The sequence below is a fragment of the Dasypus novemcinctus genome, chromosome 18, assembly GCF_030445035.2.
Source record: "Dasypus novemcinctus isolate mDasNov1 chromosome 18, mDasNov1.1.hap2, whole genome shotgun sequence".
NCBI classification, from domain to species: Eukaryota; Metazoa; Chordata; class Mammalia; order Cingulata; family Dasypodidae; genus Dasypus; species Dasypus novemcinctus.
Window position 1 is genome coordinate 20,773,363 of NC_080690.1, and position 231,922 is coordinate 21,005,284.

The window sequence follows — 231,922 nt, forward strand, 5'->3', positions numbered from 1 at the left end:
CTCGAGTCTGGTATCAAAAGGGAAAACATTCTTTGGGTACCAAAGTCTTATAATGCTGAACTCATCCAACAGATTGTAAACATAACACTGGAGTCACATACTGGAGAAAATAATTTGAAATTGGTTCTTATGATTAGGGCAGATTTGTTACAAGGTGAGAAGAATATTGAGATTGATGATTATGCCTGAAACTTAAAACACTGAACCTAAAACTTAAATAAACTTGAAACTTAGTTTAAATTGTTTCTTCTCCCCCAAATCTTGTAAATTCACAAAATAGAAGTGAAAAAAATATAACGTATCTGTTTTAACAGGAGAAAGATGACAGGAAAGTAGTTCCTCCAACCGAGGAGGGACAGTTTCTTACATGCAATACTTATGTGCTGGTTCCAGTAATATGCAATCATTAGCACCTGATTGTCAAAGAATATGTTTACCAGTAATGACCAAGACACTCAAAAGCATGACCTAAGTTTTGTGCAGAATTCCAGAACACTTGAAAACAAAGGGGAAGGAGCCCTGTCTATTTTTCACAAGCCCACTCCAATCACAGATGGCTCAGGTACTTTCTGGGCATGACTAAGGTTGTCGCCTAGAAAGCTGACCCTCATGATAAATGGATATAAAGAGACTGTTACTGTATGAAAATTATGGAAATTTTATTTCAATCTCTCTTATTTTTCTTAGGTGCTCTTATTACTGTTTAAACGCCAGAGAGCTCTAGAATAAGTGGAATTTTGCTAAGTTTTAAATATTTTCATTTTGATCTATCATTAATGAAGACATACTTTCTACCATGTGTAAGGACTGTCAGCAAATGAAATGTTTAAAGGATATCAATGTAAAAATGAATGGGTTAGCACAATTTAGAAATAGGGGGTAGAGGGAATGTACATTTAGCTTTGCTGTTTATAAGTTTAAAAGAAGCATTTCTTAGATATTCCCTTGATCCACTTGGGCAATAGAGCTTAATTTTTCTTGTTGTGATTCATCTTACTGATATTCTGTGCTGTTCTCATTCCCAAACTAAAGTGTCTCTTTCTCTCTAAATACATATATTTTAAAGGAGGTACCAGGGATTGAACCTGGGACCTCATACATAGGAAGCAAGGCACTCAACCACTGAGCTATACTTGCTCCTCCCTGCCCCTTTTTAAAGTCTATTTTGCATTAAAAAAGCATGCATTATAAAAAGAAAGACCTATTTAAATATGTTTGGAGTTCTTTTGTGTTGGCATGGATCAAAGTCCAAGCATCTCTTTAAAAATTTTCCAGTTTGTCAGATCCAGATAAACAGAACTGCAGATTACTTTGGTAAAAATATGTAGTGGTTAATCATTTACCCAATGTTTGATAAATAGATGGCAAGGTGTGATTGAAAAATAATGGATTATATGCTACGTGAGGGTGCCTAGTACAGGACTGAGCATTAATAAATGCTTATTAAATGAAAGAATACATGAATTCATATCATTAATTAGCCTTGCAGTTTCAACATTTCTCTGAGTACCCAAAGAACATTTTGTCTATTCATAAGAGACTTCTATCACTTTGGAAGATTAGTGATAGAATAATCAGGTTTCAATGCATGTGTATCAATGGCATGGAGGTAAGATTATAGTAAAACTAGGAAAGGTACACAGAAGGCTCAAAAATTAAAACTCTACAAGGATACCTAATTTTATGATATAGTGAAGTATCATTTCTCTATTATAGCTTTTTAGTTTTAACCAGTCTATTTGGGGGCAATTCAAGGATTACAGTTCTTATGGTAGACTTTTTTTATAATCAAATGTTCATTGGAGAGCAAGCACTCATCTGCAAAAGGCATATTTATACATTACATCAAATGCAGATTCACTTTTAAAACTAGAATATGCTTTGGTTCAGTCATCCAAAATAGGAAGGTAAGAATAAGTGGCAAGAAATTAAGTTCGTTTATAAACTTTGAAACAAAAGGTTTGTTAAAATAGTCTTCCAAGTTAATATATAAAACAACCATTCTTCCAGGTAGAGCTTAGCTAGTGTCAAGGGACAAGAAAATAGATGTGCCCTAAGTGCCTGTTTATTATACCTTATCTTAATTTGAAATTCTGTCCTTTAATAAGACAAACTTATATCACTGATCTACCAGACTTTTTATTTCATTTCTTATGAAAGGGTTTCAAATCTGTCACTTAAATAGTCTATTATTACTAGTGTAAATAAATTGTACTTAATATAATTACAGCATAGGCATTCCTATGTTGCTAAAAAATACATAATCCTGTTATACAGCATAATTTTTTAATTTTTTATTATTTTTTTAAGGAGGTACTAGGAATTGAACCCGGGACCTCATAATGGGAAGCAGGAGCTCAACCATAGTGCTATACCTGCTCCCCAGCATAATTATTTTAGAACTGTCTATCAGCACATTTATCTAGTGTCTATACACCCAGCACAGTGGGAAAAAAAAAAAGTAGGGCCACAAAGAGAGCAGAAGAGGAGGAAAAGAAAAAAAACCATAAAACACAAAAAACCCACAATAACAATTCAAATATTTAACTGAAAAAAATTTCCAAACTCAACGTAGAATATAATACCACCTGTCACATATCATATCTGATAGAGATATATAAAAAGAATTAATATGACTATAGTCAAATTCAACTTAAAGTTAAAGCAGAATCCCAATATAAATGTCTCTTTTTATTATATAGATATTCAGATTTTACCCGAGTAATTTGCTTTAGGACCAAAGAGATCTGCATTTTATTTCTTCATTAGGGATTAAAAAAAAGAAGACCTTTGGCTTTCTAACCAGCCATTTCAATTGTGGCATCAATCAATGATGGCAGTGACATAGAAATGTATGCTGGATATTTGGATAGTTTAAATATTATGTACAATCAATAGCTTATAACCAGTAAAAATAATAAGAATATAATTCAGCATAAGTGTCTAAGATAAGATACAAAAAAGCAGAGAAAGTGCTTAAGTCTATAGGTCTCCCCTGAAAGCTTCAAAAATGTTTAATTTAAGCAGGGAGGGCTTTTTAACAGAATTTGCATAGCAGCTTACAAGGTAATTTGCAATAAAAATATGGAAAGCATCTTCTATGTTTCTGAACACATACAAATATCACCACATGCATATATAAATTAAATAAGAATACCTGGAGGTTCTCACAAAATTTTAAAAAAATCCTTCGCAACCTTTTTCCAAAAGTGTCATACTTCTTGTCAAGCAAAACCATTTATTATTAAACCTGTCTTTCTGGGAGAAACATAATCTTGTCCATATTCCACACAGCTTAATTTTTTTTTAAAGAATAAATTTTGGTTTAACAGCTAAGTGCATTTAATCAGCTGAAAATGGCTGTTACCATCTTGCTTGGGAGGATAAGAAAACATATAGTAACAACTTTATCCATTTGTTAGTTTTTTCCATTTATACAAATACAAGAATTAAGTAATTTAATATCTCCCCTGCCTTGCAGTAAATTTCAGTAACAAAGTTTGTGAGAATACAGATGATTAAAAAACAGACTTTTTCAGACTTCACTTGATCTAAAAAGTGCTAAAATATGGCTTTAATATATGTAAATGACATTTAAAGTAATATTTTGATTGCCTGTACATGTCCCAACATTTAACCTGAAACCCCGTCTACTAAGTAGGTGAGTTTACAGTTACAACTATCTAATAAATACTGTATAAACATACATTAAAGTATTTCTTCATATAAAATATTAGATGCTAATTTCCAGGTAAGGTTCACTTGGTAACTTTTCAGGAAAGGGCTTGCCTTTTTCAGAAAAGACAAACTGAGCTTTTCCTTTATTTTTCCTTTCCCTATTTTTTTCTTTTAACATTCCAATTGGCTGCTTACAGATGTCGGTGTGGAATATGGAGAAGATATCTAAGCTGCAGATCTCAATAGGCACAGGAAGTGGTCCATCTGAGTGAGGGGACACTCTGCAGTTTCCTTTCTATTACACACAGGTAAAGCCCAGAACATTCTTAATAATTTTCCTAATTCAAAATGAAAAAGAAATGAAAGTTACCTGGTACTATAAAAGAGATAGAATATCAAAAAGCCTATTTATCATTGGAAAATAATTTGCCAGTTTATGGCATCTAAATACAAAATATAATATTTAGCAAGGTTGTCCCATTCATAAAAAGTACTTAATTTGTGATTTGAAAATCCCACAAACACTTAATTGAAGAACAACCAGGTCACCCATGATTGGAAAGTTGTTAAAGTATGTAAAATAAGCAGCTTAATGGCTCTTGCTTTTGGGACTGCTAGTAGACAAAGCAAACCTCCCATATACTTTCGTTTCACATCAAGATTCAAAAGATATTATTAAAAACCCTATGGAATTTGGTGCTCTACAAGACAGTTTAAACTTGCACAAAAAGGAGCAGAAATGCACACATGCTTTGTCTCTCCTGTCCACATTTTAGAAATACCTAATTTTTAAAAATAGATCTTTTCCATATAGCTATGGAGCAGAGTGGTTCCAGAAGTTCCCCTGCAAGTTTTCTCAGTGGCTTAGCTTTTCCCAATAACACAGGAAACCTCAACCGAATGGCTTTGCCACTGAACTATGTGTGTATCATTAAACTTCTCATGACACTTTCACTGCAAACAGCATCTACGCTCCCTTATCTCAAAGTATTATGTATGTGATGAAATTCTGCTTTCTGAAATCATGGCTGGACCTTCAAGACATTTTTTTCTTCTTTGATTTGCAAATTTTTCTCAGATGGAAACAAAATTAAGTTGATAAATTTTCAAAATATAAAAAGCTCTTGAAAACCATATACTAGTCTAGATTTTAATTTCTGCAGTTTTGAGAAGATCAGGTAATTTACTTTTGGACCCTTAAAAATTATGTGGAGCTGGGAGAAGAAGAGATATCTCTCCCCAATTTTAGCATATAATCTTACTGCCCATGGGCAAGGAGGACTGATTGTGTTTGCAATGTCTAACTGGAACTAACAAGAACAAACTTCATAAGTCCACAGTTTCACATGTCCTCCCTATCAAGTAGTCTGCACTCAAACCAAAGAGTTTACATTTTGCATACATACTGTGCTTTTTTTTCTTTTTTCTTTTCCTATTTGGGGTGCCATCCTCCTCCACATGCCCTTATGGCACTCCTGTTATATCTAGTAAATGAAAACTATTCCTAGATCTTTCTTCAGTGAGCATAGAGAACTCCCAAGTCAATACTATCTTTTCTTTCAGATTCAGGGACTATGCTAATCTTGGAATATTATATAGATAGTACACTATTTCAAATGTCAGATATATACCTCCTTCATAATTAGGAAAACCAAGCTGAGTATGATTCTCCAATACCACAAAACCAACAATCTTACTGCTGTAAGTCCATATGATGACTATCTGGCAATGCTTATTAAAACCCAGGTAGCTGTTCCATGGTCTTGTCATGCTGCCCACTGTAGGCTGTATTACTGCATCAACAAGGAGCCTTGACTTAGCAGCTGCAGGTCCACGTCACTCTCCTGCCACAAAGGGAAAGGGCCAGAGCCAGGATCCTGCCCTGTTGTGCTGAAAAGCTGGCTTCACTACAAAATCTACTCTTTAAACAAGCTGGCTCTTCGGGAGTTAACTGTCTCAAAGGGATTTGCCAGCTAGAAAAGATGCAGTTAAGGAAACCCATCTCAGACACTGATTTCTCAAAACTAGGACACATGATCTCCCTGGAATGGCAGTGATATCCAGTTGTTCAAATTGTGACTAATAAAGCTCCACTAACCCTAACCAAAGGCACAATTGGTTAGCAATAAAAAATGGCTTAGGCTAAAATGAGGAGTTTCTTTTTAAACAAATCTTACAACATCCCCTGGCTCCTACCTAAAGTAAAATCAGAAAAATTGAAAACAAGTAAAACTTTTCTTTCAAAGCAGCAGTTCCCAACTTGCTATTCAATGTGATCACCACTAGAAAGGGAGTGGAAGGTGAGACAAATCAAATCATGCTAGTTATAAGGGGCCAAGCTTGTGATAAGGTGGGAAGTGATGGATGGGTAAGATGTAGCAAGAGCCAGGACAGATGGAAGAATCTTTGGTGATGCATAATGAAGGACTTCACAGGGTAGAAGGAACAAGTAAGAACAGTAAACTTCCACAAAATGTATTAACCTATCTGGAATAACCAAGAAGCAACTAGCTACAGCAAACTAGCACCTGGAAATGAACAAGCTTAAACAAAAGATCAAGGTTAAGCCTGAAGTAGATCTTACAAGAAGAAAAGCAAGAAAACAACTCTTGAATATTTGATTATGTTCAAAAAGAAAAACAATGAGCCACCCTTCTCAAGGGGAGAAATAAACCTAATTACTTACAAATGACATTATGATACTAGAAAATAAATCAACAGCTTCATTTTGGAACTTATTAGAGGTCCTAGCATTTCTGGCCAAGGTAGGCTCTTCTTTAAACATGGTTATGGTTCAGCAGTGATTTTCAAGTCCTTGTCAAGGCACTGTGCTGGAGAGAGCAAAGAGCATTCTTTTTGTGCTTTTTTTGGTTTTGTTTTGTTTTGTTTTTGGAGGTGGAAATACTTCTTGTGACATTCATTCAAGGCTCTTTTCTGACTTTTTGCTGCTCATACAAGCAGTCCCATGCGAGTGACTTTGGCCGACAAGAACGTGTGCAATACAAACACAATCGGCTTTGGACAAGAGTGTAGGTCCATGGTCTGTGGAGAAAAGATATCAGTTATCATTACCACATACAGACACTTTAATAAACCAACCTACTTTGATGCAATGTTCTACTTTTTACAAAGAACTTGGATAAAGAATGCGCCAAAGCTATAGAAACTCTTGGGAACTTAAAGTCACAAACAAAAGTATAATCGGAAGTAAAGTTATTCCATGTCATAATTAGAAACTAATGTGAGGTTTCACATCCACAACTAATGGGTGGTATACTGTGTTCCACCAGCCTCCCAGGAAGAAGTAAAAATAGAGGACTTCAAATAAAGAGGAATATCCTATATGGAGACTATCAGTTGTTATGTGTGAAGTGTTACCAACTATGGGTGAGATTTCTAAAGCCCTTTATAGGTTTGTGGTAGAAACAAATGCTCTTGTGGTAGATTATGCCCTCCTAAGCATGCTGTCAGGACATAGCCACCAGAAGAACAAGGAGACCTGGAGTCAGGCTTCAGGAGTCAACAAGTTTAGTAAATCTTTGGCACTGACAGCAGAGGCCAGTAATATGCCATAGTTCTGTCAACTGGGGTATTTGAAAAATGCAACTTTATTAGAAGCACAAGTTATAGAACATTAATTTCATCATTAAAATTTACATATATTAAATATAAAGCAAGGATTAAAAATAGATGAATAGCTAGGTATAATTTAACACATTGCTTCCTAAATAGCAATTGCTACTAATAACTGGTTCATTTAGTAGAAATTGGTTTTTTACAGAAACACATTTAACACTTACTAATGCTTAAGGCTTTGACAAACCCTGTTCCATGGCCTGTCCACAGCCTCCTCTTTTTTTAAGGAGGTACTGGGGATTGAAGCCAGAACCTTGTTTATTGGAAGCAGGCACTCAGCCACTGAGCTATTCCCTGTGTCCACAGCCTCCTAAAGGTTCATTTTTAAAATTAAGATTTCTAACTACAGGTGTCTCATTTGGAGGTTGAATTATATTATCTCTAAGGCCTTTTTCAGTTCTAATATTACAGGATTCTATGTTTCCAAATTTACATCTATTGTAGTAGTGTCAGTGGACATAAGATTTCATGAATGTTAAGACTTGAACACTGATGAGAAAGAAAAGGCATTATTTTACTCCTTTATCCTACTTCATTTCTGAAGTATAGTTGATTCATCTATTTCATTCCTGTAAGGAGAATCCTGGCTTTCCATTGATATTTCCTTTCAAGGGCAAGGAGGTCAGAAAAGATGATGGCTGAGTGGATATATCTCAGTATCTTCTTGTCAGATCAGCTGAGTTTCTACAGCAAACAAGTCCTTACATTACTCTTAACTTTTATCCTAACAAACTTTTAATAACAGCAACGGGTGGAATTTATTTAATAAAGTTTCCTAGCTTTTGTATTTTATATCTTATTTTTGATAAAGACTTGTTTCTCAAAGGGGTGATCTAATTTTTTTTTCCTAACATTCAAACAAAACCATGTTGGGGTTTTTTTGTTTGTTTTTTAAAGGGAGTGGAATAGTTTCCTAACATGAGGAAAGAAAACAATCCAGTCCAAACCCAATACCACTTTGAAAACAGAAAAAACAATATTTTATTCCAAATGGAATGTCAATCCATAAGTTTCTATACATGAGGTAAGAAGAGGTGAGAAAGAAGAAGAATACCTATTAGAATAAACATATTTTTCTGAAACACTCTTACCAGTTCTCCCTCAGGACCACCAAAATCCAGATACAGATTTCTGATGCCATCATCAGCAGACATTTTCAGCCCTTCAAAGGGGTAGCGGTACAATATACTGCTGGAGCCTCCATTTTCCCTGGAGATAGTGAACCCATTTTCATAGTGGACAGTGAGTCTTACTTCTTGGCCATTTAATGTGCAGCCTGTTGAAAATAAGGAAAAACATTATTGGAAAGTTCTTCCTTTCTCTATTCTCCTGACTTCAGAAGAGGAAAAAGATTCTTTTTTTTTGAGAATGTATGATGCCTAGCCTATTTAAAAACTTCATAAAGTGGGAAGCAGATTTGGCTCAACTGATAGAGCGTCTGCCTACCACATGGGAGGTCCAGGGTTCAATCACAGGGCCTCCTGACCCATGTGGTGAGCTGGCCCACACACAGTACTGATACGTGCAAGGAGTGCCCTGCCACACAAGGTGTGCGCCCTGCATGGAGACCTGCCCTGCACAAAAAAAAGCATAGCTTGCCCAGGAGTGGCGCCATACATGGAGAGCTGATGCAGCATGATGGCGCAACAAAAAGAGACATAGATTCCTGTTACCGCTGACAAGAATAGAAATGGACACAGAAGAACACATAGCGAATGGACACAGAGAGCAGACAACTGAGGGGAGGGGAAGGGGAGAGAAACAAATAAAAATAAACTTCATAAAGTGTTTTGTTTTTTTTTTTTTTAAAGATTTTATTTATTTATTTAATTTCCCCCCCTTCCCTGGTTGTCTGTTCTTGGTGTCTATTTGCTGCGTCTTGTTTCTTTGCCCGCTTCTGTTGTCGTCAGCGGCACGGGAAGTGTGGGCGGCGTCATTCCTGGGCAGGCTGCTCTTTTCTTTTCACGCTGGGCGGCTTTCCTCACGGGCGCACTCCTTGCGTGTGGGGCTCCCCCACGTGGGGGACACCCTTGCGTGGCACGGCACTCCTTGCGCGCATCAGCGCTGCGCATGGCCAGCTCCACACGGGTCAAGGAGGCCCGGGGTTTGAACCGCGGACCTCCCATATGGTAGACGGACGCCCTAACCACTGGGCAAAAGTCCGTTTCCCTAATTGTTGTTTTAATTCACATAAACCTTTTGTTTTGATAAAGCATATTCATGGCTTAGATTTTTTTCTACCTATAGTCCATAGCTTATATTTAATGTGTTTTTTTTAAACAAATCAATCTTATTGATATATATTAACAAAGCATAAATCCACCCAAAGTGTACTATCAAGGTATTTGGTATAATCACATACTTACACATTTATCACTTCAATCATTATTAGAGTATTTTCATTATTCTAATAATAGTAATTGTGATGGTTAGACTATTGTGTCAACTTGGCCAGGTAATTGTGCCCAATTGTTTGGTTAAGCAAGCACTGGGCTAACTGTAATACAAGGGCATTTATGGACTTTAGTCACCATTGACTTTACTGCAGTGTTTTAAATCAGAGATAGCTGATTACAACTACATCGATCAGGGAGATTGCCATCAGCAATGAGTGATGCCTTGAAAGGGGAAGTGATTCCAGCATTGAGAGAGAATTTTTCAGCTCGTTTTTGGATGGCCAACATCTCCCAGAACTTGTCAAAAACCTTCACTGGACTTTCATTGGAGCCCTGGTTGCAGCCTGCCTGTGGAACCTGGACTTGTGCATCCCCACTTGTGCATGAGAGACTCTTATAAAATTGCATACTATTGACAGATATCTCTTGTTGATTCTGTTTCCCTAGAGAACCCTGACTAATATAGTAATAAACAAAAAAACAGACAAATGAAAACTTATCACCCCTCAATCTCTCTATGCTTCTCCTGCCGTAATTATTTTGTGTTTACATTTTGCAAAAAGTCTTATATATGCAATATTACTCATACTTGTATTTCACATGAGGTTCCACTATGTTATACAGTCTCACGTTGTTTTTCAGCTTTCCTTCTAGTAATATACATGCCCTTAGACTTTCCCTTTCAACCACAGCCATACCCATATATTAATAATAGGACTGCTATTACAAACACAATGATGTGCTCTCACCATTTCTATTCACTTAACATGGCTTAGCTTTTAAATCATATTTACATATGAGGGAAACTTCTAGGCCCCAATAGGGAACAGTGAAGTTGCTCCAGCTGAAAGGAATGCATGCACCACATATGTTTTAAACCTAAAGAGCAAGACTTAAAGGCAGGGAATACCAGACACATCATCCTCTAGACTAGATCACAGGAGCTAGAGAAAAGCATAAGACTTGGGGAAGTTCATACAATCACCACTAGATGCCCCTAACTTCAAACTATAGAACAAACTGGGAGGTGTGTTACTTTTAGATGAACCAGAGGTAGGTTTCTGATAATTTTAAGTGAAATTTCCTCCTATTGTTAACAATTGGGTCAAGGATGGAAGGGTTTTCCATTGATAAATACAGAACAATATTAGAACAGCAAAGAGGAGGTTTTTTGAATATCAGAAATTTCCAAATCAAAGCAGTAGAGCCACCCAAAGCCTTGTCCAAAAACTTCCTCTTGGCATTTGTACCAAACAAGTTTCCCTGTACTTCTGGCATCATCTCCTGGGCTATGAGATCCAGTCAGTTTTCTAGGGTATTAGGAACCTTTATTTTATGATCTCCATTATTGTTCTCAACACCACCAGCTATATCCCCAGGCAGGTAGGTTTCCTGATCAATTTGGACATCAACATCTTTTTTGGTGGTAACTTTGTACATAGGGATTACTTTCTGCACCACAGACTTTACCATAGGGAAACCCTCTTTCCTGCAACTGGTACAAACCCTGGAAGACCAATTGCTTTAGCTTGCTAAAGGCTGCCAATGCAGTATAACAGAAATGAGTTGGTTTCTACAATGGGATTTAAAAGCTTAGCATTCCAAGGCCGGGGAAAACGTCCAAGTCAAGGCATCACATAAAAAAAGGTCTCTCACCAAGTTGCAGCTGTTGGTGATCCTGGACTCCTGCCACGTGGCAAGGCACAATGGCAGCTCCAACAGTCTCTGCCTTCTCCTCCAGGCTCACTTTCTCCCTGAGCTGTGAGCGATCAGGTACATGGGAGGGCATATCTCTGCCTTCTCCTCCAGGCTGTGCTGCTTTCAGCTTCTTGCTCTCATGGCATTCTCTTTGCTTAGTGGATTCCTCTCTGCCTCTGTGGCCTTTCTGTGTCTGTGGCTCTCTATTCCTCCATTTATAAAGGACTCCAGTAAGAGGATTAAGACCCACCCTAGGTCATGCCCTACTTAAGTAATCTAACAAAAGGAAGTTCCCTTTAACTGAATCTAATCAAAAGATCCCATCTACAATAGGTTATACCCACAGGAATGGATTAGCTTTAAGAATATGATCTTCTGGGGACCACCCAGCATCAAACTGTCACACCAGTCCAACCAGCAGCACTTGGTACCTTGGTGTATCCTTTACTACCTTGCTGAGTCTCTGTTTCACTTTGTTTAGTAGGTCTGTGATAACGTCATGTCTGGTTCTGAGGACTTTAAGCTTTGCTTGATTCATCAAATCGGATACCTAAATTTTCTTTTGCTGCTTCATATGCTTTTCTTTCTCCTCAAAATATTTCATAACCATCAGTCTTTGGGTATGCACAAGATGACTTTTCTCAATGTTGAACTCTTCTTCTGCATTTGGATCTGTTTCTCCTGCTTCTTCTTCAGTGAAAGCCATCATATGCTTAATTTGCTTTTTTTTTTTTTTAAAGATTTATTTATTTAATTTCCCTCCCTCCCCTGGTTGTCTGTTCTCTGTGTCTATTTGCTGCATCTTGTTTCTTTGCCCGCTTCTGTTGTCGTCAGCGGCACAGGAAGTGTGGGCGGCGCCATTCCTGGGCAGGCTGCTCTTTCTTTTCACGCTGGGCGGCTTTCCTCACAGGCGCACTCCTTGTGCGTGGGGCTCCCCCACGCGGGGGACACCCTTGGGTGGCATGGCACTCCTTGTGCGCATCAGCACTGCGCATGGCCAGCTCCACACGGGTCAAGGAGGCCCGGGGTTTGAACCGCGGACCTCCCATATGGTAGACGGACGCCCTAACCACTGGGCCAAAGTCCGTTTCCCTTAATCTGCTTTTGAAAGTCAGCATTGCTAAGGGCTATGGTGAAAGTGATGCTAGGCTGGTGGGCAACAGGCTTATTTGAAAGAGTAGGTTTTGTTTTGATCATTCATGTCAACCTCTTGATTGAGACAAGGAAGAAAAGACTATAACTCTCCTTGACATCTGATTCTGCTTAATTCAGTCAAACCCTGGGCTGGCAGTAGGCTGTGTGTGATACTGGACAAGTCAAGAGGTATAGTCCCTGCTCTCAAGGACTTCATAAATGCACAGGCATAAACATGAAATCCGTAACTTTTTAAGATAGAGAATATGAATATGGTTAAACACCAAACTGAATAAGGCCATAGTAAAGGAAGGGCTTCTTGGAGGAGATAGGCTCTTAGATAGGCCCTAAAGAATAGGTAAAATTGGTTAGACAGGGAGGAACAGGAAGTGGGCAAGAAGAAAGAGCAAAGGTAGAGATACACATGGCATATTTAAGGGGCAGTAACATGGTTTGGCTGGTACTTGGGAAGATAATAAGGATGCTTATCAAAGGTAATGGCTATAGTCAGCAAAAGTGAAAAGGCAGTTCCTGTTCAGACAAGTAAGGGTGAAAAAGGGAACATGGGTACAGTAGAATGAAGTACGTGTTACTGTCAGAGAGATGGATAAAATGCTACGGGAACATAGCGGAAAAGGGAAAATTAAGTAGGGAATTTGAAAAGGCTTAATAGAAGTGCTATTTCAATTGGATGTTAAGTAATAAAAATTATAACAACAATGGGCACTTTGTTAAGTGTATACTATACATCAGAATAAGTTAATATATTCATGACATTTGAACTCATCTGAAAATTAAAATAATGAACTTTTAGGTTTTAAAAAAAATTTATTGCTAAGTAGCAAAAAACACCCTCATCTCTCCTCTAAGATTCATCTGATCATGGAGAACTATTTCAATTCCTACCCACAAACCTGGGCAGGAATCAAGGACAAGGGGGAGATCCCAGCTGGGATAAGAGATGGCAGAGGAGCTAGGTCTTTGTGTGGACAAGTCACATAAACCATGACTCCAGGTTACTGTATGTGCTCATCCATGTCCAATCCTTCTAAACTAAATTCTCTGATAAGAATTTCTCTGTATCATGAATAATCTGCACTTGGAAATTCTCTGGCTTCATCTTTAAGGTTTCAATTATTATATTCACTTTTAATGAATTGTGATATAATTCACCCATTTTAAAGTGTACAATTCAATGGATATTGAGTATATTCAGAGATGCATATATTCATTTATTTTAATCCATAGATTTGACTGTTTAATAATATAAATTATTCTGTTTTTCAAAACAGATTCAAAAGAATCCAGAGCAATGAGTGATTCTCAATCCTGGCTGGATATTTAAAACAATCTGTGGAAACCTGAATGTGCCAGCCAACTTAAATTAGAATCAATGGAGATAGAGCCTGGGCACTGACACTATTAAAGAATGGGTCCCAGGTTTTTCTAATGCGCTGTTGTGATTGAGAATCACTGGTCTAGAGCATTGATACTTGTTTTTGGTACCATTCCCTACAATTTATGCTAACCTTATCTAATTGAGTATATGAGGAACTGGAATTGGGACAAGAAGGGAAAGGTCATTTGGGCCCCAGGGAAAAAATCCATTATTTTCAGCCCTTGGTTTGATAGGAAATCCTCCAACTAAAATTCTAATCTCTCCCCCAGCTTCTTGGTAATATATTGTAAAATTCTTTATAGAGATGGATTTAGTGTATGGGGCTAATTGATGGCTCCTTAGGCAAAACCCCAAAATTATTGTTTTTTCCTGATTATACAAGTATGATACAACTTTAAAATTTAAACAATATAAAAGTGCAGTTGGGAGTGGATGTGCCTCAAGTGGTTGAGTGCCTGCTTCCCACACGGAGGTCACAGGTTCCAACACTGGTGTCTCCTAAAAACAAACAAAAAGCAATCAAATGAAAAATCCAACCTAGGGGAACCGATGTGGCTCAGTGGTGGGGCACTGGCTTCCCACATATGAGGTCCTAGGTCGAATCTCTGGCCCTGTATCTAAAGAAAGAAAAAGTGCACTAAAATTGTGCATCAGGGATGTAGTAAAAGTCAGGGATGGCTACTCCATAAATTACTCAGGAATAAAAAGCAAAACCTACCTTCAACTTTTATGATGGGGAAGTATATCTCCACCCATTCTTTCCTCTCTTCCATCTGTCTATTTCCCTGGCTAAGGCAATTCTTCAACCTGTGCTTTGAATTGCATTCACCACCACCTTCTCAAAAACTGTGCAAGATTGATTATTCCTTCTTTCGCTTTCATTTTCAACACATCCCTCTTAACCAGAGCCTTCCTTTTAACTTAAAATGGTGACATCTCTCCCATTATTAAGGAAATATCAGTTCTTTGCCTTCGTCCAACTTCCATTCCCCTCTTTCCTCCTCTTCACAGTAAAACCTCTTCAAAGAGTTGTGCACACACAGTTCCTCTGTATCACCTCCCATTCACTCCTTAGTGCTCACTAACAGGGCACCCATCATGTCCATGTTGCTAACCCAACCCAATTCTTTAGCCTTCCTCTTACTTGATACTCATTGTTAGCTGTCTACCCAGCTTCTATTTCTCCATTCCTCCTTTACAGCTGAACCCCAATTTTATTTCTGGTTTATACTCCCTCTGGGTGTGTTTCAGGGAAAGGTGACCTCAATGTCCAGAGTAAATAACCTCTAGACCAGTGAATGGCTTTCCACTGGTGATTGTTATTACACCAGGGTAGGCATATTAACTAACCTGGCTCAATCAGAACTATGGCTGGGAAGAAAAGATTCCCTCTCTTTTAGTCTTCTTTTCTCTCTTATGTTAGATAATACATTTTCTTTAATGTTTAATCTAGTTTGAATGGACATTTTCTGTTAATGTCAGCCTAAACCATCCGAACTGATACATGACCCAACTGACCATTCCTTTCCTTTACATATTCTTCCTTTTACTTCCACCTCACTTACAACCCCTACCCACTCTGGCCTTCCTTCTGCTACTCTGCCTACTATTTCTTTTTTTTTTTTAAAAGATCTATTTTTTAGATATTTCTCCCCCCCCCCCCCAGTTGTCTGCTCTGTGTCCATTTGCTGTGTGTTCTTCTGTGACTGCTTCTATCCTTATCAGTGGCACTGGGAATCTGTGTTTCTTTTTGTTGCGTCATCTTGCTGCGTCAGCTCTCTGTATGTGCAGCACCACTCTTGGGCAGGCTGCACTTTCTTTCGTGCTGGGTGGCTCTCCTTACTAGGCGCACTCCTTGCGTGTGGGGCTCCCCTACACAGGGGACACCTCTGCGAGGCATGGCACTCCTTGCGCACATCAGCACTGCGCGTGGGCCAGCTCCACACGGATCAAGGAGGCCCGGGGTTTGAACCGCAGACCTCCCATGTGGTAGGCAGATGCCCTATCCACTGGACCAAGTCCGTTTCCCTCTGCCTACTATTTCAATCTCCTCTATCTAACCAATAAATGTTTTAGTTTCTCCAGATTTGATTCTATTCTCTCAGCATTCTATTTGCTTTCCTTCAAAGATCCCATCCATATGTATGGCTTCAACTGCAACATGGATGTCTATCTCACAAATGCTGATCTCCTTTAAATTCCTTCCTATATATTCAGCTATAAATGAGATATCTCCACTTGAAAATGTCAAAGGCACCTCACTGAATTCAATTTTTTTTTTTTTTTTTAGTAGCAAGAGAATTTAATGTAAAGTGAAAGTACATACTCAAGGCTCAAAACTGGAGTGCAGGCGTGCTGGTAAGGATTGCATGAGTTGTGCCTGCTGGGACTGGAGGTACTGTTTTATTATGGCTGGCTCCCCTCCTTATTTCCCCTCCATGTAAATTAGGACTTCTAAGTTCCAACATTCTCATTGCAAAAGAGGGATTGAAAACTACAGGAACAGTCTGGGGGAGGGGTTGGTGAAACCTGTGGTGGTCAGGTGATGGGTCGGCCTTTTGTCATCTAGTATCTTCTGGAATTAAGCCTAGGGCCCTAGGCCTTGGGTGGGTGATTTTCTACTGCAGTTAGGTATTATCTGATGGTAATTTTCTGTTGGTCCTCCTCCTTTGCCAAGTTATCTCTCTTCTCCTACCTTCCTCTACCTCATAGAAAATTCCATCCCTTATTCTTAAGGAGTGATGAACGAGGATGATCTGTCTTCTATAACTACTTCATGCTGCCTTTCGGATGTTGTTCTAGCTACTGTGAGAGTGGAATTCTCTGGCTACTAAATCTAAAGATCCCGAGAGGACTGGCTGAGAGGTTTTTGGCTGGGATTGGAGAAAATCCCTGCACGACCATCATCTTAAAGTGGAGCTGTTGAAGTATGGAAGATACAAATTTAATTAGTAGGTTGAATAAGCAGGGCCCAAAGATTAAGAGTAGAAACTAGAACTAATGGTCTAAGGAGGGAAAGGAACCAAGTGAGGGAGGGGAGAACAGATTTTACAGTTTCCAAGATGAACGAGGAATCAAGTCCTAGTTTATTGGTAATTTGGCTGGATTTCTGTATCACCAGTGGCAACAATAGAAAACAAGGTTTCAGCAGTTCCCTTTTTAGAGGAAGTATTGAAAGAGGGAGATGTACCTAGAAAGAAACAGGGTACGACAGGGGCTAAACTTTTTAACTATTAGGGGTGCATGAAAGGATGCGTGTGGAAGCTGTCCCTTCCACCCACACGGATGTGTTTGTTAAGATGTTACCAATAGGGATGTTATCAGTGAGGTTAGTGTTGGTATAGCATATCCAACATGAACTCAATTTTTCTTCTCCTTCCTCCTGTGTCCCCTGTCTTTGTAAATGGCATCATCATCCATTTAGTTATGTGAGTGATAGATAAATCAGAACTCTCCCTTGTCACCCCTTCTTTACTTCTCCCCACTTTGAATACATCTCCAAGTCCTGTCCCTTATAGTTTTTAAATATCTATGGAATCTGTTTCCTTCTCTTCTTCTTCACTACTATCATTCTTTGCCTGTAATAGCCTATTCTTAACTCTTGTGAATTCATTCTCCACACTGATTCAGAATTACATTTAAGAAATACAAATCTGATCATATGACTGTCTCTTCTCCTTCCCATTGCTGTTGGGTTAACATGGTGAATGAGGCATGTGTAGTTGGTCCCTACCTAACTCTTCAAGCTCATCTCCCAATATGTGCCTTCTCACTTACTCTGCACACCAGCTACCCTAGCCTTCTTTAAATTCTTTCCTATTTCATTCAGGACCTTTACATTGCTATTTCATAGCCTGGAATGCTCCAATTCTTCTTTCAGCACATCTATGCTCCTTTGTGGCACTGATTACAACCATTATTTTCATATAGTAATATGCTGCTTTGATTAATATCTGTCCCTCGCTCTGACCTATTAGCACCATGAGGGCAGAGGTCATATATTTTTTTAAAGATTTATTTTATTTATTGCTTCCTAGCCCCTTGTTGTTTGCAGTTGCTGTATCTGTTTGTCTTCCTTGTTTCTTTAGGAGTCAACGGGAACTGAACCTGGGACCTCCAATGTGGGAAGGAGGCACCTAATCACTTGAGCCACCTCCAGTCCCTGCTTTGTTGGGTCTCTCATTAGGTTTTTCTTCTTGTGTCTCTTGTTTCATCATCTTGTATCAGCTTGCTGTGCCTGCCCGTCACGCCAGCTGTCTTCTTTAGGAGGCACCAGGAACCGAACCACAGACCTCCCATGTGGTAGGTGGGAACTCAGTTGCTTGAACCACATCTGCTACCCCATATTACTTTTTTTAAAAAGATTCATTTATTTATTTCTCTCCATCCTCCTCATTGTCTGTTCTCTGGGTCCACTCACTGTGTATTCTTCTGCGTCTGCTTGTCTTCTCTTTAGGAGGCAATGGGAACCGATCCTGGGACCTTCCGGAGTGGGAGAGAGGTGCTCAATATCTTGTGCCACCTCAGCTCCCTGGTCTGCTGTATCTCTTATTGTCTCTCCTCTGTGTCTCTTTTTGTTGCATTATCTTGCACCAGCTCTCCTTGGGCCAGCTTTTGCTGTGCGGGCCAGCTCTTCTCTCAGGCCAGCTCACTGTGTAGGCCAGCTCTCCACTTTGGCCAGCTTGCCTTTACCAGGAGGCCCTGGGAACCAAACCCTGCACTTCCCATATCGTAGATAAGAGCCCAATCACTTAAGCCACATCCGCTTCCCTCCATGTTACTTTTAACTTTCCAGTATCTAACATGGAAGCTAGCAGATAGTAGGCAGTTGATAAATGTGTATGAAAAAGGGGGTGTATATGGAAGCTCTGTATTTTCTGCATGAGTTTTCTGTAAACCTACAACTTCTAAAATTTTAAGAAAGTCAACTGTGAAAAATAATTGAAAGTCATCTGTGAGAAAATAATTGAATAAAAAAAAATATGCTATGGATACATAGAATGGGAGGACTTAAAATTAGTCCAGAGATTAGGAAAGATTCCCTGAATCATTTACATGCTTTAAATTGAAATCAGAAAGAAGGAATGGCTGGTGTGGTGTTTTAGAGCTGTCTTTGTACCCCAGAAAAACTTTTATGTTCTTAATCTTAATCCATTCCTTTGGTTATGAACCCATGCCAAGGAGGAACTTTTGATGAGGTTACTTCAGTTAAGGTGTGGTCTACCTCAATTAGGATGGTCTTAATCCTATTACTGGAGGCCTTTAAAAGTAGAATGAAATTGAGAGAGAGAGAGAAAGCCACTCAGGTTGCAGTGTGAAAAAGGCAAGAATGGGAGTAGAGGGGCCAGCTAAGTGGCTTTTGAAATAGTTGACATGAGAAGACAGTGACTTGGACTGGGGTGGTTACAGTGAGATGGAAAGAAGTGGACCAGGTGATCCTGAGTATTTTCTCAGCTAAACACCCTTGGTGCTCAGATCACAGAGAGAACAGGTAAGAACAGGCAAACCCCTCAGCAAAGACTCTGCAGTTAAATCCCTGTAGAAACATTTGTTTAATAAGTTTAAAAAGCACCAAATATATGATGCTCTCTTCAATCCACATCCACTGTTCCTGACCTTCCAGAAAAAAATAAATAAAACCAAAATAAATTAAAAGAAAACCCAAACCCCCAGACAAATAAGATTCCTTAAGAGAAATAAATTGATTCTTGTCTATTCTAAGTATAAATCTCTTTGGTGGAAAGGAAGAGGGAACAATGTGTATTAAGTTGCCTCCTACATATCTTATTCACATTATATTATCACAACAGCCTAATATTTACAGCCAGGATTTCAGGTTCAGGGAAATAAAGAGACCCGAAGTCACCGAACTAATATTGTAGAATTCAGATTTGTGTCTCCTGACCACAAAGCTCATGCTCCTACACTTCCAGGTTTTCTCTTATAGGATGTGCTCAATACATAAGTACTCAATTAAGTACTCATAATGATCCTGAGTCTCCTAAGTGGAGGGGGCATTGGCTTTTTCAGACTATGGGGGTATTGTTGAGTGTAATGGTGTACATTAAAGAAAACTTTCTAAGAAGCACCCTAATATTAAAAAAAAATTAATAAAGCTAGGAAAAAAAAGACTCATTAACTAATGCTAAATCAGTAATTGTTACACCAAGGTAAACAATGGTAAATATAACCTATGTTATCTATTTTGTCTCCTTTTAAATGGGAGACTGAGATTGTGGTTACCAGTATATCATGGAAGAGCACTCAGGGACAAAGAAATTCTATGCTGCAGACCCTGTCCCTGCTGCTCAGGGGCCAGTTATGTGGTAGGAAAGTTTTGAAAGGCTCTGGGGAGCTTCACTGTTTATAGCAAGACCCTTGGCACATCCCTCCAGCAGCCACAGCATGGTGTGTATCATCCGGGGCTCCTACAGGTCACAGGCTTTCAGAACAACCAAGAAGGGAATAGGCCTCGCAGGTTCAATGGCCCAGAACTGTTCTAGAGAAAGGCTGGAGCAATATTCCCAGTAACTCACATAGGACAAGCCAGCTAAGCATGCCTGGGGTTACAGAGAAGAACATTTATACTGGGTTCCTCTCTTATAGCTACTTGGTTAAAGTAGGAAGTAGGTCTTGTTAATTTTTATTTTTCCCATTACAAAGCACGTGTTTGGTAAATAAAAGCAAATATCTGTTGATTTAATGAGGTAAGAGAGACCGATGCATGCTCTTTTATGTTCTTCGGAGTGTACTATGGCTATAAGAATGCGTCATCTAGAGAGGGAACAACGGGCTTAAGGTGCTGGGTTTTGGAGTCAGAAAGTCACACTCACTCAGTTCCCTCTTCTTGAAAATGGAGGTGATAACACCTTTCCTAGAGGATTGTTTGTGAGAGTTGGATGATATATGTATGCCATTCATGCCTTTTGATATATATATACCTATTATTCTTTGTTTTTGTCCTTCCTGTCTCAAAAGTAGATGCAATGCCTACCTTATTTTAGTATTACCAGTAAAAGCACAGAGTGTACATTCAATAAATATTTGCCAAGGAAATGAGAGGGATGCAAAAGAATTTCTAAGAACAGCACAGCCAGAGCAAACTCTTTCCTCATATATGCTAACAATATAAGTATTTCAAAATGTCCATTTATCTTTTCTGTTCCCAGATTTTCAATGTATTTATTATTTATATCTACTAATTCTTAGTCTTCACATCACCAAAGCTAAAGAAAGTAAAGTATCTTCATAAAGTACTTGTATGGTTTTAAAATTTTAAGAGCTTAGGTTACTGGAATGATAAAAACAAGCTTTTAAAAGGATACTTATTAAAGCTGAAGCAACTACACACATATACATACTTTCATATTTTCAAATCCTATGACAACTGGAAAAAGGCTTATGTGCCTGAGGAAGTTAAATGCATTTTCTAACTCATTAATCTTTTTTTTTTTTAAAGATTTATTTATTTATTTCTCTCCCCTCCCCCCCCACCCCGGCTGTCTGTTCTCCGTGTCTATTTGCTGCATCTTCTTTGTCCGCTTTTATTGTTGTCAGAAGCACGGGAATCTGTGTTTCTTTTTGTTGCGTCATCTTGTTGTGTCAGTTGTGTGTGTGTGCGGCACCATTCCTGGGCAGGCTAAACTTTCTTTCGCGCTGGGCTGCTCTCCTTATGGGGTGCACTCCTTGTGCGTGGGGCTCCTCTATGCGGGGGACACCCCTGCGTGGCAGGGCACTCCTTGCGCGCATCAGCACTGCGCATGGGCCAGCGCCACACGGGTCAAAGAGGCCCGGGGTTTGAACTGCAGACCTCCCATGTGGTAGACGGACGCCCTAACCACTGGGCCAACTCCGCTGCCCTAACTCATTAATCTTGAAGTTCATATTTGCTAGGAGGAAAAGTCCTTGTGTATCAGAAGGCTCAGTGATCAATTCTACTACACCTATACCTAATAAAGGTTTAAAACGAAATGAGCATTATGAAGATCATGTATTGCATTCACTAACCCAACACTTGTAGGCTTTTACAGAAATTTTTCTAAATGGGTAAACTTACTAAAACATGTAAGAGACAAGAAACAGAGCTTAATTTATTTCTTTTTATCAGTTTCCTGACTTTCTTAGGCCACAAATATCTAAATAGATGGAACAACATGTTACAACTATAGTTTTAAATAAACCTTTCTAAATCTCTCAACAATTTAACAAAAGGTGGTAACATGCATCTGAACAGCATTCTGGCTTATATATTTCTGTGTGAATAGGTACACAAATACCCACATACACACATTTTAAAGGAATTATGCTCTTGTCAAAGTGATAAACATAACGTGGTGTATACATATAAGGGACTATTATAGTGGTAAAAAGGAATTAAGTTCTGATACATACTACAATATGAATGAACTTTGAAAACATATTAATCCAAAAAGAAAATAAGATTCCACTTATATGAAATATCTAGAATAAGTAAATTCATAGAGACAGAAAGGAGATTAGAGTCACCAGGGGCTTGGGGGAGAGAGAATGGGAAGTTATTTAGTAATGGATGGTGGAGATAGTTGCACAATGTTGTAAATATAGTTAATGCCACTAAATGGTACACTTAAAAATGGTTAAAATTTTATGTTATATATAAATTTTTTGGTATTTTTTTCTATTTTTATATATATATATGTTTTTATACAATAAAAATGGGACAAGAATAATAAACAGTAAAGTTACCAAATTTTACATAAGGTGATAAAAATGTGCTTAGAGCCAGGTAAAAGGCTTAGGAAAACTTTGCTAGTGAAAACAGTGAAACAGCTTTCTTTCTATTATCACCACTTTAAACTCCCATATTTCAACACATTTAAAAGTGTGGCAAATGTGGTAATAGTTACACTTTATAATAAAGTATAACAGTTTCATTTAATTACTAAGAGAAAAGAAATGTCATCCTCTATACCTAGAGAGACTTCCTTGATCAGCTCAGCAGCAGCATGGCAACCCTGAACAAGTATCCTGGTCCAGGTTGACAGATCCCGATGTGTCTCCACCCTGAACAGATGCATCTCAATGCCCTGTCGAGAGCCTGTCCTGGTAGCAAACGTAAGGTCAGATCCAAGTGAAGGTGATCGACATCCGGAACCAGAATGAACCAACCTAGGACCACAGAGCAGAGATCAAAAGGAATTAAGGCTCTGTGAAAGGAAAATGTCAGGAATTTATGCTGATTTATAAAGCGGAAAATTATAAAAGTCATTAACAGTTTTTGGACAAGTACAATTTCAAAGCAAGATCAGTCTTTGAAGTAAAGGTTATTTTGTTTTCCCATAAACTGACCCCTGGTGTCAGTGAGATAAAATACTGGACTGGATGAACCATGACCTCAGTCTGCCTTGGGTTCTTTTATGTTCTCCTGGCTATGTATATAGCAAAAAAGATACAGTTTTGATTAGGAAGTGATAAACAAATTATCAGTGAATATCTGTTCTGTGGGGCAGAGAAGGTTATAGCTAGTAAAGATCTATAGCAAACACAAACTTGGATTTTATCTTTAAAATTCATGCTGACTTTGCATTTTACTCTAGAATTCCTTGACCTAGGAAGAAATGTTATATGAAAAAAGGAAATGAAACACATACAGACTTGGAAGGAAGAAGCAAAACTGGCTTCATTCACAGATGACATGATTGTCTATACAGAAAATTCCAAAGATGTGACCAGAAAACTGGAACTACTAAGCAATTAGAGCAAGGTCACAGGATATAAGGTTAATATACAAAAGTCAATTGCTTTTCTATATACTAGTAATAAGCAATTGGAATTTGAAATTAAAACAAAATAATGTTTATATTAGCATCCCAAAATGAAACCCATAAGTATAAATCTAATAATATATCTACAGGATTTATATGAGGAAAACAACAAAACTCTGACAAAAAAAAATTTGATCTAAATAAAGGAAGAGATATCTCATGTTCATGGATAGGAAAACTCAATATTGTTAAGATATCAAGTCACCCTCACCTTGATCTATAGATTCAACATAGACCCAATAAAAATCCCACCAAAATATTCTGGGTATATTAACAAACTGATACTAAAGTTTATATGGAAAGGCAAAAGACTTAGAATAGCCAATACAATACTAAAGAAGAACAATGTTGGAGAACTGACATTAGCCAACTTTAAGACTTACTATAAAGCTCCGATAACAAAGACAGTGTGATATTGGTGAAAGAATAGACAAGTTGATCAATGGAGCAGAATAGGGAGCCCACAAATACAGTTAAATGATCTTTGACAAAGGAGCAAAGGCAATTCAGTGGAGAAAGGATAGTGTTTTTAACAAATGGTGCTGGAACAAGTGAATATCCATGTGCAGGAACATTAATCTAGACACAGAACTTACACCTTTCATAAAAATCAACTCAAAATGGATCTTAGACCTAAACTTAAAATACAAAACTATAAACCTTTTAGAAGATTGGTTATATAGGAGAAAAACTAAGTCACCTTGGGTTTGGCAATGAGAGCTTTTACATAAAACACTAAAAGCATGATCCAATAAAGTAAAAATTGAAAAGGTGGACTTCATTAAAATTAAACAATTCTGCCCTGCAAAATACACTATTAAGAGATTGAAGAGAAAAGTCACAGAATGTGAGAAAATAATTGCAAAAGACATATCTAAAAATTAAAAATTAAAGCCTAGTATTTAAAAAATGATTCCATTCAAAGAATTTTGGAAAAGCTAGGTTAAGCAAAGTTACACAAGTTTCTTTATTGGAATACTTAAGCACAAATATGCTAATGTGTACTGCAAATTTCCAAAAGGATGAAATGTGCAGCATTTATTAGTCACTGAGCCTCATAATTCTGCCTCCTACGGAGACTAATATAGGGCCATACCTTGAACCAAAAGCTCTCCAAGGGCTTTTCAACTATGGTAGTCCCTGATTCCCCTAGGGAGGACCCTTGTTCTTCCCTAGATCCAGTTTAACTGAAAGGGATTGGGATGTAATACCAAAAGTCCTGGACTTGAAACCTGAATCTGCCACAACTAATATACTTCACAGGTTGTAAGGATTAAATGAAAAAATGTAAAAGGAAATAACTTTTTAAACTTTCCTTATTATTACAGTACTAGCATCAAGAATACTGATATAGGGAGGCAGACTTGGCCCAATGGATGGGGTGTCTGCCTACCACATGGGAGGTCCGTGGTTCAAACCTGGGGCCTCCTTGACCTGTGTGGGGCTGGCCCATGCGTGGTGCTGATATGCACAGGGAGGGCCGTGCCATGCAGGGATGTCCCCCGAGTCTGGGAGCCCCATGCGTGGGGGGTGTGCCCCATAAGGAAAGCCGCCCAGTGCAAAAGAAAGTGCAGCCTGCCCAGGAGTGGTGCCGCGCACACAGAGAGCTGACACAACAAGATGACGCAGCAAAGAGAAACACAGATTCCCGGTGCCGCTGATAGGGATGGGAGCGGTCACAGAGGAGCGTGCAGCAGGTGGACACAGAGAGCAGACAACGGGGGGGGGGGGGGAGAAATAAAAAATAAATCTTTAAATAATAATAATAATACTGATATATGCAAAATATCGAGCTGGTAGTCAAGTACAGGTTAACTAACCTACTGAGTCTCACTTTCTGATAACAGGTATTTGTGTGGGTAGGCTGAATAATGGCCCCTAAAGATGCTGACACTCTAATCTCCCCAAACCTGTGAATATATTACATTCATGGCAACAAGTACTGTTTGAGTGATTAAGTTAAGGATCTTGAGACAGGAAGATTATCCTGGATTATTTGGGTGGGCCCAATGTCACAAGAGTCCATATTAAAGGGAAGCAAAATGGTCAAAGTAAGAGAAGAGATGTGATGATGGAAGCACAGGCTGGAACAACGCACTTTGAAGATGTAGGGATGGGTCATGAGCCAAGGAATGCAGGTGGCTTCTAGAAGCTGAAAAAGGCAAGGAAAGAGATTCTTCCCTAGAGCCTCCTACAGGAATGCAACTCTTGATTTTAGCCCCTAAGACCCATTATGGACTTCGTTTTTTCCCCATTTGTTTGCTTTTTATTAGTATTTCTGTTTTTTAGGAGGCACTGGGGACAGAACCTGGGAACTTTCATGTGGAAAGAAAGCAGGTCCTCAACTGCTCTTCCCTCCCCCTATCTTGGCTTTTTTTTTTTTAAAGTTTATTTTTTGCTTTTTTCACGTGGGGCGGTTCTCCTTCGGGGTGTACTCCTTGTATGTGGGGCAACCCTACATGGGGACACCCCTGCGTGGCACGGCACTCCTTGTGCACCACAGCACTGCGTGTGAGCCAGCTTACCACACGGGTCAGGAGGCCCTGGGGATGGAACCCTGGACCCTCCATATGGTAGATGGATGCTCCATCAGTTGAGCCATGTCTGCTTCCCCATTATGGACTTCTGATCTCCAGAATTGTTAAGATGATAAATTTGTATTGTTTTAAAAGCCACTAAGTTTGTGGTAATTTGTTATAATATCAGTATGAAACTAATGTACTACTTCACAGGTTGTAAGGATTAAATGAAAAAATATAAAGGAAATAACTTTTTAAACTTTTCTTATTATTGCAGTACTGGCATTAATAATACTGATATATGCAAAGTATTGAGCTGGTAGTCAAATAATCACATTTATGAGTCACTTAATTTCCTCCTTAAGACAATTCTTACCATACTTTCTAGGCTGGTTAAAAATTTGTTAAATCATTTGAAGGAACTGGAAGAGAGGAAAGAAGCCATTGGGGAAAACAAGGGAAAGCATAGCCTAGGCAGAGGGGACACCAAGTGCAAGGCACTGAGGCAGAGGTGGGTTTTGGAGTTTTTGAGGAGAGCAAGGAAGCTGGTTGGCTACAAGAGAAAAAATGTAAAATATTCAAAACTGGTATCAGGAGGGGGTTCAGTTATTGGAAACAAGATATCATTACCATGATAATGGTGGTAGGCAATGGAGATAGAGTGGAGGACAATATCATTGGAAGAGAGGAGGTCAAAGAACTGAAAATGCAGGGTATTAGAAGAATCATCTACCTGGATAAGAAAATCACCATAAACTATGCATGGGGGGGAGGAGGAGCGAGAGAGAGAGGTAGACACAGACAAAAAGAGAATGAACACGAATCAATTGCCAAAATTTTTAGCTCCAAAAAGGAGAAAGAGAGCATTCAGGTGGTATAATTTGAAGGTATGAACTTCAAAGAAGCTGGGAGATTTTAGGGAGGAGGGAGGAAAATGGACTAAAAGGGCAACAAGGAGCAAGGACACCTACCCTACTTCTAAGCCTGGTGCTAAGTGGGGCATGGGAAGGAAAACAGCCCATTCTTGAAAGGTCAGAAGGGAAGCAGTATCTTTACGGACAGCGCCAGGTTAAGAGAAAGAAGACTGAGGGAAACTTAAGAGAACAGGGTGGATATATAAAATTCTACTAATGACTGACATTGAGTTTCAGAGGGCAAAATAGGTGGGCAAATGAAATGTTAAGAAGGAAAAATGTTCCTGCTTCATGTTTTCTCTTCCTACTTTGCTAAGAACAATTTGAGAATACTAAAACAAAGGGACATCAACAGAGAGAAGATGTGAGGTCAAAATTTTGAGTCTTTCTTATAGCTTTGCTCAGGGATCAGTTTTGTTCCTGTCCCTTTCTCCTATAGTTTCCCTAAATGCAAATGACACTAGCCAAATCTATAGGCTCTCCCCTATCTGACCCAGTCTTAACCTCCTGTGACAGTTTGGATTTTGTGAATTCCAGAAAAAGGTTATGTTCTTAAACTAGTCTGTTCCTGCGGGTGTGGGGCCCTTTGATTACATTAAACTCAGTTAAGGGTTCTTTGATTAGATTACTTGATAAGATTGCTTTTGATAATTTGATTAAAGCATGAGTCAGCTTGGTCTCCACCCTCTTGCTGGGTCTGATATAAATGGAGACAGACAGACAGACACACACATGGAGAAAGAGAGAGAGAAAGGGCTGCCATTTTGACCCTGCTATGTGAGACTTGAGGATCGCTAGCAGCCAGAGGTTAAGCATGAAGCTCCCAAGAGGCTAGGCCCATGGAGCAGCTCAAGGCTGAGGAGACAAGCCCTGCCATATACCTGATTGCCATGTGGCAGGACACCCATGATTAAATGTAGCTAACTTTGGTGAGAAAGCATCTCTGATGGTGCTTTACCCTAAATAAAATCCCCCTTTAAAAAGCTAACCATTTTTGGTACTTTGCATCAGCAGCCCTGTGACAAAGTAAAACACATCCCCAACTCTCCAAAATCTTTTACTTTGCCCTCTGAAACACACTGGATTCACTGTTAAAATAAAATGAAACATGAAAACACTTTGAGCAACTCCTGAGACAAGCAACTCATCCATGGAAAACCTTAATTCTAAAGAGTGGGACCTATGTTTGAAAAAAATAACTCATAACAATATGTTATGTTATGACTGTTAGTAAATATTTTTATATTTTTAAGTAAGAAATCTTGCTAGAGGAATGAGGAAGTCTGAACCCTCGCAGACATTGCCTGCCATCCTGCTTCAACATGTGGCAACAGAGTTTGGTAAGGAAGTAACCTTTAGTTGGGACTCTTTAGGATCTTGTAACTGTAAAATTTGCCCTAAATAAATACCCTTTATAAAAGCCAACAGATTTCTGGTACTGTGCATCAGCACCCCCTTTGGCTGACAAATACATATATCTTCTTTGGCCATCATTTCCTGTTTTTTACCCATTTTTAAATTGGGTTGTCTTTTTGTTAGTGAGTTGAATGATTTTTTAAAAATGTAAATTATAGTTATTATATACTTATCAGATATGTGGTTCCAAATATTTTCTCCCATTGTATAGGCTATCTTTTAACTTTCATGATGAAGTCCCACTTATCTTATTTTTTCTTTGATTAAGCTTATGCTTGGGCTGTAAAGTCTAAGAAAGCATGACCTAACAAAGTCCTGAAAATGCTTCCCTGTGTTTTCTTCTAGGAGTTTTATAGTTCTGGTTCTTTTAGTGAGGTCTTTGATCAGTGGTGATTCTATACACTACTAATGAATAATCTAAAGAAGAAACCAAGGAAAATATTCCATTTATAATAGCAACCAAAAGAATGAAGTATCTAGGAATATATCTAGCCAAGAAGTAAAGGACTTGTATACAGAAAACTATGAAACATTGCTAAAAGAGATCAAAGAAAACCTAAATTAATGGAAGGACATTTCATGTTTATTAGCTCTAGTAGCGTGGTTGTGGATTTTTCAGACTTTTTTGTAAATATGGCCATGCTGTCTGCAAATAGAAAGTTTTCCTTTCCAATTTGGGTGACTTTTATTTCTTTTTCCTCCCTAATTGCTCAGGCTAGAAGTTTCAGTACAATGTTGAATGACGCAGTGATAGTTGGCATCTAAGATGTTGCAGATCTTAGAGGGAAAGCTTTTAGTCTTTTACCATTAAGTATGATATTAGCTGTGGCTATTTAATATATGCCTTTTATTATATTGAGGAAGTTTCCTTTTATTCCTAGTTTTCTGAGTGCTTTTATTAAGAAGGGGTGAGGGATGTTATCACATGCCTTTTCTGCATCAATTGAGATGATCACGTCTTTTTTTATCTTTTGTTCTATTAATGTGATGTATTACAATAATTGATTTTTTAATGCCGAACCACTCTTGCATTTCTGGGATAAATCCTACTTGATCGTGGTGTATAATTCTATCAACGTGCTGTTGAATTTGGTTTGCTAGTATTTTGTTGAGGCTTTCAGCATCTTTGTTCATAAAAGATATTGGTTGGTAATGTTGTTTTCTTGTGCTATCTTTGTCTGGCTTTGGTATGAGGGTGATGTTGGCCTCAAAGAATGAATTAGGGAGTGTTCCCTCCTCTTCAATTTTGTGGAAGAAGTAATTCTTCTTGGAATTAAAAAAAAAATTTCCTTTGAGGCCATTTGGTTCTGGGCTTTCCTTGGTTGGAGGTTTGTTTTCCTTCTTCTTTTTAAAAAGCAATTTTATTGCTATGCATTAATAAAGCACACCATCCATATACAATCTACCCAAAGTGTAAAATCAATAGTATCTGGTAATCACATAGTTGTGAATTCATCGCTTGAATCATTATTAGAGCAATTTATTATTCCAATAATAATAGTAAACAATAAACAAACCAAAAAGTTCTACCCCTTTATAATCTCCTATATCTTATATTTTGTTTAAGGGGATCATCCTTATTCCAAGATCATAAACATATCCACCTATTTTTTTTCTGGCTGTATTCCAATGAAACTTCATTTACAAAATTAGTCAGCAGATGGGATTTGGCCTGCAAACCATAGTTTGCAGACCCCTGACCTAGAGGAGCTCTTCCCAAAATAACTCCACCTGACTATTCTACTTTAAGTATGCACTATATTCATTTACACACATACACACATATAAACCTTTAAGTATTATGAATATGATCACTCTCTTGGGAGTTATTTGATGACTGAGTCACTCCTTTATAAGTTATTGGTTTCTTGAGATCTTCTATTTTATTTCTCCTTGAGTCAGTGTAGGTAGTTTGTGTATTTCTAGAAGGTTGTTTCATCTAGGCTCTTGAATTTGTTGGTGTACAGTTATTCGCAGTATCCTTTTTTTTTTTTTTAAGATTTTTATTTATTTCTCCCCTCCCCCCCATTGTTTTTGGGCTCACTGTCTGCTGTCTGTGTTCATTTGCTGTGTGTTCTTCTGTGTCTGCTTGTCTTCATTTTAGGCAGCACTGGGAGCCGATCCTGGGATCTTGCAGAGTGGGAGAGAGGCACTCAATCTCTTGTGCCGCCTCAGCTTCCTGGTTTGCTGCATCTGTTATTGTCTCTCCTCTGTGTCTCTTTTTGTTGCATCATCTTGCTGCACCAGCTCTCCATGTGGACCAGCATTCCATGTGGGCCAGCTCGCTGAGCAGGCCAGCTTGCCTTCACCAGGAGGCCCCGGGAATTGAACCCCAGACCTCCCATGTGGTAGAAGGGAGCCCAATTGCTTGAGCCACATCTGTTTCCCACAGTATCCTCTTAATGTCCTTTTTATTTCTCTGGGGTCAGTAGTAATATACTCCATTTCATTTCTCCTTTATTTATGTCCTTTCTCTTTTTTACTTTGTCAGTCTAACAAAAGGTTTGTCAATTTTATTGACCCTCAAAAAAACTAAAAAAAAAAATTGATTTGGTTGATTCTCTTTATTGATTTTTTATTCTCTATTTCTTTATTGGTACTCCTGACAGTGTTCCAGGGTCTCTTTTCACTTTATCTAATTCTTTTTTCTTTCTGGTCTTCAGCCTAACTCATTTCAATTCTCTTGTCTTTAGTTACTGATTCTTCTGCCAGCTCCAATTGGCTGTTGAAATCCTCACGGAATTTTTCATTTCAGTTATTGTGGTCTTGAACTCCAGTTCTGTTTGGTTCCTTTCTAAAATTCCTATCTCATTATTGAGAGTCTCATATCGTTCACTGTTTTCCTGATATACTTTAGTTCCTTCTTTTATTTTTCTTCATCTTCTTGAGCATACTGAAGCTTTGTTTTGTTTTTTATTAAATATTGTTGTGTCCACGGTCTAGTGTTCTTTTCTTCTTTGTTGATATTTTTTGGATTTTTATCCATTTCCTTTGGATGGGCCATCATTTCCTGTTTCTTTGTTTATCTTGCAATCTTTTGTTGCACATAGTACATTTTAATATTTTGAAATGTTATCTCTGGGATTTAGTCCCTGAGCAGTTTATTTCTTGAGTTTGCATCCAACTAGTGATATAACAGAGATTTTCTTGAGTGCCAAGAGCTAACAAAACCAAACAAACCAATGCAAAAAACACCTCTCATAGTCTTTGTAAATTGGCTTTGCCTTGGTTAGTGCTCTCCTTCAGAATTCAGTCCTATTAAGAAGTTCACCCAAGGAGATTACAAAGTACAGGGTCCTTCCTGACTTTTCTTGGTCTATGTCATTTCCTGGGCTTGCACTTGCTAGTGGCCTAGGAGTTTCCCTGTTTATAGGATTTATAGGATTTTTTTTTTTTAGGTATCAGGGGCCAGGGACTGAACCCGGAACCTCAAACGTAGGAAGCCAGCACCATATCAGTTTCTCTGAGTTAGTTTTTTTTTGTTTTTTTGCTTGTTGTTTGTTTTTCAGGAGGCACCAGGAACCAGACCCAGACCTCCCATTTGGGAGCTGTGTGCTCAACCTCTTAAGTCACATCTGAGCCACGTCCACTCCCTGTTATAGGAATTTGAATGTTCCCTTCACTCCCTAGGAAACAGACCCACTCCCTCTCCAGGGTGCTCCACACCAGGACTTAAAGCAGGTAAGTCTTTGCCCCAGGTATCCCAAGTCAATTCTTATACTGCTTTTCCTCTCTCAAACTGCTTTTTGCCTGGATGGCAAAATTCTGGGAGGGTGGCTGAGCCAGAGAGGAGTTTCCCAGGTCAGTCTTTCCCAGCCAGAACAGGGCCAAGGAGCCACAACAGGAGATAGGCTAGCTCCCCACTGCCCTGGGGAAGGGGTGAGAAAGGAGCCAGCAAGGGTAGAGAGCTTCTCCTATGGCTCCTTGAAGCTGCATTTTTTTGATTATCAGTACTTCCTCAGTGTTTTAGTTTGCTAAAGCTGCTAGGAGCAAAATACCAGAAATGTGTTGGCTTATACAACAGGGATACATTAGAGTAAAAACTTACAATTCTAAGGCTGTGAAAATGTTCAAATCAAGGCATCAGCAAAGAAGCTTTCTCACCAAAGCTGGCTGCTAGCAATCTTGGGGTCCTGCCACATGGCAAGGCAAAAGGGAGACTGTTCTTTGCCAAGGTCCCTGCCTTCCTTTCCAGGCTTATTTTCTCCCTGAGTTAAGATGTGGGCAGTCAGGCACATGGTTTGTCTCTCCCTTCTCCTTACTTCAAGCTACTATGCTGATTCCAGCCTCCGACCTTTCTCTCAGCCTCTTGGGGTTTCTTTTTCTTTCTCCAGTTGTAGGCAACCCTAGAGTCCTTTCATACATGGCCGGGTTAAAATGACAGCAGCTTTCTTTCTCTGTGTCTCTGTATGTTTCTCCAGTTTATATAAGACTAACCAGAGGGCTGAAATCCAACCTGGGTCATGCCTCACTGATGTAATCCATCAGAGGCTCCAAAGTGATCTAATCAAAGGGGATCTAATGAAAAGATTCCTTAACTCAATCTAACTAAAAAGTCCCACATAAAATAGGCTTACATGCATAGGAATAGGTTAGCTTAAGAACATAATTTTCTGGGGAAGTGGATGTGGCTCAACTGATAGAGAAACCTAGGGCCTCCTGGCCCATGTGGTGAGCTGTCCCACACGCAGTGCTACTGTGCGCAAGGAGTGCCATGCCACACAGGGGTGTCCTCTGCTTAGGGGAGCTCCATGTGCACGGAGCGTGCCCTACAAGGAGAGCCACCCCATGCGAAAAAAGCACTGGCACAGCAAGATGACGCAACAAAAAGAGACACAGATTCCTGGTGCTGCCGAGAATGCAAGTGGACACAGAAGAAAACAGCGAATGGACACAAGAGAGCAGACAGTGGAGAGGGGGAGGGGAAGAGAAATAAAATAAATCTTAAAAAAAAAAAAAGATCATAATTTTCCGGGGTCAACAAAAGACTCAAACAGGATACCCAGTAAATACAGCCCTTTAACTGTTTACCATAGTTTTGAGGAAAGGTACTGTTTTTAAGTCTCTTCTGCTGCTTTTGCCTGAGGTGGGTTGGAACAACAGCTGCCCTCAAAGCTGGGACCCCAGTGATCTGAAGTAGCTAATCAAAAGCAGTGATCAGCAATCAGATGTCATACCCATGGATTTGGGGGAACTAGGTCTTTATATCCCACCCTGGTACCAGCAAGCTGCACCAGGGAATGGGGTTGAGTATCTTACTGTTGCCTGCCTCAGGGCTGGGGAATGAGTAATGGTAGCCATGGCAGGAAGAGTGAGATACACAATTTTTTTTTTTTTAAGATTTATTTTTTATTTATTTCTTTCCCCTTCCCGCCCCCCCGCCCCCCCGGGTGTCTGTTCTCTGTGTCCATTCGCTGTGTGTTTTTCTGTGTCCGCTTTTATTCTTGTCAGTGGCACCGGGAATTTGTATCTTTTTTTGATGTGTCATCTTGCTGCGTCAGCTCTCCATGTGTGTGGCACCACTCCTGGGCAGGCTGCACTTTCTTTTGCACTGGACAGCTCTTATTAGGAGGTGCACTCCTTGCACGTGGGGCTCCCCTACATGGGGGACACCCCTGAGTGGCTCGGCACTCCTTGTGCACATCAGCACTGTGCATGGGCCAGCTCTGTGCATGGGTTTGAACCCTGGACCTCCCATGTGGTAGGACTTCACTCTATTTGTAGAGGCAAATCTGCTTCCTGATTCACAAGTATTTACCACAATTTACCAGTTTATTCTTCCCTGAATGCTGCACAGTATTTTATTAGATTTCAGAGTTTCAAAATAATTCATTCAGACTGTTCATATCCTGCCTGTTTAATAGTTGTTCTGGTGGAGGGACTGATTCCTTTGTCTTCCTACTCTACCATCTTCCCACCTCTGCTCCCATTCTTGATGTCCAATCAGTTGCAAATTCTAGTACTTTCTAAAAATATGAAGTTATCTTTACTTTAAAAAAAGTAAGTCTGACAGAGTGGGTGTAGCTCAGTGGTTGAGTGTCTGCTTCACATGAATGAGGTCCTGGGTTCAATCCCCAGTACCTCCTAAAAAAAAAAAAATATATATATATATATATATATACTTTATATATATATATATATATAAAGTAAGCCCCAATTCATTCGTTTGAGGGGTAGGTAGTGATGTCCCTTGAAATATTTTTAGATGTAACAAAACCAGAGCTTGAACTAATCATTTTAGGGAGAAGACTCAAATCAAAATGTGGGATAACAATGAAACGAAGTATAGAAGAGAAAAAACATTGAAAAAACATAAGGAAGAAAGAATCTTAGATTTTCTCTCATACTCATTACATATTCTGCCCCATGAGATATTTACAATAACAGAATTTCAAGGACAAAGATAAGAAATGTAAACTTTATGAACTAAAAACTATTTTTAGACAAAGCGAAAGACAGCAGAGTACTAAGAAAGTGGTAAATGTTCTTTTCTAAATCTCTTCAATAAGTAACAATGAAAAACTTCCCACAGAGAAAATCCTAGATCCAGAAGGTTTCACTGGTGAAATGTACCAAATATTTAAAGAAGAATTCGGGAAACAGACTTGGCCCAGTGGTTAGGGCATCCGTCTACCACATGGGAGGTCCGTGGTTCAAACCCTTGGCCTCCTTGACCCGTGTGGAGCTGGCCCATGCGCAGGCTGATGCGCGCAAGGAGTGCCCTGCCACGCAGGGGAGTCCCCCGTGTAGGGGAGCCCCACGCGCCCCGTAAGGAGAGCCGCCCAGCGCGAAAGAAAGTGCAGCCTGCCCAGGAATGGCGCCGCCCACACTTCCCGTGCTGCTGACGACAACAGAAGCGGACAAAGACACAAGACGCAGCAAATAGACACAGAGAACAGACAACCAGGGGAGGGAGGGGAATTAAATAAATAAATTAAAAAAAAAAAAAAGAATTCATTCCAATTCTTCACAAAGTCTTCAAAATATAGAAGAGGAGGAAATCCTTACTGATACATCGTTACAATATGGATGAACCTTGAAAAAATTATGTTAAGTGCAAGAAGCCAGGCACAAAAGGTAATATATATAATTCCATTTACATTAAATGTTCAAAGTAGGCAAATCCATAGAGATAGAAAATAGATTAGTGGTTGCTTAGTGCTGGGGAAGGAATGGAATGGTGAGTTATTACTAATGGGTACAGGGTTTCTTTTGGGGGTATGAAAGTGTCCTAAAATTGACTAGTGGAAAACTCTGTATTATAAAATATAGAATTTTACACTTTAAATGGGTGAATTGTAAAGTAGATGAATATCTCAATAAAGGTTTTTAAAAAATACACAAAAAGAAAAGTAATTTTTCTTATGGAAACTACTCAACATTTTATTTCATAGCAACCATTAATATATAGTTAAATATTTTCCCTTCTTCCAAAAATATTTTATTTATTTTTATTAAGTTCTAGGTAACACAGAGCATTTATAATAAATGTGATCTATAAGAAAAATTGCTCAGCAATGTTTTTCACACAGGATATTTTATAACATAGTGAGCAATATACACCAAAAATGAAATAAAGAAAATGGCTGGTTCTTAGCTTCATTAAAGGCTTTATGCATATACTATTTTTTCTACAAATTTGATGGTTCTTTCCTAATTGTAACCTGAATAAGAAGATGTCTAAGAACAATGGTATGTTTTTTCACAGCACAATTCCTTTAGCTGCCAGGGAGTCACCATTGGTTCAGACATTAACATGTGTCTCTCTCAGGGGAGCAGATGTGGTTCAAGGAACTGGGCACACACCTCCCACAAGGGTTTTGGTTCCTGGTGCCTCCTAAAGAAGACAAGCAGACACAATGAGCAGACACAACAAGCAGACAGATGAGGGAGCCATAGGGGTGGGGGGGGAGGAGTGTGTATCCTTCAAAGAAAAAGCCACTTTCCCCCCCTAATCTGTCAACTGATTCAGCCACATTAAGTACTGTCATTCTAAATGCTGGCTCTATACTGGTTCATAGCTTAGTCTGGTACCTATTGATGTCTGTCTGGTTCATACCCTCATAAGTTCAGATTTAAATGGTCTAGGGTGGGGCCTAGGCATCTTTGTTTTACTAAAAGCTCTCCAGATGATTCAAGTATGTAGCCAGAATTGAGAACAATTGCATGAGTAGTTATTCAATTTTTGGTATCAGAACCCTTTTATACTCTTAAAATTATTGAAGACGACATAAAGCTTTTGTTTATATGGCTTATGTTTATTAATATTTACTATATTAGAAATTAAAATGGAAAAATATTTAAGTATTTATTAATTCATTTTAAATTAAAAATAATAAATTCATACAGGTTAACCTATATAATTTATTTTTATTAACATAATCATATTTTCCAAAACAAAAAAAATAATGAGAGGCATTGCTTTACATTTTTTGCAAGTCTCTTTTATGTCTAGCTTAATTAAAGAGAATTAATTTGGATTCTCACATCTGCTTCTGTGTTTGTTCTGGTATGTAGATGAAGTATATAACAAAAACCTGGCCTCAACCAGGTAGGTACTTGGAGAAGGAAGGAATATTTTATAGCTTTTTCAGTTAATTGTGGCTATCCTTTGATACTGAACCAAAAACCAGCAACTGATGGTTTCTTAAAGGTTAGTTATCTGCAACATACAAAGTTTTCATGTCCTTTTTCATTAAAAATTCATTTGTCTCGCTTGCATTTTGAATGGAATTTTTTTTTATCCTACTCATGATTTTATAACATCACATATTGGTCATTTGGAAAATATTTGTTCATTGAGTTATGCAGATTTTCCAAATATTAAAAACATTTCATTATACAATATCAAAAAATCCCATTTGTTAATATTCTACTGATTTCATCAGAAAAGTCTAAGTATTGGGAAGTTGTCAAGAATATGGTGGCAGATACAAGTTTTCCAAAATTCTAATTTTTGCTTGAAAGCTAGAATTTTATCTTTGGCAACAAACACTGCCAGTGTTTTCCTTGAACGGACTCATTTCGTTCATTTTAGAGAAAATGTCTGACAAATACCCAAGTCTGACTAACCATAGTTTTTGTCATTAAGTCATTCTTTGGAACAAAAAAATGGTGTTCCATGAAAGAAGCAGCTAGTTCAGCTGCTGCAAAATCGCACATGTGCTTTTCCTTGACTTTGGTATGAGCAGAAGTGCTTGATGAGTACTTCCCATTCCATCGCAAAATATATTAAAGCGATGTATGTATATTCAAGGGTTGAGAGTAAATAAAAACTAATAATTTTTACTGCTTCAACAAAGACATTTGAAGTCCTATTGCAAGTATATGGCAGTGAAGAATACAATGGATAGGACAGTTTGGTATCAGTCCTGTTTTATGCTAAGATGCCAGCAATTATACCCACATTGCTTTGCACCCTCAATGCAAATGTCAAAATAGTGAAAAGGCAAAGAACATGTTAGTATCACTACGAAAATAGTCTGGACTCACAGACAATCTGAAAAGGGGATCACCAGAGGACCATGAAGTATACTTTGAGAATCACTGTACCGAGATGATTCCCATAAAGCCAACATGCCAATTAAACGTTAGCTATCTCAGTAAGAAGTAAGTTTCAAAATTACTCCGTATATGATCCAGGTAAGACATACTGCTGGGAAAAGTGATGGGGTGTATTCTACCATATTTGGTTTGTTAATCCCAAATCAAACATGAAAAATGTAAAGTCCAGAAAAAAATTTTCCTACAGATTTGATTATGAAATATTTGGGAGAGAGAATTTAATTCAAACCAGCTGCCAGACTCTTGCTGAGCAGCAAATGGCTAGGACATACTGCCAAAAGTCCCGCCTTTAGTGGGGAAGCCAGATGAGTTCATGGAAAGCTTTTTAGCAGCATTTGCCTCTTAAGTCCCATAAGCACCCTACCATTCAACTTTCCACATTGTAAAATACCCCCATTTTATTTGAAAATTTTTTCTCCCCCAAAGAAAGCTCATAAGAAAAGGCTACAAAATCAACATCCTACAAAATCCACAAGTCTGTCTTTCTGCCCATGTCATATATATAGCTTTAATCTCAAGAAAGGTATAAAATAAAAATCCTCTTCATTAATCACTTTCATGTTTTACTTAATTCTTCACTAGCATGATATAGCTAATAGGAAAACACACATATACACACACAGCTTTGGTTTCCAAGAGTCTATAAATAGACAATCCAATATAAATGGTAACAATGTGAATTTATATCATGCTAAGAATGATCTCAGATTGTGTCCTACAATTAATTCTCAATTCATCAGGTACTCTCTTATTGAAATTGAATGTTCAGTCCTTTCTTATTGCATATATACATATATCATATATATACATATACACACATATGGGAAGCTTCTCTTTCCACATTAAAATGATACAAACATACCCCTCTCCAGCCTTGCCTTCCTCTGTGGGATACCTACTGGTTCCTCTGGTGTCTCAGTGGCCACACTTTCCTCCATCTGGCTTGCAGAGGATGACTAAGCCCCCTTCATTCTAGCAAACAGTGACTTAAACAGTTCCACCTGGCTAAAAAATCCCATGGTAGGACTAACTCCCTCACCTGCCTATCACCTTTGCTCCTTATCCACCAGCATTTCTAGAACAAGGAGTCAAGAATGGTGCTATTACGTTAATTAAATTTAAGAGTCAAAATACTCAGTGAGTTACAGGCACTACCCATTTAACTAATTTGCATGCCTAGGTTGATTCAAATAATACATTTGAATTCCTCACATTTAATACGGGACTTTCACTACTTATAAAAACTACCAGGTGGACTTATTTCCTCTTTTAACAAAGGCCAAGTGAAAACAGCTATTATATAATTTTTAATAGAATTCCTTGGCATGGTTTTCACTTAACAATAATTATAATTAAAGCAACTAACATCCAATTGAATATTTACAATATATGAGGCACTGTTCTAGGTATTTTCTAAGTATTACTTCATTTAATACTAAAAACCTGTGGCATTGAAAGGTTTAGTAACATATTCCCAATTATTTGCTATAAGAATAGAGATTCAAACTCAGTTTATTATCAGTCTTAGCCTCTTCTATTAAATCTTGTTGGATTTTGTTTTTATTATAAAGCTTTAATGAGATTTACACACCATATAATTCATCCCATTGAAGTATAGAATTCAATAGTTTTTAGTATGTTTACAGAGTGGAGCAACTATCATCACAGTCAATTTTAGAATATTTTCATCATCTCAAGAAGAAACCTCATACCCTTTAGTTATGGCCCTACTATTCCTCTAACCTCACCTTTCCTTATTCCCAGTCCTAAGCAACCACTAATCTACTTTCTATCTTTATAGGTTAACCTGTTCTGGATGTTTCATATGAATGGAATCATATAATTTGTGGCCTTTGGTGACTGAATTCTCTCACTGTGCATGTTACAGCATGTATTGGTACCTCATTCCTTTCTATGGCTGATAAAGTTCCATTGTAAGGATATATCACATTTTGATTAGCCACTTTTAAGTGATGGACATTTGTGTTATTTCTACCCTTTGCCCCTTAATAATTGCCTATTTTTAATTGGGTCATTTATGTTTTTATTATTGACTTGTAAGAGTTCTTCATATATTCTATATATATATGCCCCTTATCACATGATTTGCAAATATTTTCTCCCATTCTGTGATTTGTCTTTTTACTTTATTGATGATGTCCTTTGAAGCACAAAATTTTAAATTTTGACAAAACCCTATTTATTTTTCTCTCTTCTTGCTTGTGTTTTTGGTGTCATATCAAAGAATGCTTTATGTAACCCAGGCTTACCAAGATTTATTCCTATAGTTTCTTTTTGGTCCCCCCACCCCCACCCCAGGATGGTGTCCTCATCTGTTTGCTCACTGTTTTTTGTTTCTTGTCTGCTCATTGTCTGTTTGTTTTTTCTTTGGGAGGCACTGGAAACTGAACCTGGGACCTCCCATGTGGGAGGCTGGTGCTCAACTGCTTGAGCAACATCCGCCCTTCCTATAGTTTAAGAGTTTTATAGTTTTACACTTAAATATTGCTTTGACAAGCTTCTATATTTTCTCCTTGGCTGAAAATTAATACTACCCTGATTGTATATACATTAACTACCCCATTTTCATGTGCAGCACAAAAGTACATTGGTGGGAGACTTCCAGGAAGATGGCAGATTAGAAAGACATGGAACTCTCTTCTCTCCCAGAAAAATAGCTAGAGGAAAGGCAAAAACAGCCTGGAAAAAATTGTTCTAGGGTTTAGGACACCAGGGGAAGGGTGAACAACAGCCAGAAGAGAGAGGAGAACAGGAAAAAAATATTGATGGAAAGACCATGAGTAGAAACTGCAGCTGCAGCCACTGGCAACCTTCCTCACCCAGACATTTTTAATTCTCTGGCCTCTGGCCAGTGGCTACAAACACAGGGGACCACAGGGATCCACCTCTCCAGGAAATGGGAGAGAGAGGGATGTAGATGATTCAGCTTTTGGCCAAAAAATTGGACTGCTGTATCCTACGAGCCTTTCAGGCCAGGTGAGTCCAAGTCTTTGCCCTGGAAGACAGCATGGCACTAAAGAGGTACAACACTCTCAATCACCTGCTCTACTGACCAGGCCTGGTTGCTAAGGACACAAAGAGGAAAGGAATTATTTCCTACCTAGAAAAAGGGAGGGGGCTGCCAACAAAGGTTGGAGAATAGCCTCTAAGAAAGTTTGATTTGTGAGACTCTGAATAGAGACAGGATCCTCTGTAAAATTGATGCGGTAGGTGTTGCAGTAAAACCATACCGGGGTTTGAACAGAGAGGACTGCTGAAGAGCAGGAAGTAAGTGCATGTGAGGAACTTAAAAGCAAATAAGTAAGACAGGCTTTTTTCAGCATTTACAGCTTCCTTCCCCAAGGCCCATGAAAGCAAGTCTGCAGCCCATTACTGGGTTGATGGCCTGGAACTGAGCAATTAACAGGGACAATCCTAAAGACCTAGAACAGGGTGAACCAAGAACCAAAGAACAGCAGTAACACACAGCTTCTAAACCCCTATGCAAGAGAATGAAATTGCGCATCAGAGAAAACTCACCATCATAAACAGATGCCTAGACACCAGCAAAAAATTATAAGCCATACTATGAAAATAGAAGAAATGGCTCAAGCAAAGGAGTATATTGAAAACCCAGATGAGACATAAGATTTCAGATAACTAATCAACAAGGTTCATACCAATTTCCTAAATCAAATCAATGAGTTGAAGGACAGTATGGCTAAAGAGATAAAGAACATCAAGAAGACACTAGGCAAGCACAAAGAAGAATTTAAAATCCTGAAGAGAAAAATAAGAGAGCTTGGGAAGCAAATGTGGCTCAAGTGATCAGGCTCCCATTTACCAGATGAGGGGGTTGTCCTGGGTTTGGTTCCCAGGGCCTCCTGGTGAAGGCGAGCTGGCCTGCATGAACAGCTGGCCCGCATAGCAAGCTGATACAACAAAAAAGAGACACAGAGGAAAAGACAATGAGAGACACAGCAAACCAGGGACCTGAGGTGGCTGAAGTGATTGAGTGCCTCTCTCCTACACTGGAAGGTCCCAGGATCAGTTCCTGGTGCCTCGTAAAGAGAAGATGAGAAGACAAGCAGACACAGAAGAGCATGCATTGAACGAGCACAGAGAGCAGACAGCAAGTGTGAGCAGAAAGAGGGTGGGAATAAATAAATAAATCTGTGAAAAAATAACAGACCTCATGGGAATGAAAGACACAATAGATGTGATCAAAAACACATTAGAGGGAAGCAGACTTGGCCCAATGGATAGGGCGTCCCGCCTACCACATGGGAGGTACGCAGTTCAAACCCCGGGCCTCCCTGACCCGTGTGGAGCTGGCCCGTGCGCAGTACTGATGCGTGCAAGGAGTGCCCTGCCATGCAGGGGTGTTCCCTGCGTAGGGGAGCCCCAGGCGCAAGGAGTGCGCCCCTTAAGGAGAGCCGCCCAGTGTGAAAGAAAGTGCAGCCTGCCCAAGAATGGTGCCGCACACACAGAGAGCTGACACAACAAGATGACGCAACAAAAAGAAACACAGATTCCCGGTGCCGCTGATAAGGATAGAAGTGGTCACAGGAAGAACACATGGCGAATAGACAGAGAGAGCAGACAACTGGGGGTGGGGGGAAGGGGAGAGAAGTAAATAAAAATAAATAAATTTAAAAAAAGCACACATTAGAAGCACACAATAGCAGACTTCAAATGATAGAGTATAAGTGAAACAGAAGACAAAACAGCTGAAATTGAAGAGAGAAAAGGAGAGATAAAAGAATGGAAAAAATTGAGCATAGGCTCAGGAAGCTGAATGATAACATGAAGCACAACAACACACGTTATGGGAGTTCCAGAAGGAGAAGAGAAGGGAAAAGGGGCAGAAAGAGTAATTGAGGAAATAATGGCTAAAAATTTTCCAACTCTCATGAAATAAATGAATTTACATGTCCAAGAAGTGCAGCATACCCCAATTAGAATAAATCTGAATAGACCTACTCCATACTCTAAGACACATATTACTGAGAATATCAAACATCAAAGATAAAGAAAAAATTCTGAGATCAGCAAACCCAAACATAAAAGGAATGCCCTATAAGACTTCGTGTGGATTTCTCATCAGAAACCATGGCGGTGGGAGGTGGACTTGGCCCAGTGGTTAGGGTGTCTGTCTACCACATGGGAGGTCCGTGGTTCAAACCCTGGGCCTCCTTGACCCGTGTGCAGCTGGTCCATGTGCAGCACTGATGCGCGCAAGGAGTGCCGTGCCATGCAGGGGTGTCCCTGTGCAGGGGAGCCCCATGTGCAAGGAGCGCGTCCCATAAGGAGAGCCGCCTAGTGCGAAAGAAAGTGCAGCCTGTCCAGGAATGGTGCCGTACACACGGAGAGCTGATACAACAAGATGATGCAACAAAAAGAGATACAGATTCCCGTGCCGCTGACAACAGAAGCGGACAAAGAAGAACATGCAGCAGATAGACACAGAGAACAGACAACTGGAGCGGGCGGGCAGGCGGCGGGGGGAAGGGGAGAGAAATAAAATAAACAAATCTTAAAAAAGAAAAGAAAAGAAACCATGGCAATGAGAAGATAGGTAAGATATAATTAGGACACTAAAAGAGAAAAATTGCCAGCTGAGAATTTTTTTTAAAAAAGATTTATTTATTTATTTATTTCCACCCCCTCCCCCGGTTGTCTGTTCTCTGTGTCTGTTTGCTGCGTCTAGTTTCTTTGTCCGCTTCTGTTGTCGTCAGTGGCACAGGAAGTGTGGGCGGCGCCATTCCTGGACAGGCTGCACTTTCTTTCGCGCTGGGCGGCTCTCCCTATGGGGCGCACTCCTTGCGCGTGGGGCTTCCCTACGTGGGGGACACCCCTGTGTGGCAGGGCACTCCTTGCATGCATCAGCACTGCACATGGGCCAGCTCCACACGGGTCAAGGAGGCCCGGGGTTTGAACCGTGGACCTCCCATGTGGTAGACGGACGCCCTAACCACTGGGCCAAGTCCGTTTCCCAGCTGAGAATTTTTTATCCTGCAATATTGTGCTTCAAATATGAAGGTGAGTTTAAAATATTCACAAATAAACAGAAACTGAGAGAGTTTGTAAAAAAGTATCTGCCTTTGCAGGAATTATTAAAGGGAGCCTTACAGGCTGAAAGAAAAAGACAGGAGAGAGAAGTCTGGAGGAGAGTGTAGAAGGCCAGAATAGCAGAAAGGATAACCAAAATAGTAAAACAGAGAGACAAAAATAAGATACGACATATGAAAACCAAAAAATAAAATGGTAGAAGTAAATAATCCATTTATAATATCGATGTGCCTGGATTAAACTCACCAATCAAACGATATAGGTTGATAGAATGGATAAAAAAACATCAGCCATCATATGCTGCCTACAAGAGTCTTACCTTAGACCCAGGGATACAAAGTGGCTAAAAATGACAGGCTGAAAAACATACGCCACACAAAAAGTAACCGAAAAAGAGCAGGGGTAGCTATAGTAATATCTGACAATCAGACATTAAATACAAAAGAGTTCTAAGAGATACAGAATGCCATTATATATTAATAAAAGGGACAATCCATCAGGAAGAAGTAACAACCATAAATAACCAGGGTACCCTAAAATACTTGAAGCAAACTCTGGCAAAACTGAAGAAAGAAATATTCATCTCTACAATAGTAGTTGGAGACTTAAAACAGCACTCATATCATCAGATTGAACAACTAGACAGAAGATCAACAAGGAAACAGAACTTGAACAATATGATAAATGAGTTAGACCTAACAGACATATTCAGAATGCTGCATTCCAAATCATTAGGTTATATATCCTCTCAAGTGCTCATGGGTCTTTCTCTAGAATAGCAGGTCTCAATAAATATAAAAAGACTGAAATTATACAAAGTGCCATTTCAGATCATAATGGAATCAAACTCGAAATCAATAATAGACAGGAAAGGGGAAAATTTGCAATTGTTTGAAGGCTAAATAGCACACTCCTAAACAATAAGTGGGTCAAAGAAGAAATTTTAAGTAAAATTAGTAAATACATTGAATGAATGAAAATGAAAACACAACTTATAAAAACTTATGGGAATAGAGAGGATGTGGCTCAAGCAGTTGAGTGACTGCTTCCCATATGGGAAGTCCCGGGTTCGGTCCTAGTGCCTCCTAAAAACAAAAACAAACAACAAGCAAACAAATAAAAAACCAACTCAGGGGCACTGATGTGACTCAGTGGTTGAGCACCGGCTTCCAACATATGAGGTTCTGGATTCAAACCACTACCCCAGTACTTCAAAAAAAAAAAACAAAGAAAAACAAAACAAAACAAAAAACAAAAACAAACTTATGGGATACAGTGAAGGCAGTGCTGAAAGGGAACCTTATAGCCGTAAATGTCCATTTTTAGACAGAAGAAGAGTTAAAATAAAGATCTAACTGAACAACTGTAGAAACTAGAAAAAGAACAGCAAACCATTCCCAAAGCAAGCAGGAAAGAAATAATAAAGATTAAACAGAAATAAATGAAATTGAGAACAAAGAAATAATAAAGAAAATCAACAAAATTGAAAGCTGGTTCTTTGAGAAGATCAATGAAATTAACAAACCTTAGCTGGACTAAAACAACAACAAGAACAACAAGAACAAATAGAGAAGATACAAATAAAGAAATCAGAAATGAAAGGGGGAAATTACAACTGACCCCACAGAAAAAAAAAGATCATATGACGATATTATGAGAAACTGTATGCTAACAAACTGATAACTTAGATGAAATGGACAAATTCCTAGAAAGTCACAAACAACCTAAATTCACTCAGCTAGAAATATAAGAACTTAATAAACCAATCACATTTTAAAGAGATTAAACCAGTCATCAAAAATCTCCCAACAAAGAAAAGTCCATGACCAGATGGCTTCACAGGTGGATTCTACCAAGCATTTAGAGAAGAATTAACACTAATCATGAGGAGTAGAAATAGCTCAGTGATTGCACACCTGCTTCACACATACAACATACTGGGCTCAATCCCCGGTACCTCCTAAAACAACAACAACAAAACAATAATCCTGTTTAAACTCGTCCAAAAAACTGAAGAGGGGGGAAATTACCCAAAGCATTTTATGATGCCAATATCACCCAAAAACAAAGACAGATAAAAATACGAAAGGAAAGAAAATTACAAAACAATCTCTCTAATGAACACAGATAAAAAATTCTCAAAAAAATACTTGCAAATAGAATCCAAGAGCATATCAAAAGAATTATACACCATGCCCAAGTGGGCTTTATTCCTGGTGTTCAAGGGTGGTTCTGCATAAGAAAATCAATTAACAGAATACATCACATTAACAAATGAAGGAAAAAAATTCACATGATCATCTTGATCAACGCAGAAAGGACATTTGACAAAATCCAGCATTCTTTTTTGATAAAAACATTTGAAAAAATAGGAATAGAAGGAAAATTCCTCAATATGATAAAAGATATATATGAAAAACCCATAGCCAACATTGCACTCAATGGGGAAAGGCCAAAAGTTTTCCTTCTAATGTGGTGAACAAGACAAGTATGCCCACTGTCACCACTGTTATTCAACATTGTACTAGAAGTTCTAGCTAGAGCAACTAGACAAGAAAAAAAAAAAGTAAAAGCAACCAAATAGGAAAAAAGGAAGTAAAACTCATTATTCACAGATGACATGATCCTGTATTTAGAAAATTCTCAAATGTCTATCATAAAGCTACTTCAGCTAATAAATGAGTTCAGCAGAGTGTCAGGATAAAAGATTAACATTCAAAAATCAATAATGTTTCTTTATACTAGATATTGAATAGCGTGAGAAGGAAATCAGGGGAAAAAATCCATTTACAATACCAACAAAAAGACTCAAATACCTAGAAATCAATTTAACAATAGAAGTATAGGACCTATATTCATTAAACTACAAAACAATGCTAAAAAGAAGACGTAGACAAATGGAAAGACATTCTGTGTTCATGAATTGAAAGACTAAATATCATGAAGATGTCAATCCTACCCAAACTGATTTATAGATTCCATGTAATACAAATCAAAATTCCAACAGCCAACTTTACAGAAATAGAAAAGGCAATTACCAAACTTTTTCGGAAGGGAAAGCGCACCAAAATGACCTAAGGCATTCTAAAAAAGAAGAGCAATGTGGGCAAATTTCACTGCTTGACCTTGAAACATATTACAAAGCCACAGTGGTAAAAACAGCATGGTATTGGCATAAAGATACATATTGATCAATGGAATAGAATTAAGAGTCCAGAAATATACCCTTACCTCTATGGCCAACTGGTTTTTGACAAACCTACTATATTAGTCAGGCAAAGGGGTGCTGATGCAAAATACCAGAAATTGGTTGGTTTTTATAAAGGGTATTTATTTGGGGTAGGAGCTTACAGTTACCAGGCCATAAAGCATAACGTACTTCTGTCACCAAAGTCTGTTTTAATGTGTTGGAGCAAGACGGATGCCGCTGACATCTGCGAGGGTTCAGGCTTCCTGGGTTTCTCCCTTCCTGGGGCTTGCTTCTGTTTCCTCTGTGAGCTAACTTCCTGGGGCTCAAGCTTAAGGTTTCAGCATTAAACTCCAACATCAAAACTCCAACATTAGATGGGAAGCGGATTTGGCTCAATGGATAGAGTGTCCGCCTACCACATGGGAGGTCCAGGGTTCAAACCCAGGGCCTCCCGACCCATGTGGTGAGCTGGCTCACGTGCAGTGCTGATGCGTGCAAGTGCTGTGCCATGCAGGGGTGACCCTCCTGCATAGGGGAGCCCCCCGCACAAGGAGTGCGCCCTGTGAGGAGAGCTGCCCAGCGTGAAAAAAGTGTAGCCTGCCCAGGAGTGGCGCTGCACACACGGAGAGGTGACACAACAAGATGATGCAACAAAAAGAGGTGCAGTTTCCCATTGCTGCTAACAAGAATACAAATGGACACAGAAGAACACACAGCAACTGGACACAGAGAGCAGACAACTGGGGGGGAGGGGAGAGAAATAAATAAAAATAAATCTTTAAAACAAAACAAAACAAAAAAACTCCAACATTAAAACTCCTGACTCTGTCCTTTGCTATGTCTTTTATCTGTTAGTCCCCACCCATCAAGGGGCGGGGACTCAATGCCTTAATCACAACTCAATCATGTCCATGTACAGACCAGATTACAAACATAATCCAATATCTATTTCTGGAATTCATAACCATATCAAACTGCTACACCTACCAAGTCTATATTACTGGGACAAAACAGTCTCTTCAACAAGTGGTACTGACAGAACTGAATATCTATAATCAAAAGAATGAAAGAAGATCCCTATCTCACTCCCTATATAAGAATCAACTCAAAATAGATCAAAAACCTAAATATAAAAGGGAAACATCTTCAAGAAATTGTGGAGGTGGTGGTTTCTTGGATCTTATACCCAAAGCACAAGCAACAAAAGGAAAAATAGAAAAGTGGGACCTCTTCAAAATTAAACACTTTTGTACCTCAAAGGACTTTGTCAAAAGGGTGAAAAGGCAGCTGACTCAATGGGAGAAAATATTTGGAAATCACATATCTGATAAGGGTTTAATATCCATGATATATAAAGAGTTGCTACAACTCAACAATAAAGAAGAAATGCTCCAATTAAAAAACTGGGCAAAAGACCCAAATAGACATTTGTCCAAAGAGAAATACAAATGACAAAAAAATGTTCAACATCACTAGCAATTACACAAATGCAAATCAAAGCTACAATGAGATCTCAAACTATCAGAATGGCCACAATTAAAAAGTCAAAAAACTTCAAGTGTTGGTGAGGATGTGGAGAGATAGGAACACTTATTCACTGTTGGTGGGAATGTAGAATGTGCAGCCACTGTGAAGGAAAGTTTGATAGTTCCTAAGGAAGCTGAATAATGGCTTACCATGTGATGCGGCAATTCCACTACTGGGTATATACCAGAAGAACTGAGAGCAGTGATACTAATAGACATCTGTATACCTATGTTCATAGTGGTGTTATTCATGATTGCCAAAAGATGGAAACAACCCAGGTGTCCATAAACCAATGAATGGATAAACGAATTGTGGTGTTTACCCACAATGGAATATTATGCAGCTGTAAGAAGAATTGAAGTTGTAAAGCATATGATAACATGGATGAACCTGGAGGACATTATGTTGAATGAAGCAAGCCAGACACAAAAGGACAAATACAGTTTGTGCTATTATTATGAACTAAATATATTATGTAACTTCATGGAATTAATAAGTAGAATATAGGTCACCAGAAAATAGAATGAGGTTAGAGAATGGAAAACTGAGGGTTAACCTATGCAGAAATGGTAAAAAGGTTGTATGTTAATCTTTGGAAATGACTAGAAAAGTAAAAGCACATCATAGTGTTTGTATCTAGCAGGGCTATTATACGGGTATAGCAGTTTGATATGGTTATGAATTCCAAAAATAGATATTGGATTGTTTGTAATCTGGTCTGCACCTGGGCATGATTGAGTGATGATTGGAGCTTTGACTGGGCCACATCATTAGGGCCTTGAGTCCCCACCCACCAAGGGGCAGGGACTCACAGATAAAAGGCATGGCAAAGAACAGAGCTGAGGGTTCTTAATGTTGGAGTTTTGATGTTAGAGTGTGATGCTGAAGACTTAAGCTGGAGCCCCGGGAAGTAAACTCACAGAAAAGAGAAGCCAGCCCCAGGAAGAAAGGAACCTTGAACCCAGAGAGAAGCAAGACCCTGGAAGGGAGGAATCCAGGAAGCCTGAACCTTCATAGCTGTTGGCAGCCATCTTGCTCCAACATGTGAAAATAGGCTTTGGTGAGGGAAGTAACTTATGCTTTACGGCCTGGTATCTGTAGGCTCCTACCCCAAATAAATACCCTTTATAAAAACCAACCAATTTCTGGTATTTTGCATCAGTACCCCTTTGGATGACTAATACAATGGGTATGACAGTGGTTGAAAGAGAGTCTAAGGTCATGTATATTATAGTAAAAAAGCTAAAAAATATAATATGGGACTGAGATTTCACTGTAAAATCTCATGTGAATATGAATATGGGTAATATTGGATATGAAAGACTGTTTTTCTTTAAAACTCAACAAATGTATGTTAATGTTACAAGATGTTAATATCAGGCAAAAAGAAAACCCATTATGCTGAGTGAAAGAAACCAGACACAAAGTACTATAAAATTGTATGATTCCATATATATAAAATATAAATCTAAATATGGAATTAGATTAGTGATTATATAGGGCTGGGGAAGGATAGAAGGATTGAGAGGTGACTGCTAAGGCATGCTTTTCTTTTTGGTATAATGAAATTGTTCTAAAATTTTTTGTGATCAAGGTACAACACTGTGATGATAGTAAAAGCTATTGACTGTATACTTTGGATAGATTATATGGAATGTGAATATATCTCAATTTTTAAAAATGACATACAGTTTTGCATCAGATTTTGAAACTGTTGCCAAAAGTAAAACATTCAGTGTATTAAAGAAGTTGACATTTAAAAATAAACATTACATTACTGCTTTAAAAGGTATTTGATGGGATCTAAATACCATAGAGTGTAAACTTCTTCCACATAATTTAAATTTAAAGAGATCGCTACAGTTATATTTCAGAGCTCTAAATCTTTAGAGATTATCAATTTAATTGTCCTAATTATAACTACTGAGACATGTCCACATGGTTTTGTAGGATTCCTGTCACCCTCCCAATGTAAACATAACAGAAATTATAATTTAAGCAATAGAATTTAACTCAAATAAGATTTACTGAGGCCCTACTATATGCAAAGCATTTTGGGAAATACTAAGATTATTAAGTCATAGTTCCTGACTTCAAGGAGGTTATATTTTAGTGGGAATAAAAGAAAAACACAGAACAGAGAAACTGGTGGTTAAAGTCAGGCTTTTTGTAGAATCCTTAGATCCTGAAAAATATAATGAGGGCATATCTCCCTTCTTCCGAGGCTCAAAATATCCCTTTCTCTCTATTCTGTGCTCTAGGTGCTCCAGCTCTAAATTACAGAGAGGGCTCTTGCAAAGTTATATGAAAATTACATTTTTCTAAACAGAATTATACAGGTAAGGGAACCTTATAAATTAAAGGAAATCCTATATAAAGTGAAAGCCTCCATGCCTGAATCTTTGTCTGCTCAAAGGAGGACCCCTGCCACCACCCCTCCTCCCCCCAACACACACACACGCACTGCATCCTTGCTGTTCCTGATGGGAAATTCCAGATGGCTCCAACATTTAGGTCTTCTGACTACCACATATTTTTCTGTTGGGATATTTTTTAATATGTACTTGTTAAGTCATATCAACACCTGATTATTTTTCAGTCCAAATAAAACTGAATGTGAACATGCATACCAGTTTCATTGTACCACCCCTAAGATATCTTGACCCCTATATCTATATTTCTTTATTCTTTCCCCTTTTAACTCTCTACATCTGGAATGCTAGAAACATCCTGTTGTTTATTTGATGGAATCAAATACAGTAGAAAGAGAAACTGAAGAATATTTTGGCTGAGTTGTGTGGTTTATCCACTGTACAACATTATGGTTTAAATGCTTTTATCACTCAGTCAAAAGACTGCCACAATTTCAGTGGTTTTCTAGTCATAGTCAATAAAGTAAAGAAACACTATTTACTTATATTGATAAGCAAGTCTTGAAGGAACAGTTAGGAAGCTGTTTCAACCACTCTAAAAATCACACAAAAATACTGGTGACAGAAACAATTTTCAGAGTTAGTAGCTGCAAAAATGATCAATACGGTTGTGAAAGAAAAGTTTTTGTGTCTAAATTAACTTACATTAGTTGCTTAAATGCTATTTTAGATTTAAAAAATATAGAATTCACTTTCAAATTAGAATATTTAGACTAGGATAGATATCTTTTTGTTTTTAGTCTTACCTTGTGGCAACAAGAGGGTAGCTATGGCATGGCGATGCCCAGGCATCCCTTGTCCAGGGCATACAATCATATAGAAGCAAATCCTTCTCAGTAACTGCCATGAGGACAGGTCTCCATTGTTGTCGTCCACCATCTAGTTTTGCCTGTTACAATGGTGAAATCAATTAAGCAGAGCTAACTGTAAAGATACGTAATTGTAAAAGTCCCTTCAACAATAACCTAAAGAGTGGTTTTCAATTCCCCCTGCACCCCTCCCTCCCAGTCTGTTTTAAAGATACACGAAGCATCCCATCAAGTTTGTTCCCACTGATAGGGATTCTTCATTGGCAGGAATGAGATGGTTTGTGTAGTTTGAGAAAGTTTTCCCCAAGTGAGTTACAGACATTATCTACTGGTAGGAAACACTTCAGCATCACTTTTTCATTTCCTTAATGACTTCTGAAGGTAATTTGGACATTGTCAGAGTACCTTAAGAATACATCTAAAATCTGAAAAGATGGAGTTCAGTGCCATGTCAGTTGGCCCTACTTTGGAGTTTGTGTTTCTGTGTGATGGAGCTGGATTCAGATGTGATCTTTGTTCACAAGCCTCTCCTATTACTTTTACCGGACCTGTGGTTGGCGCTGGGGTTTAGTGTATAGCCAGGGGACTTGAATCTCTGGACTGTCCATGTGATAGCCAGGCCCTGACCACAACAGACTAGCAACTCCTACACTCTGGTTTACTGGACTTACCCCACTCAGCTAACATGGAGGTGAAGAAGGTCAACCACCACACCAGAGAACCAAGAGTGTCTACAACTGAAAGCAGGAGAATTGCATCCAGCATCCACGTGGAATCTAAGCCCCCTCTTGATATAGATGTGGAGTGGACACAACCATTCCAGGGTCCACAGGATGGAGGAATAGAGTATGGATCAGAGAGGACTTACTGATATCCTACTCATGAACGATTGTGATTAGTAATCGAAGAAAATGTAGCACTGATTTGGAGAAAGCGGCCATGTTTGCTGCAGAGGGTAGGGAGTGGGAAGAAGAGACGTGATGTGGGGGCATTTTCAGGACTTGGAACTGTCCTGGGTGGTACTGCAGGGACAGTTACTGGACATTGTATGTCCTCCCATGGCCCACTGGGTGGACTGGGGGAGAGTGTAAACTATACTGTGGACCATTGACCATGTGATGCAGCAGTGCTCAGAGATGTACTCAGCAAGCACAATGAATGTCCCATGATGATGGAGGAGGTTGTTGTTATAGGAGGAGTGGGGTGAGGGGAGTGGGGGGTATATGGGGACCTCATATTTTTTGAATGTAACATTAAAAAAATAAATAAAGACAAAATAAATAAACAAATAAAAAATCTGAAAAGTAGCCTGAGTGGTTCAGTTATGTAATAAAACATTTACCATGGGGACTCTTTTCTCCTAGTCAGTCATAAGCTAATTCTAGCAGTGGGGAGTGACTTCTAGCCAGCAGGGACTTGTGTTCTACCGTGTGCTAAAAGCAACAAAAACATGATCTGACACTGAGAATTCAAGTACAATACTGTAGAAATAATTACAGGTTTCTTTTCAGTGAACCCAAGTTTTCTAAGCCTCTATATTAGTCATTGGATGACTCTGTAATACCTGCAGGGAGAACATCAGTTCTACTTAGTCTCTCTTACATTCTTACAGTTCTTAAAAATTTCTCTCCCCTTCCCCACCCTCCCCCACCCCAGTTGTCTGCTCCCTGTGTCCATTCGCTGTGTGTTCTTCTGCGTCCACTTATATTCCTGTTAGCAGCATTGGGAATCTGTGTCTCTTTTTGTTGTGTCATCTTGCTGCATCAGCTCCCCATGTGTGCGGCCCCACTCCTGGGCAGGCTCCACTTTTTTCGTGCTGGGCGGCTTTCCTTACGGGGTGCACTCCTTGTGTGTGGAGCTCCCCTATGCAGGGGACACCCCTGCGTGGCAGGGCACTCCTTGCATGCATCAGCACTGTGCGTAGGCCAGCTCATCACATGGGTCAGGAGGCCCTGGGTTTGAACCCTGGACCTCCCATGTGGTACGCGGACACTATCTGTTGAGCCAAATCCACTTCCCTCTTACTGTTTTTAATCATAGATATCCTGAAGGGATTTCTAGTTTATGTTCCTTAATAAATTTTTGTCACTGAGATTGTTATGGACAATATTTTAATAAGGAAATTAAGGTAAAAGCTCTCTTTCCAAAGGGTTAAAATCATAATCTGATTTTAAAAAATTAATTTTGCTTTTTAAGTTTCAGAGAGAGATTTTGAAGTCCAGATCAGAGTAAATGCATTTGGAAAACCTAAATTAAATTTATTTCTTCCCAAAGAAGATATTTTGGGCTCTGAAGGAAAAATGCTAAGGTCAACAGAAGCAATGTCCAATTTCATGACACAGAACTTTTTGTTTAGCAAGTTTTTTAAAAAGTGTTTATTCTTTAGCTGTTCTGAGTCCTTAGCTTTTAGAAAGCATCTTTTCCCTCTTCTACTTACCTTTGGGGAAAAATGAAACCTCAATTTGCCCTAACTTGTAATGATATATATATTTTTTACTAAAATAAAAATGCTACCTGCTATATACAGTGTGTTTATTTTGGATTGTGATTATCAGCACAGGTAGCCCTAGGGCTTTACTTTTGAGGGTTTGTTATTATTTTTTTTAATCTTACGTTTGGTGTATTTTTCTTCCAACCCACCCTTTTACTATTTTTATTTTATATCATTTATATATTAACATACATAAACAATAAGTGTATAGTAAAAGTTGTGAACTTACAAAGCCAGCACACATAACATCATACAGGGGTCCCATATATCAACCTACTACCAACACCTTGCATTATTTTAAGACATTTGTTACAAATGATGAAAGAATATCATCAAAATCTAACTACTAACTATAGTCCTTCTCTTACATTTGGTGCATTTTGCACCAATCCACCCTATTATTATTTTGAAAATGTATTTTTACGACAGGTTGTAAACTTACAAAACAATCATGCATATTACAATACTCCTCTGATGAACACACCACACCATGGTGGAATTTTGTTACAGATTATGAGATAATATCATATGATTATTACCAGGTCCACAGCGTACTTTTGGCACACATTTTCCATACTTCCTGATTATCAACACAGTACATCTTTGGGATAGATGCAAGAATATTACATTACTGTTAACCACAGTCCACTGGTCACTCCAGTTGTATTTTTCCCACGCTTCTCCACATTCCCACCACCCTGCAGTAGTGATGTACATTTGCTCTAGCTTACAATGGATACTCTTACATCTGTACCATCGATCACAATTCTTATCCACCTCTGGGTCCACAGTACTTTTCAGTCCCTACATTATCCTCTAGCATTTTATCAACTGGCATTTACATCCCTAGACTAACATTTTCAGCCACATGCCCCCCATAAACCAGCTGTTACCCACTATAATGTGTTACCATTAACTCTGTACACTTCCGTACCTTTACAGTAAAGCTAATTAAAACTTCTACATACATTAAACATCAGTAGTCCATCTCAGCCCTCCACTTATCTCCTTTAAGAATCCACCACCTACCACCAGGGCTTGAAGATATTTTCCTATATTTTCTTCTAGAAGCTTTTTGATTCTTGCTTTTATATTTAGGTGGGTTTTTTTATTATATTTTTTGAAGATACATAGATCATAAAAAATGTTACATTAAAAAATATAAGAGGTTCCCATATACCCCACCCCTCACTCCTCCCACATCAACAACCTCTTACATCATTGTGGTACATTTATTGCATTTGGTGAATACATTTTGGAGCACTGCTGTACCGCACAAATAATAGTTTTCATAGTAGTTTACACTCTACCCCAATATATTCAGTGGGTTATGGCAGGATATATAATGTCCAGCATCTGTCCCTTCAATATAATTTAGGACAACTCCAAGGCCCAAAAATGCCCCCACATCACTTCTCTTCTTCCCTCTCCCTGCCCTCAACAACTACCGTGGCCACTTTGTCCACGTCAATGCTACAATTTTTTCCATTACTAGTCACAATGGTTCTATAGAAGAATACCAGTAAGTCCACTCTAATCCGTATTTTATTCCTCCATCCTGTGGACCCTGGGATGGTGATGACCACTTCACCTCTATATGGAAAGGGGGCTTAGATCCCACATAGTTGTTGGATGTGATTCTCCTGCTTGCAGTTGTAGGAACTCTCAGTTCCCTAGTGTGATGGTTGACCATCTTCACCTCCCTGTTAGCTGACCTGGGTAAGTACAATGATCCGGAGAGTAGGAGTTGCAACTCTGCTGAGACTCAGGGTCAAGCTGGCACATGGCCAGTCCAGAGATTCAATTCTCCAGAGTATACACCAACCCTAGCACCAACCACAGGTTCAATAAAAGTGACAGAAGAGGCATGTGTAGAAAGGTCACATTTACTAACATTACTATTTCATTTTCCCACTAATTGAATTTGGCAATATATTAGGCTTCATTTTTGAATAAGTTTTGGACCACAGAGGGGTTCAACTATGGCAGGGGAGAAACACTGGTGTGGGGTGTTATTGATGGAGGACACATGGTTGGGAGGGAGTTCTCCAGGGCATGTATATAGGGTATATAAAAATGTTCAGATATTCATTTGGTATTTTCATAGTAGTTACAGTTACAAATGACAACTGAAGGAGTGCTGAGTTCCTAGCCAGGGGAGCTCTGTCTCATTCCCCAATAGAACAGCAACAATCCCCAAAGTGCAAGGGCAAAGATCAGTGAAGAAGGATGGTCCACTGATGAGCCCTTGATACTGATGACTATGTTTATGAGCCTGTGTGCCTGAAATTTCAACTAGGCCTAGAGCTGCAGGATGCCTAACAGTTACCTCATGAGAGCCTCCATGTTGCTCACATGTGGCCACTCTCTAAGCCAAACTCAGCATGTAAATGCATTATCTTTCCCCCAGCATGGGACATGACTCCCAGGGATGAGCCTCCCTGGTGCCAAGGGATTACTACAAATCACTAACTGGTGATGCAACTAGAAAAAGAACTTGAATAAAAGGGGGAAATGGTAAAGACAAATGAGTTTATATGGCTAAGAGTCTTCAAAAAAGAGTCACGGGTCATCAGAGGGACCATGCTTATGCATGCCTCAGCAGGATCCTAGAGACAGCCAAAGCAGATACAATCCCCAGGTACGGCTGCTCCTGAGGGCTATGGAGACATACAGGTTCTGTGGTCATGGCAGATGGCTCTGGAGTTTAGTGCCTTGTCAGTGAGCCCTACTTTGGAATTTGTGCTCCTGAGTGGGATGGAGTATATTCAAGTTTTTGATTCATTTTGAGTTAATTTTTATGTAAGGTGTGACTGGGGTCCTTTCCTTCTTTTGGCTATGGTTATCCAGTTCTCTCAGTACCATTTGTTGAATGAACTGTTCTGCCCAACCTGGGTGGGTTTGACAGGCAAGTCAAAAATCACTTGACTATACATGTGAGGGTCTGTTTCTGAACCACCAATTCAGTTCCATTGTTCTCTATGTCTGTCTTTATGCAAGTACCATGCTGTTTTTACCACTGTAGCTAGGTAGCATGATTTAAAAGCCCAGAAATGAGAGTCCTCCAACTTTACACTTCATTTTCAAGATGTTTCTGGCTATTCAGGCCTCCTTACCCTTCCAAACAAATTTGATAATTGTGTTTTCCATTTTTAAAAAAATTCTGGTGGAATTTTTATCAGGATTGCATTGAATCTGTATATCAATTTGGATAGAACTGACATCTTAATGTTATTTAGTCTTCCAATCCATAAGCATGGAATGTTCTTCAAATTATTTTGGTCTTTTTAAGTTTCTTTTAACAATGAGTTGTAGTTTTCTCAATATAAGTGCTTTACACCATTAGTTTATTCCTAAATATCTGATCATTTTAGTCACTATTTTAAATGGAATTTTTTCCCTATCTCCTCAGATTGGGCATTACTAATGTCTTTTAAAGGCCATTTCATCTAATTTAAGTATAGTTACTCCAGCTCTTTTTTTGCTTGTTTGTTTTATTTTTTCTTACTGCATGTATGGAATATCTTTTTCCAGTCTTTCACTTTCAATTTATTGGTATCCTTGGGTCTAGGGCGAGTCTCTTGGAGACAGCATACAGGCGGCTCATATTTTCTTATCCATTCTGCCAGTCTATGTCTTTGGCTGGAGTGTTTAATCCATTAACATTCAATGTTATTATGGTAAAGGCAGTTCTTATTTCACCTATTTTGACCTTGGTTTTTAGCTGTCATATTTTATTTTCACCACTCTTTTGAGACTTTTAGTTACTTTTACTGATAAAATTTTCATTTCTAGACTCTCTTTCAAGCCTCTCTCTCCTCTCTTCTTTTCAGACTATAGCACACCCTTTAGTATTTTCTGAAAAGCTGGTCTCTTGGTTACAAACTCTCTAAGTTTCTGCTTATCTGTGAATATTCAAAACTCACCTTCATTTTTGAAAGACAATCTTGCTGGATAGAAGATTCTTGGCTGGAAGTTTTTCCCTTGCAGTATCCTAAACATATTATACCATTGTCTCCTTGCCTCCACGGTTTCTGATGAGAAATTGGCACTTAATCCTATTGGGGATCCCTTATATGTTACACATCGCTTTTCTCTTGCTGCCCTCAGAATTCTTTTTCTTTGGTATTTGACATTCTGTTTAGCATGTGTCTCAGAGCTGGTCTATTCAGATTTATTCAGATGGGAGTACATTGTGCTTCTTCGACATGGATATCTATGTCCTTTAGGGTTGGGAAATTTTCTACCATTATTTCTTCACATATTCCTTCTGCCCCTTTTCCTTTCTCTTCTCCTTCTGGGACACCCATGACACGTATGTTTGCATGTTTCTTGCTGTCATTTAGTTCCCTGAGATCTTGTTCAGTTTTTTCTGTTCTTTTGTATTTCCGCTTTTGGAGGCCATTTCTTCAAGCTCACCAAATCCTTCTGCCTCCTCAAATCTGCTATTATATGATTCCAGTGTATTTTAAATTTCATCTATTTCACCTTTCACTCTCATAAGACCTGCTATTTTTCAAGTATGCTTTGAAATTCTTCTTTCTGCTCATCCAGTGTCCTCTTAATATGCATAATCTCTTTAGTCATCTAATTTAATTTATGAAGATTTGTTTGGAAGTCTATGATTAATAGTCTCAACTCCTTTATGTCATCTGGAGGCTTATCTTATTCCTTTAACTGGGCCATATCTTCCTATTTCTTGGTGTGGGTTGTAATTTTTTGTTGGAATCTCAAGATCTGGCTTACTAGATATATTTTTTCTGGGTGCAATTTCTCTCTTTAATGTAGAGCTTTCTTGCCTTTCTCCCTTGCTGCTTGTGTAATAGGAACCAAGGATGTAGCTGGTGCTGTAAACTGTGGAGGTTTAAGCTGCCTGCATTGCCCAAGAGACCAGTGAAGCGTCTCCCAACTTTCTCCTCTGCTAGGGATAGGGACGGAGCCACAGCTGTGTTTAAGAATCCAAGTTGTGCAGGCCTAGACTCTAGTTGCCCAGAGAGTGATGAAGCTTCATACCCCTTTCTCCCCTGCCTGAAGCAGAGATGGAGCTGCAGGTGTGGGTGGCAATCTACACTTTGTGGGTCGAAAATGGCTGCTGTTGCCCCAACAGACTTCCAACTATTCAGTCTGTGCCAGCTGAATGTACCTCCAGTTACCCAGAGAGGCTGGTACAGGGCCTGCCAGCCTCCTCTGTGCTAGAGGTGCTGCTAAAACCTGGGCTGGGGCTGCAGTCCAATCTGGGTGAAAGAGGCAGGTCCCTATTATCACTGTCATTTTCAGTGAGCTTGGCTTTCCATCATGATGGGGACGGAGTCAAAATGGCAGTTACCAGCCTCTTTCTGACTTGGACAGGTTCAATCTTTAGCTGTTCTTACAGTTATACTTTAGTCAGCCAAATTTACTAATCAGTAGCTGATGGTGGTGGCCAACTGTCTCTCCCTCCCGTTCTGGGGAAATGGAGCTTCCAATTCCAGGCCATTGACGAGCTCCTGAGGCAGTCTGCACCACAAGAGTAGGATGATTTATATATGTACATACATTCATACTATAGAAACCAGCTCATGTGCACCTCATAGCCCATACTTAAAGGGAAAATAGTTATATGAGCATCAGAAGAAAATGTTATGAAGTAGAATGATATATGAAATTTCAGAATTAATGCATTCAGAGTAGTATATTGAGTACAGAATTTTGTTTTGTTAAGACATACTCAAAGCAAAAACTTTCATTAAGATATCATCTCAATTTTCTCTTATGAAAATAACCTCTAATTGGAAATTTATATTTCAGAGTTTTGTGTATTCAGAGCTTTATCAGCAACTGTCAAATATGTGTTAAGACATCTAAATCACTTGAGAGTTTTGGTTTTATTTCTCTTTCCAAACTTGTAAAGAAAATGAAGAGTTGGGGGGAAAAATTCAGTTATCTATTCAGTTATTCAGTATCTGTATCTATACTGTATAGATGTTATTCAATAAACTGCTACATATTAAAAAAAAAAAAAAAGAGTAGCATGATCACTAGCCTCTGTGGCGTGGCCTGTATTTTCCTGGAGTGGCTGGCACTGATCCCCCTAGTTTCCTCCCTGCCAGAGATGGGACTGGGGCTTAGGCTAGAGCTGCAATGCGATCTGGATGGAAAGAAGCTGGTCCGTACCAGCACGGTGATTTTCAGTCCTCCCCCACTTTTTAGTTTTTGACTGCAGAAAAAAGGGATACTAATTTCAGAGTTTTCGTTTTTTTTACTTTTTTTTTAAAAGATTTACATTATTTATTTATTCTTTCTCCCCACTCCCTTGTTGTTTTTCACTTGCTGTGTCTGCTCATCTTCCTTGTTTCCTTAGGAGGCACTAGGAGACAAACCTGGGACCTCTGATGTGGGAGGGAGGTGACTAATCACATGATCCACCTTCACACCCTGCTTTGTTGTGTCTCTCATGTTTTTCCTCTCTGGGTCTCTTGTGTCAGTTTGCTATCTTTTTTTTTTAGGAAGCACCAGGAACCTCTGCTCCCTTCTTTGTTGCATGTCTCATTATGTTTTTTCTTCAAGTGTCTCTTGTCGTGTAAGCTTACTGTGACTGCCCGTCACGCCAGCTTGTTCTCTTCTTTAGGAGGCACTGGGATCCAAATCAGTGACCTCTCATGTGATAGGTGGGAAGCCAGTCCCCTGAGCCACATCTGCTTCCTATTTTCTTGAGTTTTAACAACCCCTTATATACATGGGTCAAACAACTGCCTTATCCAAATTTTATTTTCTGATAAACAGAGTCAGAACTAAAGATGAGAAAAGTCTTTAAGCCTATACATTTCTCTTTTGACAGGTGATATTCTTCTGTTCTTTATTTTATTATCATGAGAGAAAATGGATAGCAAAAACTAAATAAACCATTCCAATAATTCTGACTTAGTGTGTATGTTCCTAGTTTGAGTGTTTGTACAATTTGAGAATTATCAGAGATAAAGTAGGAACTGTTGAAATAAAGCTTTTCTTTGGCTGTTTTGGCTTTTCTAATCAATATCTAAATGCTTCTTTAAACTGATTTTATATGCAATACATATCCCCCCTTTGGTAGGCTCAGAGAATATTCTTTGATAAGAATATAGCTAATTAAAGGGTAAACTATCAGTCACATAAAAATTAGTAGCAAAAAAGAGAGAGAAATTTCTAAGCATAGAACAAATTATCCATCAGTTACCAAATATCTGTAAAACAGGTATTCCCTGTTTTAAGAAAACCTGAATAGTGACCATGTGATATAATAAAAACATAATTTAAGGAAATATCATTTCAAGTTAAATAAATGACCCTTCCTTAATTTGCCCAGAATTACTATCCTTTTTAGGGAGGTTGTCCTTTTTAAGTGCAACTGAAATAATTCCATTTATTTATTTATTTACTATTTATTTTAAGGAGGCACCAGGGATTGAACCCAGGACCTTGAACTTGGGAAGCAGGTACTCAACCACTGAGCTACACCTGTTTCCTGAAACAATTTCATTTATATGTGGGCTTTTTAGGAAATATTTCTTTTTCAGTAGGAAGGCTTATGTATATCAAACAGATCACAAGATCTAAAACTTTTTAATCATTTTCATATTTATGGAATTAATCTTAGAGGAGGGGTTCTTAACCAGGGGTCTGTGAGCTTGAACTGAAATTCAGAAAAACATTATTCTTCTGGGGACATCTTGGTGTGGGTGTGATATATATTTCTTAAACAATACACAGTATAGTGTGGACTTAGTAAGGGGTCTGTCATTTTCACCTGACCAGCAAAAAGGTCCGTTGAATAAAAAAGGTTAAGAATCCCTGTCTTAGAGTTAGGCTTTGGCATTTACTTAGTTTAACCTTTATCAGTCACACCTTATATGTGTGCAATAACCTCATATGTGTGTGATACATCTCATAACACCTCTGAGAAATGGTATCCAGTCATGTTTAAATGCTTTTTATCAAAATGATATTTGATTTGGGTAATCCAAACAAGTACTTCAAAAAGCAAAAATCAAGAGAATAATTTAGAAACACTACCTTGAATTAGTTCAGTGGAATTATTTTTAAAGTGGTTAAAACATTCCCACTTATTTTTTTCCAACTCTGAGCTTATATTCTTGGACAATGTTTGAGAATTAGTGACTTGTTTTTAAATTTATTTTTTGTACACTTACAGGAAAACCATGCAATACAGTACAGAATTTCCATATAGGCTCCCTTCACATACAATTTTCCCTTACTAACATTTTGCTTAGTGTGGTACCTTTGTTATAACTGATAACCAATATTATAAAATTATACGATGAACTGAAGTTCACAGTTTACATTAGGGCTCACTCTTTGTGTTGTAGGGCTTAAAAATGTTTTTAAGGTGTTAACATTTGCCACATTGAGTTTCCTGTTTTAACCACTTCCAAGTATACAGTTCTGTGGTGGTAGTTACATTTACGATGTGAGCTACCATCAATATGTTTGCTTGCTTTTTTATGTATGAATGTAGATAAAAATTACTGAGCACCTACTACATACAGTGCACTAGGCTAAGTTCTCTGAGGGCCATAAAGATTTGGAAAAAATGTGCTCCTGTCTTCTAAAGAGCTCATGATTGAGTGGAGGAGACATATCCTAAAATAAGTCCATAAAAGGCAGAATGTGATAAATCAGTGGCTTTATTTTTCTCTTTTCTATCTGCCGGTATGTCTCATAAACCAAATTAAATTCACTTAAAAAGTATGACAACTCTTTACACATTGCTTGTAGGAGTCTAAATTAGTACAGTCCCATTGTAGGCAGTTTAGAATATTTATCAAATTACAAACGCATATGCCCTTTGTGGTAGTTTTAAAATAAGTAAACAAATACTTTGCTACTCTTCCCATCAAGAGGTAGAGTCTGAATACTTCCACTTGGGTATAGGCTGGACTTAGTGACTCACTTCTAATGAAAAGAGTAAAACAAGTGATGGTGTGTAACTTCCCAGAGTAGGTCATAAAAGACACTGGGGTATCCCTCTACTTCTCTTTTCCAGATCATTCACTAGGGGAGAGACCAGATTCTATGTCATGAGGATGTGCCAGTAGCTCTGTGGAAAAGCCCAGATGGTGAGAATCCATGCAAATGAATCGTCTTGGAATTAAATCTGCCAATTCTAGTCAAGCCCTCAGATGACTGCCATCCTTGCCTGAGCCTAAGCTGCTTAACAGTCTCATGATCCTTAGAAACTGTGTGAAATAAATACTGTTTTAAGTCACTAAGTCTTGGGAAAATTTGTTACGCAGTGGTAGATAACTAATACATCTTTGACCCAGCATTACTGGGAGGTTGTCTATTGTTATAGAAATAACTCAAACTTAACTCTCACAGTTCAAACTCAGGAACTGATGTAAATTTTTGGATAAGTTCCTTATAACCAAAGTTTTACTACTCACTACCAGAAACATAAGAACCAAATATATTCAAATAATGTAGGTTCCCTTGTTTCCTGATCTATCTGAACTTAGGAAACAAAGAGTTTGGACGGCATATATGTGAAAGACAAACTACATGTTTATTATAGCATGGTTTGTAAGGACAAAAGATTATAACAACAAAATTGGGAGGTCTAATTAACTACAGCCACACAGTGAAATACTATACAATTGTGAAAAAGAATGGGGTAGCTCTCTATATTCAAGATATATTGTTAATGAAAAACAAAGGACAAGATATAGAGTAGTAAGCATATGTTATCTTCTACAAAAGTGGAAAAAATATATAAATACATTGATTTTATTTGCATAAAGAAACTTTCAAAGGATTCATTAGAAAGGAATAAAAGTAATTTTCTCTCTGGGAATGAAACTGGGAGGATGGGGGACAAAAATGGGAGTGAGACTTATCATCCATTAACTTTTTAAAAAAAACTTTTTATTTTGATATACCTCAGCCCAATACCCAGATCCACCAATATTAACCACATCATTCTATCTATCTATCTATCTAGTGGTCTATTTCTCTATTTATACCCATTAACTTCTTTCTGCCCCTAGGACACCAGGTATTGAACCCAGGACCTCGTACATGAGAAGTGGGCACACAACCACTTCCCTCCCTGACTCCCCCATTAACATTTTATCCTTTAGCTTTTCAATCATGTGAAAGTGTAACTTTAAAAAATTTCTAATACTGAAGGCACAGAAAGTTACTACTCAATCTAGTTTTTCAACTAGCATATAACAATACAGAAATAATGGCAAAATAAAAATTTAAAATTTTCAGTCATAAGTACTTGTACTCATTAATTTCTTCTCTGTTTAGTTATCTAATTATGCTTCATGGAAATGATCACAGTATTAATTATTTTTAATTTATTATAATTATTATTTGATAAGTTAATAAGATTTTAGTGCTGGAGAAAGAATAGATTAGTGGTTTCTAAAATCCTATATCACAATCACGTGGTGAGCTACCATACATGACTACCAGACCCACGACAGATATATCACATCAGAACTTTTTGGGGTGGAGTATGGGGAGCCAGACCTTGGAAACTATATTTAAAACAAAAACAAAACAAAACAAAGATGAAACCTCCCTGCATTGAGCCTGACACATTTTGAAACCAATAATCTAGGTCCAAACACTCATCTCTGAACTGCCTAGTCCCGTCTTTTATTCTTATCTCCCTCTGACCTAGCTGACAGTGAAGAACCCAAAAGAAAAAGGATGTACCACACAGAACTTTTGGTTTTTCTTATGTCATACTTGGGATTTAAAATGAGTTGGATTTTTTAGTTCTTCCTTTCCCTTCTCTAAACATCCACTTACATTTACATCTTTTCTCTTCATTTTTCAAAGTTCATAAAATATTTTGTATACTTTACACTTCTCCCAGAGCAGGGAAGTAAACTACAGCCTGATGTCCCTGGAAACACTGCCAGTAGTCTAAAACAAGGATTGGCAAACTATGACCTGTGGGGCAAATCTGGACCATCACTGTTTTTGTAAATAAAGTTTAACTGGAACACAGGATATGACCATTCATTTTCATATTATCTATGGCCATTTTCTTGCTACAAGAGCAAAATAGTTGTGACATATCTGGCCTTTGATAGAAAAAGTTTACTGACCTCTTGACTAACACTGTGAAAATTATTGTACTTTTCATTAAGGAGAGAGTTATGTTATGATGGTGATTATCAAGACAGTCAATTCTTCAAGTGGGGTTGTTAACTGGCAACTAAAAGCTAAAAGGCCAAGAGAAAGCAAGGGGAAACAAAAGCTCTACAAAGGATCTGTAAGCCAGATAACCAGACCATACCTGCATAATAAATATTACAGATTTACAAAATGGAATAATATCCTGGCTCTAAATGGAGACCAGATGAGACCCTGCTCTGACTCTCAGCCTACCTGTTCTGCCAGCCAGGCAATGTGCTTGACCTCCTTACTGCCTCCTGCTGTGCTGGTTGCACCCAGCATGGCATTGAGTTCAGCCAACACCTGTGGGAGGAGAGCCATTATGTTGGTGTGGATAGCTACGAACCAGGAGTGTGCTGTGGCTGTATCCTTGCAGCGCAGGATCAAGGTGTTCCTGCTATCAGGAGAATGTAGCTCTATCAATCTGCGTGGAAAAAGGAAAAGAAAAGTGAGCTAGATCAGAAGTCAGCAAAAGTGTAAGGTTTAACATACATAACTGCAAATCTATTTTAATTTTACATGTCTTGAATAGAGATACTTTCCTTTAACTCCCTTAAGTTATTTCTAGAGAAACTCACATATGGACAGATAATCATCAGAAAGACTAACTATGATCTGTTGCTTGAATGTGTTAATGTAATGATCTAAGATGGGCTCATAAGTACTCCGACTGTAGTAGCAAAGCAGGACTGCAATGGAGGCCTCCAGTCTTCTAAGGCACATTTACCAAGCTGGTCTCATGTCATGAGACAGTTTATAAGCACACCTATGCTTATGTGATTGGTATCTACCTACCTACCTACTCTCCTGCTCTCCCTCTGGAGTTACCCATCTAGCTACCTTCAGGCCTAGCCACCAGTTTATCCATCTTTATTATTATTTTTTTAATCCATATTTTATATGCCTTCAGAGTTGTTAAGGTAATAGCCAACTAACTCAAAAGTTCTAGAAAATAGCCAAAACATAAAATAAGATCTGTGAAAAGCCAAAATACTTGACAAAGTCCATACTTGAAAGCTCATATTACTCAGAGGAGAATATTTAGATAGTAAGTCATAAGCTATTTGTTTTTGTTTACAATACAGTTCAGGTGAGTTTAGATGATTTCCGATCCTATAGCTAAATATAATGAAAGGCAGGCAGCATGGCACCAGAATGTAGAGGGTCTTGAATGTCAGGTTAAGTCTGGATATTAATTGGTAAGTAACATGGAGTCATTGAGGATTTCTGAACAGAGGAACAACATGATCAGAACAATTAAATTTTTAAAAATAATTTTATGGTGGGATGTGAGATGGATTACAACAGAAAGAGAATTGGCCTGGTGATTCTGATTGTACCCCAGAGGGATAAGACTACACAGAGCTCATCGGGAGGACACAGACTCCTAGGCATGGGTTCACCATCCTAAAAGGGACAGGTAAAAAGATGAAAAAAAAAAAAAGATCTATGACAAACAGCTTACATTCATATGGATATTTATTTAATCCTCTATTTTATTTTATAATATTTATTCTTTTTAGTGTTATTTTCACTATTTATTTGTTACTGCCCATAGTCCTTAAATAAATACTTGTTGACTAAAAAATTGATTATATTCTCTAGGAAAAGATGAGCTATACATTTGTTAAAGGGAGATTTAAAATAGTATATTATATTACAAAATAAAACACTAAAAGGAGAATTAGCTGTTAGAATTCTTTTGATGAGTTAGCAGTGTTATTCAGGGAAGCTGTTCAAATAGTCATTAAAAGTAGCTAAACTTATTGTGGCAGTTTGAGATTATTTATGAGCCCCAAGAAAGAGAAAGATTATGTTTGTAAACTGGTCTGTTCCTTGGAGTGTGATGCCCTTTGAACGCTTTAGATTCAGCTGACATGGCTTGATTAAATTACCTGATAAGATTAGGGCTTTGATCCGACCATGTCAGTAGGGTATGACTCAGGGTTGAGTCCTCGCCCCCTTGGTGGGCTGATATAAACAGACACTCAGAGAAGATACATAAGAAGAGAGAAAACTCCACAGACACAGAAGAGAACTTTGATCCTGCATCCCCAGGAAAAGAGATACACCATTCACCTGATAGTTTGCAGCTGAGCAGCTAAGAAAGCCCTGAAAGAAACAAGCCCCATGCCAGCCTATAGCTGAGAAGGAAGGAAAGACCCCATCTTGCTTCAACATGTGGTAACTTTGGAGAGAAAGCAGCCTTGAGTTGGACTCGTTAGGGCCTTGTAACTGGAAACTTTTACCCCAAATAAATATTCTTTATAAAAGCCAACAGATTGCTGGTACTTTGCATCAGTATCCCTTGGGCTATGAATACTTTTGTCCAAGATCTTTTGTAGGCATACGTTTTCATTTCTCTTGGGTAATTCTGAAGGACTAGAATTGCTGAATGAAAGGATAGGTATATGTTTTATTTTAAAAGAAACTGCCAGACTTTTTCCAAAGAGGTTGTGACATTACACTGTTAACTACAGCATAGGAGAGAGTTCCCAGTGCTCCACATGCTCACCAGTATTGGTGGCTTCAGTCTTTTTAATATTTAGCCTTTCTGGTGGGCATGTAGTAGAAACTATTCGTGGGTCATCCTTCATATTTATATAAAAGCTTTGCTTTCTAAACCAAAAGTTTTTAAAAAAATAACTTTATTTCAAATTCAAAAATAAAATAACATAAAAATGTAGTTCGAAAAGTTATGGAGGTGGCGGACTTGGCCCAGTGGTTAGGGTGACCGTCTACCACATGGGAGGTCCACGGTTCAAGCCCCGGGCCTCCTTGACCCGTGTGGAGCTGGCCCACGTACAGTGCTGATGCACGCAAGGAGTGCCCTGCCACGCAGGGGTGTCCCCATGTAGGGGAGCCCCACGGCAGGGAGTGCGCCCCAGAGGGAGAGCCGCCCAGCATGAAAGAAAGTGCAGCCTGCCAAGGAATGGTGCCACACACACAGACAGCTGACAACAAGATGATGCAACAAAAAGAAACACAGATTCCCGTGCTGCTCACAACAACAGAAGCGGACAAAGAAGACGCAGCAAATAGACACAGAGAACAGACAACCGGGGTGGTGGGGGGGAAGGGGAGAGAGAGAGAAAAAAAAACTCTCTTAAAAAAAAAAAAAGTTATGGAAACATTACTCCTAAAAAATTATTTCCAGGCACTTTCAAACATCTAATTCCAACTACAACTCATTTGTTCCTCTAGTGTTCAGAAATATCCAAAAACTTTTTGACATGAGAAATATCCTTTTTTTCTGTTTTACTACTTTGAATTGGTTCTGCTCTTTAGAGCTGAAAATAAGTGCTGACCATCAGAATGAGTAAGGGGAGGAGAAAGTTTACTCCCTTCTCCACCTTGAGTTTTCATGACCTCATAAATGCTTCTGATAGTTATGTTTCATTCTGGAAAGTGAAAGTAAATAAATAATGAAGTCCAAGGAGAGAATATAAGCCTACTCCTTAACAAACAGCACTGTAAACAGTGTGAGTTTAGCAAGAATAAGCTGTTCTTAAACACTGCTTTTTGGAAATGTAAATCTGTTAACTTTGGGCTTGTTGAGGATATCTTGGTTCACTTCACACTTAATATTTTCCACATCATAGGTAAATTTTTGGCTTTATGACATATAGAACTATACGATTATTACTTGATTATGTAAGTTATGTCAAAGACTTTACTAAACAGAATAAATAAAGTAGTGCTTCTGTATACCTAAACATTCATTTATCTGATCAAAATGTAATTATGCATAAAAAAAATAAGAAATAACGTTGAAACAAACAAACAAAAAGAAGTAATTACATTTCTCCGGAAAACCCTGGTGGTTTGACTAGAGGCCAAAATACTTCACATTGTGGTTCTCTCCTCCTTTTTCCTTTGGGCCCAAACAATTACCATTAGACAGCCTCCATATTTTTATTAGCAGAGTTTTCACTTGAATTTTTCATTTAAAACAGTAGTAGACTTTAGGAACTATTTTGTCCCTTTTATCAATTTTATTGGCTGCTTCTTCAAAGGTAGAATCTTCTGGATCCTAGAATCATCAATCCTATTTTGGAATTTCTTTTCATGGAAAATCAGTGATCCAGCCCTAGGAACTAACTTACTGTTTGTTTTCATCTTTTCCCTGTCTAGTGGTCCCAATATTTACTCCTGTTTAATCAGGCTTTATTTCATTTTATCACGTATTTAACATTCTTTGGTTTATTAGTAACTAGGACACCAAACATTGGGAATTTCAGAATTTAGACTATGTTAAAGGAGACATTTCTAAAAGACTAATCCCAGGAACTGTATAAGGTATAAAGGTTTCTTCAGAAGGTGAACTTTTGTGCCTAGAAAAGAAGGATGAACTGATTCCTATCTTTAGTGCTATGTAGGTCAGTGGGAGGAGTAAAGAACATTTTTCTTCATGGTTTTATGACTGCACGATTAGCATGTGTTTAAAGGATGTTCAGTGGTTACCCTGCCAAAGCAACCAGATGGAAATAGTCCCTTTAGAAAATGATGACCCTGATGTAAGATCTGAATTAAGGTCATCACTGCCTCTCCCGCCCAGTTTAGTGGGATGAGGGTGTATCTGATCTTTTTCTGGAATAAGGTTGATGCAGCCATTGGGTGTTGGGAATACTGGAAGCTATTTTTAGCCAGCCTCTTTATTTTAGCCATGTATTTCATTCCTACTTCCAGAATTAACTGGTGCCACCAATTCTTGAGCCATTTAGGTATTCCAGAACATGATGTTGGATAGGATTTGGCTTCCCCACTGTTGCTTGGGATTCAGTTTTCTTAGGTTTGTTAAGGCATTCACCACTTCTCAGTCTGCTTTCCAGGTTTCAAAGTTTTTTTGCAGTTATTCCTCTCCTGTTCTCCCTGAACTTGTAAATTTATGCTTTTCACTAATCCCATCAACTACTGTTTTTAGTGGGATTTCAGGAAGGAATAAAAGTAGATGTGTCCTAATTTCCAAACTTATTACAAAGCCAAGGTAATCAAAACAGTGTGGTAATAACATTAAGATCACTAGAATAGAATTGAGAGGTCTTAAATAAACCTATACATCTCTGCCAACTGATTTTTGACAAGGTTGCCAAGTACATTAACTGTGGAAAGAATGGTCTTTTCAACATAATGCTAGAAAAACTGAATATCCACATGTAAAAGAATGAAGTTGGGCCTCTACCTCACACCATATACAAAAATTAACTCTAGGGAAGTGGCTGTGGCTCAATCAGTTGGGCTCCTGTCTACCGTATGGGAGGCCCTGAGTTCACGTCTCAGGGCCTCCTTGTGAAGGCAGGCTCGCTTGCACGCTGTGGAGAGTTGCTGGCCTGCAAGTGCCATGGAGTGCTGCCCAGCCCACAAGTGCCACGGAGTGCTGCCTGGCCCGCAAGTATCACGGAGAGCCGACTCAGCAAGGTGACGCAACGAAAAGGGAGACAAGTAAAAAAAAAAAACCACAGAAGAGCGTGCAGTGAATGGATAGAGAGAGCAAAACAACAAGCAAGCCGCAAGGGGGGAATAAGTAAAAATAAAGTGCAGACACACAGAAGAACGCATAGCAAATGGACACAGAGAGCAGAGAGCAAGCAAGTTGCAAGGGAGGGGGAGATAAAAAAAAATGAGCCCCTATTATAAAAAAAAAAGTATTCATAGTAACTTTATTAATATTAGCCCTAAACTAGAAATAGCCCAAGTGTCCATCAATAGGAGAGAACATTAACAAATTGTGATATATTCATGCAATGCAATATTCTCAGCAATAAAAGGGAACAACTGATACATAACAGTATGGATGAATTTCAAATACATTATACTAGGAAGCAGATGTGGCTCAAACGACTGGGCTCCTGCCTACCACATAGGAGGTCCGTGGTTTGGTTCCCAGTGCCGCTTAAAGAAGACAGCAAGCTGGCATGACAGGCAGTTGTGGCAGGCTGACACAACAAGATGCAACAGGAGACACAAGAAGAAAAACATAATGAGAGACACAATAAGGCAGGGAGCAGAGGTTCCCAGTGCCTCCTAAAGAGGACAGGCAGGCACAGAGAGTTGATGCAACAAGAGACACAGGAGGAAACAGAAGTGGCTTAAGCGATTAGGTGCTTCCCTCCCACATAGGAGGTCCTGGGTTTGGTTGCTGGAGCATCCTAAAGAAACAAAGAAGATGAACAGATACAGAAGTGCAAATAATGAGGGTGTGGGGAGAGATAAATTAATAAAATAAAATTTAATTTATTAAAACAAAAACAAAAAACATTACACTGAGTAAAAGAATTCTACTTTTGAATTGATATGATTTTGCTATTTTTCGCCAAGGTTTTAAATGTTGCAGCTGTGTTACCTGTCAAAACATTTCCTTTGATAGAGCCAAGATAAATGTACAGATCAAAGAGAGTGATTTAATATGATTATATATTGTAGCAGGTTGATACTGTTTATGAATCCAAAAATAGATACTGGATTATGTTTGTAAACTCGTTGGTTCCTCTGGGCATATTAGATTATATTGGATTCAAAGGTTTCACTTTTACTTGATTAAGATTGGGCCACGTCAGTAGGATGTTGAGTCCCCACTCCCTTGGTGGGCACGGACTCACAGAAAAACTGCACTGCAGAGAAGGGAGGTTGGAGTTTTTCAAGATGGAGCCCCGGGAAGTATATACACAGGAGAAGAACACAGAGGAATAGAGACAGCTCCACAGGCAGAGGCCCCAGGAAGAAAGAGAGCCTGATAATCTATAGCTGACCTTGTGGAGAGAACAGCACACCTGAGCCCAGAAAGAAACACACCCTGGGAGAGAGACTAGACTTATCCTATTCTAAGGCTGATATTGGAAGAAGCTGGGATCACTGAGCCTTAAGAGGAAGAAGGCAGGCTGAACCTTGCAGGCGTTGACAGCCACCTTGCTCCAACACATGGCAACAGATTTTGGCGAGGGAAGTAACTTATACTTTACAGCCTGGTAACTGTAAGCTTCTACCCCAAATAAATTCCCTTCATAAAAGCCAACAGATTTCTGGTATTTTGCATCAGTACCCCTTTGGCTGACTAATACATATATGTATTATCTTATTTATTTTTGAAATAGTTCTAATGAGTATAGTTGAGCAAGCATTATGATGTCCCTTTTACAGACAGAAAACAGGAGAACAGAGAAATTGAGGGACTTATTTAAGGTCACAAGGACACTATTAGCAACCATAATAACAACATATTGAGAACTTACTATGCAATTTTTATAATAATTCTCTTATTTAATTCTCATATAACCTTCATTTTATTTAGGAGGAAACTGAGGCTTATGGAAAACCAATAGCTTGGCCAGTTACAAAACTCATCTTCCTCATCTCTATTTTATAAATCTATTAACTGAGGTTCTATCAGACAAATGGTTCTGAATCTTTTTTTTCAGCCAAGACACAAAGGATAGATGTTTACATTCCCAAGGGTATAAATGAAGTTATGCATAGTGCCTGCTAATTATTGCTTTTCATTTTCTCTAGAAAGCATGCTGGGAAGCAAGCAAAAGAGATATCGTCATTGGAATAACCCTGAATCTCCTCTTTTTTTTTTTTTTCCTCTTATCTGGTTGTATCATTGTCTTTTTGGTGCATCACTTTGCCACACAAGGGCCTGCGCCTCACCACATCAGGCAGGTATGGGATACCTTTTTTCTTTCATTTTCCTTTTATTTATTTCTCTCCCCCCACCCCGTTTGTCTACTCTCTATGTCCATTCACTGCATGTTCTTTTGTGTCCGCCTGTATTCTTGTCAGCGGCACCAGGAATCTGTGTCTCTTCTTATTGTATCATCTTGCTGTGTCAGCTCTCTGTGTGTGCGGTGCCACTCCTGGGTGGGTTGTGCTTTTTTTTTCCATGCGGGGCAGCTCTCCTTGCAGGGCACACTTGTTGCACATGGAGCTCCCCTATGCAGGGGACACCCCTATGTGGGGGACACCCCTGCGTGGCACGGCACTCCTTGCACGCATCAGCACTGTGCATGGACCAGCTCACCACATGGGTCAGAAGGCCCTGGGTTTGAACCCTGGACCTCCCCTATGGTAGGCAGATGCTCTGTCAGTTGAGCCAAATCTGCTTCCCCTTTTTTTCTTTTTTTACCAGGAAGCCTCAGGGATTGAACCCGGGTCCTCCATATGGTAAATGGGAGCTCAACTGCTTGAGCCACAGTCGCCTCCCTGAATTTTTTCTAATTTATACTTTACAAAAACAAATTATTTTCATTTTTTGGTATTTCAACTAAAAATTAGAAACAAATTATTTTGTTTGCAGCATTAAGACTGAAAATCTCAGCATTAGCCAGGATCTTTTAAGACTATTTCTTAAAATATAGTCCACCATGATGAAGTTGACTTATTATCTTACTGAAGAGTAAGGTGTGATACAACTTTTGCAGTCCACGCACCCTATCCATTTGGTTCTTTACACTTATTTCAAATCTGACCATCCACCAAATATCTTTAGTATTTAAAATATACCTGAGAGGATACTGCCCCCAAGTTTTAATCAAGACCAAGATTACAGGGCTCTAAAAGATGTGGTGGATGATAAAGTAGCCCAACTTTAAGCAATATAGGCAAGTCATGTTACCTTCCCTCTTTTTCCTCCCTCTACTTTACCGCCCCTCCCCCCCAGGGTTTAGAATAGTTTGCCTTTTTCTCTAATAGCCAACTATATCACCAGCATTACTTAGTGCTGTTCAGAAATGACTTTAGAATGAAGGGACTTAGCTTGAGTGCTTTCCTTAGCCTGACAGCCAATTGACAAATTTAGCTATTTGTTATTGTTCTTCTTTATTATATTGTTTCTCCATCCTATTTTCTTACTGTCATTTCCTTCTTTATGGCCCGAACTACTTAATTTTTTTAAAAAACCCATTGTTTAACAGACCAAAGGATCTATATAAATGTATCCCCTTGAAGTTAAAATTTAAAAATCTGAATTTCAGAAGCAGAGGTGATTATTTGCTTTAACCAAATTAAATTCTTACTTTCTGAAAAAAACACAATTAAAAAAATATCAAGCTGTGTTGCACTTAGATATGGTTCAACATGCACACAACCTTTCAGAAAAAACCCAACATATACCGTGAAGTAATTTCTACAATGACTTAAACTTTTAAAAGAAAGCAAACATGATACAAATATATGAGAATAGAATTTTATAAATTTGTATGTATATATAGTTGTCAGTTAAAACTTGTTTGAAACTACTATTTCTTAAGAACCTACTATGTACCTATTCTGTGCAAGGGGCTTCATATAGTATTCCCTGCCCTCCTGCTCCCACCCCGTTATCTGCTTTCTATGTCATTCACTGTATGCTCTTCTGTGTCTGCTTGTATTCTTATTAGGCAATTCGGGGAAATGATCCTGGAACCTTCTGAAGTAGGAGAGAGGTGATCATACTCTTGCGCCACCTCAGCTCTTGGATCTGCTGTGTCTCTTATTGTCTCTCCTCTATGTCTCTTTTTGTTGCATGATCTTGCTGTACCAGCTTTCCACATGGGCCAGCACTCCTGTGCAGGGCAGCACTCCTGCACGGGGCAGTACTCTGCGCAGGCCAGCACTCTGCGGGGGTGAGCTCACCACGTGGGCCAGCTTGCCTTCACCAGGAGGTCCTGGGCATTGAACCCTGGACCTCCTATATGGTAGATGGGAGCCCAATTGCTTGAGCCACATCCGCTTCCCATATGGTATTTACTATCTTATTTAATCTACACATTAAGATAAGTATGATTATCCTTTATTTTTCTTTAAACAAATGAGAACATGATTGTTTATGGAGGTGAAGGGGACTTGCTCAGAGCCTTACTTTAAGCAGGTAACAGAGTTGGGATTCAAATCAAAGACTAATTGCAAAACTCCGTTCTTTCCAGTACACTACACAATTTACTATAGAGCAGGAGCTGAAATGTCCCTATGGCCTTAAATGCTCAACAATGTTGTTCAGTTTTTTGCTGTCTTCTGTGCACCCCTCCATCCTGATTAGGCATCTGACTGTGCACCCCTCCATCCTGATTAGGCATCTGACTGTGCATTCGATCAAAGGATACCAGAGAGAGTATCCTTATGCCTTTGCCTTTATCCTATGCCTTTGAATTGTTACTATGTCTTTGGACATGTTTTTAACTTTTTTTATACCTAATGTCTAATATAATGCTAAGTATACAAGTACCACTTCACAAAGTTTTTTATTTTATTTTTTTACTTCACAAAGTTAATGAAGACAAGTCACAGAACACAAATGTTTATAGAACAAGGAAGGACATTAGAAATTATCCAATCTAATGCTCTCGTTTTGCAAATGAAGAAACTAAAGTCAAGAGAAGCTAACTTGGCAGGGTCACATTGCTAGTTAATACAGCCAGATCTAAAATGCAGATCTTTAACTCTTTTTTTCCCCAATTTTATTGATACATAATAATAAAGCATAAATCCATCCAAAGAGTACAAGCAATGGTATTTGGTATGATCTTTTACTCTTTAAACTAACCACAATATAAAGAATTTCCACCTAAGGCAACATTAAAAAATTTTTCTTTAACAATTTTTTCTCATTTATAAAGTAACATATGTTCATAGTGTGAAAAACAAACAAACAATGGTACAGAAAGTTACTCTTCCCTTCCACCCCTGATCCCATTTTCACTTCCACAGGTAACCACTGTTAATAGTTGTGTGCATGTCCAAAATTTTCTATCTATATATATGTACATGTATATATATTATGTGAAATAATTTTACATATACATAAATGATTCTCTCACTTTAGACTATTTTCTTATGTATAATTTAGGCAAGAGAGTAATATAATATGGCAACATGTCCTTACATTCAAAGCTCTAAGTATGATGTTCCCCTTAGGTACAGCTCACCTGTTTTCCAGGTCCGGCATGCTTAGGTTTCTAGCAGCAAAGCACATTTTTAGAGGGATGACTTTCCTGTCCTTGGTGCTATTCTGGTGTTTTGGAGAACCAGAATCCTCACTGCCACTAAAGCTTGGTGATTGGGGTGCTGCACCTTCCCATGGCAGATCTGATACTAATGATGGCTTCTTGATATATGGTGTCACTTCTCGGATGAACTTGACTATAACAAGAATAGAGATGAAGAAGGTTAGTATTTTTGCTTCCTATGAAAAATGATAACTGAAATACACATACACACACACACTCACACACTATATCCAGCATGAAGTAAAACAAAGCAAAACAAAACTAATGGAAAGAACCAGCATATAGAAATACAGAATGTCAGGAATGGAGGGGCCTTTAAGATCATGCAGTCCAAATGAAATACTACTACTCTATTCTAAAACTTTCAGTTCTGCGCCTTTGCATATATTGTTCCTTCTACTTAGAACTCCTTCTGCCTTTCTCTTTTCTCTGTCTGGTCACTTCTCCTCAAGAGTCACCTTGTCAACAGCCTTTCCTGTCCATTCTCTCTGGGGTGTTTCTTAGGACCTCTTAGCACCCTAGATTATAATTATTTGTTTATATTTCTGTTCCCCTACTGGCTGGTATTCTCAAAACCTAGAATAGGACCTGCTCAATAAATGTTTGAAGAAATGAAAAATTAAACACTTGAATTATCTTTCTGATTGACCAGCCATGAATAAATCCTCTGGAGAAAGATTCAGTACCTTCTAAGATAGAACCGTCAAGCTTTAGATGATTCTTGACAGTTAGAAATTTCTTGAAACTTCTACCCATTGGTTCGATGTCTACTGAAGCTTTTCAGAACAAATTCAATCTCTGTTCCACAAGAAAACCTTTCAAATATCTAAAGAAGAGATTATATCTTTCTCTCCTCCAGACTAAGCTAAGCATATCTAGTTCAAGTCAATTCTATTCAATCAACATTATTAGCTATCCACCAACTGTCAGGCTTCAGGCTAGCTGCTGAAGATGTAAGGGTAAATGAGGCATGTGCCCTGCCTTCAAGGAATGTCCAGTCTAGAAAGGAAGACTGCAGATTACAGTTCTGAGAAAGAAGTACAAAAATAAAAGTATATTCAAAATAAGGTATGATCTGGAAGAGCAGAACAGACTCAAATGATCCCCTTGCTTTTTCAAAATACTCTATTTTCATTAATGAAGCCCACAATTAAAATGTAGCTTTCATTATATAAGAAAGGTTTTTCTTTTTAAGTTTAATTTTAGTACTCATACAAAATAATTTTCCTTTTACTTTAGCCATGACTGGCAACCACTGTCAATCAAGGCACAACAAACACTCTTGTGTCAGAAACTAGATAAATTTAGATTTTTAAGAATCTTAAATAGCATTAAAAATGTAAATAAATAGTTGAATATGCATGAATTGGTCATCATTACCTTTGCTAACATTAATATATATTACATCAGTATTCTGCCTCCCTCTCAAATTCCAATCCTGTACATCATTAGAGAAGCATCACAGGAAGTGAAACACTAAGGTAATATGATCATTATCATAAAATACCTGATATTAATATTCTACAGCATTAGAGGCTTTACTAGTCTATGATACTTTTACTAATAAATGAATTACTAAATCTAAAAAAAAACAGTGTATTTCTAAAATCATAGCTAACATACCTATTATTGAATAGTTAATAAAAGCACATAAAACAAATTCAAAAGGGGTAAAAAATTTTATAATAAAAATCCAGATTTCTAGCTACCCAGTTTCCATTCCTGGAGGAAACTATTTATTTTATGTCCTTCCAAAATATGCTAAAAATGCTAAGCATATAAAAAGCAGACTTAAACACATATTTCAGTAGTTTATGCTTACTGTTCTACACCTTGCTCTTTTTATTTAATAATATCAATAATAGTATTTTATAAACCTAGCATTCTACAGCATAATATGTTAATAAAGAGGTCTTTGGAATCAGACCTGGTTAAATCCTGTGCTCCTTCAGGGCTATGTGACCTCCTGTGACTGTTTTGAAGTTCTTATCTATAAAATGGGAACAATACTAAACAAGCAAAAAAATGAATAAAGACAAAATAATAAATTCACCATTCATTTAAAAAAAAAACAACTAAACAAGCAAAAATTCAAGGCATATACTAAACATTCAAAAAGTAATAGGTGGTTTTCTTTTTCCTTCCCTAAATCAGAAAGTTAGGGAAGAATTAAGCAATTTTTAACAGTGATCAGTAGAAGTGATGAAGTTATTTTCCTAAAAGTTATTAAACAAGCTCTGCTGAAATTAAGCACAATAGTGAAAATACAGTAAATTCTAAGGCGAGTGTTAAGATATAATTTGAGTGTTTTTGTTTATGTGTTTTCTGTGCTTAGTTATAATGTGTACTTCTGGGTGAAGAGAGTAAAATCCAGCTGCCTGAGAGGTCACCTAGGAGAGTTTTTCATCTTAGAAAAACAAGCAGGGGTACAGCCAGTATATCCCTTGAGCAGCTGACTCAAGTATTTCAATACATGCCTTAGCTCTGTGCTTTCAAGAGAGGATTAGATCATTAGAACTTTGGCAGGAATTCCTACACTTTCCAGTCCCTGCCAATTGCAGAAACATGCTTTTTGAACATTTAAGGCAGCATTATTACCTACTGGACTACCAGATGGTGATATACATTCTAAACTCCTGAATATTACAAGGCTTAGAAAAGGACCCATAATGACCTTCTCAGAAGTTCATTCCATCCCCCGGTTCCATCACTGAACTGATACAGTACACATATTAAAACAAAACAGACAGACATATACAACTACTTGGAAGGCTTTATTAAACAAGCAATGAGGGAAGCGGACTTGGCCCAGTGGTTAGAGCGACCGTCTACCACATGGGAGGTCTGTGGTTCAAACCCCGGGCCTCCTTGACCTGTGTGGAGCTGGCCCATGCGCAGTGCTGATGCGTGCAAGGAGTGCTGCCACACAGGGGTGTCCCCGCACAGGGGAGCCCTACGCGCAAGGAGTGCACCCCGTGGAGAGCTGCCCAGCCTGAAAGAAAGTGCAGCCTGCCCAGGAATGGTGCTGCACACACTGGAGAGCTGACACAACAAGATGACGCAACAAAAAGAAACACAGATTCCTGTGCCACTGACAACAACAGAAGCAGACAAAGAAGACGCAGCAAATAGACACAGAGAACAGACAACTGGGGCGGGGAGGCGGGGAAGGGGAGAGAAATAAATGAATAAATCTTAAAAAAAAAAAAAGAGCAATGAGGACAGCAGATGTGGCTCAAGCACAGTTGAGTGCCTGCCTCTCACATAGGAGATCCCAAGTATGGTTCCCTGTGTCTCCTAAAGAAGACCAACAATGAGCAGACATTGAGCAAAAACAATGAGCAGACAAGAAAAACAAAACAAAAACAACAATGAGCAGACAATGAGCAAAAAAACAATGAGCAAAAAAACAATGAGCAGACGAGAAAAACAACAACAAAACAAAAACAGCAACGAGCAGACAATGAGCAAAAAAACCCCAAAACAAGCAGGGAGCGGATGTGGTTAAACCAGCTGAGTGCCTGTCTCCCACATGGGAGATCCCAGATTTGGTTCCCAGTGCCTCCTAAAGTAAAAATAACAAGCAGACAATGAGCAAAAACAAAAAACAGAAAATGAGCAGACAACGAGCACTCAAACAACAGAGCCATGGTGGGGGGTGGGGTGGGAAACGACAGGGACAGACAGATGGGTGCGAGCAATGAGTTCTCCTGAGTCAATGACAGTACTGCCCAAACCCCATCTAATTAGACCAGGATCTACACAATGACTAAAGAATTGTGAACAGAAATCTGGTTCCCATTCACGTTAGACTTGGGAAAGATGGAAAGTTAACAACAGCCTTTTGTTTTAGACTTTGCCACAGGGCCTTAACCTGGACACCTGGCTGGCTCTGGATAAGCAGAACCTTTATACCCCCAGGGCATTCAGGCCAATTCAGAACCATGATATATTTCAGATTTATTTCATTTTCCTCACAGTTAAAGATCATTCTCAAAATAGTTAAACACTGACGTTTGTTTAGGTGTTTAGAAGCTGAGGTTAATTTTCTTTCTTCCATGCACTATTTCTGAAAAAACTTCATTGTAGACTCTTCTCTTTTAGAATGACAAAACCATGGACATGTATAGTACACACACTGGAATAGATGTCTGGAAGGATGGTCATCAAACCATCAGTAGTGTTTGTATGGAGGTGGTAGGTTGCCATTGATTTTTCTTTTGTTCTGTATATTTGAATTTTTGTAAGTTTGTTTCATTTACAAAAAACATTTTTAAAAAATGAAGAAAACTTATTCTGAAACCTTGGTCAAGATTTAAACATGAAACCACCTTAAATTGAAATTTTGAGCCAATTAGAGTGCACTGGATGGGACCCAGAACCGACTGCTCTTACTGAACTACATGCTCTATGTGTTTTAGCTTTTAACAAAGTATGCTGCTATCCTGGTTTGGGGCATTAGGACAGCAAAATTTTGAAGGGAATGTTTTTTTCTGAGGCTTTTACTTTTTTTATATATTTCAAACATTTTATTTTAAAATAGCTTCACACAGGGCAGTCACAAACAAACCCCATAGAGAACTCCAATACCCTCCCATCCCTCCAGATCCACCAATTTTAACATTTTGTCATATTTGCCTTTTCGTGCTACCTATCCATCAACTGATATGTCCATCTATTTTTTAAAAAATTTTCTCCTGAATTGGCTCCCTTGTCTGCTTGCTTGTTCTTTTTGCTTATTCTTTGTTCAGTGTTTGTTTTCTTTAGGAGGCACTGGGAACCAACCCCGGGACCTCCTGTGTGGGAGGCAGGTGCTCAACTGCTTGAACCACATCTGCTCCCCCATATCTATTTAACAATCCATTTTCTGAACACTTCAGTGTAGGCTGTATACATCAGGGTCCTTGAATACTTAATACTGCCATATATTTCCTAAGAACAAGGATTTCACTTATATATATTCACCTTAAGTACAGTTATCAAAGTTTAAGAAATTGATAGAAAGCTTACTGTCTGTAGTTCAATTTTTTCAAATGTTCCAATAATTCCCTTTGGAGTCCTCTTTCCTCCCTTATTAGATCTTTCCAGGGTCATATATTGCTTTGTCATTGTCTCTTTAGTAATTTTAAAAGTTGTGAATATATATACAACAGAAACTTTCCATTTCATCCACTCCCAAACATATCTTTCAGTGGGTTTAGTCACATTCACTATGTTACATTACCCTCACCATATTCCACTAGTTTCCATCTTCCCAAACAGAACCCTACACCAATTTTACATGAACATCCCATTCAACTTGCCTCCTGCCACTGTCCCTGGCAACCTGTACTCTAATTTTTGTTTCTGTGAGCTAGCACATTCTCTGATGTTTTCTTTGTAGTTACCATGGGGCTTGAATTTAATATTCTAAATCTGTAACAATCTTGTTTACTTTGATACCATCTTTTTTTTTTATTTACTTAATTCCCCTCCCCTCCCCCGGTTGTCTGTTTTCTGTGTCTTTTTTTTTGCTGCGTGTTGTTGCTTTGTCTGCTTCTGTTGTCGTCAGCGGCACGGGAAGTGTGGGCGGCGCCATTCCTGGGCAGGCTGCTCCCTCCTTCGCGCTGGGTGGCTCTCCTTATGGGTGCACTCCTTGCGCGTGGGGCTCCCCTACGCGGGTGACACCCCTGCGTGGCAGGGCACTCCTTGCGCACATCAGCACTGCGCATGGGCCAGCTCCACACGGGTCAAGGAGGCCCGGGGCTTGAACCGCGGGCCTCCCATGTGGTAGACGGACGCCCTAACCACTGGGCCAAAGTCCGTTTCCCTTGATACCATCTTAACTTCAATAGTATACACAGGGAAGTGGATGTGGCTCAAGCGATTGGGCTCTCATCTACCATATGGGATGACCTGTGCTGCAGAGAGCTGGCACAGCAAGATGACACAACAAAGGGAGATACAGAGGAGAGACAGTGAGAGACACAGCAGATCAAGGAGCTGAGGTTGCTTAAGCGACTGAGTGCCTCTCACTCACGTCGGAGGTTCCTGGATCAGTTCCTGGTGCCTCCTAAAGAGAAGATGAGAAAAGAAGACAAGCAGACACAGAAGAATGCTCAGTGATTGGACACGGAAAGCAGATAGCGAGTGCAGGCAGCAAGGGCAGGGAGCAGGAATAAATAAAATAAATAAATCTTAAAAAAATATATAGTATACATAATGTTCCTCTACCCCTTTGTCACTCCACCATGATGTAGTTCGTGTTACAATTAATATGTTTATACATTTTGAGTCCAACACTACTGATTTATTGTTATGTTTTATTCATTTGCCTTTTAGATACTGTAGGCAGTAGAAAATGGGGGCATAAACTAAAAATACAATAGTATTAGCATTTATAAGTACCCGTCATAACCTTTCCTGGAGATCTTTTATTTCTTTATGCAGCTTTGATCTATTGTCCTTTCCTCTCAACCTGCAGAAATCTCTTCAGCATTTCTTGTAGGTCCAGTCTAGTGGTGACAAATTCTCTCAGCTTTTGTTTATCTGGGAATGTCTTAATCTCTCCCTCATTTTTTAAAGACAATTTTGCTGGATATAGAATTCTTGGTTAGCGTTTTTTCCCTAGCACTTTAAATATGTCATCCCAATGTTTTCTTGCTTCCATGGTTTCTGATGAGAAATAGGCACTTAATCTTATTGAGGGTCCCTTGTTTATAACATGTTGCTTCTCTCTTGATGACTTCAGAATTCTCTTTCTTTGGCATTAGACAGTTTGATTATAATATGCCACAGTATGGATCTAATTGGGTTTAACCTATTTGGAGTTCCTTGAGCATATTGGATGTACAAATTTATGTCTTTTTATTAAATTTGGGAAGTTTTCTGCCATTATGTTTTTTTAATATTCTTTCTGCCTCTTTCTCTCTTTCTTATCCTTCTGGGACTTCCACAATATGTATATTGGTACACTTGATGGTATCCCACAGGTTCCTCAGGCTCTGTTCACTTTTCTTCATTCTTTTCTCTTTCTGCTCCACAGACTGGATGATTTCACTTGTCATCAAGTTCTGATTTTTTCCTCTGCCAGCTACAATCTACTATTGAACCCCTCTGGGACTTTTAAATTTCTGTTACTGAGGTCTTCAGCTCTGTCTGGTTCTTTTTCATAATTTCCATCTCTATATTGATATTCTCTTTTTGTTCCTCTATTGTTTTCCTACTTTCCTTTAGTTCTTTCTCCATGCTTACCTTTAGCTCTTTGAGCATATTTAGGGACTTTTTTTTTTAAAGTCCTTGTCTGGAATGTCTGGGGTCTTGTACACTTCATTGATGGCTTCTATGCTTTAATTTTCTCCTTTGCCTAGGCCATCACTTCTGTTTCTTTGTATGATCTGTACTCTTTTGTTGAAACTGGGCATTTTGATATTTTAATATGTTAAGGCTAGAATTTAGATTCTGAAGTGTCTGTTCCTTAAGCTAGTGTTATGACAGAGCTTTCCTTGAATGCCAGGAACTAACACCAAAAAAAAAAAAGGTAATAAAGAAAATACATTTCCCACTTTTTGCAGACTGACTTGTGCAGTGTCCTCCTTCAGGGCTTATCCATACAATAAGTTCAGAGAATAGCTCCAGGTCAAAGTGTAGGTGCCTCCCTGATCCTTTCGGCTCACATGGATTGTCTTGTACATGTGAGTGTAATGTAGCTCTAGGAATTCCTCATTTAGTGGTTCCAAATGTCCCCTTTCCTAGGAAAGTTTCCTTACAGTCCAGGGCACTATCCTCTATATCCTATAGTCAGCAATCCCTTGCCCCAGGCAGCCAGTTGACTCCTCTCCCACAGACATTTTTTAGGAGAGCTCTGTGAACTGCCTTCTACATACAGAGTAAATTCTGGGATAATGAATCACTCAGGTCACCACCAGATAGACTGTGCCAGACGTACAAGCTCCCAGTCTGTGAAGCAGGGTTACTTTGCTCCCTCTGGACCAGGACCAAGGATCCGCACTGGAATCACAGGCTGGTTGTGGCCCTGGCTGGTTAGGAGTGGGCAAGGGGCCATCCAAGTTACCACAAAACCTTTCCACCCTTAAGTGGCTTTTTTCTTGATTCAGCACTTGCTGTTACTGCAGTCTTTTAACTGTTTGCTGGAGCTTTGAAAGAGATGTTTCTGCTAGTTCAAAGCTTCTGTGGGAGGATGAAGCCCTGAAGTGTCTCACTCTGCCATCCTGATTGGAGCAGGGGCTCCTTGGCTTTTTTTTTTTTGCGGTAAAAAAATTATTGACATATAGTACACTTAAATAAACAATAAGTATATAGTAAAGTTGTGATCCTTGGCATTTTAAAGTTTATTCAAAAAATACTTTATAATGCAGACATAACCTATGGCTATAAACACATATTTAGGTAAATTGGGCACCTTCCCTTAAACATCCTGAAACATCAACCTCTCATATAATCATTGTTTTCCTCTTTACCTCTAAACTCTTACCTTTAAGTGCAACTCTTATTAGTCAGAAAATGAGGGGCAAATGTTCCCATGATTTCCCCTGCTTTTGGAAGCTAACTTATTTCTGGGTTATCCTTAGGGTAGAAGATCTGTGTTGGCATTTTACTTACAAATGAGTTAGGTTGTTAATCCCTGTTAAGGCATTTTCCCAAGTGGTTTTTCATCAACCTCATCCCAAGCTCCTCCCCTCAAATCAGGAACCTGATGGATGGACACCAAAAATAACAGTAAAAAATCCAGTAAAAAGCCTTTTACTTTCTCAAATTGCAGGTGTCTTTTATTTTTGATACCAGGACCAGAGACTGAACACAGGGACCTCCTAAGTGGGAAGCTGGCGCTCAACCACTGAGCCACATTGGCTGCCCTGAGTTGGCTTTCTCGTTTGATTGCTTGTTGTTTGCATTTTTTGTTTGTTTTGTTTTGCTTTGCTTTTAGGAGGTACCGGGAACTGAACCTGGGACCTCCCATGTGGGAAGCAGGAACTCAACTGCTTGAGTCACATTTGCTTCCCTGCAGGTGTCTTTTAACTCAAGTCCCCTGCCACTTAGGGTTCAGTGAACTTCACATTCTAGGATTTAATGATATGAATCTTGAATGTGTTCAGAGTGCCTCTGGTTTCACTATTTATCTTCATTTTAAAGTAGCATAGTACGTTCATTGTTTTTATTGTACTCTCGCTATACACCAGGAACTATCTTAGGCACTTAGATTAATACATCAGTGAAAAGAACAGGCAAAAAACAATAAAGCAATTAATAAGTAAATGATATTCTAGAGAAATGAAACATATGTTCATGTGAAGCCTGTACAAGAATGTTTTCAGGAGCTTATTCATAACTGTCAAAACTTAGAAATAGCCCAAATGTCCTTCAATGGAAAATATATAAACAAACGGTGGTACAGTCATATAATAGAATACTATTCAGCAATATAAAAGATTGACTATCAGACGCATTATGTGCAGTTAAAGAAGCCAGACTCCAAAGGCTTACAGCATAAGTCCATTTATATGGCATTTCTGAAAAGACAAAATTATATGATGGAGAATAGATCAGTGGTTGCCAGGGGTTAGTGGTGGGAGAGGGTGTGATTATAAAGGGATAGCACAACAAAGTTTTTTGGAGTGATGGGACTGTGCTGCATACTGATTATGGTGATGGTTATAAGAATTTATATATGTATTAAAATTCATAGAACTGTATAACCTATGGGAAAAGTCAATTTTACTGTATGATAATTTAAAAATAAAAAAATAAGCAAATAATACTGTAGGGGGAATAAGTAAATAAATAGTCTTTTCAAAAAATTATATTGTAAATTAGAAGATAAGTATCATAGAAAAAAAGAAAAACAGAAAGGGAAGGGGGATCAGGAGTGCTGTGAGTGGAGCAGTTTGTAATTTTAAATAAAGTAGTTAGGGTAAGCCCCGGAGACTGCTAATATTCATCTGTTGGCCTTATCCTTCTACCTTTGGTAATTAAACTGGAAAATACTGAAAAGAAAATGAAGGTAAATATAAAAATTTCTAATTCTGGGAGTAGATGTGGCTCAAGCAGTGGAGTGCCCACCTACCACACGGGAGGTCCTAGGTTCAGTTCCCAGTGCTTTCTAAAGAAAAAACAGACAAGAAGACAAGCAGAAACAATAAGCACAAACAACAAGCAAACAGATGAGGGAGATATCTCGTGGTGGGGAGGTAACATAAAAAAATTCCTAATTCCACCATGATGAGAAACATTTTGGTGCATTTCCTTCCAGATGTTTTAGTCCTGGGACATACGTTTTCCCATGTTATACAAACTCCTTATAAGCATCATTTAAACCCGAAAGCTATACAGCATTTCATTGTGTGCTTACCATTTTATTTAGGCATTCCCTAATTGTTGGGCATTTAGTTTAAATAATGCTATAATGAATATCTTTTTTAAGGAGAGAAACTTCTGGAACAAATGAATGTTTAAGGTTCATGATAAAAATTACAAAGTTGCTTTCAAAAGGATTATATCAATTTAAATTCCCATCATCAGTGTATGAGCATGTTGTCATTATACATGCCAGCACAAAGTAATGTAATTTAAAAAACAAATTTTCTTATTTTCATAGGTCAAAAATGAAATATATGCTTACCCAGTCTTGATCTCCTGACTCAACAAATGCAGGATGTTATATTTTCTTCCCCTTAAAAGCAGGAAATCTATGGGAGGACTAATTTGTGATATTACAACAGTGGGGAGTTATGAGATGGTCAAGAAAACCTCTTATCTAATACAAATTTGAGTTATATTGGATTTGCTGTATCAGCATTTCCAGAATCAAACAGTTATCCATATTGCCTTATCATTTAACTTTGTTCAGTTAGCTCCTTTCATTTTGCTAAAAACTGGGCGGGGTGAGGAGGTGGGAGAACCCAACAAGGAAACCAAGCATGTCCTTAAAGGCAGAACACGTGCTTATTAGATGGGATTTCAGTGTTTTCTGATTTAAAAAATAACCATGGTTTATGTTGGGTCTGGGATTTCCAATTCAGTTCATTACTCATCTTTCCTTCTCCATTTCAATCCAAACCATGTCCAAGTGAATAAAAGTAAGAGAAATATCCTTTTTGAGCATCTCAAATTACTATTGGGATAACAAGTAGAACTCAAATTTTCTTTTAAACCTCTGTGCTAAAGTGGAATAAGTCCAAATAAACCAGAAATTAGGCACCTCTGGAATTTGTCCCTGGCAATTAAATTTTAGGATTTAAAAAAATTATAGCCTTTTATAATAAATTTATACAATCTGGTAAGAAGAGATATTTTTAAGGTCTCAATCAAATTCTAATATGGATATCTATTACTTTTATACAAAAATATTAGCTTTCATGCTTTTATATATGCAAACAGAACAAGCTAGATTGAAATAATTTGGGATTTTAGATTGTTTACTGTATAATTTCTCCTTGGTAGTGTTTTTTTTTCTTAAAGATTCATTTTATTTATTTTTCTCCCCTTCTGTCCCATTGTCTGCTCTTTGTGTCCATTCGCTGAGTGTTCTTCTGTATCCACTTGCATTCTTGTCATGTGGGACCAGGAAACTGTATTGCTTTTTTTCTGTTGCATCACCTTGCTGTGTCAGCTCTCCCGTGTGTGCGGTGCCACTCCTGGGTAGGTTGCGCTTTTCTAGCCGAGCAGCTCTCCTTGCGCATGGGACACCCTACACCGGGGACATCCCTGTGTTACATGTGCGTGGGCCAGCTTACCACACCAGTTAGGGCTCCCTGGGTATAGAACTCTGGACCCTCCATATGGTAGGTGGTTATTCTATCAGTTGAACCACAATGCTTCCCTCCTTGGTAGTTCTTTAACTATTAATTTTTTATGGCAAAATAGTTCTGGATTGTATTTAATTAAATATTTCTTAAACGAATTTTAAGTGTTTTTCTTTGGATTTTTTTCCTCAGACTACAATAGAATATGCAAACTTTTCTGTATTTTATGAAAAACATTTCAAAGATCTTAAATATACACTTTAAAATATTTCTGTAAGGAAGACAGCTAATCATAAAACTCCCAGTGGAAAATGCCAAAAACTAAGAAACACTGCATCTGAACAATTACTTAAATATAAATATTTTTCATTTTCTTTTGGTGTTGAGATTTATATTTATTTCTAAGCCTTATCTAAATTTATAAATCAATTCCACTTAGTATTTCTCAACTCACCTAGGAAGTATTGCTTTATGTTAAACAATGTTCCATACCCTTCTGCTTACCTCAAAAAATACAAACAGATGAGAAGCTATTGACAACAATAGGAAAGTCCTGACCACGTACGTACAGGATTTGAAAATATAGGATAAAACTTTAATTTCATTCTTGGGAAAGCAGAGGCAATAAGAAAGGAAGTCTGTATAACAAACAGGTTGGTTAGGAAAAATTTATATTGCCTTACTCTCTTGCTGAAATATAAAAGTAGAGCCTAGTTTTTTAAAAAATGAGCCTTACCAGATATTAAAATACATAACAAAATGACTTACACATTATAAAACTAAGGGTAGCAGAGTTATTGCTAAGTGATTAAAGCAAGTTCTCATTTTTATTTTTAAAAAAGCATATAGGTTAGTATGTTCATAAAGTGTTCAAGAAAAGATGCCAATTTACTAACAGTGGTTACATTTGAGGGTGCAGTTATAGTGGTTATAGTGGTTATGTGAGTGCAATTTTTTGAAATTAAACACTTCTATACTGTTTTAACTTTTCAAAATAGTAAGGGTATATTCTATAATAATAATTTTTAAATATATGCCATCAAGTAAAAAGAAAAAATCAGTAGAACAATGATTTCAGAAATAGATTCAATAGTAAAAACAAAACAACAATGGGGAAAAAGTCACTATACAATAAATACTGAAGGAACAATGAGGTATCAGTATGGAATTCCCTAAGATCTATATTTTACACCAAACAATGCATTTGCATTAATGAATATTTGATGCCCTTTGCAATTTTTTTGTAAAATTAATAAAATATAAATGAAGAGCAACCAACTTTGAAGTCAAATAAAACCTCGGTTCGTTTTGATATTACCGTTTACCTGTTGGGAGTTTTGAAGCACATAACCTATCTCTCTGAACTTTAGTTTCCTCATATATAAAACATAAAATAGCATCCCCAGGAAGTGGATGTGGTTCAAGCAACTGAGCTCCCACCTACAACATGGGAGGTCCTGGGTTCTGTTCCTGGTGCCCCTTAACAAAGACAAGCAAGACAGAAAGGTGACACGACAGGCTGGCATGGCAAGCTGATGCAACAAGATGATGCAAGAGACACAAGGAGTAAAACATAATGAAAGTTACAACAAAACAGGGAGCAGAGGTGGCTCAAGTGATTAGGAGCCTCCTTCCCACATGGGAGTTCCTGGGTTCAGTTCCTGGTGCCTCCAAAAAGAAACAAGGAAGAACAAACAGCAAGGGCAAACAATGAGGGGATGGGAAGAAATAAATACAATAAATCTTTGTAAGAAAAGTAGTAAAGATTATGTTTGTAAACTGGTCTGTTCCTCTGGTGTGATAACCCTTTGATTGTACTAGATTCAACTGAAAAGTCTGATTAACTTATGTTACAATTAGGGCTTTGCTCCAACCATGTCATTAGAGGGTGACTCAGCATCAAGTCCCACTCCCCTTCAGCTGATAAAACAGACTCTCACACAGAATCAGATACATAGGAAGAGAGTGCTCCATTGGCAAAGCCCCTGGAAGAGAGATGAGCTCGACAGTCTACAGCCGACCTTGTAGAGAGATGGGAGCAGCTGATCCCAGAAAGAAACAAGCCCCAGGAAGAAAGGCGAGCCTTATGTCTGCCTAGAGCTGAGATAAGAAGAAGCTAGGTCCAAGGAGCCTTAAGAGGAAAGAGGAAGGCTGAACTCTCCCAGACATTGCCTGCCATCTTGTGTCAACACATGGCAACAGACTTTCGTGAGGAAGTAACTTTGAGTTGAACTCTTTAGGGCCTGGTAACTTTAAGCTTCCACCCCAAATAAATACCTTTATAAAAGCCAATAGTGTTCTGGAACTTTGCATCAGCACCCCTTTGGCTGACTAATACAGTATACTTTACAGATTAACAGATTATGTTTCTGTTTCAAATTAACATTCAGATTTAAATTCCAGTTCTGTCAAATATAAACCTTGTGATTTTGGATAAGTAATTTCACTTCTCAATTACAATCTTCTAATCCATAAAGCTCTATTACTATTCCTAATACCAATTTTACTGAGTAATTGAACATATTAAATAAGGGAATAACTGAGAAAATAAAAGTAAACTATTTAACAGTGGCTAGAATATAGTAGGAATTGAACATAAATGATCCATTGAATAGGACTGATTTTGTGACACTGAAGAATATCTGGAGGGTAGTTATGATATCACCAGAAAAACTGTAAGCTAATTGTTTTTTTGTCTTCCGTTTCACAAAATGACCAATTTTGACAGCACATAGCCTTCTTCATTTACAGTCTCTTAAAACTGCATTTATCAGTATTACGGCATTCTCACATGTCAGTTTTCCATTTTACTCATCTTTTCCAATGGTACACTTGAAGAGATTAAAACACAAGACACCATCAAAGTCAGCAATAATTAAACACATCGTTTCTACAGTATACTGATATCTTAACAATGTTTATCTGTCCATGGTTCTTTCACTTTGTTCTGAGGCACCCTTTTGCAGTGTGTTAGTTAGTGCAGTGCTATTTAAGGCCCTGAATACATTCTCTCCTACATTCATGAGGCAGAATTCATGTATTTTTCTTGTACACACACAATCTTTCTAAGACTCTACCTTGACATTATGCTTGCTTCTTGCCTCTTAACAGCAAGCTGTACCCTACTCCACACGCTATCACTATAACAATATGCATATATTATTGTAAAAAAATTTTATACATTGGTCAAAATTCGGTAGCACATTGGTAAAGGGTTCATAGCAGGCATCATTAACACTGAAGGAGTAGATATGCACATTATTATTATTAAAGTGTCTGTCACAAATACAGATACATTTTTATAGTCCAAATTTTCCTGTCCTGGTGAAATTGTAAGAAGTATTTATGGCATGGTCAATAAAACCAAGTTTAAAAATCTTGATACTTGCTCTAAGGATAGAGTTCTTGCTCAACACTATTTATTATGTGCTTTATGACTATGTGGGACATGGTGACTTTCTTCATATACTGAAGGTTACAATGTAAACTCTATATGTGTGATCTTCTTTGTTGAGGTTCTCATCATCCAAATTTGCTTTTAAAACAAATTTGCCATTAGAAAAAAATTTTCTTTAATAATCTATTATTAGGAAGCAGATGTGGCTCAAGTGATAGAGCTCCCACCTACCATAAGGGAGGACCTAGGTTCAATCCCTGGGGCCTCCTGGTAAAAAAGAAGAGAAAGCGTGCCCATGTGGCAAGCCAGTGCCCCCGTGAGTGCCTGTGTGGTGAGCCAGTGTGCACACGAGTGCCCGCTCAAGTGCCCTTGTGTTGAGCCAGTCCCCTGCATGAGTCACGCAGCAAGATGATGACACATCAGAAGAGAGACAAGGGGAGAGTCAAGGTGAAGCACAGCAGAAATCAAGAAGTGAGGTGGCACAACTGACAGGGAACCTCTCTCCACATCAGAGGTCTCCAGGATTGAATCCCAGTGAATCCTAGAGAAGAGAAAATGAGAAAAGAAGACAACACAGACAGCAAAAACAGCAGGGCAGGGGGAGGGGAGGAGAAGGGGGAAAATAAATAAGTCTTTAAAAAAAAAAACTTATTATCAACTTAAGCATATGGTTTATGGATGAGCAGTTTGCTCAGGTATAGTTTTATGCGTTGACATAAAAATGTTATCTTATTGTAAGAAGTCAGTAATAGATCAAAACATTCTTCTATAAGTGAAGAAGTTCCTCACTTCACAAATTCAGTGTTTAGGCTTTTATCTATTCCTAGCATAAATCACATGACACAAACTTTCTAATCTTAAAAATTATGTAGCACTTTTTTGAACAACAAAGAAGTCTCTCCTATGTGCATAGGATCATGAGATATGTAAAATGTTTGATATGCAGATCTTGTCCTCAATTTGTTTAATTGAGGAGGAAAAGAAAGCATGTACCCAAATACATCAATTAATAAAGTAGAAATAAAAATCAGGCAAAAGATGATACAACTATAAGAAGCGGTGTAAATTAAATGTTAAAAATTATAATTAACTGAGCCAACAGCAGAAAATGAAATAACTAAAAAATTCTTAGGAAAAAATACTTAATAATGCAATCTCCCCCCTCATTCCCCACCCACCCCCCAATTCTAATAGTTTAAGTGCAAGGGAAATCCTTATCCGTATTTTTGTTGCCAAGTGGATGTGTTGTAGACTACCTGGATAAACCGGATGGTTTGTTTTAGATCAGCACCCCATGTGATAAACTATAGACGGAAACACAGTATTAACTTAACACAATAGCTGTGTTCAAGGGGTCAGCAACCACTCCATCCTGAACATCTAGTCAGATGGGGAACAAGAATGCCATCCAAGATTCCATATCTTTAAACGCTTTGTAATGTTTTTTAACTGTAAAAAACAAAACAAAACAAAACTGACATTAGTAACTGTCAGGCTTTTGTTATCATTAGGAATTTTCTGACCAAATTGGTAAAATTAACTGAATTCAGGAAAAGTAGACAAATATTGTTTTTAAACACATTTTATGTAATAAGAACAAAATGCAGAAAATCTGCAAGAGAAAATAGTTATCTTTAATATCAATATATTATAAGTTAACATTTGTGTCTTTCTAGTCTTTTTGTCTATATATTTTAAAGCTATAATCATACTGTATGTATAATTTTGTGTCTTGCTTTATAAAAATCTTAAAAAACCTGATGGCCTCTAAAATCCTTCTTTATTGTTATTGGTGAAAACTATATGTATTATGAAAAATATAAACAGGGGAGCAGATGTAGCTCAAGTGTTTGAGAGACAGCATCCCATGTACAAGGTCCTGGATTCGATCCCCCGGGCCTCTTAAAAACAAACAAACAAAGAAACAAAAAAAAAACAACTGTCAGGAAGTGGATGTGGCTTAAGCAATGGGGCTTCCATCCACAATATGGAAGGACCTGGGTTCAATCCTCAGGGCCTCCTGGTAAAGGTGTGCCGGTGCAGGGAGCGATGCAGCAGATGATGATGCAAGAAAAGAGAGATGCAGGGAGAGTCAAGGCGAGACGCAACAGAAACCAGGAACTGAGGTGGCACAAGTGACAGGGAACCTCTCTTCCATATTGGAGGTCCCAGGATTGAATCCTGGTGAAGTCTAGAGGAGAAAACAAGAAAAAAAGACAAAAAGAAATAGATACAGAAGATCACATAGCAAATGAACACAGAAAGCAAAACAGCAGGGTGGGGGGGAACGCTGAGGGAAAAAAAATTTTTTTAAACCCACCAACTGTCATTGGGGAGCAGATGTAGCTCAGTGGTTGAGTGCCTGCTTCCCTTTTATGAGGTCCTGAGTTCATTTCCCAGTACCTCCTAATATGTGTATATATATATATACACAGTACATAGTTTATAGCCCATATTTTTCATATTCTGTGTCAAAATTCAGAGAGAATAGAAAATATTGCAAAGAAACTGCTGCATAAAAGAATTAATTTAAAATGACAGCAGAAGGGAAGTGGACTTGGCCCAATGGATAGGGCATCTGCCTACCACATGGGAGGTCTGCGGTTCAAACCCTGGGCCTCTTTGACCCGTGTGGAGCTGGCCCACGCACAGTGCTGATGCATGCAAGGAGTGCTGTGCCATGCAGAGGTGTCCCCGGCGTAGGGGAGCCCCATACACAAGGAGTGCACCCCATAAGGAGAGCTGCCCAGCACGAAAGAAAGTACAGCCTGTGCAGGAATGGTGCCGCACACAGGGAGAGCTAACACACAGCAAGATGACGCAACAAAAAAGAAACACAGATTCCCGGTGCCACTGATAAGGATAGAAGTGGCCACAGAAGAACATATAGCGAATGGACACAGAGAGCAGACAACAGGGGGGTTGGGGGGGGGGGGGGGAGGAGAGAAATAAATAAAAAATAAATTAAAAAAATAATAATAAAATGACAGCAGGGAAGTTGATGTGACTCAAGCAACTGAGATCCCATATACCCCATGGAAGGTCCCTGGTTCAATTCCCAGTGCCTCCTAAAGAAGACAGCAAGCTGGTGTGACAGGCAGGTTCAGTGAGGTGAAGCGAGATGATGCAACAAGACACACAAGAAGAAAAAACATAATGAGAGACACAGCAAAAGCAGGGAGCAGAGGTTCCCAGTGCCTCCTAAGAAGATGAGCAAGACAACGAGCTGAAGCAATGGGCAGGAGTGGCAAGCTGACACACTACAATGACACAAGAGGCACAAGAAGAAAATCATGAGAGACACCAAAAAAGCAGAGAATGGAGGTGGCTCAAGTGATTAGGTGTCTCCCTCCCACGTTGGAGGTCCCAGGTTCTGTTCCCAGTGCCTCCTAAAAGAAACAAGGAAAACGAACAAATATAGCAAGTGCAAACAAAGAGGGGGTAGGGAGAAATACATAAAATAAATCTAAAATAAAATAAAATGACAGCATAAATAAATGTGATTTAAGGACAGTTTTCTGGAATACTTAGAAAAGATATTTCGGAATTCTTTTAAAAGTGTTTCTGTATTGGAATATTATCTAAGCATTTAGATTTAAAGGTTGAGGATGCTGTGTCAATGACAGGTTCTGTGCCGTCTGTGACCCTATGCTCACAGTCTTCTAGGTAAGGCAGGTATGTGGTATTAAAGACTTCAATGCAAGCCCTGGATATACCACATATTAGCAGTGATATCTGTCCTACTTGGAAATAATAAATTTCCTATATAGAAGCTTCAAAATTTGGTGCAATTTCCAGATTCTCTGACCCTTAGCATCTTATCAATGAAAAAGGGAAAATAATATCTGTTCTATCAACCTCATGGGAATGAGATAAAAATTTTGTTTTTTATTAGAGAAAGTTTAGGTTTACAGAAAAAAATCAGAGTTTCCATATATCATCCAATTATTAACCTTGCATTAGAGTGGTACATTCATTTCAATTGATGAAAGAAATTTTTATAATTGTACCATTATCTATAGTCCATAGTTTACATTAGCATTCACTGTTTGTATTATACAGTCCTGAGTTTGTTGTACTTTTAAAAATTATTCTAGTAACATATGTACAACTTAAAATTTCCTCTTTTAACCACATTCAAATATATATTTTAGTAGTTAATGAAGTTCTCATTGTTGTCCTACCATCACCACTATATTTTTAAGATTTACTTATTTCTCCCGCCGCCCCCTCCGCCCCAGTTGTCTGTTCTGTGTCCACTCGCTGCATCCTCCCTGTCCGCTTCTGTTGTTGTCAGCGGCACGGGAATCTGTGCTTCCCTTTTTGTTGTTGTTGTTGTATCATCTTGTTGTGTCAGCTCTCTGTGTGTGTGGCACCATTCCTGGGCAGGCTGCACTTTCTTTCACACTGGGTGGCTCTCCTTACGGGGCGCACTCCTTGCGCATGGGGCTCCCCTATGCGGGGGACACCCTGTGTGGCACGGCACTCCTTGCGCACATCAGCACTGCTCATGAGCCAGCTCCACACGGGTCAAGGAGGCCCAGGGTATGAACCCAGGACCTCCCATGTGGTCGACGGACGCCCTAACCACTGGGCCAAGTCCACCGCCATCACCACTATTCTTTACCAAAATATTTCCATCAATCCAAATAGAAATTCTGTACAATTTAAGCATCAGCCCAACCCCAGCCCCCAGTAATCTATATTCTAGTTTCTGATTTAATGAATTTGCTTATTCTAATTATTTTATATCAGTGAGGTCACACAATATTTTTTCTTTTGTATCTAGATTATTTCATTCAACATGATGTCTTCAAGGTTCATCCATGTTGTCGCATATTATGGCTGAATAATATTCCATTGTTTATCCATTCATCAGTTGATGGACATTTGGATTGCTTCTACCTTTTGGCAATTGTGAATAATGCTGCTATGCACAACAGTGTGCAAGTATCTGTTTGAGTACCTGCTTTCAATTCTTTTGGGTATATACCTAGAAGTGGGACTGACAGGTCAAATGTTAATTCTGTAATTAACTTCTAAGGAACCACCAAACTGTCTTCCACAGTACCTGTATGATTTTACATTCCCACCAACAATGAATGAGTGTTCCTCTTTTTCTACATCTTCTCCAACACCTGTAATTTAATTTTTTTTATAGTAGCCATTCTAGTGGGTATGAAATGGTATCTCATGGTAGTTTTGATTTGCAATTCCCAATGGCTAATGATGTTGATCTTTTCATGTGTTTTTGGCCATTCGTATATGTTCTTTGGAGGAATACTTATTCTTCTGCATATTTTTTAATCGGGTTGTTTTCCTTTTTGTTATTGAGCTGTAGGGTTTCTTTATATCTAGATATTAACCATTACAGGATATGTGGTTTCCAAATATTCTCTCCCGTTGTGTAGGCTTTTTAATTTCATGACAGTCTTTTGATGCACAAAAGTTAATTTTGATGAGGTTCCACTTACCTCTTTTTTCTTTTGTTTTTTGTGCTTTGGGTATAAAGTCTAAGAAACCATGTCTAACATAAGGTCCTGAAGATGTTTGCCTATGTTTTCTTCTAGAAGTTTTACAGTTCTGGTTCTTCTATTTAGGCCTTTGATCAATTTTGAGGGGGCTTTTGTACATGGTGTGAGACAGGGGTTTACCTTCATTCTTTCTACATGGATATTCAGTTTTCCCAGCACCATTGTTGAAAAGACTATTCTTTCCCAATCCAGTGACTTGACACCCTTGTCAAAAATCAGCTGGGGGAAGCGGATATGGCTCAACTGATTGGGCTCCCATTTGCCATATGGGAGGCCTTGATTTCACTTCTAAGGGCATCCTTGTGAAGGCAAGCTGGCCTGCGCCCACAGAGAGCTGATGGCCTGCGCCCACGGAGAGCTGACAGCCCGCGCCTGTGGAAAACTGGCACAGCAAGATGACACAACAAAGGGAGACAAGCAGACACAGAAGAACACGCAGCGAATGGACACAGATAGGCAGACAGCAAGCAAGCAGCAAGGGGGGGGCAGGATAAATAAAAATAAATCTTAAAAAAAAAATCAGCTGGCCATTAGTTATGATGAGACCAAACTGGATTAGGGTAGGCTCTAATTCAATATTACTGGTATCCTTACAAGAAAGGGGATATTTGGACACAGAGACACACAAACACAGGGGAAAATTCCATGTGATGATGAAAGCAAGAGTGATATGCTACTGCTGCAAGCCAAGGTATGCCAAGGATTGCCAGTAAACCACTAGGAGATTAGAAGAGGCGAAGAAGAATTCTTCCTTCAGGTTTTAGAGCAGGGGTTCTTAACCAGGGGTAAGGATTTCAGAGGGTCCATTAGCTTGAATTTAAAAAACTCAACTTATTATCTTTATTTTCTCTGACCTCTAACTGAAATGTAGCATTTCCTTCACTTATGAATGTATGCAATAAATTACAGTAGTATTCATTTCATATCACATCACAGTTGTTGCATATCTCAAAAAATCATTTATGCTCATCCATACTTTGAAATTGTGGTAGTTATTAGACCCGATGCTAGGTGAGTGTCATAAAACTATCTGCTGCTACATTCTGAGAAGGGGTCTGTGGTTTTCACCTGACTGGCAAAGGGGTCTATGGAACAAAAAAGGTTAGGAACCCCTGTTTTAGAGGGAGGATGGCCTATGACACCTTGATTTTGGACTTCTGACCTTCAGAACTGTGAGACAATAAATTTCTGTTATTTTAAGCCAAAAACAAAACAAAAAAAACCCAGTTGCCATAAATGTGCAGGTTGATTTCTAAACTCTGTTTGATTCCATTGGTCTGTATGCCTGTCCTTGTGCCAGTACCATGCTGTTTTGAGTATTGTGGCTCTGTAATAAGTTTTAAGATCAGGAAGTGTAAGTCTTCCAACTTTCTTCTTCTTTTTCAAGATGGCTTTCGCTATTCGGGACTTCTTACCCTTCCATATAAATTTGATTATTTGGGTTTTCCATTTCTGCAAAGAGGGCTGTTGGAATTTAGATTGGGATATTGTTAAATCTATTAATTGCTTTGGGCAGGATTGACATCTGTAGCAGTTTGATATGGTTATGAACTCCAAAAATAGATATTGGATTATGTTTGTAATCTGATCTGTACCTGGGCATGATTGAGTTATAATTAGGGCGTTAAGTCCCCACCCCTTGGTGGATGGGGACTCACAGATAAAAGAAATGGCAAAGAACAGAGTTGAGGGTTTCTGATGTTGGAGTTTGATGCAGAAGTCTTAAGCTGGAGCCCTGGGGAAAGAGATAGAGCAGTTCACCTGAGAGTCTACAGCTGACCTCATGGAAAGAGGCAAAGCCTAGAGAGCCTCATAGTCTACAGCTGACCTTGTGGAGGAAACAGAGGGGCTGAGCCCAGAGGAACCCAGGAAGCCTGAACCATCACAGACGTCAGCAGCCATCTTGTTCCAACACATGGAAATAGACTTTGGTGAGGGAGGTAATTTATGCTTTATGGCCTGGTAACTGTAAGCTCCTACCCCAAATAAATACCCTTTATAATGCCCAGCAAATTTCTGGTATTTAAGCATTAGCACCCCTTTGGCTGACTAATACAACATCTTAATATTTAGTCTTCAAATCCATGATCACATAATGTCCTTCTATTTATTTAGGTCTCCTTTGATTTCTTTCAGCATACTAGATACTAGATACTAGAATCAAATATATAGTAATAAATCTAACCAAGGAAGTAAAGGACTTGTATTTTAGAAAACTACAAGTCCTTTACTTCCTTGGTTAGATTTATTACTAGATATTTGATTCTTTTCATTGCTATTATAAATGGAATTTTTAAAAATTTCTTCTTCCAATTGTTTATTACTAGAGTATACAAACACTACTGATTTTAGGGTATTTATCCTGTATCTACTACTTTGCTGAATTCATTTATTAGTTCTAGTAGCTTTGTTGTGGATTTACTGCATAAAGGATCAGGTCATCTGCAAATAGGGAAAGTTTCACTTATTCCTTTCCAATTTCGATGGCTTTTATTTCTTTCTCCTGTCTAATTGCTCTAGCTAGAACTTCTGTACAATGTTGAATAACAGTGGTGGGAGTGGGCATCTTTGTCTTTTTATGGATCTTAGAGGGAAAGCTTTCAGTTTTTCACCATTGAGTATGATGCTGTGGGATTTATTATATATGCCCTTTATCATGTTGAGGAAGTTTTCTTCTACTGCTAGTTTTCTAAGTGTTTTTATCAAGAAGCAGTGCTGAAGGTTATCAAATGTCTTTTCTACATCAGTTGGGAAGATGTGATTTTTTTCATTTGTGCTGTTAATGTTGTGTATTACAATAATTGATTTTCTTATGTTAAACTACCCTTGCATACCTGGATAAATCCCATTTGATTGAGGTGTGTAATTCTTTTAATTTGCTATTGGATTTTGCGAATACTTTATTGAAGAATTTTGCATCTATAGTTAGAATGGATACTGGTCTGTATTCTTTTTTTGTGGGTATGTACACATTTATATTGTTACATATGCAAAAACAGATCCAATTGATATTGTTTCATGAAATAATACTTAAACTTTACTGTGTAAAGTGAACTCACATTTTTATCCCAACCTGTCCTATTTTACACTACCCCATCCTATCCTATTTCATGCTGTTCTACTTCATTTTTATTCTTAGTGCTACTTGCAACCTACTAAAATCACCACTCTATATCCTGTTATTTGGTTGCAATCTATATTTTTTAAACTTTATTTTTGAAGTTTTAGATTACAGAAAAGTTATATAGAAAATATAGGGGGTTCTCATATATCCCCCTTCCCCTCTTACATTTTCCCTGATAATAGCATCTTACATTAGTGCCATACATTTATTACAATTGATGAACCAATACTGAAGCATTGCTACTAACCATGGTCTATAGTTTACATTATGGTTTACACTTTGTACCATACAATTTTACAGGTTTTGACAAAATGTTTAATGGCCTGTGTCCGTCATTGCAATATCATGCAGAACAATTCCAATGCCCTAAAAATACCCTATGCCCCACCTATTCTTCCCTTGCCCTCCCCTCAGAACCTCTGGTATCCACTATCTTTAATCAATGTGACAAGTTCTTCCGTTACTACGGTAATAATAATTCTATTTTGGTCCGTGGTTGCATTCCCCTTTTATGTTTGTTCATTCCTCAACCTTGAGGATTTGGGGATGGTGATGCCTGCTTTACTTCAGATTGAGAGGGGGCTTAAGTTTTATGGGGCAGAGGGAAGGAATTGTTTTGCTTAGAGTTGTAGATACTCTTTGTTTTTTGGGATGGGGTCATCCATCATCATCATTGTTAGTTATTCTAGGCAAGTCCAATCAACTGGAATTTGAATTTAAGTCTCTGGGACATATATTTAATGTGCATAGTGCTATTAATAATTATAGGTTCTAATAAAAGGGTGTAGAAGCATTTATAGGGAAATTATAAATGACTAATTCTGTTGCTTTGGGGAAATAGGTTATCAAAAATTCCAAGTAAGGCCTGCTGACGAGGTACTGATTTCATGGGATGTGTGCCTTGCCTAAAGGGTTCAGATGTCTTTAGAGCCCTCAAGAACACCCCTGTTTGAGGCAGTTAGTGAGATCTGCCTGAGAGATATATAAGTGTAACCTCTGGAATGACCTCCCAACTCACTTTGAAACCTCTTAGCCTTAAAAACTCTTTTTTGTATTTAATTTTTCCCTTTTTGGTCAAGGTCTTTTTCCAAATGCACTGCTGATTGGTGCTTGGTAGTAATCCCTTGATACCAAGGAGACTCATCCCTTCGAGTCATGTCCCACATCTGTGGGGAAGGTAGTGAGTTTATTTGCTGAGTTTGGCTTAGAGAGAAGTCTCATTTGACTAACAAGGAGGTTTTCAGGAGGCAATTCTTAAGCAATAGATATTATTAGGCTATTTTCATTTTACAAGAATAAGTTCATAAATATAAGCATTAATACTGAAGGCTTCGTGAGCAGATGTAGCTCAAGTAGCTGAGGTCCCATGCTTCCCATATATGAGGTCCCAGGTTCGATCCCTGGTACCTCCTAAAAACAAATAAACAAAACAAAAAAACCCAATGACTCTCACTGGGGAGTAGATATAGCTCAGTGGTTGAGTGCCTGTCCCCCCCCACAAATGTGGGCTTGGAGTACTGTCTGTTTCTTTTATTAGGCATGTAGTGTTCTTTCCTGGCTTTGGTATGAGGGTGAGGTTGGCCTCATTAAATGAGTTCGAAAGACGTTTGAGCAGGACTGGTATTATTCTTTCTTGGTATGTTTAGTAAAATTCACCTGTGAAGCCATCTGAGAAAAAAAAATTTTTAAAAATAGGCTTGAGGTTAAAAAAAAATTTTTTTTAAATTCCTCCCCTAAAATTTTAAAGAGTTTTTTTGGGAAAGAACTCACATTCATTACTGAAAAATCACTTATCAAACCATTCTTAAAGCACAGAAGGAAGGTGTTAGGTGCTAGAAATATAAAAACTATTTATATAATATTCCTGACCTTCAGAAAGTCAAAGTTTACAAGAAAGTGAGACACAAACATCAAGAACAATAAAGTGTGAACTTAAGGAATGCATTGATGCAAAGTTTATTTTTATTTTTTAATGTTTTAAAGGTTTATATTAAAAACAAACAAACATGAAATGTTCACAATAAGTATTAGTATATTTGTCTGTAACTGTTCTTCAAATCTGACTTTGTTGCTACAGTCAAAAGGCTACATACACAGAAGCGGATTTGGCTCAATGGATGGGGCTTCCGTCTACCACATGGGAGGTCTGGCATTCAAGCCCGGGGCCTCCTGATCCATGTAGTGGGCTGGCCCACGCGGTGCTGATGTGTGCAGGGAGTGCCCTGCCGCACGGGGGTGTCCCCTGCGTAGGGGAGCCCCATGTGCGGGGAGGGCGCCCCGTTGGGAGAGCTGCCCCATGAGAGAAGGGTGCAGCCTGCCTGGGAGTGGCACCCCACACGCGGAGAGCTGACGCAGCAAGATGATGCAACAAAAGAGACACAGATTCCCAGTGCCTCCAACAATGCAGGCAGACACAGGAATGTGCAGTAAATGGACACAGAGAGCAGACAACAGGGTGGGGGAGAGGGGAGAGAAATAAATTTTAAAAAAAGGCATACAGCAGAGTAGGTATGGCTCAATGGTTGAGCACCTGCTTTGCATGTACGAGGCCATGGGTTCAATCCCTGGTACCTTCTAAAAAAAGGTGTGGGGGGTATATACTGTGTGATTCCTATACATGACAGTCTGCAAAAAGGCAAAATTGTAAGGCAGAGAACACAGAGAACAGGGCATTGGTTGCCAGAGGCTGGAGATGGGGAAAAAGATTGACTACAAAGGGGAATTGGGGACTTTGCGGAGAGCAGAGGGGATAATATTATGTATTTTGATTTTGGTGGTAGTTACATGATTGTATATACTTGTATACACCTGTCAAAATCCATAGAACTGTATACCTAAAAAAGGGTGGATATTCTGTATGTATATTATATCTAATAAATCTGACATTTGTATCTGGCTTTCTTGAGGAGAATATTCATTTTCTAAATACTTGTATAAAGCCATAAAAATAAATTATAGTCACTTTGAGCCTAGAAATAACAAAACCTAGTATCTGTGACCATCAAGTACACACTATTAAATAACTGAAAAAATTTACAATCAAATTAGAGGGCCCTTTCAAATCTAACTAGAAGTAAAGTATTCATTGTCTCAGTAAATTAGATAATTAGATAATTCATGTAAAGGATTTGGATGCTCTGCCACTATAGGTGTTCAGTCAAGCTTAGTACCTGACATATATAATCAGTATTTTAAAAATGTAGGCAGGGGAGTGAATGTGCCTCAAGTAATAGAGCTTCTGCCTATCATATGGGAGGACAGAGGTTCGGTCCCTGGGGCCTCTTGGTGAGAAAGAAGAGAAAGTGTGCCAGTGTGGCAAGCCAGTGCCTGTGCAAGTGCCCATGTGGAAAGCCAGTGTTCGTGCAAGTGCCCGTGTGGTAAGCCAGTGTGAGTCATGCAGCAAGATGATGATACATCGAAAGAGAGACAAGGGGAGAGTCTAGGTAAAACACAGCAGAAACCAGGAATGGAGGTGGTGCAACTGATAGGGAACCTATCTCCACATCAGGGGTCTCCAGGATTGAATCCCGGTAAATCCTAGAGTAGAGAAAAATAAGAATAGAAGACAACACAGACAGCAAAAACAGTGGGAGGAGGGGAAGGCAGGAAAATAAATAAATAAATCTTAAAAAAAAAAAAGTAGGCAGCAGATGTAGCTCAAGCAGTTGAGAGCCTGCTTCCCACATGGGAGATCCTGGGTTTGGCCCCTGGTGCCTCCTAAAAACAAAAATAGAAAAAACAACAAGCAAGCAAATGAAAAAACCAATTCAGTGGAGCTGATGTGGCTCAGTGGTTGAGTGCCAACTTCCCACATAAGAGGTCTGGTGTTCAATTCCCAGCCCTGGTACCTAAAAAAAATATGTATATTGAATGAAAAATTTTCCATAAGGTTAAGTATATATAATTAGTAGGTTCTTATTTAAGGCTGATTTTTAAAAGCTTCCTTTTGTGACTATGATCAAATTTTAAAAGGAAATAATTGTATCATATTTCTTATGAGATAAAGATACAAGTTCTGTCTGGAGTCTGTATACATTCACAAGTTCCTACAAGTTCCAGTACTCCACCTCACATAAACACTTTATGAATGTTCAATTTTTAAGATGATACCATATTATTTCTATTAGTTATAAAAAACTCATTCTGGTCCCAGGAAATAAATATATACATATAACTTTTAAAGGAAGCATCTGGTACTTAAAGGCAGCATTTCTCAAAAAGTGTTTTAAAAGGAATGATACGTGAAAAAATATAACTCAAATTACTTGTTAAAATGCACACTTACAAACAAGTATTAAAAATCTGTGCTTGCTTTGGCAGCACATATACTAAAATTGTAACAATACTCAGAAGATTAGAATGGCCCCTGTGCAAGGATGACATGCAAATTTGTGAAGCATTCCATAAAAAAATTAAAAAAAAATTTTTAATCTATCAGTCCAATTTTTAACCTATCAGTCCAAGGGTTTACTATCCAGAGTATATAAAGAACTCATACAACTCAACATTAAAAAGACAAACAACCCAATTTAAAAATGGGCAAAATACTTGAATAGATATTTCTCCAAAGAAGCTTATAATTACATGAAAAGATGCTCAACCTCATTAGTCACTAAGGAAAAGGAAATCAAAACCAAGATGAGGTATCACTTCATATTCTCTAGGTGGCTACTATTAAAAAAATGGAAAATAACAAGTGTTGAAGAGGATATAGAGAAAAAGGAACCCTTGTACATTGTTGATGAGAACAAAATGGCGCAGCTGCTGTGGAAAATATTTTGACAGTTCCTCAAAAAGTTAAACATAGAATTACCATATGACTTAATAAGTCTATTTCTAGGTATACACCCAAAAGTGTTGAAAACAGTGACTCAAAAAGGTATTTGTACACCAATGTTCACAGGAGCATTGTTCACAATAGCTAAAATATGAAGACAACCCATGGATAAATAAAATGTGGTATATATATACAATAGAAAATCATTCAGCCATGAAGGAATGAAATTCTGATACATACTACAATATGGATGAACTTAAAAACATGCTAAGTGAAATAAGCCAGACATAAAAGGACAAATATCCAATGATTCCTCTTACATGAAATCCATTGAGAGCTAACACAAGAAGACGACGCAACAAAAAGAAACAGATTCCCAGGCCCGCTGGTAAGGATAGAAGCGGTCATAGAAGAACACACAGCGAATGGGGAGGAGGGGGGAAGGGGAGAGAAATAAATAAAAAAGAAATCTTAAAAAAAAAAAAAATTCTATAAGCTCAATAGTTCCTATTTCACATTACTTTGAAAAGGAAAGTGACCTTTGAGTCCACCAATTATATACTATTTGATATACTATTGTATAATACTATTTATTTAACCTATCAAACTACTTGTTAGACCTATATTTTCATTACCAGTATACTAAGAAAATGGTTTATTACAAAAGAATTATAATAGAGTTGTAGGTTAAGAATTGATAATGCCTGCTTCTAGAATTTCTGTACTCAATTTTCCCTGCTTCTTAGTAGGTACAAGATAGTTAAATTCACAGTACCATATACAATTACACATTTAAGCATATTTTTAAAAGATGATTACAAATTATTTTATTTCATAATGAGACTAAATTTTGAGCTGTTAGAATCATGAACCACCAATGCTCTGCTCAAACCAAAGAACAGTGCTTTCTAGAATCATCTATAATTCCAAAATCTCATAACAAATGTTCTTGTTAAACAATATTAAAGTAATACTACAGAGCAGTTTTGAATATGTGAAAGTTTGTCCTTGCAATTGACAGCCAATTTGCATTAATATTTGCCTCCTGTAATCAGTAAGACTACTTATCCTGAGATTGTATTTATCTTTATGCATGCTAAATCCTCCTCTCTCTTGGAGATTACTCTAGGAGATTCACCAATATAGAAACCACATATGAACTATAGAACTACACTAAATATAGTCTAAATAAATTACTATTCAGAGAGGAAGAATAAAATAGCTATTTATTTCAAGTATATAGTTTGCCCTCTACACACACACACACACAACACAAACACATCCAGAGTGTTCTGTTGACAAATACTGACCTTAGCTAACTTACAGAACTTAATTTTAAGAATATTTAATAAAGTTTATTTATTTTATTTATTTCTCTCCCCTCCCCCCCCCAATTGTCTGTTCTCTGTGTCCATTTGCTGCATGCTCTTCTTTGTCCACTTCTGTTGTTGTCAGCGGCACGGGACCTGTGTCTCTTTTTGTTGCGTCATCTTACTGCGTCAGTTCTCCGTGTGTACAGCGCCATTCTTGGGCAGGCTGAACTTTCTTTCGCACTGGGTGGCTCTCCTTACGGGGCACACTCCTTGCACGTGGGGCTCCACTACACGGGGGTCACCCCTGCGTGGCAGGGCACTCCTTGCGCGTATCAGCACTGTGCGTGGGCCAGCTCCACATGTGTCAAGGAGGCCCGGGGCTTCAACCGTGGACCTCCCATGTGGTAGACGGGTGCCCTATCCATAGGGCCAAGTCCACTTCCCAACTTACAGAACTTTAGAATTGGAGAAAACAGAGAAAATTTAGTCCAAACTGTTCAATTTTATATAGATGAGAAGCTGAAACCCTACAAAAACAGAGGCACCTCCAAAATTAGAAAACTTTCAAATCACAATCAGTGGCAAAGTCATGGATAAAAATCCATGTGATCTTTTCCTAAGTAAACTGTCCATCAACTTTCAATTTGGTTTTTTAAAAGAGTGCAAAATAGATTATTCACCACCCAGTACAAATGAGTTAGGAATCAAACTTGCTCACTGAGTCATTATAGTAAAAAACAGAAGTAGTCAGGTCTCATCTGAGATAACCATGATAGTAGTCTCACCATGGATGAGAGCAAGTGAGCTTTTTAATTTTTTTTCTCCTCCCCTCCCTTCCTGCTATTTTTGCTTTCTGTGTCCATTCGCTGTGTGATCTTCTGTGTCTATTTCTTTTTGTCTTTTTTTCTTGTTTTCTCCTCTAGACTTCACCGGGATTTGATCCTGGGGACCTCTGATGTGGAGAGAGGCTCCCTGTCACTTGTGCCACCTCAGATCCTGATTTCTGCTGCATCTAGCCTTGATTCTCCCTTTCGTCTCTCCTCTTGTTGCATCATCATTTTGCTGCTTAGCCTGCAGCGCAGGCACGCCTTTTTTTTTATTTTTATTTTTAACCAGGAGGTCCCGGAGATCAAACCTGGGTCCTCCCATGTAGTAGACAGAAGCCAAATCACTTGAGCCACATCTCCGTCCCAAGCTCTTTAATTTTAATCCATGTTTTAAAAATGAGAAAGAAAAAAATGGCCAAATATGGGTTCTGGCTAATGATCTGGCAGAAGGCTACTTTTATTACTAATACTTTACTGTTAACATTTTGTAAAAACTCAGACCAGAGTTCTTTCTATAACAGATAAAAGATTAAAAAAAAACAAAACATATAATCAGGGATCAATACTTAATTCACTAGGCTGCGCACTTTGGAAACAAATGATGGTTCTGAGCCATAAGAAGCAGAGGAGCCAAACAGTTACAGCCACTGTCTCTTTCCTATTTTAGTCACTGCTGCAATGGTGAGGGGAGAGGGTAGATGGAAGAGTGATACAGGAGTTCCAGTCAAGTAAAACTGAATAAAAGGAATAAAAATACTATTTTCTAAAAGGTTATTTTTTGGGGGAAGAGATAGTAATTTCCACATGTCCATTCCTTTGGAACTTATATCAATACAAATACCTTAATTTCCTGGTATTTCAGTTTCTTCATATGTAAAATCATAATATCTATACCCTCTGGGGTTATTATGAGGATTAACTGAGTTAATATATAGAAAAGGATTTTAGAAATTATGAAAGTCATAAAAATCTGAGTATTATTTTTACCTAATGCAAAAATCTGACATACAGCTTCACCACTTTCAGAAATTAATACAGTACATGGCAAACAACAAGTGCCTATAAGTGCTGAATGAATTAATGTGCAAAACAGTTAAGATCTCTACCCAAAAACCATTATCATATAACATGATGGATTACATGTGATGGGTGTGCACAGAAATGACCACTGTGCATTTCTGAGTCCAACCTCCCACACCAGAGAGCTACTGTGAGGGTTCATTTGATAAAGCTCACAACCGAGACCTGGGGCTCTAAGGAAAGAGGCTCCTCTCAGTACTGCCATTCTTGAATGTAAGAATATCACACCAATCACAAAGGCCATGATAAAAGCTGAAAATTCAAATGGCAACAGCCTCTTTTAAAAATGTTAAAGTAAAATTTTATTGAAATATATCATTCATACATGAACATACATAAACAATAAGTGTGTACTAAAAGTTATAAACTTACAAAAAAACATGCATATTATCATATAGGGGTTCCATATATCACCCTACCACAATACCTTGCATTACTGTGAAACATTTGTTATGAAAGAGTATTGTCAAAATATTACTAACTATAGCCCATTTTTTTTAATTAAAAAAATTTTTTGGAGTAGTTGTAGGTTTATAGAAAAATTTTGCATAAAATAGAGCTCCTATATATCACCCTATTATTCACTGTCTATCTTACTGTGGTACATCTGTTAGAATTCATGAAAGATTTTAAAAATAATTGTACTATTAATTATTGTTCATTATTTACAATAGGGTTCATTTAGTGTTTGTGAGCAACAGACTCTTAACAGTGGAGAAAAATGTTTGTGTAATTCGTAAACTTGTATTCTGTTGAAATGTTTGATGGTTAAACAAAATGTTTTGATACCACATATACACACACAAAAAAGAAAATCCTGGGGAAGCAGATTTGGCTCAACAGATAGAGCATCCGCCTACCATATGGGAGGTCCAAGGTTCAAACCCTGGGCCTCCTGACCCATGTGATGAGCTGGCCCATGCGCAGTGCTGATGTGTGCAAGGAATGCCTTGCCACGCAGGGGCATTCCCAGCATAGAGGAGCACCATGCTCAAGGAGTACGCCCCGTAAAGAGAGCCATCTAGCGCAAAAAAAGTGCAGCCTGCCCAGGAGTGGCACCGCACATACACAGAACTGACGCAGAAGGATGATGCAACAAAAAGACACAAATTCCCCGTGCTGCTGACAAGAATACAAGCAGACACAGAAGAACACACAGCAAATGGACACAGAAAGGAGACAACGAGGGGTGAGGGGGAAGGGGAGAGAAAAAAATAAATCTTTAAAAAAAAATCCTATTTTAAAATTGACAATGGCATATTTCTACTTTACAGTGAACTGGTAAGCAAGTCAGTGAACTGGTAAGCAACCCTTAATACAAATTACATTAGAAGTTTATTAGGGTTTTACATAATTTACTGAAGCCAAAACACACTGTACAAAAACTCTGAAATAACAGCATTTCTCATAGTACAGCCTATTCAGTTGAAGGAGAAAGAAAAGAAAGTATAGAAGTAAGAACATAAAGGAAAGTGGGTTTAATATAGTTTTTTTCTCTTTTTCTTTTTTGAGGTACTGGGGATTGAACCTGGGACCTCAAATGTGGGAAGCCGGTGCTCAACTCCCCAGAAAGTGGGCTTAAGACAGTAAAATTTAGAACAGCCCATGGTGTTGGACAGTTATGTTATCATTGAACAAGCATTTACTGATCCAACCTATTGTAGGCAAAATACAGAGAATAAAAGATGGATAAAACACAATCCCCTATCTTCAGGAAACTCAATATATAACAGAGACACACATATGAAATCACAATCTCCATTACTCATTTAATGGTCGTTGTGTGCAAAACAGAGTTAAGTGCTTTGCTTTATGTGTATAATTTCATTTTACCTCACAAGAACTTTTTTTAAAAAGATTTATTTTTTTATTTCCCCCCCTCCAGTTGTCTGCTCTCTGCGTCCATTCGCTGTGTGTTCTTCTGTGACCACTTCTATCCTTATCAGTGGCACCAGGAATCTGTGTTTCTTTTTGTTGCGTCATCTTGTTGTGTCAGCTCTCTGTATGTGTGGCACCATTCCTGGGAAGACTGCACTTTCTTTCACGCTGGGCGGCTCTCTTACGGGGCGCACTCCTTGCACGTGGGGCTCCCCTACGCAGGGGACACCCCTGCGTGGCACGGCACTCCTTATGCGCATCAGCACTGCGCATGGGCCAGCTCCACATGGGTCAAGGAGGCCCAGGGTTTGAACCAGGGACCTCCCATGTGGTAGATGGACACCCTATCCATTGGGCCAAGTCCGTTTCCCACCTCACAAGAACTTTATGAGATAGGTGTCATTACTCCAGCTTTACAGATGAGGATACTTGAGATCTTAGAAAAAAAATCTTAAGTCACTATTTGTACTGTGCCATTAAATAGCAAAGATGGAAAGAGCATGCATGTAACCACTACCATATTTCACTAATCAACAAGTAACTGCAACTCAGTATATTAAGCATTATTATAGAAATAATATACAAAATGTAGTATACAAAGTAAAAAGGTAACATAAAGAATGTACAACTTTGCAGGGAGAGTGTAGGGTAGGGTCAATCAGTAAGGGTATGCATAGGAGACCTTGATCTTTGAAAGATAAGTATGGATGCTTCAGGCAGACAAGGTAGAAATGAGCATTCCCACAAAAGTAAGAATTTAGGGAAAGTTACAGTGTAAGGTTCAAGGTGAAAAGCAGTAATCTGCTTTTGAAAAGTTGTCAATAATCAGTTAAGGGGAAGTGGACGTGGCTCAACTGATAGAGCATCCATCTACCATATGGGAGGTCCAGGGTTCGATCTCCAGGGGTGTCCCCACGTAGGGGAGCCCCACACGAAAGGAGTGTGCCCTGCTAGGAGAGCCGCCCTGCGTGAAAAAAATGCAGCCCGCCCAGGAGTGGCACCACACACCCAGAGAGCTGATGCAGCAAGATGACACAACAAAAAGAGACACAGTTTCCCAGTGCCGCAAGATAATTCAAATGGACGCAAAAAACACACAGCAAATGGACATAGAGAGCAGACAACAGGGGAAAGGGGAGAAGAATGAATATAAATATATAAATCTTAAAAAAAAATCAGTTAAGGGTTGTCAGGCATCATGAAAAATAGCCTTGGCTGCTATAGAAATTATTCCTCCTTAAAGAATTACCAAGGTGGATATACAAAAGAAAAGTGGCCTAAAAACTATAAAAGGCCTTTTCCTACAAAGCAGAGCTTGAGAGAAAACATAGACCACACATTTCACAAGATAATGAATAAATGTATATTTTTAAAGAATTCAAAGAAAGTACACAGAACAGAGATCCGTCTCATGCACCAAACACTTCACCACCTTGTGAGCAGGGCATTATTAAGATGTGTGCAACAGAGTTCCTGTCCTCCCATAATAACATATAATCTAGTAAAGAGGTGGTCTCCACTCCAAAGATATCTACAGTTATCCTAAGTTTGACTCTAGCCTTAATCTACCAATCCAAGTAAAACAAATAACAAGAAATGTCATATTAGAAATCTTTTGCAAGTTAACATGTTCATTTTTTAATTTCAAGATTATACCAAAAAGTAGCTAAAGAATAAATAGCACTATGAACTTTACATCTGAAATGGTTAAATGATCTTATGATAAATACACACGCACAAAACTACTGAGTATATACTTAACAAAACAAAAGATAAGCAGGGCAGACAGCTTAGGAATTCGGGACCCTGTGAGTGGGCCTTACTTTAGAATTTTTGCTCCTCAGCATAAAAGAGTTAGATTCATTTATAGGTTCTCTATACATGGCTCATCTGCCCCTTTTATTTGAGCTCAGAATTAGCATTATACTTAATAAATACATGTCTCAGAGACTTAAATCTTTAGTCTGTCCATATGCCAGTTGAGACCCAAATTTCAGCAGAGTTGCAACACCTACTCTCCAGTTCATTGGACTCATCCAGGACAACTAACGAGGAAATGATGGGACAATGTCCATCCCGAGGAACAGAGAGTGTCTGCAACTGCAAGGAAAATAGTTCCATGCCCCATGGGATCTAAGCCCCTTCTCAATTAAAAGCAGAGTAGACATCACCATCCCAAAATCCTCAAGACTGGGGAATGAACAATGGACTAAAGTAGACTTAACATTATTCTAGTGGTCACCAGTGGTTCTGAGGGATGGTAGAGGGAAGAATACATGTAATACAGGGGCATTTTTGGGACACTGGATTTGTCCTTCATGACACTGCAATGACAGATACAGGCCATTGAATGTTTTATCATAACTTACAAAATTGTACAGGACAAAGTGTAAACTATAATGTAAACTGTAGTCCATGGTTAGTAGCAATGCTTCAATATGGGCTCATCAATTGTAACAAATGTACCACAGTAATGAAGGATGTTGTTAATGTGGGAAAGTGTGGGAGGGGGAGGGAGTGGGACATGTGGGAATCCCTCATATTTTTATGTAACATTTATGTAATCTAAATCTTCTTTAAAAATAAAAAATAATTGAAAAAAAAAAAGACTCCCCTTTTGCTATGGGGGCTCTACTACCCCTTAAAGTCATAAATATAACTTTCAGAAACACACCAAGGCCATTAGTATCTAAATATTATAACCATATGTGTATGATGCAGCAGTTAACATCATTAAATTTCCTGGAATAAATAATTTCCATTTCCACTCCCATAACTGAATTTAGCCCAATAGTTGAACTAACGATTTGAATTCAGTAGAAAGGTAATTTGATGCCAAGAAAGATGTGGTAAACTGGAGAGTGGAAAAATACTTGCTTAGGCCACAGACTATTCAGTTGGGATGGACTGTTGAAGGGGCTGATGTTGCAAATTTCCATATGTTGGCAGATTACCTGAAAATATCTTGCTTCAATTTAAGACTAAATGTTCTTAAAAAGGTTTTAGGTTTCCCAAAGCTTAAATCTATAGTTAGTTCATTTAGGTGGTAGGTAATGAATTTACCTATTTCCTTTCTTTCCAAAGAGCAAACTTAATGAATCATCTGTCCTTGTGAAAAATTTGTGTGGCTAAAAGAATCTTAAATCTATGCAAGGAAAGGCCTGAGGTGCTGCATATGAAAGGGATTGTGGTAAAGACTGTCTTCTTAGAAACTACTGTCTCAACATGTTTTCTTTAAGAAGCAATAAAATTCCATATATGGAATAAGACCTGGTGGTATACAACCCAATGAGTCTGGTGCTCAGTGGAAGATTTCAGGTGTTCCTTGTGACCCTATGCAAGCAGCTGCAGCTGAACAGCAATGCTGTTCACCTGTTTCCTTATACACCAAGCAAAGTAGGAGAGTCCTGACCAGTGTTCAGCTTATAAGAAAATATTAGGGGGAGGCTCTCAATAAATAACAGAGTCCTTCAGTTCAAGGAAAGGCTTAAGAAAAACTTGTTTTCAATGGGGAAGAAAAAGCACAAATCCAAAGGTTAACACTATTTTTAGAATTTCCAACAGCACATAAAGTCATCACTTATATTTGGTATGTATAGTAACAATCATACTACCTTCCATTATAAGCTCTCAGAAGACAGGAATTTGTATGCTTGAAAATAGTGCCTACTAACTGGGGAGATCTGAGAAGTTACTCCTGCTTCCTTTATAACCCCTGAAAGTTGGGAAGAACGCAAACAATAAATTCTCCTAGCCAAAGAAAACAGAGGACACAGGGCCAGAGGCTGTAATCGTTTATTCAAACGTGAAGAAGTTTGCCAAGATCATGTTAAATTTGATACTCTGGTATAGGATCACATAAAGGCTGGGGCAAAAAGCTCATGTTAAATATCACAGATGTTTATATTTATAGGGTATATATGAGGGAAGTGAATAAGGACCTTATCAGCTACTGCTGCTCATTGACCTAGTTTCTCCAGATAGGCAGACTGAAATCCTGAAGCAATTTTCCATGCAGGTATTAAGTCTAGAAGGGAAGGGAATTAACATTTTTTGAACACCCATTATGTGCAAGGTACTTTATATAAAATACTTTATGAAACCTTCACAATCATTTGATTAAAAAAGAAACTGAGGCTTAAAGAGTGAGTTTCCTAACATCATACATCTGTAAATGGTGAACCTCTAGATCTGCTTAGGTCTAAAACCAATTCTATTTCTACCACATGACGTAATCCCTGGCATAGATTCATTTGGGTATATTCTGCTCAATAGTGCTTTTTCCTCCCCTAGAAAATAGGCAATCCTGGCAGTCCTGATTACCTTACTTTGTTGACTTACAGATTTCTGGACATTTTGCTTTTTTCCTGTACTATAATAAACCATTGGTTCTCTAGCTGTTGTTGCCTTGATTTTAGCTCCCAGACAATGCCTATTCTAGACCAGGACAGCTGGACGGCTTACTCCTATTGCTGAGGAGGCACTGCTGGGACAATATCATGGAAGGAGGCATGCATGAACAGTGGCAAGTTAGAAACAAGTCAGAAACAATTCTATGGGGTCAGTATGTCTCACTCTACCATTCTCATTAATGGAAAGGACAAGTACAGACAACCCCAAAATAATTTGTATCTTCAGGACTTTTAATGTGGGGCAGTTTTACTTCTCTAATTACATTATGATCAAGCAAATATTAAAATTAATGCTCCTTCTCATAGTAAATGCAACAGATTGTAGCAATTCACTCTCCACCCAGAACCTGAGAAGGCAAGAGAAACCTAAGATTAAATATTTTAAGAAGAGAATCTGCAAAACTGATCAATCTTACATGAATAATTAAGAGTTGACTGCTCCAGGATGCGGATGTGGCTCAAGCAATGAGCACCTGCTTCCCACATGGGAAGTCCTGGCTTTGGTCCCTGGTGTTTCCTAAAAACAAAAAAACAAACAACAAGCAAACAAACAAAAAAAAACGACTCAGAGGAAGCGATGTGGCTCAGTATTTGACTGCCGGCTTCCCACATATCAGGTCCCAAGCTCATTCCCTGGGTCCCAGTACCACACACACAAAAAAATTTGACTGCTCATAATGTTTAAATCGAACTGAAGATTATTATCCACCCAAAAAGAAATCTAGAATAACTGTTCAGACTTTTTTCTGAAAATCTGAGAATTGTTTTTTTGAGTAGTTTTGCTGTTGTTGACAATAAACACCATCTAATAGGATTAGCATTCCTTTCAGTTGTACTATGCATGCAAACCTGTAATACCCATTGATTTAGCAATAGCTATCCATCCCAACTTTTTTTTTTAAGATTTATTTCTTTTTTAATTTTGCTCCCCTACCCCACCCCCTCCCACAGTTGTCTGCTCTCTGTGTCCATTTGCTGTGCGTTCTTCTGTGTCCACTTGTATCCTTGTTAGCTGCACCGGGAATCTGTGCCTCCTTGTTGCATCATCTTGCTGCGTCAGCTTTCCATGTGTGCGGTGCCACTGCTGGGCAGGCTACACTTTTTTCACCCTGGGCAGCTCTCCTTACGGGGCGCACTCCTTGCACATGGGGCTCCCCTACATGGGGGACACCCCTGTGTGGCATGGCACTCCTTGTGCGCATCAGCACTACGTGTGGGTCAGCTCATCACATGGTTCAGATGGCCCTGGGTTTGAACCCTGGACCTCCCATGTGTTAGGCGGATGCTCTATCCATTGAGCCAAATAAGCATCCCCTATCCCCAACTTAAAAATGCATTCCTTTCAAAAGAATTTTAAATTCCCCCAAAAGGATAAAATGAATACCTTACTAACCAGTATTAAAGGATTTTATGGGGAAGTGGATGTGGTTAAGCAACTGGGCTCCCATCTACCATATAGGAGGTCCAGGGTTCGATGCCCAGGGCCTCCTGGTGAAGGCAAGCTGGCCCATGTGACAATCTGGTCCATGCAGAGTACTGGTCTGTGCAGAGTACTGCCCCATGCAGGAGTGCTGCCCCAACTTAGGAGTGCTGGCCCATGTGGAGAGCTGGTACAGCAAGATGATGCAACAAAAAGAGACTCAGAGAAGAGGTAATAAGATAAGCAGCAGATCAGGGAGCTGAGGTGGCACAAGAGAATGATCGCCTTTCTTCTACTCTGGAAGGCCCCAGGATCAGTTCCCAGAGCCGCCTAATGAGAATACAAGCAGACACAGAAGAACACACAGTGAATGGACACAGAGAGCAGACAACGGGGCGGGGGGATTGATTCCCCACTTTGTCAAAATATACCTAATACCTATTTTGCAATTGTGAGTGAATTGTTTAATAATGGCCAACATATATAAGTACATAATATTTATGTAAATAATTTCCCCCTTTCTCCTCATTTTTCACATTAAATGAGTAAGGAAGAGGGAATTGTTTGGCATCTAACTCCTGAACTTTAGCCTTTCTGTGCAATATTCATTAAGATTGCAAATCTTCATTGTGAGTCTTGCCCGAATTCACTAAAGAACAATGAAGAGGCGGCGGACTTGCCCAGTGGTTAGGGTGTCTGTCCACCACATGGGAGGTCCGCGGTTCAAACCCCAAGCCTACTTGATCCATGTGGAGCTGGCCCATGAGCAGTGCTGATGTGTGCAAGGAGCGCCCTGCCACGCAGGGGTGTCCCCCGTGTAGGGGAGCCCCACGCGCAAGGAGTGCACCCTCCATAAGGAGAGCTGCCCAGCGTGAAAGAAAGTGCAGCCTGCCCAGGAATGGTGCCGCACACACGGAGAGCTGACACAGCAAGATGACGTAACAAGAGACACAGATTCCTGTGCTGCTGACAACAACAGAAGTGGACAAAAAGAACAACATGCAGCAATATGGACACAGAGAACAGACTACTGGGGTGGGGGTGGGGGGAAGGGGAGAGAAATAAATAAATAAATAAATAAATCTTTTTTTAAAAAAAAGAACTATGACGAAATCTCAAGTTACACAGAAATGAGTGGCAAAACTAACTGCAATCTAGATAACTTAATATTTCTCTCCTTCCTCAATCTTTTCTACTTAGAGAAAAAGATCACTTTAATAAATGTTGCCTGTGTTGGTCTAAGGAAGATTAGTTGCTAGTTATAATGAAGCATAGTAGAGCAAAAGCTGATTTATGCAGAACATAAAATCTAGGAAATAAAATCTTTTCCTGATACTTTTGTGCATCTCTAGCACAATAAATGAAATTCACAATAAGGTACTGCATATCTTGAGGCTCCCACTCAATCATCAGAGAAAGATTCCATCATATTTAAAATGCTTTTAACGTTAAAAATTATTTCATTAGATTCCAATTTTCTGACAATCCATGAATTTGTATTAGTGAGTTTATATTAACGACAACTCTCCATTCTCTATCCTACATTTAGAATTACAAAATGTTAGGGCTGGAAGGAATCTTATTTTTAACAGATTAAAAATATAAGGTTTATAATGCTGAAATTATTTTTTTAAGGTCACACTGAGTTATTGGCTATCAGAAATGCTCTGCTGTATTTTTGTCAAAGTACCTTGTCCTCTCAAGCTTCAGTAGGAACTTAAGAATTTTTGGTACCAGAAAAACTAGGTAGTTTCTGCAACTATATCCAAAGAGTTGGAGATGCCTCAAAGATCCCAAAGACTTTTGTTCAGATACAAGCATAGAGGAAGAAGGAGGATATGATGGGGGGGCGGGGGGTGGGGTGGGGAAAGACTACTGGGAGGAAACGGGGAGACGGTAGAAGAAGAGCAGCTTTCTTCCAACCACAATCTCCTCAGGGAGAAGCAGAGAAAAAACATGCAAGGAAAAAGTTTTTCTTGTTAAAAAGTATTTGTGAAAATTTATATTAGATTCAAAGTCTCTGACAATCATGTATTCAGAGAATAAAACTTTCTGAGACTACCTGCCTGTCCTGGCTGCTGAAAAAGGGCTTAGCAGCATTTTTAATTATTTTGTTTCCTGATTTTCAATATAAATGCTTTATATCAATCTTGTGAGTATGTCATATTACTGTATCCTAAAAGAAAATTAAGTACAAAAATTAACTCTTTTCGATTGTAAATGGACAAAGCAGATCAATATTAAACCTTCTGTGATGAGCAGTGGTTTTCAGAAATTCACTTGCCTTGTTTTTTGCAGAATGTATATTTACCTATATGCTCAGAGCCAGCTTAATTTTTTCCCAATCACTTTTAATTTATGTTCATTATAAAAATAAATGCATTTTCAATTCTAGAATGTAATTAATAATCTTTGAAGGGACCAATCCTGAATATTTATCCTTAGAGCTCTAAAACATGGACTATATTCCTATAAGTTTTCTAAAATGTAGATGTCCCTTATTGAAATTAAAACAGTGGCAATAATTTAAATATCTTTACTGGTCAACCATTACCGCTAAATAATGTGGCAAATTCAAGACATTTAGTGTTGCTGTGAAACATTCTGTATTTCATTTGAGCATAAATTTGTAAAGGTAGATATAAGTTAGAGAATGCTACTTTGTTGAAATTGGTGTTTGCCAAAAGCAAAATAACATAGTGATATATTAAAAAGGGAAAAGCTAACAACAACAAAAAAAGGCAGCTAGAATAATTCCTAAAGAAAAACTGATTTTTAAAAATTAAAAGCAGTTACCAGATAACAAATGAAATTGTGACAAATTACTTTTATCATTATTAATAAAACATTAAAATTAATAAGTCAAGCTCCAGAGTCTTAAAAATTGGCATTCACCAAACATATTTGCTAGAGTTTGAAAATCACTTGCTTGTTACCATCTTTGCCCTGTAGACATGCCATTCCCTCACAAAGAATATCTACATCTTCCCCACCTTCTATCCCAATTACATGTCCTGCCCTTCTTTCATCTGCCCCAAAACACATTCCTAATATTACTTGCTCTTTACTCCAAGTTCTCTCAGCATTTGTCTATCACTAGTAATATATGAAATAATTTGGATTCATTTATACATAATTCATTAGTGGTCATAAACCCATTTCCAGTCCTCCTTAAAAGTAGGGCCTGTGGGGCTCATATTTTCTTTCCATTTCTCCGAGAGTGCCTAGCAGAGCATGGACATTGAATATGAGTTGATTAATTACATACAGCTATCTCTCTGTGCCCTGTACGAAAAATCAGAGGCAAAGACTGAGAAACATTAATGGGATAACCTCTAGACAGATGCAACAACACAGAATCCAGAGCACAATTTCCTACACATTAAGCCAATCATGATAATAAATCCTGTTAGTCTTTAGACTTGCTAGCTTTTTAAAGAACTTTTTATTTTTGTATTTTACCTGTTATTTGTTATTATTTCATTTCTTTTTATTTTTACCTGCCCATTCCCTTGGCTTTGTTCCTGGGAACAAAGGTTCCAGACCACAGAAGGGCCACCACTGTGGCAGGGGAGGACCCCTGGCACAGGCCATCAGTGAGGGGAGGATGCATGAGGAGGACTACACCAGGGACCTGCCTCCACAGCCAGGAATATATTCAAGTGGTCATGGGATGTCGTTTTGGTGGGTGGAGAGTCACATAACAACAACTACTGAGAGAATATTGAAGTCCCATCTTGGGAAGCCCTGCCACACTCTCCAACGGAGCAGCAAGAATCCCCTGAGCACGTTGGCAGTGTCCAGTGAAAGAGGACAGACCACCACACCAGGCCCTTGACATTGATGGCCACACCCATGAACCTTGTTCTTGTGAAAGTAAAACAGCCTAGCATTACACATTGCCTAAGAGTTACCTTCTGAAACCCTCCCCACTACTCAAATGTGGCCTCACTACAAGCCAGACTCAGCACTCAGCATATAAACGATTAACTGGCCCCCCCACCTGCCACAGGACATGAAGCCCACACGCATCCCTGGCACCAAGGGTCATTACCAAGTGCCAATCAGCAATGCATCTGGAAAGAGACCCTGACCAAAAGGGGGAAATATTAAATACAAATGAGTTTTTATGGTTAAGAGATTTCAAAGTGAGTCAGGAGCTCACCCCAGAGGTCATGCTCATGCATATCTCAGCAGGATCTCATTGATTGCCACAGCAAGCAGAGCCTCAAACAGCTGGGCCCCCCTGGGGATTCCAGAGACATCCAGACACCATAGGCAAGGCAGACAACTTCAGGAATTTGCACCCTGTCAAGTGGGCCTCACCTTGGAATACATGCTCCCCAATGCAACAGAGCCAGACCCAGACACAACTTCCCTACACATGGCTCCTCTGCCCCTCCTACTCAAACCCACAATTAGAACTATACTGTTAAAAGTATGTCCCAGAGAACTAAATCCCCAGTCTGCGCATATGCCAATAGAGCCCTGAAATTCAGCAGAGTTGCAACACCCAGTCTTCATTTAACTGGACTCACCCAGGACAACCAACAAGAACAGAGAATATCCACGATTGCAAGCAAGATAGCTCCATCTACTTGCCCCATGAGATCTAAGCCTCCTCTCAATCAGACACAGACTGGGCATCACCACCCCAAAATTCCCAAGCCTAAGGAATGAACAAACATAAGGCAGGACTGCAACCACGGACTAAAGTAGACCTATTATTATTCTAGCAATGGAAGAACCTGTTAACATTGATACAAAGGCAGAGGCTCCAAAGGCAGGGAGAGGGAAGAACAGGTGCAACATGGGGCATTTTTGGGACATTGGAATTGTCCTGCACCACACTGTAATGACAGACACAGGCCATTATATGCCCTGTCAAACCCAACAAAATTGGCTGTGGGAAGATGGCATCAAATTAGGCAGGCAGTGCTTAACCCTCTCAGAAAAACAACAGAGAAAGAGCCAAAGGCTATCTGAGGGACCTGCTCTGGGGGTCAGCAGACCAGGACAGTGCTTCACAACTCCCAGGAGGGTGAGACAGAAAGACAAAGAACCAAAGTCAGTTGCCACGTGTTGAAGCAATATGGCTGTTGATGTCACCTGGTCTCTCATTTTCTTCCCGGACTTCCAGTCCTCTCTCTCCTGGTTAGGGCTTGTTTCTAGGCTTTCTATTAATATATCAATCTCGGCTCTCTTCCCAACAGTGTCTATAAGCTATCAGGCAAATGGTTCATCTTTCCCCAGGGTCACAGGATCAAAAACAGCGAAGTTCTCTCCTCTTCTGTGCTGACTTGCTAGTTTTTAAACACAAACTGTTCTAAATCTCTTTGTGGTTTTGATTTGCAATTCCCTAATGGCTGATGGTGTTGAGCATCTTTTCATGCACTTTTTGGCTACTTGTATATCTTCTTTGTAGAAATGTCTATTCAAGTCTTTTGCCCATTTTAAAACTGGATTGTCTTTCTGTTGCTGAGTTGTAGGGTTTCTTTATATATTCTGGATAAAAAATCCTTATCAGATATGTGATTTCCAGATATTTTCTTCCATTGTATAGGCTGTCTTTTTATTTTAGTGATACAGTCCTTTGATACACAAAAGTTTTTAATTTTGATGAGGATCCATTTATCTATTTTTTCTTTGATTGCTTGTCCTCTGGGTACAAAGTCTAAGAAACCACTGCCTAACACAAGGACCTGAAGACGCTTCCCTACATTTTCTTTTAGGAGTTGGATAGTTCTACTTCTTCTATTTAGGTCTTTGGTCCATTCTGAGTTGAATTTTGTATAACGTATAAGTTAGGGGTCCACTATCATTCTTTTGCACATGGATATTCAGTTTTCCCAGCACCATTTGTTGAAGAGACTATTCTTTCCCCCTGAGTAGACTTGGCACGCTTGTCAAATCTGCGGGCCATAAATGTGCAGGTTGATTTCTGAATTCTCAATTTCATTCCATTGGTCCATATGTCTGCCCTTGTACCATGTGGTTTTGACTACTGTGGCTTTGTAATAAAATTTAAGATCGGAAAGTATGAATCCTCCAACTTCATTCTTCTTTTTCAAGATGGCTTTGGCTGTTTGGAGCCCCTTACCCTTCCATGTAAATTTGATGACTGCCTTCTCCACCTCTGTTGGAATTTTGTTGAATCTGTAAATCGCTTTGGGTAGAATTGACATCATAACAATATTTGATCTTCTGATCCATGAACATGGGATGTCTTTCCATTTATTTAGGTCTTCTTTAAGTTCCTTCAGCAATGTCTTATAGTTTTGTGTTCATGTCCTTTACATCTTTGGATAGATATATTCCTAGATATTCAATTTTTTTCATTGCTATTGTAAAAGGACTTTTTCCTTGGTTTCTTCCTCAAATTATTTTACTGATTTTTGCATGTTGATTTTGTATTCTGCTACTTTGTTGAATTCATTTATTAGTTCCAGTAGTTCTTTTGTGGGTTTTTCAGGCTTTTCTGTATACAGGATCATGTCATCTGCAAATAGGAAAGCTTTCACTTTTTCCCTTTTTAATCTGGATACCTTTTATTTCTTTTTCTTCCCTAATTGCCTTAGCTAGAATTTCCAGGACAATATTGAGTAACAGTGGTGACAGGGGCATCCTTGTGTTATTCCTGATCTTAGAAGAAAAGCTTTCAGTGTTTTACCATTGAATATGATGTTAGCTATGAGTTTTTCATAGATGTCCTTTATCACGTTGAGGAAGTTTCCTATTATTCCTAGTTTTCTAAGTGTTTTTATCAAGAATTGGTGCTGGATTTTGTTAAACGCCTTTTCTGTGTCAACTGAGTTTTGCGGTTTCTTTCCCCTTCATTCTGATGTGTTGTATTCATATGTTGAACCACCCTTGCATATCTGAGATAAATTCCACAAGAATGCCAAGAGTTTTTGAACAGCTCCAATTAGCTCACCTGCACAGAAGTAAATTTATTGTGGCTTTCCTTTTATAGCTGTCTAAATAAAGTTTCTAAATCTCTTAACTAATACGGTATTTAGTCTCCACTTAATCTTTATCAGCATCTTCTGTCTTTAGAACAATGAAGTGGATATCCATTGTTTATGTCTGCTTGGCATCCGTTCCCTTTTCTTCTGATAACATCACCTGACTGTCCTTTGTGGACAATCAGGGGATGTCCAAATGTGAACTAACTCTCCCCCACTTTTGGCCTATTGGGGTTCCATATCCTTTCTAGACCTGGCTAATGAGTGGAACATGGCTGGAATATTATTTTTGGTGGAATGGTTGAATATTTTTAGTGGAATGGTTGAGAGATATTACAAAGTCATTAATTTTCTCCAAAGCAATTTATGGATCTAATATAATTTCAATCAAAATCCCAAAGGACTGTGCTCATTTCGGCAGCATATACACTAAAATTGGAATGTTACTGGGATTAGCAAGGCCCCCCTGTGCAAGGATGACATGCAAATTCGTGAAGTGTTGCATTAAAAAAAAACAAAAAACAACCCAAAGGATTTTTCTAAAAGACTGATAAAATCATTTCATTATTTATCTGGAGAAATAAGTGAACTATTCAAGCCAAGAAAAATTTCAAAGATCTTTTGTTATTTTTCAAATTTTTCTTGGCTGGTATAGTCCACTTGAAATACCAGATATTGAATGTTAGGCTATAATATAGAGTGTGGTTTGTTACAAAACACTCATAGAATATAATAGAAAATCCAGAGTCAGATCCCAGAATATAAAAATTAAGTACAGGGAGCTGGTGTAGCTCAGTAGTTGGGCACTGGCTTCCCACATACAAGGTCCTGGGTTGAATCCCCAGCCCTGGTACCCTTAAAAAAAATGAAATTAAGTATACAAAAAAAAAAGGTGCATTTCAAGTCAATGAGACAGGACAGGCCATTCCTAGGGTGGCAAATACGTAGTATGCGTACTATACCCCTTCCCTGACATAATCACTGCAGACATCACTAATCACAGCACTCTTTCCTGTTGAACCCAGATACAGCTTTGGCATCATTCCCCACACAGCTATCCACACCACTACCAAGCTATCAGATTAAGCACATAAGAGGATTATTTGACAAATAATGCTGTGACAATCAGTTAACTATTTGGAAAAATAAAGTTAAATCTCTAGTGCATACCACATGCCAAAATAAATTCTAGGAAGATTAAAGAGTTAAATGTAAAAACTGAAACCATAAAAGGACTAGAATGTAGCTTTTGCAAAAGGTATGCTCAGAGAAAAAGAGAAGCTCTGAGATAAGAAAAAATGAAAGAGTGAGAGAACTATGGCCCTCAGCACTGCTTATTTTGGTTCCTGCCATTCCTGAGACCTAGCTACTCAGCTTTTCCTGGATTCCAGAGAACTGTCTGTTCCTGTACCATGCCCCCACCCTTTTATGTGAAATGGTATGAATAGGTTTTTGTATACTGAAACAAAAAAAAACTCAAATAAAACTCTTTCCTTTTCTTTTTCAAAAATTTTTGATAGTTTGATCTCAACTCATTTCACTAAAATTTAAAAAATTAAATTCTATACTTTTTCGGAGTCTTTTTCAATGAAAAATAAAAACTTTGTTTTCCAAATATGAGGTATAACATTTTATATTACATGACAGATTAAATTGAAATACATGCTACCTCAAATTTCTCATTGCTTCCATTAAGCTTATGTTTCATAAAGCCTTCTAAATATTTTACAAATTTAAAAACAAGAGGGTCAGAAGTTAGGAGAAGGAAAAATGTTACATTAAAGTCAAAGTAATAAAAAAAAATCAGCACTTCAAATATTAGTAACTAGTTTTATGTGAAAGCATTCTAGTGATGTCATGGGAGCCAGATCATAGATAAATAAAAATGAAACAAAATTTGAGCTCTGCAACTTTTCTATTCTGTCCAAAGAGGCAAATCTACTGACTCCACAATCACTGACACTTTTTTAACATACAAAGTTATTTCATGAGTTGCGTATTTGCACCAAAAATTTTGAAGGGGAAATGGCACATGCTCTTCACAAGAACCCTTAAATAAAGGAACTAAATCAATTGTATTTCTCTAGACACAAAATAGACAGGAACACATCATTCATTTTCCAAAGGAGGCCAAAATTTCCTTTCTCTAACCCAGAAAAAAGACCTTTAAAAGGAAGAATATGCTGTCTTTCTCTGTGACCAGATATAATGTTTATAAACTAAAAATTTTCTCAATCCTCACAGCCAGCAGAAAGTTACACTGTATTAGTGCTTTATAACAAAGCTTAATGGTTTAATTCTTTCTCAATTCCTATTTTTTTCACTTAAAATCATTCTTCTACTGTCCTTGGAGAGAAATCTCAGGGCTAATTCACTATATCCCTTTCTATCACCATACCCTGTCATTTCTTCCTTTAAAATAGTGGCTCTCAGTTTTCCACCCTAATATTTCAGAGGGCTCAAATTACTATGCTAGTAACAGAGGCTCATGCCACAGAGATTCTCCACAAGTATCAAATCTTTGCGTACAGGGGCAGTCAGAAGGATGATGCCTAGATAGAAAAATGTCCCTAGAAGTTACTACTGTGTTACAGAAATAGCTGCTTTAGAGTATTTCTTAACTGAGTCTTCATCTCTATTTCTACTGCCAACTTACCCCACCCCCAATGAAGGCCCTTTTACACCTCTGGTTTAGATTACTTTTTAGATTACAACAGCTGTGGTTTTTCCCACCTTTGGTCTTTCCTCTTTGCATTGCACGCAGAGCATTCACTGCTGCCAACCCAAAATTCTGTTCTCATCATGTCACTTCCTGGCTCAACTACGGATTGCATCAGTTTTTTCCTCTCTTGTCTCTTCAACCTCTCCCCATTTGTTGGCCCTATCTCCTTCCTATACAAATAGGCTCCCATTATTCCCCATTCAAAACAAAATAAAATGAAAAACAACCATAAAAATAAAACCTTCCTTGGAAGCTTCATTTAATGCTAACACCTCTGATTCTTTTATTTTGCTGAGAAACTTATTTAGAGCTCAGTCTACTCACTTGCATTTTGCTCCATCACTCTGCTGAAACAGCTCTTACTGAGAACTCCACAATAATCTTGTTCTCTGGTTAACAAATCCAACGGACTCTTTTTAGTTCTCAACTTTATTGGCTTTTGTAGTATCTGAAGATGCTGATCACTCCCTCCTTGAAACTCTTGCCTTCCTGACTTCTACTATACCATTTTCTCTAGACTCTCCCACAACTCCAACCATTTCTTTCCAGATTCCTCTTCCTCTACCCGTCTTTAATGATGGGATTCTACACAGTTCTGTCCTACTTCTCTTTTTAATCTGTGCTCCCTTTTGATGACTGTATCTACAACCATGGTTTCAATTATCATTGCCACCTGATAGCTCATAAATCTTCACCGTAGTTCTGACATTTCTCTTGACCTGTACTTCCTCCTGGATAGTATACAGGCAACCATGGCCCAAATCAAACTCCTTATTTTCACCCTGAAAATTAGTTCCTCCTCTGTTCAGTTTGGTTTCAGTCTACACAGTTTCCCAAGCTAGAGAACTGGGGGCTTTACTCCATGTCTCTCTCTCACCACCAAACAAATTCATCATTTAGTTTTTATCTCCTTTATACAACTCCCCAGGCCTATAGCAGCAGTCTTTAAAACTTTTGATATATCTGTCAGTAAAATTTAAGCATATATCCTCAATCTATGATAATTTATTAATGCATATATCTTATGTAACATAAAATATGGAAATTAAGGATGAGATAAAGATTACATAAATACTCTACACAATATCCCCCATTAAGTCATCATTAACTACTAAATGACTCAAAGTACAATATATTCTTTTTTTAAAAAGATTTATTTATCCCCCACCCCCAGTTGTCTGTTCTCTGTGTCCATTCGCTGGGTGTTTTTCTGTGTCCGCCTGCATTCTTGTCAGATGGCACCAGGAATCTGTGTCTCTTTTTTGTTATGATTGCATCATCTTGCTGTGTCAGCTCTCCATGTGTGTGGTGCCACTCCTGGGCGGGCTGTGCTGTTTTTGCGTGGGGCAGCTCTCCTTGCAGGGCACACTCCTTGCGCGTGGGGCTCCCCTACGCGGGGAACACCCCTGAGTAGCACAGCACTCCTTGTGCGTGGCAGCACTGAGCATGGGCCAGCTCACCACACGGGCCAAGAGGCCCTGGGTATCGAACCCTGGACCTCCTACATGGTAGGCAGACGCTCTATCGGTTGAGCCACATCCACTTTCCACAATATACTCTTTTTTCAAAATTTATTTCTCTCCCCTTCCCTGCCCCGTTGTCATCTTGCTGCGTCATCTCTCCATGTGTGCAGTGCCACTCCTGAGCAGGCTGCACTTTCCTTCATGCTGGGAGGCTCTCCTTAGAGGGTGCACTCCTTGCGCGTGGGGCTCCCCTACATGGGGGACACGCCTGAGTGGCATGGCACTCCTTGCACGCATAAGCACTGCACGTGGGCCAGCTCCACATGGGTCAAGGAGGACGGGGGTTTGAACCACGGACCTCCCATGTGGTAGGTGGACGCTCTAACCCTTGAGCCAAGTCTGCTCCCCCCCACAACATACTCTTAAGGTAAAGTTCATTATTAATGATAATGTATATAAATTCGCCTTTCAGATAGTCTCAACAATTTCACTGTTTAGGCTGAATTCTTGACAGATTACCTGTAGTTTCTTTTGTGCAAATCTTTAAGCCACTTGTTCATTTGTGAAGATTAATTTAATTAAAAGCATATAACATACCATACATCCACTCAACCAAGCTCAAGTAAACTGAAATAAATTACAATATGATAATTGGTAAGGTCACCACCATCAACCCCTCTGCTTTGTGAAGCTTCCACTCTCCCCTCAGGACATCACCTTGTACTATGAATGTGTCCCAGCACCATCTTACACAGAATGAGAGAAGCAGAATTAACTATATATTAAATATTAATAAACCTCAACTTGTGTTTCTTTCAGATTAAATAAATAAATATAAACCGCACTTAAAGACCTTTGCTTGGCATTGCACACAGGCCCTTTGTGATCTGGCCCAAGCTCATACATTTCCAGCCTGCTCTCCTGGTATACACTTCCTATACTTTAACCATCCTGAATTACTTCTCTCAACACACCAGTTAATTATCACTTTTTTACCTTTGACATGTTCTATCCTTTGCTCTTCTACCTCTGCTTACAGGTAACAATGATCTCACCTTTCTTAAAGGTCTTAGCACAACATGCCATAAGTATTTCCTTGCTAACCTATGTCAACTCTGACTTCTAAGCATCTACGACAATTTGTTTGCAGTAGGTACTTAATAAATACTGATTAACAGAATGAAAATGTCCAAATTTTTCTGGCTGGCTTTCTTTTTTTTTAAATCTCTCTCCCCTTTCCACCTCCCCTCTCCCCCTCCCCCGCCCCAGTTGTCTGTTCTCTGTGTCTATTTGCTGCATGTTCTTTGTCTGCTTCTCTTGTCAGCGGCAAGGGAATCTGTGTTTCTTTTTGTTGCGTTATCTTGTTGTGTCAGCTCTCCGTGTGTGCGGTGCCATTCCTGGGCAGGCTGCACTTTCTTTCGCTCTGGGCGGCTCTCCTTACGGGGCGCACTCCTTGCGTGTGGGGCTCCCCTATGTGGGGGCACCTCTGTGTGGCAGGGCACTCCTTGCACACATCAGTACTGCACATGGGCCAGCTCCACATGGGTCAAGGAGGCCAGGGGTTTGAACCGCAGACCTCTTATGTGGTAGACGGACGCCCTAACCACTGGACCAAGTCTGCTTCCCCCCGGCTGGTTTTCAAGCCCTTTCATAATCTGCCTCTAATCTGTCTACCCAACTTTATTTTCACTCCCCAAGTACATTCCAATTAGCCATTTGCCTCACTTCCCTATCATATATCATTCTCATTTTGGCTTTTGCTTATGTTATCCCTCAACTTGGACTGTCTTCCATCTACAGAAAAACAATCTGGCCTTCAAGCCTCAGAATCAGTACTCCTTTCCCAATGAATTCACACTCAACTCTTCCATTCCCCATTGGTCATACCTTTCACAGAACTCTTAAAGCAACTTTTCCCTATGTAGTGATTTCGCTCCCCCAATTTAACTTGAAGTTCTTTGATGCCAGGGACCATCTTCAACTTCTTTGCACACTGATCTTGCACAGCACACTGCAACATGATGCTTAAATAACTGACTGGTTGTGGATAGCATGGTACAGGGGAGAAAGCTTTGCACTGGATTTTAGTCCAAGTTTTACCATTTAATCATCAGGTGACCCTAAACATGTCACTTAACCTCTCTCGACTTTAACTCCTTATCTATAAGATGAAACTTTATATTAAAAAAAAAAAGAAAATTCCTGGTAAGAGTCTTCCTCTTGCCGAAAGGAAATATTAAAATTTCTCACCTAAAAATCAAGACAGGGCAACGGATATGGCTCAAGTGATTGGGCTCCTGTCTACCATATAGGAGGTCCAAGGTTCGATTCCTGGGGCCTCCTGGTGAAAAGGCAAGCTGGCCTGCGCGGCATGTTAAGAGTACTGGCTCACACTGAGTGCTGGCCTGCGCAGAGTGCTGGCGCAACAAGATGACACAACAAAAAGAGACGCAGAGAAGAGACAATAAGAGATGTAGTAGACCAGGAAGCAGAGGTGGCGCAAGAGATTGAGCACCTCTCTCCCACTCCAAATGGTCCAGGATTGGTTCCCAGTGCCACCTAAAGAGAAGACAAGCAGACACAGAAGAACACATAGAGAGTAGACAGTGAGCACAAAACAATGGGGGGCGGGGAGGAGGTGATAAATAAATCTTATTTTAAGAGAACTTGAGTGAGTCACTTAACCTCAGTCGAACCTCATCTGTAAAACAGAGGTAAACCAGCTCACCCATTTCAAAGGACTGTGTAAAGATCAAATGACAAAATATAGATAAAATGCATAAACACAAATCTTGATAAAAATGTAAGGCACTATTATGCTATTAAGTAGAAAAGCCAAGCTAGTGGCATTTCTTGTTCTTCAGTTAGGATGGAGCACCAGTTCAGCCAAGGACACTGACTGGAACCTTGAACAGTTAGTCAGGTCAGAACAGAGAACACTGTACCATAGTACAGACTGTACCTTAGTCCGTATGTACAAAGGCACACATTTGGTCACAAAGTAAAGTAACCTGGGAAGTGGACTTGGCCCAGTGGATAGGGCATCCGTCTACCACATGGGAAATCCGTGGTTCAAACCCCAGGCCTCCTTGACCCATGTGGAGCTGGCCCATGCGAAGTGCTGATGCACGCAAGGAGTGCCCTGCCACGCAGGGGTGTCCCCACGTACCGGAGCCCTATGGGCAAGGAGTGAGCCCGTAAGGAGAGCCGCCCAGCGAGAAAGAAAGTGCAGCCTGCCCAGAATGGCGCCGCACACACAGAGAGCTGACACACAAGATGACGCAACAGGAAAAAAACCACAGATTCCCATGCCGCTGACAACAACAGAAGCGGACAAAGAAGAACACGCACGCAGCAAATGGACACAAAGAGCAGACAACAGGGGGTTTGGGGGTGAAGGGGAGAGAAATTTTTTAAATTAATTAATTAATTTTTTTAAAAAGTAGAGTAACCTTTATAAGAAAGACTACACAGTAGGGAACACATAGGTCAAAGTTATCCTTGAGAACTAAACTAAAACCTGGCTACAGTCCCTGAAAATATTCTTAGAATTTTCAGAGCCAATCTGAGTTAGAATCAATCAACTCATATATTTTGGTAATAATAATTTCAGGGGCATATTTTAACTTGAAGGGGAATCATAAGAAATAGTCTGATTACAAAGACACTGCTTTTCAAATAAGCATATTTAATCATTCTAGTGTAATGAAGAGGCTATTTAAACAAAAAGAAACACAAAAACACAAACATTCTGACAATTTCTATGTTCTTTAAGAGTCAAATTAATGAACACACATGCAAAGTCTCAAAATGTAAAATGTTTTCTCTAGGGGACTCTCAACTTGTCCAACATACAATTAAGTGGTAGCAAAGGAATCCAGACTAGCTTCTTCAACTTAGCATCCTGAAAATAGTATTTGTTACCTGTTCCCTGATATGTACCTTTGTTATATGTCCTCAAAGAGTCCTATTACATATGACACTCAAAATTTCAAACCATTCTACATACAAAAAAGATTTTCAATTCTTAAGTTTTATGCCAGGTCACCTCCTCTATGCAGTTAATGTTTTTTTGTGTTTTGTTTGTTTCTTTAAAGCAGATTTACTAACAGTACTTTTAGAATCATATTTAGGCAATAAAACATTAATTTTCAACATTATTCCAGCAAGAACTGCTTCAAAAATATTGATTTTCCTCAAATATCAAACCTCAAGCTGGACATTTTATACTATTTCTCCTGTATGCCTCTGAAATATTTTTTTAGGTGTAGTTTAATTCATGTTCATTTAATTTCATAGCCTTAACAATATAAATTCTAGAAGCTTTCTGGATATACCTATTTCTAGCACAAAGGACACAGTAAATTCAACATACAACATGTGAGAGAGGAGTAGTCACCCCTTTATGTTTACAACCTGCATTATTAATATGAAGGCTATCTTACCGGTATGTCTTCATATCAGTATAACAGTCACTAGCCAAAGCTACAAGTACAAACTTACTGGCAAGTTTTATTCTTACCCTGTGTTTCTTTACAGGTAAAATGGAGCCCTGTGTTTTAACAATTTGCTCTCCTGGCTCATCTTTGTTTCATGACCTAGTGCTACCTTACTCATTCAGACTTCTAAAAATTTTGTTCACTGCTGTATTCCTAGTCCTCAAAAAGTATCAGGTATGTAAATTGTTATCAAATGAATTAAAACCCTTTGGGGGAGGTATTATTACTACTTCATTTTACAGATGAGGAAACCAAGGCTGAGCAAGGTTGCGTAATTTGCCCAGGCATAACATAAATGGCGCAGCCAGAAACAAACCTAGGTCTGTCTAACCGCAAAGTCCTTACTCATATTCTTCCCTTACCAGGCAGAATAATTTCTTAATCTCTTGTACTTCTGTGTCTTTACTGGTACAACTCTCTCTTCTAGGGCACAGCTCACTTCAAGCTTCAACTTCTCTGTTAACCTTTACCAGGACATCCTCAACCTGATTCCCACTGAAGACCTACGTAGAACTCCTCTTCCTTTGTGCTCTGCCCTCTCCAGACCTTTAGAGTAGCACTTATAATCCTTTACTATATTAATTTACTCAGTTCTCTTTCTTATTTCAATTCTAAGATTCTTGGAGGAGTCAAGTGTCTCTGGCATATGAAGGATTTTGAATAAATGATTGATGAATTAATTAATGAACAATCTCTATAAATCACAGGACAAAATGGGAACCTTTTGCTCAGTTCCCTAAGCACAGGCAACCAGAGACAGGGCATGGGGGTGGAAGGACATGCTCGAAATTCCCTGCCCACATCACAAAAGAACATCACTGTGCTACGTGAAAGCAGTTTTTCCAAGTTTGGGACATCTAATTGGAAGGACAATACAGTTTGAAAATGTTAAGGGTCAAACATAAAATCTATCCTTTAAAATTGGCCTACCAGAAAGGGACACCAGGTCTCCATTTTAAAACATTGTTTCAGTTAAATCACTGTTTTCAGCGATTTTGCATATTTTGAGTACTTTTATGTTTTATACTCCTAGCTTAAAATGAAATGCCATAAACCCACCATATTGACTTATATCTATAGAGACAAAAACTGTCTTTTACCAAATGGGAAAATAAAGTAGAACCTGTGTATTAGGTAAAAAAGCATTCAATAAATATGTTATTATGCTCCCATTTGCACATCCTCTTTCTAAAAGTACATGTGCCTGTTTTAGGCTAAAGAATACTGCATAGCATTTTCTAGATGGTTTTCATTTTACTTGTATGAAAACCAGGTTCAAACTATATCTAAAAAAAGGTCTTCTTGTTGTTCTGGGTTTTTTTAGCTATCTTGTAAAGGTTTAATTGTCTGCCTGCCACCACTGAGTACTACATACATAGTACTAAATTTAATATTCTGGCTCTAAGACTTTATAACCAAATGCTTAGCTAGACCAATTTCAAGGAACACATTTAAAATTTAAAAAAAAAAAAAAAAGTCTTACCCACACACTGCTCAAGCCACAACCTATAATTTAACTTCTTTTTTAACACTAATTTCTGAGCAGTGTCTAGCCCCACCTATAAGTGAAATATAAACAGGATTTAAAAATAGGATATTACAACGGTAGGACCCTTTAATTTCACAATTGGGGCACAGTAAATTACTGACTTGCACACTAATATTTTTTCAAATATTCCCAAGCAGAGCTGGAGAAAAATGAAAATCCGTTTCCAAAGTCAGACTTCTAACCTCTTAGTCTGATGGTTCAGTATCCACGCCCACCTCTTTCCTCCAGTTCCTCTGCCGGGAATACTCTCCTGACTCATCTCTGCCTAAGTCCATGACTTCCTTGGAGACCTGGCTCAAGATTCTGCTGCCTGAAAAAGTCCTCCCTGACTAATCCCCATTTCCACTAACTACTTCCTAATTCTGCATTCCCTTGACACTTATAGTTTTCACTACATAATCAAGAGTTGTTTTGCATTTTCCCCCTACCATTTCCTCAACTAGAGGCCAAGCAGGGGACAGCACCATCCACTTCTTTCTCCTTTTTAAAGGTACCGGGGCCAGGGATTGAACCCGTACCTCTTACATGGGAAGCCGGCGCTCCACCACCGAGGCACATCGGCGCCTCGCCTACTTTCTTTAATACTCTTTTCTACATAGACCGCTGATAAATATTTCTTAAACGACTGAATCTCCAGAGAAAGAATGCAATCGTGCAAAAATTTCTGAAGGAAGCACTTGGGTTTTCAGATGACATTTACAATACTCTTATTAGCCCTTAACATGCATTAGTCCTTAGAGGAGATGATAATTAACATTGCCTATTTCCCTAAATGCATCATAAAAAATGCAGGTTACAGATCACATATACACCTAAGGTAAAAAGAACAATCCCATAGCTTGTGATTTACCATTTCAAGTGTCTTAGGAAAAGCTTAATAGTCTTGAAGCAGCACGCCGGCGAAGGGTTGGAACCTGGCACCGGTCTCTGGCAAAAGGGGCAAAAATCTCCTTGGCTGTAAATGTTCAAATACGTGAGCCTCCACTGTTAAACACGGCTCATTAACCACACAAACTTGCTGTTTCAGCTTTCTGGCCTCAACGAAGTGCTATGATCTCCTTCGGTTATTGTGGAGAGCCAGTGATGGGTTAAATTCCCATAAATTAACCGGCGTTTTGGTGGTTTGCCCAAGCATACTGCTGGCATCAGTGAGGACGGATTTTTTTTTTTTTTTTTTAAACAGACTCGCCCGCCCCAGGGAGCCAGAGGTGAATGAAGAAAGCGCCAACCCGGCGCTCCTCTGCAAACTAATCGGGCCGAGGGGAGGGGGGCCGCTTCATGCGCGGCTGCTTAGGACTAGATCTCGACCCAGCCTCCCTTGGGGACTGCAAGCCACGCTTCGGCTGGCGCCCAACTTTTCCCGCAAGAAGCATCCGTTTTTCCACACTCGAAGCCCCGAGAACACGGGGTCCGGGGAGCTAGGAGCCACAAGGAGAGGGGAAGGAAAGCACTGCGGAGCGGGAGGGCACCGACCCGCTCGCAAAGGGGGCAGGGTGACAGAAACAAAGTAGCGCGGCGAGCCCGAGCGCCGCCCGCCCGCCCGCCGGCCCCGCTCACCCTCCAGCAGCACCTCCTTGCCCGCGCGCTTCAGCGCCTGCACGGCCTGGTCGTGGGTGGCCTGGCGCAGGTCGGTGCCGTTCACCGACAGGATGGCGTCGCCCAGCCGCAGCGCCCGGCTCTGGTCGGCGGCCAGCCCGGGGAAGATCTTGGAGATGAGGATCGGCATCCGGTTCTCGCGGCCGCCCTTGATGCTGATGCCCAGGCCGCCCGCCTCCTGCTTCACCACCCGCACCCGGCGCACGGGCGGTGACGCGCCCGCCTCGCCCGCGGGGCTCCGCGGAGGTGCCGGCGGGCTCGGGGGCCCCAGGCCGCGGCTCGGGCTCCCCGGCAGCGAGTCGCCGGCGCCGCCGCCGTTCGGGAGGCCGTTAAAGGCGGCCGCCGCCGGCCCCAAAATCGGCTCGGGCTCGGCCGCCGCCGCGTCGCCCGTCAGACTCAGGCTCTCGCCGCTCAGCTCGGCCACCACCCGGACCCAGCGCTCCCTCAGCAGCAGCTCCACCAGCCCCGCTTTGGTGGCCCGCGTCCACACCGCCATGGCCGGCCCCGCTCCCGCCGCCGCAGTCGCCGCAGCTACCCTCATTCCAGTCAGGCAGCCTCGGCGCTTCCCCCTTCCCGCCTGAGGGGGCGGGCCCGGCACCTCCCCCGCGGCGATTTATTATTCATAAGCCACGCCCACCTCCCGGAGGGGCGGGGAGAAGCCCGCGGAGCCACTTCCGGGAGGGTAAGAAGTTGCTGGGAGTCCCCCGACCTGACCTCCAGGCCCTGGACAGCAGGAGCGCGGCGAGGCTCCCTCGCTTGTAGACCTTCCGTTCGTTCCCCGCTGTCCCCTCTAACCCCTGACCTCTAACCAGTTCACGTGAGCTGCCTGGGCACAGAAAGCAAATTGTTTCCAGAAGCACTTTGCAAGCCTGCAAGATGTGAGTTGCACATTCATTCTTGCTTCGATTGGTTCCTTCCGTTTTCATTGAGCGCTCGGCCGTGTGCTCCGGCTTCTTTTGAGCCCCTGGAGATGAGCTGAATAAAACGTACCACAGTAAGAGCTCACGGTCTAGTGGGGCGGGGGGAGGGGGGGAGGGAGGGGCATATCCAGCCAATGGGATGTGAGTCTATGTGCTTAATGACTTAGACCGAGAGCAGAGTGGAAGGAACATTTGGTTCGGCTAACGGGTCAGCTTTACAGAGGCGACATTGGAGGGTGAACCAGCTCAAGTAGAGGAAACAGTTTAAGCAAAGGTCTGGAGACACGAATCTAAACACTTGGCATTCTGCTTTGTAATTACCTGTTTACTTACCTATAATGTGAGAGGCGACCATGTCTTCCTCAGCCCTGCAGTCACAATAGGTAGGCTTCAAAGGTATTTGCAGATCATGTTACTAAGGAAGATGCCAGAATTCCAGTGTGAACAGAGAGTATAGGGTCAGTGGAGGTTGTATGAGTGTGAAAAGCTTCTTTGCTTATCTGGGGGCCATTGCCTTTTGTTGGGGCAAGTGTAAATGGCATTCCCAGAAACTGTATACAAAAATTGGTAATGGCTTTTATTCAATTTGCAGAGCGATCCCAGGACCAAAGGCCCTGAACCACTGCTGTACATACTGCAGAGCCTGCAACAACTTTTATGTAAAGACGTGATGAAATAATCTGCCCACTTCTTCCAGCTTCACGGAAAAGCTGAGGAAACTGAGGCCCAAAGCCAAAGGCCCCAGCCCAAAGTCCATGGTGAGGAAGCAGAGTCCACAACTCCCTTCAGACCCCCTGGCCTCCTAATTCAGTGCTTTTCACTAATATCTCAGACCTCAAAACTGAGAAAGTGGATTAGGAGCTGGGGGAGGAGAAGGGGAAATGGTGAGTAGAAACTAGTTTTTATTTGGGTTGATAAAGTTTTGGTAACGGATGGTAGTGATCGCACATATTGCGACTGTAATTAATATCACTGAATTGTATGAAATTGTATATCACTGAATTGTATGAAAGTGGCTAAAATGAGAAATTGTATATGGAATGAATGTTACCACAGTAATAAATAAAACAGAGCTCTCAGCAAAAACATGAGGTCAAGGTGCCTCAAACTTTGCTTTAGCATTAACAAGTGAAATCCCATGTTCCCTTCTGGGGGGCAGGCAAGCAGGGGGAGAATGTACCAATTCCTGTAAAAGGGCCTGTATACCTGCTTGTTCATGAAGTACATGTTAAGGCTCGTCAGCCATGTCCATGTGCCACTCTATCAATGCACTTTCATAGATAAGCAGAAACTTCCAAAGGTCCTCCTATATCAGGAATGAAAAAATAAAAGTAGGAAGCACCCAGAACCCAAAGAAAGAGTTCAAAGTGAGAAAAGTATCCTACCAAAAAAATCATTACAACAGATTCCTCTTTGCAATTAGTGAGAAAGGATTTCCCAAGCTGCAAACATCAGCAAAAGCTCAACCCTCCAGCTGCCTCCTAAATCAACTGCAATGAAGCCAGCTCGCTGTTTGGCAGGTCCTGATGTGCCCAAGTGCACCTGCAGTCACAGATATTTCTGGCTTTGCTCCAGCTGAGGCGTGAGCCTCCAGAGGCCTGAGTTATGTGAAATCTGTGCTTATTAGCGAGCACTTAGCTGATTCCTTAGAGTATGAGCACTATTTTTAACACTTTTACATATGTAATGACTTGTGCATTGAGCACTTCAGGACGCCTTATTAGCAAAAGGGAAATGGTGGAAATTCTAGAAATTCCAAGAATATCAAGGCCTTTTGGTCAACAGAGTTGGAGGAATGCATACATCTTCAATCTAGAAGTGAGTTAGGTCACTTACATAAGATAGCCAAGTTTTGCAACAAAATATTTAACTGAGTCGAGAAGGAAGTAAAGATTGGTATGTGTTCCAATTTTTTTATCCACAGAAAAATTCTCAAACTCTCTAAGTGCATTTACAATACCCTCCACCCTAAGAACCCAAATTTAATTTTTTTCAACATTCTCTTTCATTACTACTTTCACATCTGCCAAACTCATCAATGTCTCCCAATGATGCCTTCCAAACACCTGCCCCCTTCAACCTCATTCCCACTTAGCAAGATCTTTTATCCCAGCTTTCTCTTAACCACTCAACTAGTGGATATTTTTCCTTTGATTTTATCCTTTGCCTGGCTTTTGCCCAAGTAGATTATAAACTATAGGAAGACAAGGATCACCCACTGACTTATTCCCACTATTCCAAACCTACTGCCTTGCACAGAAAGAACTCAACACATAACTGAAATTCAGTACTTCTCATACTGTAGTCTTTTCAGATAATCCCTATGGCAGTTACTGGTTCCTTGCAGAGTGAAAATTACCATCTAGGAAATCTCAAGAAGTGAAAATATACTTACTATGGATAATGAAACCTAAAATAAAAATACACATCTGTTTCCACAGTTCCTTAAAGACAGTAAGCCAGTTTAGATAATTCTTTGGAAAGACATTTTATCTAACTCTAAAAAGGAAATGGCTGGACGATTCTTAACCTTTCATTCCTGTCACCTATCAATATCTATTCTCCTCTGCTCAAACTGTTACCTTATAGTTTCTCTGACGGAGAAAGGGATCATTGCTACTTTAAAACGAGGGGGTTGGATTAGGTCTCTCAGTTCCATTTTATCTTAAAATTCTGTGACTGAGGCTCTGATTCTGTTCTCTCAAACTCCAAGTGTGAGGGGAAGAATGGTCTTTTTTTTCCTTTCTCATACTGGATGTATAGTAAGTATATCATGGTAATTAAGAGCATAATGCTCAAATGTTGGTTTGGTCCTTTATCAGCTATATCATAACGGTTAAGGGACTAAAGGTCATGGGCCTGTTTCTTCTTTGGAAAAATTCAAACCTTCTACATCTAAGGGTGGTTGTGAGGACTGAGTGACACAATATATGTAAAGTGCCTAGCAGCACAGTGCCTGCACAGTAAGGGGTCCATAAAAAGCACTCCACTGCTATTATTATTATTACCTGTTGCCCTTCAGTAGAGCAAAAAAAAAAACCTTTGGTAGAAACTCGCCAGTTGAGAGTCTATATTTGATTTAGGAATGAGTCTGCCATAATGCCATGTGATTCCAGGCTTAAAAGGCAAATGGCCAAATTAATTTCAGTGACAAAAAGATCCTGTATAAAGCTACACTTTGGCTGAAAGGAATGTATATTGCCAAGAGTTGTCAAAGGAAAGAATTAGTGGATCTGGGGCTGGTTCCAAGGTTTGAGTGTTGTGTAATTTCATAGGAAGGAGGGCTCCAGGCAAAAATCACAGCTCTTAGCAAGCCTGAAGGTCACTGCCACAAAGGTGGCCTAATGCCAAAGGAACAAAAGCTAGAGCGGCTCAATTACTTAATTAAGAAAAGACCAAAGGGAGAAATAAGCTTGAAAGATAACCAATGCAATGTCCAACCTTGAAAAATTATCCACGCATAACTTCCCCGGTTAAAAGACTGATCAGTTATCCCTCTCCATACATAGCATTACTTTGCCTTCTGGGAGAAATATCCTAAAACATATTTTCTCTCCACAAACAAACATGAAGTAAAAGAGAAAGATACACATACATCATTTAGCTGATGCAAGCACATTTTAAAATTTATCCCGCCAAGATAAACCACTATCCATCTGAAACCCACAAAAATGGATTTAACTATCTCATGCATTATGACTGTGAAAAACCACATCTGCTAACCACACTCCTAATGAGAAGCAGCTGGTGACAGTTTTGTAGCGCTGTGACTTTTTGTGAAAATATTAGCAAGTATACACTAAACAGGTTAGTTTTGTTGAATCCACTTAGGTATGGAAAATCGTTGTTTAATTTGACAGATGTGGAAATTTTATAATTGCCATGAAGTTAAAATTAGATCCACTTTCATCCATCACCCCTTCTAACAGAACTTTGTAGTCTTCTAGTCAGCTTGACTCTCATCTTTCATATGCAATCAGATAACATCATATTTATTTACGTCTGTAGTAGTTTTACCTCTACAGCTTTACCTCTCCTGAGTAGGTTAATGCAATAGCCAATTTAGCCCCTAAAGTCCTTCCATGGACCCCTATCAAGAACCTCCATTACATCATGTTTTTTGCCTCCCTAATTTCAGTCTTTTCTGCCGCTTGTTCACCCAAATAGGCCGTTCCTTTGCATCTGTAACACACAACTATATTTTCTAATGATTGAAAATTCTTAACCAGACTTGAAGGTCTACCCTTAACTGGTCCTATTTCTTATTACATGTTAACTTAAGGAGTCTATATCCAAATCTACTTGTCTTTTCCACACACTTTTCCAAACTGCTCAGCTTCCCTCTGAGGAGACCGTTCTACACTTACCTTTTCTATGAACCTCATCTGGTTCTTAATTACTATCACGTAGTGAAGCTGTCACTCTCCTGGCATCAGCTTTCCTGATTCTGAGACATTACATGCTCTCAGTATTATGTAGGCCATGTCTGCCCTGTTGGCCTCATTTTCCTCCATTTCTAATATATCCCATGTTTCAAACCACGTGGAACTACTATGCTCTCTTACTTCAAGCCTTTGCAGTAAGAAGAGTCCAGGAATGTATCTTCTCCTCTCCCTTTCATCTTGCTAATTAGCACCCAACTCCAAGAGTTAGTTCTAAGACTTTCTAACTCCAATCCCATCCCCTAAACCTACTGCTTAGGTGCCTCTTGTCTATGTTTATCTCTAATGCAGCATCACTGATCTACCTATTTCTCTCCCAAATTAAGCTGTGTAGTTCTTGAGGGCTGAGATCATATCTTTCACGTGTTCTTGGTTGGTGGCATATAGTAAACACTCAATAAATGTATGTTAAGTGAGTATAAAGTACTGTAACTTACCTAAAGACAAAGGCTGACACAGAGTTAAGCTTTAATATCTAGATTTGCACCATCCTACACAGTAGCCACTATCCTATTTAAATTAAAATTAAATGTGGCTATTTAAAATTAATTAAAATAAGTAAAATTTTAAATTTTATTCCTCACTGAAAAAGCCACATTTCAAGTGCTAGTAGCAAATGTGACTAGTAGCTACCTTATTGGATAGGGTGGATATACAACATGCCCATCAAAACAAAAAGTTCAATTGAACAGTGCTGATCTAGATCATAAAAGAATAGCTTAAAATATGAAAGAAAAAGACAAAAAAGGGGAGGGGTGAGGTATGAATATGCAATTTAGGCAACTAGCCAAATAACCAAAACACATGAGCGTGTGCAATCTCATTAGTAAGCAGGGAAATGCAAAATAAAATGAGATACTATTTTTTACCCATTTGATGGGCTAAAATTAATGTCTGTTAACCATCAGCAAAGTATAAAGAAGTGAGTACTTTCAAACGTATTGATAGGAAAACAGCCACTCAGAAGGGCAATTTGGCTGCACCAATTAAAAGTGAAAGAAAATAGGTACACTCTGAACTACCAAGTCCATTCCTAAGAATTAACTAGAAAAACACTCCCATCTGAGCAACAGGAGACACTGTACAAGGCTGTTCATTAGAACACTCTATGATTAACTCAAAAATCTGCCCACATAACCTAATAATATAGCAAAGTCAAGCACTCACTCAGAGCAAGATATTCTCTGTCCTGTAGCCAATAACACAATGATGTAAAATCCTTGTGTAAATCATCACATCACAATTGGGTCCCTATGATCAAGAAACAGTGGGGGAATAACCATAAGAATGCTGCCTTGGCCTCTAAAATTCACCATCTGACCACTAGAAAAATCACCTCTTCATCCTCTGTTTTATGACGTATAAAAATGAGGTCAAGAGTCACCAGTTTTTATATACCTCAGCTGCCTCTCCTCCCTATCCCCAAAGAGCCAGAAGAACTCTATTTTTACCTATGTTGCATATTGTGGTTCAGATTAAGGCTCCACTTTAAGAAAGTTTTGATGCTTAAAAAAAACAAAACTTGAAAAATCACCAAACTAGATGATCTTTATCTTTTCTATCTTCCAACATTCCAAGATGTTAGTGTCTCAGTCTAATTTGCTATACTCTTCATGGTGAAAGACAAACTATATATGTAGAGATCAGATTACTAATTACTATATGAGAAAAGTGAATTTCTAAAGCATATGAGTCAGGTTTAGCAAAAAAATGGCCACCATTCCCAGGCTGTCTCATCAAAATTTTTCTATAGAACCCAAGTAAGAACAGCCGTTTGCAAAATGCCCAAAACAGAAACAAAACCCCAAACTACTTTAATTATCCAAGTTTAGACAAAGCCCCAAAGTAAAAACACCTGGACAGCATGCACTGACATGTTCTTATTTGATACTGGTTTTGCCTTCCCTTGCCCCAATTTCTCTAATGTGCCCCAATCAGTTTCTGCTTCATTTGTATTCTAAGTGTTTTAGTTAGGAAGAATTTCAAGACCCAAAGCTCTTCCTTCCCATACCATTTATGGAAGTTCAAATCCCTGGCTGAAAAAGTTGCAGAGGAATGCTTTCTACTTTCAGAAGTTTGACTGCTTTGTCCAAATGATCCTGTGAACCCTCTCCGTCAGAATTACACCCTCCACATGCACAAGGCATTAAAATATATTTGAGGTTGAGTAAGTCAAGGCTTATACTAGAAATCAGTTAATAAGGATTCTCTAAATTTATAGCTCTAGGGCCAGGAAAAGCAAGGGAGTTAATATTTAAGGTATCTTAGTCTCCTTCTGGTCACAAACATTCAGTGTAGATCAGTGATTTGAACTTTGGTTTCAAAGAGACAAGAGGACCTAAAACGTTTCTTATGAAGGCAGGATCTACTGAAAGTAGAGTCTCATGCAGACTGGGAGAAAAATGCCTCACTTCCAGAAAGAAATATATTCAAGTAAAAGGAAAGCTACTTTATACAGATGACCTAAAGAGTTGCACTTATTTGTTAAAATTGCTCCTTTCACAGTAAAAAAAAAAAAAAAAAAAAAAAAAAGAGAGAGAACAGAGGTTAAGTGGCATCCATTAAAAACCCTGTTTTATCTGTTCCCTCTTATCAAACCTGAAACAGGCTGTCCTTTAGGTTTTAAATTATCAGTCTCCATTCATCTATTTTATTTCCCCTGTTAATTCTCATCTCACACATCTACCTTGAATTCTTACATTTACTTTCTCTTTCCAGATTGGAGAGTGGGGTTCATCTTAGCTATGGTTTCTTACCAGCACTTCGGTCATGATGTCATCAGAACCTACATGCTTCTCTGCTTATACTATGGCCCTCCATCTAAAAAACAATCAAATTAAAACCCCATATACTGGGTTTCCACAGGAATGCAACAGAATACATACACTGAGGCGGGAAAGAAATCTCTTTGCTTGGTTCAGGTTAACTATAGTTCTTCACTTTCTAACTTAAAAGATCATATTAAAGCAAGTTACCTAGTGGAGGGGGCAGAAAGTCAAAGCAGGTGGAAGAGGGCAGAGAAGGTGAATGAATATACAGCAGGCTCTCTGATCTCCACTGCTACTTCTACTCCCTAAAAAAGCCCTGCCCAATGTTTCCTCGACTTCTGTAATTGCTGTGCAACAGGTGAAAGATTGTTTATGGGACTGCTATCCCCAAAGCTGGTGTTTTTTTAAAACAAAATTAATAGCTAACTACCAAAACCCAAAGCATTTATTATTCAGATAGAGCACTCCCTTAAAATGCTGTGTTTGAAATTCTTCTTGAACTCTTAAGGATGATTACTGATATTGGTAGTCAGACTATGTTGAATTTTCAAGTAAGCACAGTTCCCTGGCCCCTAGGGCAATGCTGAGAACATTCCCACTCCTCTCCCTAGGCTGAACACAAGGGCTTACAGAGAGTGAGGGACAATGAGGGTCATCAGCCCTCTGAAGCCTTAGGTTTGGGAGTAGAGAACAATGATCATCTTTTTTTCTAAGATCATCCTCTGAAGAACAAATAGGACCTTGCGAAAGTTTGATGAGTTTATAGCTATCGGAAACCTTATGCCAACTAAAGATACCTTGGAGTTCCTGTTCAGTTTCATTCAATGAAGGGAAATTACTGTCCATTATTTTTGAAGATAATATTTACGATGACTATTCGTAAAGAATAACTTTGTTTTATTGTCATGATTTGTGAAAAGAAACAGGGTAGACAGTTCAAGAAAGGAGACACAGACAGTGCCTTGTTTTAGGTTCCAAATTTCTTCTTTTTGATTGGCGGTGGGAGCTGAGCAATAATGTCATCCAGGGGCCGTTCTACTGCCACGAGTGTTCTTTCATCCAAAAGATCCATGAAGAGGAGAGGCTACAGGTCAGAAAGATGATGGTGATTGCACCAGGTGTTTCATAGGCTCAAGGACACATCCTGAATGTACTAACTAGGGCTAAAAGGTGTGTTCCTTAAATCGAGGCTGGTCTTAAGTTAACCTCTGATGATCTTTCCTGTCCCAGGGCTCAAAATGCTTGGAAAGGTTAGGAGCTTTTAACCGAGATCACGCATAAACAATTTCAACAGGTTGTTCATGTTTTTTTGAACAGGAAATCTATGATTCTCTGATTTCTTAGGAATCAATGTTAATTGAGGGGCTTTGGATACCAGATTCTTGGAAACTGGCAAGTTAAAAATGCATCAATAATTTATATGAATAATTTACAGATCTTCCCCTGCTTTAAAAAAAAAATTCTTGCAGATCCCTGGGAAGATGTCCCAGAACCCCAAAGGAAATCCAATCTGAGCAGTATGAATATGGAACTTCTGAAATGGCTCCAAATAGTTGTAATATCGTAAGTTCAATAGAGATTTGTTTTATATACAGTGAAAGGAAAAAGTCATAATAAATTAAATGACTTACATGTGCTTAAAATCTTGTGGAACATTTTCAATCAGAAGTCAAAAATTCAAAAGCCAGCTTGACTAACTGAGTTCCAAGACCATTTCTCACTATCTGTGCATTTCATTTTGACTATAAATATGATGTACCTGCCTCTAAACTATAGAGGCAAGAACAATAAAAACAAGACATAGGGGATATTCTCAAAAAGGTAAACTGTCTCCCCAAAATGTGGTCCTCTGCATGTAAAATGAAGGTGTTACTGTCTTTTTGAGAAATTTAGTACATTTTTATAACATCACAAGCAATCAACTATCCGGAATACAACAAAAGATGTCTTACCTTGTATTTCTTAGAAATTTTAAAGGCATGGGCCGTGCGCTTCCTGACATCTGGTTCATTTGTGACAGAAAGTGGACTGTACAGTAAAGTTTTGTCATTTGGAAGAGGCTAAAAAGATAAAAATATACTGTAAAATCATTGTTTTTACTGGGCTTCTACAGACCCAAGGACTACAGTGTTTTTTGGGAAATACCATACTGTAGAGGGTAGAAATGTGAGGCAAAAGACAGCTTGGTACTCCAAGCCAGCAAGATCAAAGTGGGGCTTCTGGCCAGTCTTGTCAGTAGCACTTTGTTAGAAAAGAAGAAACTGGCATATGCAGGAACTCAGCCCCGCATTCTAGATTCTCCTCCAACCAGAATGCACACCGGCCAAGTGACTGAAGTTCTCCTTGGGCAAAGCCTAAACACAAACCATTTCCACTGATATCACTGACACTGCAAGAGATGGCCTCTTGCCAAGCAAATGATATTTCATCTCTTACTTCCTTGGAAAATAACTCTGCCCAGCATGAGGAAGTGATGGACTTATCACCAATGCTTGGAAAAAACTATCTGGGCTGAGTTACAAAGAGGTGAGCAAGGGGGAGGGGCTCTTCCTGTATCAGTCATCCCACAGAAAGCACTTGTCAGCCAGCTCTGCTTCCCACATCCAGAAGATACAAGGTCCACAAGATGAGTTCTAGCAACACATCACCATGCACTCCTCCTCTAGAGCTATCTCCTGCTCTCCATGTTCCATCCAGCCCCATCTCCAGTTATAACAAAATACAGCATGTTGGTTGTGATCTAAGCCAAAGCACATTACAGGCATGGCCACAGCTCACAATGCTCCTAGGAAACAAAGTGCCTGCCCAGAAAAGAGAAGTAAATTTGGGGTGAATTAAAGCAGCAGCTGGCAAAGAGGCTGGAATCTAACACTGAAAAAAATACTCACATCCCACCTAAATCACAGCAATGAAGAATGGAATTTTCCTAGCTGGACTGCATTTAAGACATTAAGTCCCAACTCTTCAAACCTGCAGATAGCGTTTCAGTATATTCAACCAAGGGACACAAGTGGGCAAAACCTCAGCCATTTATCCCTTAGTGAAACCCGGTTATTCAGTTACCCTGGGGCAGGGGTTCAAAATTGTGATTTAGCCAAATAAACAGCATTCCCCAGAAAGGTCACCTTCTGAATACTGACCTATTTGCTTTCCCAGTTCTGTTTCTTTGCTCATAAGCAAAGTAAAGAAATAGTCAAGTCAGCAAAACCCAGTAAACAAATGCCTACTCCTTCCTTTCATAAGCGTGGGAACCTAAATGAGGAAACCTGTAAAAAAAAAAGTTCCTCTCCTCCAGAGAATACACTTTATTCTGGTTCTCCTTCCTCTATCTTATTGTACTTGTTGGTTTTAGAATTTGATTTCTAATTAAACAAGATTCAGTGAGAGGACAGGAGATGGTGAAAAAGAACTTACCAATGACTTGTCAATGATGCAGAACATGTAGGCATCATGGAGAAGGATGTGCATTGGTCTTTTGGGATGAAAACTGATGTGTGTGATGGGAGTATCCCGTTGGAGCCAAAGGTGGTGAAACCCCTGCTTCTGAATGGTCCGGCTCCACTCTGTATACTGTTTGTCTGGGATGCTATACTCAAACACCTGGGAAAGAATATGATACAGAGGAATATCTCCCTGTCCTTAACCAGAAAATATCTATACAAACCTTGACAGCATCATGTTCAGCCTTATGCTTTCCCACTTTTTAGAAAATAAATTTTAAAAGGTAAATTACAGAATAAAAAATTCAAACAGCAAAGAAAGGCTTACACAGAAGTCACCCTTTAATCTTAACCCCTCCTTTCCCCAAGACAAAAGCAGCCTTCTATTCCCTAATTTTTTCAAAGATACTTTATGTACACAATACACACTCTTCTGTACCTTGTTTTTATTAAAGGATACACGATAATCCCCCCCATTTTATGGATGTGCTATAATTTACTTATCTAGTTTTCCTTAATGGACATTTACTTCCAATCTTTGGCTACTACAAACAAGATTGCAATGAATTATCTCCTTTTGCACAATTGAAAGCATATCTGTAGGAAGACCTCTTAGAATTGGAATATCTAGACCAAAGATTATGTGGCCATGAAATTTAAGATACTGCCCAAAATATTCTCCAAAGAGATTATGCTAATTTATGCAACGCATGAGAGTACTGTTTACCCATATCCTCATAACACTGTGTATTATCAACTCTGATCTTTCCTAATTTAACAGGTAAAAAAAACCCTCCCACTAGTTCTGTGACAAAGGCAAGGATCTGTTGTCAATGATCTTTCAGCCTTTGATCAAAGACACAAATCCATGAAACTGAAAGAGTTCATGTCAGATAGCACATGTATGTGTTGTGCATGCATATATGTAAAAACTGCTGATCAAAGTCGTAAGCATCATATGCCTTGCAATCTACTTAACTATAATTCCCAGACCACATTTAATCCTTCCAACAGGTCAGTGTGGTATGTATTATCACTCATATTTTATAGATAAGAATACACAAGTATGGATAATTTTATAAGGTGAGTTCTATAGCCCAAGTTATTGTAAAGATCTTCTCCTTACAAATTAAAATCTTCTCCTTCCAACTTAGTAAAGAAAAAAGCACTAGACCAAGCACTAGTTTTGGCTGAGATTAGTACGTGATCTTAGTTAAACCCCTTCGCTATGGCCTGATTAACTTATCTACAAAAATGAAATTGCTATGTAATGTTAGCCACTTCATTTTTTAAGTCTTATCCCAACCTGTATTCAGTTTAACACTAAGTCCATGTCATCTCTAAAAACAATCAGTAAAATGAGTATTCACAATCCCTCCACCTTCCTGTGCCTCTTTACTCTAAAATATCAGTGCTTCACCATTAAACTGCATCTCATCAAGCCCAGGGATACTGCTAGCCTCTATGAGCTCACGAAGAACTGGCAGCTTTACCTCACACACAAGAAAAATACTTTTGTACCTTCCAGCACCTTCAAAGAAAAGCTCATTCAAAATTGTCATTATCTCAGTTTCCAGATTACTATCCAGCAAGAAGGAATTAGATAGCACTGAATCTCTCTTACCTGCTGGTCGGAATGAGCGATGACAAGGTTATTGGTATTGGGGGCGATGGCCAGGGCAGTCACAGGGAAATTGTAAGCAGGGACTGTGCAGTGAGGCTGGGAACAAGTAACAGACCAAGACAAAATTCTGTAAGATGCCTTCCCATAAGAAAAACTGGACAGTCAAGGTCATTTGTTTTTAAATAGTGTTCTTTTTAACTCTTAAGGGGTCTGTGGAAGTTCCAATAAATTTCAGGTATTTCCTCAAACAATGAACTTTCTTGTTTTTAATTCCTACTTAACTGCTTAAAAATACTGACAGCATTTTCAGAAGCCATACTAAAGTTTTCTCTGCTATCTCTGTATATGAATTGCTCAAAAACACGTCATTTATCAGAGAGCCTATAGCTGTATACAATGGATTTAAAAGAATTTAATGCTGAGGTATGAACATTTATGTAAAACTGCAAGGCAAGTGTACCACTATGCAACAACACCCTTCTGAAAGGCCAGGCAGGGGTCAAACCCCATGCTAAGCTCATGCTCTTGCCACAATGTATTATAGATTCAGCTATGCGGTAACAGGCAAACCTATTAAATACTGCACTTTGATACTGTTCTATGCTTTCATTTTTAATGCTTATTGCAAGGTTGGGTAGTTCTTATTTGACTTTTAAGATGAGGAAAGGTGAGGACTTATAGTCATTAGTTATTTAATGTGTGGATGACATTTTCATTATTTGTGATTAATGAAAAAACTTCTACTATTCTTTTCCAAGTTTATGGTTCTGTTTAATTCAAAAGTATCAAGATAGCAAGGTGAGCTATTAAAGGAAAACTTACCATCTAAAATATTTATCTGTATAAATCAGAATTTCCTTGCTACTATTTAACCTCCTCAAAATATAGAAAAAACCTTGATGTGGATTCACCATCCACAAATTCTTAATTTGAAATTTTGTGCATAAATGGCTTTACTGTTTCCAATGACTGGTTTTAAATGTTATAAATTTAAAAGCAATCTTGATATTATACACTGAAACTAATGAAATAAATGCATACTGTTTATAGTAAAAAGGATTCCAAAACAAGAAAAATTGTTAGTAAAAAATGTAAGTAAACTTACACCAATCTGCTTTGAATCTTTTTTTTTTCACCCTTTATTGAAGAAGTGGTGGGTTTAGAGAAAAATCCTGCATAAAATATGATTCTCATATACCACTGCACCACCAACTCCTTGCATTGATGTGGAACATTTACTACAACTGATGATAGCATATTTTTATAATTGTACTATTAAAGTCCATCATTCAACTTAGGGTTCAATGTTTTGTGTAGCATAGTCCAATGGATTTTCTTAAAAATTTTATTGTTACCATATATACAATCTAACATTTCCTGTTTTAACCATACTCAGATATATATTTCAGTGCTGTAAATTGTGTTCACAATGTTGTGCTTCCATCACCATTCTTTACCAAAACATTCCTGTCACTGCAAATAGGAACCCTGTACACATTAGACCTTAGCTTGCCGTTCTTTATCCCCACCCCAACCCCTGGTAACCTGTGTTCTAGATTCTGACTCTATGAGTTTGCTTATTCTAATTGTTTTAAATCAGTGAGATCATACAATATTTGTCCTTTAATGTCTGGCTTATTTTACTCAACATGATGTTTTCTTAAAGGTTTATCCATGTTGTCACATATATCAGGATTTCATTCCTTCTAAAGGCTGAAAATATTCCACTGTATGTATAAACCACATTTTATTTATCTACTGATCAGTTGATGGATACATGAGTTGCTTACATCTTTTGGCAATTGTGAATAATGCTGCTATGAACATCTATGTGCAAATACCCACGTTTCTGTTTTCAACTCTTCTGGGTATATACTTAAGCAGTGGGACTGCTTAAGTTCACATGGTTCACTACCAGTTCACTACCAGTTCACATGGTAATTCTAAATTTATCTTTCTGAGGAACCACCAAATTGCCTTCCACAGCAGCTGCACCATTTTACATTCTTATCAACAATGAATGAGTATTCCTATTTTTCCACATTCTCTCCAACAATGGTAGTTTACTTTTTTTTTTCCCCAACAGCAGCCATTTTAGTATATGTGAAATGGTATCTCATTATGGTTTGTTTTTTTTTTAAAGATTTATTTCTCTCCCCTTCCCCCCCCCAGTTGTCTGTTCTCTGTGTCTATTTGCTGCGTCTTCTTTGTCCGCTTCTGTTGTCAGCGGCATGGGAATCTGTTTCTTTTTGTTGCGTCATCTTGTTGCATCAGCTCTCCGTGTGTGTGGCGTCATTCCTGGGCAGGCTGCACTTTCTTTCGCTCTGGGCGGCTCTCCTTACGGGGCGCACTCCTTGTGCGTGGGGCTCCCCTATGCGGGGCTTACCCTTGCGTGGCACGGCACTCCTTGCGTGCGCATCAGCACAGCACATGGGCCACCTCCACACGGGTCAAGGAGGCCCAGGGTTTGAACCGCGGACCTCCCATGTGGTAGACAGATGCCCTAACCACAGGGCCAAGTCCACCGCCTCATTGTGGTTTTGACTTGCAATTCCCTAATGGCTCTGTTGAACATATTTCTATGTGCTTTTTGACCATTTGTATACCCTCTTTGGAGATATGTCTATTCAAGTCTTTTGCTCATTTTTTAATTGTTTTCTTTTTATTGTTGACCTGTAGGATTTCTTTATATATTCTGGATACTAAAGACTTACCGGATATGTGGTTTCCAATTTTCTCCCATTGAATAGGTTGCCCTTTTACATTTGTGAGAAAGTCCTTTGGCTTTAGCTATTTGGGACACCTAATCCTTGCACATAAATCTGATGACTGGCTTTTCCATCTCTGCAAGGTAGTTAGAATTTTGATTGGAATTGCATTGAATCTATAAATTGCTTTGGGTAGTATTTTTTTTAAATTAGAATTATTTTTAAAAATTACATTAAAAAAATATGAGGTCCCAATCAACCCCACCGCCCCCACCCCCCACTCCCCCCACAGCAACTCTCTCTCCCATCATCGTGACACATCCATTGCATGCTTTGGGTAGTACTGACATCTTATAAATATTTACTATTCCAATCCATAAACGTGGAATATCCTTCCCTTATTTAGGTCTTTTTAAATTTCTTTTAGCAATGTTTTGTAGTTTTCTGTGTGTAAGTCCTTTACATCCTTGGCTAGATTTATTCCAAGATATTTGATTCTTTTAGTTGCTATTGTGAATGGAAATTTTTAAAATTTCTTCTTCTGACTGTTCATTGCTTGTACATAGAAATGCTCCTGCTTTTCAGGTGTTTATCTTGTATCGCACCACTTTGCTGAACTCCTTATATTAACTCTAGAAGCTTTCTTAAAGATTTTTAAGGATTTTCTATATATGAGCTCAAATCATCTGCAAATAGGGAAAATTTTCTTTTTTTTTTTTTTTTAAAGATTTATTTTTATTTATTTAATTCCCCTCCCCTCCCCCGGTTGTCTGTTTTCTGTGTCTTTTTGCTGCGTCTTGTTTCTTTGTCCGCTTCTGTTGTCGTCAGCGGCACGGGAAGTGTGGGCGGCGCCATTCCTCGGCAGGCTGCTCCCTCCTTCGCGCTGGGCGGCTCTCCCTATGGGTGCACTCCTTTCGCGTGGGGCTCCCTTACGCGGGGGACACCCTTACGTGGCAAGGCACTTCATGCGCGCATCAGCAATGTGCATGGGCCAGCTCCACACGGGTCAAGGAGGCCTGGGGCTTGAACCGCGGGCCTCCCATGTGGTAGACGGACGCCCTAACCACTGGGCCAAAGTCCGTTTCCCAATTTTATTTCTTTACAATCTGGATGCCTTTTACTTCTTTTTCTTGCCTAACTCATCTGGCAAGAACTTCCAGCACAATGATGACTAACAGTGGTGACAGTAGGCATCCTTGTCTTGTTCCTGATCTTGAAGGAAAAGCTTTTAGTCCTTCACCATTGAGTAGAATGTTAGCTGTGGGCTTTTCATGTATGCCCTTTATCATGTTGAGGAAGTTTCGGTCTATTCCTAGTGTTCAAAAGGTTTTTATCAAGAAAGGATGCTATATTTTGTCAAATGTCAACTGAAATGATCATGTGGTTTTCTCCCCCTTTATGTTAATGTGTATTACATTAATTTTCTTATGTTGAACCAATCTTGCCTACCAGGGATAAATCCCACTTGACAAGGTATATAATTTTATACTATGATGTTGGATTTGGCTTGCTAGAATTTTTTTTTTAATCCCCCCCACACCCGTGGCTTTTTTTGCTTGCTATCTGCTCTGTGTCCTTTCGCTGTGCATTCTTCTGTGTCTGTATTTATTTATTTATCCCCACCCCTTGCGGCTTGCTTGTTGTCTGCTTTCTGTGTCCATTCGCTGTGCGCACTTCTGTGTTTCTGCTTGTCTCCCTTTTTGTTGCATCACCTTGCTGAGTCAGCTCTCCGTGGTGCTGGTGGGCCGGGTGGCACTCCGCGGCACTGGCGGGCGATCTAGGGGCCTCCCATATGGTAGACAGGAGCCCAACTAATCGAGTCACAGCCACTTCCCTGGCTTGCTAGTATTTTGTTGAGGATTTTGGCATCTGTATTCAAGAGATATTAGTCTATATTTTTCTTTTCCTGTTGTATCTTTTTACAGTTTTAGTATGAGTGTGATGTTGGCCTCGTAGAATGAGTTTGGGAATGTTCTATCCTCTTCAATTTTATGGAAGAATTTGAGAACTGGAATTAAGCCTTCTTAGAATGTCTGGTAGAATTCCCCTGTGAAGCCATATGGCCCTGGGCTTTTCACTGTTGGAACCTTTAATTACTGATTGAATCTCTTTACTAGTAATTGGTTTGTTGATATTTCTTTTTGAGTCAGTGTAGGTAGTTTTGAGTGTTTCTAAGAATTTATCCATTTTATCCAGGTTGTTTAATTTACTGGCATACAGTTGTTCACAGTATCCACTTATAGTCCTTTTTATTTCAGTGAGGTCAGTAGTAATGTCAACCTTTTCATTTCTGAGTTTTGTTGTTTGGATCCTGTTTTTCTTTCAGTCTAGCTAAAGATCTGTCCATTTTGCTTTTCTTTTCAAAGAATGAACTTTGGTTTTGTTGATTCTATTGTTGTTGTTGTTTCTATTACCTTTATCTCTATTTTAATCTTTATTTCCTTCCTTATGCTTGCTTTGGGTTTAATTTGTTCTTTTTTTTCTGCCTTCTCTGCATCCATAAGTCTTATGGATGTATTTACATTTTCATTCGCCTCAAGATTTCACTTCTAATTTCCTCTTTAACCCACTGGTAAGAGTATGTTGTTTAATTTTCACATATTTGTGAATTTTCCCTATCTGCTTATTACTGATTTCTAGCTTCATTCCACTGTCATCAGAGATATACATTGCATGATATCAATTTTTGCATTTATTGAGACTTCTTTTGAAGTCAATATATGGTCTATCCTGAACAATGATCCATGGGCATTCACGAAGAATGTGTATTCTGTTTTTGTTGGGTACACTGTTCTATATGTTTGTTAAGTTTGGTTGGTTTACTCTATTAATCAAGTCCTGAAGTTCCTTATTGACCTTCTGACTAGATGCTCTATCCAATATTAAGAATGGTGTGTTAAAGTCTCATTCTCTTAAGAAAGAACCATCAATTTCCCCTTCTAATCTGTATTTGCTTCATATATTTTGAAGCTCTGCTGCTAAGTGCACATATATTTATAATTGTTACATTTTTCTATTGATTTGTGTGCTTTATCAGTATGTAATGACCATCTTTGTCCCTTGTAACTATTTTGTTTTAAAGTCTATTTGATCTGGTATTAGCAGTCAGCCCTGTTTTCTTTCAGTTACTATTTGCATAGTGTATTTTTTCTCATCCTTTTATCGTCAACCTACTTGTAAATATGAATTCAAGGGGAGTCTCCTGCAGATTGCATACAGCTGGGTCATACTGTTTTATATATTATGGCAATTTCTGCCTTTTGACTGGAAAGTTTAAATCTTAGACCCTTGTTTGTCCCTCACTTCCATTAAAGTCCACTTCTGCATTTATTTGCTTTCTTTTGCTGTACCATATTGACTGTCTTATCATTTCTATCTGGATATATTTTTAATCTGTTCTCCTTGTAGGATTAAAATTAAACATCCTAAATACAGAACAATTATATTTGGTTTGATACCAACTTAACATCAGTAGCATGAACATATACTTTTCCTATACATCTCTGTCCCCGCACTATTTTTTTGTATTTGTTACAATTTATACCTTTGTAAATTGGATATCCAAAAACCTACATTTATCATTACTTTTTATGTATTTGCATTTTAAGCACTTGTGGAAGTAAGAAGTTTCTTACCAATCAAAACAATACAATACTGGCATTTATAATTATCTTTATACCAGGTTTTTAATTCTTTATGCTGCTTTGAACCACTGTCTAGTGTCCTTTACTTTCAGTCTGAAGAACTCCCTTTAGTATTGCTTTTAGGGTAGGTCTTATGGTGACATTCCCTCAGCTTTTCTTTATCTGAGACTGTCTTAATCTCACTCTCATTTTTGAAAAAGAGTCTTGCTGGATATAAAATCCTTGGCTGTCACTTGTTTTCCTTTGGCACGTTAGGAATTTTGACCAATTGCCTTTTTGCCTCCATGGTTTCTGATGAGAAACTGACTGGCACTCAATCTCACTGGGATTCCCCTCTATATAATATGTTGCTTCCTCCCCCTCTTCTCTGGATGCTATACAATGTTCTTCTAGCCTTTGGAGCTTCAAAATGGTTGTGTCAGACTATTCCTACATGTTTAATAGTTGTTCTGGTGGAAGGACTGAGTGCCAGAGGTTCCTACTCTGCCATCTTCTCCCAATGTCAGTCTCTCTACTGCCTTGCATCTTACAACTAAGGGGTGACTTCCTCCTGTATAGTGATTCAAACTGCTGCTACTTAATCCTATGCTCACCTTTAGATGTTTTATGCTGTAGACATGGACTCCAGCACTGGTACCTGATGCAGCTAGCCAATTTCCATCTGGACTGACTGCTAAAAGACACATGGCCTCCACTGTCCCTGTGAGAGCAAAAGAGGTGAGACTTTGAATTAGCCCAATACCTACAGCCAGCTCTGCCCTAGGATGAAGGCAAAAGCCAATATAGGCTCTCAGAAATTTAAATCACTGACATGGTAATTTCTTAATAGTTTTGTAAATAAGTTCTAAATGTTGCTCTGCCTGCCTTTTTTCATTTCTTCAGCCATCCCTCCTATAAAGAGTAACCAGAGAGATAAAGCTGAAGACATCATTTGCTCAGGTCTGAGTAAGAACTTCCCTAGTATAATAATGGAGAATCAGGGTAGCATTTATCACTAAAATCTATCGTTTAAACTAGTTGTTTCAAACACTTTTCTTACCAAAAGGTTTTAATCAAAGTTATGGACAAACAGCAAGTTCAATAGTCTTGAATCATATATTTAACGCATTGGATGACTGATATATATTTAGTACTAGGGGAGGAGGGACACATATGAGCCATCTTTGTCTTCAAGGGCCTTTGAACCAATTTGGCAACAATTAAGACTCATGTGGGGAAAAAGATATGACTCAACCAATTGGGCTCTTATCTACCAGGGTTCAATGCCAAGGCCTCCTGGTGGAGGGCAAGCTGGCCCATGTGGTGAGCTGGCCTACGTGGCGTGCCGGCCCACACTGGAAGGCCACCCTTTGCAGAAGTGAGCCCTTGCGTGGGAGTGCCCCCCCTGCATGGGAATGCTGCCCAGCGCAGGAAAGCTGCCCTGCTCAGGAGTGCTGGCTGATGCTGAGAGCTGGTGCAGCAAGATGAAACAATAAAAGGAGAAAAAATAAGATGTAGCAGAAAAAGGAGCTGAGGTGGTGCAAGAGAGTAAATGCTGCTTTCCCGCTTTGGAAGGTACCAGGATCTGTTCCCAGAACCGCCCAATGAGAATACAAGCAGACACGGAAGAACACACAGCGAATGGACACAGAGAGCAGACACTGGGGGAAAGGGGAGGGGGGGGGGGATGATAAATCTTAAAAAAAAAAAAAAAAAAGACTCATGGGCAAAAAAGTCACAATGACGCTATATGCCAAAATATGTGTTGCACGCAATGCTCTCAAACAATGAGAAAGCTTAATAGTAGACATAAACCAGATGATACAGGATGGGTGGGACACAGTGGTGTAGCACAGTACTATCTAAGCAACAAGGAATGAAATACACAGGTTTTAGGGCTGTGAAGAAACCAGCTTGACTACAAGGGGAAGTAAGATCAGAAAAAGAAAAAAAAACAGTTAAATGTATAATGCTCAGCTGATATTAAGGGGTGGTAAATGCAAGATAAAGAATCTAAGTTTTGAAATGCCTGGTAAAAACATACAGGTGCTCAAGAAACAATGTCAGTTTACCAATCTGAATCTCCCCCTGCTTTTAGAGAACAGTGAGCATTTAAGAGTTCATTTTCCAGATCAATGAACCATAAATGACAGTGAAGCACTCTACTCCAGGTCAAGAAGAAGTAAAAATGATCATGGGAAGAATCAAAAACTATGGTAGACATTAGTCTAAGCTGGTTACTAAGTCCTCAGTAATTACCTACATACATATACCGTAAGTCATTCACACATATTCATGTTCTCAAGTAACATGGAAAAATGGTTATAAGATTTAAATTAACAGATAATGGAACTATATGTATAAGGCATTTACATATGTATGAAAACAAACTAAACACAATGTCCACAAAATACCTACAACAAACACATATTGGAAATACACCAAAATATTAACAGTAGTTATTTCTAGGTGTCAGGATCACAGACGATTTTAACTTTCTTCTTGCTCTGCTAACAAAACTCTTAAGAAGGGTGGTGAAACTTCTTTGGCCCCAAATAATGAATGAAAAATATCAGTGATCAGTGAGTAAAGATTATGAGGTGTGTGGAACATTTCAGATATCATCAAGTGTCTTCATTTACCAGGTATCTCCAAATTTAAATTGCAAACATGTAAGTAAGTGTTGTACCTGCAGGGTGGGGAAAAGCATTAGTGAAGGTAGGACAATGAGGTTTAAGAAGGGGAAAAAAAGATCATCTTAGATACCGACGCTTCTCTCATGGCCAGTTCCCAAATTCCCACCTGACTGGGGCTGGAAAGTATGCAGGTGCTTGAAGCTTCCTTCCAATAGCTGAATGATATGTAGAGATCCTTGATTTGATGCCACAAAAAGCTTTGTTGAGTCTTCAGAAAACAAAATCTGAAGGGCAGAGCGAAGGAACGTTGGCATTTTGGAAACCTTAGGGTCAAACAACAGTAAGTCAGTAAGTCAGAAAAGTGAGACCTTTAACCTATCAAAAATAATCAAAGAGGAGGGGCAAGATGGGGGCAGAGTATGGAGCTCCTAGGGTCAGCTTGTTCTATAGGGGAGTTAGTAATTACTCAGAGCTATCTAAGCACCTGTTTGGGAGTCCTAGGAGAACAGAAGAGTATCCTGCAGCATCCTTGAAAAGTATGGAAGGAGGAAACTGCCCATCTGCAGAGATACATGAGTAGAGTACCTCAAGCTGCAGAGGCCAGTGCCCACCCACAGTACAAGCTACCTCAGAAGCTATCCTATGGCTGGAGTTGGAAGCTTCATTTCCCAAAAACGGAGAAGGAAGAGATGGCTGGGTACTGACTTCAGCTACTGATGAGTAAATTCAGCTGGCTAATTTATAATCCTAAGAACAGCTAAAGTTTGAACCTGTTCAAGTCAGAAAGAGGCTGGTAGCTGTCATTTTAACGCCCCCTCCCGCCCCCACATGAAGGGAACCTCGGCTGACTAAAAATCACAGTGAAGTTAGGAACTGGTTTCTTTCCACCAAGACTGGATTGCAGCCCTAGCCTAGGCTCCAGCCCCACCTCCGAAAGGGAGGAAGCTGGGGGGACCTGCACCAGCCTCTCCAAGTAAATGCAGGCTCTTTCAGCCTGCTCAGAATGAAAACTTTGTCACCTAGGGCTCCATGTCCACACCCCAATAGGGTAGGAGTAGAGCTGTGTTTCCTCAGCTTCTGAGGGCAACTAGAGGCACTTTTCACCGTAAGGACTTGACTATTGGCCACCTGTGACTCTATTCCCACCCCCAATAGGACAAAAGAGGGACTGTGTTTCCCCAACCTCTCTGGTAAACTGCAGGTGCTTCTGGCCCACACAGACCGAAGAGCTGGACACCTGTAGCTCCATCCCTGCCCCCAAGTAGGATAGGAGGGGAGCTGGGTTTCCTCAGCCTTTCAGGGCAATGGCAGGCACTGACAGCCTGCACAGCCTGGACTGGTGGGTACCTGTGGATCCACACCTACCCTGCAATAGGATAGGAAGGGGCTGGCACTTTTGGCCTATGCAGACTGAACTGCTGGGTGTTGGTGGTTGCATTCCCACCCCCTAAAAGGCAGAAGGAACAGGACTCCCTCAGCCTTCCAGGGCAACTGCAGGCATATGCAGTCCACACAGATTAGATTGTAGGGCACTCCTGAGGGTCCATCCCCACTGGGGGCGAGGGGCAGGCTATGTCAGTCTACCGGGGCAACTGTAGTCATTTTGGACCCACATAGCATAGAATGCTGCCCACACATGCAGCTCTATCCCTGCCCCAGGTAAGGGGAAAAGGGATGTGAAGCTTCATCAGTCTCTCCAGGCAACTACAGTCTTGTATTGCACAACTTGGATCATTACACACAGCTGTGGCTCTGTCCCTACCCCTAGCCAGAGAAGAAAAGTGGAAGAAGCATCATCGATTCCTGATGCAGCCTTCACAGCTTACAGCACCAATTGCATCCTTGGCTCCTACTACACAACCAGCAAGAAAGAAAAGGCAAGAAAGCCCTGGACTAAAGAGAGAAACTGTACCCAGAATAAATACATTTAGTAAGCCAGATGCCAAGACACCAATAAGGGATTGCAATCCATGCTGGGAGACAGGGATGTGGCACAGTTAAGGAACAAGATAAGCCTCCAGATGATGTAAAGGAGCTGAGACAACTGATCATGGATGCTCAAACAGATCTCTTTAATAAATTCAATAAGATGGCTAAAGAGATTAAGGATATTTAGAAGACACTGGGTGAGCACAAATAATTTGAAGGTATATGTGAAAGGATGGCAGATTTTGTGGGAATGAAGGGTGCAGTAAATGAGACTGAAGGTACATTAGAGACATGTAGCAGCAGATTTGAGGAGGCAGAAGAAGAGAATGGTGAGCCTGAAGACATGGCCTCTGAAAGCAAACATATAAAGAATAGATGGAGAAAGGAACAGGATCTCAGGGAACTAAATGATGGCAGGAAATGTGCAGGCATACATATCATGGGTGTCTCAGGGAAGAAGAAAGGGGAAGGGGAGGCGGAGGGAATATTTGAGGAAGTAGCGGTAGAAAATTTCCCAACTCTAATAAAGGACATAGATATCCGTGTCTAAGAAGCACGATGTACTCTGATCCGAATAAATCTGAATAGATCAACTCTGAGACACATACTAATCAGAATGTCAAATGCCAAAGAATTCAGAGGGCAGCAAGAGAAAAATGATGCTTAACATATAAGGGATACCCAATAAGATTAAATGCAGATTTCCCATCAGAAACCATGGAGACAAGAAGGCAGTGGTATGATATATTTAAGATACTGCAAGAGAAAAACCACCAATGAAGAATCTTATATCTTGCAAGACTGTCAAAACAAGGGCAAGTTTAGAATGTTCATAGGTAAACAGAAACTGAGAGTTTACAAAAAAGAGACCGGCCTTGCAGGAAATACTAAATGGAGTGCTACAGCCTGAAAAGAAAGGAGAGACTTGGAAAAGAGTCTAGAAACGAAGATTGTATCAGTAACAATAGCTAAAAGCGTCAAGAGTAGTGAAAATAAAATGACAGATAAAACCCAAAGGTCAAAATGGGTGAAATAAGAAAACTGCTCTACAGTAATAATATTGAATGTTAATGGATTAAACTCACCAATCAAAAGACAAAGACTGGCAAAATGAATAAGAAAATATGAGCCATATATACGCTGTCTCCAAGAGACTCATCTTAGACCCAAGGATACCAAATAGATTGAAAGTGAAAGGCTGGAAAAAGATATTCTAAGCATGCAGTAACCCCAAAAAGCTGAAGCAGCTGTACTTATTATCAGATGAAAGAGACTTTAAAAGCAAAACTGTTATTAGAGACAAGGAAGGACATTATATATTAATAAAAAGGAAAATTTACCAGGAAGAAATAACAATCATAAATGTATATGCACCTAACCAGGATGCCCGAAGATACATGAGGCAAATACTGCCAAAACTGAAGGGAGAAACAGGTATCTCTACAATAATAGCTGAAGACTTCAACACACCACTCTCAGCACTGGACAGAACACATAGGCAGAGGATCAATAAAGAAAAGGGAGCTTGAGGAAAGCAGATGTGGCTCAGATGACTGAGCTCCTGCCTACCATATAGGAGAAATTCATGGTTCAGTTCCTGGTGCCTCCTAAAGAAGACAGCAAGCTGGTATGACAGGCGGGTACAGTGAGCTGACACAACAAGATGACACAAGAGACACAAGAAGAAAAACATAATGAGAGCCATAACAAAGTAGAAGCAGAGGTTTCTGGTGCCTCCTAAAGATGACAAGCTAGACAGTGAGCTGACACAACAGGCAGGCACAGCAAGCTGACGTAGCAAGATAATGCAACAAGAGACACAAGAAGAAAAAACAATGAGAGACACAACAAAGCTGGGAACAGAGGTGGCTCAAGCGATAGGTGCCTGCCTCCCACATCAGAAGTCCTGGGTTCAGTTCCTGGTGCCTCCTAAAGAAACAAGGAAGACAACAGATCAACATGGGAAGATCAGTCAGCTTAATACACCACATTAATAAATCAAAGAAGAAAAAAAATCACATGCTCTTATATTTTGATGCAGAGAAGGCATATGACAGGATACAGCATCCTTTCTTGAAAACACTATAAAGATGGGAATTGAGGGAAACTTTCTCAACATGACAGAGGTCATTTAAGACGAGCCCACAGCTAACACTGAACTCAATGGTGGGAGATTGAGGGCTTTCCCACTGAGGTAAGGAGTAGGACAAGGATGCTCACTGTTGCCACTATTGTTGAATATAGTGTTGATGATGTTCTGGTTAGAGCAGTTGGGCAAGAAGAAGAGGTAGATAGCATCCGAATCAGAGGGGAAGGGTAGGGCTTTCGCTATTTGCAGGTGGTATGATCCTGTATCTGCAGAGTTCTGGAATATCTAAAGGGGAGCTGTCAGAGCTAATAAATCATTTCAATAGGGTGTCAGGATGCGGGATCGATATGCAGGGGTCAGTGGTGTTTCTATGCAGCCATGGTGCGCAGTCTGAAAAGGAAAGTCAGGAAAAAAATTCATTTATGGTAGCAACTAGAGGAGTCCAATATTTAGGAATAAACTTGGGAAACAGACTTGGCCCAGTGGTTAGGGCGTCCGTCTACCACATGGGAGGTCCGCGGTCCAAACCCTGGGCCTCCTTGACCCGTGTGGCGCTGGCCCATGCGCAGTGCTGATGCGCACAAGGAGTGCCGTGCCACCCAGGGGTGTCCCCCGCGTAGGGGAGCCCCACGCGCAAAGAGTGTGCCCGTAAGGAGAGCCGCCCAGCGCGAAAGAAGGTGCAGCCTGCCCAGGAATGGTGCCACCCACACTTCCCTTGCCGCTGACAACAACGGAAGCGGACAAAAGAAACAAGATGCAGCAAATGGACACAAAGAACAGACAACCAGGGGAGGGGGGGAGTTAAATAAATAAATAAATCTTAAAAAAAAAAAGGAATAAACTTGACCAGAGATCTAGAGCACTTATATTCAGGAAACTATAATGCATTGTAGGGAGGAATTGAAAAGAAACTAGATAATTGGAGGAACATTCCATGCTCGTGGATTGGAAGACTAGGTGTTGTTAAAATGTGAATTCTACTCAAATTATTGTGCAGATTTGGTGCAGTCTCAATAAAAACACCACCAGCATTTTTTAAACAAATGAAAAACACAATTATCATATTTATTTGGAAGAGTGGGGGGCCCCAAATAGCCAGAAACATCTTAAAAAGGAAAAGGGAAGTTATAGGACTCTCACTTCTGGACTTAAATTATATTACCTAGCTACAGTGGTAAAAACAGCATGGTATTGGCTTAAAGATGGACATGTGGACCAATGGATCTCAGTTGATGGTTTGGAAGTAGACCCTCACCTCTATGGTCAAGTGATTTTTGACAGGCCTGTCAGACCCACCCAGCTGGTGCAGAATGGTCAATTCAGTGGGTGGTGCTGGGAGAACTAGATATCCATAGGCAGGGGAAGGAAGGGGGACTCCTATCTCACAGCTTATGCAAAAGTTAGCTCGGAATGGATCAAAGACCTAAATATAAAAGCATGAACCACAGAGCTCCTAGAAGAGAATGTAGGGAAACATCTCCAAAAGCTGGTAGTAGGTGGTGCATTCTTAAACCTTATAGCTAAAGCATGAGCAACAAAAGAAAACATGGTTAAATGGGACCTCCTCAAATTTAAACACTGTTGTGATTCAAAGGACTTGGTTAGGAAGGTGAGGGGGCAACCCATCAATGGGACAGGATATTTAGAAACCACTTATCTGATAAGGGTTTAATTTCCATTCTATATAAAGAGATCATACAACTCAACAATGGAAGAGTAAGCAATCCAGGTAAAAGATGGGCAAAAGATTTAAATAGACATTTCACCAAAGAGGAAATACAAATGGCCAAAAAGCACATGAAAAAAACGTTTCATATCACTAGCTATAGGGGAAGTGCAAATCAAAACAACAATGAGATATCATCTCACACCACACAGAATGACCATTGTTAAAAAACTGTAAAACAATAAGTGCTGGAGAAGATGTGAAGAAATAGCAACACGCCTACACTGTTGGTGCAATTGTAGAATGGTGTAACCTCTGCGGAAGACAGTCTGGCAGTTCCTCAGGAAGCTAAATACAGAACTGCCATATGAACCAGCAATTCCTTTACTAGGACAATATGCAGAAGAACTAAAAACTGTGACACCAACAGACATCTGCATACCAATGTTCCTAGTGGTGTTATTGACAATTGCCAAAAGATGGAAACAATCCAAATGTCCATCAACCAATGAATGGATAAACAAAATGTGGTATATACATACGATGGATGCTGCAGTAAGAATAAATGAAATTGGAACACATATGTTAACATGGGTGAATCCTGGACTTTATGCTAAGTGAAGTAAGCCAGACACAGAAGCACAAATATTTCATGGTGTCACTAACATGAACTAATAAATACAAAGAATAAACACATGGAGTTAAAACCTACAGTAAAGGGAAGCAGATGTGACCCAATGGATAGGGTGTCCACCTACCACATGGGAGGTCCAAGGTTCAAACCCAGGGCCTCCTGACCTGTGTGGTGAAGCTGGCCCAAACACAGTGCTGAAACGTGCAAGAAGTGCTGTGCCACGTAGGGATATCCCCTGCGTGGGGGAGCCCCACACACAAGGAGTGTGCCCTGTAAGGAGAGCCGCCCAGTGTGAAAAAAGTGCAGCCTGCCCAGGAGTGGCGCCGCACACACGGAGAGCTGATGCAACAAAAAGAGACACAGATTCCCGTGGATAGAGACAACACACAGTGACCAGACACAGAGAGCAGACAACTGGGGGAGACGGGGAAGGGGAGAGAAATAAATAAAACATTGATCTTTAAAAAGAAAAAAAAACCCTGTAGTATAGGTTATTAAAAGATAAGAGAGGGGTTGAGAAGGACTACTGATGCTTCATGTTTGAAGTTTTAATTAACTTTACTGTAAAAGTGTAGAAATGTACAGAGTTGATGGTAACACATTATAATGAGTAGCAGCTGGTTTATATATGGGATTATGGCTGAAAAGAGTAGTGTAGGGATGTAAATGTCAATTGAAAGAAAGAATGCTAGAGAATAATCTAGGGACTGAATAACACAGTGAACCCAGAGGTGGATGAGAATTGTGCTTGATGGTACAAATTCAAGAGTGTCTTTCTGTGAGCTATGATTTATGTCACTATTGCAGGTGGTGGGAATGTGGAGAAGCACGGGAAAAATACAACTGGTGTGACCTATGGACTGTGGTTAACATCAATACTGTAATATTCTTGCAGTAATGCCAAAGATGTACCGTGTTGATAATCGGGGGGTATGGAAAAAGTGTGCCAAATGTACATTATTGGACCATGGTTGGTGGTAATGGTTTGATGGTATTATCTCATAATCTGTAACAAATATTCCATCACGGTATGGTATATTTGTGAAGGGGTGTTGTATGGGAATTCTACCCATGTAGAGTGATTGTTTTGTAAGTTCACAACCTTTGTAATAAAAACATATGAGAAAAAAATAATAGGGTGGGTTGGGGGAAAAACAATCCAAATGTAAGATATGGACTATAGTTAGTAGTAATATTCTGATGATGCTCTTCCACAGTTTGTAACATATGTTTCACAACGATGCAAGGTGTGTTGGCAGAGGGGTGATGTATGGGATCCCTGTATGTTACATATGCTTATTTTGTAAGTTCACAACTTTTACTATACACTATTTATGTATATTGATATATGACTAATATACTTAAAATATATATATATATTAAAAACACATACAAACACAGCCAGCCTTAAATAATATTAATGCTTCCTGTCTCTAAATAAGCCAACTGACCAAGAGCCCAGAATACTGGCGTTCCACTGTAACAAACATGTTCCCTCTTCAGCTCTTCAATAAATACTAAATTCTCTATCATGAAATATAACTCAGCCACACATGAAACCATTAAGCAGGAAAATCTAAACTTTGCTACCTCTTTTCTGGCATTCCCCCACCCCTCCAAAAACATAAAAGATTCAAAATGAAAATAAAAGACCACTTAACAGCAGCTTCCAAATAGCTTCCAATTGATCAAGGATTTACATCTAGTACATTTCCACTTCACACTCAAAAACCACACACTCCTGAAGTTTCTTCTTGCATTGCCAGAGATCGGGCTATCACTTACCTTTTGGAGGCTTATGTTGTCATTTTCATAATTCAACTGATAGAGAAAAAAACGAGAAGCTGTAGAATAAGCTATCCAACTTGCATATGGGGAGATACAGCTGCAAATAATGTTCTCAGGACCCTGGTAAAGTTAAGAATCATGATGAAAGTTCACAAAAAACCACATACTGTCAAGGTTCACTGTGACATGAATTCTCAAGCTCACACCACTCTGGACTTGTCCACAAAAACACCGACACACAATCCTGACACTCATGCTATGTGTCACTATGATGCCTTTACAGGCAGAGCATCTAAACAAATTGTAAAACCAGAAATGGAGGCATATGAATAGTGTGCATATTATCTCAGCCCTCTGAGTACTTCACAGTTGCCACACTAAACCTCAATCTCAGGAATCTGAGCAGGGAGGCATTTAATGCAGAAAGCTTTGGAGGACAGGTGATTTGGAGGACTGATTTTCTATTCCATGACAACCTGCTTCAAAGATCTCTAAGAAATAGTAAGTGAAATATTTGCAAAACAAAGGAAAGTTCAATGTAACATTTATATAATTTTTAATAAAACATACACCTATCAATTAACAATAATTATTTCAGGGGAAGGGACTAGAATGAAAGAGGTGGTCAATGATAGAAACTACTGATATTGTTTGAATTATTTACAATGAGACTATATTTACAAATACTTGTATAATTAAAGAACTATTTTGAGGTACACAGTTAAACTTCCTTACCTTTGTCTTGAGCTGCAGTAAATGATCTGCATTTTTAGAGAGCGGAAGGATATCCCCATTCTTTCCTGGAACAAGAAATGTCCCTGATGGTTTTTCTTATCAAAGAAAATATTTCCCCGTAAGTTTACTTGTACGTTTTTCTTTTGAAAAGTCACTCCTGGGTAGAATGAAATCTCTACCAGTGAGATATAAGAAAAATGTCTAAAGTCAGAATTTTCTGAGGGTGGAAGAGAAGGGGGTGGGTGAAAAAAGATACCAGTGAGCACTTCTTTAGCTTCTATTTGAATGTTGTGGATATGGCCTGTGATAGTTCATGAGTTCTCTGAAGTGCTACTTCCCAGTCAGGCAAGCAAATGGAAATAGAGGTTAGGTGGCCCTGATTTCAAATTCATTTTCTCCTCATTCTAGAACCTAAAGCAAAAATCTCTAATCCACCATTAACAATGGGATCCAAATATTTCCTTAGCAGATCATAAAAAAGGTCTCTAGGCTGTTACCCGGTAATATCTATGCAACCTTCTTTTTTCACATTAAAGCATGCCAGTTTTCAAAAGCCTGTTATCTCCCAGTCAAGCTAGAAAAAACCGATTCTACACCCTGCAGTGTACAACACAGAATCTAAACTTTTAAATCTAAACTTTTAAAAGATGATACAGTATCTTGCTAAAGCATCTAACACTTTATCTAGTTGGTGAAAAATACATAACTTACAACACAGAAAAACCTACTTCCATTTTTCCACTAGCAGAATTCAATTGGAATTCTGATATTTGGCCTCTCTCCAATTTTCACATTGTGGAAAAAACCTCCCATCTTACCTGTTGCAACTGTGGATCCCAGTCGCCAAAGTTCCAAGTGATGAGCAAACTGGAAGAGGAGAAGCTGCCTCTTTTTAGAACAGGAAATGAGACGTCTCTGTATCCAAGAATGGAAACATTCTTAGCCAGGGTCATCTATTGCCTCAGTACTAGAAACAGCAGCAAAATCTTAGAACATTCTTTACTGTTAAAATCAATTTATTTAATAAATACTTATTAAGTACTATCATATGCCAAGCAGTGTCCTAGGATCTGAAAACATAATGGTGAATAAAAAACACAGCTACTGCTCTCAAGAATTGTATGATCTAAGAGGGTGACATAGAATTAAATGTGAAATTACATTACGGTGTGCTAAGAAATTTAACATGGATAAGCAGAAATGTGTAATGAAAAATGTAGAAAAGACTTAGCTGTAGAAAGGCTAGCCTAGCTTTGAAGGGATAATAATAGGAGCCCCAATGGAAGTTCCTGGGAAAGAATATTCAGGCAAAGAGGGTAGGACAGGACATTCCAAAGAGAATGAGGGTGTATGAAATGGCTCATAGTAAAACAGCATTAGAGAGAATAAAAAGAGTCTTCCAGTATAGCTACACTGGGTGGGGTGGGGGATATGGGGATATGGGGATGCTACCAATGTACAGAAGGAGACCAGGACCAAATGAGGACAGGTCTTATAGCCCTACTACGGAATTAGGTCTTTATACTAGGGGTAACAAGGGTCTAACTGAAGGCTTTTAAGCATGCAGTGAAAGAACAAAGCTGCTTTTTAAACAGATCACAGGTGAACAGTCTGGAATAAACAAATAAAACTATTAATACTAAAATATCATTAGGAAATAATTGTGAAGAAACCCAGATGAGAAAAGACATTGGAATAAACTAGGATAATAGCAAGTAGACAGAGACATGACTAGATTCAAGATGTAGTGAACAGGTTGATTCAGTTATGTTTATTGGTTGCACGGAATGGGGAAACAGGTGGAGGAAGAGAGGGGTTTATAACTTGTGAATATGGTAAAATTCATCTGGAAGGAAACACCTGAGGCTCTGCTCCCACCCAGAATAATAAAGAGCTCAACCTTAAAAAAATAAATAAATAAAAATATAGGGAAGCGGATGTGGCTCAAGCATTTGGGTACCCGCCTGCCACACGGGAGGTCCCAGGTTTGCTTCCCAGTGCCTCCTAGAGAAGATGAGCAAGACAAGTGAGCTGACACAACAAGATGATACAACAAGGAGACACAAAGAGGAAACACAATGAGAGACACAAGAAAGCAGTGAGCAGAGGTGGCTCAAGCAATTGAGCCTGTCTTTCACATGGGCAGTCCCAGGTTCAGCTCCCAGTGCCTCCTAAACAAAAGAAGAAGAGACCCAGAGACCCCACAGCAAATGGACACAGAGAGCAGACAGCAAACACAAACAATGGGGGGTGGAAGATAAAGAAAAGTAAATCTTAAAAAATATTTATGTAAATATTATATAAATATGCACCCCAGAAACCACAACCATCTTCAAAAGAAATTATTTGCCCAGGAACTCAATTAGCAGTGCTGCTGCAAATCTCTTGCCCTTGTCAATGTATTTGCAAGAGGCTTATCTCAGAAACAGAAAGAAGGTAGCTACCAGAAGTCCTACATATTGTCCAAGTGTTAGCTATATTCAGAGTCTTAAGGGGAGGAGGAGGAGGAGGATATGATACTTACATGAGGGAAGGTGATTTTTCGGAGAGCAGCATCATAATTCTTTACCTCCACCTTCTCCATGAGAGGACGAATGACTAAGTGGGTGTCGGTGCCTGGGGTGGGGAAGAGGGGAGAAGGCATACAGAATTAGAAAAACACCTGCCTTAAAATAACCAGAGCTGAGCAGGGTGAAGAAACAGCCTCTCTGTAAGTGGTACCCACCTCCAGATATCAGTGCTGTTGGGCTGTGGGCCACAGCACGCACATCATGAGTGTGATGCTGGAAGGGCTTTGTCCGTACCCACTGCTTCTCACTGCTGTTAGAAGACACAGAGACCAGCTGAAAATGGAATACTGTCCCCTCGGCTGTGCCCACCACGAAACTGTCTTCTTCCTGAGAAATTAAATCAGGGACGTTTGAGCAAAAGAATGGCCCAGTCGGAAAAATATTCTGAGGTTTTCTGTCTGCAGCTTAGAGGAACACATGTCTCGCCAGATAAAAGGCAGGTTGCAGGTGTCTTTGTCCTTGAGAAGCTAATGTTTTCATCAGAGGAGCAAGCTCAGACATAGATATGTAATCCAATAAAAATACCCAAAGTCCTTTACTAGGAACTGGAGGAGGTATTTCTTACAGTTGTATATAAAAGAAAAAATTAAACAAAAACAAGACACATACAAAAAGCCCAAGCAAGAATAGTAATAAAAACACTAGGGGGAAAACACAGGAGCAGGGAGCCCTATTCCTGCCTGATAGTAAACTACATATAATCTTTCAATACTTAAAATAGTATAGTATGACCCATGAATGGACTGTATAATAAAACTGAAAGTTCTGAAATATTCCCAAATTCTTACGGGACTATAAATCACAAGTATTTAATATTTGAGGCCCAAGTGGTATCTTGAATTGGCAGGAAAAAGTAGAACATTCTGTAATTCTGTAAATGGAGCTAGAAAACCTGGGTAGCTATATAGGAAAAATAAAGTTGAATCAATACCCCTGTGTATCAGAACAAGTTGCAAATGTATCAAAGATTTATATGTATAAACAGAAACTATAAAAGAACTAGAAGAAAATATAGGAGAATCATATAAATTCATTGTGGAAAAGGACTGTGACTCAAAACCAATACCATAAAAGCCTGAAAAATTAAACTTCTTGAAACACACATACACACACACATTATGGACAGAAAAAAAAAAGAAAGTTAAAAAAGAGACAAACTTGGGGAAAAAGGATTAAAGATTCCTAAAAATCATTAAGATCAACAATCCAAAAGAAAAATGAACAAAAGTTATTAAAAATAGAACAACTGTTGGCAAGACTGGGGAATTAGACACACACAGCTGTAAAGAAGTTAAAATATATAACACCAGGGAAGGGCAATTTGGCAATAACCATCAAAATTACAAATACATTTATTCTTTGACACTATAAATTCTACTCCTGGAAAATCAGAGATACTTTGCACATGTATGAATCACAGCACAGCATTATTTGTAATGATAAGGCTGTGATACGTGTGATATATGGGCTATTACATAAAATTATTATATATCCATTCATTAAAATACTACACAGCTAGAAAAAAGAATGAGGAAGCTATCATTTAATAAGATAGAATAAGCAAAGATATGCCAAACAATGTTAAAGTCAATCTCAAAAAGGAAATCTGTGATAGCCTTTACATTATGAGGTGAATAGATAGGAAGGAGAGGTAGAAGGGAGATTTCTTACCCTGTATTTTTTATACTTTTGATTTTTATACTACATGAATGTTATACTGGTTAAAAAATTAAATAAATGTTTTAAAACGGTAATGGGAAAGAAAGGTAAATTTTTTCTTAGGTTTTGAAAAGAAAAAAGGAGATTTCTTACTCTGTAAGCATCTCTGAGATTACCTAAAGCCAAAGATTTCCTGGAGAGTGGAACTCAGACGACTAGTAATAACACAAGATTTTTAAGGCTACAAAGAGATAATTTTAGGTAATACACAGACTAAACATAAAAAGAAAAAAAAAAACAGTGAGAAGTATTTCCCTTTTGATTATTTTTCAATCCTTCTGCTACTTACTTTAGGAAAATCTTACGGCTATGCATTTTGCATTTAACACCTCTTTATTACTCAAAAATTTCCCTTCTGAAGAAAACTTGTTAATTTTCATGGTATCTAGCCATGAATTTACAGCAAGTGATACTGATTTTTAATTTATGGCATTGGTACAATTTGTTTAAAAATTTTTTAATATAAATAACAGTATTAGGAATATGGGAATATGAAGGTGGAAAAAAAAAATCCCAAACTGGTAGCCAAAAGACCAAAATATGGGAAACCCAGAGTTAATTCATTGCCTTCTTTAGACAGATGAAGAGAAGGAGGGCTGAGAGGGTAGTAGCACCATCAGTGCCAGGGTTCCCTGATCCCATTTAAGGTTCTCTCTGCCAATATGTAGATGATGAAGATTCTAATGCTAGATTTTAAAAAATCATTGTGTAAATTACAATGACTTTTAAAAATTTCTCTAATTTTAAAACCACGTTCATTGTAACTCCAGTTTTTAAAAATACAAGTGAGGCATGTGTCATCATTCCCCTTTCCCCCTCCCCGCCCGCACTCCACCCGACACTTCGAACAACCAGCAAGAACTGGCAGAAACATCTTTCTCAAAGCTCCAGTTAAAGGACTACAGTAAAGTGACAAGTGCTGAGTTAAGAAAAAGACAACTTAAAGAGGCCCTGGCCAGCCCCATGCCCACTCCTCATGGGTACAGAGTGGAGTTGGCCTGTGCTTCGACTATGGATCCCCAATGCCAGTTCTGGAGGTAGCATAGCAATCCTCATGCACATATTGGGAGCATGTATGTCTGGCTCAATCTGTCTGAGGGTGGCCGGGGCATCTCTCCATTCCAGACCCCCAATGCCAGTTCTGGAGGTAGCATAGCAATCCTCATGCACATATTGGGAGCATGTATGTCTGGGTCAATCTGTCTGAGGGTGGCCGGGGCTTCTCTCCATTCCAGACCTTGCCCTGCATACAGAAGGCAGCTCATCAAACTCTCCTTCAGAATGCTGTGAACAACAGTCAAGTGGGTGCCTAGGACAAGGGACTGTTGGCTATAGGACAAACAGTTCATTGCCCAGGACCATGAGGAAACTGTTTCCTAGGAAAGAGGGTACATTTATATCTGACTAAACAGGGAAATCCCCAGGGCCACATGTGCATGCCCAAGACAAGAGACAGGCAGAGAAAGAACCAAGGAGACCCCTACACTTTGGTCTCCAGCTATTCCCTAAACTAATTTTATGGGTAAGCCCTGAAGGAGAACACTTGCACAAGTCACTCAGCAAACACTGGGAAAGGCATTTTCTTTTTTTTTATTGTTGGATCCCGGCATTCAAGAAACATACTGACATAATACTAGTTGAATAAAATCTTAAAGAACAGATACCTCAGACTCTAAATTTTAGTGATCACACATTAAAGTATCAAAATGTTTAGGTTTCAACAATAAAAGACTACAGACCATACAAAGAAACAAGAAGGGGTGGCCCAGGCAAAGTAAAAAATTAAAGCATAGAAACTACATCAACAAGGAGGACCAGACCTAGGACATTCCAGACAAGGACTTTTTAAAAAATGTTCTTAACTATGCTCAAAGAGCTAAAGGAGGGAAGTGGATGTGGCTCAACTGACAGAGCATCCACCTACATATAGGAGGTCCAGGGTTTGAACCCAGGGCCTCCTGGCTGGTGTGGAGCTGGCCCACATGCAGTGCTGCCGCACGCAAGGAGTGCCATGCCACACAGGGGTGTCCGCTGCGTAGGGGAGCCCCATGCGGATGGAGTGTGCCCTGCAAGAAGAGCTGCCCCACGCAAAGCAAGCGCAGTCCACCCAGGATGGCACTGTACACATGGAAAACTGACACAGCAAGACAACTCAACAACAGAAACAAAAAAGAGACACAGATTCCCAGTGCAGTCAAGAATGCAAGCAGACACAGAAGAATACACAGCAAATGGACACAGAAAGCAGACAATGGGGGGGGGGGGGAATTAATAAAATAAATAAATGAACTAAAGGAAAACATGGACAAAAAACTAGAATAAATCAGGTAAACAAGAGAGGAAGAAAAAGATATTATCGGTATCAATAAAAAGATGGAAATTATGAAAAGGAACCAAACAGAGATGAAAATCACAGTAACAGAAATGAAAAATTCCCTAGAGGGGACTTCTGGGAAGATGACAGACTAGAAAGACACAGGACTCTCCTTCAGAAAAACAGCTAAAGGACAGATGGAAACAGCCTAGAATAAGAACTTGTAGGATTTAGGATACCTGGCAAAGGCTGGACATCACCCAGTGGAGAGAAGTACAAAGGAGGGAAATCACGATGCCAGAACTGTGAATTGAAACCAGTGGCTGCTGCTGCTGGCACCATCCCTCATACTAAAGACACTTTAGAATTCTTGGGCCCCTAGGGGGCCTCCAGGGATCTACCACCCCAGGAAAGGAAAGCGAGAGGGACAGTCTAAGGCTGACTCAGCTTCTGACTCACAAGTTTGGTCTGCTGTGTCCCACAAGCCCTTCCAGTCTAGGTGGAATCACGCGTTGGTTTGCCCTGGGAACCAGGGAAGGACTGGAGAAATGCGACATTGGCAGCCTCCCTCTCTTTCTACTGGCCTAACTGTTAAGAACGCCCAGGAAAGGGGAGATAGAGGGACACAGCCTAAGGATGACTCAGCTTTTGACTCACAAATTTGGAATGCTGTGTCCCAGAGCCCTTCCAGGCCAGGTGAGGCTGCGCCATTGTTTGCCTTGAAACCAACAAGGGGCTAAGGATATACAACCCTCCCAATCTCCTCCACTACTAACAGGAACAATTGTTGAGGACTCAGAGGAGAGTGGAAATATTTCTAACCCAGGAAAAAGGAGGGGACTGCCAGTGAACGCTAGAGAACTGTCTCAGAGAAAGTTTGAATTACAAGGCTCCTAGCCTCCAGACAGGAAGCTCTATCACATTGATCCAGCCTAAGTTGCAACAGATACATCCCAACCAGGCCCTGAATTGAGAGCTTCCAAACAGAGCCATCTGCTAGCAGGCCAAGGAAGTACATGCAAGAAAACTAAAAAGTAGAAGAGATTTATTCTGGCCACTATAGCCTCCCTCTCCAAGGCCCTAAGAAGTGATTCTACAACCAATTACTGGGTCCAGTGCCCAGTTTTGAGTAACCAGCAGAATAATCCTAACAATCCAGGTTGAGACAAGAATCAAAGAGCAGTGGTAACACAAAGGGTCCTGCCACTAGACCCCTACAAAAAAGAAAGAAACTGAGCATCTGAGTAAACTACATCCTAATGAGATGCCTAGATATGAGCAAAAAATTACAAGCCATACTAATAGAAGACATGACCCAAGAAAAGGAATATATCAAAGCCCCAGAAGAAATGCAGAATTTGAGAGAACTAATCAGCAAGATGCGCACAAATTTCCAAAATCAAATTAATAAGTTGAAAGACAATATGGTCAAAGGATAAATGACATCAAGAAGACATTGATCACCAGATGCAGCGAATGTGCCACAATGATGGAAGAGGTTGTTGATGTGGGAGGAATGGGGTGAGGGGGATGGGGGCTATATGAAGACCTCAAATTTTTTTAATGTAACATTAGAAAAAATAAATTTAAAAAAAGAAGACATCGAGTAAGCAAAAGAAAAATTTGAAATCCTGAACAAAAAAGTAACAGAGCTCATGGGAATGAAAGACAGAATAGGTGAGATCAAAAACATATTTGAGGTATACCACAGCAGACTTGAAATTACAGAAGAAAGAATAACTGACAGCAAAGACAGAACGGTTAAAATTCAAGAGAGAAAAGAATGGGAAAAATTGAGCATGGGCTCAGAGAGTTGAATGACAACAAAAAATTCAACAACGTACATGTCATGGGACTTCCAGAAGGAGATGAGAAGGGAAAAGGGACAGAAAGAGTATTTGAGGAAATCATAGCTGAAAATTTCCCAACTCTACATAAGAAATGAACTCAATGTCAAAGATGTACACCATACCCCAATCAGAATAAATCCTAAGTGATCTACACCAAGACATATACTACTCAGAACATCAACCATCAAAGATAAAGAGAAAATTATCAGAACAGCAAGGGAGAAGCAAATCATCATGTACAAGGGATGTCCACTAAGATTTAGCACAGATTTCTCCTCAGAAACCAGGGGCAAGAATACAGTGGTATGATACAATTAGGACACTGAAAGAGAAAACCTGCCAGTCAAGAATTCTTTATCCAGCGAAACTGTCCTTCAAATATGAAGGTGAGTATAAAATATTTACAAACAGAAACTAAGGGAGTTTTGCAAAAAAGAATCCACCTTTGCAGGAAATAAGTCTGAAAGAAACACAGGAGAGACAGGTTTGGAGGAGAGTATAGAAGAAAGAATAGCAGAAAGGATAACCAAAAAAGTAAAAAGCCAGACAAAAATAAGATAGGACCCATGAAAGTCGAAGAATAAAATGAAGTAAACATTGCATTTACACTAATATTACTGAATGTGAAATGATTAAACATCCCAATCAAAAGATATAGGCCAAGAGAATGGATAAAAACATGAGCCATCCATATGCTGCTTCCAAGAAACTCACCTATGGATACAAACCAGCTGAAAGTAAAAAGTTGAAAAAAAGATACTCCATGTGAATAGGAACCAGAAAAGAGCAGGGGTAGCTATACTAATACCAAAACAGACTTTAAATGCAAAAAAGTTATGATATACAGAAGGCCATTTGTATTAGTCAGGTAAAGTGGTACTGATGAAAAATACCAGAAGTCTATTGGCTTTTATAAAGGGTATTTATTTGGGGTAGGAACTTACAGATACCAGGCCATAAAAGCATAAGTTACTTCCCTCACCAAAGTCTATTTTCACATTTAGAGCAAGACGGCTGCTGACATCTGCCAGGGTTCAGGCTTCCTGGGTTCCTCTTGTCCCAGGTCTTGCTTCTCTCTGGGCTCAGGTCTTCTGTTTTCTCCACAAGGTCAGCTGTAGACTATGAGGCTCTCTAGACTTTGCCTCTTTCCATAAGGTCAGCTGTAGACTATCAGGTGAACAGCTCTGTCTCTCTCCCTGGGGTTTCTGCCATGTCAAAGTAGCTGTCTCTATTCTGCTGCATTCTTCTCCTGGCTTAGTTCCTGTCTTCCCGGGACTTGCTTCTCTTTCCTCTGGGTGCTTACTTCCTGGGGCTCCAGCTCAAAACTCCAGCATCAAACTTCAAATCAAAACTCCAACATCAAAATCTCCAACTCTGTTCTTTGCCATGTCTTTTATCTATGAGTCCCTACCCACCAAGGGGTGGGGACTCAACACCCTATTCATGTGGCCCAATAAAAGCCCTAATCATAATTTAATCATGCCCAGATACAGACCAATTTACAAACATAATCCAATATCTATTTTTGGAATTCATAACTACATCCAACTGCCACCCCATTAAACATTAATGAAAGGGACAACCCAGCAGGAAGATGTAACAGTCATAAATATCTATGCACCTAAGCAAGGTGCACCAAAATATACAAGACAAACTCTGACAAAACTGAAGGGAGAAATACACATCTTTACAACAGTCATTGGCGATTTCAACACCCCACTCACATCATTAGATAGAATAACTATACAGAGGATCAACAAGGAAACAGAGAACTTGAACAATATGATAAATGACTTAGACCTAACAAACATATACAGAACACTACATCCAAACTCAGAGGGAAATACATTCTTCCCAAGTGCCCATGGATCCCTCTCCAGGACAGACCACATGTCAGGATACAATGCATCTCTCAATAAATACAAAAAAGATTCAAATTATACAAAGCACGTTCTCTGGTGCAATGGAACTGGAAATCAATAACAGACAGGAAAAGAAAATTCACAAATGTGTGGCGGCTGAATATACTCCTAAATGATCGATGGATCAAAGAAGAAATTGCGGGAAACGGACTTGGCCCAGTGGTTAGGGCGTCCGTCTACCACATGGGAGGTCCGCGGTTCAAACCCCGGGCCTCCTTGACCCGTGTGGAGCTGGCCCGTGCGCAGTGCTGATGCGTGCAAGGAGTGCCGTGCCACGCAGGGGTGTCCCCCGCGTAGGGCAGCCCCACGCGCAAGGAGTGCACCTGTAAGGAGAGCCGCCCAGTGCTAAAGAAAGTGCAGCCTGCCCAGGAATGGCACCGCCCACACTTCCCATGCGGCTGACGACAACAGAAGCGGACAAAGAAACAAGACGCAGCAAAAAGACACAGAGAACCGACAAGCGGGGGAGGGGGGGAATTAAATAAAAATAAATCTTTAAAAGAAAAAAGAAGAAATTGCAAGTGAAATCATTAAATATATTGAGACAAATGAAAAAGAGAACACAACTTATCAAAACTTATGGGATAAAGAGAAGGCAGTCTTGAGAGGGAAATTCATAGCCCTAAATATCTATATTCAAGAAAAAGAAAGAGCTAAATTAGAGAATTAAATGAACAAAAGAAACTAGAAAAAGAACAGCAAACCAATCCCAAAACAAGCAGAAGGAAAGAAATAATAAAGATTAGAGCAGAAATAAATGAAACTGAGAACAAAAAAAAGAACAGAAAAATATCAACAAAACCAATTGCCGGTTCTTTGAGAAGATCAATAAAACTGACAAACCCCTGGCTAGGCTAACAAAGAATAAAAGAGAGGAGGGAAACGGACTTGGCCCAGTGGTTAGGGCATCCGTCTACCACATGGGAGGTCCGCGGTTCAAACCCCGGGCCTCCTTGACCTGTGTGGAGCTGGCCCATGCGCAGTGCTGATGCACGCAAGGAGTGCTGCGCCACGCAGGGGTGTCCCCTGCGTAGGGGAGCCCCACGCGCAAGGAGTGCACCCCGTAAGGAGAGCCGCCCAGCATGAAGGAAAGTGCAGCCTGCCCAGGAATGGCGCCGCCCACACTCCCATGCCGCTAATGACAACTGAAGCGGACAAAGAAACAAGACAACAAGATGCAGCAAATAGACACAGAGAACAGACAACCAGGGGAGGGGGGGTATTAAATAAATAAATAAATCTTTAAAAACAAAAAAAAGAGAGGAGATGCAAATAAATACAATCAGAAATGAAAGGGGGAAAGTTATGACTGATCTTACAGAAATAAAAAGAATCTTAAGAGGATATTATTATGAGAAACTGTACGCCAACAAACTAGACAACCTAGACGAAAGGGACAAATTTCCAGAAATGCACAACCAACCTACACTGACGCTACAAGAAATACAAGAACTTAACAAACCAAACACATTTAAGGAGGTTGAAACAATCATCAAAAATCTCCCAGCAAAGAAAAGTCCAGGACCAGATGGCTTCACAGGTGAATTTTACCATACATTTTTAAAAGAATTAACACCAATTTTGTTTAAATTCTTCCAAAAAATTGAACAGGAGGGAAAATTACCCAACACATTTTATAATACAAAAAAAAAACAGATAAAGATACTACCAAAAAAAAAAAAAATACAGACCAATCTCTCTAACGAACATAGATGTAAAATTTCTCAACAAAATACTTGCAAAAAGAATCCAACAGCATATCAAAAGCCTTATACAGGACAACCAACAAGACGGCAGTGAAGTAAGGAGCTCCTAGAGTCAGCTCCTGCTACAGGGCAGTTAGTAAATACCAGAGCTATCTGGAGCTACCTGAAGCACCTGTTTGGGGGCTCCAGGAGGCCAGAAGAGCATCCTGCAACATCTTTGAAGGACTAGAAGGAGACTGCCCATTTGCAGAGAAGATTTGTAGGTAGAGCATGCCTTACCATGGAGGCTGGTAACCATCCCCCACTGGAGGCACAGGCCACCTCAGGAACGGTTCTGAGGCTGGAACTGAAAGCTCCACTTTCCAAAAATAGGGGAGGAAGAGATGGTTGGGCACCAATTTCAGCTACTGATGAGTAAATTCAGCAGGCTAAAGTACAATCCTAAGAACAGCTAAAGTTTGAGCCTGTCCAAGCCAGAAAGAGGCCAGTAGCCGCCATCTTAACTCTGTGCCTGGCATGACAAGAAGCGGTGCAGACTGAAAATCACAATGCTGCTAGGAACCAATTTCTTCCTATCCAGATGAGATTACAGCTCTAGCGTAGGTCTCAGTGCCACCTCTGGCAGGGAGGAAGCTGGGGGAACCTGCGCCAGCCTCCCCGGGAAATTACCAGCCAAGCCCTGGAGGCCAGTGATCATCCTACTCTGGTGGCACAAGCTGTCCCAGGAGCTATTCTGTGGCTGGAATTGAAAGCTCCATTTTCTAAAAATAGGGGAGGAGGAGATGACTGGCCACCAATATCAGCTACCGATGAGTAAACTCAGCTGGCTATGGTACAACCCTAGGAAAAGCTAGGGTGTGAATCTGTCCAAGTAAGAAAGAAGCTGGTGGTCGCCATTTTGACTCCACCCCCACCATGAGAAGAAGCCAGGCTAACCAAAAATCACAGTGGAGAAAGGAACTGGTTTCATTGATCCAGACTGGCCTGGAGCCCTACGCTAGGCTTCAATTCCACTTCTGGCAGGCCCTTCACCAGCCTATCCAGGTAACTGCAGGCACCTTTGGCAGGCACAGACTGAATAACTGGAAGTCTATCGGGGTGGCTGCCATCATCTTTGACCCATACTGCATAGCTCGCTGCCCACACCTGCAGCTCTATCCCCACCCCAGGCAGAGGAGAAAGGAACGTGAAACTTTATCAGTCCTTCCAGGCAACTACAGTCTAGACCTGCATGACTTGGATTATTCCACACAGCTGTAACTCTGTCCCTACCCCCAGCAAAGGGGAAAGTTGGGAGAAGCTTCATCGATCCTGCGGAAATGAGGGCAGCTTGACCCTCCACAGCTTATAGCACAATTTACATCCTTGGCTCCTACTGCACAACCAGCAAGGGAGAAAGGGCAGGAAGACCTAAACTAAACAGAAAAACTGTACCCAGAATAAATACTCTAGTAAGCCAGATACCAAGATACCAACAAAAAATTACAATCCACACCAAGAAATAGGAAGCTATGGCCCAGTTACAGGAACAAGACAAGCCTCCAGGTGACATAAAGGAGTTGAGAAAACTAATCACAGATGCTGAAACAAATCTTAATAATTTCAATGAGATGGCTAAAGAGATTAAGGATATTAAGAAAACACTGGATGAGCACAAGGAAGAATCTGAAAGCATACATAGAAAAATAGCAGATCTTATGGGAATGAAAGGTGCAATAAATGAAATGTAAAAAATACTGGAATCATGTAACAGCAGATTTGAGGAGGCAGAAAAAAGGATTAGTGAGCTTGAAGAAATGGCCTCTGAAAGTGAACATACAGATGAAGAAAAGAATGGAAAAAATAGAACAAGGTCTCAAGGAACTAAATGACAGCAAAAGACATACAAATATACGGGTCATGGGTGTCCCAGAAGAAAAGGGAGAAGGGGCAGAAGGAATATCTGAAGAAATAATGGTAGAAAAGTTCCCGATTGCCTACTGAAGACATGGATATCCACGTCCAAGAAACACAACCTACTACCATCCGAAAAAATCCGAACAGACCAACTCTGAGACACATACTAATTAGAATGTCAAATGCCAAAGACAAAAAGAGAATTCTGAGAACAGCAAGAGAAAAGCAATGCATAACATAAAAGGGATAACCCAATAAGAGTAAATGCTGATTTCTCACCAGAAGCCATGGAGGCAATAAGACAGTGGTATGATATATTTAAGATACTACAAGAGAAAAACTTCCAGACAAGAATCTTATATCCAGCAAGACTGTCTTTCAAAAATGAGGGCGAGATTAGAATATTCACAGATAAACAGAAACTGAGTGAATTTCTAAGTAAGCGACCAGATTTTCAGGAAATACTAAAAGATGAGCTAGAGCCTGAAAAGAAAAGACAGGAGAGAAAGTCCTGGAAGAGAGTCCAGAAATGAAGATTATATCAATGAAAGTAACCAAAAGAATCAAAAGAGTGGGGAAAATAAAATATGACAGATAAAACTCAAATAGTCAGGAATAAACTTAACCAACAATGTAAAGCACTTGTATTCAGAAAACTGCAACCCAATGTTAAAAGAAATCAAAAAAGACCTAAATAACTGGAACAATGTTCCATGCTCACAGATTGGAGGACTAAATATCATTAAGATGTCAATTCTACTCAAATTGATCTACAGATTCAATGAAATCCCAATAAAAATTCCACCAGCATTTTTCAAAAAAATTGAAAACATGATTATTAAATTTATTAGGAAGGATAAGGGGTACTGAATAGTCAGAAACATAAAAAGGAAAAGCAAACCCTCACCTCCAGACTTTAAATCATATTACCTAGCTATAGTGGTAAAAACAGAATGTATTGGCATAAAGATGCACACATAGACCAATGGAACCAAACTGATTGTTCAGAAACAGACCCTCACATGTTTGGTCAAGTGATTTTTGACTAGCTTGTCAAACCCACACAGCTCAGGCAGAACAGTCCATTCAACAAATGATGCTTAAAGAACTGGATATCCATAGCTGAAAGAAGGAAAGAAGATCCCTATCTCACACCTTATCCAAAAATTAAGTGAAAATGGATCAAAAACCTAAAAATAAAAGCAAGAACCATAACGTTTGTAGAAGAAATTGTAGGAAAATATCTTCAAGCCCTGATGGTAGGTGGTGGATTTCTTAAAGAAGAGGAGGACTGAGGTGGACTACTGATGTTTAATGTATGTAGAAGTTTTAATTCGTTTTACTGTGAAAGTGTGGAAATGTATATAGTGGATGGTAACAAATAGTGATTAACAGCTATTTTATAAATGGGGATGTGGTTGAAAATGGTAGTCTAGTGATGTAAATGTCAACTGACAGATGACAGAGAATAATCTAGGAAATGAACAGCACAGTAAACCAAGAGGTGGATGAGAATTGTGGCTGATGGTACAGATGCCAAGAGAGTCCTTTGTGAGCTAGAGCAAATGTACATCACTACTGCAGGGTGGTGGGAATGTGGAGAAGCATGGGAAAAATACAACTGGAGTGACCTATGGACTGTTGTTAGCAGTAAACATATAATATTCTTACATCTATGCCAAAGATGTACTGTGTTGATAGTGGGGCAGTATGGAAAACGTAAGCCAGATGTATACTATGGACGTGTTAACATCAGATATTAACTTACCTATAACAAATGTTCCACCACAGTGTGGTGGGTTGATAGAGGGGTGTAGTCTGGGAATTCTGCACATGTGCATGACTGTTTTATAAGTTTACAACTTCTGTCATATAAAATATATTTTAAAAAATAGTAATAGGGTGGGCTAGGGGAAAAACACACCCAATGTAAGATAAGGACTATAATAATAAGATTTTGACAATATTCTTTCATAATTTGTAACAAATGTCTCACAGCAATACAAGGTGTTGGTGGAGGGTTGATGTATGGGACCCTGTTTGATGTTATGCATGTTTGCTTTCTAAGCTCACAATTTTTATTATATACTTACTGTTTATGTATGTTCATATATAAAAGTGATACAAATATAATAATAATAATAGGGTGGGTTGGAGGAAAACACTTTGTTTAGTAGTGATGTTTTGACAATGCTCATTAACCATTAGTTAAAAAGGTTTAACAACAATGCAAGGTATTGGTAGTAGGGTGAGTTATGAAGAGTCCTGTATGATGTTATATATGTTTGTTTTGTAAGTTCACAACTATTACTATACACTTGTTATTTATATATGTTTATGTATGAGTGATATACTTTAAAACATTTTTTTAAAAAGACATGCAACACAACCAAACAGGATTTATTCATGGTATGCAAGGCTGGTTCAACATAAGAAAATCAATCAACGTAATACACCATATTAACAAATTGAAAGAAAAAAACCCACGATAATCTTGATCGACGCAGAAAAGGCATTCAACAAAATCCAGCATCCTTTTTTGATAAAAACACTTCAAAAGATAGGAATAGAAGGAAAATTCCTCAATATGATAAAAGGCATACATGAAAAACCCACAGCCTCTATAATGAACAAGACAAGGATGCCCATTGTCACCACTGTTATTCAATATTGTAATAGAAGTTCTAACTAGGGCAATCAGACAAGAAAAAAAAATTAAAGGCATCCAAATAGGAAAAGAGGAAGTAAAACTCTCACTGTTTGTAGATGCCACGATCCTGTACTAAGAAAATTCTGAAGTACCCATAACAAAGCTACTTGAGCTAATAAATGAGTTCAGCAAAGTGGCAGAATACATGATAAACACGCAAAAATCAGCCATGTTTTTGTATGTTAGTATTGAACAATCTGAGGAGGAAATCAAGGGGAAAATTCCATTTTCAGTAGCAACAAAAAGACTGAAATACCTAGGAATTAATTTAACCAAAGAAATACAGGACCTATATGCAGAAAACTACAAAATAATACTAAAAGAAATTTTAAAAGACCTAAACAAATGGAAAGACATTCCGTGTTCATGGATTGGAAGAATAAATATCATGAAGATGTCAATCTTATCCAAATTGATTTACAGATTCAATGCAAGAGCAATCAAACTCCCAATAGCTTATTATTCTACAGAATCAGAAAAGTCAATTACCAAATTCATTTGGAAGGGAAAGTGCACCCAAATAGCCAAAGGCATTCTAAAAAAGAAGAGAGATGTAGGAAAAATTTCATAGCCTCACCTTGAAACATATTACAAAACTACAGAAGTCAAAACAGCATGGTACTGGCATAAAGATAAGAACAATCAGTGGGACAGAATTGAGAACCCAGAAAGAAACCCTCACCTATATGATCAATTGGTTTTTGACAAGTCTACCAAGTCAATATTAACAGGACAAAACAGTCTTTTCAACAAATGGTGTTGAAAAGATATCCATAACCAAAAGAATGAAAAAGGACCCCTATCTCATTCCCTTTACAAGAATCAACTCAAAATGGATCAAAGACCTAAATGTAAAACCCAGGACCATAAAACTACTAGAAGAAAATGTAGGGAACATCTTCAAGACCTTGTGATAGGTGGTGGTTTCTTGGATCTTACACCCAAAGCATGAGCAGTAAAAGAAAAAATTGATAAATGGGACCTCTTCAAAATTAAACACTTTTGCATCTCCCAGGACTTTGTCAACAAGGTGAAAAGGCAGCCGACTTAATGGGAGAAAATATTTGGATATCATACATCAGATAAGAGTTTTAATATCCAGGATACATAAACAGATGTTACAACTCAACAATAAAAAGACCAACGATCCAATTAAAAACTGGGCAAAAGACTTAAATAGACATTTGTTCAAAGAAGAAATACAAATGGCAAAAAACACATGAAGAAATTCTCAAATCACTAATGATTAGGGAAATGCAAATCAAAACTACAATGAGATATCATTTCACACCTATCAGAATGGCCACTGTTAAAAAGACAGAGAACTACAAGCATAGTAGAAGATGTGTAAAGATAGGAATTCATTGTTGGTGGTACGGCAGAATGGTACAGTCACTATGAAGGACTGTTCAGCAGTTCCTAAAGAAGTGGAATATAAAGTTGCCATGTGACCCAGCAATACCACCACTGGGTATATACCCAGAAGAATTGAGAGCAGTGCCACGAACAGATATCTGTACACCAATGTTCACAGTGAAATTATCCATGATTGTCAAAAGTTGGAAACAACCCAGGTGTCCATTAACAGATGAGAGGGTAAACTGTGGTCTTGTCACACGATGGAATATTATGCAGTTGTAAGAAGATATGAAGTTGCAAAGAATATGACAACACGGATGAACCTGGAGGACATTATGTTGAGCAAAGTAAGCCAGACACAAAAGGACAAATACTCAATGACTGCATTACCATAAACCAAATATACTGTGTAACATATTGTATGATTCAAAAATTTTTTTATAGGTATTCAGTACAAGTAATTGAGAAATGGTTTTATTCAACTGTGTTTTCTTTTTAGTTTTTAATTTTCCATTTTCAATTACTAAATGTACAAAATAAAGTTAAAAAAATTTCCCCAGAGGGATGAAACAGCATTGTAACTGGAAGAGGAAAGAATCAGAGAATTCGAAGACAACGCAACTGAAATCATCCAGTCTAAGGAGCTGAAAGAAAGCACAAAGGAAAGTGAACAGAGCCTGATGAACCTCTGGGACACCATTAGGTATTATGCATTGTGGGACTCCCAGAAGGATAAGAAATAGAGAAAGGAACAGAGAGAATATTCAAAGAAATAATGACTGAAAACTCTCCTAATAATGAAAGATATGAATTCACATATCTAAGATGCTCAAGGAACTCTATAAACAGAATAAACCAAAATAGACATAAACCACACCATATTGTAATAAAACTGTCAAATGCCAATGATAGAGAATTCTGAAAGCCTCAAAAGAGAAGTAATACACAGCACACAAGGCAGCCATAATAATACTAAGTGCCTATTTCTCTTCAGAAATCTTGGAGGCAAGAAGGCAGTGGAATGACACATTTAAAGTGGTAAGAACAGAGTTCTGGGAAGATGGATAGGAGTAAGAGAGGCAGAATGCAGATCTCTTACAAAACAGTGAAGAAAGGGAAGAAATTGTCCAAGGGGCCTGTTTTGGGGGTCTGCAGACCAAGAGAGTGTTGCATGCATTATCCAAGAGGGACTGGGGACAGAGACAAAGAGGCCAAAAGGAAAACCATGAATTGCTAGCGCCCTGCAGCAGGGAATGCCACCTATCTACCATCCTTGAGTCAAACAGTCTTAGTAAAACCTGCAACTGAGCAGCTAAGGGAGGGGACAGGACATAATCAGCCCCAGAAAAAGGAAGGGTGTGGCACATGGCTGAGTGTGGTTTCTCTTCGGTGAGTTTAAACAGCATAGCGGAGCTCTGAATCACTGGCTCAAAAATTCCAGTCAGAGGAAACTGAAAGATCCATCGCCATAGAAAAGTATGCCAAAGGAGTACCATCTACTGGCCAAATGAGAAAGTGAAAGAAGAAAAGGCTTGTCTCTAGATTCTTTCCCAGGTCCAGCTTATCTGGTCTGTGCCCTAGTAGTGAGTCCCTGACCCTAGCTTGATAACTTAAACAGGGCAATCTTAAAAGTTGTAGAAAAAAGTGAACCAAAAATCAAAAAGAGCTGTTAAACAAAACCACTAGGGAAGAGAGAAAAATTGACCAATAGAGTACAATCATTAACATAATCAGATACCTAGGTATCAGCAAAAAAGTACAAGTCCTATTAAGAAACAGGAAGATAAGGCCTTGCCAAAGGAACATACCAAGAATCCTAACAAGACACAGGATTTAAGACAACCAGTCAATCAACGATGTTTACATAAATCGCCTAAATCAATTCAAAGAGTTGAAGGAAAATATGACTAAACACCTAAGGGAAAAAGACACTAGGTAAGCCCAAAGAACAATCTGAAAGTCTGCAAAGAAAAGTAACAGAATTTATAAGAAAGAGAGACTCAATGGATGAGATTAAAAATACATTAGAGGGAAGTGGACTTGGCCCAATGGATAGGGCATCCACCTACCACATGGGAGGTCCACGGTTCAAACCCCGGGCCTCCTTGACCTGTGTGGAGCTGGCCCATCCACAGTGCTGATGTGTGTAAGGAGTGCCCTGCCACACAGGGGTGTCTACCACGTAGGGAAGCCCCACACTCAAGGAGTGCGCCCTGTAAGGAGAACCGCCCAGCACGAAAGAAAGTGCAGCCTGCCCAAGAATGGCGCAACACCCACAGAGAACTGATACAACAAGATGACGCAACATAAAGAAACACAGATTCCCAGTGCCGCTGATAAGGATAGAAGCGGTCACAGAAGCACACACAGCGAATGGACACAAAGAGCAGACAACTGGGGGGAGGGGTAAGAAATAAATAAAAAATAAATCTTAAAAAAAAATTTCTTTAAAAAAATATATTAGAGACATAGAACAGTAGATTTGAATTGGTAGAAGACAGAATTAGAGACTTAGAAGACAAAGCATATAAATTTAAAAAAGATAGAACAACAAACATATGCACTATAAGTATCTCAGAAAAAGAAGAGAATGAAAAAGGAACAGAATATTTGAGGAAATTAGGACAGAAATTTTCCCAACCCTTACATAAGACATGACTATCAATATTCAAGGACAATGGACCCCAAACAGAATAAATCTGAGTAGACCTACAGAGACAGAGAGAGCATTATGAAAGAAGCAATAAAAAAGCAGTGTATCATTTACAAGGGAACCTCAAAAAGACTAAGTGTTGCTCTCTCATCAGGAACCAGTGAGAAGGGAATGATATGATATATTAAGGTACTGAAAGGGAAAAACTGACAACCAAGAATTCTGTATTTGGCAAAACTGGCCTTCAAAAATGAGGATGATTTAAGGTCTTCACAAACAAACACAGACTTTGTCACCAAGAGACCAGATTTACAAGAGATACTAAATGGTTCCTTGTCTTTTCCTTTCAGGCTGCAGCTAAAGGAAAAGACAAGGGACAGAAGCTTAGAGAAGAGTGTAGAAATGAAGAATACAAGTAAGGGTGTTTTGGTTTGCCGAAGGGATACCAATGCAAAGTAACAGAAATGGGATGGCTTTTATAAAGGGGATTTATTTGGGATCAAAGCTTATAGTTCCATGGCTGTGAAAAGTCCAAAGCAAGGTACCATCCAAGATGCTTTCTCACCAAAGTCAGCTACTGTTGATCCTGGCATGTTGCCACGTGGTAAAGTAAGATGGCTACTGATATCTGCCTAGTTGTCTCCTTTCCCTCAAGGGCTAACTGACTCCTGCTGAACTCCTCTGTGGGCCTAGTCTCTTGGGGGCTTTGTGCTTAAGCAATCTGCTCTCTCAAACTGCAGAATCAAATATGCCAGCTCCCATTTTCCTCTGTCTGAGCCTCTGTGTCTCCTTTTTATCAGACCCAGCAAGAGGGCAGAGACTCAACATGAATCATGCCCCACTGACGTAATCCAGTCTAATGTACCTCACACCAACAGAAATGGATTAGTTTAAAACATAGTATTTTTCTTTTTGGAATTCATAAAATAATTTCAAACTGCCATAGAAGGTAATTCAAAGGACTGAAAGACAGACAATAGTAAGGTATGACAATGGAAAACCCAGGGATAAAATGGATGGAAAAAGAGGAAATTCAGAGATTAAACAGTACACTCTTAAATAATCAGTGGGTAAAAGAAGAAATTGCAATAGAAATCAGTAAGTATCTTGAGATGAATAAAAACAAGAACAAAACATAAAAACTTATGGGAGGAAAGCAGCTGTGGCTCAATCTGTTGGCCTCCCGTCTACCATGTGGGAGGCTCTGGGTTCACGTCCCAGGGCCTCCTTGTGAAGGCAAAGTTGTCCTGTACGCTGCAGAGAGCTGACGGCCCATGTGCCACGGAGAGCTGATGCAGCAAGATGATGCAACAAAAGGGAAACAAGCAGATACAGAAAAAGCATGCAGTAAATGGACACAGAGAAGAGACAGCAAAAGAAAATGAACAAGCCATGGGGGGAGGGGAATAAATAAATAAATCTTTAAGGGAAGCGGACTTGCCCAGTGGTTAGGGCGTCCGTCTACCACATAGGAGGTCCGCAGTTCAAGCCCCAGGCCTCTTTGACCCGTGTGGAGCTGGCCCATGCACAGTGCTGATGTGCACAAGGGCTGCCATGTCATGCAGGGGTGTCCCCTGCGTAGGGGAGCCCCACGCGCAAGGAGTGTGCCCTGTAAGGAGAGCCGCTCACCGCGAAAGAAAGTGCAGCCTGCCTAAGAATGGCGCTGTCCACAAGGAGAGCTGACACAACAAGATGACACAACAAAAAGAAACACAGATTCCCATGCCACTGACAACAACGGAAGCGGACAAAGAAGATGGCGCAGCAAACAGACACAAAGAACAGACAACTGGGCTGGGGGGGGGAAGGGGAGAGAAATAAACAAATCTTAAAAAAAGAAAGACAACAATACAGCAAATAGACACAGAGAACAGACAACTGGGGCGGGGGTGGGGGGAGTAAGGGGAGAGAAACAAATCTTTTTTAAAAGTCTAAAAAAAAACTTATGGATATAGCAAAAGCAGTACTAAGAGGTAAATTTATAGCCCTCAATGCTTTTATTAAAAAAGAAGAGGGGAAGGGATATGGCTCATGGGAGGTCCCAGGGTTCAGTTCCTGGTGCCTAAGGAAGACAAACGAGCAGACACTGAATAAGAACAATGATCAGACAACAAGAAGGAAGCAGATGTGTCTCAAGCAGTTGAGTGCCCGCCTCCCACATGGGAGGTCCCAGGTTTGTTTCCTGGTGCCTCCTAAAGAAGATGAGCTTACACAATGAGCAGATGCAATGAGCAGGGAGCAGATGGCACCTGCCTCCCATATGGGAGGTTCCGGGTTCAGTTCCCAGTGCTTCCTAAAGATGAGTAGACAACAAACGGGCAATGAGAGGACACGGCGAGATGACACAGTGAGCAGGTGAGGGAAACAGACAGATGAAGAAGCCATCTGGGGTAGGGGAGGGGAAAGACAAATGACCTGATTAAATGATGGGCAAGAGGAGTAGATGTAGTTCAAGTGGTTGAGCACTTGCTTCCTATGTATGAGGTCCTGGATTCAATACCTGGTATCTCCTAAACAAACAAACAAAGAAAAAATCAACTCTCATTGGGAAGCAGATGTAGGTCAATGATTTAGTGCCTGCTTCCTATGTTCCCATGTATGAGGTCCTGGGTTTAATCCCTGGTATCTCCTTTAAAAAAAAAACACACACAAAAATTTGAATAGACATTGTCCAAAGAAATACAAATGGCAAAAAAAAACACATGAAAAAATGTTCAATGTCACTACCAATTAGGGAAATGCAAATCAAAACTACAATGAGGGAAACGGACTTTGGCCCAGTGGTTAGGGCGTCCGTCTACCATATGGGAGGTCCGCGGTTCAAACCCCGGGCCTCCTTGACCCAGTGTGGAGCTGGCCATGCGCAGTGCTGATGCGCGCAAGGAGTGCCGTGCCACGCAAGGGTGTCCCCCGCGTGGGGGAGCCCCACGCACAAGGAGTGCGCCCGTGAGGAATGCCGCCCAGCGTGAAAAGAAAGTGCAGCCTGCCCAGGAATGGCGCCGCCCACACTTCCTGTACCGCTGACGACAACAGAAGCGGACAAAGAAACAAGACGCAGCAAATAGACACCAAGAACAGACAACCAGGGGAGGGGGGGAAATTAAATAAATAAATAAATCTTTAAAAACAAAAACAAAAACTACAATGAGATATCCTTTCGCCTATTAGAATGGCGACCAATAAAAAGTGAAAAAACTACAACTGTTGGTGAGGATGTGGAGAGACAGGAATATTTATTCACTGTTGGTGGGAATGAAGAATGGTACAGCCACTGTGGAGGACTATTTCACATTTCCTACAGAAGTCGTATATAGATTTGCCACATGACCCAGCAATACCAATATACTGGGTATATACCAGAAGAACTGCGAGCAGTCATATGAACAGACATCTTCACATGGATGTTTATAGAGGCATTATTCACAACTGCGAATAGATGGAAACAACCTGGGTGTCCGTCAACTGATGAATAAACAAATTGTGGTGTATACTCACAATGGAATAGTATGTTAATAAGAAGAAATGATGTCATGAAGCATATGACAACATGGATGAACCCGGAGAACATGTTGAGTGAAGTAAGCCAAACACAAAATGACAAATACTGTATGACTATGCAATTATGAATAAACATATTATGAACACTCACAGAGTTAACAACTAGAATAGGGGTCACCAGAAAATAGAATGAAGTTAAAGAATAGAAAGCTGAGAGTTGATCTGTGCAGAAATGGTAAAAAGGTTGTTTGTAAGGCTTTGGAAATGATAGAAATGGTGAAAGCACATCATAGAGTTTGTGCCTAGCAGTGCTATTATATGGGTATAACAATTGTTGAAAGGGAAAGTCTAAGGTCATGTATATTACTAGAAGGAAAGCTTAAAAAATGTAATATGAGTGTGTATAACAGTGAAATTTCATGTGAGTATGAATATGGGTAACACTGCATATATAAGACTGCTTTTACAAAATATAAATACAAATAAACTATAGAGACTTTGGTTAACTGTTATACTGTAATATTTTTGTAACAAAGGCAAAGAAAATACTGTATCAACACTAAAGGTAAAAAAGGAAAGAATGTGGGATTTAGTTATGAGATGTAATATAACTGAGCTTTTTTCATTTTCTTCACTGACATGGAGACCCTGGTCTTTCATTTAACCAATCTGTGCTCATTTTTTCATCTCTTAGAACACTAGAGAATCAACAGAGTTTGCCATTAGGATCAAATAAGATAGATGAGTCAGGACAGGAATTTTTAAAGTAACACTTTCATAATTTGTTAGGCTGCCTTTTATCTCTTACTTTATTTCTTGAAGTTGAAAGGTTTTTGTTTTTTTTTTAAGAAAAAGCATTAAAAGCAAAATACTGCTAATATATCTATCAAAAAACTGTCTTTCAAAAATGAGGGTGCAATTAAGACATTCCCAGATAAACAGAAACTGAGGGAGTTCATCACCACTAGACTGACCCTACAAGATATGCTCAAGAGAGTTCTGCAGGTTGAAAGGAAAGAACAATAGACAATATATCAAAGCCACATGAAGAAATAAAGATCTCTATATTTTTGGTTTGTAACTCCACATTTTACTTCCTATAGGATCTAAAAGGCAAATGTATAAAAGGCAAAGAGAAATCAGTGGTGTTGGAATCATAATGTGTAAACATGTCATTTGTGACAAGAAGTATGTAAAAGTGGGCAGAAGGAGGGGTAGAGGAACATAGTTTGTATATACTTTTGAAGTTAATTTGGTAGCAAAGCAAACGAGATCATGACAGATTTAAGATATTAAATTCAAACCCCAAGGTAAATATAAAGTAACAGAGAATTTGTAAATTCACAGAGAGAAATCAGAGTACAGGTTTCTAGGACCAGGGAGAATGGGGATCAGAATTAATGCAAAAAGGTTGTAGGGTTCTGAATAGGGAGATGGGAATGTTTTAGTAAAGAAAGGTGGCAAGGGGTACCACAACATAGCCAATCTGATAAACCCCTTTGAATGTTATGTACAGGAGTGGGTGAGTAGATTATTAACACTGTATATATGGTCCTACAACTATAAAGAAAAAAGAAAAAGAGCAACTAAAGAGACAATGACAAAGGCAAATCATGATCCTGGAAATAATCTAGCAAGACAGGAGATAAAGCACAAATGGATATTATTGGACTATATGAAAAAATTGGACTATAGACTATAAACTTTCTATCAATGTTAACTTTCTTGAAGTAGATAACTGTACTTAACGTAGATATATAAGTGAATATCCTTGTTCTTAGGAAACATACATGGCACTGTTAAAATGTTTGAGGGACATGATATATACAACCTATATTTTATAAGTACTCAGAAAATGGATAGATAACATAGGCAAATAACTGGATAGATGGATTGATAGACTGATGGATGAACAGAATGATAAAGCATGTGGCAGGATGTTAAAATTGGTGAATCTGGGTATCTGGGGGGATAGGGTTATGTTGGAGTTATTTGTATGGGGTTTGTACTGTTTTTGTACACTGTTCTATAAGTTGGAAAGCATTTCAAAATAAAAAGTTTAAAATATTTTTTTAAAAAATAATTTTGAGTAAGTAAGAAAGAAATGTTTCATAGGGTAATAAGAAAAATCAGGAATTTGGTTCAGCAATTAATCAACCAAATGGTGGAAAGGCTAGTCAACCAGTCATGAGAAACGACAAGTGTGACCATGACTGAACATGTATCTGTTAATGCCTGCATACCTACTGTGATTAAGACCTTATGTGTTGTACCATCTTCTAATCCTTCAATAATTTGCAAGGTAAGCACTATTCTGTCAGGAGAAACTGTGGAAGACTTTGTACAGGGTAAAAAACTTATTGATGTCTTTATCTAATGAACTCTTTCAGATTATTTGTACCTTTGATTTTCTTTGGGCTATTTCATAAAGTAAACTGTTAAAAACCAAAAGCAATACAAATGATCTTTACCGACAGAAATGCAAATGAATCTTGCCTGGGGAATACAACTAATTATTGCCCTGTGGACAACTGGTAAATTCAACTTGTAAATTCAACATTCCTGGTAGCCTTAGGTAAGTCTGTGTTTTTTAAAAATTATCCTTTGAATTGGCTGTAACATCTTATTCATTACCTCATATTTAATGAGTTAAATAAAATCTGTCATTTTAATTTCATGAGTCATAATTTCACTTTTTAAATTTCCTAATTGTTATTTAATAGCCCTTTTCAGAAATAAGTAAACTGCAGCTGCGAGAGATTTAAAGGCTTGATAAGGGGAAGCGGACTTGGCCCAGTGGTTAGGGCATCCGTCTACCACATGGGAGGTCCACGGTTCAAACCCCGGGCCTTCTTGACCCACGTGCAGCTGGCCCATGTGCAGTGCCTGATGCACACACGCAGGGGTGTCCCCCGGGGTAGGGGAGCCCCATGAGCAAGTGCCGCTGACAACAACAGAAGCAGACAAAGACACAGCAAATAGACACAGAGAACAGACAATAGGGTGGACGGGGGGAAGGGGACAGAAATAAATAAATAAATAAATCTTTTAAAAAAAGAAATAGAAGCTTGATAAGGACACAACTCTAACATCTGTGTTTTGGGTGTGCAACACTGCCTCAACCTTGTACCAGCTTTGAGATCATTTGCAGGTACATGTGATGGAGAAGAAAGGAAAGCTTATCTGAAAGGCAGCACATAAGGCTGCCTTGACCAGCCTCTCCCTCACCTCTTTTAAGGATATCTCTAAAAAGACAATGAGGGAAGCGGACTTGGCCCAATGGACAGAGCGTCCACCTACCACATGGGAGGTCCGCGGTTCAAATCCCGGACCTCCTTGACCCGCGTGGAGCTGGCCCACACGTAGTCCTTATGTATGCAAGGAATGCCCTGCCACGCAGGGCTGTCCCCAGCATAGGGGAGTCCCACATGCAAGGAGTGTGCCCCGTAAGGACAGCCGCCCAGCACGAAAGAAAGTGCAGCCTCCCAAGAATGGCGCCACACCCATGGAAAGCTGACACAACAAGATGACGCAACAAAAAGAAACACAGATTCCCGGGCCACTGATAAGGATAGAAGTGGTCACAGAATCACATATAGTGAATGAACACAGAGAGCAGACAACGGGGGGGGGGTTGTTGGAAGGGGAGAGAAATAAATTTTTTTTTAAATCTTAAAAAAAAAAAAGAGACAATGAGCAGTTTAGGAGCTCAAACATTCTTCCTACCTCCAACTAAACAGTTCATTTAATACACCATTAAAAGGGGGAGGGGGAACGGTTTGCTCAAAGTCCCACCAACAAACAGGGATTTGGAAGGCAAAGGCTACTTCCTCCACAGCCCCTTTTCCCAGGCTGGAATCCTAAAAGAACTGAAAAGGAAATGAGAACAACACTCCCTTATGGTGTAGCAAAAAGGAAGCCTTGGGAAATGCAAATCTTACAGGCAATAGGGAATGTCTAATTTTAATCAAGGAGTAACTGCTTCACATGGGGAAAAAAGATCCCAGGAATGCCCTCTAAGTGAAGGCAAAATTTCCCTGCAGGAATCAGTACTCACCTCCTACTTAAGCGTGAAAGACATCTAGAAAGTCCAAGGGCTTGGTATATGTCACATTTCACTCTTTAGTCAATAAAAACCCATTAAAAATAATCTAAGAAATAACTAGTTGTTTTGGCAAGAACGTGAAGTATAGAAATGTCCTAGTAATCAGGCTGTTTCAAGAGATGTGAAAATGACAATGACAATACCACTTACCCTGTGCCAGAGAATGTACTTAGCATTTTACAGGCACTACTTATTTAATCATCCCAAAACTCTCAAAGGTATGTATTATTAGCATCCTTGTTTTTCTAGAAGAAGAAAGTGAGGCTTACAGAGAAGTAAGTTGTACAAGGAGGATAGGTAACAATTGAGTAGTAGAGCTGGAATTCGAACTTAAGTCAGCCCAGTTCTAGTCTGTGATAAGCATTTTTGAGGGCTGAAATTTGTATAATTGTATTTTAAATTCAGTTTTTCCTTCCCCATAATAAAATAATGATGCATCTTAAAAGCAACTCCATCTAAGACTCAATAAAATATAATACAGTAAGCATGCAGAAGATAAACCGTATTAAAGTAGCATACAATAAAAAAATTAAGCATGCCTCTCACCTGCCCCTGAAATTCCCCTCTGCAGAACTTACCATGTTATCATTTATTTATCTTTTCAGAAATATTCTGAAATATGAGTTTATATATATAAAATACATTTCTGCTCTTCCTTTTAGTGTAGTAAGATAATACATTAATATAGTGAAACTATTCTTTTTCACCATAACAATATATTCTGGTAAGTGTTCTTTGGCAGCAAATACACATCTTCCTTATTCTCTGAAACAGCGGCATATCTGAATAATTACGTTGAAATGGTGCTAAATTAATATCTAAGTCTAATAAATACAATTACTTTGGAGTAAAACTCTATTAATAGTAAAAAGGAATTTCTCCAACTCATTTCAACTTACACTACCATTATAGTTCTTGGTACACTTAAATACTTTATAGAACTTTAACATACATCAAATTGTTTTCATGAAACACACAGCAATGAAATGGGACAGGAACATTTTATAGGCTAGACAAAGCAGGCATATGAGTGAATTCTACACTAGAAGTTGGATGTCCACACTTAGGATAGCATATAATTCCCAAAACTAAGTAAAGAATAAATGTTCTTATCAACAAATCTCAAAGTCACTTTGCATGTCTCATTAATGAAATACCCAGAAATTTCTGAATTAGAACATGTTACCAAAAGGAAAGAAACACACTCGTTTAATACAAACCTGTTTAAGTCTTATTCAAATAGGAGAAAATTAACATTTTGGAAACCACTATCAAGTTATCTTCTAATTTCACAAGATAAGAAGCAGGATAGCAGTTGTATGGAATGGAACCAACAATCCTTTTGAAGATTCTTCTAGGCTATTTGTGCCCTTGTACAGACTGGATTAACTGTGGGTCTGGAGCAGTCTGAAATCTTTCTGCTAACTAATCTTTTAGAAAATATTATCCTTTAGAGAATAAGAGAGTTCAGGGAAATTATATGGATTTTCAGATGCATTTTCCAATACTCATTTTCTTTCAGTACAACATTCAGGATAAGGTAACAGTGTTTATGGCATGGCTCTGATGCTGCCTTCTCTACTCACTCCTTCTGGTTGTTAATCAACTGCAAAAATCAGGGACTATACTCACATCAGACACAGCAATGGACTGCACATCAGCATTTGCAATGAGGTGGTTCTTCACAAGTGTCCCAGTAGCAGAGTCCCAGAACTGCACCTTCCCAGCAGAGTCCACACTTATGACAGTGCCATCGGATAAGAAGGCCACGCCCCATATGATACACTTCCGCTTAGACACACCCATATATCGCCTATCCACGATCATTTTATGAATAGCACTCCCTGAAAAATAAGAAAAGCCCACAGTTGGATGGTCCTTATTTCTCCTTTTGTCTTCGAAAACCATGTGTGATGGGCACAATAACATTAAGTTAGCTGCCCGAGCACAGACAGCCAGTAAGTGGAAGTTCTTGTGAACTGAGTCTTGGAATTCAAAATAATTACCTGAAGGCAAGGCACGGAAGAAAAGGAAAAATGGAAAAGAGACATTTGAGACCCCCACTTAAAGCTAACCAATTATGCACACATTTTACACTGTTTCTTCCTAAATGGGAAAGGGAGAGAAGACAACAGTGACAAAATCTGGGGAACTGGAAAGCAGACAAGGGATTGATTTAGCAGACCTCTGACAATGTCCAAAGCCTGTGGTGGGGAGAGCTAGAAAGCCAAATGATCTGAACACAGAAGGTTCAGGAATTGGTGACCCCAGATACTCTTGGAAGTGGAGGTAAAGATGGAGTTAAAAAGAGTGATCGGGTGAAAGTAAGTTTAAAAAGCTGTTAGAGAGAAGAGGGCACCAGAATGAGCATGAAATCAGAGTTCAGGATATCAAGGTTGTGCATCAGACCAGAGACTAGCTAACTAGATGGGAGCAGGTCAGAAGGCTCTGGGAGAGACTTCAAGATAAAGCAAAAGCGAAAACCTGATGTGCCTGAACCTAAGGAGAACAGATTTGCACTACTGGAAGACTTTGGGAACATATTAGTGGTACGTACATAAAAACTGGGAGGGAAAAAACAGGCAGGCAAGCAGGCAGGCAGATAGGGACAGACAGGGAAGGAGGGAAGACAAAAAGTACACAGGAAAGGAACCATAAGGTAGCATTTAGATTATAATAATGAAACCATTGACTAATACTGGAAGGATAAGGAGAAAGTGTGGGTACATGAGGCAGGGGGTGGAAAAGGAGAGCTAAATAGTAAAAAGTCAATAAATAATGGTCTAAAACAGAAAAATGAAAATGTAGCATTATCTTTAGAGGATACTGATAAATATAAGAATCAGCTAAAAATGGAAAGTGGTTGCTTTTGAGGACTTGGAGAAGGAATGTGGGAGGGATTCCTGTATTTTTGTAACAAGTCTTAAGGAATTCTTTGACTATATGCATGTACAACAAGAACAATAAAAAACTTATTTAAGCATGGAGAAGAAAAAAGTAGACCTGCCTGACCCGTTTTACTTCCATATGCTTAGATGGGAGTAAAGACACACCCACCAAATAAGTTGAAGTGAACCTCATCACTGAAGGATTCCATTAGCCAATTCTCCATGCCAAGAACAGAGAAAAGTATGTGGTTCTCTATCTTTCTCACCTCATGTCTCACCAATTTATGTTATCACAATCTTAAGTTCCTCAATACAGAAGCTCACTTTTGCTAAGGACTATGATATACAAGTAGATATTCTTTTAATCCTTCAGAGTGAAACTCTTATTATTACTCTCATTGTGATGAAAAATACTGCATCCCAATGGAAAACCAAGATTCCCTTAATAGCAGCAGTAGTCATCCAGGAAAGGAGTGAAATTGATGGTGGGCATCAGGGTGGGCCCAGGAGGTTAATGAGAAGTTAAGTCCTAAAGGTAGGGAAGCGGACTTGGCCCAATGGATAGGGCGTCTGCCTACCACATGGGAGGTCCGCAGTTCAAACCCTGGGCCTCCTTGACCCGTGTGGAGCTGGCCCACGCGCAGTGCTGATGCGTGCAAGGAGTGCTGTGCTGCGCAGGGGTGTCCCTGAGTAGGGGAGCCCCACGCGAAAGGAGTGCGCCCTGCAAGGAGAGCCGCCCAGTGTGAAAGAAAGTGCAGACAGCCCAAGAATGGCGCCGCACACACAGAGAGCTGACAACAAGATGACGAAACAAAAAGAAACACATATTTCTGGTGCCGCTGATAAGGATAGTAGCGGTCACAGAAGAACACACAGCAAATGGACACAGAGAGCAGACAACTGGGGAGCGGGGGGGGGGGGGAAGGGGAGAGAAATAAAAATAAATACATGAATCTTTTAAAAATAAATAAAGGTAAATGAAGCATGACAAGTGCTCAAGTTATGGAAGCTCAGAAATGTCAATCTGACAAACAAAACCCCCACCCTAAATGAACTGAGAAAAACAGTCACCTGATTTGACATCAAACACACTAATGTAGTCTATGGAGCCAGCTGCAATGTGGGTACCAGAAGGATGCCAGCTCAGACTCAGGATGCGACCTTGTAAGTTAAAAAACAAAAAAGAAAATGACATACGCATAAATATATAGCCAAGGGTAACTGAATTCTCTTTCCACTAATCTAAAGGACTACTATTCTACAATTTTAACTCTCATTTTCTGTATCCCAATGAAATACTATTTTATAAGAAATAAGAAACAAGTATGATCTGGGATCCACAATGACGTATCTGATACTTTAGTAACACCTATATAGTTGATGAGAGTGTAAATACATACCACCTTTTGAGAATAATCTGGTAGTAATCTAAAAAAATTTAAATGTGCATACTTTATGGTCAAGCAAAGGTACTGTTAGGATTAGATCAAGATGAAATCCTTGCATGAGTGTCTAAAAATGTGTAAGTTAACAATGTTCCCCAAAGCACTGGTTATAGGAAAAAAACAACAACAGGAACATTAAAAAACTACATCCATCAATAAAAGTGTAGTTAAATAAATTACAGAGCACCATAAAATGGAATGTCATGCCAATTGTTGTGACTGACAGAAAAAGATGTCTGGGATAGATGAAGTGAATATCCAAGCTGACGATAAGCACGTGTGTTTATATGAATATACAAAAAGATCTGGTTCCAAAATGTTACCTGAAGAGTGAAATGAAATACTTTCTATTTCATATTTGGCAAAATGTATGACAATTTTAACAAGCATTGTATCCTTTCTTCTTTTTTTTTTTAAGGAGGTACTAGGGATCAAACCCAGGGCCTTGTATATGGGAAGCAGGTGCTCAACCACTTGAGCTACATCCGCTCCCCACTGTATCCTATTTGCAATTAAAAAAGAACATCCAAAAGATATTAAAAGCAAACAAAACATATGCTGAAATCTGATTAGCAGAACATAAATATTACTGATGGACACCCAGAAAATCCATGGGACAGTCACTAATCTCTAGAGGAGGGGTCAGCACACCGCGTGGCCTACAGGCCAAATAGGACCTTTAATGTGTTTTTATAAGTAAACTTTTACTGGAACCAGCCACTCCCATTTGTTTATCATCTATGGCTGCTTTTGTGCTACAACTGGAGTTAACAGGAACCATATGACACACAAAGCCTAAAACATTTTTATATCTCCATTTATATCTATATCTATGTATATTCTATATCTGGTCCTTTATATCAGAGGTTTGCCAATCCCTACTCTTAGGAGGTCAGAGTCCATTTGTCTAAGTGGAGACCAGGCATGGGCAATTTTTTTTAAAAAAAGCTCCTCTGAGGTAATCTGAATGTGTTAGCAGGATTAAGAACCATAGCTCCTTTTTATTCACACTTAAGATTTCACAAAAATAAGTGATAATTAACAAACTGACTTTTTACTTTCAGAGATCACTAGCTTTCCTGGAATTTCTGCTTGTCTACATTATTTCTTAGCCAGGCAAATAACAACTATACTACACAATTAAGAAAGTCTGGGCTAGGATTCTAGAACATACCATACACTCAGATAAAACTAACATGTAAATAACATATTACCTAGACCCATACGAAAATATCCCATTCCCAGTGGCACAGAAACCTAAATTCCTTTAAGGTTATTCACTGCCCCACTAAGTATGTCCCTTACTTTTCTGCCGATCAAAATTTCTTTCAAACTGGATTTTGTCTGAGGTGAGTTCAAATAGTTTCACAGTTCCATCCTCACAGCCAATCTATTAGTAAAAAAGAAGAAGATACAGAGAAAATAGACATTTTATAGAAATAAATATATTTCTTTATATTTATTACATTTCCCAAAAAAACTGCCATTCACTCTAAAAAAGAACAGCTTGTGAAAGGAAAAAAAAGTGCTGGTGCCAAGAAACTGATAGTGTGTTGCCTTCATATACTAGCCAGGAAGTATATGTTTTTTAATGTTACATTAAAAAACATAAGAGGTTTCCATATACCCCACTCCCCACCACCCTGTGCTCAAAGAATTTTTGAGAAACATCACAATCAAACCAAATCCCACAGGTTAACTTGCTGAGGGACTTCTCAGAACTTTTAATATATTAATGTTCACTGTGACCCTAAACAAAGATATAGCAAGCTGTTCTTCCGAAACCAATTTCATCAAAACAACACAATAAGACTAAATAGTCCCCATATTTCCCAATTACAAAGACAGTTTGGAAAACACTGAACAGAACTAAACCTCATAATTCATAAATGAATGAAACCAAGATCCAAAGCAAAAGCAGAAAGGATGCAATAAAATGAGGGATTTTTAATCCCTGATATCAACTCCAATCTTATAGTTCGGACTACTAAAATCCAGCTCATTTGGAGCCGCTACAGGCCACAGTATAATTTTAACCTCTGATGAACACAGAAAAAGAAAGTCTGAGTGGACATGAAAGAATTACCAATAGGTGTTTACTGACCAGAAGTTGAGAGCCACTGGGGCTGGCAGCCATGCTCCAAATGGGTCCTCCAAAGGCATCCATAGCATACTTGATGTTCAATGCCTGTAAATCATACTCAATAATCTCTCCATTGAGTCCAGCACTAAACAGCCGCTGTCCCTTTGCCCAACACAGAGCTTCTGTGGCCCGAGATTCATGACCTGGGAAAAACTAAAGAAGTACCATAACTGATCAGCTCACCATGAATTCATCAGTTACCAGAAAACTGAGTGGTCACAGGTAACATGGTAAAAATTAAAATACTTCCCTAAAAATAACTAGTGAGGCTTTCATGTTATCAGAGATGATGAGGTCCACTGACATCAAATTTTAAATTTATAAAGTTTTTTTTCTTTTACTAGGACTTATTCTGCAAAAACTTTTTAGCAGAATAAATTTTTTAAGTGCAGTTTGATGTTCTAAAAATTAACATGGCTAACTAGATTAAGTGATGTTTCACAGGTATACGTACATCAAAAGTTATCAATTTGTATACTTTATATACATGTATTTTATTGTGTCAATTATACTTTCAAAAGCTGCTAAAAAATGAAATATATTAATGTAGATCACTCCAGTTTTTCATTCAAGCCTCAGATTTCTAAATGGTTCCAAGTACCCAAAAAGTTTTCATACCTATCAATGCATTTTATCATTATACCTGCTTGACACAAAAAGGACTGAGAAAGTATAATTATTCCTATTTGAACTTGGAAAGGTCAAGGTACTTTAGCTTAAGTCACTTGCAAATGCACTGAAGTCAGCAGCATGAAAAGAACGCAGGTCTCCTTATTCCGAGCCCCCTATTCTTTTCATTCTAACAGATACCTAGTTATTTCTTGCCCTAAGTGATTTAGCACAGCCAAGCAATCTCAAATAGCAGAGAAAAAAAAATGGAGAAAGCAGTAAACTAAATTAATTAGTTTTGGGAAAAAAAAGAAATGAAAGCAAGAAGAAAATAAGGGATACTAGATAAGGAATGGTTGACTTAGTCATTCAACAAATACTAACTCAGCAGTTTGTACTAGGCACTTGCTAAGTGCTGGAATCATGAGCATCACTAAGAGGGTGCCGGTTCTCATACAATTTCAAGTTCAGTGGAGAAGATATAAAACAAATACACAAATTTTTAAATCACGGTTGTGACAACTGAAAGAAAAGTCATGGGATGCGATATGCATGTACCAATATGTTTTTCATACTACAGAATGTGTCCCAGTTGTGGTGGGTGATGACCAGCAAATTTTTTTCAATTACATAGAACAGAAAATACCAAGAGTTCACTGCACGTAAGGGGAAATATTTTCATAAAACTTTTGTTTCAGTTACTAATGTTTGCATATGTAAAATATATCATTGTGGCTGGTGGTCAAAAAGTTTGACAGTTGGTGTATCAGAGGGATCTAGCATAATCTTGGGGATGGGAGGGGGTGCTTCAGAAGAAGGCTTCCCTAGGTAAGTGGCACTTAAGCTGAAGCCTGAGGGCCAAAAGAGTTAATCAGGCAAGGAGGACTGAGGGGAATTATGTTCAAGATAGAAAGAGTCCCATGAGCAAAGGTTATCTAGGCTAGAAGCTCTCCACTCTATATCCTAGTATATCCTCTGGTCCAGTCTTTACTAGGCTTTTCTTCACATACACACCAGTATCCTCAGCCTTTACCCATGCATTCATTACTGGATGTAATAATACTTTTGAATGAAAAGCCCTCTACTCCACCACTACCTTCACATTCAATGATTCATTCAGTAAAAATCTACTGAGCACTTACTAAACTGTCCTTAACACTCATCTAGTGGGAGAGACAAACAAGTCATAAGGAATAGCGATCAATTCACAAGTCCTCTTTAGCCTTTCTTATTCTCTCTCCAACTATTCTTTTTGAGCACCCCCAGTGCCCAACCACCATGTCCTCCCCAGCTACAAAGACCCACTGGACTCCCTTGTCTCTATTCTCTTTCCTTTCCTATCCCACAGGTTGAAGGCCTTTTCTAAAACAAAAATCTGGTTATTTCACTTCCCAGAGCTCCCCACAGCTTGCATAACAGTTTGAGCTCTTTAACATGTTAAACAAGATCTTAACATTTATCTGGGCCCCACTCTGGCCTCATCTCTCATAACTATGTTCCTCAAATCGTCCTGCCTTTTCAGGCCATCTCCAGGTCTTTGTACATGCTGCTCACTCTGTTTTAACATCTTCCTTAATTAACATCTACTAGTTCTGTGGAGATCACCTCTTCCCAGGTTTCCTAAACCTACCTACTCTGAGTTAGGCACCTCCCCACTAAGTTACTTTTTCATAGCACTTAATACACTATTCTGAAACTGTATATTCATTCCCCCTCACCCCCACCCCCCACTGGACTTTGAGCTTCCTGAAGGTAGGGCCTCTGACACTTACCTAGTATCTGTCCCTCATTCATTTAGAAACATTTACAGAGTGCCTAAATTCCAAATCCAGGCTCCTGGGCACTGGTGCATTTGTTTATACATTCATCCATTTATACCATGGAGCCTAACACGTATTACGCATTCAATAAATTTAAGTTGATTTACATGCTGTTCCTTTGGGAAAAAAATGCTGCTGTTACATACCTTCAGATACAATCAAAGGGTATTGCACATTGGTTTACATTCTCTCAGAAAAATGAACTATAGGAATCTGTCTTCCTGCCATCAACAAAACACCAAAAAGTTTGATATTAAAATGCCTCATCAGTTTTATGAATTGACAAGGAAATGGGCATCAACAACCAGCAGGAAATGCTGTTTTACTAAAGATGCAAAGGTGTTGAGACTGATCAAAAGCAATGGTCTGGAAAATTTCCTTTCTTGTACCAAAAAGATCTAGCAAAACTCAGTTTCCAAACGACAGGCTGTGAAATGCCACAATTCCTAAGTAGAGGCTTTCTAATCAATACTTACTAATCAAAACTCTGAGCTTTTCTTCTCAGTCAGAGAAGAGATCTCACATTTGTTGTATAAATTATGTAGTTCTAAACAACTGCAGAAGGAACAGGGAGAGTTGCTTTCTTTTGCTCCCTTTGAATGTAAAAGACATACAATTTTTTAAAGTAGACTTGACTTGAGAAGAAAATTAACATCAGAGAGCTACCAAATGACTTACTTTCTCCTGAAAGTAGTTTGCTGACAAGTTATAAATTTCCACAGTGCCATCTGTTCGTGAAACAGCCAATCTGTTTGACTGGTTATTGTAAGCCACACAGCGGATTCCTGGTGGGACATAATTAAAGAAACGTACTCGATGGACTCTAAATTCACCCATTCCTGTGGGGAGAAAATAAAGTCATTAATGTTCAACTTTAACTGTGGTATGTCTCATGTATTGTTTTTTATTACCACTGTTCTGGATAGAAGACTCAAATTATACCACATTGAAGTTCTTTTCTAAATATCTAACTAACCATACTTCCATACCCCACACAAGAATCTATCAGACAATCTCCAGGAGCTGAGGAACAATAAGGATACTTGAGCATCACTCAGACTCCTAACAATCCTGACAACTGCCTCAAGGAAGAGGTCCAGGAAATAGCGGTGAGACTCTACGGAGTTTCATCTTAGAACAAAAAAAAAAAAAAAACAAAAACATAAGCTCCTTCTCTGAGAGCATGCAGCTAAATAAAGGGAGAGATGTAGATTAACCAGAAACTCTTAGGGGCAGAAACGAGGTACTCCCTTCAGTTTTGTGTGAGAGGTTTGTTTGGGAAGGTAGAGGAATGCAGACACTGCCACAGCTCTCAAGGAAGAATGACAGGTTGGAGCGCAGCTTCCAACCACCACTTCTGGCCACGTGAAGACAGAGCAGGCAAGAAAAACTGACAGTTACAATCGTGCAAAACTCCTGCATCAAACTCGAGTTAATGGTTTAAAATACGGGATTATGGGTGCTACTCAACAGTTCCAGAATTCTAATCTCTGTGGGAGTGAGGGGCACTCTGGGAATCTGCATCTTAGCAAGCACCTCTCCCTAACTCTATTGCAGGCTAATAAAAACCACAGACCCAAACTAAAGTAGAAAGGGGGGGGGGGGGGGAAGCGAAAGGGGAAGACAGAATCGAGAACTCTTCAGGAGGAGAAAACGGAAACGACTAGACTCGGTAACTTATTCTTGCTGCCTTGTATCAGCTACTCTCACTCCCCGAAAACACACACGCCGCGAGGATAGCAGTCGGGACTGATTCGCCAAGCTCTCGCCTCTCAAGATTCGGAAGCCGCCCGCACAGCAGGCGCCTTCGGCCCAGCACCCGCCCCCTCCTCCCCCCAGCTAGGTGGGCGTCGCAAGTGTGCGCAAGGTCTTCGCCCCCTTGCCTCTCTGGAGGTTCTGAGGAGTAGCCCCCGCCCAGCCTTGGGCAAGACCCAGCGAGCTCCGCAAAGCGTCAACCTAAAGCGGGGTACACTCCTCAAGGCCCCCGCTCTCACACTCTGCTTCCCACGCCCCTTCCCCAACTCACCCGCGGCCCCGCGCCGGCTTCTCTCCGCCCCGGCCCCACGTGCGCGCGCGCTGGCCTGTTCTGCCCCGGAAGTGCTCGCGGCGCGAGGCCGGAAGTGCGCAGGCAGTGCTCGCGGCGGCGGCGACGGCGGCGGGAGGTTCGGTTGTTGCCCGTTGGCCGCGCGGCGCCGCGCTCGGCGGCCGCCATTGCAGGTCAGGCCGCGGGCGGGGGTGCGGGAGGCCTTGGGGAGCGAGGGCCGAGCCGAGAATGGGGGCGAGGGCGCGAGGGAGTGGGGAGCTAGGGACCTGGGGCCGGGCGGGGCGCGCGGCTGTGAGAGAAGAATGGCGAGCGGAGGGGCGGGGAGCGGAGGGGCGGGGGATGGGCGGCTGGGAAGGGGGAGGAAGCGGGGAGGGCCGCGCAGAGGTGGGGGCGAACGCAGAGGGGCTCCGCGGGTAGGAGGGCAGGGAATTGTGGGGGAAGGGAAGCGTGTGGAGTCTGAAGGCGGAGGGAAGGAAGCGAGCGAGCTGGGCGGAGCGGGAGAAGGGCGGAAAGGGTGGCCGAGCTCGGGCGGAGAACGGAGAAGGGGGCGGCGCGGGCCGGAACCTCGAGGTATGTGCGGGAAGGGGCTCTTCCCTTGGTGGGGAGGGAACCCAGAGCGCGAGGCTTGCGAGAGCTGGGTAGAAAGCTAAGTAGTGGGAATAGCAGAAAGGGAATTTCGTAGGGGTGGGGTATAGAACTGTGAGGTTTGTTCGAGGGGACATTTTAAATCATGGGGGGAGGCTAGCTGGGAGAATTTGGAGGGGTTGGGGGGAAGAGACAGCCTGGAGCGTGATCCCAGGGTTTTTTTGTGTGGGCGGAGTCAGAGATGCGCCAAGAGTGGGTTGGGGTCCTGGAGGAGCGAAGTACTTCGAAATTAAGGGGCGGGGGGGCGGAGGAAGAACGTTTAAAGAGAAATCTTTGGGAGGAGGGCGAGCGGTTTGGAAGGCCAGTCCAGAGCGGGGTGGAGAAGAAGGTGGTTTAAAGAATAGTTTCCTTGGGATCTTAAAGAGAGTTGAACAGTTTGGAAAGCGGTTTCAGCGAACGTCTGGGGATAATTTGGAAGGGATTCAAAAGGGGAAAAAAGGATAGAGATGTCCCAGAAAATGGGCGGGACTAGAAATAGGAGGAAGTGTTCGTAGCTCATTCTGAGGGGTTGGGAGGGGGTCAGGGGAGAGGGAGAAGTTGGGGGCCTGTGGGAGAAGAATCCAGGATAGAGGGAGACCCCAAGCAGGGCTAGAAAGGAGGGGGCTTTCAGAAAGAAAGGGCGCCATAGCAGTAAAAGGAGGAAGGGGTTGAGATGGGAGCTGCAGAGTAGCAGAAGGAGGAGAAAACTGGAGTAACTCAGACCGACTGAAGCCATCTTTTCCACCCATTGTCTACAAATACCAGTAACTGATTCCCTCCAACATGGGAATCTTAAAATGTGATGGGAAAGTACCACGTGCGTGTATGCATAGTATCACACAAGTTTTTGAACACACTCTTCACTAATGAAAAGTTTGGAAGCATCCAGTTCCACCTACCCTCCATACCCCCTTTTTGGAGGGGAGCAAGCTTCTCAGAAACAGGATTCTAGAACTTAATGACATAAGCCTGTCAAAAGACAAGCTCCCCTTTGAAACTTAGACCATCCCCTTCAGTCACAAAACCACAATAACACTGCTAATAAAAATCTGCATTTGTTGTTTGTAAAACTTGCTGAATTGTTCATTTGTTGGAAAGGCACATAGAGAAATACTCATCATATTTAGAGAAATGATCTTCCAGAAAACCCCTAAAACAGTCTGGTGTGTCCTGATTGCCATGTTTAAATAGTTTTCCTGTTATCTAAAGTTGAGTTTGTTCTGACAACCTAATTTTACAGGATGTTTTACTCCATTATGAACATCATCGTTAATAATTAACACAGTGTAGTATCAAGACATCGTATTGGTTGGGTACTAAGAAAATGCCACATTTCTCTGGGTAATGATAGCTTGACTTTGAAGTCTTACCCATGTGTTAGTTACTGTACATTCATTATTTCATTCTCAAAACAGCCCTTTTAGATAGGTTCTTTTTTATACCCAATTTATTGATGGGGAAATTGAAACTTCTTAAGATTAAGTTACCCGTATCACATAGAGTGACATTAGTAATCTTTTACAATTTAACAATTCAGAGACGTCTTAGAAGATAAGCATCTTAAATTTGGGTGAAGATTAAATTGAGCCCATGACAAAGGCACCCTCTAGTCTCTTGGCTTATTTTTCCTTACAGTAAGGCAAAGAGGTTTAGGGTGAAGTTTTAAATCCTGGAGGCTACATCAGATTTTAGAGGTTTAAAAAAAACTGGATATCATCAATTAGATATGATAAAAAATTGTTTTTACCTACCCCATAGATGTAACAGGTACTTTGGTGGCAAATTACAAAATCTTCCCCAAAGTTTACTTAGTTGCCATCTTGTAAGAGCAGAGGTGAGAATGAGGCTAACATTTGTAAAGCAACCAGAATTTCTCATACAGTAGTACTATATGAACGGGCCTGTTTATCAAGACTAAGAGATGCTGTGTTATGGAGGGATTAAGGTTCACATCTGTCTCTGCCACTTACTAGCTGTTGATCTTGAACTAGTTATCTTTAGCTTATGTAAGTGTATTTACTCATCTGTAAAATGGGAGTGATAAAACTGCCCACCTTATAGAATTTTTGTCAGGATGAAATGAGACAGCCCAGGTAAGTGCTCAAAAATTTTTAGCTTTGTGAGAAATAAGCTTTTTGTATTGATATATTATCCTTTCATAAATATAATGCTCTGGAGTTATTTTCCTTCTTAGGAAATCATGAGGTAGCACTTAGATTTTATTTTTTTATTTTTTTTAGGTTCTCCATATAATTCTAGTAGTTATTTACTAATTACAAAATAGACATAGAAAGAAGCCAGATGGCCATTAAATAAAGTGCACCCCTCATTGGTCTGATTCAGGCCAAACCTTTCAGATTTTGGTTAGGGTTCCTGTGGATATGGATTGGTTCTGAGAATACTAGTTCCTTTGCTGCTCTATGGTTGGTACAGGGGTCTTTAAGTTGTTGAGATCTGTGCCCTGAGAAGCAGCAATGTCTTGACTTTATCCAGGACCTCCATACTACCTCCACATCTTAAGAATAGGGATGACCTAGGGCAAATTTAGGCAAGTAACATTTCTAGAAATTTTGAAGCCCCAAAAAAGACTTTGTGTGTGGGGTGGGGATTAAAATTTATGAAGTACATTTTTAAAAGTTTCCTTTACAGATCTAAAGTCGTTTCACTAATTTAGGAATATAGAATGTATGTATTGTTGAGTTCATTTAGCTTTGAAGGCCCAGAAAAATTGAGAAGAAAACTTCTCCCCCCACTTGTGACATTGAGGGAGGACAGAATAATTCACTATAGAGGAAAAGGAGTTTGGATTTCTCCACACCTTCCCATCTCTCCAAGGCCACACTCTAGTTGTGACCTGTGAGACTGATACCACTCTGAATTATGAATTTAAACATCTTTTTAGAAAGCTACATGGGCAAATTTTTCCAGGCTTTCCAGTTACATTGTAAGTCTAGATTTAGTTTCTTAACCAAAGACAAGTTAGATGGTCCAAACCAAATCTGGGATTGAATTCAAGGCTTTTAAGAGAGGTGCTGGGAAAACTCTCCCATTGACTCCTAAAATTTTTAGTTTCGTTATCTAATACAGTATATTCATTAAGCTATCAAGCTGTGCCTTCAGATGTTGCTCTTGATAGAAGTGTAATTTCTACACAAGCCAAATCTTAGAGCAAACTCCCAGAAATTGCTCTAGTTGTCTTAAGTGTTGCTTGGAATAAGTGACTTGAGACTGAAGATTTTTTTTTTTCCCTATCTTTTTCTATGCTTTTTGCTTACTCTCAAGGGGCTAGGGAAAGATTAGGTTGCTTGTTCCTATCCTCTCTAATCAACTCCACACTAAGTGAAATAGATATACCCTGCTACCTCCATCAGGTGTGTCTTTGGTGAAGTACCCAGATACACCTACCTACTCTGCCCCTAAGAACTATTGCTTAGAGCAGTAATCTCAAGGAGCAAGAAAAGGAATAAAATAACTCAGGTATTACAGGGTATTTGAAGGCGCTAAAGTAGAAGTTTTAAATCCATAAAAGGGATGCCTTCCCCAACATTTCTTACTACCCTGGTAAATAATATGCTCATTTACGTAATTGTAGCCAGTTCAGCTGACAGGTTCCTATAAGCTAGACTCCTGTCTATAAGCTGGGCTTGAACTTCGTTTGTGTACACACCTGCAGCTTCCCAATGAGTCAGCACAAAAGTTTTTGCAAGCCTGACTCGGTACAGCAGCAGAATGATGAGACTGTGGACCACAGAATCCTTATTTTCAGAAGCGTCACTAGATGTCTGCCTGTGTCAATGGATGTATCCAGGGAGGGCCTGCTACATAAATGAGTAAAGATAGGTGCTTGTTGAAGCACCAGGGATTGGTGTACAAGTACAGCTACTCTGGACTAACTACCAGGCATTAGTTTTCCTTTGCCCATTTAGGCCACTGTTTTAAATTCCTTTTCTACTAACATGAGACTCTCCAGAAAATGGGGAATACACTGAAAATTAGGCTGCATTCCTTTTTCCAAAATCACACATGCCTGCCTTAAGCATGTGGTCAGAGGACTCAGATTGTTTTGGTTGTCAGGAAGTAGGCTCTTACCTTCTTCCCTGGTTTTGTTCTGATTCCAGAGAGCAAAGTGTTACCTCCTAGCTCATTAATTTTAAAAATCCCTTAATCTTCCTATGACATGTTGAGGAGATGTTTGCATACATGTTTGTGAACAGCTTGTTGCTTCTCTAAAACCACCTGTATTTTAGTATAACTTACATCCATCAAGGAAAATAAACTGCATCATCAGTCATCAAAAGCCCTTAATTATACAGGAACCCCTTCTCAGTCTGTTTGCATTTATTGACATTGAGAGACTTCACAACTTTTCAGTTTCGAGTTATTGAGCCTTTTTTGATTCATGGCTAATATGTATCCACCGTTCTCTAAGCTATGGTCTTACTATGCTATGGAAATGCTGGTTTGTTTCTCCAACCCTCGGGACGAGGAGGGGGAAAGCTGTTCATCTGAATAGAGCTTACTGTCTGGAAAACATTTCTGTGTATGTTATATTTGGTCTTCGTAATAGGTTAATGAGTCAGATAAGCTAGGCAGCAGACTTTATTATAGTCATTAACTAACTTGTGCACAATCCCATGTGTAGTAAAGAGTTACATACTTCCAGGCTGGAAATTGGATTTAGGCCTTCTGGTTCTAAATTGTTCTTTCTCCATCAGGGAAACTTAAAAGAGGATTTTAGAAGTGCTTTAGGTTATTCTGTTGACAGTAATGGTAGGGCTTCCTTATATGTCAGAAGATCTTCCCTTTTCTCAGATAGAACAAAAACCTGTCCCTTTTGAAGGTCTGGCTTATTTGAGAATGCCCTCTTGATTCTCCAGTGCCTTTCTGACTGCCTCTTCCGTGTATCCACTGCCTGCCTGCTGCCTTGATTTCTTTTCATTTTCACTGACACCTGATTTTCTCCTTTGAAGAGAAAGTATGGGGCGGTGATAATATTGTAGATAAAAGTCAGATGGCCTCAGTTCTCCTGGTCTACCACATTACATATACACTGGGTGACCTTAAGCAAGTGACTTAATCTCTATACCTCAGTAAGCCTCACCTGCAAAACAGGGATAATTACAGATCTCACAGAGTTGTCACAGTAATTGATTGAGATACTACCCACATATATGCAAACGTCTAATACATAATTTAAAAAATCAATGTGTTAGATTATATTTGAATTTGAAGTCCAGTGAGTTGACTAACCTCATGTTCTCAAATCTGGTGCTCTAGAAGTACTAGATCCACTATCCTATAAGGCTGCTTGCAGTATGCTTTTCCTTGGAGTTCCAGAATGAACATTAACATAGCAATAAAGAAATCTCTTTTGTAATCAGGTGTTACTAAACTTGAGCACAATGACAATACCTATTAGCTTTCCATATTATAGTTAATAAAATGCTGGACTAATAATCTTTCCACTAAAGTCCATATATACATTGGGAGGACTTAGCCAGATGCTGCAGTTTAGGGCCCCCCAGACCCCCAGGTGACTCTGTCCTTCCCAGAAAGCAAGTGAAAAACCATTTGTTTCAGGCAAAAATATCCCATTTTTAATTCGTTTGTATGGAGTACTCCAAACTTGCCACCAGGTGGTGCTGGCATATAAAGTGAAAATTATGTGAGTGTCAGGATCTTTTAGTATTTAAGTAGGGAAATGGTCAAAGCATGGCATCAGAAGGCAGGTTATCATTCACTAAAGTTGTTGAACTATCTTGGCCTTATTTCTAGTTAAAGGAGGCCCTTTGAACCTTTAAACATAAGGTAACCGAAGGGTAGACTTCAAGTTTATATCACGTCACTAAAATACATGGTAAAATCCAAAGGAATTCACTAGTTTTTCAGAAATATGTGAAGTAGAAAATAGAATATCTTTGAGAAAGGCAAGATAGTATATAGTAATCAGAACTGTGGCCTCTGTAATAGATGTTTTGCGTTCAAATTCTGGCTTTTTGATTTAGCAGCTACATGACCTTGAACACAACTGTGGTATCTATTAACTTTCCATATAGTAGTTGACTGTTAGTGATCTTGAGCAACTTTACATGTACAATATCAGTAACAAAATTGACACGTTACGGTTTTGTTAGCAGAATAAAGTGTGAGAATGTGTTTGAAACATTTAGAAAAAGTACCTTGTACACAGTAAGTGATAAGTTCGCTATCATTATTATTTTTGTCCAATCTTTTTTTTCCTCTCTCTCTCTACAGCTTAACTTCAGTTGATTTTTAAAGACGGAAAGCTCATGGTGCAAATTATTATTTCCAGGTGAGTACGTTTTGAGACTTTTACATTTAGCTTGAATGATTAAGGCTAACAGGTTTGATTGACATTTTTCTGAAAGAATCAGGGTCCTTAGGTGCATCTTGCACAAGTCTTTGCGTTTCAAACTCTAGTTCAGTGCCTGGCACTGCCCAGTTTCCCAAAAACTTATGCTCAACAAGGAGTTTCTTTGGGCTTTGAACAGTGGTGTAGGACACTATTCATCCTTCACCCTTCAAAAATATTGTAACCGCCAGCCCTTTGCTTGCAGTGCTGGGGCTGGAGGCCTGGCAGAATGGGTGCTGATGGAGCTACAGGGGGAGATCGAGGCTCGCTACAGCACCGGATTAGCTGGAAACCTCCTGGGAGACCTACATTACACCACTGAGGTGAGGGGGCTTTTTTTCCCTGATTAATGCCTCAAGAAAGCAAGCTACACCAAGGTGGTGCTCCCAGAACCCAGAGTGAGGACTGGCCTCAGGTTTGTTATTCAGGGTCTAGTTAATCTGCTAAAATCTCTGCTTAATCTCTTCCCCTCACCTCTGCAGAAGCAGGGAAATTTACTTTGGGGGAATCTAGAAGGGTCTCATTTCCAGAAGTGGAAATTTCCTGTGTGAGACTAGAAAGTAAAAAAGACGAGGGTGGGTTGACAAGTGTGGCTGCTCAGTAATGGTAGTGTCAGACCGGAAAATGGAGGTGCCAGTGTTGCCTGCCAAAAGCAGCATTAGAAGGTGCCTGAGTGTTTTCACCTTGCTTTGAACCTCAGGCATGTCGTTTTTGTTCTGTCAAAGGGAATCCCTGTGCTGATCGTGGGGCATCATATCCTGTATGGGAAAATCATCCACCTGGAGAAACCTTTTGCTGTTCTTGTCAAACACACTCCTGGGGAGCAGGACTGTGATGAGCTTGGCCACAAGACTGGCACCCGGTACCTGGTGACAGCACTCATCAAAAACAAGATCCTTTTCAAAACTCGCCCCAAGCCCATTATCACCAACATCCCCAAGAAAGTATGAAAGAACCCCGGATTTTCCCTAGAGAGCGACCGACTCCTTGGACTCGTGCTCCGCTGCCACCCCGAGGACGACTCGACAATTCCCTAGGACCACAGGGTGGTCCCATGCTAAACACAGGTCACCCACTGGGTGTGAACTCAGATCCCTTCCTTATGGCAGCTGGTTCTCTTGGTGGAAATCTGTCTTCATTTCCAAGGAAGCCATCTCCTTTTCCAACTCCGTCAGGCTCACTGGCTTCAAATCCGGCACCTTTCCCTGCTGGTGCTCGTGACCCAAGCATGCCTTCTTTTCCAAGAGGGATGAATCCTACTGGCACAGGCGCAGTTTCTTTCCCAAGGCCAGGTGGCCTGTTGGGGTCAGGCCCAGCTCTTAATCCTAGAGCAGGGGCTCTTCCAGGACCTCTGTCTAACCCAAGGTTAGGGGGTCTTCCAGGCCCAGGCCCCATGTCTAACCCAAGGGCAAGTGGTCTCCTAGGAGCAGGTCCTGACCCCAGAAGTGGTGGCCCCATGGGCCCTGGATCAGGACCTAATGTGAGAGGAGGTGTCCTCTTGACTTCTGGGAATGGTCCTCCCAATCCTAGGCCAGGTGGTCTGGGCCCTGGACCAAGTCCCAATCTGAGATCTGGCTTCTTAGGTTCAGGCCCTGCCCCCAGGTCAGGTATATTTCCAGGCCCAGGCCTTGGGCCCAACCCAAGGGCAAGTGGTCTGGGCCCAGGCCTTGGGCCCAATCCACGGTCAGGTGGCCTGGGCCCAGGCCCTAATATGGATGCCAGAGCAGGTGGCCTCTTGGGCACAGGCTCTGGCCTTAACTTAAGAATGGCTGGACCGCAAGGCTTAGATCTTGCCCCCATTCTAAGAGCTGCAGGTCTTTTAGGAGCAAACTCTGCTTCTTTCTCACAGGCTTCTGGAAACATGGGCTCAAGCCCATCTTCCATGGCAAGAGGACCTGGCCCCATGGGCCCAAACTCGGGTCCTGGCTCTCGGGGAATTGGCCTTCCAGGGCCAAATACATCTCCAATGTCAAGGGTTCCTGGGTCAATGGGCCCAAATTCAGCTCACTTCTCAAGGCCAGCAGGCCCCTTGGGGGTAAATGCCAGTCCCTTTCCAAGGGGGACAGGTTCAGGAGCACTGAACCCAACTGCCTATTCTCAGTCTTCTGGCTCATTGGCTTCAAACCCAGCTACCTTCCAAAGGTCTGCTGGCCTCCAGGGCCCAAGTCCAGCAATATTCCCAAGAGCCTCTGGGCCACTAGGCCCCAATTCAGCTAACTTCCCAAGGGCCACTGGCCTGCAGGGTCCAAGTTCAGCTCCTTTCCCAAGGTCTGCTGGCCCATTAGGCCCTGGACAAGTTGCTTTCCCTAGAGGGTCAGCTTCTGGGCCCTTGGGCTCTTCTACAGCAGGCCCTATGGGTATCAATCCAGCTCCGTTTGCAAGGCCAAGTGGGACCCTGGGTCTAAACCCAGCTTCCTATCCGAGGATGAATGGTCCTGCAGGCAAAAATTTAGTCCCATTTTCTAGAGTGGGGAGTCTCCCTGGTGCAAACCCAGCTGCTTTCCCCAGACCAGGGGGTCCAATGGCTGCAATGTACCCAAATGGAATGTTACCCCCTTAAACACCATTATCCCTCCAGAACCACTGTGGTTTCCAGGCACTGTGGTTCTGAGTAGGGGCTGCCCTTTAGGGTAGATACAGAGCTGTGGTCTGAAGTACCTAGCTGGGGCTCAAGTTCAAAGGAGTCATCTTTTTCCTCTGCTTATTTCTTGACTGAAGGTGAAATGTAATTTGTGGGACATAGACTGTGGCAGGTGGGAATGATCCTGGCCTTGAGAAAATGGATCTCCAGCCTTCCAGAAGCCTGCTGTGCTTTCGTCCCATAGCTTTCTGCCCCTTGTTTACTAGTTTCTTGAATTGTTCTTGTGGACTTTTCCTCAGGGATACATTGGCCTGCGGATCCCAATTTACATGTATTCCCCTGCTCACCACTGGAGAATCAACTCACTGCTCTTTAGAAATGTTGCATTGGTGGACGGACCATGCTTCAATAGCTCTGACCTGGGCAGCTTGGACCTGGTCATCCTCTACTGCCATACCTTTCCCTGAGGGCTTGAACACAGAACAGGGAGATGGGCAACCACTTCAAAGACCCACCAGATACAGTTTCTGCTTGACTGACTGGGCCTGAGGCTCTCCTCTTGGAACTTAGAGGCGGCCAGACTTAAAGCTCATCCAACTCCCTTTCCACTGGTACTCCCAATCAAAGAACCTCAAAATTTAAACTGATGTGGATGGGAATTGGGGTGGGGGTGGGGGTGGGGGGACAAAGGAAGAAATCACTGTGCTTTGTTCAGCCTGATATGAAAGTATGGTTGCTGTTTTTCCTGCATTGTATCTTTTCTTACTGTTTCTTTAATAAATGGGACGAGAGGGCTGCTGATGTCACTCCATTTTTGTTACCTGCCCCACAGAGCAGGAAGTTTACCCATTGCTTTTAATTGTTTCAGCTTGGCCACAGTCCTACATTATCTGCCAGATAAAATGCTTTCACTTACAGAGGAAGCAAGCTGTGGTTTAGCCTTAGCTAGGATTCACTTATCTGCCAATTATTTTGTCAAAGATCGTGCCCCCACCTCCCCCCAGTAAAAGCTACCAAAAGGTGGGCTACCATAGTCCCAGATTCAGAAGTAGTTGTGACAAATTATCCTACTTTTGAGTTCCATTGGAACTACCTTGACAAAACCACATTTCTACCTCAAGCGCCTCTTTTGAAACTGGACTTAAGAGCTGGCTTTTATAAATAGAGGGAGGAAATAGCTCAGAGATATAACAATTATGTGAGAATCTTTATTTTGACAAATAAGTGTAGTATAAAATTTGACCTGAAAAGTAAAAAAAAAAAAAAAAAGGCAGGTAAAAATAAATACATTTACAAATCACTGTAAAAATACAAAAGAGTTGGTTAAAATTCCCCAAAAAACAAGGAAAACCCAAAATATGTCCAACTGTATAAAGGCTCTTCCCTTTTAGGAAATGGGAATGAAGACCCAGTTTTTTGGGTTTTTTTGCTATTGAAAAACATACAAAATAACTTAGAAAAACCAGTCGAGGTCAAATGTTGTGAGCCCACTACCTGTACCTGCCTATGTTTGATCTGAGGAAAGTTGGCGATCAGTGCAAGGCAGAGCTGATGGTAGGACAGCCAGGAATTCTCCATCCAGAGTTCATCATCCTATATGAACCTTCAAGTAAAAACTGAAGAAAAGCCCTTTTTTTTTTTTCTCTCTAGGCTTGCAGTTGAGCTCTGCAAGTCTGATCGCTGCAGTTGGCTGACCGGATTTCCTCCATTGTAGTGCTCAAAATAGTTCACATCTTGGCCAGCAAAAACACAGAAGAACCCGGAACAACTGCCTTTAGTGAGTGCCTGCTGCCTCTTCCCAGCCTTGATAGGTTGGGCTCCACATCAATGAGCAGTCTTTTCAGAAACTTGAGGTCTGTGTGATGCAGCAACTCTTGGCTACACCTGGAAACCCCTTGAGTTCATGGGAGATGAAAGCACCAGATTTTGCCCATCTGTGGTTCAGAGTGCACTTCATCCCTATGTTGGGAAGCACCTGGGTACCCTAGCAGCTTGCCCTCTCAACTCCTTTCTACATTAGTGCAGATTTTGAGTGGTAAACTAGCCCCTCTATGAACGGAAGTTGAGGGAGCACGCAAGCAAGCTACACATAAGTAAGTCACAGGTTTAGTCAAGATCCGACATTTCAAATCCGAAAGTAAACCATTAGAAAATGGCCCCTACCCCACCATCCCACCCCACCCCCACCCTCACCCCAAAATAAGCAGAGGGAAAGACAAGTTGGGATCGAGTGAGTGAAAAAGAAAGAACCATAGGATTTAAGAACCAATTCCATTTCCTAGTTTGGTTTCTGGAAAGAAGCAAGCAAATGCAACAGTGGCTAGTACATGGCAAGAATTCCCTGGAGAAGCCACTGAGAACGGACAGTCTCAAGATGACCTGCTTGTTGAGGGTTCATTTAAGGGTCACGAAAAGCTTTTCTTTGGAGATGATTGTCAAGAACTAGATTGAAAGTTACACATGCTTATTGACTGCTAAGGAATCTCTGGCCAAGCAGTTCCAACAGAGCAGCCCTTTTGGTTATTTCTTCCCCTGTGTGCTGAGGGTAGGCTTTGGGGGCCTGTAAGAGCCCAGCTCTGCCCCAGTTGATACCTTGAAAAACTTAACTATGGTGATGAGTGTATAGCAGAGGCAACTGCAGTTAAACACCCCCCAACCCCCAAGGAAAAAAAAAAAACCTGCCTTTGAAGGAACTGAAGTGAGGAGGCTGTCTTAGATCTAAATTGTAGTTGAATTTGAGAGAAGAATTTTAGGAGTATATAGGTTGAAATACATGAGACCTCACCTTCCTTCCTGAGCATGTTAGGGATTTTAACTTTTCTTGGTAGGTGGCCAAAACATATCTCCTTGGCAGATAACACAGACAAACTAAGAATTGAGCTAAAAGTCTTGGTAATTTCCAGCTGGAACACATTTCAGCCCAAGGCCTACATATATAGCCCATGGCCTTTAGCACCACCACAATCTTTTTACTACTGGCAAATTTTCCTCTGAACACACACACACACACATTTTTAAAAGCAGTTAAGTGCTAACTCCCTGCTAATTTGGCTCATCCCTGGGATATGCAGTGGGCTACATCACGTAAAAAAGCCCCATTCCTTGACCCTGTTTTCTGATGCCCAAAATCAGGCTTCTGGGCCTTGTATTTCAGGTGCATTCTTATTGCATTGATGACTAGGTGGGGGGGAGGAGAGATGGGACTCCTAACTGGCCCAGTGGAAATTCCCACCACCTCTGGTTGTGTTCAGATGGATAAGGAGAACCCCTTCCCACAACCTATCATTGTTCACTCACCTATCAAAAGTTGCCACTGAACGGGAACTTATTTTTCCATTTAGCACACGTCTGAGTTCCCTCTGGATCCTAGGGGGAGGTAGTAGTCTTTCCTAGAGGTGGCAAGCAGACACCAGCCTGGAACGCCTTTCTGCCCTGATCCTGAGGAGTCTGTATTGCCTCTTCTAAACAGAGCTGCCCCAGGCCATACTGCAGTTGCTACCCTTTGGACCATTAAGAAACTAAAACAAAGCACTCCCTTATCCCTCCCACCCCTTCTTTTCTCTTCAATTCCCTTCCCTCCCTTACCCATTGCACTTTTCCCACTCTCCTTGGGGGCTGTGTTCATACCTCAGCAAAAGCCAAGCTATACTGCTCTGGCTTTTTCCCACACCGCCGGGCAATGATGGCCAAATACAGCATGAGGAGAGCCACCCAGTAGCAGCCATACAAGATGGCTCCAGAGACAAGGAAGGCTAGCTCTGTCTCACTGAACAGGTCCTGGCAATAAGCTGTATAAGCCAGCCCCCCCAGAAGGACTGCCACCCAGATGGACACAGGAATGAGGCCAATGAAGTTTACCACAATGGTCTTTCGGCCAGAGGTCCCCCAGCCAGACTTGTTGATGGTAGCAATGGCAAATATCTTGGCTGGCAGGAGGCTGGACATATAGAGAAGAGAGTAAAGGGACATGAAGATCATCTCTGCATTGCCCCGAAGGAAGCAGGCGTAGGTGGCCTTTATAATGCCCACCAGCTGCACAGTCAGAAGGAAAAGGAGAATGTTCCATATGCGGCCACGGTAGAAGAGTTGTATGACCGTGGCAATGAGGAAGAAGGGGAAGAAACCCGTGACCACTGATTCATAGGTCATCCAGAGGTGGTGCTTATGGAACCACAGAGAGTTATAGAGCCACTCCCGAAAGTAAGACTTGCTCCAGCGGGTCTGTTGATTGAGCCACCGGAGGTACTTGGTGGGAGTCTCTGTGAGGCACTTGGAGCGCGCTGTGTACTTAGTCCGGTAGCCGAGACTCAAGACTCTGTTGGTGAGGTGCCGGTCATCCCCAAAGCTGCACTTGCTGCCTAGAAACTTCTGATGGTACCAGTCCTCCAGGAATTGCTGGAGGAGGCTATTGCGGTACATGCCCAAAGGCCCACTAATACACTGCACACAGCCAAAGTAGGACTGGCAGGCCCGCTCCACGTTGAAGGCCATCCAGTACCGGACACTGCTCAGGAAGGAGATCCACGAATCATACTTGTTGAGAATCTGCAAGGGAACCAGAGATGCTGGGTCTCCTCACCCCTGAGTTTTGTGGCCCTTCACTCAGATTCTTGGCCATCACTTGTGGCCCTGCTGGAGTGGGGAAACCTGAGGCTCAGGGGAACCAACCACACCCAGTTACTCTCCCTAGCACCAGCTCCACCTCTCCACTGTGTCATCAGCTGTCATTTTCCCAGTTAAATTGCTTTAGCACTCGAAGCCACCTTAAATCCCAGGAGGTAGCCTCTGGTGGTGGCAGAGAAAAGGGCTTAGAAAAGATGCAGTGCAATTCCCCAGCCACCCTTCTTGACCCTCTTACAGATGGAAAGCTTATAGGGAAGACTTGGTGTGTTGCCAGCAGTATCCTTGGAAGAGGATCAGGCCCCTTATTCTTAGCATGCTCTTCAACCCAAGTTCTCTAAGAGCAAGGATTTCTCAAGGGTCTAAATTTGGAGCTAATTGCTGTCCCTGCCTTTTTCATGCCTTACTTCCACAGGGATACTACTGGCTTATTTGCTGCACTACCAGCCAAAAGGAGCGCCCTCTGGGACCCATGACCTCAAAATACTATGTTTCTCCCAGCAACTTAGGCTCTCTCCATACCTGTTAGGTGATTTTTTTGCCCTCAGTTTCAAAAAGAACAGAAAAAGCGTTGGGTAACAGTTGAGCCCTTTGATACCAGAGAAAACTCTTGAAAGGGTACCCTCACCCATATGAGGAAGTAAGAATGCCCAGACACATCCAGCTGGATTAGGAAGCAGAAAGAGGCCAGACCCCAGAAATCCCTGATTACTTCTTACTTGGACATCTCCCCCGACTCCCCCTACTTGGGGATCTTCCTCCAAGACTCGAAGCATCTCAATGGTACAGGCAGGATCCAGCACAGTGTCAGAGTCACACACCTGCAGAGGAATTGAACTGTCAGCCCATTTTGGCCTTAGGGCTATACCCGCTCCCCTGCACCATCACTCCCAACCATGCCACTCAATGCCTGAGGGACATTAACTCCCCGTGACTTACTTCCAGCCGTGAGCAAAGATATCTATGCCAAATAGAAGGTGTGAGAGGAATAAGGCAGGAAAGTGAGGAAATGGAGGGTTCCAATACCAGGCTTGACTGTTGCCAGGCTGAGTGAGAAACCCAAAAAAACTGTGCCAGGCCTGGGAGGGAAGAAATACTTAGCACTGGACAAGTTTTTAGTCTGTGCAGAACCAACTCCACAGAAATGGCCTCAAAATATTCCCCTGGGGGAACAGATGTGGCTCAAACTGTTGGGTGCCCACCTCCTACATGGGAGGTCCTGGGTTCAGTTCCTGGTGCCTCCCAAAGAAGACATGCAACAAGCAGATGCAATAAAATGAGCAGGGAGTGGATGTAGCTTAAGCAGTTGGGCACCCGCCTCCCACATGGGAAGGTCCCAAGTTCAGTTCCCCATGCCTCCTAAAGGAAAAACAATGAGCTGACAACAAGCAAAAAAACCCCAAGCAGACAAAGTGCAAAAACGACGCTCAAACAGACGAGGGAGCTGTGGGGGAGGTGGGAGGGGGGGAGAGATAAAATAAGTAAATAAACATGTTTAAAAAAAATATTTCTCTGGTGTCCTCAGGCAGAAAAGGAAAACTAGTCACTGAAATCAGGGGACAGGTAGAGTAGGCTGGACCAGGGTCAGCAGACACTCCTTTAAGACACTGTAAGAAATGGCTGCTGCCAGAGACTACTCCCCTAAGCTGCCCCATGGGGCTGCTTTTAAGAGTCCCCATTTCAACCTCTGGCCTAGACCACCCACAGCCTCAAGGGCAAGGATCTCCCCACAGGCATAGGCCCCTCCTTGAGGCCACTGACGTGGCTGCCAGGCCTTCTGTTCTCCCTCAGCACAGACCCACTGGGCCATGTCTGTAAGACCAGGGTCTGCTCTCGCTGGGATCTGGTCCTGGGTGGCATGAAAGCTGGCAGTAGCTGCCTCCAATCACCACATTAAACCCTGTCCTGCCTGCCATCCTCCTACCCTAGGGATGCTCTTGTGGTCCTATTCTATCAGGTAGTCCTGTTATTAATTGAATGTGGGCTTTGGACACTTAATTTTGGTGGCTTATAGGCCATGCTCCCCAGTGATGCTGGCTCACCACCCCTTCTTTTCCTGACCCTAACCCATTCCTTCCCTCCAGAGAGGTCATCTTAGCTGAGCAGGGGTAACCAGGGAAGGAAGAGCTCATATGCTAGCTGGCTGGAATAGGATTGTCTCCCACAAAGGGAAAGATACACAGCCTAAGTTGGAAGGCAGGCTGGAATCCATCAAGGGTTCATTGGCTCTAGGCCAAGACTGCCTCTGGGCAGTGAACCTGGAGACATAAAGAAAGGCATGGCCCAGGTGTGTGAACCTGTTTGCTGATCCACACAGGAAGTCATCAGAAGAGGAAGAGATGTGGCAGAGCAGGTTTTGGGGGATCCTGTGCTTCAGGGGAGTGAATGACAAAGTCACTGTGGCTTGAGCATGTGCCAGAGCTTTTTCTAAGCCTTTTGGACTTCCTTGCCCCCACCAGGAACGTTTCTCAAAAGCCCCTTGACCCCAGATGAACAGCAGGAATCAAACAGCCCTCTAGACTTTCATCCCTCCCTACAAGCCTCCTTGTGCCTAGGAAGTCAGAAAAAAAAGTATATCAATCTCATGTGAGGATTCAAATTTCAAACAGGGAAAAAAAAAAACCTATGGCATGATAATTTTAGGTGGGGACTTTTTTTAAAAAATCTAGATAATATTAACTCAGCTTGCTCTCAGTAAGACACACAGGACCACTGTTCATTCACTATTCATTCAAGTATTTACCAAGTGATGAGCAAAATCCTCTGCCAGGTGCAGAAATATGCAGAGAGAGGTGTGAAGGAAAGGAAGAAGCAAGGATGCTGGGAGAAATTAGCAAAAATCAGGAATCCTGAATTTCAGTTTCTGCTTGGTACTGAAATGGAACTCAGTCCTCTCTAGGTTTTGTTACTTGAAAATTGAAGCTATGTCAATTCTGTCAACCTCATTCAATTTCTAGGCTGGAATTAATGACCCCTGGACACTGGCCAGGGTCTGCTCAGGGTCACCTCACTGCTGAGACTGCTGCAAAATGAAGCTGGTAGAGGATGCACACCTGTGCCCCTCCACCTTCCATATACAAATTTGATACCAGAAAGTGAGTTTTGGCCCATGACTATAACATAACATTTTGAGCATTTCTTTTGATCTTTATCATACTTCTGTAAGAAGAGGCTTATTTCCATGTTGCCATTGGTGAAAGTAGTATTGCATAATGGTAAGAGCAGATTCAAGAAAGACTGCTTGGGCTCGAATCCTGGCTCTGTACCTTACTAGCAGTGGGATGTTAGGTAAGTTATTTAGCCTCTCTGTGCTTCATCAGTTTCACCTTCGATAAGAGTGTGTGTGTGGGGGGGGGGGGGGGGGGGGGAGAGAGAGAGAACAGTACTTATCTCTTAGAGGCAGAGGCAAGTGAATTAAAAAGAGCTTACATGTATGAAGTGCCGTATACTTCATAGCTGTTATTGTTGGGATATCAGTTCAGAGACCTGAACAATAGTCACAGAGCTAAGTAATAGCAGATCCAGGATTCCAACCCAGTTCTGTTTGGTCCCAGGATTAGGGTTCAGAAGCATTATACTTTGTTGCCTTAAGTGCAGAGGAAGGGTGTAAAAAATGCAAGGGACTTAACACCAGACCTAAAACTCCTGGAGAGGCATCCTTACCTGGATGTAGTCCACTGAATCGCCAAGGGCCTTGAAGGCCGTGTACATGACCTCACGCTTGCCTCCCCACTTCTGCATGATGCACGAGAAGGTGCTAGCCTGCACCACGTCCCGTACACGGTCCATGCCCTGCTGCAGGCTGGCCTCTGTCTCGCCCTCGCCCGCCTCGTGGAAGTTGCTGCGCCACACAAAGAAGCCAGCTTGCTCAGTGCCACCTAGCACCTCGTGGAAGATGTCCAACATGTAGGCATCCTCCTGGCGATTGCCATCCACCACCATGACCACCTTGAGGTCAGGGAAGGCGATGCGCTGGGCTGAGCGCAGGCACTTGCGCAAGTATTCAGGGTCCTCCTGGTAGGCAGCAATGCAGAGTGCCACGGAACGCCGAAGCGGAGAGGGCAGCTTTAGTGGCTGGCCGGCCTGACGCATACGTCGGTGCTCCAGGAAGGCAAACAGGCTCTGGATGAGCAGGTGCAGGCCCAGGATGGCACCGTACAGGCCAAAGGACAGGTAGTGCTTTTCTGTGTGGATGAATTGGTAGCCTGTCACATAGGCTGCCAGGATGCCCCCCAGCACTGCCAGGGCAAACAGGCTGGTGCCCACCACACGCAGGGCTGTCGTCAGCTGTATTGGCATCTGGTGGGAGAGGGTGGGAGATGTAGGGTCAGGCAGGAGGCAGTGTCTGCAGTCAGTGGGAACAGTCTTTCTCAGAGTCTGGCCCAGAGCAAGGGAAGTAACCCACTAATAAAAATCATTACCACTTTTTAAGCATGATTAAAACTAGACTCAGAAGCCAGCTACTGGGGCTCACATCCCAGCTCTGCCACTTACTGTCTGTGATTGTATTTGGGTTTCTTAACCTCTGCCCCTTAGTTAAGTCATCTGTAAAATGTGATTGCTGTACTAACCTCATAACATATTTGAGGGTTAAATGGGTTATATATATCAAGCAGCTAACAATAGTATTTTTATTAGAGAGATATATGTGACACCAATCTGGTAGGTGGCAGAACTGGGATCTGCCTGACCCAGAGTCTTCATAAAGTAGGGGTGAGCCATGAGGTCAGAGGCAGTGGACTGGCCAGGGGGGCGGGGCGGGTGGAGGGCAAGGGGAACAAGCAGGGGCAAGGAGGCAGCCACCAAGGGCTTCACCTGCCTCTACCCACCAGGGCACTGCACTCTGGAAGGGCAGTATTCACCAGCAAAGCACAACTACTGTTGAGGCTCACGAAGAAAGTGGGGGATGAAAAATAAAGCAGAGAACATAAGGGTGTGTACGTGTGTAGAAATGGCTTCCCTTTCTCACAGCAAAATCAGTAAGAGAAAGTTTCCCTGTGTTCTCTGCCTCCTCACCTTTTTCTCATTTACTTGAGGGGAAGGAAAAGAAAGAGAAAGCAAAGAGGGGAAACAGACAAGGGAAAGAAGAGGAAATGAGAGCTGGAAAATGAGACTGCCCACCTGGAGCCCAGTGCCTGAGGGCGCCAGAGGGAACCGCAGCCACCACTGCAGCGGCCGGAGGGGCAGCCCTCTGGGGAGCCCTGTCCGCTTGGTCCTAGTGCCCACACGGAATATGTGCTGTCCCCCTTCCCTGCCATTCCTAGAAATGCTGCCATGTTCCTGTTTTCAACTAAATCAGGGATTTTAGAAACAGCTGTGCTATAATGAAAATAGCCCAGGACTCAGCACCAGATGTCTTGCGCTTGAAGACAGCGCTCCTGCCTCTCAGCTGCCTGACCTTGCCCAAGTTCCTTCTCTCAGACGCGATACCCTATCGGTACCGGGAGGATTGCAATGGTTTCTTTCTTCATAGGCCTCAAGTAAATCATTTCTCAGAATATGGTGGCACTTCCAGGCAGTAAGAGCTACCCAGGTGGCAAGGCTGCTTGTGGTTTCCTCCAGAGGCCACAGGGAAAGGAGAGGCCACCGCCCTCTATTCTGACCCAGGCCTTCTCCCTCTCCTCGCCTCCCGACTGATGTGGTGAATCCTGTGACCCTCCCAAGTTTACAGACAATGATGTCTTCCTCCAACTCTCCCCCACCCCCAACGCAAACCCACCTTCCTGCCACGAAAGCAAGGACTGCACCTCTGGACCCACCTCTCACATGGAAGAGGGGAGGAATACGTATTCACCATCCCAAGTCAGCCTGAGACTTGGGCACCCGCAGCTCTTCAGCAGCTTCGGTCCGGAAAGAGCTGTTGGCAGCCTCCCCACTCCGGGAAGTGCGGCCTCCGTGCGCTCTGCCTCGCCATCCCGGAGAGCCTGCGCGTGTTTCCTCTGCAGGACGCCCAGGCTTCCCCGGTTCCCCACTCCCTCAGGCGCCTGCGGCACAGGGATCCCCAGCCCTGCATCCGCGCCTCCGGAGAGCCTCGGTCCCCCTCTACAGCTTCCATGCTAAGGGGGCGCTGCGGGCACCGCTGCCGGCCTGCGCGCTGGGAAGCGGCAGGGGGGCGCCGAGGCCGGCCCAGCCCCCCGCCGGACGCCTGCGCCCCGCCTCGGTGCACTACTGAGGCGGTGCCCACAGGTTACTGCAGCTGGGGAGGCACTGGGAAGCACTGGCCACGCTTCTCCCCCCGCCCCCACACCGTCTCAGCCCCGCTTGCCGGCAAAGGGGGCGCTGGCCACACCTACGTACCGGGTTCCCACGAGCCCGCCGGGAAGGAACGGAAAACCCAAGGAATCACAGTCGAGTCAGGCTCCGCTCACCTTCCCCGGGCCCCAGCTACCTTGGCAAAATGTGCCGGCAGACAAAGGCAACAGCCCCAGTGTGGCGGGTCTCCTCCTTCCCCGGGCGGGGCCCCATCCCCATAGGAATTGGAGGTACCACCCCGGCGATCTCTCTCTACAGAGGACCCAAGAAGGTCCCGCAGCCGAGAACCCACGTACAAGCAAGTGCTCCTGCGGGCTCTGGCGGGGTGCCTCTGCCCAGGCAGGTCTGCCTCTGCAGCCTAGACCGCCTCCTTCCCACTCACGCATCGCTCCAAAAGAATCCACGGGACCTCGGCCCTCGCAGGCCAACGCGCACCGCCTCAAGGGCACGAGGTTGGGGGCGTTCCTCGAGGTCGGCCCCCCATCCCCAACGATGGAGGGGGAACCCTATCAAGAACGGACGCATGCAGCCCTACCTATCACCGAAACTTTGCGGGGCTACCGGGTCTGCAGCCTCTCTCCAGCTGACAGGTGCTCCCTGCTGCGGGGCCCACACGCGGCGGGAAGGAAACTTGCTCGCAGAGCGGGGGCTCCTTCCCTCGCGGCCCGCCGCCCGCCGGGCCTATCCGAGCCGGCAACAGAAAAGGAGTCCAGTCTCTGGGCACGTGCGGCCGTGGCTGGCTGGGGGAGGCGGGTAGGGGGGACCCGGCATTCGTGGCCCAGCAAACCCACAGGGACCGGGCGTGTTGGTGCCGGGGCAGGTGCGAGCTCAGGGGCACGCGGGGGAGATTGCCACCAACCTCGTTCCCCGCACCGCCCTCCGCCTCCTAATTCATTCACAAAACGGGAGCCGGAAGGGAAGAAGGGAGGAGAGGCTGGAGGAAGAAAGGAAGGAGGGGTCAGTGGGGAGGGGGCTCCAGGAGCCGCCAGGAAGCCTGGAGATGCCGCAGCCCACCTCCCAGCTCTGGACCTGGAGCGCGCCAGGCCGCGGAAGCCGCGGGGGTCCGGGGGCCCGGCCCGCCCCGCCGAGGTGACCGGCCCGCGGGGCCCCGCGCTCACCGTGCCGCCGGCCGCCCGCGCTCCGGTGCTCAGCAGGCCCGCAGCTGCTCCATGCCCCTCCTCCCGCTCCCGCGCCGCAGCCGCCGGCCTCCCTCCACGGTGCGCCGCCGCCTCGCGCTCCGACTGCCGAGCGCTGGCCCCGCCGAGCCTCTTTTAAGTACCGCGCGCGTGCCCGCCGGGAGAGGCGCCCTCCGCCGGCCCTGGGACCGGGAAAGTTGGGAAGAGTGGGAGGGCTCCCCGAGGGCGCACCCCCTTCCCGGCTGCGTCGGAGGGAACTCCCTGCGGCCCACGCTGAGCAGGTGCGGGGTGCGGGGTGCGGGCGAGGGCTCCCTCGTGGACGAGACTCCTCTGGATCCCAGAGACTCGGAGGCTCTGCGCCCTCTCGGAAACGGCTTCCCCATCGCGGCCAAAGCCCGGCAGCCCGTGGGGAGGCGGTCATTGAGCCCGACCTAGAACCCGAAGCGTTGTTAACGTTCACGACTACCCGCGGGGACTTCCAAAATTGACTCCTCGCGCCCGCCCAGCTTTCTAAGCCTCTAAACCTACTCACCCTGCAAAGTGCGAGAACCGACAGAAGTCTTCCCCCGACTTCTGCACGCGGAGAGGCTGCTCGTCGGATAGGGTACTCGCTAAAACCCAGACAGCACAACAACCTTCCCGTCCGCAAGAAAGGAGTGCAGAAGAGAGTAACTGTCAGCTGTGAAAAGGCTGGTCAAAGAAGGTGTTAACAGTTGTGACCATCTTAGCTTTGAATTCCGCATTGGGGCGCTGATGACTTAAGACTGCAAAAGACGTTTCAGGGACCTTGGAGGTATCCGGTGTCTTCAAGGCAAAATCTCCTATCCCTTTTATATCTTTCTGACATTCCCGACTCCCTAAATTCCAAACTGACCTTACCTGCAGTTGTTCCCAGTTCTCTAAAAGCTGGTTGTAGATTGGGGGCCGGAGGGTGGAGGGGTGGGGAGAGGAGGATAATTGGTAGCAAAGCAAGAAAATTTACTTTCTTGTCTGAAGACACTGAGTTTCTACATCTTGAAAAAAACCTTGGAGAGAAACGATAAAGACTAGTAAAAACTGAATTTATATATTCTCCAAACACGCCTGAGACCATTTCCATTACTGCTTCCCAAATTTCTAAGAACGTGGGTAGCAGTCTACAAGCCTGTCCTCTCAGAAGTCGCAGGGGCTCATGGACTTGTCTGCTCACTCCTCAAAGCCCCCAGACAAGGAAGGCCCCATGACACACCTACTCCAGCCACTCCATTTTACAATACAAAATTAAGTCATCTCACACTTTGGCTTGAGAAAATCACCACTAGTATGCTATGTATTCAAACATTCGTATGTCTGTTTGAAAGTAGTATTGAATCCATAATGGAAAATGTATTTCGAACTTCAGACCACCTGAAGATCCCAGTAGAACTGTGAATGAACATGTGGAGGGAGAAGAGGTGCCCTGGGTAAGAGGAGAGCATCTGGAGTTGATCAGTCAGTTCTGTAACCAGCTGTGTGGCACCAAGTCTCAGTGTGATTGAGACTCAGATGCGTCCTCATCCCACAGATGGGGTGATTGTGAGGATTGAAGAGCTTGAGAGAAAGCACTCAGTAAATGTTATCTACAAAGTTAACCTAAACCAGAGAACCACATCCTTTTGCCGATGCTGTGAATTCTACATGCCCTCCAGAGCTCTCAGTGACAGGACGTTCAAAGGTCCCTGCTGGTCGAATAAATGCCTGAGAAATGCCTTTCTCTGGTGCACTGACTCCCAGAACCCTGGTCAATTCCTTCATGTCCAGGGATATTGTTTGGAATTGCTGAAGACTTGAGACTCCAGGTGACCCAACCTTTCACCCAAACCTGATAACTGCAACCTTGTAGATGAGGGGCTGGGGAGGGACAAAAACGAGTACATCAGCCTGGTGGGAAGCACATGCCCCATTAAAAGGATCACCTCCATGGGAAGAAGAGGGCCCAGTGTTGCCAAAGGCAAAAATCCAGATGTCTCTATGAAATCTCCTAATTTTTAAATGTTGGCAACTAATTCCAATTTAAAAAAAAAAAAAAACAACACTCCACAGGTCAAGCAAAATGTGTCTGTGGGTCATAGCCAGCCAATTAGCTGCTTGTAAGTGACCTGTTTAGCTCAAAGAATGGAGCAGCCAGTTCAAAAAGATCCTTTCTGCCCTTCACCACAGGAGCAGACATGACTTCGGAACTGGGTGTCTCTGGGGCTGGCCCTGGATCATCATGCCGAGTTAGTGTTAAGGCTCCGCTTGTGTCCCACAGGCTTACTGCCTGGCACACTCTGCTGGCTCCAGGGAGTTTTCCAGCTGATAGGCTCATTCAGCACAAACTCACTAGTCGATTAAAGCCTCCTAAATGAAAAGTGGGTCCAGATGCAACATCAAGAGAACGGTAAACACCCTGCCCATACCCAGTGGCTTTGTCCCCTAAGTGCCTTCCCCTCCGGAGCATAGTCTCCTTTTCAGCACTGCAGGGCCAGAGACCTGGTGTTATTAGGCAGATAAGAGAGTCTTTACCTTTGTGGCCAGTCTATGCCAGGGAGGATTTGCCTGCAAGTAACATGCAGTTTGTGGGGCCCTATTTGAATTCATCTCTTTAGGGAGAAGTGGGTAGGAGAGTCTTTTAAGGGATTGATACAATAAAGTTCAAGTTTATCTCTGTTTACCACTGGGGATTTAGAAATAGGACTAATTCCATACTTAATAGCTTAAAAATGTGCATTCAGATGTTGCTGAATTGGTTTTTACACAAGTTCCAGAGGATAAGCGTCCCTGTTTGGCTCAGTAGTGGAAGATATGTCCCAGACTATGACATTCATTTACCAAATGCTGAAGGCCTGCTCCAAGCTGGTCTCTGCCATCTAGGAGGTTTAACTAATTTGAAGACAAATGCACTTGAAAAATTATTGTACATGGCAGTTTGTAATTAAATGTCATTGAAAGAATCGATTTCTGTGAGCTAGAATGGGCTGGGTCAAGTTTCATGAATTTGAGTTGGCTGTTATATAGAAAGGAAAGAATATTCTAAACAAGAAGAATAGCTTAAGTACAAGAATGATGTAGGAAAGGGTAAGGTGCATCTGCAAGACAGTAAAGAGGCCTGGATAAAACCAGAAACTTACACAAAAGAGCTTATAACAGTTCCTGATATATAGGAAGTGCTAGTCAATTTTAGCTGCTATGAGGAAGAGGATGCTATGAGGAAGACAGCTTCTGGAGAATCCTGGATGATTGAATAAGGAGTTTGGATTTTATCCTTTAGGTGATGGGAAACTGTATTAGTCAGCCAAAAGGGATGCTGAAGCAAAGTAGCAGAAATCTTTTGGCTTTTATAAAGGGTATTTATTTGGGGTAGAAGTTTATAGTCACAAGGCCTTAAGGAGTCCAACTCAAGGTACCATAAGAGCTACTTCCTCACTCATAGTCTGTTGCCATGTGTTGAAGCAAGATGGCAGGCAATGTCTGAGAGGGTTCAGCCTGCCTTCTTCCTCAAGGCTCCATGGTCCCAGTTTCTTCTGATCTCAGCTGTAGAATGGCATAAGGCTCATCTCTCAGGACTTTTCAGCTACTCTGTTCTCTTCAACTGCAAACTATCAGGCTCGGCTCTCTTCCCGGGGCCTCTGCTGTGTCTATGGAGCTGTCTCTCTTCCTCTGTGTTCTTCTCTGTGTGTCTACTCCATGTTCTTGATTAAGCGTCCATTTATATAGCCTACCAAGGGGGCGGGGACTCAGCCCTGCACATCCTAATGACATGGTCAAATCAAAGCCCTAATCTTGATTTAATAAAGCAAAAGTAAAACCTCTGAATTTAATACAATCAAAGGGGTATCATGCCCAGAGGAACAGACCAATTTACAAACATAATCAATATCTCTTTCTGGAATTCCTAAATAATATCAAACTGCCACAGAAACTATTGAAGATATCTAAGCATAGTAGTAAAAGATTATAACGACGGTCTCGGGAAGGTTGCGCCTGTGGTATTTTGGGGTAAGGACTGAGAATGGGGGATAGGAGAACTGTTAGGCAGGTTAACCAAAGCACAGGGCTGAGAAGAGGCTGGGATGAGAGTGGTTGTGATGCCTTCTGGAAGTGAAGGTGAAGGCAGGCAGCTGCTTTGGGGACCACTGATGACAGAGGTGGAGAAATCATCAAGAGTAAAAGATTGCTAGTTTGGAGAGTAAAGGGGCCATTCTCAAAGCTTTGGAGGAACTGAGGTACCTGAATTCCACAAACAAAAATTTCACCCGTCAATTAATTTTCAAATCCAAGTTCATGAAATGCTTGAACTCCTTGCACCAATAGGAGTCCACCATCCAATCTCTCATCCTGGTGCTTGAGGCTGCACAACAACCTTGCCAGGAACCAGGTGCTGCCTCACTCCTGTGTTCTGCTCTGCTGGCTTCCTAGTGAGTGACTTGGGCAGGGAGGGGGAGCAGAGAAGGAGCCATGTTCTACCTCCATAAGATGCTCTCTTCCCCTTCAGACCTCATTCTTCAGTGCCCTTCCCTGGCATCCAGCCCACCACCTCTAGCCAAGCAAGACAGAACAGGTGATGGCAGCTAAACGGCCCAGACCTCTACATTCGAGCACACATTCTCCCCCCAGGCTTCACCCCATTAACTTCCCCTGGGCTGACCACAATTTAGAAACCTCCTGAAACTAACGATGGTGAATTTAAAACAGCCTCCAAATACTAGCAGGTTATTTTCCTCCAGCTGACTAAATAGGGCTTTCTCTTCAAATTGGTCTAATCTGCAATTCTAGTTAATATATAATTCAGAGTGGAAAGTGTGTACCTTGACTATAGCAAGGCAGCTACTACCAAACAAAGTTATCCTTTCATAACTTTCCCCCGTTAGTGGCAAGGAGTCTGTCTGTAATCAGTACCAATTCTGGGTGCTATGTTTGAAGAAGCAAGGCTTAACAACTTTCCTGTTCTGCAGTATCAGTG

At 40.3% G+C, this 231,922-nt stretch overlaps 5 protein-coding genes, 1 long non-coding RNA gene and 2 other non-coding genes across 10 annotated transcripts; 5 read left to right on the plus strand and 3 right to left on the minus strand.

Moving 5' to 3' along the window:
- Positions 1-6,137: 6,137 nt before the first annotated feature.
- Positions 6,138-135,698, minus strand: SNTB2 (syntrophin beta 2). The gene is made up of 7 exons (XM_058279792.2): positions 135,085-135,698; positions 76,746-76,959; positions 66,061-66,271; positions 52,125-52,267; positions 22,892-23,088; positions 8,406-8,590; positions 6,138-6,720 (listed from the first exon to the last, which is right to left on the minus strand). Exons 1-7 carry the CDS (start codon positions 135,662-135,664, stop codon positions 6,628-6,630), a joined length of 1,623 nt encoding a protein of 540 aa, XP_058135775.1. The 5' UTR covers positions 135,665-135,698; the 3' UTR covers positions 6,138-6,627.
- LOC111766472 (U6 spliceosomal RNA) lies at positions 104,927-105,033 on the plus strand. Its single transcript, XR_002798514.1, has one exon. It is a non-coding gene; the product is annotated as a U6 spliceosomal RNA (small nuclear RNA).
- Positions 123,700-123,805, plus strand: LOC111766474 (U6 spliceosomal RNA). The gene has a single exon (XR_002798516.1). It is a non-coding gene; the product is annotated as a U6 spliceosomal RNA (small nuclear RNA).
- An 87-nt stretch (positions 135,699-135,785) lies between the features above and the next one.
- Positions 135,786-149,431, plus strand: LOC131274313 (uncharacterized). Of its 2 annotated transcripts, none has more exons than XR_011646282.1 (3): positions 135,786-136,001; positions 136,636-136,927; positions 143,204-149,431. It is a non-coding gene; the product is annotated as an uncharacterized lncRNA (long non-coding RNA). The 2 variants fall into 2 exon arrangements; XR_009181528.2 differs by having other exon boundaries at positions 135,816-136,117.
- Positions 144,134-205,460, minus strand: UTP4 (UTP4 small subunit processome component). The gene is made up of 17 exons (XM_004468124.4): positions 205,359-205,460; positions 204,011-204,171; positions 200,865-201,056; positions 200,066-200,150; positions 198,387-198,476; positions 196,060-196,271; positions 168,851-169,022; positions 168,650-168,741; positions 166,944-167,040; positions 166,126-166,190; positions 165,388-165,510; positions 157,451-157,607; positions 155,263-155,369; positions 148,318-148,413; positions 146,668-146,853; positions 145,206-145,313; positions 144,134-144,337 (listed from the first exon to the last, which is right to left on the minus strand). Exons 2-17 carry the CDS (start codon positions 204,167-204,169, stop codon positions 144,221-144,223), a joined length of 2,058 nt encoding a protein of 685 aa, XP_004468181.1. The 5' UTR covers positions 204,170-204,171; positions 205,359-205,460; the 3' UTR covers positions 144,134-144,220.
- Positions 205,426-215,750, plus strand: CHTF8 (chromosome transmission fidelity factor 8). Of its 2 annotated transcripts, none has more exons than XM_004468123.5 (4): positions 205,426-205,549; positions 212,256-212,313; positions 212,579-212,696; positions 213,099-215,750. In XM_004468123.5, exons 2-4 carry the CDS (start codon positions 212,291-212,293, stop codon positions 213,321-213,323), a joined length of 366 nt encoding a protein of 121 aa, XP_004468180.1. In that variant the 5' UTR covers positions 205,426-205,549; positions 212,256-212,290; the 3' UTR covers positions 213,324-215,750. The 2 variants fall into 2 exon arrangements, with proteins under 2 accessions (XP_004468180.1, XP_023447383.1); XM_023591615.3 differs by lacking the exon at positions 205,426-205,549 and adding an exon at positions 205,773-205,946.
- On the plus strand, positions 213,320-214,933 carry DERPC (DERPC proline and glycine rich nuclear protein). The gene has a single exon (XM_023591614.3). It carries the CDS (start codon positions 213,320-213,322, stop codon positions 214,931-214,933), a length of 1,614 nt encoding a protein of 537 aa, XP_023447382.2.
- A 392-nt stretch (positions 215,751-216,142) lies between the features above and the next one.
- Positions 216,143-227,066, minus strand: HAS3 (hyaluronan synthase 3). The gene is made up of 4 exons (XM_058279791.2): positions 226,945-227,066; positions 223,238-223,873; positions 220,294-220,395; positions 216,143-219,499 (listed from the first exon to the last, which is right to left on the minus strand). The coding sequence occupies exons 2-4, from the start codon at positions 223,871-223,873 to the stop codon at positions 218,576-218,578; spliced, it is 1,662 nt and encodes a 553-aa protein (XP_058135774.1). The 5' UTR covers positions 226,945-227,066; the 3' UTR covers positions 216,143-218,575.
- Between the last annotated feature and the right edge of the window lie 4,856 nt (positions 227,067-231,922).

What these genes read in the sequence shown, in the direction of transcription:
- SNTB2 (XM_058279792.2), bottom strand. Translation starts at nt 135,664, where the DNA reads ATGAGGGTAGCTGCGGCGACTGCGGCGGCGGGAGCGGGGCCGGCCATG. An exon ending in CAAGGAGGTGCTGCTGGAGG is followed by an intron (nt 76,960 to 135,084) that starts GTGAGCGGGGCC and finishes TTCTTGTTATAG; the next exon opens with TCAAGTTCATCCGAGAAGTG. An exon ending in GTGGTCCTGAGGGAGAACTG is followed by an intron (nt 6,721 to 8,405) that starts GTAAGAGTGTTT and finishes TTTTCTCCACAG; the next exon opens with ACCATGGACCTACACTCTTG.
- UTP4 (XM_004468124.4), bottom strand. Translation starts at nt 204,169, where the DNA reads ATGGGTGAATTTAGAGTCCATCGAGTACGTTTCTTTAATTATGTCCCA. An exon ending in AACAGCACTGATATCTGGAG is followed by an intron (nt 168,742 to 168,850) that starts GTGGGTACCACT and finishes TCCCCACCCCAG; the next exon opens with GCACCGACACCCACTTAGTC. An exon ending in TACTGCAGCTCAAGACAAAG is followed by an intron (nt 165,511 to 166,125) that starts GTAAGGAAGTTT and finishes TAACTTTACCAG; the next exon opens with GGTCCTGAGAACATTATTTG.
- CHTF8 (XM_004468123.5), top strand. Translation starts at nt 212,291, where the DNA reads ATGGTGCAAATTATTATTTCCAG. An exon ending in GTGCAAATTATTATTTCCAG is followed by an intron (nt 212,314 to 212,578) that starts GTGAGTACGTTT and finishes CTTTGCTTGCAG; the next exon opens with TGCTGGGGCTGGAGGCCTGG. An exon ending in ACCTACATTACACCACTGAG is followed by an intron (nt 212,697 to 213,098) that starts GTGAGGGGGCTT and finishes GTTCTGTCAAAG; the next exon opens with GGAATCCCTGTGCTGATCGT.
- DERPC (XM_023591614.3), top strand. Translation starts at nt 213,320, where the DNA reads ATGAAAGAACCCCGGATTTTCCCTAGAGAGCGACCGACTCCTTGGACT.
- HAS3 (XM_058279791.2), bottom strand. Translation starts at nt 223,873, where the DNA reads ATGCCAATACAGCTGACGACAGCCCTGCGTGTGGTGGGCACCAGCCTG. An exon ending in ATTCAGTGGACTACATCCAG is followed by an intron (nt 220,396 to 223,237) that starts GTAAGGATGCCT and finishes ATTCCTCTGCAG; the next exon opens with GTGTGTGACTCTGACACTGT. An exon ending in GAGTCGGGGGAGATGTCCAA is followed by an intron (nt 219,500 to 220,293) that starts GTAAGAAGTAAT and finishes GTTCCCTTGCAG; the next exon opens with ATTCTCAACAAGTATGATTC.